At 38.4% G+C, this 288,358-nt stretch overlaps 7 protein-coding genes and 1 long non-coding RNA gene across 15 annotated transcripts in view; 4 read left to right on the top strand and 4 right to left on the bottom strand.

Moving 5' to 3' along the window:
* The window catches only part of LOC136852535 (tolloid-like protein 2), an 886,642-nt gene extending 825,452 nt beyond the window's left edge, over nt 1–61,190 (top strand). The window contains exons 8-17 of the mRNA XM_067127262.1: nt 8,801–8,926; nt 11,739–11,884; nt 14,926–15,121; nt 15,374–15,496; nt 15,900–16,060; nt 16,854–17,040; nt 27,520–27,773; nt 37,945–38,158; nt 38,302–38,552; nt 56,735–61,190. Of these exons, the coding sequence (XP_066983363.1) occupies nt 8,801–8,926; nt 11,739–11,884; nt 14,926–15,121; nt 15,374–15,496; nt 15,900–16,060; nt 16,854–17,040; nt 27,520–27,773; nt 37,945–38,158; nt 38,302–38,552; nt 56,735–56,914 (1,838 nt within the window). The 3' untranslated portion in view covers nt 56,915–61,190. The remainder of the gene's footprint in view (nt 1–8,800; nt 8,927–11,738; nt 11,885–14,925; nt 15,122–15,373; nt 15,497–15,899; nt 16,061–16,853; nt 17,041–27,519; nt 27,774–37,944; nt 38,159–38,301; nt 38,553–56,734) is intronic.
* Nucleotides 54,591–82,574, bottom strand: LOC136852536 (uncharacterized). Its single transcript, XR_010857177.1, has 3 exons — nt 82,438–82,574; nt 62,096–62,183; nt 54,591–54,724 (listed from the first exon to the last, which is right to left on the bottom strand). It is a non-coding gene; the product is annotated as an uncharacterized lncRNA (long non-coding RNA).
* A 3,493-nt stretch (nt 82,575–86,067) lies between these two features.
* Nucleotides 86,068–235,276, bottom strand: LOC136852531 (1,5-anhydro-D-fructose reductase-like). Of its 8 annotated transcripts, none has more exons than XM_067127255.1 (12): nt 235,040–235,253; nt 225,368–225,464; nt 182,267–182,301; nt 124,111–124,261; nt 99,544–99,711; nt 96,561–96,678; nt 92,681–92,763; nt 89,974–90,046; nt 88,445–88,580; nt 87,868–88,036; nt 87,406–87,503; nt 86,068–86,407 (listed from the first exon to the last, which is right to left on the bottom strand). In XM_067127255.1, the coding sequence occupies exons 4-12, from the start codon at nt 124,222–124,224 to the stop codon at nt 86,365–86,367; spliced, it is 1,002 nt and encodes a 333-aa protein (XP_066983356.1). In that variant the 5' UTR covers nt 124,225–124,261; nt 182,267–182,301; nt 225,368–225,464; nt 235,040–235,253; the 3' UTR covers nt 86,068–86,364. The 8 variants fall into 8 exon arrangements, with proteins under 8 accessions (XP_066983356.1, XP_066983357.1, XP_066983358.1 ...); XM_067127256.1 differs by having other exon boundaries at nt 225,368–225,461; nt 235,040–235,156; XM_067127257.1 differs by lacking the exon at nt 225,368–225,464 and having other exon boundaries at nt 235,040–235,161.
* Nucleotides 115,616–116,655, bottom strand: LOC136852534 (uncharacterized). The gene has a single exon (XM_067127261.1). The coding sequence runs from the start codon at nt 116,653–116,655 to the stop codon at nt 115,744–115,746; it is 912 nt and encodes a 303-aa protein (XP_066983362.1). The 3' UTR covers nt 115,616–115,743.
* LOC136852533 (lactosylceramide 4-alpha-galactosyltransferase-like) lies at nt 136,115–166,182 on the top strand. The gene is made up of 8 exons (XM_067127259.1): nt 136,115–136,181; nt 147,182–147,304; nt 150,459–150,576; nt 153,211–153,306; nt 159,816–160,012; nt 162,025–162,248; nt 163,949–164,152; nt 165,924–166,182. The coding sequence occupies exons 2-8, from the start codon at nt 147,190–147,192 to the stop codon at nt 166,074–166,076; spliced, it is 1,107 nt and encodes a 368-aa protein (XP_066983360.1). The 5' UTR covers nt 136,115–136,181; nt 147,182–147,189; the 3' UTR covers nt 166,077–166,182.
* LOC136852217 (macrophage mannose receptor 1-like) lies at nt 171,829–217,276 on the top strand. Its single transcript, XM_067126665.1, has 28 exons — nt 171,829–172,419; nt 174,522–174,797; nt 178,597–178,704; nt 178,885–179,009; nt 179,210–179,782; nt 179,944–180,065; nt 184,652–184,800; nt 187,033–187,128; nt 188,299–188,381; nt 189,541–189,647; nt 190,843–190,916; nt 191,173–191,339; nt 193,051–193,072; nt 195,520–195,740; nt 198,887–199,016; nt 199,887–200,057; nt 201,642–201,758; nt 203,023–203,177; nt 204,769–204,886; nt 205,631–205,743; nt 206,746–206,880; nt 208,633–208,810; nt 210,971–211,097; nt 211,312–211,433; nt 213,238–213,399; nt 213,652–213,690; nt 215,603–215,767; nt 216,494–217,276. The coding sequence occupies exons 1-28, from the start codon at nt 172,371–172,373 to the stop codon at nt 216,607–216,609; spliced, it is 4,020 nt and encodes a 1,339-aa protein (XP_066982766.1). The 5' UTR covers nt 171,829–172,370; the 3' UTR covers nt 216,610–217,276.
* A 3,121-nt stretch (nt 235,277–238,397) lies between the features above and the next one.
* On the top strand, nt 238,398–282,403 carry LOC136852216 (vacuolar protein sorting-associated protein 37B-like). The gene is made up of 7 exons (XM_067126663.1): nt 238,398–238,554; nt 248,091–248,223; nt 252,630–252,722; nt 259,805–259,855; nt 272,736–272,787; nt 276,625–276,707; nt 280,869–282,403. The coding sequence occupies exons 2-7, from the start codon at nt 248,101–248,103 to the stop codon at nt 281,112–281,114; spliced, it is 648 nt and encodes a 215-aa protein (XP_066982764.1). The 5' UTR covers nt 238,398–238,554; nt 248,091–248,100; the 3' UTR covers nt 281,115–282,403.
* LOC136852530 (huntingtin-interacting protein K) lies at nt 268,696–271,614 on the bottom strand. The gene is made up of 2 exons (XM_067127250.1): nt 271,310–271,614; nt 268,696–269,032 (listed from the first exon to the last, which is right to left on the bottom strand). The coding sequence occupies exons 1-2, from the start codon at nt 271,502–271,504 to the stop codon at nt 268,877–268,879; spliced, it is 351 nt and encodes a 116-aa protein (XP_066983351.1). The 5' UTR covers nt 271,505–271,614; the 3' UTR covers nt 268,696–268,876.
* Nucleotides 282,404–288,358: the final 5,955 nt, after the last annotated feature.

Here is a 288,358-nt window from a genome sequence, read left to right as displayed (position 1 = left end):
TTCGTTCTTCCGTAATTTAACAGGTGCACATAAAATATGCATCCACTGCCTATATGCTGATATAAACGATTCCTGTAACGAAGGCTTCCTAAGAAGTTATGAAATGATGGTACTTTTCTTTCGTCATCTGTTGCAAAAGAAAGCGGTTTGTATCAGTACATCAGTCAGATTGTTTTTGATCTTTCATTCAGCAGTGATTTTCAGTTTTCAGTCTAAGGGTTTCTTGTAAGGAAAGTGTGCCAGTTAGGGTAGGATTTAAAGAGAAAAAAACCATAGATTATTTAGGTCATTACTTCGAGCGTTGCAGCACGAGCATGATATTACTTATATGTCCTCTAAACATGGAATAGTTTGACACGGTAGACTTATTAAATGTGGTGTCAAAAGTTGAATACCAAAACTTGTAGTAAAGATAGACATGTTTCCACCTCCGAGAGAGGTAGGCGTTATCCAGAAACTATTTAGAAGTTGTACTCAAATTTTCTGGCTCATGGTTTCGTGTTCATTAAAGAAGGTTAAAGGTGTAGGTGCAGACTAGAAGTAAGATACAAGGATGATTGTGGGTTTGTATTTCAATCAGGGGACTGGAGTTTAGCAATTACAGTTTCTCTGTACGTTCCAAAATGAGGGAGAATTGTTAGAACTGCTGTTAGACATTCAGATGATTGACTGAGTCACTGAATTAGGCTAAGCATGAGCATAACTGCCAAGGTCACTGATGCCGTGATAGTAAGTACAAATCAAATGTTACAGAAAATGATGAATGAATGAATACCCCTAACAGTAAGGTTAAAAGGTATGAAGATATTCACCGTAGGGGGTTAGTGCCGTCAGTTCACCTCATGCGGTGCACTATAGGCATTACTAGGGTTTTTTGTAGCGTACCTTGGGCCCCCTAGCTGCAACCCCTTTTATTCCTTTGACTATACCTCCGTTCATATTCTCGTTCTTCCATCTGATTTTCCACCCTCTCCTAACACTTGTTTCATGGTGCAACTGCGAGGTTTTCCTCCAGTTACACCCTTTCAAATCTTTTTACTCTCAATATCCTTTTTAGCGCTGAATGATCTCATAGGTCCCAGCGCTTGGCTTTTTGGCCTAAATTCTGTATTCTATTCTATTCTGTGAAGATATGGTTTTAGAAGTAGAAATTAGTGAATTTATTAAGGAAAAGAACATGGAGAAGAGAGATTGAATTGTTAGTGTAAGGAGAACTATGGATACCGTGCAGTTTGAGTTGGAGAATGGTTGAAAATGAAAGTAGAAATGCGAGCTACTTTGTGGTCGGTAAAAAGGGAAATCGAAAATATGGGTTGATTGACTGGTGTACCTAACTGGCGTAATTATTTTAATGCAGTAACGTGGGAGAAAGAGCACATAACTCAGCTAGAAAATTTTCGTGTAAAAAGCAGATCATTTGTTCCGGTGTCGTAAATTCTTTTGCCTCCCCCCAGTTACTCGACCTGACATTATTGGGAATATATTTATCTCCTATCTGGGGTATTGCTATTTTTGTTTCCCCTCTCGACAGGCAACTCGTGTTATTGACTGCCATGTTCTTACTTCTTTTATAAATACTTTATCAACGCGTTTCCATTCGGGTAATCGGGATTCGTGCATTGCCTGTATATGACTTTAGTACCGTCCACATTTAAAAGCTCTTGTTTTGCGTTCGATTTGCTAACGTTCAGGCTACCTACAGTATGATATATATAAGTAGTAAGAGTCCTTTCTGACCCGAGGTCTCCTTGATCTCAGAATGCAGTTTTTTTCTATTAATGTATCAATTATAGCAATAGAGTGAATGGGACCTCTACCGCAAGAAAGTGGCTTTTCCTTTACGTAAACTTTATTTTGTCTCACCGTTTACTCATGAAGAATAGTGGTTGTGGTCGATAATTGTTGTTCATGATGAATGCCAACATTACGCTTTCTCAGGTTCATTTTTTAGATTCCTTGTGCTATTCATTTTCTAAGACCTTAGTTAAATGCTTGGTGATAATTCCATCATCGCTGCTAAATTTTCTTGGGTATCGGAACGTTCCTTGTTTGGAAGGTTGGTAATAAATGAAGCTTCAGTTGTAACGGATGGTTAGTAGACTGCTTAAGGAAAAACGAGACATAACCATTCTGATTAATTTCCTGTTGTAAATCATTTCAAGGGAGGGAAAGGTTCTTATTAATATTGAGAAAAACGTGTCCTGGCTTTAAAATTCAACTAACATAACCCTGTTGGAAAGTGTTTTGAGAACTTGTCAAATCTTTTCATAGATTGAATGGTGAATATATTTCGTATCTACCCAATTAAGAGAGAGTATAACCGACAGATAAAGAGAGTCGGTTCTGTGTGCTTTTGCGGAGGAAGCGAATAAGCTCTCCTGGGAAACAAAACATCAATGCAGCTTCATCGCCTTACGTATTTGCAGTTCTTGCAGTGATGCCATTTCTTTTTCTTACTCTTTAAATTCATCCCTTGTGTTTCGCCTCTTCTTTCATTTCTTTTTCTCCATCCATCAGTGCACAAGGATTAAAAGTAAATGAGTAATATGCTATTGACCTTCCCCAGTGAACCTAAGAACTCTTGTGATGGAGGAAGTAAAACTGGAAGGTCGGTATATTTTACAAAAGAAACGCGATGGCACCTCCAATCAGAGATGGAGTTGTGACGTACAATGCTTCTACAGTTAGAGAGAAAAAAAAACTAGAGCGTGTGATCAGGAAAGAGACAATGGTTCCGTAACCAGAAAGCTAATTTTCGTCTGCCAGCATTGTGTTTCGAGGCTACTTGTGGGAATGATAATCACTTCCACCCATGAATTTGAAGGAGGAAGTCGTGTGCTTGATAGCTTTAAATGAAATCTTTAATTTGTTTCTGTAATTAGTTTGTTATTTTTCACATCTTTTGAGTATAGATATTATCTGAGAAAAAATGTACTTCCGTGGGTTCAGTGACATACGAGTATCGTTTTTGTTGAGTTTACCAAAACACGCCATTATAAACAGAACATTTATGAACCTAAGTGATCTATTTTTGGACCGCGAAGCGCCCACATCCTGAGTCAAACGTGGTCCAAAGGGTGGACCACCTGGGAGATAAAGGGTTCGTAATGGTAGCAGCTGTATATCAGCACGATTTTAGCTAGAAGAGTTTGTGTTTGCTTAAATTATTTAAAAAGGTGGTGATCATCATTGAGTGAATCATTAAAAATATATATATTTATATATCTCCCATGCTTGCTAACATGACGATTCATAATTATTTATGTGATTTTGTCATGGTAATGGTGTGTCTGTTTGGATGATTAGATTGTCTAAAATGATTCTGAAAATGAGAAAAACACGCAAGTGGTAAAGTAACAGTAGAATGGCGAGCAGACAAACATCGTGCCTTTTGCTCATGGCAGTTTCCTGGATACTCGAGTTTCAGTCAATCCTGGATATTGTACAGGATTATAAAACATAAAGCATTTAGTTTAAAGTTATGTGCAGGAACTGATTGATTAATAATTTGATCTTTTTATTCTGTTTTGTAAACTCACTCACTCTCTCGCGTTTGTGTATTGACTTATGTGAGCAGTTGAAAGAATGAAGTTATTTCTGCGTGTTATAACATGAGTTTTCTAATGCCCAACCGGGTCTTTATTATTCATTAATTATTCATTACACTTTTCCCCTCCTCCCTATATGTATTTACCACTTTTATATTGTTGCATAACTTACCACATAACCAGTACGTGAACTTACTGTCAGAAAAGTTCTCATTGAATTACTCCTAGCTCCGTTATTACCAGATTGTTTTTGATCATTTCTTTTAACTATGACACAACGAAAAACTAGGCTGTTAAAGCAGCATGTTGGAGAGAAGCTTGTATGGAGGTTATTGCGTCATGCAAGTAGCGTAATAGCTTGTCAGCATCGCCAAGCTAAATAAGGAAGCCTCAACATCCCATGACGAGGTCCATGTATTACATCATTGTCTGGCTTGTCATCTGTAGTTCATGGCGATGCAGTGGTGCTCTCCGGCACGAGACTAAACGCTTTTGCAAAACGCTCGGACAGATATAGGTCAGGAGCGCCCTTGAAAGCTTCAATAAACTTCAGTCATGCTCTCTGCAATTTTGTAATGAGGGAAGTTGTCAGAGTACAAGTGAATGTTTATTTCCGAATATTCCCCTCTTTTGTATATTTAGTTCTTGTTTTCGCGTAACTAACAAATGTTAATATTATTTTTGTTTATGTTAAGCAAGTGTTAGTAAGGGAAAAACTCGATGTCATCGTACAGAATTTCATTATTGTGGAAACCTTATTCATAGTTTTTTTATTATCTGCAAATAATTTGCCATTTTCAAAGTTATATGATTACTTTGCTGAAGAAATGTTCTTTTTTCCAGTGTTGTCTTTTGTTTTTACTAATAGCTCGCTTTTACGCATATACTAGTACTGTGTAGTTATATGAAAGAAGAAATATTTTATGGCCACCCACCATACCAGTTTACCATACATCCCATCATGTCCTTTTTCTTTAATCCTTCTAGGCATCGCAACATTTCGAACACTCATTTTTAGTATTTTCTTTTGACTGTTTTTCAACCTGTGTTGACCACTCCCTTCTATTCAAGTTCTATGAATTCACGACGAGCTTGTTGACGTGCGCTGGATCCCGGGGCTGCTGTCTCCCCTACCCTTCCAATCGCCTTCCAACCCCGCCCCGCTGTCTCCCTCACCCTCCCGCTCCCCCTGACTGCCCCGCCCCCACCGGGGTTGGACAAACTGGTTTGCAGGGGGTGGGTGGCTGTGTCACGTCTCTTCTACTGTCACCCGGGGGAGGACAAACAAGATCCACTCGGATTTTATTATTATAAATAATTTTGTGGAAAGGCTGCCTTATCCCTGCCCAATATGATCTCTTTATTTTCTGTATTATCAAAGATATCATGATTGTTGGAGGCAGCAGACAAGCAGTAAGGAAACAAACCCACGCCCCCCTTTAGACTTAATTGTCTTGACAGGCTCCATCTGCATTGTCAACATAAGGGTATCGACCTACAAGTTTTTACAAGGCCCAGATATTTCCTCGACCTTAAGCTTAGTCTTCCTTGGCCAGCTAGCCTGAACCCATTGCACCCGTCGCCTGTTAGCAAACATTTGAACTTTAACCTGGTTCTGATTTTTATTTAAATACAGTTGATTTTAATTTGTTCATGGAATAAAATCATTCAAATTAAGTTTCCGTGAAAATTTACCCGTGCTGGTTAAATCACGTTGCATTTTTGTATTAAACCATCTTCCAACTAGAAACTGGGTCGTAAAATCAACATTGTAATTTGTAGCAGTTGTTAAAATGGCAGCTACTACTCTGAGTCAACTTGGAGCCCCAGACGAAAATAAAAATTCCTGTTGGTATTCCGAACTTTTCCCGTTTTTAGAAATAAGTTTCTCTCGTTAAGAACAGATTTAGAGTGTAATTTTCCAAATGATTGAAGATCGTCCTTGAATGAATCTTCAGTTATGAACGTGCTAAGAGTGAATTACCTATCATTAACTAATGTAAATTATTGTTTGTACACAATTGAAGTTGCAGAGAAGAGGTTGCTGACAAGGCTCCTGAAGGTTAATGAAGAAATATCCTTGGCTGTATAAAACAGGAAGGGGTGGTTGCACAAATTCCCTATGTTCAGCAGTGTCGCTGAAATTGCTGAGACTTCAGATTTTGGTCTTGGTGTTTAAACCAGCGTTCCTCACAACTTAAAATGTGGTTTGAATTGTCTGGCGGCTCAACAGGTCAATGATAGGGGAAGTATCATTTTCCATATATGTAGATCTTGAGAGTAGCCTGAAACAGGAAGAGGAAAACTGAAAGTGACTTCTGTATACCACTAAGAGAATCTGTATAAAAAAGGAAAGATAATCCTCAAAGGCTTAATGATTATATCATTTACTGAGCTCAAATGCCAGGAATTACAATGTTTGTAAACAAACCAAATCATCATTTTTCGAGAGAGAGTCTATACACTGAAGTCCAGTTTCTCCACGAGGCCCTGATGAACACGAAGTTTTGGGCAGAAGTGCTTTCAGGATCCCAGTTGACAAAAAAAACATTAGGCATTTAGAATTATTTAGCCTGAAAGTCCTGGCGTCCTTGAACCTTTGACAACAGCTAAGAAGAAACGATGATATTGACGATACCATAAATATAAATGACAATTTAAATATTATTGAGGGACGTGAAAAAATTTTTGGTGCCTCATCAATAACAGCCGATGTACAAAGAGGTTAGATCAGTGGTTCTCAACCTTTTTAAACAGCCCCCTCTAAAGCTGGTCCTTCCCTCCACGCCCCCTTGCAGTAATGAGGGAAATTCCCTCCCAGGTAGGAAAATAAAAAAAAAAATGTTTGAAACTGTTTCGAGGGACAGGGGAGGAGGTAAATGAACACAAAATGGAGCGAGTCTAACTAGAATGGTAGATGATGGAAACTAACGTTAGAAGGCGATACTTTTCAAGAAATAAACTTCTGAATAGTTTCACTCTTGTTAAGAGACCATATAAGCTGATTTTTACATTTCTCTAGGCCTGGCTCCTGAAAGGATTAGACTTATTTTACGTGGTTGAGAACCACTGGGTTAGATAAACAGCTAAAAGTTCGGGTGAAGTGGGGGAAACAGGTAAAACCAGAATGTTTGACTGCCTTCTCTTTGACAGACCCGAACACTGGAGGTATCATGGATGATGGAAATGAGTACCTTTCTATCAAAATAACCACTCTTCAGTTGAAGAGAAATCTCCATTAGATTGTATCTTGTGGAAGCCCTGTTGGTGAGGAAGGAACGTTTCAGATTAAAGATATTTGAGGAGCGAGTGTTGAGTAGTTTAAATTTCCCCTGTACACCCATCAGATTATTTGGCGTTAGTTCAAGGGGTCTGGATAGCCACCATTCTGTCATCAAGCACCAGGTATATGGGTTGTATTGACATATAGATAAACTGCGTACAAGGTAGGATTAGAAGACACAAGCAGCTGTAAATGAATGGCATGGAAACGGCTTTGCTGCATTCACATCTAATTCAATATTTTTAGCAATTTTCTAAAAATGACTACAACTACATTAAGTAAGTGTAAGGAAATACTGAAGAACAATTGTCTTTAAGGCTATGCTTTTCTTGCAGCTCCCCCTTTCTTATTAGTTAACGAAGGAATAAATCACATTTATGGGAATTCGTCCAGATGCTACCCTTAATTTCCTCTAATTCTCTCTACCTGCATAATTGAGCGGGTGTTCGAAGTCTGCACGTATTACGTTCGCATTATATGCTTGGTTTGAAATTTAATCAGATTTCGACAACTTTTCGGAATTAATGAGTTCTTCGAATTTGAGCCTTAATATTGTTGCACCATTTTTAGTTTCTTGACGCTGTTTTTATGCAAGATAATTGGCATTAGAATTTTACTAGATATTGGCCTTTTGTGGATTATTTATGATGAAAAAGAAGAGCTCTTGTTTTTCTTAGCACGAACCGGTCGAGAGACTTCCGTTCGAATCTGTAAATATCACGCAGCTACAGTAAATAATCTAGTTTTGATTATAGCATTATTACCTCCTTCCTCCCTCCTCATTGCATTCCGTTCTGTTGCTTCTGTTGCTAAAAATTGTTAAATGGAATATTCCTCTTTAACATCGTCTTGGGAGATAACTTAAAATAAGCTTCATCCATTGTACCCCACTTCCGCACGTTTGTGCAGAAAGGTCACTACTGTATATCAACAAAACTTTTTGATGCTCAATTTTTCCATTGTGTTTTTCTTTATAGTAGTTGAAAACTATTCAGTCTCAAGTGTATTCCTCACTGATTTGTTTATGTTTATATATATATATATATATATATATATATATATATATATATATATATATATATATATATATATATATATATATATATATATATATATATATATATATAAAATTTAGTTAGGTTTAAAGGTGTAACAAGAGGAAAACCTCGCAGTTGCACTGTGAAACAATTGCTAGGAGTGTGGAAAGTAAGATGGAAGAGAATATGAACGGAGCTACAGTAAAAGGAATGAAGTGGTTGCAACTAGGAGACGAAGGGACGCTGCAAAGAATCTTAAGTAATGCCTAAAGTACACTGCGCGAGGGGCATTGATGGCACTAACCCCCTGTGGGGTATAATATTGATGGTTACCTTACTTAAATATTTTTATGTAGGGCTTATTATGTTTCATTATGATTTAAAAATATCTTGCCTTGTCTTTAGCAAAAGACGTAATGTTTGTTGTTGCAACACATGACATACAGTGGTTTGCTATTACTTTTTTTCTTAGATTGGTATATACAGTAGATACGATATCTGATTGATCGTTCTTCAGCTACTGGAATCTTTTTCCATAGGCATTTTTATTGATATGCGTCTTTATAAAACCGTCTGAATTAAAGCTTTGTGTGACTTGGAAAGGAATAGAATATGAAATTCAGGCTCAAAGCCAAGCACTGGGACCCGACTTGTGACTGACATCTGCCATCATGAAAGTGGAACCCGTTAATGTCACCGCTGTCACCACAACAGTTTTTGTTGCGTGATGTCGACAGTAATGTCCAGTTTACTTACACTACGATTTTTCTCAATTTTACCGTAATGATTGTCTCTTTCGCTGTCTCCCAGCTTGAGAATGCTGAAACCTTTTCATCCCTTGTCACATTACTTCAGGAAACTGCGCATAGGATTTTTTCATGATAGATTTTCATCGTTTCAGTTACTAATACAATTTCTTCGTATCCTTCCAGGTCGGTTTTGTGGTGGTGGTTTGAGGCTACCGGGCACTATAGTCTCCACTGGGAGTCGGATGCTAGTTACTTATGTCACATCTGTCAACCAGAATGGTCATAAGGGCTTCTCAGCATCCTATGAAGGTTAGTAACGTAGAAGCAGTGTTGTTAGAGCCATGTTAGGCGATATATATATATATATATATATATATATATATATATATATATATATATATATATATATATTATATATATATATATATATATATATATATATTATATATATATATATTATATATATATATATATATATATATATAATTTATGTATTTATATATTATTTTTTATGTGCTCATGCAATTGTAAATCCTCCTATTTAGCACGAGTATCTACCAGCACAGCAGTGGTGGACCATCAAAGGAAGTACACAACCGGAACAAGAATATTACAGTATTCGTGAATTTGAGCTACCTCAGATAGGGAGGCCCATATCACCACAACTCATTTCTTTCTCCAACCAGTCTTTATGGTGAACAAATTTTCAGCTTCCTTGTGTATTGATGTTTCATCCTTAGCCGTTCCATTTTGCCACCATCTTTTTTTTATTGGTGTTAATGTTATTTTGCTTAATTAATCCCCATAGTCATATTCTGTTAGATTATTGGGACATGTCAACATAATTATAGTCTGTTAGATTAGAGCAAGTTTCAATATGATTATAATCTATCAGATCACAGCAAGTATCAAGGGAATGATTTTGTTTTATGGTGGCTTTCTATAAGGAAGAATTTCATGATCAAATCTATGTTGTATTGATTTTGAGTGTTGGAGGCAGGACCCTCAAAGGACTAGTGGGTCCTGGTTAGAGGGAAGTCTGCGATGAAATCATGGTTTCCCTCAGTATTAATATTCAAGTAATTCATGATTCTGAAGAACTCTACTCATTAGGTGCCGATTGGTTGATTTACATCATATAGTACGCTGAAAAGACCTAGTTTGCTAAAATACTTACTAAACAGTTAAAATCACATTAAAAAACATAATTTAGACACACTGTACAAACTTACAAGCTCGCCACTCTAGATGCCTATCAAAGCCTGGTAAGAAGTGGCCATCAGAATATAACATTTATGCTTTATGAAATCAGCTTCAGTGAAGTAAAAAACCAGCAAATGTCACTTTAAAACGATTGTGGCCAGTGACTCAGAAAGAAACTATGCATAAGCAGAATGTGGTCTATTTACAAGTAAGAAACTTTACATACACAGAATATGGTCTATTTATAAGAGATTCTCTCAGATCTTGTTTCATGATGTTTGCCCAATAGATCTGTACTTACAGACTTAACGCGCAGTGCCTTTAGTTTATTTCTGTCTTATTCCCAATAAGAAAAAGATCTGAACTGAAATCCCTCATCAGGTTACTACTTTTTATGGAGCCAATATGGAGACATCTATTACTGGTATTGCTACATCTCCCTCTCGAATAACAAATCCCAAAATAGTGACTAGACATTAAGTCTTCATAAACAGTGAAGAGGGTTGTTGGTTTCTACCGGTAGATCCAGATGGCACATTACTTAAAGGATCAGTAGTCTTTTGTCTGGAAGACATGATCGTTGCGGCCATTCAAAACCACAAATATTAGCATGATATGACTGATGGGTCTGTATGAAAAAACTGGCTTTATGCTTTGAAACCCGTTAGTGGTAGTTAAGGATATTAAATTTTTCTACAGTTGGTTCACATCATTTTCCTTTTCTTTGTCAATGTGGCTGGTGACATATACAAATTGTCATTTATCAAAGCTTTGACAACTGCTAGAATCATGAATATAACACTTGAAGTAGGAAAGGTTGACGGATTTGGTGACAGAACATCTTTGGACAAAAGGATTTCACAGACAGAAATGTCTGCAGTGACAAAAAAATTCACACAGGTTGACTTCAAGCTGTCATCTTAATGTTGGAATGAGACTTAAAGGCTAGTTAGTTTTTATAAATTGAATACTAGAAACACCAAAAGACATCTCAAATTGGTTACTTTTCAGTAGCCATTTCAGAAGTCCAGAGGGATCTTCAGTAATGACATTGCCTTCCAGAACTTGAGAGTAGGAGGCCCTCTTTTTCCTCCTCCTCAAGAGGTTAGCTTGTTTACAGATATCTGTAACCAGGGATGGCACACTGACCTGTTAGATTTTCAGGCATCAGGCTCAGGGGAGTAATCATCATAACCATTTCAGCATGGCATCTTATGATAATAGATATGCAGAGGCAACTGGACACCTGCCTTACTGTGTGGGTAAGTACGCATACCTTCTCATTGTTTGTCAACCATACCATTCCTGATTCCCTGCTACACTCAGGAGGGATGTGTTTATTACTGTTCTCTTTTCAGGTGACCCTGTGGGTTCCATGATTTTTTTAGGTGTCAAACCAGCTCAACTTCTTGCCACCCATGTTGTTATTTAGGCTATGTTAAAAGTAGTATGCACCATCCTGCCAGGAGCAGATATCCTTTCTCTTCTATTGAGAAATTGAATGTTTGGAATTAACTCAGACGTGAATAGGATATGTTAAAATCTGTGGGTTTGTACTGAAAGAATCAATTTTTTAAATTACGTTTCTAATACTGTATGCATGACAACGCCAAGTCAATGTCAGAAGGTACAATGCCTGCTTAATATCTCATTTTTTAATGGGGTACAGTTCTTGCTTAATATATTTAATTTTTTCAGGAGATATAGTACTCGCTTAACATCGTCTATTTTTGGCAGTAATATTAACATTATTTTCCTTTTTAATTTTGTGTTTATTTTGGGCCTGTGTATATTGTTCTGAAGATGCCTCCTTGTCTTAACAGTCCAGTAATTGTTAGATCATTCACTGCATACGGTTTCTGTAAAAGAATGTTTCTTGATCAAAAAGTATCTTTTCTAATTAGTTTGATTTTTATAGCTGTGTGTGGTGGTGAACTATCAATGGAGCAGGGTCATTTAGAAAGCCCTAATTATCCAGATGACTACCGTCCCAACAAAGAATGCATTTGGAAAATTACTGTCCCTTCAGGCTATCAAGTAGCTCTGAGGTTCCATTCTTTTGAGGTAAGTAGAAGTTTCAGCCATGCAGCATATTCGGTTATATGCCTGTTTGATGATTGAGGGTGAAACTGTTTACAGTTTTTCTGTAACACTCCTTATTAATGGACTGTTTTTTGCTGCACTGAACACCATAACTTAAATTATTGAATTATACACTACATAATACAGTCTGTAAGAAATATTTCTCTCATTTCAGTTCATGTAATGACTCGGTAATCATCAAAGATGTGAATGGTCTCCTTGTAAGGTCGATTTGACTATTAGATTTTCCTTCAAAAATCTTTGAACCCATAATGTTATTTCATCCTTAGTTGTGTGACAAATTTAGCATCTGCCATTCCTAATTTAAATTTCAAGCTGCTGTTTATCGATCTTGACTACATTTTATACTTGTGTGTGTAACTCTTATTTAACTGTTTTCTTAAACTTCCATTCTTAGTACACATCACTTGATTTTTTCTATATATCTCTGACTTTTGGGGGGTTCCACCTACGGTGTTTGTTGTGTTCCAGGGTAGACAGTACTAAAAGTTCCTTGCCATATCCCTTCAGCCCCAGCTACATTGCTCTGCATTGTACCTTTCATTCATTCACCGTAGTCCCTTCTCACTTAGCTGTCTTATTTTTTTAACTGTACCTTGTTGCATTTTCAAGTTTTGTTTACAAACAGATGCATCAGGCAAAACCTGTTAAAGTCTAGAATAGAAAATTATTAGAAAATTTTTTAACAATAGTTCTCCTTCTCTCTTTCCTTATGTTGTGACAAGAATACTCGTTCACTAATGAGAAGTCTTGATTCAGTTCCTAGGCAATGAAAGAACAATTTTGTGCACTTCCCTGGACCTGTTGTCACTCAGTTGACTTTAGTCATAATTAGCAATTTTTCAGTTTGACTTGTATGGGTTGTCATTTGTGTTGGTTCGAGTGAAAAACAACTAGGCACAGGGGAGAACTTTGTGGTAATTCCTGCATTGCAGGGTGTAGAACCATTCTTCAGGTATTGTGTGTGTGCCACATTTTCTTATACATTATTCCTCATTATTAGTTGTGTGCATTTAAGACAAACCCATTAGAGGGTGCTGTATGATAGCCAAATCTGTTGTATACTAACTCCACACGTCCCAATAGAAGCTATAAAGTTCTGCACCTAACTTTAGCATTTTAGTGTGTTTGTAACTTTATTTGTGGAGTACGCCCTGATGAAACCAGAAACTAGGAATGCATCAGGGTTCCTCAGAGTGCTACTGGCATTTGCATTCCCTGAATTTTGTTTATCAAGTATTTTACTCGTAAATCATTATTACACTTCATTTATTTCCAGAAAGGAATAGTTTTACTGGGTTTAATGTTACATGTCTCATTTTGTATGCGTTGGTTTTGTTTTGCTGGCCTAGAAAGTTACTTTTCCTTATACAAAAGTAAAATGTGAAATCTGTAAAAGAACTACCCGAAAAAATAAAAAAAATTTTGGGACAGGCCACTTATTTTATATCCTCTACTGTGTGGCTGTTTGTGTATATGTGTGTACAATCAAATTGTGTGTGTGTGTCACAAATTTAATCTCACCTTCTCTATCCTTGTGTTTTATTTATCTTCATCTTTAACAATGTTTTTCTTTCTCCTGTAAACTGTATAAAAAAGCATAATCCATCAAACCCATGTCTTTACAACCTTTTTTATATCCAGACATAGGGCATTTTATTGAGCTGTACAATCACATTGAATAATTCCATCAACTCCTGGTGCCTTTCCATACTCCAACATTGGAATTGCTCATATTCCATCCTCTGCAGTCACTACCACAAACTTTCTCAAATTTAGATTAGTACCTTTTATCTTACATCATTCAGGTCTGCCTGTCATCCACATGCAGCCACCTGGAATGTTCATCCTATAGGCAGAGGACTGTTTTCTCTTCATACAGCATGTCTCCAATTTTGCCTTTTATTCCAAGATCTCCACATATACTGTGCATCCCCCAATCCATTTTCTTTATGCAATTCAGCATAAATGGAAATTTAAATTAAAAATTCTTCATTTTTCAAGGTTTAAAAATCATATATTTACAATTGCATAACACCTTCCATCCACAGATTTTGACATTCATTTTTTAATTATCAGCCCTCAACTGACTTACTAGTCAGCTTTGCACAATATTATAAATTTAGTTATCAGCAACTTACATCACCAAGAAAGTACATGCAATTGTTTGGGATTTAAATTATGAAATTTTGCAATTGTATCTTCATATACTATATCATTGACAGATTCACAAAATGTCTGCCAGTTTTGCCCTGTTTAATATATTTTCTTATATTAATCTAAATTTCACTTTCACCACTTTAAAATCAAGTGTCATATGCCTCCAAGTCTTCCTTAGAATTATTTTTGATAAATTAAAATGTACACAAGCTACCTTTGAGAGGATAATTATAGGGACATGCAAGTTATTAGAGCATCTGTATGAGGGTGAACACTTACAAATTACCAGATTAATTAAGTAAACATTATGCTTTTGTTAAGAAGGCTGCATTATTAGATGAAATTTAGAAGAGTACAGAATCATAGTTTTAAAACATTACTAAGAACAAATCTGTTGTAAACAGTTTTCAGAGAACACAAGTCATTTTCATTGCTGATTTTGTGTAGACATTCTGTGTTAATAATGAATGGGCTCCTATTAATTCTGAGATGCATAGTGGTACTTTCACTGTGTTGTGTTAGGTCTTCAAATTTCATTCAAAGCATTACTGAATAAATTTTTGTTTGTTAATGCTGTGTCTTAAATATTGTGTGATGTATTTTGTAGTGAACAAAGATTATCAAATATATACACTATTATGATCTCTTGCATTGAAAAGTGAGATTTTTTTCGTGTTGCTATTCAGTTGGTTTTTGTAAGGACAGCTAATTGCATGACATTATAATGTTTGTCAGGATATTATTTTCAGTTCACAAACTTTGTTTTTATAGCCTACAGTAATATTTCCTTTTCAATAAATGTGTAACACTGATTACAAATTTCATAATCCAAATGTCCACAGATTGAGAACCATGACGATTGCGTTTACGATTATTTAGATGTTCGTGATGGACATGAGGAAAACTCTACATTAATTGGAGTTTTTTGCGGATATAAGAAGCCAAACGATATAAAGTCTACTTCAAATAAAATGAGAATAAAATTTGTAACGGATGGATCTGTGCAGAAAGCTGGTTTTTCTGCAACATTTATGAAAGGTAATTCCATCTTGAATACATTTAGTTATAAAAATTATCTGATATTAATTAAAAAATCTTCACTTAAAAGGTTTGTCTAACAGTAGTTTCAGTAAAGCACATTTTATAAGGTAAAAAAAAAGTACAGCTTAATGCTGTTTCATTCTTCACTTTAACTTCATTTTAAAACTAGGCCTACAGGAAGGTAGTATTCAGTATACTGTATAAATATATTAAGAACTGAATAATCCAGCACATTTTATTTTATTACAGAATATGATGAATGTTCAAGTTTAGACCATGGATGTGAGCACAACTGTATAAATCAGCTAGGAGGATATGAATGTAGTTGTAAGATAGGATATGAACTTCATTCAGATGGTAAACGTTGTGAAGGTCAGTAGTTAAGTAGATTATCATATTTTGAGCTCTAAGACATATATTTTTCTTAAAATATTCTTTAAAGCATATACAGTACATGATACAGTGTACTGTACAGTACTAGATGAATATAATTGATTTTTCTGTATACTTGCAAATGTTAATTTACTAAGGCACAAATGACATTTCAAATAAGCGTCCAGCACCTCACATTTAAACAGCAAAAGATTTGTATTGCTGCACACAAAAGACTGAAAAATATTGTACTGTATATTTTGATTTGGTGCAACTTGAGGTACTATGCATGTTGGAATGTCTTTGTAAATTTTATTTTTAAAATGCTATACCTGTATAACTTGCACTCAGAGCTGATGATAGTTGGTTTTAGAGTGTTATATTTTCTGTTGTATATTTGCAGATGCATGTGGGGGAAAAATTGAAAATCCAAATGGAACAATAACAAGTCCTTCTTTTCCCGATTTGTATCCTGTGAACAAGAATTGCATTTGGGAAATTATAGCACCACCTCAGTATCGAATCACATTAAACTTCACACATTTCGATCTTGAGGGTAATAATGTAAGTTTAAATTGCAAAACCCTGTTATTATTGATAAGTACTGTTTAATAGTTTAACCAGAACACCCATTAAGAGATTCTTTTGACTCCATTGGCAAGCCCAAATGATTTGTATTTAAGTATACACACACATAATGTAAACATATTGCTTTTGCACACGTTTATGTATATAAATTAGTTTCTTAAACCTTTATTAGTAAATAAATTGTAAATACTGTACTGTATTGAAGACTGGTAAAATTTATGTAAAAGGTTTACTTACAGTGTCATTTGCTGTAGTTTGCGATTAAGACAGTCACAGTGTTAACAAAGTACCAGATAAGTTATTCTCTGGTTTTGCATACTTTTTTTTATACAGTACTGTTGACTGATAAAGAATTGATTGCTTATACAGTACAATATCCAGTACTCCTTAACCAAAATCATTACCCCTCAGATCATTTACCTAAGGAATTTTTTCAATTCACTTTACATCTCTCAACTTACTAACTCAAGAATAGCTTCAACTTTTGACTGAGATATGATCAGTGGCTGGTAAATGACATTAATACTGCTTGTATTGTTGTTATCAGTATTTTGAGGTTTCCCTACCCCACTTGCATTGGGCACCAATGCGTGCAATTTAAATTTGTGATCTTATGACATACTGCTCGAAATCATGTTTATCAATACTCTGATCTTGTTTCAGTGTGGAATACCCTTTCTCTCTCTTTCCCCCATCCTCAAATTGCATTATGAATGGCAAATTAAAAAAAATTTGCTTAAGGTATTAATTTCCATTATTTTTGTTCTAGCAAGACTGTGAGTATGACAGTGTGGACATCCGAAGTAAACTAGGAGTCTCAGAAATGAGGAAGCATGGTGTATTTTGTGGGCAGAGGTTACCATCTGTCATAACTTCAGAGGGAAATAGTCTTCGCATTGAATTCACTTCTGATAACTCGGTGCAGAAAAGTGGATTTGCTGCAGTATATTTCACTGGTATGTAACTAGAGGTTTATGCCTGTTGATCATAATATGAAAACTATTCTTGATACAGTAGGAGAGAGGAAACTCTGATTGTCTTGTAAGTCCACAACAAAATCTATCTTTTCTGTATCCTCAGGACTATGGTTGCCCCGAAAAGTTAAAAATTCTGAATGATTAGGTCACCTAACCCCTCAGTTCCTATCATGTTTAGTTGATGCATTATAAGCAGTCACCACTAATATCATGACCCAAGTATAATATTGGAGTAAAATGTCCATATACTTCCTCCGTTTAAAAAGCATTGAAAAGGAAAACACTTCAACTTATAACTTAATATATTTTAATTCTGCTTCTGTATTTACGTATTTGCAAAAGTTGCCTTGAGGCTAATGTAAGATCAGTAAAGGATCCAGGGCAGTGGAATGGAATGGAATGGAATATAGAAGTTGGGCCAAAGGCCAAGTTTGGGACATATGAGGTCATTCAGCGCTGAAAGGGAAATTGAGAGTAGAAAGGACTGAAAGGTGTAGCAGGAGAATCTCAGTTGCACAATGAAACAATTGTTAGGAGAGGTTGGATAAATTGGATAACAAGATGGAAGAAAGAGAATATGAATGGAGGTACAGTAAAAGGAATGAAAGGGGTTGCAGCTATGGGCTGAAGGTACACTGCCAAGAACCTAAAGCAGTGCAGAGCAGTGGAGGCCCAGCTACAGGCTCTGGATTAACAACCCTCTGGCTCATGGCCATCAGTCTCGAAGGGCTTGGGCTTGTTAATAATAAGAGCTGGTGGTTATCAACAAGTCTCAAACTCAGGGCCATCCAGGCTACAGAGAAGGTGAGAGAGACTGCATAGTGCTTAGCAATAGACTATATGACCAACGAAGGAGATCATGAGTTCCTCCAGGTGATGGGGAGGGAGGAAAAGATGAGGATGCCGATGTTCTACCACTTTCCTAAACAGGTCATAAATGTTGTCCAGTTTAATGGAGGCTGCTTTCTTTCCTTGGAAGGCCCTTTGTCCCATGTAGGAATGCATGACTTTCAGGCTTTTGAAATGAGAAAATCTCTAGAACTTGCATTGTGCCATAAATCTAGTGCAGTTTCATGTCTCATAATTGTCCTTCCTCTTCTTTGTCTTTGCTTCTGTTCTCCCTCTTTCTTTAGTGCATAAGGGTGGGTCACACACCCCGAGACCTATCATACATCATCACCTAATTGCGCCCAGTCTATAGGATCCTTGGCTGTCAGCTTGCTTAGGACATTGGGGTTGAAGCTAATAGACTGTTGGATGTTCTTGTGATCACTTGATATCCTGTCCCCAAAGTGTGTAAATTCTTCATGGTACATAGCTGGGCACATATTTTGCCATGCCTTGTGTAAAGTTGACCTTCTGTTAATGTCCTTAATTTCTTAAATTTTCTTATAAACAGTTTCAGTTCATGAGTCCTGTAGTATTAGCACAAACTAATACTGTCACTCATTCTTTGTTCCTCTTGAAAACTTATCTTGCCAGAGTTCTTTCCAGTGTGGCCCTATAAAACAGGTCTATCTCATATATGAAGTATGTGCTAATGGTCTCACCAGTCTTCAGCAGTATTATCGTTGACATACTGTACTTGTATTCACCATTAATGCTTGTTTTAACGTTCCGATTCTTTGATAAGTATTTACATCTACCCATATGAGAAGGCACAAGGGTCCATGATCTTCATGTCTTGATTAGATAGATAGATTTATAGATTTTAGGTAAATATGCCAAGCAATGGGGCAACTTAGGCCATTGAGCACTTACAATCTGATATTATAAATCTAGCTAAAATTCATGCAAAACTATAAATTAAGATAAGAATTAAGTAAACAAGTCTGTAAAATCTGATATTTTGAAATGTCAATTTTTTTAAAATTTAAAACATCAATTTTTTTTTTTAAAACATCAGTTTTTTGACATCGCAATTATCGTCAAGTACCTCACTCATGGATATGCCATACAGTAAAGTAGCTCTCCTTTCTTGGGTAAAGCCTGGGCAATCAGTTAAAAAATGCTTTACTGTTAAAACTTCTTGATAGGGACTGCAGATTTGGGCCTGTCTCCTTTCTCCACTTTGCATTAGGTATCTATGCATAGCATGAATATGTCCTATATTCAGCCTTGTTAAAATAATGCTAGTCCTCCAATCTGGATGATTTGATCTCTTACCTAAAGGTCAAATAGCCTTCAGCTTCCTATTACCAGTTGTGTTATTCCAAATAATTTACTGTACCACTTCCTACTTGTGTAAATGTGAATAATTTACTTAAAATCAGAGGGTGGGAAGTTTGCAAGTGCCTGATTATGTACGTAATCTTATCGATTCTTTAGCTGCCTTATCGGCTCTCTCATTGCCATCTATACCCATGAACAGGTACCCAACAAAAGCTCACCCTGATACTCTTATGGAAGTACAGGAGGGCCAGTCATTCTGTACTTCTTGTACTCAGTGTGAAGTAGTGAAAGGGCATCAACTGTTTTAATGAGGATAAAAGACTTACGTCAGAATAATGATAAAGCTGCCATTAATCTTTCCTTTATTAAAAACATATTTTACAGCTTCTAGCATGCCATATAACTCATCCACGAATATCAAGCAGGAAGGGGTAATTTCTTTATGATTGTATAATTTCCTATTACTACTGCACAGCCAAACTCCATCCTCCAGCTTAGGGCCATCAGAAGATATGTATGCTCTGCCCTTTGTGTTGGAGGGAATGCTGAAGAAATTCCCTTCTAATTTCTTCATTGGAAATAGGCTTCTTCCCTCCCATGACTGAGGGTTTACACCAAGGTGGAGAATTAAGGTATGCAACCTGCATTCTCTCTCAAGTCTTGCCTCCAGAGGTTTGGGTAGTTGAGGTCTATTTGCTGCCCAATCTACTGGTGCTTTCACATACTTATAATCTGGGTTGCTGTTGGAAGTTAAGGATTTGGATGCATACCTTAGCTTAGTTTTTCCCTGCAGATTGAAAGGGGGCGGTAAGCCCAAGTCTACATATATATACTAGCTACAGGGGAAGTGCTGTATGCTCCTGTACATATCTGTAGTCCGGAATTATGTACAACATCTAATTTTTCCAAGTTAGTTTTACGGGAAGATCCATAAATTTGACAGGCATAATCCATCTTGCTTAAGCATAAAGATAGACTATAAAGCTTAACAATATATTCAGTGACTGTGTAACCATGTTGGCGAGATCATTTATATGAGGACCAAAGGTTTCTTATCAAATATCACCCCCAAGAAATTTAACTTCATCTTCTATGTTAAAACATTCTTTTAAGAAGAGGGTTGGTATCTCCTCTCTTTTTCTAGTTCATTTGATTTTAAGAAGAGGGTTGGTATCTCTCTTTTTCTAGTTCATTTGAATCTGATGACTTTTATTTTATGAGGTGAAAACCTAAATCCCTAGCAGCTGCCCACTTGGAAGCTGCGTTTATTGCAGCCTGAGCCTTCCTGCAGGCTTTCTGCAGCAGAAGATATCAAAGTCATCTATAAATAATGATCCTTGGAACCCAGTTGGTAGGTGATCCATCAGACTGTTGACTGCTATTGCAAATAAGGTAACACTTACCGGCTACCTTGAGGGGACACCTTCTTCATGTATATAAGAAGAGGAAAATGAGGGTACATTGCAGACTTTTAGGTAGCGTTCTGATAGAAAATCCTTAATGAAATATAATACATAGTGCCTCCAATGCCCAAGAAGCCAACTGCTTCAGAATACCATCCCTCCAAGTGGTATCGTAAGCTTTCTCCATAACATGAAAGACTCCATTGACCTGATTCTGGGTGGCAAAAGCATTCTGGATCTCCCTAGATAACATTAATAGTAGGTCTATAGTACTTCTTTCTTATTGCCTATTAGATAAAAGCAATTTTGTTTCTAGATACAGTACCAGACCAATATGCTGTTCACCATTCTTTCAAATAGCTTACATACGCAGCTTGTAAGAGCTATAAGCCTGTAAATTCCGAGTTAGTTATGGGTTCTTGCCAGACTTAAGGCTAGGGACTTCAATTGTTTTCCAAGACTTCGGAGAGGTATGGAATTTCCAAAGATCATTAAGGGTATCCAAGAGGAAGCCCCTCCTGGTCTCTGGAAGATGCTTTTAACATTTCATACCTTATATCTTCCTCCCCCAAGGGACGTTGATGAGGAGTTTCAGCATCTCGTCCATGGTGAAAGGTACATTGAAAGCCTTTGTATTTTTGAACTGAGGTGGAACTGTTGATGTAGAATTTCAGATTTGCTGAAATTCAGGAGAGAGTACTGTGTTGCACTAGGTACTTTGGCAAAGTGCTTGCCAAACATCTCTGCCACTTCTTTAGGATCAGATATACAGTAGACCCTTGACTCACGAACACAATCCGTTCCTAGACCTTGGTCGTGTCGAAATTGTTCGTGACTGGAGCTAATCTCCCCATAAGGTTTAATGGGAATAATATTAATTGGTTCTCGACCCCTCATTGAACCAATATATATTATGTATATTTTGCCTTATTTTACACAGATAATGTAAAAGTCAGTGTAAAAAACCTTAATATATCTAATAATATAATTTAAAATGGTAAACTAACACTATAAAAACATTTGTAAAGTGAACACTTACTATGACTGGCAAGACTTCTGGCTTGACGGACAAGAGAAGAGGAGGGTGGTGGGTGGGGAGGAGGTTATTGTGTGGAAGGAGACCCTCCCCATCCAGGTCAGGGGAGATCTCGTTCCAGAGATTCAACTCTTCTAGGTTTTTTGGTGAACTTTTAATCACAAACTTATCCAATGTCTGTTGCCTTTTCCTTCCTTGCATAACTCTTCAGAAATGGCTCATTAAATTTTCATTGAGCATATTCACGATCCTGTTCGTAACAATTTTGTCCGGATGATACAATTCAAGGAAGCACTGGACATCATTCCACTTTTCCAATGCGGCTTTTATCACATCACTGCTGACATCTGTAACTTCCTCCTCATCCTCCTCTTCGTCAGTTGATTGCTCCCGAGCAAGTTGCTCCTGCTGCTCTTTGTGGAGTTGAACAAGTTCGTCCGCAGTCAAATCTTCTGAATGTTCAGCGACCAATTCTTCAACATCTTCGTCGTTGACTTGTAGACCCATACTGTTGCCCATGGACACAATTTCTTGCACAATCTCTGCATCGAAGCCCTCAAAGTCACGGACAGTTACGCACTGGGGCCAAAGTTTCCGCCATGCAGAATTTAATGTGATACGTAACTTCAGTCCATGCGTTATCAATGAGGGTTATGCAGTGAAAAACATTAAAGTACTTCTTCCAAAATTCTTTTAAGGTTAATTTTGTCTCTTCAGTTACATGGAAGCATCTGGAGAAGAGCGCCTTCGTATATAATTTCTTAAAATTGCTAATGACTTGTTGGTCCATGGGCTGGAGAACAGAGGTCGTGTTGGGTGGAAGGAACTTGAACTGAATGAAGTCATGTTCACTGCAGTCAGCCAAGTACGAAGGGTGTGCGGGGCATTATCCATGATCAGAAGGCACCGCAGGGCAGCTTGTTCTCTGTTAGGTACTGACTCACGGTGGGCGCAAACACTTCATCAATCCACTCCATAAACAAGCTCCGTGTCACCCATGCTTTTGTATTGGCCCTCCACATTACAGGCAGTCTGGCCTTATTTACGTTGTGCTGCTTAAAGGCACGCGGGTTATTTGAATGGTAGACAAGTAGCGGCTTTCGTTTCAAGTCGCCACTTGCGTTTGAGCATAACAAAAGCGTAAGCCTGTCCTTCATTGGCTTGTGGCCTGGGAGCGCCTTCTCTTCTTGGGTGATAAATGTCCTGTTGGGCATCTTCTTCCAGAAGAGGCCCGTTTCATCACAATTGAAAATCTGTTGAGCGACGTATCCTTCGGCCTCCACGAACTCTGCAAACTCGGTCACGAATGCCTCAGCAGCAGCCTTGTCTGCGCTAGCAGCCTCGCCATGCCTAATTACAGAGTGAATGCCAGTTCTCGTCTTGAAGTTATCAAACCACCCTTTACTAGCCTTAAAATCATCTGGCGTGGCACTAGTAGAAGGAGTTTCCTTCAGCAAGCCGAGTTTTTTCGCAGATGATCGGCTCGTTTACACTATCACCTGCCATCTGTTTCTCATGTACCCACTTCAAAATGATTTTTTCTGCCTCTTCGAGGGTTTGCGATCTCATCTTGGTTAGTACTGTCACTCCCTTTGCAACATTTGCTTCTTTAATGGCATCCTTGTTTTTCAAAATTGTCGACTTGGCCATCTTGTACTCACTTGCGATATCGGTCACACGAACACCACGTTCAAACTTTTCTATAATTTCTTTCTTTATTTCAATGGTTATCTTCTCTGCACCCTCTTCTCACCATCACTCTTCACTTTCTTACTTTCACCACCACTCTTCACTTTCTTAGGGCCCATTATGAAGAAAATCACAAGTTTTAGCAAAAAATGCTAAGTTAATTGACGAACGTCTTGTACACAATGAGATGAGACAAAGAGTGATACGTGGGTGACGCCGTGCGTGGGAGGCTGGAAGATGGCTGGTCCCATGGCAACTCAAACGCTCTCACGTGTGCTGGGCGATTTCGCGCATTTTTCAAATGTTTGTGTCTAAAAATTAGTTTGTGAAACAAAGTGAATTGTTATTTTCCAGAAATTTCCAGCATTTCTCAAATGTTCATGTCTCAAAATTAGTTCATGACCCAAACAGAATTTTTATTTTCCGCATTTTTTTTTGTTCGTATCTCAAAGTTAGTTCGTAAGTCAAGGGTGAAATTTTACCTATAATTTTGGTCAGGGATCGAGTTGTACGTGGGTCAATGCGTTCGTGAGTCAAGGGTCTACTGTATATCCACCCACCACCTTTTTGTATAGGCAGTGGGTCTGGAGTATATTTACCTTGCAATTTCCTGATCATATTCCAGATTTGGTTAGATGTACTTTATCCATGATTGTCTCTTAGCCTTTTTTATTGCTGATAAGCTTGAATTGGAGAAGGGGGGAGGTCCTTGGAATTCTTTTCAGTGTGTTAATCTTTCATATCTCCAATTTGCTTCATCTATTTTCCACTTCGAGAGGCATGGGGATGGAGCATTATGAAAATATTTCAGATGTATAGGCCAGTGGTCATTGCCAAATAGGTCTTTACTCACTGACCACTGGTAATCTAGTACAATAGCTGAGGAGCATATATTTAAATCTCTGGCAGAAGAGGAGTTATGGTATACCTGATACCTTGTTGGTGATCCAATGTTCAATAAACTATATCGTTACTGTTTTGTCAAATAACTGCGCAATATTGTTACCCCATCTGTCACATACATTACCCCCCAAAAGAGTATGTTATGCATTAAAATCAACCATTAATATGAATGGGGATGGCAGTTGGTCAAGTAGGTGTTGAAGGCCAGAGATCTAATTGCCTGTTATTACCAGACATATCATATAGGCGATCTTCTAATCTGGGCTGCAGATATAAAGAACACAGAGTGATCTTTTTATCAATGTGGCTTTGTACAGCACAAGCCTGAAGTATTGTCAAGTTGGATGATGCTGCACTTTACAGATTTATGGATAATAAAACTTGTGCCTCCTTGAGCTCCTTCTCCCGGTTGTGGGGGAGATCTGTAGAAATTATAATTTAAATGAGGGTTATAAAATTTGTCCTCAGTTTTTGTTTCTTGGAGACAAATTATGTTTGCCACTGCACCCCTGATTAGTGTTTTGATTTGTTCAGCACTTGAAATGATACCCCAACAGTTCCACTGTAAGATTGACATTATTTACGTTCAAGTTTTTTAAGGGTCCTTTTCCTTGTTAGATGTGTTTCTTTGGGATGTTGAATTTGTGAATGGTCTGTGGATCTGTGGTTTTCTGTTAGTACTTTTATTAGTTTCTCATTTGCTATTTAACTTCCAAGATGAGGATGGATCTCTGCTAATGAGCTTTTTGCTTCTCAAAATAATAGGCTACAGCTTGCAGTAGCTCTGCTCCCCATATCTTCAAGGAGTTGCATGGGGATGAGCCTACACAAACTGTTTCCTCTAAGCACGTCAGGTCCGGGCCATGGGTGCTTGGGGTGTCTGCATTCTCAGAAGTACATGCAATCCGAGCACTCTTACTCATGAGATAGATCTCCAATCTCTTCCACCTCTTGTGCTTGCAGTTTGCTGCAGGTGCTTGAGGAGGGCAAGAGTTGGTGAACAGACTTGTTCTTCCCCTCTGTCTTCTTCTTCGGTGGTTTCCCAGACTAAGAATAGGGAGCAGGATGGTCAAAGCATGAACTCTGTTTAGACCCCTACTCTCCGGGTCATGTCTGCCTTCTCCAGTGGAGGCTTTCTTTGAGTTTGGTAGAAGATCAAGGTAGCATAAATCTAGTGTGACTCCCTCAGTGCCTGATGAGGGTGTGTGGAGCAGCATTCCAAGAGATTATTGTGCTCATTCATAAGCTTAATAGTCTCAGGGAGATGAACTTGGCTTCATACCTGCCCCTGGTCTTGTCAGTGGAGCTATCCTTAGGTTGGCTTAGGTGGTGCGCCCTTCCGTCAGGTTTCCCTGGTCTGTTGGCTCTTAGTTAGTGAGCCAGGTAGCTCCCTCACCTCTAGCAGATTGAGCAAACTCCTTCCCCTGCCCCTTTCATATCAGAGGAGGTATACTGTACACTGGAGGATGCAGAGGCTAATCTTCACTATTTGGACATCAATTTGCCAACTGACAAATGACCTTCCTTTGAAAAGACTTCATCAGGAGACTGGAATATAAAATTTAGGCCTAAAGCCAAGCACTGGGACCTATGGTGTGGTCATTCAGCACTGAAAGGGAAATAGAGAGCAAAAAGGTTTGCAAGGTGTAACAGGATGAAAGCCTTGCAGTTGCACTATGAAGCAACTGTTAGGAGAGGGCAGAGGAACGTAAGATGGAAGACAGAGAATGTAAATGGAGGTACAGTAAAAGGAATGAAAGGAGTTGCAGCTAGGGGCCAAAGGGACACTGCAAAGAACCTAAAGTAATGCCTGCAGTGCACAAGATTCATGATGTACTGACGGCACTACTACTCCTACAAGGCCATCAGAAGAAACTTACATTCCCTGTTCAAGAGTAGACTCTAGAAACTGTTTCATGGCTCCACCTTTGGTTGAACACATTACAGACTGCTGTCATAGGTCTTTTGTCTCGTGATGAGAAGACCTTGTTCAGGAGGTTGTTGGTGTCTGGAGGTGTGATTGTGACCTTTTTAGCAAACTGCTGTGCCCAGCAGTGAGCTTTTCGAGGAAAGTTTCTCCGGAGAGAATAGCCTATCATTAAGGAATATTTCAGTGTTAGGCTCTTTGCTTTTTTCCCTAAGCTTAGTGTTGATGCAACAATCAAGCTTAGGAGATCGGATTTATAGGACTATACCATCTACAGTGCAATAGCCATCAAATACATCTCAGAGACTAGGGCAGGCACACCTGAGTCAGTAGTCCTAATGAACCTCTTACTATCTGGAATAACAAAGTAACCAGTGTTTCAAAGACCCAGACAGCAGTCTCACCCTCATTTCATTAGGAGGGCTGAGGAACCATCCCAACCCTTTCCCTCCCCCCTCCCAATCACAGCCAGGAAAGGAGGAAAAGGGAAGAAAAAGGGAGAGTGTCACTGAGGCTGGCTGTCCCCTTCCTCTGCTGCCATTAGTTGGGGATTGCCGGTCTCACCATTGGACCAATTGTCAGAAACAGGGTGACGCCTTGGGTAATGTGTTCTGTGGGATGGGACTGATACAGGCTTTCATTCAGCACCAATTATGAATGTTTCCTCAAGCTATCAAACAAACTAGTTGGAAATATGACTTGTGCCTAAGGCTATATAGACTGCTTTGTAATCTAGTGTAATGAACAGCATAAATAACCAAATGATTACGCAATTTGGATATGTATAGTGACATTGCCAGTGAAGATGTGACCATAATCAATGTTATTTATTATGGAAATATTTCATTTGCCATTTAAGTCTACATATACAGCAGAGCAATATGATAGAGGTTAGGGCAGCATGAAGGTTGAGATATCAGGCACACTCTGAGATGGCAGATTGGGAAGATAAGTTGTGGGTTCTAAGCTGTCTGTTGTTTAGTGTAGTAATATCCTTGTGAAGATTATTTTCTAACTATTGATTTATTTACTTCTTTCCCTGAAGATGAATAATGTACCATGCCATATATACAGTTTTCTTAAGAGTTGAAAATTTTTCATTTAAAAAATTTGAAATTGTAGGTCTTACTCTTCCTTTTATTCTGTACCAGAGATCTCTCAGAATGTGACATATTACAAGCAGTGTTTTACAATATTGTGGTAAATGAAGAATACACTAATGCTATACAAATTGTCTATATACAGGGCATTATAGTACTACTGTAGGTGCTTTTAAAAATGATTGTCAAGAAAAAAAATTTTAAAATGACAAACATTTAATGTTTCAGATAAAGATGAATGTGCTACAGATAATGGTGGTTGCCAACACATATGTAAGAACACAATTGGGTCATATGTTTGCTCATGTCTAAATGGTTTCACACTCCATGAAAATGGTCATGATTGCAAAGAAGGTGGCTGCAAACATGAAATTACCTCTCCAGTAGGTGAAATATACAGTCCAAACTATCCAGATTACTATCCAAGTAGAAAAGACTGTGTATGGCAGTTTACTACTACTCCAGGTCACAGAATAAAATTGGTAAGTAAAATGTAACAATTAGTGGTAAAATTGTTAAGTAAAATGTAACAATTAGTGGTAATAGGGGATACAGTACATTTAAACCATTAAAGTTAAAAAATCTTACGTGACAGTTTTAGCTAATGTTGCATTATTTAATTATTACTTTATAAAATTTCAAGTACATGGAGCCATTTTGCGTTCGTATGTACTGACAGTCAAGCTTTTTAAAAATTTTCTTTTTATTATTGGTATATTTTTTTAAATAAACTCAGATTGCAAACATGGAAATTACATCTGAAACAAGTAAATGCAACCCTCCAACCTTTGTGGTCTGATGACTATCATTGGACCTACTATTACAGTTGCTGTAACTGTATAAAATTACTGTATAAAAATGAATGAACAGAATAGAATACAGAGTTACCTTTGCATAAAAATCATTATCAGAACCTCCTCTATTGATAAATTAGCATTAGTTGAACTTGGTTGTTTGGTTGTAAGACACTGTGAGAAGTTGTGATTCCCACTTTGTAAACTCTGGCCACTCTTATAATGTTTTATAATGAAGAGATAGCTCGTGTTTTCAGGAGAGACCATGCATTTCCTAGGAAACTGGAATTGGTTCATAGAAAGTGGAAGACAAAAGGATTCAAAAGCATTAAATTTCATAACACAGGGTGGTATTTAATTTACAATAAACTGGGACTGGGGTAACATGAATTCCAAGTGGAGGGAGATGTGGTGAGGTGCCAGAGCTAAGGATGTCATAAAGTCCTGCCAACTTTTCTAAAGGTAGTGTTGTAATGATATGTTCTTGATGTGCAGGTAAAACTAAATACTAATGCTCATAAAGGAGAAAAAATGATGAGTTGGAATTATCATTTCTTATTTTGAGAGTATATTAATCTGTACACATATACAGTTAGGAATATTTTAGATGCAACTCTCACTTATTTGAATTTTAGTAGCTAAACAAATTAGCAGTGATAAATAAATCTATATACAGTATCTTCTGGTTAGAGAGTGAACAAAATAAATGGGTATTATTGAATCTTTATGGAGAAGTATTTTACATTAACAGCAAAACAAACTTTTCTGATTTTTTGTTGGCTGTATGTCCTCTCATAAACATTGAAAAAACATAGAAACACCATAGTGCCAGGTCTGAAGCATTGATTGGGGAATTAAGGGGTGATGTGTTGGAGATAAGGTATTTTGTTCATGACACTTACCTGCCAGATATATATATATAGCTGTATTTCTCCGAAATCCGACAGAATTTCAAAACTCACGGCACACACAGTGTGGCCAGATGGTTAGTACTCATTCCCGCCGCTGGGAGGCGGGAATCGGGAACCATTCCCATTTTCTATTCAGATTTTCTCTGTCGCCGGTACTGTCAACACCTGTTGTCAGTACCTCCGTCTCTGGATTTCGTTGCTTGCTGGTTTTCCACTTAAGTATTCTCTTGACTTTTGGTATTGGACCTTGGATTGTGGATTGGCACACGCTTTTTTCTGGACTGTTTTTGATTTTGCTTATGACTGCTCTTTAATATGTCTGGATCTAGTTCTGCTAGTTTTCGTGTATGTTGCATGAGTGATTGTAAGGTGAGGCTACCGAAAGCTTCGGTAGACCCTCACTCGGTTTGCTTGAGGTGTAGGGGGCATGTTTGTTTGATAGATGATCAATGCAAGGAGTGTGAGCCTTTGTCTGATGCGAGCTGGAAGTCGTATGATTGTATGTGCAAGTTGGAGTGTGACAGGGTCAGGAGGTCCTCCTCCAGGAGTGTTTGCAAGAGTCAGGTTATTTCTTCTCCTGATAACCCTAAAGTAGTTAATGTTGCACCTGTCCCTGTGGTTTTGCCGGGCCCTGAGGTTGTGTCCATGGAGGGTTTGGCCTGGCGGAGATCATGAACACCATCAGTGCGCTCGAAAATAAAGTGACATCGCTTCAAAGTGTTGTGAAGTGCAGTGTTCCCCTAGTGTTGTGGAGGGGCGTCAGATCGCCCCATAATGCTTCTAGGCCTGGACCGCTGTCAGACTCCCAGGACTCAGGGAGAAGACATGTCGAAAGCCGCAAGAAGGTTACGGGGCTTCCCACCGATCTGACGCCCCTTTCGCAGGTCCTGTTGTCACTTCCCAGGCTGCCAAGGATCGTGTTAGCCGCACGTATTCTCAAGGACTGCTTTTCGTCCTCCAAGGCGCCCTCCTCGTAAGGGGTGGAACTCTCGGAAGGAGTCTCGCCCTCTGAAGAGGAGCTTTGTTCAAGAGGACGCTTCTCGCCAGTCTTCATCGCCTGTTGGGTACTTTTGAAGCTTTCCCACCACAGAAGAGGACCAGGACGTCGTCTGATGAGGACGTTTGTGAGCGCCCCAGTCGCTCTAAGGAGAGAACCTTTTTAGCTCCTGTGAGGAAGAAGAAGGCGTCCCCTCGCCCCTCGTCTTCCCATAGGATCAGCTCTCACCCCAGGCTTGATACCTCTCCTTCCAAGATTTTGTTGGAGATGCAACGGCAGTTGTCTTCTCTTATTGCAGAGAGGGATGCAGCGCCTCGTCGTCGCAAGGACTTAAACCTGCCCGTCAAGAAGTCCAGGAAGTCTCCCTCTCCTGCTCCTTTTTCTTCGTCGCCTTGTCGCCCTCTTAGTTCACGAGTTCCCCGTCGTGACGCTTCGCGAGCTGCTTCCCAGGACGCTTCGGTTGCCGCTCTTCATGACGCTCCTGTGCAGGACGCTCGGCAGGACGCTCTGCTGGACATTGGGCGGGACGCCCGGATGGACGCTCTTCAGGACGCTCTCCAGGACGCTCTCCAGGACGCTCACCAGGACGTCCCTTCCGTTGCTCTTCTTCGAGACGCCCGAGCTTCTCTTTCTTCTGGGAAAAGAAGATCCCTCCTTCGTATCGGACCTCAAGGCCTTCGTTCCCCTAAAGTGTTGGGTGACTCGGTTGTTTCACCTGTTGTTGAGGGAGAAGACACTGGCGACTCGGAGCCTGCTGACGTCGAGCTTTCTTCTGCTTCCTCTTCTTCCCACTATCAGGTGTTGACTGGCCTTCTTAAAGACTTGTTCGTAGATAAGTTTAAACCCTCGGCTCCTCTCTCTCCTCCTTCACAGTTAGCTTCTTCCAAAGCGAGGAGAGCACCGGGGTTTGTGAAGATGACTTCTTTGGTTACAAAGAGGGCTTTTAACCCTTTCATATCAGTATAGTTATCACATCACTGAGGGTACATGAGCCCCGATGTGTCTGGGAGCGCTCGACAGTGCGAAAAAATAATTATTTCAAAAATTCAGCAAAAATAGAAATTTTATGCCAACAACATTCATTTTGCTGTCCTTTTTTTCTAAATGTTTATATTTTATGGTGGAATAGTCAGAATAAGTGTCCCAGCCCTCTAAATATGAAAAAATGTGAGTTATTTAACAAAAAAAAAAAAATTCTTTACTTATTTTTATATTTTAGTTCGTAACCCAAAAACTATGAAAGCCAGACGAATGAATTATTTTTTATGAGAAAGCCAATAAAATTCCCTAAATATTGACATATAAAACAATGGAAAACGAATAAGTCCAGTTGGTGAAAAAATTGATAGAAAAGAGGGTGAGAAACAGAGCGCTCTGCCCGCCTATGGTGAGAATTATCGCTAGAAAAAATTTTTTTGAAGAGCCCTATCTCGGTTATTTTTCATAGAAATTACTTTGTAAATATACGAAAAAGTAGAAGAAAAGTTGAAGAATAAAGGAAAGTTTTTAACGGCAACAGTTTCATTTTGACGTTATAAATTGATCGATTTGAAAATAAAGTTACCATTGTCAACATTACTGTTCGTAGCTCAAAACTATAAAGTTAGGCGAATGAATTATTTTTTATGAGAAAGCCAATAAAACTAAATATTGACATATAAAACAATGGAAAACGAATAAGTCCAGTTGGTGAAAAAATTGATAGAAAAGAGGGTGAGAAACAGAGCGCTCTGCCCGGCCTATGGTGAGAATTATTGCTAGAAAAAAATTTTTTTAAGAGCCCTATCTCGGTTATTTTTCATAGAAATTACTTTGTAAATATACGAAAAAGTAGAGGAAAAGTTGAAGAATAAAGGAAAGTCAAGAAAAATGGCTTTGGTAACGGCAACAGTTTCATTTTGACGTTATAAATTGATCGAAACGAAAAAAGTTACCATTGTCAACATTATTGTTCGTAGCTCAAAAACTATAACAGTTAGGCGAATTAATTATTTTTTATGAGAAAGCCAAGAAAATTCTCTAAATATCGACATATAAAACAATGAAAAACGAATAAGTCCAGTTGGTGAAAAATTGGTAGAAAAGTGGTTAAGAAACAGCGCGCTGCCCGGCATATGGTGAGAATTATCGCTAGACATTTTTTTTGAAGAGCCCTAGCTCGGATTTTTTCATAGAAATTACTTTGTAAATATACAAAAATGTAGAGGAAAGGTTGAGGAATAAAGTGAGAGTCAAGAAAAATGACTTTGGTAACAGCAACAGTTTCATTTTGACGTTATAAGCTGTTCGAAACGAAAAAAAATGTTACTGTTGTCAACATTATCGTTCGTAGCTCAAAAGCTATGTTAGGTGAATGAATTATTTTTTATGAGAAAGCCAACAAAATTCTCTAAATATCGATATATATGATAATGAAAAATGAGATTCAGAGCCCTGCCTAAAATCCAGACATCTCTTATGTGATGCACTAACGCGTTTTCCGCTAGTTTTACCGTGCAAAAACTTTGCGAAAGCATGTTGGAAACTGTTCTCGATTGACGTCGCTGTATGTAATCAGCCACACGTGTTTACCCAACCTCGCACGCATGGTCTCTGACAGAAGTGTGGCCTGCCAGGCCTGCGTGGGTGCGATCAGCTGATGTCATTGTGAGAATTTTACTTGGCCATGGATTTGCGCATGCACAGTAGAGGAACTAAAAAATTTATAGAAAATAGAGGATACGAAACAGAGTGTTTCCAATAATGTAATCCTACATTTTATAAAAAAATGTAAGATACGAGAGAGAAACGTGGGCAGGATCAGCTGATTTCATTGTGAGAAATTTACTATGCCAGGGATTTTTCATGCGCAGTATAGGGACTGCTTGCCTAGCGTATCGATGCCTGAGTTACACGGTCCAAGGTATGCTTTAGCCTATGGAAACCACCAACTGTCCGAAAATAAAAAAAAATTTACCCCTACCAGACGTACGAAAAATGTCAGTAAATTTTACGTAAAGTTACATCAGTCAGAAAAGAAGGGGGGTAGGGGGTTATTGCGTAATATTACGTTAATTGGACAGGAAAGGGTTAAGAAAGTCAACGCCTGGATGGAGGAACGGAAGGCCCATGGCAAGACCTCTTTTGCCCTGCCTCCGTCTAAGCTTTGTGGCAAGGCTGGTATGTGGTATGAGACAGGAGAGGATATCAGTCCTAGAGTGCCTTCTTCTTCTCAAGGATTTCACCAGCCTTGTCGACGCTCCCAGAAGGTCCCATCTGTCTTCTGCTAAGGTTTCCTGGACTTTGTCCGAGACAGATCATCATCTTAAGGGACTCTTCCGCACCATGGAGGTGTTTAATTTTTGGACTGGTGCTTGGGAGCCTTAGACCTTAAGCTGAGGAGCCCGATTCGATCAGCCTGGGGAGCTCTCTAGTGTTCTTAACTGTATGGACAAGGCAGTCAGGGATGGATCAGAGGAACTGGCTTCCCACTTTGGTACGGGCCTCTTAAAGAAGAGGGCCTTGTTTTGTGACTTTACCTCTAAGTCAGTTTCTCCTTCGCAAAGGGCAGAGTTATTGTTCGCCCCTTTGTCCAGCCATCTTTTCCCCCAGTCTGTAATTAGACACATCGCTTCTAGTCTTAAGGAGAAGGCCACGCAAGATCTTCTGGCCCATTCTTCGAGACGTCCGTCAGCTCCTTCTACTTCAGCTTCAGTTTTGTCCTCCAGGAAGAAGAAGCCCTTTCGCAGAGGAACTTCTTCCTCTAGATCGTCTCCGCGAGGAAGAGGTTTCACAAGAGGAGCAGCCCCCTCGAAACCTAGGGGAAAAAAGTGACTCTTTACGCCTCCAGACACCGGTAGGAGCCAGGCTTCTTTATTTTGCGGGAGCCTGGAGAACGAAAGGGGCTGACTCCTGGTCCCTAAAGGTTCTAGAGAAGGGTTACAAGATCCCCTTTCTCATGTTGCCACCCCTGTGCATCGTCGCCCAGGGATCTGTCGCCTTCTTACCATCGAGAGAAGCAACAGATTCTTTTAGACCTCCTGGAGCAGTTGATAGAGAAAAAAGCCGTGGAACAAGTTCTGAAACTGGATTCTCCGGGGTTCTACAACAGACTATTCTTGGTCCCGAAACAGTCAGGAGAATGGAGACCGGTCTTGGATGTAAGCATCTTGAACCGCTTTATTATGAAGGAGAAATTCAAGATGGAAACGCCCCAGTCTGTTCTCAGGGCTTTAAGGCCAGGAGATTGGATGGTCTCTCTGGACTTGCAAGACGCGTACTTTCATGTTCCCATACATCCTCAATCAAGAAAGTACCTGAGGTTTGTGCTGGGGGGACGAGTCTTCCAGTTCAGAGCTCTTTGCTTCGGTTTGTCCACTGCTCCCATGATCTTCACGGTGATCATGAAAAATGTTGCGAGGTGGCTTCACCTGGCGGGTGTTCGTGTTTCGTTCTACCTGGACGATTGGCTCATCCGAGCCTCTTCTCAGGTGAAGTGTCTGGAGGACCTGACTTTGACGCTGAACTTGACGAAGTCCCTGGGACTTCTAGTGAACCAAGAAAAGTCTCATCTGATCCCGACGCAGTCCATCGTCTATCTGGGGATTCAGATGGATTCAGTGGCTTTTCGAGCTTTTCCATCCCGAGAACGGCAACTGCTTTGCTTAGAAAAAGTCTCGTCTTTCCTAGGGAAAGAAACATGCTCAGTGAGGGAATGGATGAGTTTGCTGGGGACCATTTCCTCGCTGGAGAAGTTTGTTTCCCTGGGAAGACTTCATCTCAGACCGCTCCAGTTTTTCATGGCGGAGAACTGGAGGGACAAGGAGGATCTGGAAGAGACATTGAAGATCTCTCCATTGGTCAAGGATCACCTGAGGTGGTGGCTCGACCCCTTAAAACTAGCAGAAGGGGTTTCTCTACGCCTTCAGAGCCCCGACCTAGTGTTATTTTCCGACGCGTCCAGGGAATGATGGGGAGCAACACTAGGGGGGAAGAAGTGTCAGGCACCTGGAGAGGGGAACAGGTGTCCTGGCACATAAATCTCAAAGAATTGGGGCTATCCTGCTGGCCCTTCAATTTTTCGAGGACCAAGTTTCAGGCCAAATTGTTCAAGCAAGTTCGACAACACCACAGCTCTAGCTTACTTCAAAAACAGGGGTACTCGATCCGTTCCCTGTTCACCCTAGCGAGGAGATCCTGCTTTGGACACATGCACAGGGGTCACGATCCTCACGAGGTTCATTGCGGACGTGGAGAATATCCACGCGGACCTTCTCAGTCGGCAACATCAGCTTCTACCGACCAAGTGGACCCTTCATGAGGAGGTGTGTTTAGAACTGTGGAGGTTATGGGGACGTCCTCTAGTGGACCTCTTTGCTACGTCCAGGACGAAGAGACTCCCTCTTTATTGCTCTCCTGTCCTAGACCCAGGAGCAATAGCTATAGACGCCCTCCTCTGGAACTGGAAAGGCCTCGATCTTTACGCTTTTCCTCCCTTCAAAATTCTGGGAGAAGTGATCAGGAAATTTGCAGCGTCGGAAGGAACAAGGATGACTTTAATAGCCCCCTTCTGGCCAGCAGCGGATTGGTTCCCAGAGACCATGACCTTCCTGGTGGACTTTCCAAGGACGCTTCCCCTGAAGGTGGACCTTCTCAGGCAACCTCATTTTGAAAGGTTCCACAAAAACCTCCCCGCTCTGAGTCTGACTGCGTTCAGACTATCACAAAGTTGGCAAGAGCAAGAGGATTTTTGAAAGCAGTGGCAAAGGCTATTGCCAGTGCCAGGAGACCTTCATCTAATGCGCTCTATCAGTCCAAGTGGGCTATTTTTAGGAAATGGTGCAGGAGCAACGGAATTTCCTCGACCACGACCTCTGTACCACAAATAGCAGACTTCCTGTTTCATCTCAGGCAAAAGAATAAACTGGCAGTCTCAACTATTAAGGGCTATAGGAGTTTGCTGTCGGCAGTCTTTAGACACAGAGGCCTAAACTTGGCCGACAACAAGGATCTTCACGATCTCTTGAGATCCTTCGAGACTGTCAAAATTCCTCAACTCAGGATGCCTTCTTGGAATCTGGATGTTGTCCTGAAGTTCCTTATGTCAAGTGCTTTCGAACCTCTGTCTTCAGCTTCCCTCAAGAACGTGACTAGGAAGGCTGTCTTCCTAACTGCTCTGGTGACGGCTAAGAGGATTAGTGAAGTTCAAGCCATCAGCAAACATATTGGCTTTAGGGGTCCTAATGCTGTATGCTCCCTAAATCCTTTGTTCTTAGCCAAGAACGAAAATCCTTCAAACCCTTGGCCCAAGTCTTTTGAAATCAAAGGTTTGACGGAGATTCTTGGGCAAGAGTCAGAAAGAGTCCTGTGTCCTGTCAGGGCTCTCAAGTTCTACTTAGCCAGGACTAAGGAGACTAGAGGCCCATCGGAAAGTCTGTGGTGTTCGGTGAGGAGACCTGATTTACCTATGTCTAAGAATGCCTTAGCATTCTTTTTAAGAAGCACTACTAGAGAGGCTCATTCTACCTGCCTAGAAGGTGACATGAGACTTCTGAAAGTCAAGACCCATGAAGTAAGAGCCATCGCGACTTCGGTAGCTTTCCAGAAGAATATGTCCCTTAACGATCTTCTGGGTGCCACCTTCTGGCGAAGTAATTCAGTGTTCGCTTCGCATTACTTGCGGGATGTGAAGACAACATTTGAAGACTGCTCTTCGCTGGGACCATACATTTCCGCAGACACAATGTTGGGGGAAGAGGCCAATACTCATCCTATCCTTTAGGGGTTAGGTAGTATCTTTTAATCTTGTTGTTGTATTTTTGGTTGTTGGGTGGCCATTGAGGTGGGCGTCCCAATTTTTAGCCTATGTTAGGTTCAATGGCTTAGATAGGCTCGGTCAGGTGGTTGGTCGTTGCTCCTTTTCCCTCTCAGTATGGTCGTATGATCTGGTCCTATTGTGGTCACGCCCCCGTGGACAGGTCATCTAGAACTCACCAGCTTTATAGGTCCCTACCTTGCTGGAGACTCTAGTAAAGCAGAAGCAGGCTTGGGTGACAGTAACCTCGAAGTCAGCTATGCTAACAGGTAAGGAACCAAGGCGTCAATCGCCTACATTTGTTTGTTTCCTAAATCCTATTCTGTCTCTTCCCACCTCCAACGGTGGGATTCAGCTATATATATATCTGGCAGGTAAGTGTCATGAACAAAATGATATTTTAATGATAAAATAAAGTTTGTTCATACTTACCTGGCAGATATATATACTTTTAGTGCCCACCCCTACCCTCTTGAGACAGTGGCACTAGAAAATCTGAATAGAAAATGGGAATGGTTCCCGATTCCTGCCTCCCAGCGGCGGGAATGAGTACTAACCACCTGGCCACACTGCGTGTGCCGCGAGTTTTGAAATTCTGTCGGATTTCGGAGAAATACAGCTATATATATATCTGCCAGGTAAGTATGAACAAACTTTATTTTATCATTAAAATATCATTTTCGTGGGCTTGGCTTTTTTGATAAAAAAAAGTGATGGAAAGGAGGATTTGGGGACAGGTGGGGCTAGAGTTGTTTTTGAAGAATCTGATTGTTTTATATAAAGCGAATGTTTACATTACAGGAGAAATTTGCTTCAGGGAGTGGACTCCCTGAGGTGTTTATGTAATTTATCCCAATTTACATGTATGTAATGTAAATGCTCAACATAAAGACATAGCTAATAATAGTAACATTTTATAATTTTGTATGAATAAGTTGTAATTTTGCCATTATTGAAATTTAATTAACTGTAAACAGAATGTTAATGTTTCCAAATATTATGCCAATGATAAAATTACGGCCTAGCCATCAAAAAGAAATTATCAAGCAAGACTGGTATATTTTTATTTTTGACTTTCTTAAAACTGAATTTTTTATTCTAATACTCTACCACACTTTTTCATAATTTTTAAAAAATATCACTTTTGACTTTTATCAGGTATTTGATGAGTTTGAAATGGAACCTCATCAAGAGTGTACTTATGATCATATAGCTTTATATGATGGGACCACCTCAGAATCTGGTTTTCTGGGCCGATATTGTGGTGCAAAAGTACCACATCCAATAGTTGCATATAATAACCAGATGTTCATGGTATTCAAATCAGATTCTTCAGTTCAGCGGAAAGGATTTAGAGCAAGACATACAACAGGTATATTTTTCTTGGCAATGCATGTAGTGAATTTTGCAAATGTAACTACTTTCCTCAAATAAAAATGGATATATTATACATAAATCCTGTACAACCAAGATTAATCTAGAGATTATTGACTTAGAGACTGTTTCTTTCTCTAGTATGTGGAGGTGGTCTTAAAGCCACTAGTACCGTGAAGCACATGTACTCGCATGCAAAATATGGGGACCAGAATTATGACAACAAAGAAGATTGCGACTGGATCATTCAGGCACAACCAGGAGAAAATGTCCATTTGACATTCCTTACCTTTGAACTTGAAGATGAACATGACTGTGGCTATGACTACGTAGAAGTTTTCTCTGGCTATAGTGACTCAGGACCACTCTATGGAAAATTTTGTGGAAATACTGTAAGTATGTTACAAATTCTTGCATATACAGTACTGCACTTGAATCACTTCAGAATCAGAAGTTTTCAGTCATATATATTGTAACTGATACATTAAGATAAAAAAAAATGTGCAGAATGTTGGAAAAAAGATGTTTCAGAATGTTGGAAGACTGTAATTGAAGGAATTTGTTATTGTATGATGCGTTTTTTTGTAATGGACCATCATAGAAATGATTATGGGTGAGAGTGCAATTCATCTAAAAGGGAATCAATATAATATCCAAATGCTCTTGAAACAAAATTAACATTACAACCATATGCACAGACAGTTTTTTTTAACATTAAAGCTTCATCTTTACAGAAGAATTTGTAGACCAAATGTATCACTATAAGCATGAAGTTTTCATAATAAAACTAATATTGTAATACTTAACTGAACACCTGAATTAGCCTTGGTTACCCACCAGCCCGAACTATATCCCCATAATTTTTACCCACTAATTGGGTAGTTAACTGTCAGCGTTACCAACGCTTACAGGAAATCTTGTCAAGATGAGTTACCTGAAGCACCGTTGGCAACGCTGCTGCAAGTCCCAGCCGCGCGAGGCCAGGTTCCCCAGTTGCTTAATTCACTAATCAAATTGAAATGGGGAGGAGAGTGGGAATCATTCAGTTGTTCAGGTAAGTATTGCAATATTAGTTTTATTATGAAAACTTCATATTGCAATACATTCCTTGAACACCTGAATTAGCCCAATTAACAAAATTTTATGGAGGTGGGCTCAATCTAATTTCAGTCCGACCTGCCAAATGGGAAGGGAGGTAACTCATTACTCACCTACTCTGCCTATATGCATGTATCCTCACCAGGTTATCCACTTGGTAGGAAAGGATGCCTGTTGAGAGAGTACCCTCGACATCAGTCTCAAGTCTCTGTACTGTCAGAGTCGAGCTACCTCTCATGTGGTATTCAAACCTCCTCATGGACAGAGGGTAGCAAAACAACCAAACATGTGGCTAATCACAGCCTCCCATGCATAGCGTAGAACGACTACCTCCCATATGGCTAATCAAAGCACACTCATGTATGGAGGGGACGATGAACCTCCCATGTGGCTACTGTAGCCTTGCATGTATGGAGGAGAAGTTGAATGTGCAGTCTCTTCAGTTCTTCGCCATATGATGCAGCCGACACCTGTGCAGAAGAGGGGGGGGAGGGGTTGGAGAAAGATCCTATCAATCTGGCTCAGCCTAGTTTCATCATTTTAATGTCCTGCCTAATGCTCCCCCTATGGATCTTGATCAGTTGAGAATTCCAAATTCCTAGCCTATCTTGAATACCTAACTTTCCCCCAACCCCGACCTTATCTTGCATTTACAAGATCGTGTTGGCTGCCACGAAAGGACCCAGCGAGTAACCCTTCTCCAACGAAAATTGGATGTCCCTGAGGTAAAAGGTCGTAAAGACTGACACCGACTTCCAAGTGGCCGCTTCTAAAATCGCTGACACTGAATAATTCCTAAAGGAAGGCCGAAGATGTCGCCATTCCTCTGATGCTGTACGCCCTCGGACACGCAAACAAAGTTGAAGGTTCCAAAGTTGATGAAGAGCCTTCCGACGCTTTTTGAATAACCTCCCGAAGAAAGAAACTGATTGCGTTCTTGGAGATCGAACGCAAAGGGCATTTAGGAGAGACGAATAACGTTCTCGGGAGGGGCAAAAGTTTTTCGGTCCGAGATAGATGGACTTTTAAAGCCCTAACTGGGCATAATAGCATCTCAGAAGCGTCGCCACCTACAAAGCCTTCTAAGGATGCAACTTCGAATGCCCTTGGCAAAGGATTCATTTCCGATTCGGACTTTGCCACGAATTCTGGTAAGAAAGAAAAACATCTTTCCCCAAAAGGGAAACTGTCCTGGATACCGCCCGAATTTCTCCGACCCTTTTGGCCGTAGCCTGCGTAATTAGAAAAAGAACTTTCTTAGTTAACTGCCTTGGAGGCAAAGAATCTAAAGGTGTGAAGGCTGCCTATCTTAGGAAATTCAATACGACCGCTAAATCCCACGAGGGGGCCCGAAGTGGAAGAATTGGGCGCTCTATTTTAAAAGATCTTACCAGATCATGGAGAATCTTGCTGGATGAGAGTTCCGGAAGATGAAAACGGAACATACTGCTCAGCATTGACCTGTACCCAGCAATTGTAGAGTAAGAAAGTCTCTTGTCTCTCCTTAAAAATAGCAAGAAGTCCACTACTTTCGCAACTCGGGCGCAAAATACAATGCCCTTGTTTCCGGCACCATCCACGATACATTGCCCACCTGGCCTGGTATAACTTCCTGGTTAAATTCCTTAGGCAGAAAGAGAGTTGTCTAGCCACTGCTTTAGAGAGTCCCGCATGACGGGCTGCTCACTGGACAGTCTCCACACAGCTAGCTTCAGCACACGGAGGTTCCGGTGAAGTAGTGGAAGTGCGGCTGTTTGAGTAAATCTCTCCTCTATGGGAGGAATACCAGAACTTCTGTTAACAGGCCCACGAGGCCCAGAAATCAAGGTCTCTGAGGCCAGAATGGGCAGATCAGGATCATTTGAGTGTTCTTGCAGATCCTGAGCTTTGCTAGCACTTCCTGTATCATCCCGAAGGGATGAAAAGCATAGACCTGTAAGTTGTCCCATGAGTGCAACATTGCATCTGTCCCGCAGGACATGGGATCCGCTACAGGGGAGAAGTAAACTGGAGGGCGATGGTTCATCCTGGTTGCGAATAGATCCACCATCGCTGGCATCTCCTGAGCAGCAGTTGCACCTCGTCTTGCACTAATGTCCATTCCCCTCCAAGAACTTCCTGAGACCGACTCAGAGCGTCTGCCAAGACATTGAGCTTTCCCAACACAAATTGGGGAATAAGTGAAACTGTGTTCTCTTCGCACCAACAGAGAACTCTCTGTGCTACCTCGATCAACACTGTGATCTTGTTCCCCCCTCCTTTTTGAGATCTGATACTGCTGTAACGTTGTCGCAGAACAACGCTACGTTCTTGTTGCTTACCTGTTCTGCAAAGCAATTCAAGAGCCTCCTCGATTGCTCTTAATTCCGTGTAATTTATGTACTCCTCCCGATCCAGATCCCTCCAAAGGCCCTGGGCCTGAGATTCCTCCAGGGTTGCACCCAAACCCTGACCTGAGGTATCTGTGTACAGTGTACGTCTGAAAGGGGGGAGTCCAACCTTACGCCGGTGGTCAGATGATGTTCTTCTGACCACCACCAAAGATCCTTCAGGCAAGATTCATCCCAGATTATTGTCACGTTCTCTTCCAGAAAGTCCTAGCGATTCCCGAGACACACCTGCAGAGAACGGGTCTGGAGACGAGACCCTGGGACAAGAAGGGATAAGGAGGCCATCCGGCCCAGCAGGCTTTTCCATAAGCTCACAGGTTGCACTTTGACATGAAAGTTTCCAGCTGGCTTAAAGTCACTAGAACCCACTCCTCTGCCGGGAAAGCCCTCAAAAGACACGTCTGAATCGTCATTCCCAGGTACATCTTTACTTGTGTTGGAAATAGAGGATTCTTTTCAAAATTGATTCTTATGCGTAACTCCTGGCATAGGTTCAAAAGAAAATTCCTCGCCTGCAGAGCCTTGCCTTCCGACGAAGCTTGAACCAACCAGTCGTCGAGGTATCTTTTCATTTGGAAGCCCCGACGATGCATGATGTCCGAAACAGGAGACATCACCCTTGTAAATGCCTGAGGTGCTGTGGTCAGACCGAAGCAGAGAACTTTGAACTGTAATGTTCCAGTTGGACCTGAGAAACGAAGGAACTTCCGAGATTCCTGATGAATCGGAACCTGGAGATAAGCGTCCTTGAGGTCCACTGAAATCATTCAATCTTCCCTCCGGACCGACTGCAGCACCGACTGAGAAGTTTCTATATGAAACTTCATTGAAGTTACAAATTTGTTGAGACACAAGAGGTCTATGATAGGTCTCCAAGATCCTCCTGCTTTGGGGGCCACGAAGATCTGGCTGTAGAACCCCAGAGAAGGGGGGAGTGGGCTCTAAGGCTCTCTTCTCTAAAAGGGCTCGGATCTCTGCCGCCAAAGCTAACCCCCTGATGGAAGAAGGGGAGTTGCTGGGAAGATGTACTGGTGAATTGGATAGCAGAGGACAAGAGTGAAAAGGGACTCTGTAACCCCTCCTGAAGACCCCAACTCTCCGTGCCCCAATCCTTCCAGATGTCCCAGAATGGGGCATGGCAACCTACTGGTGCAAGTGAAGGGAATCTCTTATTTTCGAAAATCCTTCTTGCGATTGGAAGGTTTCAGATCCGAGGCAGAACTAGAAAGCTTGGAAGCAAATCGTACTCTCTTAGGAGAACTTCTCGGCGACTTTAGAGCGAGAGCGCTTTGAAGGAGAAGACATTCTAGCCCCCTTCGGGGATCTGGGACTCTGCACTGCGACCCTTATCATTGCCTGCTGTGACTACATTGCAGAAAATAGATGACACAAAGTTGACCATCACCAACACGTCTCCTTCTCTGAACAAACTGCTGCTGAGCTCCAATGGAGCCCTCAGCAGTGCCCCCTTATGGATGTCAGGAAAATGAGGAGGCAGGTGGTACAGATAGAAGTCCCTCCTCTTCTTCCCTAAGAACGTAGTACATCCTGCGGAAACGTTTGCCTTGTGTGCAAGCCCCATGGAAACCGACGTGATGAGGTTGTCGAAAAGTGTTGGGTCAAACGGAAAATAAGCATCCTGTTTGAGGAACCCCATCAGACCGGATAACATCCACATAGTATGCGATAATACCACCGACTGGTTGCGGAAGGTGTCTTCTAAGATGCTGGCTTTCTGGCCGAGATAGATACAAGACGGTTCGATGATGGAACCTGAGATAGGAGAGCCTCTACAGACTCGTTCAGCGGCACCCTAACACCTGCAGAGGGGTTACCGGCGACCCTGTAAAAGCCCTTCTGAATAGGAAACAAGGCTGAATCCTGCTTACCCGATTCTATCGCTGTGGATACAGCGAGTGAATGAAGTCCAACATCCGTCTGTATTCAGACACATTGGTTGAAGGAAAACTAGCCTCTGGTATCTGATCCTTTTCTTCACAGGAACAGTCTTTGTCGAATTGGTCCGACTGAGCCAAAACCGGAAATGAGACAGGCTGACCCCTAACAAACCTTGAACTTGATGATCAGGAACACGACACCCCTGGGTACGCAATATGGACACCAAAAAATCATTCCCAAACAACTTAGGAGTCACCAAAATGGGTTGTGCAAACCCTGCACCCTCCAAAGATGATGCAACACCTGGGCGGACAACACAAACTCCTGAGAGCAGAGAGACCACAACACCCGCACCATGCAAACCCGAATGTAGCAGGGTCACATGAGACTGGGGATCCAGAACAGAAGTCCCCCTACTTAAAGAAGAGGGAAAGGGTCCCTGATTACCCGAAATCAAACCTGAACCTACATAGACCGCCTTAGCAGGAGGGATAGAGGAACCTGTCGGAAAAACTGAGAAAGGAGGAACTGAAGGAAGAAGAAAAGAAGATGCCATACTCGGAGTTACTACCGGAGCTCCTGTCGATGATGTTGGGCAGGTAGAGAATGTTCCAGCTGGCCCCAAACTCGAATGAGTTTCGAAGGGAAGATTACGAGGTACCAAACCCGAAGAAACAGGAGAAGACGATACACCGGACATCTTAGGTACCGGAGGAATTGTGGAAACTATCGTAACTGCAGAATTAAACGCTGCGGCAGGCGCGCCGCCAACTGCCGCAGCAACTAGATCAGAAGCCTGCGATGGTACAGGATTCGCTGCAGATGGCACCGAAGACAAACCCACTAATGGTATAGATGCCAGGTGAACTACCAAAGCACCTGGAATGTTTCCCAACAGGTGGCTCGAGAGGGAAGCTTGAGAAAGAGTAGTGGAAGAAGGTTTGGAAGCCGTAGAGGATAGGGAGAAATCTGAGGTTACAGAGGAGGTCATAGATTTTAGAGAAAGAAAATATACAGATTCCAGTCCTCCCTGATAATCTTGCAATACAGCATTTGTGAATTCTGGAAATTCTTTATTACATGATCATGGATATTCGAATAGCCTGTATTAAAACACGACCCAGTAAATTAGCATTATATTCTGCTACATTAATGTCCTATCAAATGAACCATCACCAACCAATGAAAATTTATCCCCAGAAGGAAAAGGAATTCTTGAAGAGGAAGGGAAATCTTACAACCTTCCCGAACCTGGCAAACTTACCACTAAATCTACATCCTGCAGCCAGAAAAAGAACCGCTGCTGGATCTAACAGAGATCCCAGAGCCTTAATCACACCTGTCCCCAAAAAAGACTGCACCTTCAACTTCCTGCTAAGGAAGAGAAGAAAAGCTAGAGACTATCTTCTTCCTCCTACTCCTCCTCCTCATATTCTTCTTTCTAGGAATAAGAAGAGGAGGTGGTCTCAGAAGCCCTCTTAAAGTCAAGTTAGTTCTTTCTTTCTCAGGGGGTTGGCAACAGCATTCACTCACCAGTGGGTGGGACATCTGCTGCAGGTAGGGTTGATACTATTCTCCAAGTGTACTCACGAACCAATACAGCCCAACCTCTTAAATCCGGGAACCTTTGGACCAGGCCACTGCCAGACCACCGAAAATCCTGGAATATAGATACATCCAAAAAAATATGAAGCCCTTAAGTAAACAGTCTTGCAAGCTAATTCCTCATGCAAATAGCCTAGATGCCGACTTTGCCTCCTACTTGGCTAAGTTCTGACACCCCTTTCTATCATTTTATTACTCATATTTTCACTTTATCATTTTATAACTTCATACTGTATAATTTTCTTTGAAATAGTTTACTTTATTTAACACACACTTAGCCTACATTCCTGAGTTAGCCTAACCATAAGTTAACTTCAATGCTTACTTAACTTTTCTCAGAATCTGCAGGCTTGGTGACTTTCATCTCCCAAATTTACTACCTTCATAATTATCGTTATTAGTTTCTTCATCATCATTTATTTTGATTGTAGAGGATAATGAAATGACAAAAATAAAGAATGATTTTCTCCAATCACTCGGTGCATTTGAACGTTGTCGTCAAAACGTAAACAAAGCACACCACCATCTATTGGGTAAAATGACCACTAAACATTTGCTAATGGAATAAACATTTTCTAGCATAGATTTATGCTTGCCCTTCTTACCTCTAGCATCATTTGATCTCATGGGTGGCATATCGAATGGGTAAATATACAGCTATATAAAATTAATGATGTCTTTAAGCACTCTAAGAGTAAGGAATTTGTGCGGTGCCAAATGCTTCATTGTTTTGATAAAAATTTTTGACTTGGGTAGAGCCTTCTCAAGTGGAATCTTTAAAAATATATATTTAAAAGTTAATATCGAAAACATATTTGACTTCACTTATTTTCATTACTAACAATTATTTTCATAAAAACAAAAGAGATATGGCAAATTTTTTCTGTCAAGAAGTGTGAGGCTTCAAGAAAAGTCAGAAGTGAAAGACTGAGTCTTTATTATTCTCGACAGGTGTTTATAAGACAAAAAGCAGACGGAAAGGTAGCGGGCGACCCGAGGCCCCCCGCTGTGTCCATACACGATTTGTGTTTTCTAGCAAGCATAAAAATATGTACAACATTTGTTACATGACAAATACAAGGTAGATAGACATACCGGCAGAAAGGCCGTACAATGATGCACAAAATGAGGTACACAAAGAATCTGAAGTAAGGACGGGTAAAATACATGATGTGATTAATATACATCTGAAAAGGAGAAACACAAGGAAAGAGGTGCAATTTGTTGCCCTTACAAGTACTCCCCCTACAAGACAATAATTAAAAGAGCAATTATTAGATGAATCAACATTAATCATGGAGGTGCTGAGGCAGTCGGAGCGGGCCCCTGCTCCTGGAGAACTGTGGGCGCTGGGTGGAGTTGACACTTGGGGACGGCTGGATGGGTTTTTTGGGCCATCCCGGGCCCAACTTTGGTTGGGAAGCGGGTGTGCCTTCAGGCAGGAATGCTTTGCTGGCCCGCCTGATGACTCGGTGGGGTCCTCTGTAGGGCCTGGTTAAGGGCGGACAGCGAGCGTCCACCCTGCCAAAGACATAAGCGCAGGTGGGCTGTAGGTGACAGTTCTGTCAGTGAAGGTCTTATGGCAGGGCGCGAACCTTTGTGCGAGTTCCCTCAACCTAAGGAGGGGAGTGTCGGCGCCGACGGCAGGAAGAACTCTCCAGGTACAGCCAGTGTTTCCCTGTAGACTTTCTCAGTAGAGGAAGCATCACCATTTGCTTTCAGTGCGGTGCGGAGAACCACCAGGACCCAGGGCAACTGTTCCTTCCACTTCTCGTCGGCGCAGCGTGCCATGAAAGCTGCTTTAAGAGAGCAGTGCGCCCTCTCGACCATGCCATTCGCTGCAGGGTTGTATGCCGCTGAGCTGTGTAGAGTTGTACCCATCAGGCGTGCCAAGGAGACCCAGAGCTCTGACAGGAAGGCAAGTCCCCTGTCTGTAGTGATGCTGTCCAGCACTCCGAAGCTGCTTATCCAACTGGAGAGAAGGGCATCTGCGCATGATGTCGTTGATGCTTCATCCATGGGGGTTGCTTCGGGCCAGCGGGTGGAGCAGTCTATGATCGTCGTCAGGAGGTATCTGGCTCCCCCCGACTGCGGAAGGGGCCCGACGACGTCGATGTGGATGTGGCCGAATCACCAACAAGGCTGAGGAAAATCGCGGATCCCGGATTCAGTGTGCCAGGATGTTTTGCTTGTCTGGCATGGGATGCAGCTCCTTGCCCACTGGCAGACGTCCTTGTTGATGCCGTGCCAGACAAACTTGTCAGTCATGAGGCATGCCATTGTCCGCCCCAATGGATGGGAGAGGCCGTGGATGATGTCAAATACTTGTTTCCTCCTCGATGCGGGCACCAGGGGGCGTGGGCGGCCTGTGCTGGTGTCGCAGAGGAGAGTTGTGTCCGAATTTGCTAAGGGCACGTCTTCCCACTTGAGAGCCGTCACTGCTGTCCTGTAGTCCGCCATCTCCGGATCCACTGCTTGTTCCCTTGCGAGGTCTTCGTAGTTGATGCCGAGGTGAAGGGAATTGATCTTTATTCTTGACAGAGCGTTGGCCACTGGATTTTTCTTGCCAGGGACGTAGTTGATGGTGCAACCGAGCTCGGAGATTGCGGTTAGGCGCCGCAGCTGCCTTGCAGACCAGGCATCCCCCTGTTTTGCAAATGCATGGAGCAAGGGTTTGTAGTCTGTTAGGATTGTGAATTCGGTTCCCTCCAACAGGTACTTGAAATGCTTCACGGCCTTGTAGATAGCCAGCAGCTCTGTTGAAGGCACTGTAGCAAATCTCAGCTGGCGAAAACTCGCGGCTGAAGAAGGCCAAGGGCTGGGGCGTGCCGTTCATCAGTTGCTCTAGTGCTGCACACCACAGGCGATGTTGCTGGCGTCCACTGTCAACCTGAGGGCAGCGGCGGGGTTGTGGTGAGTTAAGGTGGTGGCACTGGAGAGGGCCCTTTTCGTCTGGATGAATGCCTGCTGCCGCGGAGCTTCCCACGTTAGTGTTTTCGGTTTCCCCTTCAGGTTGAAGTCAGGGAGTACATGATGTGGGCAACATCTGGGATGAAGCGCCTGTAGTAATTTATCATCCCAAGAAACTCCTGAAGGGCCTTGATGGTTTGGGGGTTCCAGGAAATTTTCTATAGCTTTTACATTAGAGGCCATGGGGCGCACTCCTTCTGGGGAAATCTCGTGGCCCAGGAAGTCTTTTTCTTTCCCGACGATGCACTTGTCGAACCTGACAACTAATCCGCTGTCCTGCAGGTGTATTCATCAGGCGCTGGAAGTTGGCGCCTGCGTTCCTGAGACTGAAAACCAAATAGCAAAATGTGTAGCTCCCGAAGCGCATGATGATGGCAGTCTTTGGGACATCATTGGGATGCAGAGGGACTTGGAAGTATGACTTTAGTAGATCCATCTTGAAGAAAATTTTGGCTCCATGGAGGGCACCTGTCAGGTCTTGCATGTTAGGGAGGGGGTAGGGATCTGGTGTTGTTACGGAGGGGGTAGGGATCTGGTGTTGTTACCAAATTTAGGCGCCGATAGTCCCCGCAGGGCCTCCATGAACCATCGGATTTTTTTACCATGTGGAGAGTGGACGCCCATGCATTCCATTTTTGCAAAGGCCTGTTTGGCGTCTTGTAATGTCTGGGGGGTCAGACATCGGAACTTGGCATGGGTTGGTGGGCCCATCATGGTGATGTGGTGGAAGATGCCGTGCTTTGCTGAAACCCCAGGTGACTGGCGTAGTTCTGGTTTGAACATGTTCAGGAATTCCTCTAGGAGGGACATGTAGCTGTGGGGGCTGCAGAGCATATGGAGGGCATCCCGGGTCCGGTGGAGAGCTGATGGGATTCGCACGTTCCTGTGTCGAGGAGGCGTTGTCTGGCGACGTCGACTAGAGTCCATGGTGCCCTAGGAAATCCGTGCCCAGCAGAGAGAACTTAACATCCACTACAACGAAAGGCCAGTGGTATCTGCTCCCTAGGATTGAGATAGCTCAGGTCGTTGTGCCATAAGTGCGGATGGGAGTTCCGTTTGCTGCTATGAGGGAGGGTAGTGAGTCGGGTATTTTTTTTAAAGCTTCCCTGGATGGCGGAAAAACCAACTGCATTGCCCCCATATCAACCAGCAGGTGGCGTTTGGAGATCTCGTCTGTGATGAAAAACCTTGCTGGGCAGGGGGGAGTTGGGTTTCGCGGCCACGGCTGTTATTTGTGGCCGCCTTTGCCAAGTTTTGTGAAAGAACACGGAGGCCTCCAGGTTCTGGCGTTGGTCCCAAACTTTCTATGATAGAAACACCATGTCGGGTTTGGCCGTGTCTTGTGCTCTCTGAATGGCGGTCTCTTATCAACAGCGTTGATATCTCCGTCGTCATCGCCGTCTTCCTCCGACAGGTTGCAGGCTCCCAGGGCAGCAGCATGTGTCGAGGCCTTGGTGGCCTTGTATAGTTTCTGGGCGTTGTCAACAAAGGCATCCATGTCCAGGTTCTCTGCATCCCTTATCTGGCGCTGAACTTCCTGCAGGGGGCGCCGAAGGAAGATTGCTTTTGTCGGGTCAATTGTTCTCTTCCTCCCATTCTCGTCGTGACCTGGGAGTGTACTAACCCCCGCAGCTGGTCCCAGACTTCCCTGGGTGATGCATCTCCAAGGGGCTGGGATAACAGGTCGAATGCGCACTGCGCTCTCTCGGACACAGGCATGGAGTAGGAATTCAGCAGTTTGTTTTTTACGTCTGTGTATGTGACTTTGTCTGGTTGCGCGTCTAGCCAGGGGGAGATTCTATTGAATACTTCTTCTGGGAGCACCGTTATGACAATGTCTGATTTTGTAGCATCGTCTGAGATGCGCACCATGCGAAAATGCGCGTCTGCATGCCAGAACCATGATGCCATGTTTTGGCGCAAGAACGGGGGAAGTTTGACCGTGTCTGGCTTTGTTGGTGAGAGCGGCGTGCAGACGATGCTCGCAGGTTCGCATTGAGGTTCTACTTCTAATATCTTGACTGCTCATGCACCAAAACATAGGAAAATGCGCCGTATTGAGGTTGAACGAAGTGCCAAAATGTGCCCTTTTGGTTACGACGTATTTAGTCCGTTAATGGCACAGTTTCCGCCAGGTAGGGTGCTATCAGAGGCCTAAACTTTATGCCGTAGTTAGTCCGCTAAAGACTCTCTGATGGTACGGTGCGGACGTAGTTAGTCCGTTAATGGCTGGGTCAAAAACGCGCTACCTGTCCCTGACCCGGGGTCACCAGTGTGAGGCTTCAAGAAAAGTCAGAAGTGAAAGACTAAAGAGACCAAGTGACCCAAAAGAGGTAGCAACTTCTTTGTTCAAGGCTTTTAAGGGTCAAGATTCCCACAGTAGTGATATGTAGATGCCTACCCTTTTATCTGAAAAGCCCAAAAAGAGAGCAAGTTGGTCTTCATTCCCAGATAAACAGTTAACTGGGTAAGAGAATTACAGACTTGTCAACATTGATCAGATTGCCCAGCACCATAATTCTTCACCCTCAAGACTGTCTGAAGAGAGTTTGCAAGAACCCACAATTTGTCCAAGTTTAGAACTCAGATTTGTACCAGATGACTCCCTCACTAAGGGAGCCTAAACATGGAAGAATACATGTGGCACCAATGCACAGCTTTGAACTGGAAGACTTTCCCTTTGAAGACAAAGTGCAAATACTTTTTGGCTGAGGATGGATTGCAACAAGGAAGTACACATCTTGCATTATCAACAGAAAACATCCCGTCACCCTTCTAGAAGGCTGCTAAGGCTTCACTGAATGACTTTTTCAATAAAGGAATAGAAAGAAAGAATTTCTTGAGACTGTAAACATCCAATACTGGTCTACCTGTCCTATAGGCCTTGGGAACAAGAAAAGTCTATGGTAAAACCGAAGTGACTAGTTTAAAATTGGCTTGATCTCCCCCAACTCCTTGTGTAACAACTGTCTGATCTCCTCCCTCAAAACTCAGAATTTCTCTGTGTGAAGAGGGTAGGCAGGGAAGGATATTGGGGAAGCTGACAGGGGTGAAAGAGTAACAAAAGGTACAAAGTATCCTTTCCTGAGAACCATCACTAAAGCTTAGTCTCTGAAGCTTTGCCAGACACTCAAACTCTGTAGACACCCTCCTACTTGACCTTTAGATTTCAAAACATCAGTTATGGTTGCCTTTGTGATTCTTTCACTTAGAATATGAGCTTGATCACCTTCAAAGAGCTTACTGAAGCAGAACTCATGGGCAGTTTGTGTTGATATTCCACATTATTTTCACATGGAAAAGGCTGCAGGTGCAGGATGCTATTGGGAAGATTTTAAAGATTGTGCTAAGAATTCTCTATTCTCCTAATCCAGTAAATCTTTGGAGATGGTTTCAAACATTTTGTGGTTAAGGGGACAATGATGAGATTTGCTAAAAAACAGCCAATGAATGTTGAGCTCAAACTATTTTAAAGATTAATATGAACACAACTGTTCCTATCACTTTTGAAACTCAGTTGTAAAACCTTACACACTCCTCCCTAAGCTTCAGAAATAGATCATTAAGGTAAAGTTAATACACTACTCCAGCTGCTAATCAAGAACCATTGCCCCTTCAGGACTAATATTTATTCAATTATTATTGTATTTTTTAACTGGGCAGCACTAAACAAGCAGTCGCGCAAAGAATGATACACTGACTGCGTAAGTGTTTCCACCTCACTACAGATTTGAGAGCTCTTTACTTCCATGGAGCAAGCAATTTGAAAAACTTACGTCAAACAGAGGAAGACTGAATATCAGACATTTATCTATGTCAAAACACATAGGTCTAAGCAGTTTCATAAGACTAGAAATTGAATCAGCGGTACTCCAAGAACCAGCTTTAAGGGATGCACTTTTGAAATTCCTCAAAGTACTCCTTACCAGAATCAGCTAGCTTTACCTACGTATTCATTTTAACATGAGCGAGGTAGAAGCACACAAAAGAGCATCAATCAACAGATTCACCTTCAACACAAAGGAGAGGGTAAAGTGAAGCAATGCAACTGAAATCTGTTGTCTAAATGAAGAACCAAGATGGTAGAAAACAGTAAATCCATGGACTGAGACATTGAAGCAATATAACACCTGAGATGGTGACCTTCCGAGGACTGCCATCAATGATGACATAGGATGCCAGTGGGAACTTCCAGAAGGCTGAGAGGAAGATGGCTTGATGGGAGAAGGTTGAGGGTTCTAGCATGGTGTCACCATGGAAGACAAAAACTATCCAGCTTGTCCTTCAACAACATATCCCAAATAGACAAAATTTTCAACTGGAGTGACGACTCTGCTGAGAGATGATAGCAGGAGCTGTCTGCACGACACCAGAAGCAGCGGTAAGGAAGGACAGATAGGTACAGAGGAATACGAGGCAATAGGGGGAGACTGAGAGACGAGAAGCGGTATGAAAAGGGAAAAATGATGATACAGGCAGGTAATTGATTGAAAATTTGAAGTACACTGATACGCAATTGAGAAATTACCAAAAAAACTAGGATACTGTACTAAGCTTATAGACCCTAGATAACTAAACAGGATCCCAAGCACTACTGTCACTCTCGCCAAATGATGATAACATGCTGGTCAGCTGACTTGAACAAAAATCTTTACCAGAGAACAAGTTGATCATGAGCCAGTATACAGTATACATTTAAGAGAGACAGTATACATTTTAGAGAGACAGTATACATTTTTTAAGAGAGCGGTGACAGAGGGCACAGGCCTCCATCACAAAACTCACCTTGGTTCCCTGCAGTGACGAAAACCTATTGATGCAGAGACAGCCTAGAAGGTGGGCTACAGACGTGACGAAGGCTCCGACAACTCTCTCAAGGGAAATCAAAAAGGTCAGTCACTGCCAACTGACAAAAGAAGTAAACACATAACTAAGTCTACCTATCCATAAGTCTACCTATCCATTTCTCATAAACCACATAGGGAAAGAATAGACAGAGTGGACGTATGACCAGACCTAACTGATTGTTGTTGTTATTCAGAAGATAAACTCCCATTCATATGGAACAAGCCTACAGGGGCCCCTAACTTGAAATTCAAGCTTTCAAAAAATAGTTTTCATTTGAGAAGTTACAGAAGATAATAGAAAATACAGAAAGAAGAGATTGGTTATTAGAAGAGAAAAAAGCTACATATATAAATTAATAAATAAAAATATAAACAAATAGTAAAATACAAGGTGTGCACAACATCCTCAGGGAGGTGGCTCCACATTCCAATGTTGTGAGGAATAAAAGACTTCTCTCCTTTAGGAGAGAGAGAGGTCTGTCTACCTCAGACGCAGGCATATAAGCTGGATGGTTGACAGGCACAGCAGGAGTTGGGCAGGCTGGCTGCTCAGTGGGAATTCAAGTGTAAAGTGGTCTGGATGAACAGCAGACAGAGCTGGAGAGATATAGGCTGACTAAATAGTGGGCAGAGGAACAAAACAGCAAGCAGGCTGACTAGACTAGCAAATACCCTTAGCTAAGCTGGACTGCTGTGGGAATATCATTTGCAGACAGGTACTCTATCACCACTACACGGTGACAGTTCACCCGGCAACCTGGAAACAAAAGACTTCATGCACAAGCCAGCACAACTGTGGCATTAGTCTTGGCAGTCTTGAATCCTAGGTCCTTTTCTTGGGAAAGCATGCCCAGTGATTGACAGACCATCCACAGCTCATCAGAAGTGAGGTTGCGTGTATGTAACAAACTGCAGCATCTGCTGCAAAAGAGGTGTGGGTCCCTGTCAAGTGACAACATAAAGGCATGATAGACTTTTTCTGGAAAACCTCACACTTTCACTAATTTATTAATAGTGACCAGTGTACAAAATTAGTAATTACACACAAAAGTACAGCACTATGATAAGTCACAAAAAAAAACACCAAGGGAAGAAAAAGGCTGTTGGCATACACAACAGACACAATGCAGCGTATAAAAACAGTAACTACTGTTACTAATAAACAAGCTATAAGTGATAATATATATAACGTGTTAAACATATCACTAAATCAAATGAAAATATAGAGCATTAAGCAATAAACACAGGTAATTAATGCAGTTATTACAAAATAAAAGCAGTCAACCTGCCTAGTGATAATATATTAAAGCTAGGAATGTACTACCCAAAAGATACAAAACTTTGTATAATATTAAAGTTTTTCTTACAAACAATTAATCATGTAAAATTGTTGACTGCACTGAGGGCTTAATAGGACTGGTGGGTTTGTGATGGACATGTGCAAAACAGCAAAAAAAATAGCAACATTTACCAAAAATTTTCAAAATATGATACAAATTAATAATGGCAGTCAGCTTACTGTTTACTTTCAGGTAAAGTAAAGGTGAAAAAAGGGAAATAAGTGCAAACAAAAACCTACCTCCAAGAATTGGCCAATTTATAAGAACTTTTCCTTATCATAATCATTTCCCATGAGGTCCTCCATTTTGGGCCATTTGTCAGTTTTCTTACTTGTTCTTCAATGTTTTTGAAAAGATGTCTTTAACTTCTTAATTGTCTCTTAGAGATTTCACATCATTTAGTTGTAGGGGCAACCTAACACAATAGAAATTGTCATAAAAATCTGCAAAAATATGGTAGTATAAAAAAAAAAACTGAAAATCACTCTGAATTAACAGACCGACTACAAAGAAGCATAATTCTTAAGATAAATTAATAAATGTGGGGTTTCTTAAAGTAAGCCCCAGTGTGTAGCCAATGATCCTAGAAAAACAATGTATTAGCTACAGAATAACAAGATTGACAGATTTATGCTATAAAAAGGGCAAGCCTGCAGTGAAGAAGTGTGCTAGAGAATTCTGGACAGAACTGTTAATAGCCCCACACTCACGAGAAGTGAGAAAGGCAATTGAAGTGTATCTGAGGGCACAGGTGGATAAACATCTTTCTTTCTCTGAATGTTTCACAAAAGACACCCAAGTCTGGGGACATGTAAGAACAACAGATTTGGCCATACACATGACTGATGGGGGTGTGAAGTAACAAAATACATAATTTTTTCACCCTCAGCCACCTTTCCCCCTTGGTTACAGCTTTCCAGTTTCTCAGCAAGTCTTTATGGATGATGTTGCTACCCCACACCCTTTTTTTAACCCTAGATGATGCTAGTATAGTACTCATTTACACCTGGCTGGCCTGGTGGACAGTAAGCTGGGATCAATCCACAGATTCAGCAAATGTGAACTGTGTATTGAAAAGCTCTCACCAAAACATTTTTGCTTCCTCTATTTGATGGGAAACAGCAATTGAAACAATTAAGCATCTAATACTAAGGGCCAGTGAATGTTTTTGTAACTAAATTCCATTAAATTTAACAAAACTAGAACTTTACCACTACCATGTGCATCATCACTACCTTTTTCAGTGCTCTACATACTGTCACAAAATATGAAAAACTATTAATATTGTTAAAATTTAAAAACCACAAGATCAAAGATGGTGGTTCCTGCAAAAACAGACTTGAAGGGGGGCCTTTTTTGATCAGGTATTGTGTGGTGATAAGCTCTACCCATTTACATCCTGACTGAAGCTGAGGAATCTTGTGGCAACATCCTAAGCTTTTGTTGTAAGGTGTATGCAGATTTTTCAGGGCTATATAGTATTAAAAAATTATTTTAAATATGGGTCAGTAATTGTACAATAATACTGACATTGGATTTAAAATGATGGTATGGAGGTTGGATTTTAAATGACGGCACTTAAGCACATCAAGTGTTCCAAAAGGTTCATTTCCCAGCTTCATATTTAAAAATGAACTACATGAAGTTTTTATAGGGTCTGGTGTTATTAGCAACAGTTACAGTGAACCTCAAAACCACTAACTTTTGATATGGATTAAACATTGATTGTATTGGAGGACTGATTACTTTTGTGTGCATGTGTGAAAAGGAAGAATTAGTTTTCATTGATGCGACATTAGGTCAAATGCTACTTACTGGTTCTTCCCGACAGTTTCTACTTTCAGTGATCAAGATATCCCACTGTCAACTGGAATAAGCATTTAAAATATTTAGTGCTGATAACGGCAAAAAACCCACTTATAGCAGAAATCAACTTACAGCACGGTGCTGGAAGGGATCCCCTGCTGTAAGTTGAGGACGCACTGTATTGGGTACTTGAAGTTTCCTAAAATTTCTTTTCCACTGCATAAGCCATGCGTTTGTGTGTTTCAATTAAAAAGCTTTACCATAGGCACTCTCTCACACAAACCATCAACTTGCATTTAGTCTCCAGTCTATAAAAAATATTTGTTCTCCTCATGATCTCCCAATAATTTATATTATTGTAGTATATATTAAAAAAACTCCTGTGTATCTTGAAACAGTCAAACTTAATGAGACCAAATTCTCTTGTCATATTCATATGAACCAGTTTCTCACTTTTTATAAAACCATACCTTATCAAAAAGCAATAATGTACTACTGAACATTATCTAGCAAATTTGTTTTATTAGTGCAGTACAGTGAGAATATTTCCAGTCTTTTGTTGTGTCCCAATGAGCAATCAGATGAAAGTTTTTCATCTTATCTGTTTGTATATTTTCAGATTCCTCAAGAGATTGTGTCTGTGCACGATGCCCTACTAGTGAGGTTCCGTACTGACGACACAATAAACACAAAAGGATTCTCTGCTGCATATGTTGCTATAGCAGAAGAAAATATTGCAGAAAATAGTACTGGTGATAATAATAATAGTTTTAGCTACAGTTTCTCCAGAGGATATTAGCAAAGTAATTAGCTGCGACGTTACCACCACTCTGTGAGCCTTAGTCATCTTGCTATCAGAAGCTCACATTTGTACATTTCAAATGAACTTTACCAAAGTGTTGTACAAGATTTAGAGTTAGATTAAGATTTAGGAATATTTTTATTAAATATCCAGATCTTTACAATGGAAAGGTTACTGACAATAATGCAGTTCACTTAAACTGGCCAAAGTTTTTGTACAGTACATGTTAAGCTTCCACAAGTTATTTTGGCCATAATATGGGATGCGTCGCAGTTTATGCATAGGCTGGTTCTTCCCAGCATCTCATCTTGTTGCTAGTTCTCATTCCTCTCATTTCTACTGTGTAAATTCCTGTTGCGATGATCGGCAACATTCAGTGGGCAAAATTCAAAGACAAGGATAAAATATGTCACAGGAAGTATCTTGATTTTGTTAAAATCACTTGATGGCTTCTTATAAATGTATTATTAATAATGCAACCATGTCTCGGAGTTTCCCTCTGAAGCTGCCAAAGTTCAATTTCATGTTAATAGACTGTAGATATAAAACAGTAGTGTTAATATTGTGTAAAGTTTTTATGTTCTTGATAATGCCAATATACGGCTGTGTCGAACTTTTAGTCACAATTACTTTGTAAGTGGGGAACTTGAGTGTGTAACTCATAATGACATGTTAAATGAAAAACATAATTAAAAAAAACTGTCATTATAATGAATGTTTTAAATTATGCAGGTTTATCCACAGTAATCCTGTATGGATGTTGAATTTGAACTACACCAAGAAATACTTAGCTTGTACAAAGTAAAGTTCGATGTTCTAGATGTTTTAATCCAGTGGTACAACTAACATAAAAAGTATATATAATGCGAGTGTACCAATCAGAAGAAATACCTCATCTTGGGATAACTTTCAAAAAATTTCTGATTTCTGTGATTAATAGTGTATTTTAAGTTTCCAAGGAAGAAAATTGATTGCTTCATTAAAAGCTGCAGAAATACTGCAATCAGGGATTCTTGAATTACCAATTTTAGTTCCTAAATCAAAATTCTCAGTGCATCACATTTTCTTTCTTGAATCAAGCTCGAGACTTACAAGGCATTATTGTGGGTAGAGTCCTAACTCTACCATTATCTGTTAATGTATTTTAATTCAGGAATGCACCATAAAGTATTAGGATGATGAAGATTAGCAATGAATTTATAAGACTGTAGTGGGTGAAGATTGGACTTGGATTATCAAGATTGCAGGTTGTTACAAATCCATTTGAGAGCACAAGAAAGAAATGCTGGCTCACATTTTCTTCTATATATTTCTGGCTTCCAGTTTCTCTTTCTGTTTCTAGATAAAATTATCAATACAAACCAAATTGTACATTACTATGCACTAACTTTTGACAGAAAATATAACTTCAAGATCTTATCCATATGTGGTTTATAGCTATTTTAGTATGAATTAGAATTTAGTAGACCATACACTTCACTACATATCAACTACATACAACTGTAGCTTTTAATTTTAAGAGGTAAAGTGTTACATATTAAGAGGATATTAAGTATTTATTCCATGAACTAACATAAAAAGTCAGAGGGGAACTATGGTTCAGTCATAACAATTGAAAAAAAAGAGGTGCCTTGAGAGTAATACAAGTTATAAGAAATAAAAGGAAGGAAAGAATATTCTTGCGCATTTTAATGTACAGTACTATAACTAGTGAATTTCCAAACAATATATTTTCCCCAAGCATGAAAATTTCATTAGTACCTCAAAACTTATTCACATTGCAGTAAATGGTTATACCACACTACATACTATTGTCAAGTATAAGAATAGCTCCCAGGAAAAATTCCCATACTTAACACACTGAATCCCAGTTATGGCACGTCACAGAATAAAAATAATTTTAACCTGATTATCAATTTAAAATTGCCTAACTCTCATAGAGCTGACTAAATAGCACAGTAATTGGTATAAAACAAAACTACTATATTGATAATTACTGGGTAACTTTTGGGCAGACTCCTTTTACAAAAATTGATCAGCTATCAGGAGTGTACCAACCATATGGGAAGTAAGCCCTTTGACTTATGATTTCCAAATTCTAAGATTTCCTCCCATCAACTCTTATACAACTGGTTTAAATAGAATGTAAATAAAATTCATTATCAAATTCCTTAGATGAAATTACTGTATTTGCTTAATACATAATCCAAAAAAAGTATTGAATTTAAGAATTCAGAACTAGAATGAATTTACGTTCTTGCTTGCTTTAGTGGATATTGTTTCCTAAGATTTTGCAACTAAATCAAGAACAAGGGAAAAAAAGTCTGTCCTTTTCCTATATACAGTACATGGTTTTTGACACTCATATTCAAATAAAAAGCAGTCCAATATCAAAATACATAGTGTGCAGTTCATTTAAATACAATTATATTAGTAATATTTAATGAAATAATCCACACTTACTAGTCACTTTATCAGGGCACTTCTCTTTCAAACAACTCATCATAAACCAACTGAGAAGCTTTCACCTATTATGTCAGACAAATATCTGGGGATGTTTTTATTATGTTTATTAAATAAACTTCCTTTATGATATGACCAAAGACAAGAAATAAAGCAGAATGTTCACCTTGGCACCATGCAGTCTGAGAAAACTACCAAAAAAATGTAATTCAGTATTGTGTGGGTGTGACAAAATTACTTAAGCCAATTTCCAAAAGTAAATTTGATATCCTTGTAAATTTTGACAGTGAGAGGAAGTGTATATACAAATGATACATTAAAATCTACATTGGTGGAATACCCTGACTGTAACTGCAGTGAACTACATTTGAATATCACAAAAAACATATTGTATTGCAAAACATGACAGTAATAATATAATGCAGTCTAATTTTTGAAGGAATTTTATCCCCATTCTTTTACAGTCACTTGTTTGCATGTTATTAAAATGTAGATTAATGCAACTACTTAGATACACTGGTAAACTATCACAGGGCTTGCCCAAATGATTTTTTCTTGAAAAGATGTGAAAGTAGAACAATGTAAAATAGTCAGCCAGCTGAGTGAGAAAGGATTAAAGGGAATGGAAGAGTACAAAGCAGAAAGCAATGCAAGGAACTGTTAGCACTATATACCACATAAGCAAGCCCGTAAGGTCAATTGCATGCAAGAGCACAGTAAACTAAAGAACGACTGTGCAGGTCACTTGTTAACTGACAGTTCTTACTTTTATATGACTGAGAAAAGTTACCACTGACCTTTAACACTATAGTGAGAATTTCAAATGATGGTCCAACTAATATAATGATAAGTTTGGGGAGTTGCATTTTCTGCCACATTTGAAGAGTGTATTATACTGTACTGTAGTAAAATACAACCTACTTACTGTAAGCTGAAGTGAGGCATGCTTTCTTGTAATAATACTGTTGTATTGTGTATAATATATTTATGGAAAATTTGTCTATGTCTTCTATTGGAAAATTCAGAAAGTAAATTCATCCAGACTCGGCATTTGCAAAAAAATATATAATAAATTACATTTACCACCATGGTTAAACTTTAAATGAAGTTTGCAAAGAAATTCACACAAATTACCATAATATACTAGTAACACGTATATTATGTATTAAAGAGGTTAGCTTAACCAATAAAAATGGGCACAAAAATGGTAGAGAATAGCTTAATCTCATTTTTCCTTAATCCCTCATATTATTATAATAAACTATATTTTAATATAACTATGTCATATTTTTAGTACCGTACTTACAATTCGCATTATTTAATTGAAAAACATATATATATAGATATAACTTATCCACTTGATACTGCTTTAAATACTGTACAGGAAGGTGCTTATAATCAAACTTGTAATATAATTATTTTCACTGTGCCATTTTTATATTTCAGAAACCAGTGCCATAAAGATTTTATTGTAAATTACAGCTTACAGTATATATAAACATGTTGAAATAGATTTTAATGTAAGATATGCAAACATGGGAAGAACATATGTGCCTATGTATTTGAAATATCTTGCCAGTCCTGTTCATTTTGTATATACAGTATAAAGAATTGATCTTATTTCATAGTAAATGTTAAAAATGTCATCATCATTATATAAAGAGAAAAGGTATTTATGTATAATAATGGATAGGTATTATATTGTCATACCATAAAGAAACTTAAGAACCGTCTAGCTGGTTTGTGAGAAGTCTGTATGTACACAGGTATGTTTATAAATCTAAAATAAAAATACCCTTTACTATAACAACTTGTATATTCACTAGAAATCATTCTTGAAGAGCAGAAATTGAATTATTACACTCATTTGTATGATTATCCAGGAAGTTCAAGTTATAATGTCTCATTCTCCTACCTTGTATTTTTGGTTTGGAAAAAAGCAATTTGATTTGATGACTTTCGGACACCTCTTGGGTAATTATTCATCTTACAAACTTACACATTTGAGAAGTTTCCCAATCAGTTATTAAAGAAATGCCAAGAGTAAAACTGCTCTCATCTTTACTTATTACAAAAAAATGTTTTGTGGAATCAATGTTATCAAATGAACACTATCAAAAGAAAAAATAATTTGGATATGAAGTGCATCATGATACTGTTTTTATATAAAATAGTATTACCTCAGCATATCAAATCTCAACCTCAAATTCTTTAATATCTAAATTACTATATGTAATACTGTATTGGTTTTTAAGAATTGATGCATTTTGTGGATTGATCTCTTTTGAACTGACTGATAAATGTAAAGTACAAGTTGGCTTAGGCAACAAATTATATGGAGTTCCTGTTGTCTTTGGGATGTCTTGAATGTTTAAGCATATTATACCATAGGGTTTGTTACTTATCATATTTTGCTCCTTATCAGAAAACTGAACCCAGAAGTGCCTAATAAGCTGAGTGGCTGACTATGAGATTAATATCACTGCAAAATAGATCTCAATCAAAGCATTTCTGCAAGACTATACAGTACAGTTTCATCCTAAATGATCCAGATTATCTAGGAAAATCATCACTGACATTTGGCTGACCATAAATATTTAGGAGTCAAGTTTATGAAATCATGGTCACTCTTAAAAGCTAATTAAGCAACCATGATATAAGGTAAAATTCCTGTAAAAACTTACAGAAATTCTTGAAAAAGTTTTATATACTTACTGTATGCATAGCAGTTTAACGCCAGCCAGATCTAAACATCAGTGTGGATCACCACCCACGTCTAATATTTCCATACAGCCAGCCTTCCCTAGAGGATTATAGAAAATACCAATTAAAAAAAAGTCTTTATAATAAATACTGTATGTCACTTTGAAGTAATAGCAATTATGTATTGGCCCATTTTCCCAATACAGGCGGTCCCAGTTTCTGACGGAGGCCGTTCTTGCGGGGCGTCGTAACCGAAAATCAGTGGTAAACCGGAAAATCGTCGAAAATCGTCAAAAAACATAAGAAAACCTTACCTTTAAAAACTGGGTGCATTGAAAACGAAAAAAACTGCATTATTATTGAGTTTTACATAAAAAAATCTTAAAATTATGATTATTCTGCCGTTTTGGGGCTAATATTTCTTCATACGGAGCCAGCCTTTCCTAGAGGATTATAAAAATACCAATTAAAAAATAATTTTGATGAATATATTTACTGTATGTAACCTTGAACGCCGTAGCCCGGAAATGTAAACCGGGGACTGCCTGTACACTCAAAAATGACAAATTTTTTATTAATTTGTATTTTTCATAGCTAACAAACCTGAGGTCTTAACATTAGCATAATTCTTCTGGCGCCAGCTGGAAACCAGTTTAAAAACAATAAAAAATTGTATATGCAATCAATCTGTGGCATCTGGCATCTGGCATCTGATATGCTCATTTTCTCAATACACTGAAAAGAAACAGTTTCCACCTTGTTATCTAAACATCAAGGATCCAATGAGTCTCTAATAGTGGTCAAGTCATTTCAAGTGTTACTGCCAGAGAGTATGGGTCACAAAGAGGGTTCATAAATAATCTCAAAGTGATTGGTTTGTACTAAGTTTTTCATTTTTACTTTGCTTCTCACCACAAACAGATAATGTTACAGCAACCTGAATAGTTATTTAGGTGGAAGAACCCTTGCAAATCTTATAAAGCCTTTGAAGCCAGTGCATCCCTAGGACAAAGTTTCTACTAAGTCTAGAAGCTCGTAGTCCTCACATGCGGCCATGAAATGGACTTGTACCTTGTTAATATGGCCACGGTTTGTACTAGTTAGGGCTAATCACAACAGTAAGCCTGAAAATTCACTTAACTCATCCATACAGACCAAAAGCAATTAAACTCAGAGTCCCAAGTTAAGAGATCATGGCAAATGCCATGAGGACGAGTCCAAGGTAACTCCATCATCTGGAAGTTTGTTCCAATCTGCTGGCAACAATAACAGAGAAAAAAGAACAAATATTAAAATGCTGAAGTAGATGATGGCTTTTAGGCATCAAAATATATCACAGATTCAGCTTCCACATTGCTGTACCTTTAAAAAATGAAAGTTAATACCACCTGGTTTCATGACCACTAGCTTGAAAATTCAGGGCATTTGACTAGGTAATACCTTATTCAAGGGATCTGACTAGGTAATATCTTTAAAAGCTCTCCAAACCACTCATTTACACCAGTGAGAACTTATTTTTTAAGAGACTTCTGAGTTACACCTTTAGCTAAAACAAATGTGACACTCCTTCCTTCTAAAATGTTTGGTCTTACAAAAATAAGTCCTCATGGCTCTAAAAGGGCATAAGAACAGATCTTCCTCATTATCAACTGTAAAGGCAATGAATAACAAATGTTACTGAAAGCTGACAATGAGAGGGTGCCTGTGTTTTGACCACCAACCTTGAGACGAGTGAAAGACCAATACAGTACAGTAATATCTCACCTTACATCACTGATTCACTTAAACACTTGCAAATTACACTGAAAACTAACTTGAATTTAAAGAACTCTGAAGATTACTTAGATGCCATATAAGCCCCTAAAAGCAACACCATAATATCACATTCAAGTCATTTGATGGGTCATCATTTGTACTGTTTTATAATCAATTTACACATTTTAATTCATGGTAATGTACTGAAAAAACAAAATAATTCTTTATGTACGAAATGAAATACTGTAGTAGAATAAGCAACTGCACCATATAAATCCATTTTTAAGGAATGAAAAGGCACAAAACCCAAACAAATCATTAAGTATTTCCCAAAGACCAGGCCCAGAATCCCATCCACTCCTTCAACCCTTTCCCTTTCTTCCATCCCTGCTATCATAGATACTCCAAGCTAGCCTCCTCCTCTGCTGCCTCCTCCTCATACAAAACATAGTGACAATGAGGGTGAAGATAGCAGCAATCCGTCTCCACTAAAAGAATAACGCCTAACAGTATGTTTGTGTTCCATCATCATCATTATTGTCATCAATATCACCAAGTCATTGTTTGTGGAAATGGAGCTATTTTTAGGATTATGGTAATGTTTCATAATTAGTTTTGTTTTAGAAATTTAATGACTGAATAAGGCATTAAAAATACACCACAGTACTTCATGTATACTGTAGTACCATACCATACAGGTACAGCATGAGTACATTTAATATGTAAATAAGACAACAATTTTATATTACTTTATATATATATATACAGTATAATATTTTTAGATGATTTTGCACTTTTATCTTGCTTTAGGTGATTTTATTTGCTGGGCATTTAATATTTTTTGCTGACCGATGTCTCAAGTTGCATAAACTGATTCAGTCAAATTTTATTTTTCCCAACATTTCTTAACAAAAACTAACAAAGTAGAAAATGACACCAGTCAAAACAAAATAGGGAGGTTTATTTGAATTGTGCTACTCATTGGTTTTAAGAGTCTTGGCTAAAAAAAGGTAACCAACTCATTCAAATGCTTCACAGAGGCTAATGCTACCACAAACTCAGTCCTGAAAGCACGGTCCTTCAGAGAAAGCCTTAATCCAGAAGTTCAAAATCTGGACATGTTGGATGCTTCAAAACTAGAGATCCCAAGAAGGAGATTTAGGGTGAAAATCTTGGGATATGCCTCTCCTTCAAATTTTATGCAATTTCTGTGAAACTTTTAAAAATTTCTGCTAAAACAGATGTTATCTTTGACCACATCACAGAGCCTCCTTTAACATCACAGAGGAAAAGAAAACTACCCACATTAGTGTCAAGGAGTGGATTAAGACCTTTCCTACCAACTTGAAAAGTCATACCACATTAGCTGATATACTCAATCCATAGGACACATGGCTGGGTTGGTGAGGACATTAGCAGCCTAGCTTGAAAAGCCTCTACCATAAAATATGAAGACATTATTTGATAACCTCCAACTTGGAGTGATCCCAGAAGATTCATCAGAAGCTACAAGAGATCTGGGAACCAAGATTTGCAAGGCAGAAAGAACTCAACGTGAACATTGAAAAACTGACAGCTTGTCTAACACTGGCCTTGTCATGAAAAGGGAGGAAAAGTATAGACCTCCCGACCATCCTTGGGAACAAGGAACGCATTACTTGCCTAAGCACCCTGGTATAGCAGTGTAGATCCAGAAATGAATACTTGTCGCTAAAGGATCCTCATCAGGGGAGACCCTCGACACTAAGTCATTGTCCATAAAGTCATCCAAATTGCAATGTGCCCCTGTACCTCAGGCCTGCAGAGCTGAGAGAGCTGCAACCAAACAACACCTGCAAACCCTGCAAGAGCCACCACCTCCCTAATAAATTATTGTTATTATTAAATTAGTTTAACCAGACCACTGAGCTGATTAACAGCTCTCACAGGGCTGGCCCAAAGGATTAAAATGAAATGGAATACCAGTCTAGGTCACAGCCAAGCACTGGGACTAAATGGTTTATGAAAAATTAATTTTAAAAATAATTATGCAAAAAGGCATATGCTTCTACACTACAACATAAGCACACATTAAAGACATTTACTCACGTTTCCATCTGCACAATAAAAAAATGCTAAGTAATGATAAAAATCAGAGTAAGTTAAAATTAAAATTTTTTTTTAATAAATACCCCAAGGGCTTTAGTATTTTCATAAATTATTTTTGCATTTTATCAATTAATTTACTGTTCCTCATGAATATTAAAATTTGGATATACAGTAACTTAAAATGTAGACAAAATTTCACCAACCAACCTATTTCCAAAAGTTGATAACCATTGTTCATTATATTTGGACATTAACATAACACGTTTAATTATTATCATCACTATGCATTCTGAGCACTCAGGAGCAGGGTCATGTGGGCTGCTCATTAAGTGTCATTGTGTCAGACGAGCATGGCCTATTCGGTGACATGTTGTGGTAGCACTTCTATCGTTTTTGTGAAGGTGACTAGCCCTGCCCACTACAGTATTGGGAGACAATATAAACAACAAAGAGTTGCTCAATTCGTTTGTGCCCTTATGTCCTTGAGAAGGGAGGGAGGGCTCCGATCTGTAATTACTTGGTAAGTAAATGATATTTTAATGATAAAATAAAGTTTGTTCATACTTACCTGGCAGATATATATATAGCTGTAGTCTCTGAAGGTCCGACAGAATTTCAAATTTCGCGGCACACGCAGTGGCCGGACAGGTGGTTAGTACACATTCCCGCCGCTGGGAGGCGGGTATCAGGAACCATTCCCATTTTCTATTCAGATTTTCTAACGCCACTGTCTCCTGAGGGGAGGAGGGAGGGCAATATGAATATATATATCTGCCAGGTAAGTATGAACAAACTTTATTTTATCATTAAAATATCATTTTGTTCATGAGACTTACCTGCCAGATATATATATAGCTGAATACCACCTTTGGAGGGGGTAGAGACAGCTTAAGAATAATGGAAAACAATTTAAGAGATAAAATATTTTGGTTCCTTACCTGATAGCATAGCTGACTGAGTGGTTACTGTCACCCTAGTCTGCTTCTGCTTTACTAGAGACCCCAGCAAGGTAGTGACCTATAAAGCTGGCGACTGCTAGATGATCTGTCAACGGGGCGTGACCACAATGTGACTAGACCATGGCCCATACAAAGAGGACAAAGAGTATACCAACCACCTAACCAGCACTAAAGCGATTTATGAAAAGATTGGGAAGACTGACACCATCAATCGACCCATCAACCATAAAAAACACAAAAAACACAATTAAAAAACCCCTCCTAAATAGGATTAAAGGATCAGGAGCAGAGCTACCCCTGACCCCAAGGTTGCTGAAGCAGCAACGTATGGTCCCAGAGAATAGCAATTTTCGTATGCTACCTAAACATCTCTTAAGTAGTGTGAGGCAAACACTGAATTCACTTCTCCAAAATGTGGCACTAATAATGTCACTGAGCGCCATATTTCTCTGGAAAGCCATGGAGGTAGCGACTGCCCTCACTTCGTGGGCGTTAACTTTCAACAACTTAAAGTTGAGTCGTCACAACAAGAATGAGCCTCCTTAATGACATTCCTAATGAAGAATGCTAGTGCATTCTTCGACATGGGATTAACAGGATGTTTCACAGAACACCATAAACATCCGAGGACCACGAGTGTCCTGAGTTCTTTTAAGGTAAAACTTTAGCGCTCTAACAGGACATAGAACTCTCTCAGGTTCTGTCCAGCTAAGGTCAGTCAAACCTTTAATTTCAAAGTGATCTAGGCCAGGGTTAGAAGGCCTTTCATTCTTAGCCAAGAAAATAGGGGACAAAGAGCAGACAGCATTGTGTCCCTTGAAGCCCACATGACGACTGAAAGCCTGAACTTCACTCACTCTCTTCGCGTCGCCAGAGCAATGAGGAAGACTGTCTTTCTAGTAACATCCTTAAGAGATGCAGAATGAATTGGCTCAAACGGACTAAACATTAAAAACTTGAGGACAACATCCAAATTCCAAGTAGGGGAATAGCTGAGGAACTTTAGATGTTTCAAAAGATCTCAAGAGATCGTGGAGGTCCTTATTGTTAGACAAATCCAGTCCTCTGTGTCGGAAAACAGAGGAAAGCATGCTCCGATAACCCTTGATAGTTGGGACTGCTAACTTGAGTTTTCTCTTAAAAAGAGAAGGAAATCAGCTATTTGGCTCAAAGAGGTCGAGGAAGAGGAAACTCCCTTCTTTCTACACCAACCTCTGAAGGTTGCCCACTTCGCTTGATACACTTTGATGAAGAAGCTCTTCTGGCTCTAGCGATGGCCCGTGCCACTGGCAGAAAACCCCCTCGCTCTGACCAAGTTTTCGATAGTCTGAATGCAGTCAGGTTCAGAGCGGGGAGGTTTTGATGGTATCTCGTGAAGTGGGGTTGTTTGAGCAGATCTGCTCTCAAAGGTAGTGACCTGGGAACGTCCACCAACCAGAAGAGAAACTCCGAGAACCATTGGTTGAAGGCCAAAAACGGGGATGAGAGTCATCCTTGTTCCTTGAGAGGCCGAGAACTTGCGAATGACTTCTCCCAGAATTTTGAACGGAGGAAAAAGGCATAAACATCCAGACCTGTCCAATCCCAGAGAAGAGCATCTATCGCCACTGCCCCTGGGTCTAGAACAGGGAGCAGTAGATGGGAAGCCTCGCTGTTCTTGAGGTCGTGAAAAGATCCACAAGAGGGCGACCCCAAAAGGGACCAAAGGTCTTGGCAAACCTCCTGATGAAGAGTCCATTCCGTTGGAAGGAGTTGGTGGCGCCGACTGAGCAGGTCTGCTCGAACATTCTCTACCCCTGCAACAAATCTTGTGAGGATTGTAATGTTGCGAGCCTGAGCCCAGAATAATTTCTCTTGCAAGGCTGAACAGGGGGAGTGTGTTCCGCCCTGTTTTTGAAGTACGCCAACCGTAGTGTTGTCCGAGTTCACTTGAACAACGTGATTGGCAAACTTGAGACCTCGAAGACTTGGAGGCTAGGAAGATTGCTGCCAACTCTTTGATGTTGATGTGCCAGGAAATCTGTTGCCCTTTCCAGGTTCCTGACACTTCCTTCCCCCCAGTGTTGCCCCCAACCTGCCAATGAAGCGTCGGGAAAACAACACTAGGTTGGGGCTCAGAAGCTTGAGAGAGATCCCTTTTCCCCAATTCACAGGATCGAGCCACCACTTGACAGAGTCTTTTATGGAGGAAGGATTCTCAATTCTTCTTCCAAGTCTTCCTTGTTCTTCCAGTTCTCCAGCAGAAAGAACTGAAGAGGTCTGAGATGCAGCCTTCCAGAGAAACAAACTTCTCCAGCGAGGAAATGGTCCCCAGCAGACTCATCCATTCCCTCACCGAGCATGTTTCCTTCTCCAAGAAGACTGCGACTTTTTCGCAACAAAGAACTTGCCTTTCTGGCGACGGAGACGCTAGAAAAGCCGCTGAATTCATCTGAATCCCCAGATAAACAATGGACTGAGAGGGGATCAGTTGCGATTTTTTCCATTGACCAGAAGTCCCAGGGACTTCCACTAGATCCAGAGTAAAATGAAGGTCCTCCAGACACCTTCGTGCTGAAGAAGCTCGGATCAGCCAATCGTCCAAGGTGAGAGAGAGATCCTGACGTTTTCAGAGGTGCAACCACCTCGGAGCGCTATATTCTTCATGAGAAGCGTTGTAAACACCTGATCGGGGCTGTGCTGAGTCCAAAGCAGAGTCCAAAGCCCTGAATTGGTAAGTCTTGTCCCCAAGACAAAGCGGAGATACTTCTTCGAGCGTGGATGAATTGGGGCGTGAAAGTATGCATCTTGAAGGTCTAAAGACACCATCCAATCCCGGGATGAAGAGCTCCTAAAATAGACTGAGACGTTTCCATCTTGAACTTGTCCTTCTGGACAAAGTTGTTCAGCCTGCTGACGTCCAAGACAGGTCTCCAGCCTTCTGGATGTTTGGAACCAGAAACAATCTGTTGTAAAATCCCGGGATTTTGTGTCAAGACCTGCTCCACTGCTCTCTTCTCGAGCATTTGTTCGAGAAGGTCGAACAGTATCTTCTGTTTGGCAGGAAGGTAGTTGGGGAAACAAAAAACAAGGGCGGAAGAGTCAGGAAAGGAATCAAGTAACCTCTCTCTACTACTGGAGGAGGGACCAAGAGTCTGCCCCTCTCTCTCTCCAGGCTTGAGCAAAATGAAGAAGCCTGGCTCCTACTGGCATCTGGAGGGAGAAGGAGTCACTTGCCGCCCCTCTTGGGAAGTGACATTCCTCTAGGGAAAAACCTCTGCCTCGAGGTGCGGGTTTGGAGAAACTACCCGTGGAAAGCCCTGTTATGCAAAGGGCTGCTTCTTTTAGCCTGATGATCAGAAGACGACGAAGAAGGTGCTGAGGGACGTTTGAGGACCTGGAAAGGAGGTCTTGAGTGGCCTTCTCCTGAAGGCTGGACCTGGCGATATCCTTAACCAAGGTCTGGGGAAGAGATGGCTAGAGTTAAAGGTTTGAACTGAAGTTCTCCCTTCTGAAAAGGAGAAAAACTTAGACCTGCAAAAAGTAGCAGAACAATGCTCTCTTCTTTAAAAGAGCTGACGAAAACTGAAAAGTCAGATCTTCAGAGCCATCTCTGACGGCCTTGTCCATACAGCTCTGAGCTGGACAGCTCCCCAGACTAATAGAACTAGGGCTATTAGCCTTGTGTGCAGGCCCAGACACCAGTCCAAAAAGTTAAAAACTTCCACTGTCTTGAAGGGTCCTTTGAGGTGGTGGTCCATTTCAGTAAGAGTCCAGGAAACCTTGGAAGAGGACAAGTGGGATCTCCTACATTAGGCGTCCACAAGACTAGTAAGTCCCCTTTAGAAGTAGAGGAACTGACAAACCCATATCTTCCCCTTCTACCATACTCCGGATTTTCCCGACAAATAGAAGGAGGCAAAGCAAAAGAAGTCTTCCCTTGGTTCTTCCTAGTAGACATCCAGTCTTGAACTTTCTTAAAGGATTAAATGCCTATCTTAAAAAATCTTGGTAGAGAAGGACTTCTTCATTTTAAGAAAGCCAGGAGATTTCCTCGCCTTGAGACAAAGCCAACTGCGAAGGGGGAGAGAGAGAGCTGAAGGTTGAAACGTCTCCGGAAATAAATCCTTAAACAGACAAGTCAGAGTCTGATAATCGGAAGAAGCAGAAAGAACTTGTTTCTCTTCATCCAAGGGTTCTGACGAAAGGGTTCTTCTTCCTCAGCTGGAGGGTCAGGAGAGCAGGGAGGAAGTAGTTCGATTCGCTGATACGCCAGCGGGAACTAACATGCTTGGAAGTCCGTCAGGCTAAATCTTGATGAGCCTGAAAAAAGAAACGGAAGTTGGTCATCAAGAAAAACTGCTAATCGTGGTAGCAACCTTTTAGTATATGATGAGAAGTACTGGCTAAATTAAGAAGGACATCAGATGTTGAAGCGGGTAGCGTCCTGGCATGATGAACAGCTGCGCATCTCCGTGAACTGGCAAGGAAGAAGCTTGTTTGGAGAGCGCGCGAGCGTCCTGGGTGGCGCGGGCGCCGTGGCAACACTAGAAGAAAGCGCGTGGCGAAGCGTGAGTCATGGGCGTGAGCGCTTGGCGCAAGGTAGAGGAGCGCGAACATGGCGCGCGCGATCGGCAGAGCGTCAAAATCTTCAAAAGAGAAGAATTTCTTTAAAACCTTCCTTCGGGCGCGAAAGAAGCCACTAAAGCTTCGGAGAAGCAGCAGACGAAGAGCGATAAGCGAAGCGGGGAGAGGTGAAGGCCTGGACCTCTTAACAGATGCAAATTCGACGCGAATGGCCTTTGAAAGGATCCATAAGAGAATCCAGCTGCTGTTGCAAACCTAACAAAATCTGGCAAGTAGGGGACACAGCTCTCTTAGCAGAAGGGCTGAATTTGAGAAGAAGAAAGGGGAGAGAGAGGCGTTCTTCCTTCCACAATGGGGAAGAAGGTCTCCCTTCTTAGCGCGACTGGGGGTCGAGTCAAGTGATCATTCGAAACGAAACTTCTTCTGCATGAGGACTTCCTCAAAACTTTCAGGGGAAGAGTACAAAACGTCTCAGGAGGAAGAGGGCGTGAAGCGTCCTCTCCTCTCAGGCTTCTCTTGAGGGGCGAGAGTCCAACCGAGAGCTCCAACCCGACGTGGGGGAGGACATGTCGGAGGACGCGAAGCATTCCTTATGGATGCGTGCCCGAGCACGATCCCTGGCAGCCTGGGTGGAGTCATCAGGACCTGCCGAAGGGACGCCAGATCGGTGGGAGTCCCCGTAACCCTCATGCGACTTTCGACATGCCCCCTCCCTGGTCTTGGGAGTTCGGCAGAGGTCCAGGCCTAGAGGCATTATAGGGTCGATCTGGCGCCCCCTCCACAACACTAGGGGATTAACACACACACACTGCGCTTGCAGGGCATTCACTTTGTTTTCAAGAGCGCGAATAGACTCAAGAACTAGAGTCAGAGCATTACTTTCTGCAACAACCTCAGGGCCCAGAAGGCAACACTAAAGGGTTAGGACTACAAGCTACAGGGTTACTAACGTGAGAAAACCTGACTGTCCAACTCCACAGGATGCACTCCTGGAGGAAGACCTCCTCACCCTATCACGCTCCAATTTAAGCATATAGGATTCATATTTCTTCCATTCTCCCTCAGATAATCCCACATTCATTACAACGATTATCCACAGAGCATTCCATACCTCTACATTTCATACATAAAGTGTGAGGGTCTATCAAAGCCTTGATAGCCTCACCTTACACCCACCCAAGCTACAGACACGATAGCTAGAGGTAAGACATCTTAATTAAAGAAAAGTCAAAAGCCAAATTCAAAAAACAGTCCACAAAAGCGTATGCCAAGTCACAGATCAAGTCAAATACCAAAAACAACCAAAATACTTCAAATGACAAAAATTTGAAATCCAAAGGCGGAGGAACTGACAACAGGTGTTGACAGTCGGCGACAGAGAAAATCTGAATAGAAAATGGGAATGGTTCCTGATCCCCGGCTCCCAGCGGCGGGAATGGGTACTAACCACCTGTCCGGCCACTGCGTGTGCCGCGAAATTTGAAATTCTGTCGGACCTTCAGAGAATACAGCTATATATATATCTGGCAGGTAAGTCTCATGAACAAAAAACTTAAATTTTATCATGAAAATAACAATTTCACATAAAACTTACCAAGTAATTACATAGCTGAATCCTACATTGAGAGGAGGTGGGATACATGGGCATATTCTACTCCAAAACATTCAGTCATGAAAATGAATTTGAAATAGACAATTTGCTAGCATTGATACAATGCTTGTTTCCTTACCTGGTACGAGAGCTACTGCAGGTAATTACTGTACTGCCTCTGGTCAGTGCTCAGCTTAACCTGTAGTGGCGTGGTGGAATATCTGTGAGGACACCTCTACTTTGAAGTGGGAGCTTCACAGCAAAGGAAAATTCTGATGGCTAATGAAGCATAAAAACAGGTGCCCTTGCCACAGGCGCAGAACTGAAAAACAATAGCCAGACAGCGCTGTCACCTACACTGAAATAAAAACCACCACCCATCCACTAAAAACTGGTGGGCACTCCAGGTACATACTACCCCTAAGACTCCCCAATGACTCAACACCCTACATCAAGATGAAGAGATCAAGGATAAAGGGAATGCTTCCTATGCTTCTTCCCCCAATACCATGCCAGCCACTTAAAAAGGTCCCAGGGTACTGCAGTTTTCGAACACTGTTTAACAGTATTTCTCTTAAATAATGTGACGTGAATATGGACTTGCACTTCCAGTAAGTAGACTGTAAAATCAAAGAGGGTGACATATGCCTGAAAGCAAACGAGGTGGCGACCGCCCTAATGTCGTGTACTTTCACCTTAAAGGTAGGCAAGATGTCCTCTTAGATCTGAGAATGTGCCTTGGTAATAAGATCCCTTAGGAAGAACGATAATGTGTTCTTAGAAAGAGATCAGGAAGGATTCTTGACAGAGTACCAGAGACTGCTGGATGGGCCTCTGATTTTCTCGGTCCTGTCCAGGTTAACACCTTAAGGCCCTAACAGGGCAAAGGACCCTTGCCTCCTCTTCGAAGCCAAGGATATCCATTAGATTCTTAAAAGTGAACGAGTGCAGCCAGGGCTTGGATGGTGTCTCATTCTTGGCCAAGAAACCAACAGTAAAAGAGCAGACTGCATCTCACTGAGCAAATCCTATCCATTTGTCTATGGCCTGAAGTTCGCTGACAAGCTTGGCAGTAGCCAAAGTAACAAGGAATAAGAGTCTTTCAAGCCAGGTTCTTGAGAGACATGGAAAGGAGGGGCTCAAAAGAAGGGCCCATTAACCATTTGAGAACAAGATTCCAAGATACAGTCTACTTTAGTCTGTTTAGAAGTATCGAAAGATTTAATAAGATCGCCAAGATCTTGGTTAGAAGAAAGATCTAGGTCTCTATGTTTAAAAACAGAACTCAGCATGGATCTACACCCTTTAACGGTGGAAGGTGAGAGTTCCTTGGTGGTCCTCAGATAGGAGCAGAAAGTCCACTGAGTTACAGACATTTTAGAAGACAAGATGTTATGTCTGCTACACCACCTTCGGAAGACTGCCCACTTAGTTTGGTAGACTTGGCAAGAAGACTGATGTCTACATCTTGCAATAGCCTCTGCAGCTGATCTTGAAAAGCCTTTCATTTTTTTGAGTCTCCGGACAGTCTGAAGCCTGCAGAGCAAGAGCGGATAATCCCTGGTGAAACCTCCAAAAGCAAGGTTTTCTAAGTAGCCATGGACTTTGCAGAAGAAGCCTCGTAAAGTCCACTAAAAGTCTCAAAAGGTCCGGGAACCATTCTCTGAGAGGCCACAGCGGAGCTACCAGGGTCATTGTCACGTTGTGATGAGATTGAAATTTGTTGAGTACAGTACTGTACTTCCCCGACCATGCTGAACAGTGGGAATGCATAGAAGTCTAAATCTGACCAATCCTGAAGCATGGCGTCTGTCACCCATGCCAGATGGTCTGAGACCAGGGAACAAAAGAGAGGAAGGTGATGATTCCTTGATGTGGCGAACAGGTCCAAGGCTGGTCTGCTCCACAGTTTCCAAAGGTCGGAGCAGACCATGGAGTCCAAGGTCCACTCTGTGGGGAGGACCTGATTGCAACAACTCAGTTCATCTGCCAGCACATTCATCTTCCCTTGAATGAAACAAGGTCCTGGAAGCTTCCATGTTCCCCAGAAGGGCTCCCCAACCTAGATCTGAGGCATCTAAAAAGTCTAGGTTGGGGCTCACAGGGCACAGAGATTTCCCTTCCAGAAGTCTTCCTTTGGACATCCACTGTCTCAGGTCCAACTTGATCTCCGTCATGATGGGGAACACAAAGGAGTCTGGTTGCATTCTCCTGTTCTAATTGGCTTTTAGGAAGAACTGCAGGACTCTCATATGGAGTCTACCTAACTTGACAAACTGTTTGATTAAAATCAAGAGTTCCAAAAAGACTCATCCACCGATTGGCCGAGCAAGACGGAGAGAGGGAGGAAACTGTGGACCATCTGTAGAAGGGAGTAGATTCTCTTAGGGGATGGAAAAGCCTGAAAACTCTGAGAATTGATCCTCATCCCTAAATTGATTCTCCTGGAGGTTTGTAAAGAAATTCTTCTGAGCACAGCTAGGGACAAATCTGTATTCCTAGCTCTTGGGACTGCTCTGTATTCCTAGCTCTTGGGCGAGGAGAAGGGTCTTTTGTAGGTCCTTCGTACACTTCTTTGACAGTGATTGGAGGAGCCAGTCATCCAGGTAAAGACATAGGTTGATGCCAGGAGGATGGAGCCACTTCACAAGAAGGGCAAGCACTTGCGTAAAAACTTGGGGAGCTGTAAAGAGGCCGAAGCACAGGGCCCAAAATTGAAAGACTCTGTCCTCAAAGACGAACCCGAGATACTTCCTGGAGTCTGGATGGACAGGGACATGGAAGTATGCATCCTGTGTATCAACGGTAATCATCGAATCGCCCTGGTGAATGGATGATAGTACCGACTGGTTCGTCTCCACTTTGAACTTCCTCTTCTGGACAAAGAAGTTCAAAGACAGTTGTAAAAACCTTTTGTGGAGCAATCTTCTACCTCCTCTAAGGCTCTCTTCCGGAGGAGGGATGTAACTTCCTCTGATGGGGCCGAATACCTCTCAGAGTCTTTCGAGTTGGCCATCAGTGTGATTGGCATGGTGACTAGCAGAGGATACTCCTTGAATGGTATGGAGTAGCACTCCTTCAAGATGTTGATTATCCAAGGTTCCACTCCTTTGACACTCCACCTTTCCCAAAAAAGGGGAAGTCTGGCTCCTACTGGTGCATGAGGGATTAATGTTTCATTTCTTAGACAAAGGTCTGGTAGAAGTCCTTTTGACTGACATGGCCGAGAAACGTACCTTGGAGCAGGGCTTGGGAGGAAAACTGTGTCTACTCCCACGAAAGGGCTGTTGCTAAAGTGGTGAAACTGAATCAGAGCAAAACAATGAAGGAGGGCTCTTAGAAGACTGCACCAGAAGGTCCTGCGTCGACTTTTTCTGGAGGTCTGTGGCCATCTCCTTGACCGTGGACTGGGGAAACAGATAAAGGTGGTCCAAAGGAGAGTATAGCAAGGCCGACTTCTGTATACGAGTTACTCCCTTAGTAGTGAAGGAGCACCACAATTCTCTCTTCTTGAGAACCCCCCAGAGAGAAAAGAACCGCTGGTTCTAGCGAGCCATCTCGGATCTTTGTCCACACAGAACAGCACACCAAGCCAATCTGCAGCAAAGTCTCCTGCCAACTCTGTATAGTCCTCGATCTTCTTGGAGAGGGCTCCAACTGTCCAACTGAGAAAACTGAACACCTCAAAAACTTTAAAAATATTCTTTATGAGGTGATCCGGTTCCATCAACACAAACATTACTTTCACCAATGAGAAGGCTGAACGGCATGCCGAGTGAAAGAGACCCGAGAAGTCTCCCTGGGAGGAGGCAGCGCCTCCCAAAGAAGGAGCTTTTCCGGTAGTGTACTACATGTATCTCCTGCATGTCAACCTCAAAGGCAGAAAAGCGAAGGTAGCCTTGCCCTACTCTCTCTTTGCCGAGAGCCAATCACCGACCTCTTTAAGAGCTTTCCTTGAAGAGGAGTAAAGGACCATTATGGGATGCCGAACGCTGCCATTAGCTTGGTTTCTCATTAGGAAAGTCGAGGCAGGCGAGACTGGGGCAGCTGGCTCAAAGTATGAAGGAAAAGTAGCCAGGAAATATCTCAGAAGAGAAGCATAAGCAGGCTCTTGAACTACATCCTCTTCAACAGAAGAAACTAGGGACAAAGTCAAGTCCTTAGATGGGTTCTCCTATCTTGGGCACAGAAGAACTTGAAGCTGGCAGAGAAGGCTGCCAGGCACTTGGCTGGCACCGGGCACTTGTCAACTGGCACCGAACACTTGAGAGCTGGCACCAGACACTTGGTAGATGGCATCAGGCACTTGGGAGCTGGCAGCAGTCACTTGGAGACTGGGACTGGCGCCTGTCGCCTGACAGAAGACGCTGGGCGCTTGACAGACGATGGGCGCCTGGACAAAGAAAATGCGTTTCTTGACACTCAGGTGCTTGAGAGCCAAATACTGGCACTCTGCAACTGAACGCTCAGGCAAAAAATACTCCAGGCTGCACCAAGTACTGTAGGACAGTTTAGGGCTGTGAGGTGGTTCCTTAAACCACTTACAAGGCAGTGGCGAAGAGCTGACCACGTTGTTTGTACGTCTCTTCAAAGGACGAGCCTTGCCTGGAAAGCACCATTGGCGCCTCTTGTCGGGACTAGAATTCTCTGAGTCAGAAGACAAATGATACACATTTACTAAGACAGCTGTCTGTTGAAGCTTGGGCATGTGCGACAGGCCTGACTGAGGGGGCAACTACCCATGAGCAAACCCCACCGACCTCCCTTGGACCTCCAGTATGTCTTCTCCCAGGTTCAGGGGAGTCTGACAGGTATCTTCGTCTAGGAGAACCAGCAGGACGAGCAGCCACCTCCTCCACTTAAACTTGCACGACACAGTAACTTTTTGTATTCTCACTGAACACTTTCCCCATAAGGACCATTATGGATGCCCTAATTCAGCTACTGTATTAACCACTAGATCAATCTTGCGATCGAACCTGCACTCGAGACTGGCAATGGGACTCGGGTTGGAATCATGGGAGCTAGGCACGTGAGTAGGTGATACAGTGGTAGGAGGACAGGGGGTGGGAGACAAGGCTGGAACAGAGGGAGGAGGAATGGAAAGACCATCTACAACACTAGGCTTAGGTGTAGGTTCTAGGCCATGGGCCCTGCTTTTGGCTCTAAAGGCCGCCTTCCTCTTTCTATCCCTATCAAGCTTATCTGGATGGGATTTCAACACCTTCCATTGCTTATCATCCCAATCCTTACACTCATCACATGTTGGCTCTTTCGTACATACAGTATTTGTCCCCTACAGTTAGTACAAATCTTATGAGAATCATAAGTAGATGCTGTCAACCTGGTCTTACAACCCTCCCAACAATACCTAATGCTGAAGGAACCTGAGTCCAACATGATAAATCAAAAAACAGGTTATAAAAAACCTAAGCTAAAGCTAACAAGGTTAAAGGCTACACAACTGCAAAAATAATTCACCGAATCCTAGAGGATTTGACCCAAAATACCGATGATAATAATAATAATAATAATAAAAAAAAAAAAAGAGATGCTGAAAACATTCCATGTTACATCCAAGACCTGCAGAAACGAATTGAGCTCTTCTGCTTTGTTCCTGTTGTTCCCCGACAGTGGGTGGGGGTAGTCACCTACATAAAAACAATAGAAGCGCTACTGTGAATTTTAAAATTTAGGCTGCCACGCAAGTGGAAACCATAGCTATGTAATTACTTGATAAGTTGGTCATAAGAAAACATTGTAATTTCTTATTTTTATCAATAAAATTTGGATATTATAAATGTTTTTAGATTACTGTAATGATAAATAAAAAATAAAATTCTTAGTTAACTACATTAACTGAAAATAATAACAAAAACATCAGCATACTAAAATAATGGGTTGAAAATACTGCAATATTGACATGAAATTTGTGTCCAGGGCATCAACATCATCACCTCTGACTGGGACCTCCTCTTCTTGGTGATCACTATTATCAGCAATATCAGCCATAGTTAATACACTATTGAATTACTACTACTACAAAAAAAGAGCAGCCTTCACGAATGAGACAACAGCATGCTAGCAGGTGAAGAGAGAACAGAGAGAAAGGGCAGGACTGCATCTCTGTGTCCCGTCATACAAGATGAGAGCTGCATCAAGCCAATAGAAACACGAGCCCAGTCTGTGTGCATTTTCATTGGCCACTGAGACTGAGCAGGAGATGGGTGGAGAGAGACAGCAATGCTTACTCCCCTGCGCATACCACCCCAAGGGACAATGGAGAGATGCCCTTACACAAGGGAGTCTGTTGGCCTGTTTCTACATCCTATAAGGGTGGAAAAATACTTGTGTTCAATGGAGTATTAGACCATAATGTGTCAAGCCTAAGGTCACATACGAAGTAATGATGCATAGAGGAAAGCCTGTTGGAAATGGAAAAAAATTTAACACTACTTGGCAACCATTACTTTGCGTCTGAGACTTTAGACGATACAAAAAGAATCATGTCGCCTCAAAATTGAGCATGACTGTACCTGGCCTAGAAGTTTGGGACTCTGGACCACCTTGATGCAAAGAGTATACGTACAGTACTCTACATTCTGTACTGTACAAGGGAGTGTTAAGTTTTTAGTGACACTGCTTGCTAGGCAACAGAACCCAAAAGCAATCCTCCTACAGCCACCAAGGTACTACTAGGAACATCCTATATTCCTCGGATCCTCTAAACTTGCTAAGCATCTCTCCTCCAATCATAAAGCCAGTCAGAAGACCAATCAGTGAAGTTAAATATTAGTAACTTTCTATTCCAAGTCATGAATGTGCCTACATTCAGCTTTATTAGTTCTTCTAGAAACTGACATGTTAAGTTGGGGGATCAATCAGGTGAAGCCCCACAGCTAGAATAAGCTGCAACCTTCTACTTTGGGTTAGGTAAGGGATCTCAGTCTAAGTAAAGACCTAGAATCCTAGTTAGGTTAGGTTGGGAGATCCAGGCCCCCTAGCTAGGTAAGGAAATGGCCCCCTAATTTAGGATAGGTACAGGGCCCAGTAGGTAAGGATTCAGAGTCCTACATTTGGCTAGGTGGAGTGGTCGCCAGCCAGGTAAAGATGCAAGCCCCTAGGTTAGGGTAAGTTGATTTGTAATATGAATAAAATTTAAGCCAAGGGCCAAGTGCTGGGAACCTATGAGGCCATTCTTTGCTGACAGGGAAACAGAATAAAGGAGGTTTCAAAGTGTAACAAGAGGAAAACCTCACAACTGCACTATGAAATAGTTGTTAGGAGGGTAGAAAGTACAATCGAAGAAAGATATGAAAGGAGATACAGTAAAAGGAATGAAAGGAGTGGCAGTTAGGGGCAAAAGGTCCACTCCAAAGAACCTTAAGTAATGCAAACAGTGCACAGCGTGAGGTGCCCTAATAGCATGCCTGATTTGATCCCTGTATTTTACTCATTTTGTGTAGGGTCCACTATTATAAAAACTTATTTGCTAACAAAACAAATGTCTCTTTATGTACTTGGTTGGCAACCCCTCCACTTAAAGCTAGACCCCCTACCTAACCTAAATTTTATTTTCCAATCTGAAATGCAACATTGGTTTACAGTGAAAATTTATCAGTTGGTACAGTAGAACTATAGGATAACTTGTCTTCTATAATTTAATCTGGAATTTGACTTATTCTACAGTATTTTGATTGCTTATCAAGAATTTACCATTATTTTTTGGCAGTCAATTGTAATTAACCTCAGAACTTCATCCAACAAGGTAGAGGACCCCATGGGAATGTGGGGTTTTTGGTGGGGGTGGGCCACAGGGGTAGAGAGCTGATATGTTAATGTATGTTGACCATCCTGGAATGCTATTGCACATGCGCAGTGTTATAAGGAAACTTTTGGTAAAAACAAGAGCGTCTAATTGAGGAAAATGGGGGTAGAGGGAGGGATAGTCTGATAGATACATATCCAGTTAATTATGCTACAACATGAACTTCAGAGTGAGGAAAACCTTCTTAAGAATGCGCACTAAAGGCAAACAGCAGTTTGACAAAAAGTGGAGATGGGGAGGGATCAAGAGCACTCTCACTGGGGGGTGGTTAAGTAACACAGCCCACTAGGCTAGGTTAGGCTAGTATAATTCCTTTTATAATAGGTTTCCTTCACTGGATCCCTCCCCTTCACTCAGTTGATCCCTTCTTGAACATATGGCTCCTAGATGCCTTGTACATGCACGGAACCATTCCAAGGTGGCCAACATAACAATAACGTGTCCAGCCTCTCTCTCCCCATGTTTTACCCCACCCAAAACCCTGCATTCCCAATGGGTCCCCAACCTTGTTGGATAGAGATGTGAGGTTAACAATAATTGACTGCCAATTAACACCACCACCTCCTTGATCACCAACACTCAAAGCATAGGAAAATTAAACTTCCAAGGTAACAGGCCATGCATAACTATTCTATAGTATTACCTTTGGGCCTAAGGCACTTAAAAGCACAGCATAAACACTCCAAAACATTGTCAGTAGCCTGTTAGAGTAAAACAATACTGTTTTCTGTTTCCAATTACTGAATTTGCAGCACTCTACAATGATTGGTAGGATAATGTTCTTTTCCAGTTTTAACATTCCATCAAGTACTCTGTACTTTGTACCATCAAGTACTCTGGTCCTGGTCATTTCGGCAGCGAGTCATTTAGGCCATAACATCCATAACAATGCAAGACATTATGTTTATGGTATTTAGGCTACCGTTAGGCCTATGTTCATGGTAATTAGCATCTTTATTTAATGTTTTACGTAGGGTACATCCCAAGGGGCTGGTACTAAACACCGAGCCCATTTTGCAAGTAATTCATCCATTGTAGGCTAAAGTTTCTAAACCTCAGGCTGTAAGCCTCAAGTTTAGAAACTTTAGCCTACAATGAATGAATTCCCGTTGAAATCTTGAATGGGACAATTGAAAACAGCAAGAAAACTGTCAAAAAAATATGTTTGTCATGTAGGAATGGAGTTTGGACCGGAAATGAACTCTTACCAACTAGTGTTTATAACACAGGTCTAACTAGCCTAGGCCTACAAGGTCTTTGTGCGATTTATTACCGGGTTTCCCATGAGCCAACAAGGTTTTGATAAGCCCTTAGGCCTATGTAAGTTTTTCCATCAAATTCTCAATACCACAGGTCTCCTCTTACATTTAGGTTTCCACAATCATCCTTCACACTTTTTTTTTTTTTACATACTGACCATGTCGCTCTACAAAGTTCTCCTAATTTTCTCCAACGACAATGGGTAGAAAATCTATGAACTGGTGCCATTTCCCTGATAACCAGCCTAACTAGCCTTGAATATCACTTAAAAAATATAGGTCTATAGTTAAAAATATATATGGCCTACCAGAATTTCCACTGCTTGGTGCTTACAACAAACTCTTCGCCACATTTGTTGTAGTTGGAAGGAAAGATTAATTACAAGCAGAATTAACCTTCATTCAAGGTGACTACTGAGGAGCTGGAAAACGGAGACAAAACAATAACACTACACTGCCAAGGAAGCGTGAATGGCGACATGGTGATCAAAGGGATTAGGGAACGTACACATGCGAGTCCGTACACTCTGTTGACACATATGATAATTATTTCATAATATTTGTGACAATGTTGCTGTAGGTACTGTAGCTTATGTACAATTTTATGATTTATTTTAACAATAAAAAAGTTTAAATAATTTGCATCTCCACATTCACGATTTTTTTTACTTAGATCCACGTATACTAGCGATCAATTCAAAACATAGTTGGAGGCACACCACACCGCTCGAGTAAGGTGCCGACCTCTACAATTTAAAAGAGTTCTAGGTTTTTATTTTCGTTTTATTAGCCTTTTTTTTAGATAACATTAATTTAAGTTTTTTTAATGTTTCTATTATGAGATTTTTAATTTAATGTCACCTTTATAGTTACTCTCTGGGGCTTTACAAATCTGTTTGTTTCTATTCAAGACCATTACCCTATCCTGTGAGAAATATATTTAAAATCATTCTCTATAAAGATACAGTTTAATACTGTACCTTTACATTCACTTGCCCCTGTCCAGCTCCCCCACGAAAATTATAGTGTCACTACTTTACTTCATTTTTATTATTGAACATTAACATGTTTCTACTTTGCTGCGTTAAACATTGATATTTGACAGGTTACTACGTAACTTTTTTTTTTAGCCTCTTAACGACTAAAACATGTTCAAATGTCCGCAACTGAACGACCACAGGTTCGGACTTTGGAGTCATTATCTCCCAGTACAATGATACTCCCCACGTACTTTAAGAAAGGAGTATTAAAGTGATCCTTCCAGAGGGTAATAGTACCCAAAAGAACAGGAGGGAAAGAAAGAAAAAATACAGTGGAAATTTCTGTCATTTAAAAATAGCCATGTCTTAGTTTATTTGTGGTAACAACACTAAAACTTATTTTCACAAACAGTGCCGCCTGCAAGAAGTAACAATTTTGTAAGCTTTTGAGGAGTTTGTAGATTTTCTCTGTTGAACTCAAGATTAATTTGTGTATGGTCTCTAGAGCCCATTTCAAGGGGTTAATTAATAAGTGGCCTGTCACATTTTCACATTTATTCCTCAAAACCTCCCTAAATTGCATGTATCCTTCACATTTTTATTCTGTTCCAATCACTGGGATAATGGCAATCAACTAAAAATAAAAAGGTCCATTTTTGGTACCACATACAAAAAAAAAAAAAACTGTAAAAATTCCAGCCTCGTGAGTTTTTCGCTGAATAAATTTCCTCACATAAGAATCCAATGTAGCACAACAAAAGGATCTGACCAATCCCAAACGACCATTTTGTTTATCGTAACCAATATCATTGTCCAGTCTTTGTTGTACTGTACCTACAAAATTCTTCAACCAATCAACCAAAACGCAAGCTTGCGTGTCTGATGCCAGAATTTGTCACAGGTTTCACATAGAAATCTCACCAAGCGCTAATAAAAAAATGCCAGTCTTTTGAAACTGCATTGCGTTTTTTTTAGCATTCTGCCATGGCTATAACAGACGTAGTTGGCCCAGAGACGCTGGGAGTCTTTAGCGGTCTTTAGCACTAAGAAATTTTCTTTCAGTATTTAGCATGATAGATATCTAATGATTGCATTTATCTTTTATCTTCATATTTCATAGTCTAAAAACGACTGAGTTTGGATGTTGATAACCACTTAAGCAACGTTCTGATATCTCTTTAAGACTGGAATATACAGTTGTGTACAAGATCATCAGGATACAAAGATACTGTATGCTAGTATTTTTTTTGTGGGGGGGGTGGACTTTTTGGTGGTGTTTATGAATAAAACCGGAAAACCGGATTCCTCCTCACTGTAGCCATAGTTTCCAAACAACCTATGTATACTTATGTATATATGTATATATAATAATGGAATTAACATAAGTGATAGGTGAAGTATTTAATTTTCAATTTTGGAATATTGGGATTATATGCTTATATATTAAGTTTCGGTAAAAACACTTTGGTGAGTAATGGCCGAAATATCTATAGATAGATAGAATATAATATTTAGGCTGAAGGCCAAGCACTGGGATCTATGAGCTCATTCAGTGCTGAAAGGGAGCTTGAGACTTGAGAGTAAGAGGTTTAAAAGGTCTAACAGCATGAAAACTCGCAGCTGCACGATGAAACAATTATTAGAGGAGGGTGGAAAGTAAGATGAAGGAAAGAATATGAATGGAGGTACAGACTTAGGAATGAAAAGGGTTGCAGATAGGGGCCGAAGGGACGCTGCGAAGTACCTTATTGCCTACAGTGCACCGGGTGAGGTGCAATGACGGCACTAACCCCCCTACAAGGGAAATATCTATAGATGCAAATTGTTTAAGGTTGACCACCAAAGCATATTATCAACTGGCACGTGTAAGGTAGCTGAGATGTTCTGAAATCTTCAAAAAGGTGGTTGAGGAATATGATTACATCAGACCTATTTAAAATCTGCTTGCATAATAGTGTTCCAGCAACAAATTGCAACCAGAAGCGATCATTCAGTATTTTTGCCTTTTAAGATGATATTAGTCCCACGAATGGCAAGAGGCTGGACTTTTATTATATCAGTGAAAATGAGAAGCCTAGGAGAGTTTGTTCATTCAAAGCAATAAGCAGAAATTCAAATAGTTAGATATAAAAAATAAGAGTAGAGGAGAACAGTGCAGGTACCCAGCATCGGTTTGCGTTATGTCGATTTACCAAGCCAGGGTTCCATCTCCATTATCATCTGAGAGCCAGTTGCCGATCTTTCAAAAAGACCTCTTGAGGAGAGAGTAGCAGCCAAATGCCATCCACAACGACAGGAGAATCTTCTATCTGACAGAATTGTTCTGAAAGCGTTCCACTGAAAAATTATGGTAACAGCATCAAAATGAAAGGGAATAAATGGTATCAAGTGTCTCATTTCAGCAAGACCTGAAAGATCAACTGCTGAAAATGTTTGGGGATTTCACACATATGTTGAACTGTAGCGAGGCAGTTAACTGCTATGACAGGGATTCAAGGATTCGTAACCATGCAATAGGCTACCAGCTGGTTGTCATTCTTTTTCTTTAAACAGGAACTAAGTGTCATGGATGACATTGTGACCACGACATATTTTAAATATAAGTAATGAATTTGTCATGAATCAACTGAAATTTTAAGATCCCTACATCAGAACAAATCCAATTGGAATTTAGTTCCTGATTCACTTACAGGAAGAATATCAACATTCGAACTGGGATTCAAACTGATATTCTCTTGCAGCAAATTACCTAAGTGAGGATTTCGTTTAATGTAGGTTTTTCAAAGGTGCAAACCGAGAAACAAGGCAGAGTTACTGTCTACTGGGACCAGAATTCAAACACAGTCTATGAATATTGAACATTTGTTTTCTTCTTTTTCCTTGTTTAAAGAATCAACTTACTTAGACTGGGTATGGAAGTTACTGTTTCTCTATGCAGGTGAAAATGATAGTCACTGATAGAGTTTAGTTAACCACTTCAACATTCCAAAATACATAAGAAATATATACATGCCCAAAAATTATCATTGTACAAATTTCTTCAATATTCTAATGCATCTATACTATAGTAACTATTACAGGTATCACCTAATATACACTCAATTCTTCACGATTACAGGTATCACCTAATATACACTCAATTCTTCACGTAAAATATATATATATGAACATGAAAGTGACATTATCTTTTATGAGAATATACACAGTTCCAAAATAACAGTCTCCATTATACAGAATCCTTCCTCTCTGGAAATCTCAGAATGGAATGCTGAATGGATACTCAGGGTGATTTTGTACTCTGGAAAAAAAAGATTTTGGAAACGTTTTAGTTAGTAATTCATGCCTTTTATATACAACAGGTAACCTAGATACTGTACTAAATTAAAATTATTTTAGAAGCAAGGTGGAATTAACATTAGACAAGTAAAAAATGAGCCGAAGAAACTTCAGCGCAATCGAGTTTTCTGTACAACAAATAATGCTGTATGAAACTCCCAGCCACGGCCCATGAAACTCTCAGCCGCAATCCATGAAACTTTCAGCCATGGCCCAGTGGTGGCCTGTGATGTTAGCACCTACAGCAGTGCCAGATGCACGATCATGGCTAACTTTAACCTTAAATAAAATTAAAAACTACTGAGGCTAGAGGGTTGCAATTTGGTTTGTTTCATTATTGGAGGGTGGATGATCAACATACCAATTTGCAGCCCTCTAGCCTCAGTAGTTTTTAAGATCTGAGGGCGGACAGAAAAAGTGTGGACAGACAGACAAATAGCCATCTCAATAGTTTTCTTTTACAGAAAACTAAAAATGTAACCTACTGATTTTAGTATACTAAAATTTCATGGCATGAAGAAAATTTGTGAAGAAATAACTACAAAACAATATTAGTCTTATTCTGTCAGCACAATTTTTTAAAAGCTAAATCTTTTTATGAAACAAAACTAGTTTTTCATGCAAACCCATCAGTCATATACTTATGTATCCACATTCATAGTTTTCGAATGTACCCAGACACCACACTCCTTTGTGCAGCAAACAAAAGATCAGTATTAGCAAGACATATGCACCACCTGAAGCCGATTCCCATCGGTTACTTTCTTAACTTTTCATGTAGTCTAGATACAAGCCTGCATGTTCAGCGGTCTTGGAGGTGGGAATTCATTACAGGAGGGATACGTTTGTGTGCTAAATACTAACCTTTCTCTATAAAAAGTTCATTTTGTTTCATTACAACCCCATCACTCATATATGCACAAATTATTTCCCTGATGCACAAAACTACAACTGTCTTACCCAGGACGAAGCTGGAAATTGATTACTCGTCCATCACCTCCACGGTCAAGGGCATCGAGGTCTGCCATGTCAGAAGGAGGCAGTTTAAAATCCCACACCTGGAGATTTGAAAGTCAATATTCAAACAAAACTGTAGTACACAACAAATGAAACAACCGAATGCACGTATGCAATATACAGTGTACTATACGGTCTCTAAGGGATGACGGATATCTGAACGAAAATGACATGCCATTCTTTTAAAAATTTGCCGTTGATAGAATCAGCTTAAAAGCATGTAACAGTTGGTTCCATATGCTCTGACAATAAGTTAGATTAGCAACTGAATTCAAGGTGGAAAATCTGACATAAAAACGATAGTGACGATTGTAAATCTCTTGGCAGAAGCTACGTTAACCTAGGCAATGCACAACTCAAAATAAAAACAAGGTATCAGAGAGTAGACAAATATCATCAACTAACCTGAAAGTTCTCTTGAATCCTTTCTGGACTGACGGATTTTGGGATGACAATCAATCCAAGCTGAATTAAATGGCGAAGAAGAATCTGCGCTGGTGTTTTATTGAGACGCAAGGCCATCGAGGTCACAACTGGATGCTCTATAAGCCGCGGATATTTCTCACTGTCATCTCTGAGAGTTAGAAGGAAGCAGTGTGTACAAAACACTTTATCCAGCACAACACTCGTGATAAATAATGTACATACACATGTCCTTGAAATTAACACGTAACTTTTTCGTGGATTTTCAAGTCACAGGAACATATATTTACAAATATTGTATCTAAAAAAGATAGGAGTGTAGGCCTACTCTAGCATCACGATTATCTCTCTCTCTCTCTCTCTCTCTCTCTCTCTCTCTCTCTCTCTCTCTCTCTCGTTAATTGCTGTTCTCGTATAAAAGTCATTGAACAACCCAATCTGATAAGAAACACTATATATATTGGCAGAGTAGAAATTATACGTTAACATTCAAGGTTTGATTTAACAAGTTTTTTTATTTCCAGCTATTTGCAGTTGATAAATTTAGCAGATATGTCACCTGTGAAGATGTGGTGCTCCAAGAGGGCAGTAGGCGCAGACAGAAATATCAAACTGTCGACACAGTGATCTTAAAGGTTTCTGTTGAAAGTAAGCATGAACTTCTACTTGAAGGTTTACTGGTTTGATTCGACACACTGGAAGAGGCAAAAATATTCCTTTAGCATAATAAAATCTAAAGAAGACTGAATGCCTCAACTGACATAGACTTCTGAACAGAAGAAGAACGCACGTGACCGCCAACTGAAAAATGCATCTTCTAAGAAGCTCTACTGATAATGACGTTACTAACCACAGTCCAGGCTAACTGGCGCTGGTACTTACAATACTTTATTACAGTATCCTAATAAGACAATAGGACTCACTATGACTGTATAAGACCGACAAAGGACATTGTTTACGTTGAAACTGTAAAGTCCCCACTAAGCGGGTTTTCTATGGTGAACCGCCCGTTTTCTACGGTAACGCTCCTACGAGATTGGGTCAAGCAAAAATAGCCACATTTTATCTATGTAAATACGTAGGATATCTACTACAAATTCATTTGCTCCTGTTTTTTTTTTTTTTTTTTTTTTTTTGCACATGTGTTAGAATATTGTTGTGTCAATTCTTGTTAACTTACCTTTTGTGTTACTTGTATTTACCTATTAAAATTAACACCGAGAGTAGCTGACCTCGGGTCACCTGTATCCTACTGTATTCCTCTGTGTGACGTCCGCACGCCACCTTATAAGCGGCCTGCGTTCTGAATAAACCATTACGGGCTGCTCTAGGAGCAAGAGCCCGTGCTGGCACAAGACCAGCTAAATCTAAAACAACTGAATAAACCAGCAGTAGGCTACATGTCCACCTGCTCATTATTTTGCACCTCATAACACTACCTAGGCTCCCACGCCGCCGGCTTGTGTAGTCATCCTATCTAGAAATGTACTGTAAGTATTCTATATTATTTTACCCTTAACTGTAAACTAATCTTTGACAGTGGCTACGGGTTATACAGCAAACAGTAACCCTTGATATAGTTTCTCTTGCCTGGTACTTCCAGGTGCCTATATTTGGAGACAAATGTAGATTATGAGAATGAAATTGTGAAGGGTTAAACACGAAAATATAAAAGACGTCCTTTTAACCAAAAAGTTCAGTTGATTTTAACATCTCATTATCAAACTGAGATGAATATTAGTAATACTAAAAACCTGAGGACTTGACTAGAATTTACAAATAGCTTTGAAACACCATCGAAGAGATGCATCATTGTCAGCACTGAACAGATGTTTCAAAACTGTCTACGAATCAAATACCTCAAATTGTTGGTTTTCATACATAAGGTTGAAATATGCATCTGAAATATTAGAACCAAATATGCAGCAGAAAAACCATCATCAAATAAACTTTAATTCACTTAGATAAATTTTATATGTAAATACGAAATAACATGTTCAGTTCTTCATATTATAAGAATGAAAACTTTTGTCAGGTGAACATTTTCTCTAAAGTGTAAAATTTGTATCGCTAAATATGGTTCATTACCTTTCATGATTCTCTCAATCTGCTTACTGTTGAAGTTTGACAGCCCGATCCCTCGTGCTCTTCCTGCATCAACCTGTGTGGAAAATATAATATACATAATATGGCACTACATAAATATAATCAAACATGATAGGCTATTTTCTGGTTTAATTGGTGATTTTATAGCGGCAAGCTAATAAGATCCAAAAACAGTGTCTAAAAAAGTGTTAAAAGACTTATCTGCAGTGAAATGTCCATGAATTAATAATCTGGGCTCCAGTTTAACTGCAATTCTCGTAAAATTCTGCCATAGTGACTGATGGCTGTGACTCCTACTCCCACACAGAAACCCATTCATTTTAGATGCAGTATGTTTACTATCTTCTGTCTTCTGTTAAATCATTCAACATGCATACCCGCTTCCCGCCTTGCTCTCTCTGTTTCACTTCTTTTTTAATTCTGTCCGCTTACTAAAGATTATCAAGAAGGATATCGAATGCCAAGCCATAAATGAAAATATGACGGACAGATAACCCTAAATCTGTTGAGCTCTAGTCTAGAAGAAGCCAGACTACTGAACATTACAGAAATCAGAAAAAATAACAGCTTTGAGGCAGAATGGAAAGCCATTGAGCAGGTGTACTGGTGGATGAGCGAAAAACTATTGAGCAGGTGTACTGGTGGATGAGCGAAAAACTATTGAGCAGGTGTACTGGCGGATGAGCGAAAAACTATTGAGCAGGTGTACTGGTGGATGAGCGAAAAACTACTGAGCAGGTGTACTGGTGGATGAGTGGAAAACTATTGAGCAGGTGTACTAGTGGATGCGTGGAAAACTATTGAGCAGGTGTACTGGTGGATGAGTGGAAAACCACTGAGTACGTGTCCTGGTGGATGAGTGGAAAAGCATTGAGCAGGTGTACTGGTGGATGTTATACGACTAAAAATAGTAAGCACTACACTTCAAATTAGTAAGCTCTCTTATTAACCAATTGCTAGAGTCCTCTGTAAAGAAAGATGTAATGTAAACTTGATCATGTGTTTCTGTTACGTCCCCACTGAAGCGAAGCAATGAGGTCCTCTACCCTTTTCTTGCTAATGTGATGGGAAACATTAGTTAACAACCAAATGCATAATCCTTAAGACCATAACCAAACGATTATTAATCTCAATCATTTTATGTACAATACTTTTAGCTACTACAAAACAGCTTCCATTCTTAGACTTTATAGGGTTCCTTTTATTTTTGTAACATCACGTTTTTTTTTCCTAATTCATTCCTCCATCTAATACCTACGGCATCTGAGAACCTTTCTTGCAAACCAGAATATGTCTTAAATCTTGACTTTCAGAGACAAGATTACTGTTACAGTTTGTACAACTGAACCTACAGAACTTCGTGTTGCTTAACTCGCAAGTCACTAATTCAGGTATAAACCTCCTCTCTAAAATTTTTGCCTCCTGCTAACCCTTGGTATGACTACAGTACTCTTCCTCTGCCATTAGAAGAGCGAGTGCATCATTCATTCCGAACCTCTCCTTTTTCTGCTGCTACACATAACTTTTGTAAACAGACAGGGAAATATTGCACTTCCCTACTTCAAGAAAGGTAATTTTTCTCGACCAAGGAAAATTAATAATCTTAGTTATCTCCAAATAAAAATTCTCGTCCTTAATAAATAAAATCACTGTCTTCTATGGTCTGGAAATGAAGACACAATATCTGCACTTTCTGAGTGGGAATTTGGGCGCGGGTATGGAAGTTCAGAGCTGACCACATCTGAGCAGCAAACACTATTTGCTAAACTACCTGCTGAGGACAGGATTTTGGCTGAAAATCAGTTCATCATTTCCAATGTTGATGATCTTTTTTACTTAAGTTATTGCCAAACTCTCCTGGTTGTATGGCCTGAAGTACTATTTCAACCTGCATCGACATTCAGCTGTGGTGAACTATTCAAACATTAATGATTGGGAGTGACATATTCTTTTAACTCTTGGCATTACTTTTAATGGCAAACTTTCATTTTTGCAAGACTTTAAATCATATCATCTAAGGTCGCCAAAATCAATCGCCATTGTGATTTCTGCCATTGGTGGAAGATACCCTATTTGTCTATTCTCTGTAAGATTTATTTCAATGAAGAACTACAATTGCCTTCGGTACTTGTGCAGGACAATGAGGGTTACTCATTTGAAAGTGTGCATTCATGTCGCTGAGCTACTACACCGCCATTTCTTTTCAAAGTTCAGATTGTTTCCTCGAGGTTATGACACCACTTTCCTAACCTGTTCTCTTCCTCTTTTTTTTTTTTTTTTTTCCCCTCAAGACCTGAGCTAAGTGATTGTGCTGGGTTGCCACCAACCCACTGGCTCTTTTTCGTGTATACACGTGAACAAACATAAAAGAAAAGAAGAGATCTCTTTTTTTTTGTGCGGTAAATAATCATCAAAAGAAGGTATTCACATAAAAATGAAAAAATACATACACTTAAATCATTAAAAAATTCGTTATGAGAAATATATATCCACTGAGCAATATATCCTTGAATGCTACTTGCTTTGGGTATGCAATACACAATGTTTACTGATGCCATAATTAGAGCGTCATCAACCAATTAGCATTTAGGGAAAAGTTTAAATCTGTCCATTACTAAAATGATGCTTCGGTGGTCAAAGTTATGCAAAGCTATACAGTATGAGAAGAAACATTGCCTTTTACACTTACTTGTTGCTCCATAACCTTGTACACTGCTTCCAAGTCAGTACTGAAGTCTAGGATTTTACCTCGTACGTCATCTTCACCTTCAGCTAGAAATAAATAATTGGTGATACAGTGTTATCAAATTACAATTTACGTGAACTGACGGATAGATCTGCTTATGTAAGAAGTCCGGACTGTTTCATGTAGTGTATATTGAAGGGTCCAGTTATATAATAATGCTATACACTTACTATCAGAAAAACCAAAGATGAGCCAACAATACTGGGTATGGAAGCTGTGTAAGAAACGTACTCAGGAAATCAATAAGTTTTATCGAAACAAGATGGACAAGATTGGCTATTTCCAGTCCAACAGTACTAAGCAATGTTAACTGTCAACGTCGAAGATAAAATAAACAAATTTATCTCAATGAAAGAAAAATAATTTGATTACCGCATACAGAACTGTATTTTTCCAAATGTCATCGGTGTGTAGGAAAAAAAACATGTAGTCATTCTTGTTCAAAGAGACGTAGCTAGATCACAGCATTGAAATTTGACCTTTAGGTATGGTTATTGATGGTGACAGCAGAAAGACTTACGAAGATTTGTTCTAGCTCTTCTGCAGGTTATATATAATCTTATATCCTAAAATTTTACTGGAAATAGATCAATAGATCGCTGGAGAATAACTGAATAAAAATTTACACCGGGAGACTCATTACCTTTCTAGACAGTGCCATACATTAGCTATAAAGCAATCAGGTAAAATGAAATCATCAACAAGTGAGCACTAATTACCTTTGGTGCTAGAAACCACCAAAGATAATTATTGCTCACTTGTATAATCAATCATTTTCAGCCCTCTCAACTGTGCATGTCCTATGATACGACATTCAAAAAACAAAGTAAGGAAGGTATATATTCAAGTCTGAGTTTGAACTGAACCTTAGCAATGATGGAGAGTAATGAAACTGGATGAAGGGGTTTATAAGTTCCTTTCCTTTACCAACCTTACTGATATTGATGGTAAAAATAAAAACTACTATTAACTTAAATCCCATTTTATACCTTAATCAGCCATCTTCAGATAAGGAATTTGTGGCAGGCAAAGGTAAACATCAATAACTCAAGTTAATTTTGTCAGTAACACAACCGTGTAAAATAGGCAAAACTATACAATAGGCATGGTATGAAAATAAAATGAACCATAAAGCACAAAATCTGCTCAAGACTACTAGTTTCATCATTGAATTTTAAAAAGCTGTTTAACCTAAAAACAACATCCTCTCAAAGGTCTTGGATAGAAAATCATTTCCAGCCAACACCCAAGGTACCCAAATGACCAACAGAAATATGATTGGCATAGACCAGTCTTTGAAAATGCAGTTTTAAAAACTGAAAAATTCTTATGAGGATAAAGGCAGCTTCTCCACCTACTGCCTATTAACCCATGGCAGGTTTATTTCAAATTCTCCATGCTATTAAGAAACTCTGGAACATAAATTTAGTGTCCCAGGCTTTTGGCATTTTGTTTTGTGACGCTGGTGGCAACAATATTGAAATTAGGAAAGAGCTTTCTTTGGAAGGTTTTTCTCTTGTATAGTGCTGGAAACCAGCAAAATAAAAAAAAGAAGCTTGTTTTGAATTGGAAAAAGGAAATCACTCAGCAAGTAGGCAAGCTCTTGGTTCAAAAAGTAAACACGTAGCAGGAACACAACATTTTCCTTCCAGGAAAGCAGAAAGATCGACGAATGTTGGCCATGGAAGAATCATAAGTTACCCATCTGACGTATCTCTGCTGAAATATAGATCATGGAAAACAGCCAAGCATTATATGTTGCAGCAATGGTCAAATCTATAATTACCACTGTTTGGGGAAAGAACGCCAATTCTTAGAACTATTTTGTCAGAATGAAGACTCTAGGTTACTGCTGGCATCCAAACGAAACAGTATTCTAAAAGTGGTAAATCAAATGATCTGAAACAATACCCTAAAATATTCCTTACAAATGATACCTAGTGTTTTGGTAAGAGCAACGCCAAGTTAATTATAGCATTACTTCGGTACAGTGAATAATAATGACAGCATGGTATACAGATGATTATTAAATGGTCTTCGCATTCTCCAATTTAAATTTCATACCTCGAAGTAACACATCAGTGACTAAATCACTCTAGATCCCAAAGTAGGAGTGCATATCATAACCGCAATGAGAGTTATACTAAATTATAAGCGTACTGTAGGTCTACTGTCTTTCTTACTGTCTATGCCAACAGTCTTGTCACTAGTAAATACTGAAAACAATGGTCCTAGTGCGCTACATCTTAGAACATCTAACATGATAGGTGTGGATAAAGGTTCTCTGCTGCCAGTCATTTAGAAACTGCAATCCAGTTGGGTACGAAGCCTCAAATATCTAAGTTGGAAAGTAAATCAAAGACAGCACTGAAATCAGTTCGAGCAACTTTTGACTCGTCTTTTATTTATTTAGTTGTCTCAGATGTTGCTAGTTAGACTTATAAAGGGCATTAAAAACTGCTTTCGGCAAAAATGATGACTGTCAGGAAACAAACACCTAAAATGCAGGTACTTGTGCTAAACTATAGCACCAACGTTTCAGAAATCTTAGGCAGCACTTGAAGGTTAGAGACTGGTCCATAATTACTGCAAGCAGCACTGGGACCAGTGCTGCTGTTAGTCCAACTAGGCAGCTATCTAAACTGCAGACCTTACAGGGGCTCAGACTGATCTTTTTTGTTTACAGATAAACTGTAATAAGAGGTTCAACGAAATTATTAAAAATTGACCTTGAATTCTTAAGAAATGCAATGTGTAACAGAAGAAAATCTGTAAATGAATATATTTCTGAGAATCTAATAAAGTATAAAAATATATTCTAAGGTGAATATGAGTAATATGTGCAGTGTGTAATAAGCTGTTTGGCAGGGGTCTTTTGCTTAGAATGGCTGCTCACTTCCGGCTACAATAAATTCCTAAGAACTGAAAGAGCATTTTCCTTACTGTTCGAGATGATTGGAAGGAAAGGATCTCTCTCTCTCTCTCTCTCTCTCTCTCTCTCTCTCTCTCTCTCTCTCTCTCTTGGCTAATTTATATAGTTTCTCTCAGATCTAGATGTTTCTGGAATATGCATGCATTATCAAAAATAATAGTCTGGGAATATCTTGAATAAACAGATTATGAAAAACCTCTCAGAAAATCATAGTCAACATGTTTGTAAACGCCAATAAAAATCATTAATATATCACTAATACCATAAGAAACAGGTGTTTTTTCAAATTAATTTATGTACGAAATAAGCTAATATTTTGTCAATGGTTCTCGAACAAAAGAGAAAATTAAAGATATCATCTATTCTCGAAACTGCAACAGAAAACAGTGCTTTGGAGCTGTAGAAATAATAAGAACACTGTCATGAATTGTATTTTGAAATAAAGTATGAACCAATTTCAAGAACATAAAGAGTTATCTAATATAAGAAAAACACTGGTAATAATACTAAATGCCCAAACCTGGATGTTATTTGGTTTTTGCTAGAAATATCTATGTGAAACTTAGAGCACTAGGAATGAATGAGTACGAAGAAATCCAATAGAACTGTACGTTGAAAGGGAAATGATTATTGCAACCACATTTTGTAAAAAAAGAAAAAAAAAGAGGAAGATGAGAGATCAAACATCAGCGAGCACAGAAGCTTCAGAGTCCGTTAAGAATGAAAGGGTAAGAAGAAAAGCCGGAGTTATAATTCATTATGATATGGTTGAAGTGAAGTGGAACTGGATGGCAGCTCAACTGGCACAGTCAGAATTGTGATTTTGGGTGTAAATGTTATTTAAAACATTAAACTAACAAATATGGAAAACACAAATGACGCCATATTTACGTATTGCGGAGATCGGAGCGTGAATCAGATACAAATCCACGTAATCAACCTTCAGCTTCTTCAGCGACTGACTGAGGTACTTCTCTACATCACTCGGTCTGTTACCAATTGGAGGCAGCTGAAAAAGAAATGAAAGAGTAAAGGAAGAATTCTTTGTGAAGCGAGTAAAATAAAGGTACATTACGTGTGTCTTACATGTTCTGCACCATATCACGAAAGGGGGGGGGTCTAAACTTAACATTTATTTGCTTCATTATTCTATATGCAAGGCAAAAATAACCAGCGATGAAGTTTACTGCTGAACAACTCTTTGGCACTGTCATCTTCATAATGATTATAATAACTGTACTGTTACAAGCAAGCCAAAATACTTCATAGACGTTGATAACAACAAGAAAGATAATAGCACAAAGATCAGCTCAGAATCCTGTAAACAGCAGGCCACTTAGAATATCAATTGTTTATTTCATTCTCTCCCATATAAATCTTGCTAACTGAAACAGATGAGTTCTTGAAGTGGAATAAACTTCCCACACAGAACATTCTTACATTGTACAACACATCAATATCTCAGCTAATAATAAATATATGTATATACATATACTGTACATACACACACGCACACACACACACACACACACATATATATATATGTCTATATCGTTATATTATATTCTTTAGTTATATATGGTGTCAATGTTTTATGGTACTTGATGTTTTATATATATTTCTATATTTTCTTGACGTAGTTGTTGGTTACTGCACTCCTGTTATCTTGTTCCTGCTGTCTTTTGTGTCCAAATGAGTGTTGCAGGACTATAGACGCAGTGGTAAGAAGGCAGAGGTAATGCATTGCATCCAAGATTCTCATTTGATTTAATTTATGACGTTTACATATCAAGATAGGTTCTGTGAGGGAAAGATCACGAACAACTTAATCACTGGTCTTTGCACTTTTTGATGTAAGAAAATTGATTTAGAAAACCATGGATGCCTTCAGCCTGTATTGAATATTAAGGGTCCAAGCACCTGCAGTATGTAGAACTCTGGTAACAATTAATTTCTTAGTTCCTAGCTATATAAGTCAAATATATATATATATATATATATATATATATATATATATATATATATATATATATATATATATATATATATATATATATATATATAATATATATAAGTCAAATATATATATATATATATATATATATATATATATATATATATATATATATATATATTTGACTTATATAGCTAGAACTAAGAAATTATTTGTTACCAGAGTTCTACATATAGGTGCTTGACCTTTAATATTCAATACAGGCTGAAGGCATCCATGGTTTTGTAAACAAATTTTCTTACATCAAAAAGTGCAAAGACCAGTGATTAAGTTGTTCGTGATCTTTCCTCACAGAACCTATCTTGATATGTAAACGTCATAAATTAAATCAAATGAGAATCATGCAATGCATTTCTAGGCAACACACAAAAGACAGCAGGAACAAGACAACAGGGAGTGCAGTGGTGAACTACGTCAAGAAAATCTAGAAAAAGTGGAAAATCAAGTGACCATAAAACATTGACACCATCGTGTAACTAAAGAAGATAACCAACAAAGACTTCCGAGCCAAAAAAAAATACTGATTTAATTTGAGTGCGCTTTTGAGCACATTGTGGCAAACTTAGAATAGAGAAACGCTAAGGAATGGTTGTGCTAGGATTAATAGTGATCATAATCATATTCACGTAAGTTTTATTACAGTGAAAATCCGGTTAACACGTGTGCATAATATGAAATACACTGAAAAACAAAAGAGCAAGTAAAAAATGCGCCCAAGTTTCTTCGGCGTGATCGAGTTTTCTGTACAGCGTATAATGCTGTATGAGCCACGGTCCATGAGGTTTTCAGCCACGAGCCAGTGATGGCCTATCTTACAGCGTTGCCAGACAAACGATTATGGCTAACTTTAACCTTAAATAAAATAAAAACTACTAAGGCTAGAGGGCTGCAATTTGGTATGTTTGATGATTGGAGGGTGCATGATCAACATACCAATTTGCAACCCTCTAGCCTCAACAGTTTTTAAGATAGTTACTATGATTACTATAATTTCAAAAACATATTAATACTGTAGTTGCATTACTACACACACACACACACACATATATATATATATATATATATATATATATATATATATATATATATATATATATATATATATATATATATATATATATATAAAGTATATATTGTGTGTATGCATGTGCTTCTGCATGTACATGGAATAAGAAATAAAAAAGGCACCATATGTTATTGTCATTCTGTAATCGATGAGTTTGGTTATGACTTTGCTCCCTACGAAGTTGCTCCTCTCACCAAGCATCATTCATCCAGGGTTTTCCAAATAGGTTAGTTTACTTACATGGGCATTTCATAATCTTGTATTAAATTCTGGCTTTTACTAAATGTTGGCCAGTATCCTTCCTTTCTAATCCTGAATTATTTTTTTTAATCGCAACCAATATCAATGGAAAGCTAAAGCATGAATGTGGACCTCATATGAAATTTACATCTGACTCTGGACTTGAGCATATGTTGTCATTTGATCTAAACATATGCCTGGAATACTTAACCTAAAGACCCATTTTGCAATTACTGCTATTCACATCACGCATATTTGTTCCTTTATTACGTTATGTTATTACTTGTTTTCATTTGAATAGGGTAAATAATGTTTAGCATAAAGTTATCCATGCTATCGTGTTAATCAATTAGCAACAACGTCTTTAGTATATAGCTTTACTAGATGGAAAAACCATAGGGGAGAGAGCAGCTGTGGAGTGGAGGAAGCCCAGGAACCTTGACACACAAGTCATCATCATCTTAATAATAACAAACTCACAAATATTCTCAATACATTTGCAAGTAATAAGTCCTTAAAAGATTTTCTCTAGAAAGATATTATCTTAGTCTTACTTTAGTAGTGATGAAAAGCTCTTCTCTGGATACTCGCCCTGTAGTAATCCATTGCCGCAAAACATCACCAATCACGTCTTCATTTTCGTAGAGGGCAGCAGTGTCAATATGCCTGTAGCCGCACTCCAAAGCCGCACTGACTGCCTTTCGAAGATCATCGCCTTTGCACTGAAATTGTTAGCAAACAGTATTATTATTTTTATTGTTATTTCAGTAGATGAAACCTATTTACATGGAACAAGCACACAGGGGCCATTGACTTGAAATTCAAGCTTCCAAAGAATGTTGGTTTCAGCCTACCACTGCAGACTCCACACTGCAGCAGTAACTTACCATGATACAGAGCCAGTGATTTTTTTATCGCCCTGGAGGAGACGCGAACCTGCGACATCTGAGTGACATACCATGACACTAACCACTATTCCAGCATATCAGTAATAAAAAACACTATTCTATAAAAAAAAAATAGTTTGTTTCATCACGAAATACATTACTTCATATTATTAGCTCCATTATGTGTCCAGGCAACCTCCCAAACAGTTCACAAAGAAGGCCGCCAAATCCACCTAGCTGACTTCTCCTGTAAGACATCACAGAAAATAAAAGCTCTGGGAGTAACTTTAGAGACTCTGAAATCCCCTGACAGAAAGTTGGGGGAATACATAAAACTAGCCTTGAAAGTGAAGAATTTTGTTACCTGGGAAACGCTGGTTATCAAAGATATAAAACATCATTAGCCTACCTTAGTAACAGGAAAAGTAAAAGCGGGTGAGGGAGGGGGTAAAAAGTAAAGTAGAAAAAGAACTTGTCAATATTCTATAAAAATAAGCTTAGTAATATCAAATTAACTTTTTGGGGGTGATCACAAACGGAAGTGAGTGCGATAGGTGATAATGAAAGTGTATAACATTTAAAAGTATACTTATACAAAATGATTTCAAGTATCTATTGCAAAAAAGTGAAGTCTTAAAGAAGTAAAGCTAAAGACTATTAACATACTTAGAAAAGAAAAGTTCCCTGGTGGGCTCGTAAATGCCAGGAAGCTCACAGAACTATGAGGTCAGCTTGTAAGGTGTCAAAGAAACGAGCAGGTAAAAGTTACTGCTACTTTATTACAGATCCAGGCAGCTTATATTTGCGGCCGACTGACGCCGGGCCGTGAGAGAGACAATGGAATTGACTGTGACCTGAGGTCGAAACAATAAACAATAATATGCAGTGAACGAGTACAAATTACAATACAAAACATACAGAGCTACAATATGGATACAGTCTTGATGCCTGTGAATGAAGAAACATGTGATACACAATGTGTGACATTCGTATAAATACCATAAAGTAAAATGATTAAAATGCGTGACCTGGCACGTTTTAGGCGTGACTAATTGAGCTTGAAGAAAATGGGAAGTCACCAAAGAAAACAAGCTCAGCGGAGACTTAATTAATGGCGCCGCCGAAACACTATCCTGGCGCCGATGTGGTGACTTTACAAACACTCCCCAAGACGAGGGACGCGCCTGACTAATCCCTGTATCTGCTGGGACGCTGAAGGGTGCCGCGGCTCCTTGAAGATAACGGAGGGGCCTCCCGCCTGTGAGGCTGCTGGTTGGGCGGTCCTTCCTGGGGCGGCGCTGCGGGGGTGAGGGCGTGCTGGAGTGCGTTTGGGCGGAAGGGGTGCTGCGTCGCTGCCGGGACTCTCCGACAGGAAGGCGGGCTTTAGCCGGTCTATGGAAACCCAGTCGTTCTTGCCTGGGAGTGCCAGCTGAACGCCTTGCTGTTCCGCTCCAGCACGCGGAAGGGTCCCCTGTAGGGCTTAGTTAGTGGTGGACGGACGGCGTCGACTCTGACGAAGACGTGGGTGGCGGATGACAGCTGTGGCGGCATGAAGGTGGTTGCTTTGTCGATGTATGAGCGCCTGCAAGGCGAACTTGCCGCCACGTCGCGGAGCCTCTGCAGTGATGGGGAGTGGCGTTCATCCGTCACGAGCTCTCCGGCACCACGAGGGGTTCCCCATTGGTTTGTTCAGCTGCGGATGGGGTGCCATCGGCTCTGGGGGCGGTCCTCAACCCGAGGAGGACCCACGGCAGCTGATGTTTCCAGTCCTCGGCGGCAGCGGGCCATGAGGATGACTTTAGGGACCTGTGGAATCGTTCAGACCAGGCCGTTGGCCGCTGGGTTGTACGCTGTGGTGGTGTGGTGCGTGGTTCCCAGCAGTTGAGCCAGGGCAGACCACAACTCGGAGAGGAAAGCGGGGCCCCTGTCGGTTGTGATGTGGTCCGGGACGCCCGGCGGCTAACCCAACTGGAGAGCAGGGCCTCAGCGCGCCGCTGGCGGTGGCTTCTTGCATGGGTGTGGCCGGGCCACCTCGTCGAACGGTCTACCACCGTCAGGAGGTATCTGGATCCGCCTGATGGGGAAGGGGCCCGACGACGTCGATGTGGATGTGGCGGCAGCACCCTGGCTGTGGGAACTCGCCTACCCCGACTGCGTGTGACGACCCACTTTACTGGTCTGGCACTGCAGGCACTGTTTTGCCCAGGCTGTGGCGTCCTTTTGCACCCGTGCCAGACGAACTTTTTGAAAGCAGTTTGGCGTGGTCCTGCCGGAGGGTGTGAGAGGCCGTGAATGATGTCGAATACCTGGCGGCGTGAGGCTGGAACCAAAGGGCGGGGCTGGCCTGTGCTGATGTCACAGAGCAGGCTGGGGCCTCCGGGCGAGGGTCACATCCCGCCACTTGAGGGATGTGATGGCGGTGCGGTATGCTGGGGTTTCTGGGTCAGCAGCCTGTTCTCTGGCAAGGTCCTGGTAATCTACACCAAGCTGCACTGCGTTCAACTCGACTCTGGAGGGCGTCTGCTACGGGATTTTTTTCTTGCCGGGAGGTACCTGACGGAACAGGTAAATTCGGCTATGGCTGAGAGGTGGCGCTGCTGTCTGGAAGACCATGCGTCCCCCTGCTTCGTGAAGGCGTGAACCAGTGGCTGGTGGTCTGTGAAGATTGTGAAGGGCGTCCTCCAGGAGGAACTTGAAGTGCCGAACTGCGCTGGTACATCGCGCAGAGTTCCCTGTCGAAGGTGCTGTAGCGGGACTCTGCGGGACTGAACTTCTTGCTGAAGAAGGCGATGGGCTGGGGGGCGCGTTGATGATTTGCTCCAGAACAGCACCGCAGGCGACGTTACTGGCGTCTGTCGTCAGCTGGAGGAGCCTTGGGATCTGGTGTGCCAAGGCGGTTGCCTTGGTGAGGGCGGCCTTCGTCAGGAAAAGGCCTGCTGCTGGCTGGGTCCCCAAGACAGGGACTGGTTGACCTTTTAGGACTTCCGTCAGGGGCCGTGGTGTCGCGCGATCCCGGGAATGAACCGCCTGTAGAAGTTTACCATCCCAAGGAACTCCTGGACGGCCTTGATGGAGGTGGGTGTCGGGAACTTGGCTACGGCTGCCACTTTCGATGTAAGAGGGCGGACGCCTGTCGGAGACACCTCGTGACCCAGGAATTCTGCTTTCTGGACGCCGAAGGTACACTTGTCAAAACGGACGACGAGGCCGTTTTCTTGGAGGCGCTGGAGGACTGCTTTGATGTGCCTCTGGTGTTCGCTGTGAGACCTGGAAAATATGAGAATGTCGTCGGCGTAGCAGACGCAGAATTTTAGGTCCCCAGGATGCTGTCCATGAGCCGCTGGAAGGTGGCCCGGCGTTCCTCAGCCCGAAGGTGGAGAAGGCGAACACATAGGACCCGAAGGGCGTGATGATGGCTGTCTTTGGTATGTCCTCTGGCGCAACAGGTACCTGGAAATAAGATTTAAGAAGGTCCAATTTAGTGAATATTTTGGCCCGTGAAAGGAGGCCGTGAGGTCTTGCATGTTGGGCAGAGGGTAGTGGTCGGGCTCTGTTGCAATGTTGAGCCGCCTGTAGTCGCCGCAGGGTCTCCAGGAGCCGTCCGGTTTCTGCACCATGGTGGGGGAGGCCCATGGACTGGAGGCTTTCCTGCAGATGCCCATCTGTTCCATCTCCCGAATGCTTTTTCGCCTCCTGAAGGCGCTGAGGGGGAAGCCTGCGGAACCGCATGTGTCGGGGGCCCTTTAGTCACTATATGGTGGTATATGCCGTGCTTGGCTGGGGCCCCGGGACTTGGCGGCTCGGGCTTAAACACCTCAGGGAACTCCGACAGAAGGTGTGCATACTGGTGGGGGGCAACGGCGCTGATGGTGGGTCTGGGTCCCGCCGTTAACGGAGAGACCGGCAGGAGTCGGTATCGAGGAGGCGCTTGCGCCCCACGTCGACTAGCAGGCCGGTGCGCCAGAAAATCGGCCCCCAGGAGTGGGGTTCCTACGTCGCGACGATGAAGTCCCAGGAGTAACTCTGGCCAAGGATGGAGATCGACAGGAGCCTGGTGCGTAGGAGAGGATGGGGGTTCCGTTGGCGGCCGTCAGAAAGCGGCCGGGTCTGGTGTCTGGTTGCGGTCCTCTCTGGATGCTGGGAAGACCGATTTAAAGGCTCCTGTGTCGACCAGCATCATCCTGCCGGAGACGGTGTCGCCGGCGTAAAAACCTAGTTTTTGAGGCCCTGGGTTCTTCGGCTGCCATGGCGGCCTGTCCTGCTGGCCGCCGCCACCCCGTTTTGAGCGGTTGAACGAGCAGGGCGGCAGGCAGTTTCGGGCGTCCTTTCCGAACCACTTGTGGTAGCGACAGAAGCCGGGGACCTCCATCTGCTGTGGTTCGGTGGGCGTCTGTTGGCGATGGCGTTGACGGGCTGCTCTACGTCCTCTTCAGGCTGGACGGAGCTGACCGGCTGTGTGGCCGGTTTTAGCCGCTGTGAAGCCTTGACGGAGTCTGTGAGGTGTTATGCCGCCTCTATGAGGTCCTCGACAGGCATGGTGTAGGGTGAGCGATCTGGTTGCGTACTTCCGGGAGGAGTTGGCGAAGGAAGATTTCCGTGTGAAGCTTATCTCCTGCCGCTTCTTTGTGCCACCCAAGTCTGGTATTGACAGGAGATCTACGACCATGCCCCAAGCGTCTCTTGAATTGAGGTCATGGCGTGGATTTATGGCAAGGTCGATAGCACGGGCGGCCCGCTCGGCGATGGGCAGGAGCAAGCTTCGAGGAGGAACTTTTTGTGGTGCTGTATGTGAGGGTGTGTGTTTGGGTATTCGCGAGATGAGTTTTCTGTACACGTCCTCCCGGAAGGGCGTTGAGCACTGTGTCGGCCTGTAGGATTTCGTCCGTGAGGTCCGCGATTCTGAAGTGGCTCTCCACCCTGCGCAGCCACATCGATGGATTCCCGCGTAAACGGGCGCAGCTTTACGGTGAGGGGGCCCGCGATTGTGTTGCCCGGCCGTCGTGTGTTCGGGCGCTGGTGTGGAGTTGCGGGAGGGCCTCGATGCGGGGGCGGGCGGCTGTGATGGGAGGTAGGTAAACCTCCGATTCCGCGGGGTCCGCGTTTAACTGCATGAAGGAGGATATCCGCGTCCATGCTCGCTCCTTTGACCCCCTTACTGGGTGGGGTAATTTCGCGTCAGCACGCACTTTCGTCGGCGCCGTGTGGTTCCGCTAGTGACGCTGGTGGGGTGCGCCGACGAGTCAGCACGCTCAAACGCTGGTTACAGCGCCGTGTTTAGGCCGCTAAGAGCGTTTTGGAGAAATCCTGGAGCCAAGACTGAGTCGCCGTGTGAGTCCGCTAATGGCTCGGGATACTCCGGGGTCACCACTGTAAGGTGTCAAAGAAACGAGCAGGTAAAAGTTACTGCTACTTTATTACAGATCCAGGCAGCTTATATTGCGGCCGACTGACGCTGGGTCGTGAGAGACAATGGAATTGACTGTGACCTGAGGTCGAAACAATAAACAATAATATGCAGTGAACGAGTACAAATTACAATACAAAACATACAGAGCTACAATATGGATACAGTCTTGATGCCTGTGAGTGAAGAAACATGTGATACACAATGTGTGACATTCGTATAAATACCATAAAGTAAAAATGATTAAAATGCGTGACCTGGCACGTTTTAGGCGTGACTAATTGAGCTTGAAGAAAATGGGAAGTCACCAAAGAAAACAAGCTCAGCGGAGACTTAATTAATGGCGCCGCCGAAACACTATCCTGGCGCCGATGTGGTGACTTTACAAGCTCTCACCAGATATCGCAGACGAAAATGTGAGTATTACCATGTTGAATTTCAAAAAGCAAGAGCTCATTTCCGCATGGAAATTGAAAGAGCACGAAAGGAATCTTATACAATTTTCATATCTTCACTAAATTCGAAAACACCATTGACTTTAGTTTGGAAGTTAGAAAAATAGCTGGAAAATTTACTCCTTGTCAACCGCCAGTTATCAAGCTCAATGGCTGTGAATTAGCAGATCCTCGGTTAGTGGCAAGTGAGTTTGCTAATCATTTTGCAAATGTTGCAAAGAAAAATGTTGACTGATCCTATTCAGCTCAAAGAAGCTAATGGAACAGGTAGAAATTGATTTTAATGCATCAAGGAATGAACAATATCTTTTACTATGAGGGAATTTGAATCTTCTTTAATTAAGTAAATGTAATGAATCAGCTCCGGGACTGGATGATCTAACATATTCAATGATTAAGCAAACCCCCGAAAACACCAGTTTTCATATTAAGCCTTATTAACAGAATTTTCCGAGAACATAATATTATCCTCCCTAAACCTTGGGAGGTGTTAAAATTACTGCCATTCGTGAAACCAGGAAAGATCTATTCAAGACAGAGAATTATCGTCCTATTGCACTGACACCACGTCTGTGTCAGATCATGGAAACAATGGTGAACTCACGTTTGACGTTTGACCTGTCCTGCTCGGTGGTTTTGATGCGTTGGTTCGTGGTCAAAATACCTGTGACTGCTCAGTGTGGTTTTCAGCAAGCATGCACTCAACAACTGATGTGTTGCTTCGGATTGAATCTTCAATATGTGAAGCAGCTTTTGCTAACAAGCATCACCACGTCACTGTTTTCTTTGATCTTGAGAAGGCTTATGATATACAACATGGAGAAACGGCATTCTGAGGGTTCTTTATGAATGGAACCTGAGAGGCAATTTACCTCTTTTTATAAAGACATTTTTAAAAAATAGGTTATTTCAGGTTCAAGTTGGAGCAGCAATGTCAGATGTATTCAACAAAGGAGTGCCACAAGGATGCGTGTAACCTTGTTAGCCTTACTAATCAATGGGGTTTCCAAGGTAATTCCCCAGATGTAGCCTATACTCTTTGTTGACGACCTTTCGATATCTTTTGCAGCAACAAGGATGGCAATGGCTGAACGCCGCCTTCACCTGTGCATTGATAATATAGTAAAGTGGACTGTGTTGGGTCTAATGCTAGGCAGGATCAGGAAATGATACTCAGCATGGTTTCGTACCTTCATTGCAACTGACTCACAGCGGAAGTACAGATAGCTCGTGACGTGGACAATGTCACTTATATGGGCGGCGCTTAGGCGCTGCTAGCAGGTTCATCAGCTAACACATCTTACAGACTGAGATTAATAACTTTCGATTTTCTGCTAGTAAAACGGTAACCATGCATTTTTGCCGTATATGAGGATTCCATCCCGATCCAGATCTGTTCATACATGGGCAGAGAATCCCATGTGTTGGTGAAACAAGGTATCTTGGATTGATTTTTGATAGTAAGCTGACTTGGATTCCACATCTGAAGTATATCAAGACAAAATGCTTGAAAGCAATGAATGTGCTGAAGATTCTGTCTCACACTTCGTAGGGTGCAGATCGAACGCAGATGTTGAAACTGTTCAAAGCCTTGGTCTTTTCAAAATTAAAGTGTTGGCAGTCCCTTTGGGAAAATATGTTAACTAATCAAAAAATGCGCAGTATTAGGTCGTCAGTGTCTCCCTGGTCATATATGTCCTTAAATGCCAAGGAGACAAGAGACGATGCCGTGCAGATTGAGGGTTGGACAAACAAAACTTACTCATGGGTTCTTGATGGCCCGTGAAAGTCCTCAATTTTGCAATGACTGTACGAAAATTCATTATAGCCCCAGAAACGACATCTGCCATCCCTCTTTCTGCACACACACACTGGGAGAGAAACTCACTGCCTTTGTCGCAAGAGATGCTATCATTGACAAAGAACAAGGTAAAGCTGTGCACAAATTTCTTCTATAAGCTTCCTGTTGACTTCAAAAGTAAGTTGCCAAAATCGTAATCACCTAAAATTACCTAAGACACTATCTTCATTCTAAGTTATTTGATTTCCAACTCCTGTCTTCAATCAAATGCAAATCATTTAAAATGTTTTTCACTCCAAATTTAGATTTCATAATTATATTCACTAAGCACATAAGAACACTTCCACAGGCTTTAATCTGATAAAACTCCCAATAAAACTCTTGAGTTTCACTGGAATTTGTTTAGGTTACAAATATATATATATATATATGTATATATATATTATATATATATATATATATATATATATATATATATATATATATATATATATATATATATATAGCCTATATTGTCACCCATTGTCAACTCTGATATCGAACTTACAATTCATTTTTTAAGTTCTCTCTGACAGCACAACACACTAGAAAGCTATTGCTTTTATAAAATACATTTTGTAAGACATACCCGGGATGTACCAAGGCCAATTACTGGGAAACTTTGTCCATTATGAAGCTTCACTGAAGGCACTGTAACTGACATGTTTAAAAATGTCCCTCCCTTGGTGGTTGGGGCGAGCGCATTAAAATTGTTATGAAGGTGCAACTGCTATTGATCCTCACAGTGTGTCTCGTTGGCTAAGCTATACCATAAACTAGGCCTAGTAATAAAATCACAACCTTCTATAATAATGCATCTAAGCATATATGTTATTGTGAATTAGTATCTGCATACCACATTGATTGAAAAATATTCTTCAACGAAATCAAATTTTAATAAAAACTACAATATAAAAATATTGTATAATCACCGTGGTTAATTCATCGCGTGATCACTACCTGTGATAACATTAACTGATAAAACGTAAACACTTGAGATATGGAAGAATAGACTGCCATCTCATGCTAACAATGCGTAAATGGTTTGTTTTAAGTCTTATTCCAATGAACTGCATTAAATCATTTTGATATTAGAAGTGTTAACCAACACAAAACCACATCAAAACTGTTATCATTATTATTTATAATGCTAGCTTATGCTTACAATACTGTACGTAGCAAATTAATAGGCCAATAAATTGAATAGCAAACTTCAACAGGGTCTTTACATTCTAAAGCAGCATTATGGTTTCATGTTATACATAAAGATATCAACATTGCCAATCAAATTTACGTATACTGAAGATGGTAAAACAAGAAATCATCCAGTGATGATCTGAATCATTGTTATTGAAAATGAAAAACAACAACAAACTAAAACTAATGTTACCCAAAAATACTGAATCCTGAAGGTTGCCTGATATCCCCATAGCTAGATGATATTTAAAAAAACAGTAGAACCAATGATCTGAAGAAAGGTATTAACTTTATCAACACAAGTAACCTTATGTGCAAAAGGGGTGGCACTAACATAATTAGAGTGGCACAAATGTAATCCTAACCCTCTTGTTGGGACCAAGGATATTACAGGAATACAATCATCCCCAATTTATGAAGATGGTCAAACAAGACAGAATGCAAGTTTTACCCCAAATATCTGCCCACCATGGAATCCATAGCTGACTCTTGAGTTAGCTGAGTAATTAGGCTGGATTGGTTGATTTAACCATTCATGGGTAGTCTTGGTTCACATCCTATTAGAGCTTTCATATGGGTTGCTTAAATACTTGTATAACAGCGTGCATTTAATGACAATTTTACTAAAGGTAAGTTGACATCCCAGTCTGGATCTTGTCCAACTGTATGTCTCAGAGTGTCTAATGCTTTTCGGTTATTCCTTTCCACCAGTCCATCACTTGCAGGATGATAGGGCTGTATGTTAACCTTCTTTACCTTGAATGTATTAAAAATTTCTTGAATCATAGCATTGTTGAATTCCAACCCGTTATCTGAGATTAACAGCTGTGGTGTAGAAATACAGCAGAATGCCTTGTCACAGAGAGTAACAGCACAGTCTCTAGCACTCTTACCAGGTAATGGTACCACCTTGGATATCTGGTAAATATAATACATATACTAGTATGTTTTTGTTCCCCCTACTTGTGCTGCATAGATTGGTGATTAAATCTACTATTCTCTCAAATGTAGTCTGTAGGAGAGAATATTTTTCCCAAGGTACCTCTTATCTGCTCTTCCCTTGTAACTGTTGCAAATATTGCAACTTTTTATATCTATTTACATCATTATAGAGACCTTTCCCGTGCAAATGTTACTTAATCTGTCTAACTGTTCATCTTGACCTAGGTTAGCTCTTATCAGATTAAAATGCGTGAGTTCAATAACTCTGCTTTGTAAAAGTTTTGGCACAATCTTCTTGGCTAGAAAATGATTGTCACCCCAGGTTAACCAACATAAGGTTCCATTTATAATTCTTAATTCATCCAACAGGCATCCACTCTTCTTACTTGACACCTTTTCTAGCTGAGGCAAAAGTAGTATCTCATTTTCCATATATTTTACTAATTCTTTCAAATCTTCATCTTGTCTTTACTCCTTCATAAGGTGTGCCCTGGATAGTTCTTCTGAATATTGCATCACAAATATCCCATTCGTGGCTACATTAACTTGTGATCCTTTGTTAATCAGGCCTATGCAGTTATCTAGAGGAACATCTCAATAATGCATCTGCAACCTTATCTGCCTTACCTGGTACATACTTTAATTCTATTTCATAATCTTGGGCAGTCATGAACCACCTTGCTCTGCACCCAGAGAAATTTGAATTCTTCAACATCTCTATGACAGCTGTGAGATCAGTGAGGACTGTTATTTCGTAACCAACATAATATATCTGAAGTGCTTAAAGGGGTCTGTAACTAAGGATTCCTTATCAGTTCCAAAGTACTTAACTTCTGTAGGCTTCATCTTTCTACTGTAGTAAGCTACAGCTTGATAATTGTTACCTGTTTTCTGCATAAGGCATGCTCCTATTCCGGTAGAACTTGCATCTGTTGCTAGGAAGAATTCCTTAGTGAAATCTGGAAAGGACAAAATTGGAGGGTTTGATAACCTCTCCTTTAATACCTCAAAAGTTTCTTATTGGCTTGCCCTCCATTCAAAATCTACATCCTCCCTTAAGAGATCCATTAATAGAGCAGATGTGGTTGCAAAGTTCTTGATAAACCTGTGGTTAAAACCTGCTTATACTGTACTAGAAATGATTTCACATCCTTCTTACACTGAGGCCTGGCATATTCTTTAATGGCCTTCGCATTTAAATTGTTTGCTTCAACACCTCTTTCACTTAGGGTGAGCCCTAAGTATTCAAATCTTGTCCTTAAGAAAGAATATTTCTTTAATTCTAACTTCAAATTTGCTTTCCTAAGTCTCTTCAAGACTTCTTTGACAAGTCTTATATGTTCCTCTATAGTGTCGGTGGCTATTACCAAGTCATCAGTGTAACAGTGGACTCCATTCCCCAGTAATCCATCCAACACGATATCCATTAATTGGACAAAAGTTGCCAGCTAGACTTAAGATCAAAGGGCAGTCTTACGTATTGATATCTACGATTACTAGTGGAAAAAGCAATTAATTCTTTACTTTCTTCACCTGAGGGAATTTGTAAGACTCCCCGGAATAGATCTATAGTGGTTAATTGTCGTCTGGATACTATGGACGTGATGAGATCTCTCATAGACGGCACTGGACAAGGATCTATTATTGTGATCGTATCTAATTCCCTGAAATCTACCACAACTCTGTAAGACTTATCCTTCTTAGGCACCGACAAAAGAGAGAAAGACCAAGGTGATTTAAAGGGTTCAATTATACTTTCATATTTCATGTCCTGGACTTCCCTTTTAATAATATTTGTGAGTGAGCCACCCTATAAGAAGGGTCTGGTGTTGGGCAGTATGTCAATCCAGTGTGAATGGCATCTGTGTTTCCTAATGTATCCTCTTCTATAGCAACTATCTCTGTACTCGCTCAATAGTTCTTTAAGGGAAAAACTTAAAGAAATATTGAGCGAGGGACGCACAAAGGCGGCCCACAGAAACTGATGAACAGCGGGAACAAAGATCATCTGTAGAGAGGCAAAGACAAGTGCAAAGGCAGGCCACAAAAACTGATGAACAGAGTGAGCTAAGATTGGCTGCTGGCAGAGCAAGGGACACACACAAAGGCGGACCACAGTTCACAGACTCACTGCTGTGGTAAAGCAACTGAAATGTCAATCTTGGCATTCTGAGGTCTTGGAAGTGTACCATTACCAAGTTGCAACAACCAATGAGCAAATGCAATTTCCTCTGGTCGAGCTTGCATGTTGACTGTTATCCCTGTGTGAGCCTGTGAACTCTAAAATTTTCACCTAATTAAAATGCACCCATTAAACAAGAAACTAGTGAATGTGAGTAATAGTGAGCATCCGGTAGTAATATGTTTATATATATATATATATATATATATATATATATATATATATATATATATATATATATATATATATATATATATATATATATACAGTGTTCTAACACTTTTTTGAAGGGAGGTTCCAGGGCCTAATAGTAAATGCAAAATCCTATATATGCAAAAATATATATATAAATAGATATATCTATATATTAGATATATATATATATACAGCGGCAGACTACAGTGTTCGCGACAGACAATGAGATTGGTTCCAGACCCAATGCAGAAATAAAACAATAAAAACAGCTTATAACAGCTTTAACTGCCAAACAAAAAACAGACAGAATTCAAACCAAATATAATCTTATGCCTGTGAACAAAAAATTTACAAGATACTAATTTGACAACAGTTTAAACAAAAAATATACCGGTTAAATTATCATACTAAAAAACTTTTAATATTAATTCAACTAAAATACACCCCATACCATCATCCCAAAATACCGATTTGGTCATCTTAAATTAGTACCCCAAAACAGAATAATTAATGACTTAGGTTTTTATGATAAACTTATAACAATGATTTACGTCTAATGCACCCAGAGTTTAAAAATAATCATCTTATGATTTTGACGACAACAAAATTTTCGGTTTATAAAATTTTTAAGACAAATTAAATAACCCTGTCTTAAAAGAACGTGGATTATAGCCTACATAGTTTAAATGATTGAATTGTATGACATGGCATAGCCGTTTGACCAATTGTATTGAAGGCTGTTTTCTTTAGAAAATTGGAAAAACAATTAAAACTTGCTCAGCGGAGACTTCGACTTTTTTCAGTGGAGACTCGAACAGCGGCTCTGCAGATTATTCACAATCCCCTCTAAAAATGCATATTGCCAAATACCCTGTGACTAAACCACAGATTTATAATGTCTATTTTAAAAATAATTTACAATTTGTAGTTTAAACAAAAATATAGTAAATTATCATACTAAAACAATTTAATATTATTTCAAAAAATGGGCCCCAGACCATCATCCCAAAACACCCTTGGTCATCTTAGATTAGTACCTCTCTTTCTACAACTGTTACTCTTATATTGTATACGCCCCTAAAATACTTTGAAATTTACTAATGTTAAAATATTTTTGGATGTAAACACAACAAAATATCTATAAAATGTTTAAAAAATTAAATAATTATCTTCTTTTATTTTCACAAGTAGTCAGACTGGAAAATCAAATGAAAATACATAAGCAATATTTTAAATCATTGTATTGAAGTTGTCCTGTTTTCTTTATATATTCAAAATTAAAAACACTTTCTTTTTTTCAAATAACATTTATTCACTAATTACTGCATTTTTCATAATGTGAGAGAGACTAAATAGAGATTTTATGATAAAAATAATTTACAATGTATTTACACTGAGTAATTCAAATTGTTAACACCAGTTTGGGCCCAGACTGAGCATAACAGGAATGAACGAAGCTCTCTCTCTCTTTCTTTAAACCATAATGTAAGATGTATTTGACATTTATTATGTAAAGTGTTTTTGCATATTTAGTCATGAACACAAATGAAAAATTTAAAATATTTAGTAATAAATATTTTATTTTCCAGTCAAAAAGCAGACTGGAAAATCATAATTGAAAGTTATTGGTTATTTTAAAAATTGTACAATATGGTGACATCCCACAAAAACTTTGAAAGTAATATCATTTCAAACAAAATCATGACAAAAGAGAGAGTGTGGAAAAGTGAGTGAGAAAAAGTGGAGTAGCAGATTCAAATCATATACCTGTTATGCTCAGTCTGGGTATCAACCTGGAATGAGCTTAGCAAATACACTGTAAATCATTTTTATCATAAAAATCAGTATTTAGTCATGAATATATATAAAAGACAGTATTAGTGAATAAAGTGTTATCTACAAAAAAAGTGATTTAGTGATAATTTTATATTATGGTCCATATAAAAATCTGCAAATAAAGTTATACAGAAAAGTGAAAGATATGTTATACAAAATCCAGGACAAAATATAGCGTGGAATATAGTGTGAAAAATATATATATATATATATATATATATATATATATATATATATATATATATATATATATATATATATAATGTATATATATATATATATATATATATATATATATATATATATATATATATATATATATATATATATATATATATATATATATATATATATATATATATATATACTGTAATACCTTGTGGATATGTGTTTAAGGTTTCGTGATTTCATAGATTCGTGAAATTTTCATTGGAACCTAATTAATTTGCATCTGCAATTTTTTCACATCTGCAAAATTTGCGAAATCCTCGAAAAATCCTGCAGAAGTATTTATGGTAATTTTTTAAGTAATTTATAAGTTTTCATACTTTTAAGTGTAAAATTGATGAGAAAAATTTGTATTATTTTTAATTTTGTACATAAATATGATACAAAGGTAAACTAACATACTTTATGTTAAAGTAAAATCCATCAAAATCACAAAACAGCTGTTTCTCAATTAATTTGTTTACTAATGTAAACATACCACAGTTTCCCTTACTCTTTCTCTCTCACTATATATTATCAGTACTATAATTTTAATCTTGTTAAAGATATTTTACTGTAATATTGCTATACATATATATATGCCTCATGGTATAAGAAAACTCCATGACGACATGTTATTGGCTGGAAGGATTGGAAGCAGCCAATCACACAGCAGGGTAGGTTTCATGACGACATGCTATTGGCTAGAAGGGTTGGAAGCAGCCAATTGTAGAGCGTGTTTTAAATATTTTTAATGAGTACATTTATTTTTGTTCTCTCTCTCTCTTCCTTTCTCATAGTTAGCGGGCACACATATTTTTACAACTTATTATTTCTCTGTATATCTTTATGTAATTTTAAATTGATTGAATACCTGTACCCCTTACAAATATTTGTGTATGTTTCCTTTATTCTATTGATTGTACCTTTGTTATTGACTTTTTAACATACGAAGTTTACCTTGCTGACAATGACAAAGAAAACATCAGTCATTAAGTTTACAGTCCCAATTGTTACTTGGTTTTACCTCACTGTGAGTGCAAAAGAAAATGGCAGCCAATGAATTAGTATAGGGGTAACATTACTATACTGTACTGTAAATGCTCTCGTGTGGCAAACACCCATTAGGCGATACTGTACTCTATTTTTACATTAACCATTTATTTCTTTTTTTAATGGTAATGTATTAAGCTAACTTTTAAATGAAATTATAGTAAAGTGCTTTAGGAGCATGATTTGAGTCATATTTAGGGTTTAAACTCTAAAAATAAGCATTTATTAGCATTTCTAGTGACTCGTAACAAACATTCGTGATTCCTCCTGATCAATGACTGGTTCTGGAACCCAACCTCACAAATCTTTGAGGTATTATATATATATATATATATATATATATATATATATATATATATGTGTGTGCATGTGTGTGTGTTTCAAAAGAAAAATTATAAAAGAATATGTAGGATATTAATAGAGCAACACAAGATACAGTAATTTATTACAATTAATATACAAAGTAGGCATAAACATGAATAAATGGCAAGTTATTCATAAATAATCTAATAACATTCTTATTAACATAAATTACATGACTCACTTTCACAGGGGATCATTCTAAGTCTGACAAACTTGATAATGTATCACTAACATTGGAAGGCATATAAGAGCTTATAGAATCTGTATGTAGTGTCGCAACTTCCAGTTGTTTAGGCATCAAAAGGGCTGCAATTCTGGCACTAATATTGCTAACAGTACTGTCTTCATCTTCCTTGTCCTTTGCTAAAACTGAGACACTTGAATGGGACAGATTTCTGGGGCTGCTTAGAACTTCACTCGGCTTGTCTAAAACTGAAGGTTCTGATTTTGTGTAAGTTTTATGCAATTCCCTTATTTTACTTTCTTTATAAAGACTCTTCATGTGCTTAGCATTTAAATCTTTTGAAGTGTCAACATTATCCTTTGGCGAATCACAGAGATCATTGTCTGAGTTAATTATTTCCCCAATGCTAAATGTTTCCCCAGTCCTAACAAACTTTGCTTTCACATTCTTTACATCATCAGATGCAACTGACTGTAAATTTTTTCTCACAGAAATAGAAGAAACAGCACTACTAACAGCCTCTTCAGCAAAGGACATTTCACTCATCTTTTCAAATCCTTGGCTACCATTCCTCAAAAGAACATCAGCTTTCCTGCCTTTCATTATTTCTTGATATACTTCTTTTGAAAGATTGGATACCTCACTAACTTCTGAGGCTTCTGGTGACAAGGTTGCACTTGAAGAATCAGCATCAGATTCACTCCTGTCAGGAATATCAACTTCAGAAATACTTTCTTGGCTTGAAGATGTTTCTTTTTTTATCGATTTTTTCTCTATAATGCTAGCACTTTTTTGGGAACCTATACTATTAGATATCAATTCCTGATTCTTTGCATCTGGAAACTTGCTGTCACTTTTAACAGAACTTTTCACTGAACTAATTTCTTTGCTGTTAGAAGCTTTCATTTTAATGTCCCGCATTGTGTTTGTTCCTTTTCCCTCTTTACTATGTTTTTTTGGTTCACCCTTAGATATCGACAGATGTGACAGTTCTTTACTTGATGCACTCCTTTGACAACTCACCAGATTCAGAATTCTCTTGATATACTGGAAACTCTGTCACAGAGTATGGATCAGGTTTGGAGTTGGTTGATACTTCAAAATCATCATCATATTCAGTAAGACGACTATGATTATAATCAGAAATGTCAAAAGTCCTATCTTTTTCTATTTGACTGCATTTTCTTCCCTTTACATTATCTCTTGAATCAATTTTCTTCAATATCTCTTTATTTATCTGTGTAAACTGATTTGAAGTTTCATGCGCTACAGTTTGTTGTGCAAAGTCTTTATGACAATCAAAATAACGAGTCATTTTTTCATTGGAGTCACTACTTGCCTGACAGCCAACTGAAACCAAAAGCGAACCTTTGTTTTTCAATAATCTTCTTTTCTTGATATCAGTCAATTCATCTTTAAAATTCTTCTCTAATGACTGTAGTTTCTGCTTTACTTGGTATCTAACTTCAGCATGAAGCTGATGTGCTAACTGAGGATCTAATTTTGCCCTGCGAAGCAATGACGTTCGGGTTAGTTTAGGATAAACAGCTTTATTTTGCATGTTACATGAAGCAACAGGAGTTGAACGTAGCCAGCCTTTGGGCATTTTTAGAGTCTGACACTTATTGTTCTCAGCTTTTCTCTCTGGATTCTTAATACTACTTTCATTGACAGATCCTGAAATACTAGATAGTTTATCATTGCTTTTCCCTTTATCCTTTGACTCAGACTCTGGTGATGTCTGCAAGGAAGTTTCACTCCTGTATGACTCAATGCTGCCTGAGTATGAGTTAGACTCTTGTTCCAGATCGTTGAAACAACTATCAAAATTACCTGCAACTTCAAAAAAGCCTCCAAAGTCTGTCATTTTTTCATTCCATATTTTTTCACTTTCAGAATCATGACCATAATATAAAATGGGACCAGGCTGATGGCAGTTATCTGATTTTTTGCAAGAAACAACATTTGTATTCTCTGCATTTACTTGTTCTCCAGGAGATGCTTCACTTCTCACTAATGCAGCTATTCTCAGTGCAATTTCTTCCGATGATTCACGTTGTACAACCATTTCTTTACTATCTGAGGGTCTTGAACACTTAAAGGAGTGTTCAAGTCCATAGGCATTACTACCAAAAACTTGATTAGGGTTTTCATCTGTCATCACATCTGTGTGTTTTGCAGACTTGAAATTTTCATTAAAAAATTTTTCCTTTCTGGCAGGACTTATGTTTTCCTTGCCAACAGAGACAAAATTATTGACAACTGTGTTTAATAAATCTTGATCTGCACTGTCATTATGTCTCACTGCATGAAGTACTACATCCTCTCCTAAATGTCGAAGAGAGACAGACATAGTCATATACCCTACTAAGTTTCCAATGTGATTTCTTAATTCTACTTTCCCTGCCATATGTCCATCTATTTCTCCATGAGGCTGTAACTGTAAAGTACATTTTCCAAAGAAGGCAGGTGGATATATTAATGCATTCATAACAATAACCACTACATTTTGTGATAAAATAACTCTGCCATTGAAACTGGAACTTTGATTATCACTTGTACTCTTTTGCAAGGATTCCTGTGGCACTGTATACAAGCATGACTTTCCTCTGTGGAAGATGAATTTACCACCATTGAGATAACTCTCTTCCACTTCCAGAGGTAGAAACTGATGTCCACTGCTGATATACTGGAGATGGCTTGTGATACTTTCAGGTGTAAGAAAGGGAATATACAATAATGGTCCTTTTGATATCTGAAAAGAAAAACTGCTTGTTATATGTTTTACATATTTTATCCAAAAATGTAGAAAAATTGCAAACTTTACAAAACTTTACTACAAGAGAGGCAAATGTAATATTCATCTGTGCTGGTTGTATTATCTGCTCAACATTACAGATAAAGTTTAGGATTTTTCATGGGGAAGAAACTCAGATGAGCATGACTGTAGAAAATTATCTCGCCATATCACAAAACCTGTGTTAACAGACTTACCTCTTAAAATGGGACCTTTTAAATAATTCCAGAAATACAAATAAATGCAGAGAATTCCACATTCTGGAAGTCAACAGCAGATCCCACAGTTTGTAAAATCCACACAGCATCTGTGGAACTGTGGAGCCCAATGTGCTTAAGAAAGCTGTGACAGTAAAGGCATCACAGTCAAAAAAGCTCTTAAGAACAATAACAAGTCTTATCAACAGAATAAGCAGAGAGCAGAAGCCACATGTCTGAGATGACATGGATCTGTTTTGGAAATAGAGCTGAATTCTTTAAGACACTGAATGCCTTTTATTAAATTATTTCCGTAAGACATAAAGCCCAACAATTAATTCAAACTGGAGAACAATGCTGCATACAGAGATGAATAAGTCCTCCATAAATCCTAGGAAAAACTTAGAGACGTACTAATCAAACAGAGTAATTATAACTAATCAAACAGAGTAATTATATTCACTTTATTAGTATAACTACAGAGAAAGTGACACAGAGATAAAACTTCTGAATGGAGGTGAGAAGGATAGGAGATGACTTGTGAAAACTGAATGGTTAGCCATATGGGAACTGAGTATTCTAATGTCAATATCAGATCATCAACATGTGAACTTTTAGGGCACGAGAGGACTTGAAACAACTGATTCGAAGGACACCACTAAAGATGGGGGGAAGGGACAGACATAGCACTACCAGATGAACAAATAGAACAGACTGACAACAAACATGTAATAAAATAACTGTACAGAGAGGAGTGAAGCCATAAATAGGAAGTTTGGCTACCAAGACTGTCAAAAGCCTCTGAGATATCAAAGCAGTGATGGAAGATCCCCCAAATATGGATAAAGAACACAGAATATCAATGGTTGGTCTTGCCTAAAGGACTGGGTAATTTCCAAGACATTAGTTAGAGTAAAAATAAGAGCAATGAGGCAACTGTTAGGGTTGTTTGAGAAAACTGTTAGAGTTGTTAGATCAGTGATCATTCTGGAGATCAGGTATTGCAAGTATGTACTCCTAAGATGAACAATGAACATCAGTACTTGAGAAGCTAAGAAGAGATGCTGTCAACAAAATAGGTCCTCCCTACCTTTCAACTGAGAAATGGTGGATAGGAAGCTTAGTGCCAGGGCTAACTGCAATGACAGTATCTAAGGACGAATTAAGAGGCAAGCAGAGCGAAAAACAAGTGACTCTCTGAAGAGAAGAGCAAAGTCAGATTTCCAGAGGATTTTGGAGATGATTTTGTATTAAGAGAAAAGGGAATTGTTGTACTGAATTCTGGAAAATAGCAGTGACTTTGAGGAAAGGGGATAGCCAGATTTACAGACAATTTTGGAGATGGTCTTGTATGATGAGAAAAGGGCACTGTTGGGATGAATTTATAAGGTTTCCTCTTTGTACATGATTTCTTAGCACTGTAAAGTTTAGTTTAGCTTTGAAGGCAGCAAAAGTCATGGCAGAACAAAATTCAAAGTAAGCTTAGTATATCCACCCCATAGCCTTACTAGCTAGAGCACACTTAACACCTTCACCCCTTCAGCAAGTACCCCAAAGGCTTGTGAGTTGTCATATGAACAGAACCATCAACCCCAAAGGAAAAATCATGAATAAAAGTATGTAAGTCATGAAACTCGGCTTGGTCAGAGTGCCCTATACTGTATTTTAGGTAATATAGGGAATAAGCTGAGGATATGCAGTTTAGCAGTTGAGGAAAGGTCAGAGCATTGGCTACTTACTCATGTCAGTATGGAACATGTGTTGGGTAGCTGGTAATGTTCAAAATCATTGAGATTATAAAAGTTGATAACTTTCCAGTCACCAGAAATCAATCCTGAGAGTTCAGTCAAAAGTGTGATATATATTGAAAACCCTAAGATCAAAGACCTAAATAAGTAATTGAATAGAATATAAAAATTCATGGCAGTATGTTGAGCATTCAAAAATGGAGGTATACTCAAGAGCTGAAAGGACTGTTAACAAAATTAAATAAATATGCTACAGTAACAGTAACAAGCACATTTTTACCCACATAACGTCTTGCAACTCACACAAAGGAAACAAGTAAGACTATAGTGGGAGCAACCAAAAGATGAACTGAAGCCTCACTTGACACTTGGGTTTGAAAAAGAAGAACAGAGATGATATATTACAGGGGGTTTTCAATACAAAAGGTGGAAAAGGTCTGGAAGTATTTGTACAATGTTGAAAGATGCAGGTATATTACCAGATGGTACTTCATAAGCACAATAAATAAATAATACAGCTGGATCACAAGATCATCTTTTTACCAGCACAGGCACAAACTATGGGATTCATGACATCCCACTAAGGTGGGTACTAGGAACTATTGTCAGTATGTTGCCTTTTTTGCTTTATTATATTATTTTGTAATTTTAATATTATGCCACTTAGGCAGTAATTTGTAACTTCCCTTGTCTCCTCCTCATTCGGTTGTTAGCTCGTTTAACTTTTGTATTAACAATTGTTTCTGTTTTTACATGGTTGGCAGTTGCTTGGTCTCTCCCCTGTGAGGAAGGGTGCTTGAAAGCTCTTTTGTATAGGGCAGTCTGTTTCTAAGCCATCACCCCAAGAGGTTGCAAATTTACTTGTTGCTGCTGCTGATGCCATTATACTTATATACAGTATACATATATTTTGGATTACCTGCCCATGGGGGACAGCAGCTGTTGAATCCATCCTTTCCTGCATCTGGAAGGATTTATTGGATTATCCATCCACACCTCTGGCTCTGTGCCTGTCAGAGGAAACTAGCTGATATTTGGTAAGTGGATCCCTATTACATGTAGAGCTCATCAGTTGGACCTGATCACGGCATTGTTGGGCAGTACTGCTGTCTGGGCCATGTTATCTCAACCTACCCAGGGTTTTGCTCCAGATATGGAGTTTTGCATTACTGTATTGAGGAGACCTTGGAACATGGGATTATATGATTAATTAGTTTGTATTTGATAGGATATTCTATCTTTTTGATCCCCTCATACTTTCTGGACCCCCTTAGTAATTGTGGAAGTGTTGTCTTCTTACACTTCTTTATTTTAGTAGTGTAAGTGTTTTATGTTTAATAAGGGTAATTGATTTTTTAGTTATTTATGTATTAAGAGGTTCAGGTGTTACTTCTGTCTGATAATTATGTATTAAATATTAAGTGGATTTTCTCAGTGTTTGTCTCTCTCCCTTGACTCACTTTTCACACTCTGGTATTTGTATGCTTGATTCCACCCATTGTGGACTTCGTTGCTATATGGTGAACATTGGTGTTGAAAAGTTTGGAAGTGTTTATGGTGTGGTGGTCTAGGAGGCCATTACATTATACATATGTACACTGCTCAGGTTCAAAAATCTAAATTTTACGTGGAAAAAAGAAGAGCATTTAACATAGTAACAGAAAAACGAAGAAGGAAGATTTGAGAGAGTACACGCAATTTGTCTCATAATAAGTTCCATTTTTAATGAAAAAATGCAAATACAAAAACTGAAACTGAAAATAGTGCATATTCCTAATAAGTAAAGACTTAGGGAGTAAAATTATCAACATCAGTAAAGTGACAGAAAGGCACAGAAGGTGCATGTAGAGATTTGAAAAAGAAGTACATAAGATTTTGTCTCAATAAAAGTATACAGTACTGTGCTTTTGAAACCCATTCTATGTCATAATTTTGAAACTCCACGACACACAATCAAAGGGTCAGGCCGAGAAAGAAAATAGTATTACAAGATCAAACCAAGTAAAAAACATAAGAGCAGTGAGAACCAAATTTATTCCTACCACCTATAATGCAGGTAACCATTGTTTTAAACAACTGAATTATCTAAAACAATGTACAGCACCATGTGATCTATTAGGACAGCTATTTGAGGGTCAGTCAAAATTTTAATACTTCCACTTTTATCCTTTTCCCTTGTAAACCATTATATAGTAGTAACAAAGAGTACAAAAAAAAAAAAATTCAGCTAGAATAACAGTTGAAAAGGACCATCCATCATCTAGAAAGTTCTGTACTTTGACTGGAAGGTAGATCTTCAACAAATTGTATACTACTGCATTATAGCAGGAAAAGACCAGGATGAAAAATGAGAAAGTATGTCACATTCTCTAAAAGGAATCAGTTACTGTATTTATATACAAACCCACTATTTTTACAGAGCCCTTCATGCATCTACCAAAAAATGTACACATTTCCTATACACATACTATTATGGTAGAAATATCTTCTACTCCCACTTGGTTAGAACATTAGTTTATAATTCTGTAAGTCTTTCCAAGGCAGCTAACTACATAGTGTCTGATCAACTGCGAGTGAACAGAAAGAGCTGGTAAAAGCAATAGGTTTGCACTGAAAAATGCATGTATTGTTTAAAAAAATTACATGGAGTATGTTTCAAATTACATAGCTTGAATGTATGTAATAATTAAGGAGTGAGGTACTAGCTGAATTCCTGATCATTTCCCAGACTAAAGAAATATATAAAGTCAAAGATCCATATCAGAGGTTTCACTGAATGAAAACATGTACAGACAAGGACTGGAACTCTGTCCCAGTAAAGTAAATGTTGAAAACATTTCAACTTGTAAGTTATTAAAAGGGCTTTTGCCCTTCCTATCCTACTCAGGTTTATCAGAGAATAAACCTGGAAAAACTATGACAAGGAGGCTGTTGTAATGAGGTGTTATTAGGATGAACCCAAAGCTTTAACTTCTACTGGCAAAAACATAACCTAAAGCTATTAGTGGACCAAAAAAATAAAAATCAAGCATGTACATGGAATATGCATACTGTAGTATCTTGGAGGGACCTAGGAGGCTGGTACTCCTTAAAAAGCAATACATATATATACTTCTCTGAGCAGATAAACCAGATCTTAGTGTGGCTTATCTGTCAACAAGAGATTTGGTCTTTATGCCACCTCCAATCCCTCAGCTTCACTGTGTATGATAAGCTTTGCAATCCCACAGATACTCCATAAGATCCACATACTTAACAGTCAACTTGCTTAATCAGTCTCACACCACTGACTTTCCACATATGGAACTGAATGCCCTCTATATCTCTGTATTCCTGAAAAATTTAACCTGCCCATCTTTGAAAGGAAGGTTTATCACCAGTTAAGAAGATGCACCCATTAGCACCTTTCCTGAAGAGACTAGGCTGGCTAGGTAAAAAAGTTAAGAAGTGAATGATTTTCTCAGGCAAGACAGGAGCTGCTCTTAGAGAAGGTTATCATTATTCTGCAGTAATTTGAATCAGTTTCTCAGCTTTTCCAAGGTGTTAGGGTTTCAATAAATCTGACAGGACTTGTAATATGTAATTCACATGAACACATTCAATCTTTTTACATGAAAGGTAAAGAACAAAATACCTGGACTGCAACAATAGGGCATAATGGATTCTTAACGTGATGGACAACAGCTGAAGACTCCAAAACTGTAAGTTCCCCAATAATAATATCAACAATCAAGGAACATTTGGCCATTTTTCTTACTGGATGTTGCTCTCTACTGGTTAACGACCTGGGGAAAAATCATTAATGAAATTATCTGTAACAGATATTTAAGCAAAAATCTCAAAATATTTCAATAACACTGTAATACATCACTATAAAAGGAAATCTTCATTCTGATAAGAAACACAGTTTGTTAAACCCTCATTTGGCCAGATATTCATCTGGGGAACATCACCGACAGTAAGTGGTAAAATTATTCCATGTGTGCCCATCAAGTAAGCAATACCTTGGTTGGTGTTGCTTCCAAAAACAGTACAGCATTATTACTTTTGCAGGACTATCTTTTTCATAATTTTTCTTGTTTCACCTATATTTCTGCTGGAATTTTGGTATTTATCCTGTATTAATGGTCTGTGCATAATTTTCTTAAATTCCTTAAATATTGTAAAAATTTTCCATTCATTAGGTGGAAGCATTGTAAGTGCCTTCTTACTACCATGCCAGCCATCATAAGATCACCTGTTTTCCTTGGGCAACCACTGATGAATTATCTTGGAGCAGGTATTTTATAGTAATCTGATGATTTATGTTAAATTTTATTGTACCTGTACCTGCACTTCTAATACACATATTGATTATATTTTTGGAAAAGTTCAGTTTTCAATCAAATAAACCATTTTAACCTACAACTAATGAAAACTGTCTTTATATAAACTGTACAATATTTTTAAAATACTCTTTACATTCTGTAACAGAATAAATAATATAATGAAAACTTAAAACATGGTGGAAAAATAGGCAGAGTACAAAACTTACAACATTACAAACTAGAATGAATAATGAGCCATTCAATAATGGCAAAGGCAAAAGACAACTGATTACAAATCAGACGAATTTAAAGTTTTACTGTGCTATACCGTATATGGATTCTACAATTCTTGCTTCAGTTACATTTGAGCAAATGTTTAAAATACCAAATTTTTTTATATTTACCCTTTCTCAGCAAACACCATCTGTTCTTTCACTTAAACTGCTACATGTTGTCAGTGTCTTGTGTGTGATAAACAACTCAAATACCCCACTTGGCAATTGGGGCAATTAAACATATAAATAAATTGGCTTATAAACTGGATCACAAAGTCTATCTTTGAAAGGAAAGAGATTTCAAATTCTGTTTGTGCTACAAAAAAACAAAGAAAACTGAAATTTATTTGAGGAGTAAACTTGTTATGGCCATTCTTTGACTCATCATTTAATTTTGATATCTTTTCCAGTCTTTGATATTTTACAGTAAAATTCCATTTTTGGGGATGTAATGGCTGGTGTCCTTGGTTCATATATAAAATCTACGAACTTCTTTATATCTTTATAAACCAAAGGTTTTTGGAAAACAATTATCATTAAAAAGTTATTGTAAAAATTCTTCTTTCTGAAAAAAAATTTATTCTTCAATACAACTCCATCAGTTTACATGAGCTCATCTGTGTGATCAGCATTCCAGAAGGCACATGGTATAATGAAGGACAACACCCTCCTATCAACCACACATCTGCAAATATCAGCAATACAAACAATCGCTTGTCAGTCTAGTGTTATCTGGACTTGTCACGACATACCTAAAGTAGCCAGGATCGCATGTGTTTGGAATTGGAGTGTTCACAAAGCAAACTGCTGAGTAAGTATGATTTGCAACAGAAGTCCTTAAAGCTAACAAGAAGTCACATAACTGAACAGGTTCCTTGTTAGTAAAGTCTTCCTTGCTCCATCCATGAGTCTTAGTTTCTTCAGCTACTGCAGAGGGCATGGTTGAGCACCAGCAGGAGCAGTGAAAGACAGGTCACCCAGAATACCAAGCAATCACCCAGAATACCAAGCAACAGCCTTATATTATGCAAGTCTACTCCAGCAAAGCAGACATACCAGGGACAGCTCACGAAGCAAGGATAGATGGTGGTCTTGCCTTGGGAGAACCAGCATCCACATCTGGAACAACACTGCCAGAGAGAACACAGCAGTTGCCTACTTTCATATATATACCATCTGCAGACCAAGCCAGAGGAATTCATGCCAAATGGGCAAGGTTGAGAAGAGACCAGTCCAGGTGGAAAGAACTAAGATGATTTGATGATGTCTGTGGCAGAGATTTCCTTTACAAAGATACTGGCAAACATCTTAGGCCTTTCCCTACAGCTTGCCAAACCTCTTCCACTGCAGAGACCAGTCAGCGCACTCCTCACAGAGAAAGCCAGAGCTGCAGGCCCTACCCCTGCAGAATGAGCAAAGCTTCCTGGGATCTGCTAATTCAGAAGACACACCCACTCACATCCTTCACACTTTTTGCTTGTTTCAATCTTCAACAGGCTACCTCGTGAGTAAGAAGTGCTAATGGAGATCTTGAGAGATATACAGTATTTACTATTACAGGAGATGTAGCTTAAAACACTGCTGTATCCATTTGGAAGTAAGGTAATCCTTTCCACTGAGAGCCTCAATGCCCCTCCTCTACATAGGAAGAATCCATTGCTGGCACTGGGAATGGGAAAGTGAAATTGTGAGGAATGTGCCATGCCAAGAAAGAGACAAGGGATGTTGATGTTCTCCAGTCTGCAATGTCCGACAGAGATTAATTTTTGTTTTTGACTTTTGAGATTTTTGGTATTCTAGGTCAGGTCAGGATGGGGGTGTGAAGCCCTTGACCAGGTACGGACACAGCACTAATTTAGGCCAGGATGCATCCCTGCAATTGTCCATGCTGCCTTTTTATGCTCTATCAATTTCTTGGTGATTGTTACTTCTTATATGCACAGATCATGTACTTTTTGGACTCATCAGGTAGGATTTATGCCGTTCATATACCTTTCTGACTATGCCATGCCCTTGTATCTGGCTATGAATTCAGCATCATAACCTAATATTACCTATCGATGTTATGCATGCATAAAAAACTAATATTACCTAACGATGTTATAAATGCATAAAACACAAGATAACCAGTCTGAAAAATATGTGGTTCATGCACTTGGCAACGAATTATATATCTAAGTAACCTAACTCGATTATGATAAGGAATGCATAAGCTAACCCAAATAGGACTACTGAATCAAGAAAATCAGTCACAAAATAAGGGTTGGCCTAGGCTATGGTTCATTTATTTTGTTAGATATCAAAGTAGTTAAATATTACCCAAGTCGAATTCAGATGTCAATGTCGAATTCAGATGTCAATGTTCCCCAATTTATACAGCAAATTCCTGATACTTACTGCTAGCCTACTTCTGGCAAGCCGACACCTAGGCTGTACGTGAGACGGTATGACCTTTTACTATGAAATTCATCATGACGATGTAGACAGGATAACATTCTGTAAATTTACTACGAAATTATTTATTTGAAATTGATGAAGTTTTCGTAAAATTCAGAATACTTGCAACTGTATCTTCAACTGTAAAGTTACACTAATTCAACGGGGAAATTTGAAGTTTGAAGGGTTTTGTTTTGTTGACATGTTTCCATGACAACTTCTTCTTTAATAAATATTGTAAAATAATTTGTGGCCGTTTCAAAGCAAATTCCTTTTACTTCTACTGCTACTACTATAAAAGGAAAAGGTGGATACATATTAGGAAAGTCTGAAATGAAGCTTAATAACAGTGATTTATGAAATACATACTTATTAGATTATTAGAATGAACACAAGAAAATTCAATCCATACACTGACGACACGCAACTTAAACAACAGAAGTTGTAAATCCTAGCTGGCATTAGCTTTGCAGACCAGATGAGAGACGAAGACCCTAGGGAAGGAGATTTAACAAAAAATGAAAGAATTAGCGAAAATGCAGTATAGGACCCCCCGAGGGCAGCATGAACAGTAATGTGCGCACCGTATTGGAGATTTAAATCGGTATCTGGCATATGGCCTTTGGCCTACAGAAGAGTGTAACAAAATTATGTTGTTCCATAACATGATAAACACTGAGAAAAGAATAATATAAGAAATAGCAGAGGAACAACTAGGTGGCCCTATGGACAGTGCTGGACAAAAGAACAATGTGGTAAACACAATGCAGAAATAAAAGAAATTACAGAAAAATACAAAAGCATTAATAGATAGTGTGATGTTCTACTCAGCGGGAGTGTGCATATACCGGGACATTTGCGAGCTCGTGACGATCAAATAAGTAACAGCCCATGGTTGAGGAATAAAGTATCAGTAAATTCCCCGGTCATTTCACTCAGATAGAAGGAATAGGATTAGGTGTTTTCAGCTTGACATAAATATTTTAGTGTTGTGCTTTATGACTCGAGCTATCCAAAGGAGAATCCCGGCCCACCACTGCAACGATTGGCAAGAAGTTATTGTTAAAGTTTGCGACACATTGTTGCACGAATATTGAAAAAATACATCTTATGTTGTATAGTCGCACAGAGTTTTAATCACACTTTGTATAAAGCCACTAGACATACTATTTTAGAGCCTTACTGCAAACACACACAAACACACACACACACACACACACACATGGTGTAACGGCCCCGCTCCCTTACCTTCTGGTATGCCTTCACTTCAGGAGTGAAACACTTGTGGGATCATTCCAAGAACATTGCTATCGCCCAAGCCTCCCTATTGTATTACCAAAACAAAAGGCAGACAATTCCCGTTTTGATTCCTAAGGGCTTTTATGAGTGTTTGCTCGCGCCGGTAACATAGTTTCATCTTGTTACTGGCTGTGTTATCAAGCACCAAAATGAGGCCATCTTTCCACACTTTGAATCCTGGGTCCTACTTTGTACTCTAATTGATGTTGGCTACCAGGACATCTTATTCCAAACAAAACTGGTTTTCATATTACTTTAGCGCCGTTAGTTATACTTTGCAGTCGTCAGTAACCAGTCGCCTTTTACTCAGACAAATTATGCTGAAAGCATCTAATATTGAACTCTTATTTTAAGATGCAAAAGCAAACTACGGTTGCCTACTTGTTGCCTATACACCAAGTTGGCCTTTATGGATGTAATAATAGCCTTGTAAGGAGTTATCTTTCTTAGTACCATATTAGTGTCTGCTTGCGTGGACTCTGTAAGCAAAACGTGATTAGTAGACTGAATAATTAGAACTCTTTGCCAAGCCTCTCCAACTCTTGCATACCATCATCTCTTACGTGCTGCTTTAGCATTATGAACCTAGATTAAATTATATCTTTATAATAGAAATGTATCTCACTAAAAAAAAAATCCGCAAATAGTATAAGAAAGGCAGTGCACAATTAAAGATAAGCTATATTTTAAACCTGTTGCAGATTTTTAAAAAAATTACAGAAACAGAAGTATGATACAATTCAACTTTGACACTTATGGCGGCAACTCATAACAGTAACGACTCGTTACTGTTATGAGTTGCCGCCATAAGTGTCAAGTTCAATTGTATGATGATAGGTGCTCCCGGTAGTGAAAAATTATATACCGTAGCTTTTAGGCTGTCAAGTTAATGGAATGTGTGTAAAATACAATGGGCTGCTTATATAATAAAATACATCGATGCCACAAGGCCAGCTTAATATTCAAAATATTTATTAGCTAATTCTTCCGTAAACTCTCTCTCTCTCCCTCTCTGCAAGGCGCTATGCGAGAACCACAAACTCAATTCATCATTTACATAATAATGCAGACACATTCTGAGATTTCCTTTTATTGCATGGCACACTCCATGTTAATTGCCAAATCCACACAGCACTCAGAAAAAAAGGAGTGTCATTATTTTTTTTAACGACTTGATATTTACAATCCTCCTGATATCAAGTGGAAGCTTGTTGTACAGTCTTGGAGTGGCAAATTTAAAGGCTCTAAAGCCTATAATCGTATTGCATCTTGGCTTAAATAACTTGAGACCATCTGTAGCTATTCTTGTGTTGACTCCAACCGTTGCGCAGTAAGTCATTCAAATATTTTGAACACAGTCTTGATAGCTTGATGAGTCATTACACATTTTAAACATTATTCAAGTTCTGATAAGAAGCCAACGCAACTCAAACAATACAGGCGAAATCCTGTCAAATGGTGCAACACTCATTATAAATCTTGCCGCTTTATTTAGGATATTTTTGCAACTTTCTAAGTTGCATCTAGGCAGGTTCTACTCTGTGTATGACGCAATTAATCACAAGTTTTGTTTTTATAGGACTCATCAAGATCATTTTTAACAGAGGCAAGGTTTCTTAAATCGTTTTTCCTGCCTTCCAACATAAATTCAGTTTTATTTTCGTTGTATTTCAACTATTTAAACGTCATCCATCTCTTTACACTGGTAGAATATCATTTATTGCTTCATTTGTACCTATAAGATTGATTATGTTAAAGACAAAATGCGCAAGGTGTCATCTTCATATAGCTTTTGAGTTTTACTTGAACACGTCCCTGTGTTTTTATGTTTGACAATACAATCGTATAAGAAAGGAAAAATTGAGCCTAGATTACACTTTCTCGATTATTTGATATTCCTCTCCTTAATTAATTTTCAAGATACCGTCATGCGAAATTAGTAAGAGTTTCCACTCTATACCAAATATTTTCTGTCACACAGGTAGTCTTTCAAATACTCAAAAGCTTCTCGAGTAATACCAAGTGACAGTCAATCATTTAGAAGTTCATGAACAACTGTGACAAAAGCAGCGCAAAGATCGAGCAACACTATAATACCACATTTGCCTTCATCCATCGTTTCTAACAGATCATTTACAAAAGAACATACAGCAGTTTCTGTAAACATAACTGTCTGTAAGCCAACTGACCATTCGGTAAGGCTTACTCTGGAAAGTGTCAGTATTTTGTCGTCTCCAATTGGCTTATTGGTTGTTCAAGAATTACATATTCTAACATTCTGGACATAAACGATAAATTCGAAAGAGGCCTGTATGAACTTAAACCTTGATGATCAATGTACTTTTCAAGATTGGTTTAACAATAGCCACTTTCTCAAATGTAGGGAACTTTCATTTATATATACAGTATATATATATGTGTGTATGTATGTAAGTATGTATGTATGTATATACATACACCTGTGTGTGCTTTTGTGCATATGTGTAAACGTTTCTTTGAAATATGCTTGAAACTTTTAATAATGAAATAATTTTTTCCTGTCTCTCTACGACAGTTAGAAACCTACAAAAAACATTAATTGAATCTGAAACCGCCAATCTTCCTATTTTTGTAAGAATTTTTCATTTGAGAAATAAGATCCACTTGGAGCTAAGCCCAGGACCTCGAATTACTAATATTATGCAAGTTTCCCGAACTCTGGAGCCTCTTGTGAAGGTAGAAGTCTTCCCAGAGACTGCACATTCCTTCAGATACATTCCTCGTGGACTCGATATCCAGAAATATAATTCCAGTGTCCTTCAGCTAACATTATGAAAACAAAATACGGCAAGTCGGAAGACCCTTTCCCTGGGATACCAACCCAGAGGGAGCCAGGGAACTCCGGGCAAGGAGCCCCTCCTCGGGGTAGCTTTCTCAGCAGGGCTCCTGTCAGTCCAAGAAGCATCCCGAGAGGAGGGCCTCACCTCGGAGATGGGGGTCAAGTTTTCCTAAGGAAAACATCCCTCAAGGAGGGTGCCTTCTAAGACGAACTCATGGCACCCGCAGCAAGGACACCATCCTCTTGGGCTGCATCCCCAGCGGGGAAGCTGGACTCCTGCCAGACCGGGAAGCATCCCCAAAGAGGGACCTCACCACAGAGGTGTAGGCCAGGGGTTCCAAGGGAAGGCATCCTATGAAGGGGGCCTCTATCTCCTCCACGAGAGATACTTCCCAGAGGAAGCTAAGCAACTCCCAGAAGGGAGGCCCTCCTCAATAGCTGCCTTTCCAGGAGGGAGGCAGGTCTCCTACCAAGTTGGACAGCAACCTGTAGAGGACTTACCACAGGGGTGGAGGCTTAGGCTTCCCAGAGGAGGCCTCCCTTCAGGATGGCTCTAGCCTCTAGAGAGCAAGTTCTCTTAAAAAGAGAGTTACATACATTTAGGTATGTATTGTCATTTACACCCTCCAGAAAAATTAACTTGGGAGGGCAAGGGAGTCCTAGTGCATCACCTCCCATCTCACCTCTGATACAACCATGGGTATTGGTCATGGTAACCTTGTCTGTCCTTGCAGAACCACGTGTTAGGGATCCGTCTGATGGTTTAGATTAGTTATGTATTCCAATCACTATTGAGAGTAGTTTTGATGTAAAACACAAAGTGAGGATATTAGTCTCTCTCACTCTCTCATACGTGTTTATTGTCTCTTTGGTTGTTTATATCATCCAAGTAGTCAGCTTATTTATGACCTTTGGGGATGGAGTTCCCTTTTCTTTCAAAATCCCTTTCTCAAGCACAACAAGATGATTGAAGATCTTCAGGAAGTTAGTTGAGGTTATCTGCATTTGTTCTGTAAGTTGTCTTTGTCATCTAGTAGTTGTTTTGACCTCTGAAGACATCTTAAGTGTCTTAGTTCAGTCATCTGATTCTACCACTGGTAAAAGTGAAGCGTTTCCTCACCCTCCATCCCAAAAGTTGGTTGGGTTTCTTTACTCCCTGTCTTGCCATCAGGCCGTTAGAGATTTTTTTTTTGGGGGGGGGCTCATTCTGAAATATCTAATTAATAGTTTGATTGTCTTGCGCCGTTGTCTTGCTGCATTGTTTGTTTGTGGTTGCATAAACAGAATATTTGTTGAGCCATTGTCATGTTTATGCGATCATAAGTTAAGATTCATTAATTCAGTTACTGAAGTTACTTCAGCATTAAGGATTTAAATTAAACACTATCTAGTTAATTCTTCAAACAGCTATGTTTAGAGCCATTCAAGTTAGTAACCATACTCAGGTGTGATAAGAACATAAGTCTCTCTGAGTTATGGTAACACCTGTTGATTGGAAGTCTTTTTCCTTACTCCACTCCCTTTCAAGCTCCAGTATTCAAACTGGTTTTTGTATTATTTCATGTCATAGTACACTGATGCCTGGTTGAACATTACACTACTGACAAGCCATCTTCCCCACAGGTAAGTGAGGCAATTCGCTACTCCTTGATTAACTGCTATTAATTTTTGTTGTACTTCAATTTATATCTGACTCTCCCTTTGTTAGAATTTCTCCCTATCTGCTGAGTGTGGAATTATTATCTATCACCTTGGATCCTGTTTTCACTGAGGAGAGCTGGCCTTGGTTCCTCTTCTCCTTCACTAAACCACAGATGGATCCTCTTGACAATTTCCAACGTCGTGCTACTCACCCTACAATCATTAGCAAGGCTTTGCTGCCCATATAATATTATAGGAGTTATAGGGTTCATTGCTTTGTGCTTTGGTGTCTTTGTGACTGTTTTCGCGATCTTGAGCACGTAGGGGCAAGAGGGGACTTGCCCCACCCCCCTGAAATCCTCAGGAGGTTACAGCTCCTTTTCAAATGGACAGTGACTAACGTGAAAAAAACTATTACATTTAACTACATCACTTTGTTTTCCTTCCAATCTACAGTATACAGTATTCTTTCAGATTAAGTATATTAAAGGTATCCTTATTACATTGTATGATATTTGTATGCAGTACATAACTGCGTTTTTCTTTCAAGAAATGTTTGAGTTCAGTTGAAAAGTATATGGTACTATTGAAAAAAAAGTCAATGTAACTTTCTGTACTTTTTCTTTATCGCATCTTATTTCACTTAAATTATTGGCATCGTAGTTCCACTGCATGTAAAATATATATATATATATATATATATATATATATATATATATATATATATATATATATATATATATATATATATATATATATATGATTGCTTTATTCACTAAAGAAATGCAGGGCTGATACTGTTTTTGGAATTAACCTGCTAGTTCAAAGGGTCAAAAGTGTTTGTCTGCTTGATACCGGAAACTATCCATGTACTGTATGTATTAAGGTTTGCCCCCCCCCCTTGGAAAATATGCTGCAGGCGCCCATGAGCACGTCCCCCTGAATCTTACTTTTCCATTCAAGAGTGTGTGCAAAGTCTCGAGGTACCCCAATACTCCCACACTTCGAGTGTGTAGAGGCCAGTGCTGTCAGTATATGTCATGGCCCTTACCCGCCATCAAGGAATACAACCTACTCAGGTCCCATGGCCACTACCAACTACCAACACTACAACACTACCCAGGCCATTCTATTTAATGAAAGGCCACCGGCTGGGTCAAAGCCCAGATGGAGGTCTCTGACAGTGAACCTTTCCGGACGTTTTCCTGGAAGTCATTTGGTGAATCTTCTGCAGATGATTTACGATCTTGAAATAGGGTTTCTGTCAGAGAGCAATTATTTTGATGTTCCACTGACAGACAATAGTTAGGTTGTCAGATTACCAGAATCTATTAATTTTGGGAGAAAACGATTTCTGGGACGTCTTCTCTCTCCCAATTTTCCCCCTTTCACACCATGCTTGTGTAAATATAATTTTGTCCTAAAAAAGTAATTTTGTATTAGACCATAACTTGTCCCCATTTTTTACTCTGCCACATTTTTACAAGACAGAAAATTCAAGAACAATCCCTAAATCGCCAAGTTGGAAATTACATTAAACACTGTTGAAGTAAAAAATAAAGAGAGAAAAATAAAAAATGCGAATATTTATGTCATGTTTCTGAGATTCGCTATTCAGGACTACACACACACACACACACACACACACACACACACACATATGGGTGTTGAATCAGATATTTTTCCTGTTTTACATTAAGTTTTTGTGTTTATACTGTAAAACTCAAATTGTGCTGATATATGCAGCAATAAATCCCCCACGTCCTTAACCAGGTCTGAGTTTAAGGGGCATCAGTCTGGATCCTTGGCGAGCAATCAATTCGCCACGCCCCGACATAAGTAGACTGATCGATTCTGATTTTATGTTCAGGCTGTCTAGCCACTAACTGGGGCACTTTCGGCTAATCAGTGAAGAGAGAGCTGGAGTGGCTGGACAGAAAGACAGAGAGATCCAGAAAATAAAAGGAACGGAGGTACAAGGATCTAAAGGTGAAGCCAGGGATAAAACGTTACAGTTGCACTAAGAGATAATAGTTAGAGGTTGGACAACAACACTGAAGAAAGGTAGCGGGAATGGAAGTACAGTAAAAGGCTAAAAAGTGGGTGAAGCTAGGGGCCGAAGGGACGCTGCAAAACACCCCTGAGTAATGCCCACAGTGCATCACGTGAGGTGCACCGATGGCACTACCCCTACGGAAAAGACCCGAAGAGACATTACGGGTTATATCATAAAACAAACGAGGAAATGAAGTTGATTAATGGAGTCACCTGGGCGATATAAAAAGTCTGCTCAAGTGCGGCGAACAGAGTCATTCCGAACGTCGCGTAATTTGTCCAGTGGGCGAAATACGGGAAGGAATTTGGGTGATGCCTGGAGTCAATTATCCTACGAGTCTTGAAAAATATTAAAAGCAAAGAAATTAGAGAAAATTATTACACTTTAAACGAACTGCGTTTCAACCCAAAATCAGTCATGTTCCTTGCCCAATGTGTAGCAAATCCAAATACCAAATAAAGATGAAATTAAATACGCAGCTATTATTCGTTGAAAGGAAAAAACATATATGTCAGCAATTCGGTATTTTGCTGAGAAAAAACTGAAGCGAAAGAGAACACATATTTTACAGGATAGTTTGCAATCTTCCCGAAAAGAGCACACGCAATTTTGCATATCGCTTAAGGACAAGTGACGCAGATAACAAATTTCCATGTTAATTAATGCCTGGTAAATGACCACCACACTGAGAGAGAGAGAGAGAGAGAGAGAGAGAGAGAGAGAGAGAGATAAAAGAGAGTGTCGTAAATATTCATTATAGCTAACTAGCCGGGAGTTATATGAGAATCTGAGTTTTGCCATTTTAACGAGAGGCAAACCAAGCGACGCTCCCACCTCTGCGCGTCTCAGATTTTCCAAGCTTTGGTCATAAAGGTATGAGGAATGAAGTTATATATATATATATATATATATATATATATATATATATATATATATATATATATATATATATATATATATATATATATATATGAAAATAGAAGGCCCATAAAACACTATTTAAACGTTGAAACCATATATTTCGGGCACTTGTTTCAAGTAAAATGCCCCTGTTCATATCACAGAAGAATATGGACAGGTGGAAAGTTACAATGGTATATATACAAAAACATGAAGGTGTGGCCTTGGGCCTCCGATGTTAAGGAGGTGGCGTTTCTCAAGAAACGCCACCTCCTTAACATACGGAGGTGGAAAGTTGCCACAGTGTTTTCATGTTTTTGCTTAAGTTATATACCATTGTAATGAGTAAGTTAAGGTAAGGAGAGTCCATATCTACTGAATATCTGGAGTGAACTGTTGGGACAGAAAAGCTTCAAACCCAAGTGCCAGTTGAAATTTATGGTTTCAGTGGTTTAAATAGTGTTTTACCGGCCGTTCTTATTTTCATATTACACTGATTAGTATTACAGGAAAAGACATTCATATATATAGTATGATATATATATATATATATATAAATATATATATAAGGATATATATTATATATATATATATATATATATATATATATTATATATATATAAATGAACTGCACACTAAAGCAAGCACATTTCACTATGTGAAATTAATCACATGGGCGAGCCTCCCTTTCCATCAAGTAAAATGAATCAAAATATATAGACTTTATATCACAGAACAAACCCCACTGGTGCACTTATGAAAATCTAGTGGTGCGGGACTTGGAAAACATCCCATGTTTACTCAAGTCAATAAACACGAAATTCATGTTACACTGGTAAAAATAAAAGATGACTTCGGTCTTTGCAACATGAGCAGTGCTAGGAAGAAGTGTTGAAAAATTACTCGAGGTGGAAAGTTGCAACAGTGTTTTCAGGTGTTTTGCTTAAGTTACGTGGAGTGAACGGAGAACAGTAGGCTCGTAATGAGTAAGTTAAGGTAAGGAGAATAAGACGGAGAGAAAGTGCTGAATATCTGGACGGAAACCTGTTGGGACAGAAGAGCTTCAATACCCAAAAGGCGCGCCAGTTCATGAAAGACAGTTTAGCGGTTCGGTTTAGTGGTGTTAAGGGCCCCATAGACGTTACGACCGGCGGATCAGGTTCCGTTCTAACTCCGGTATCGGAGATGCCCATAGACGTTCGGATTCACTTCAGTTTGCCGAAACCTGGTAGAGCGAAGACGTGTCAGTTCCGCTCAGTGATGACGCTAGAGACTGTGCTCTTGCAGCAGAAACTGAAAAAAAAACCAGCGAAAAGGGAGAATCTGGAATAAACTATGGTTGAAGAAGATAAATGATTTATCTCACGATTGTTTATTGATAAATTGAAACTGTACCCTGGTGACTAGTTTAATTATCCGAGAATGGACGAGCAGACCGACATGGAATTATTATACATGGTCTCCCCTCTTCTAGAAATAAAAAGCACACTTCTACGAGACAACCAATATCACTGTACGGGAGGTTGCTGGCCGCACATCGCTTCGGCGCCACTAGTCGTTCATTGGGGCATATAATCCAAGAAACATGTAAAGCAATTATTCAATTTATGCAACATGAGTTTACAAAGGTAAATAGTAACTATGTTGCATACACAGCATCCTGCATAGTCTAGTGGTATATAGTCTAGTATACAGTAGGTCTATGATCCGCTAAAGCAGAACAGGCCCTAACCTTCGTCTCTGTAGCCAAGTGAGGGTAAAATCTTCAACTTTTTTGTACAAAAAATTTTTAATTTATACAAGGCAAATAGAAATATTATTGAAAATATTGTCATAAACTTTTATTTTATGTCCGGAAAATAACAATGTTATTTAAACAATAGTCATAATACATACATACACATACATATATAAATATATATACTGTATATATATATATATATATATATATATATAAATATACATAATTATGTGTGTGTGTACTAGTGCTATTGTCTTAAATTACATCGTTACTTAATATATGTTATTAAGTACATATATGGGCAGGGGTGCATTTTAGTTTCATTGCACTACCAGTTCGAGACATAGGCAACTTTGCCTCTTTTATCGAAACTAGATTTCTGCCCACCTATTGGATGGTGGCCTGTCTCCTTAAGGAAATCAGCAGCTGTCAGGCCCACTTAAGGTAGGGTATACCAGTTCGAGACATAGGCAACTTTGCCTCAGTCATCGAAACTGGATTTCTGCCCATCTTTTGGATGGTGGCCTTTCTCCTTAAGGAAATCAGCAGTTGTCAGGGCCACTTAATGTTGGGTATACCAGTTCGAGACATAGGCAACTTTGCCTCTGTTATCGAAACTGGATTTATGCCCACCTTTTGAGTGGCAGACTATTTTCTTAAGGAAATCAGCAGCTATCAGGCCCTCTTAAGGTTGGGTATACCAGTTCGAGATATAGGCAACTTTGCCTCTGTCATCGAAACTGGATTTCTGCCCACCTTCTGGATAGTGGCCTATCTCCTTAAGGAAATCAGCAGCTGTCTGGCCCACTTAAGGTTGGGTATACCAGTTCGAGACATAGGCAACTTTCCTCTGTCATTGAAACTGGATTTCTGCACACCTTTTGGATGGTGGCCTATCTGTCTCCTTAAGGAAATCAGCAGCTGTCTGGCCCACTTAAGGTTGGGTATACCAGTTCAAGACATAGGCAACTTTGCCTTTGTCATCTAAACTGGATTTCTGCACATCTTTTGGATGGTGGCCTATCTCCTTAAGGAAATCAGCAGCTGTCAGGCCCACTTAAGGTTGGGTATACAAGTTCGAGACACAGGCAACTTTGCCTCTGTCATCAAAACTGGATTTCTGCCCACCTTTTGGATGCTGGCCTTTCTCCCTAAGGAAAGCAGCAGCTGTCAGGCCCACTTAAGGTTGGGTATACCAGTTCGAGACATAGGCAACTTTGCCTCTGTCATTGAAACTGGATTTCTGCCCACTTTTGGATGGTGGCCTGTCTCCTTAAGGAAATCAGCAGCTGTCAGGCCCACTTAAGGTTGGGTATACCAGTTCGAGACAGGCAACTCTGCCTCTGTCATCGAAACTGGATTTCTGCCCACCTTTTGGATGGTGGCCTGTCTCCTTAAGGAAATCAGCAGCTGTCAGGCCCACTTAAGGTTGGGTATACCAGTTAGAGACATAGGCAACTTTGCCTCTGTCATCTAAACTGGATTTCTGCCCACCTTTTGGATGGTGGCCTGACTCCTTAAGGAAATCAGCAGCTGTCAGGCCCACTTAAGTTTGGGTATACCAGTTCGAGACATAGGCAACTTTGCCTCTGTCATCTAAACTGGATTTCTGCCCACCTTTTGGATGGTGGCCTGTCTCCTTAAGGAAATTAGCAGCTGTCAGGCCCTCTTAAGGTTGGGTATACCAGTTAGAGACATAGGCAACTTTGCCTCTGTCATCTAAACTGGATTTCTGCCCACCTTTTGGATGGTGGCCTGACTCCTTAAGGAAATCAGCAGCTGTCAGGCCCACTTAAGTTTGGGTATACCAGTTCGAGACATAGGCAACTTTGCCTCTGTCATCTAAACTGGATTTCTGCCCACCTTTTGGATGGTGGCCTGTCTCCTTAAGGAAATCAGCAGCTGTCTGGCCCTGTTAAGAGCCCCATAGACGTTACAATCTATGGATGCGGTCATCTGAACCGTAAGTAAACCTCACTGTCTATGGTGTTCTCCTCCGACCAAAAGTGTACGGAGTCCGTCGCCCCTTGAACCTACGTTTCTGTAGCCAAGTAAGAGTAAAATTTTCACCTTTTTTGTGCAAAAAATTTTTAATTTCTGCAAGGAAAATTGAAATAGCATTGAAAATATTATCATAAACTTTTATTTTATGTACGGAAAATAACAATGTAATTTAAACAATAGCACTAATACACAGAAACACACACACACACATATGTGTGTGCATATGTATGTATGTATTAGTACTATTGTTTAAATAACATTGTTATTTTCCGTACATAAAATAAAAGTTTATGACAATATTTTCAATAATATTTCTATTTTTCTTGTATAAATTAAATTTTTTTGTACAAAAAAGTTGAAGATTTTACCCTCACTTGGCTACAGAAACGAAGGTTAGGGCCTGTTCTGCTTTAACGTATTATAGACCTACTGTATATTAGACTATATACCACTAGACTATGCAGGATGCTGTGTATGCAACATAGTTACTTTTTACCTTTGTAAACTCGTGTTGCATAACTTGAATAATTGTTTTACATGTCTCTGGGATTATATGCCCCAATGAACGACTAGTGGCGCCGAAGCGAAGTGCGCCCAGCAACCTCTTGTACGGTGATATTGGTTGTCAAGTACAAGTGTGCTTTTCATTTCTGGAAGATGGGAGACCATATATAATAATTCCATGTCGGTCTACTCGTCCATTCTCTGATAATTAAATCAGTCACCAGGGTAAAGTTTCAATTCATTAAATAAATAAACATGAGGTCATTCATTTCTCTTCTTCAACCATATATATATTGCATCCTTCTCCTGTAATTTTCAAACTAATTCATCTTAAGCCTCATTTCGCTTTCCTACGACGTTCAATAAACTCCTCCAAGAACTCATCTGCCGACGTAGCTGTCATGTTTCCCTTTCAGCTTCTAGTTGAAACTGAAGTAAATCTTGAGATCACGCCATAGACGTGGAGGCTTCGGGCCACCTGAACTAAAACGGAAGCTACGAACCTGGCAACGGCTGGTTGCGAGCTGGTCGGAGAGGCCGACGGACTCCGCCCATTTTTGGTCGAAAAAGAACACCATAGACAGTGAGGTTTGCTTCCGGTTCAGACGACCGGATCCGGCGATCGTAACGTCTACAGGACCCTTTAGAAAGAATGGTTCTGCGAGTTCCTGAGACTGTGTGTTTGGGATTTTGATGCTGCAGATAACGTGGGAGTTTTCCACAATCTGGATTCAGCCTTGATTAGGCAATTACAGAGGTTATATGCCAGTGGCTGAATTTACGTTTTCTTCTTCCATGGTAAGTGGCCTTACATTATATATATATATATATATATATATATATATATATATATATATATATATATATATATATATATATATATATATATATACACACACACACACACACATATATATATATATATATATGTGTGTGTGTGTGTGTGTATGTATGTATATAACGACAGATATAAATGACAAAATGACGGGAATATGTAAAGCAAAATCGATATTGTCAACTTAAATCATCTCTTGTAGTCGAATGATCAAAACGACCGTTTATCACTGTGTCTAAACCAACGGCCCAGGTTCGAATCCTGGCTGGGCCAGAAGCACTTATCATTTAAAATTTCTTTTAGGTGGAAGTTATTGCCCAGGTATAGCGATTCCTGTATTAAAAGATATTTGTGATTATTATTTGAGTATAAAGAAGTCACGTGAGCATAAGTGACAAAACACCCACACAGATATATTATATATATATATATATATATATATATATATATATATATATATATATATATATATACATACATACACATATGTGTGTTTTTGTGTGTGTGTGTATGTAAGTGTGTACATATATATTTATATATATAATATATATACAGTGTATATATATATATATATATATATATATATATATATGAATGTATATATACAAATATATTATTTATATATATAAATATATATATATATATATATATATATATATATATATATATATATATATATATATATATATATATACATACATATATATATGTGTATATATATACATATACATTTGTATACATACATTCATATACATATATATGTATATATACACACACAAATACACATATATGTGAGTGTTTTGTCACTTATGCTCGCGCGACTTCTTTATACTCAAATAATAATCACAAATATCTCTTAATATAGGAATTGCTATACCTTGGCAATAACTTCCACCTAAAAGAAATTTTAAGTGACAATTGCTTCTGGCCCAGCCAGGATTTGAACCTGGGCCGTTGGTCTAGAGTCCTAGACACAGTGATAAATGGTCGATTTGATCATTCGACTACAAGAGATGATTTAAGTTGACAGTATCGACTTTGCTTAAATATTCCCGTCATTTTGTCATTTATATCTGCTTAACTTTTCGACACTCAAATGTTAAGCCACAAATATCACTTGATATCGAACTCACTATACCTTTGGAATAACTACCGGCCAAAAGGAATTATAAATCGATAAGGATATCTGTCCCTGCCAGTGTGTGAGTGCGAGTGTACAGTATACTTCAGCATTTCTTTTTCTAAGTTTCATATAAATATACCTTGAATATACCAGGGGGGGGGTAAATTACAAATAACTTATTCTATTTTAATCTAAATACTCCTTACATTTACAGTTTTCCTTTTCAAGTAACTGATTATATACAAAACCCATCTGCAAATATTGTAAAAAGTGACCAGTAGACTCTATGAATATATTAATATAACATACTTAAGGGGGTTTTTGACACATGAAATAGCAAGAGGAGTTGAATAGTTGTTATGAGGAAGGAAGTAAACACACACAATAATAAATGATAATAAAAACGCTGCACAACATTGAGAAATTCAGACCACAATATGGACTCTCTTAAGTAGTCAACTTGACTTAATTTCATCAGTGAGCGAAACAAAAAACCTTCGCCGGGAAGAACTTTCCTTTTACTATTAATGAATTCTAGCTTTTTTGAATACTGAGCACTTGCGATCCCAATTAAACCCGAGTTTTGACAGGAACACTTTTAGTTTGCTGTAGAAGAAAACTATTGTGACGGCTTTGTCTGTCCGCCCTCAGATCTTAAAAACTACTGAGGCTACAGGGCTGCAAATTGGTATGTTGGTCATCCACCCTCCAATCATCAAACATACCAATTGCAGCCCTCTAGCCTCAGCAGTTTTTATTTTATTTAAGGTTAAAGTTAGCCATGATCGTGCATCTGGCACCGCTATAGGTGTCAACAACACAGGCCACCACAGGGCAGTGGGTGAAAGTTTTTTGGGCCGCGGATGAGAGCTTCATGGGCCATGGCTGAGAGTTTCATATAGCATTATACGCTGTACAGAAAACTCGACTGCGCCGAAGAAACTTCGGCGCATTTTTTACTAGTTTTACCATTGCCGTTTGTTATTTTCTTAAGACTTCTTTTCGATGAACCTCCTATCCCGCGCTCCTCCTCACCGCACCCCTTAAGGTATTGTAGATCAACTTCAGGGATGGATAGAGACTGAGAATGTCAGTTCTTAATGAGTCCTGGAATAGAGATTAAATTTTAGCGATTAACTCTTGTGCTGGTGTGGCTGTGACAACCAACGGGAAGACCATTAAGTAGTGTGTGTTTTGTGGGATCTTCTTTGGGCAATCTTTTCATTTTAAAAAAGACATACTATGAAAATAGACCGATGTACAGTGTGCGTGCGAGCTTGCACACACTGCAGTGTGCTGTTTATGTACGAGCGCATGCGCGCGCGCGGCGTGTGTGTGTGTGTGAGAGAGAGAGAGAGAGAGAGAGATTCGTGTTTTTAAGAAATGCACTTACCATCACGATACAGGGCAAGAAACGACCTTAATTGCCACACCTGCGGTACAATAACACCTGCTTGAATACTAAGTTCCGTCTTCACCGAGAAGGGAAAAGGAAAAGCATGACGCCTCCGCTCCGCTGATTCTTTTCACACTTTTGATGAGTCACACTCTATTTATACCGGCTGGTGGACGGTAATAATCGGAATAATCGTGCTCACTCAATAGGTGTCGTGTAGGACAAAGGGCTTATCCTTGTATTAGAGAAAAAGTTCAAACAATATGTTTGCTGGATCATCGTATATCTAAAGGTGCCTTTACATCGGGAAAAATGACACCGATTCTCTCTTTCAACCCTCTAAGCTTCCTTTACATTGGGATGCACAGACAGACATAACCCAGAAACAAGTATGGGTAACAGAGTGCATGATCTATAAGGTCTCCCTCCTTTCCCATATGCTTTTAGACTGGGCGAGATGCAAGCACAGCCAGAACTCCGGAGAAACTTCTTTCGGTTACCTGGCTTCATTTTCAAAAATCATTCCAGGTGGGAGGCACAGCATGAAGTTTCTACACTTACAGCTGCCATAGCACCAGTCAGAGCCACTAAAGAATCCTCAAAATTTGATGCAACAAGACTGACACTGATAACACCTACTGTAATTCCACTGTCTTATTATCCTTCACTGACACTATCTGTTGGCTAAAGAGGTGACGTCAAACGCACCAGAGTATTTGGAAAGCAGAACTTGACGGCGGATAATTCAGTACCTCTTGGGTCGACAACCCAATATTAGGGAATTATCTTGGGCATTTGAGGGTTGTTATTAGGCAGAGAAAAACATCCACCTTTTTCCCAGGTTTCTGGTGAATAGGGAGAATATTATGGGTACCGCCTTCAGCAAGATAAATATTAAAAAATGCTATTTGCATTCCAAGAAATATTGAGAGCTGTGGCGCACTATCTTCGTAGCAGTATGCATAAGAAAATCAAGTTTTCTCTTTTTGAAACAATTTTATTTAGATTTTTCCTAAATTTTTTATTAGGGTGTATTTTTCAATCACTTTTAATTATTTTAACTTAGCATTGTCAGTTTCAATGCTACAGAACTTGTTTCTCTTTATGGTGTGGCTGGAATGGAATGGGATACAGAGCTTGGCCTTAGGCCAAAAGCCAAACACTGGGACCTATGAGGTCATTCAGTGCTGGAAAGGAAATTGGGAGTAGGTAGGTTTGAAAGATGTAACAGGAGGAAAACCTCGCAGTTGCACTATGAAATCATTTTTAGGAGAGGGTGGATAGCAAGATGGAAGAAAGAAAACATGAATGAAGGAACAGTAAAAGCAGTGAAAAAGGTTGCAGCTAAGAGCCGAAGGGACGCTGCAAAGAACCTTTAGTAATGCCTACAGTGCACACCGTGAGGTGCACTGACGGCACTACCCCCTACGGGTTATGGTGTGACTGATGCCTTACGTGCAGTGTCTGCGAAAACTCCACAGTACGTACACCAGAAAATACTGCAAAAACGGCCTTTCATTTTCTTTCTTGCTGAGAGTCCTGGTAACTGATCCTGTTCTGTCCCACTAAACCGTAAGCTCAAAGTAAAGTAACAAATGTCCCACGAAAACACCAAATGTTCGTATTAAAAAGTAGATTGAATTGAATTGAATTGAATATAAAACTTAGGCCAAAGGCCAAGCGCTGGGACCTATGAGGTCATTCAGATCTGAAAACGGAAATTGACAGTAAAAGTTTGAAAGGTATAACAGAAGGAAAACCTCACAATTGCACTATGAATCACTGGTTAGGAGAGGATGGAAAGTAAGATGGAAGAAAGAATGTGAAAGGAGGTACAGTAAAGGGAACGAAAGGGGTTGCAGCTAGGGGCCCAAGGCACGCTGTAAAGAACCTTAAGTAATGCCTACAGTGCCCCGCACAAGGTGCACTGACGGCACTAGCCCCCTAAGGGGTATTAGAAAGTAGAACATGAAAATTATTATGAGTTCCTTTAATGTGTATCATCACTGCTTTTCCAGTGAATTTTGTAGATTTATTTAGATAGAATTATTTAGAAAATACAGAGGCATTTGAATAAAAAAAAAAAGATCTCGTTTTGGTTAAATACGGATTTTGGTTTTATCCCCATGGTTGATGTCATGCAAAGTATGTAAAACGATTATAAATCCAAAGCTAATATCAATTTATCGCCGTCGTACAAGGCCAGAATAGTTAGATTTCAGGGTTGGTGAAAGAGAGGAATCCGGACGAACACCGCCAGCAATGAGAACATGAACGGAAATACAATGAAGAATGAAAGCCAAGCCCTTCTTTGGCTGAGTCGGTTGAGCTTCGGACTGTCACTCGATGGGCCGGAGTTCAATTCCCCCGGCCGGTTGATGAAGAGTTAGAGGAATTTATTTCTGGTGATAGAAAATCATTTCTCGCTATAATGTGGTTCGGATTCCACAATAAGCTGTAGGTCCCGTTGCAAAGTAACCAATTGGTTCTTAACCACGTAAAATAAGTCTAATCCTTCGGGCCAGCCCTAGGAGAGCTGTTAATCAGCTCAGTGGTCTGGTAAAACTAAACTATACTTAGAATGAAAGCCAAAGGCCCCAAAAAGGAAATCTGAGTCCGTCAAATACCTTAAAGAAAAATACCTCACCTGGTGACAACAAATTTTTTACAGCGTTAGTGGCGCCCGGGGAGGACTCTGAAAGTGCCGCCCCATTCCCGTGCTGAAAGGTACCAGAGCCATGAAAATTAAACGCACATTTTAAGCCTTAAAATCTCAATAATTTATTTTATTTTGTAAAGCTAAAAAAAAAAAAAAACAAAGCAGGTTTAAAATGGAACCCTACGAGCGTTGTAAGAAGCGAATTCGCTAATAACAACATCAGAAGATGCCAGAGTGCCGACAAGCCCCCAGGACAGTGCCGCCCCGGGCGGATGCCCCTCCCCCCTCCCTTAGTTACGCCACTGGTTCAGCATAAAAGATGACAATCGTCAACAGGATAAAAAAAAAACTAATCACCAGTGATTCTAAAGTGATACGAATAGCATCAGAATTACTAGTAAGCTAGAAAGTAAGATATAACTATTCCGATCTTGTACGACGGCTATAAATTGCTATTAGCTTTAGATTTTTAAGCGTTTGACATACTTTGCATAACATCAACCAAGGAATTAAAACAAAATCCGCAAGTTGGATAATCTCAACCGAGACATTTTAAGTCAAACTGCTGCGAAATTCTCTATTCCCAGGATCGTTTCATGCCACCACGAAAAGGAACACAAGTCTTAAAAAAAGAATGCTCATTTAGATAAACATAGTGTTGTCCTCGTATGACAACTTGGGCTATACTTCTTTTCCATCTTTTGCTTACAGGGGATGAGATGAACGTGAGAAAGACCGTAAAAGATCTGCTTATCTTCCTTCTCAGCATTCTTCTTACCATCAGAATCTGGAGAGCTGCGAGCCAACTATCTCAAACATCTGAAATAAAACCAGGTAAAAGTGGTACCGTACTGCTGCATTGGTTTGACAGCGTAATATGAAAACACGCATTAGGTATTAAACAGCGTTACACTTGTTAGTTTGCTGTAAAAGGAAACTGCTGAGAAGGCTTTGTCTGTCCGTCCGCACTTTTTCTGTCCGCCCTCAGATCTTAAAAACTACTGAGGCTAGAGGGCTGCAAATTGGTATGTTGATCATCCACCCTTCAATCATCAAATATACCAAATTGCAGCCCTCTTGCCTCCGTAGTTTTCATTTGATATAAGGTTAAATTTAACCATGATCGTGCATCTGGCACCGCTATAGGTGCCAACAACACAGGCCACCACCGGGCCATGGCTGGGAATTTCATACAGCATTTTACGATGTAGAGAAAACTCGATTGCGCCACAGAAACTTCGGTGAATATTTTACTTGTTTGTATTAGGATCATTTTTCCTCAACAAGCGAAAACTCCTTGGAAGTTAAAATGGGGGTTTTGTTCAATAATGAATACTTGCGATTCTGAATATGGCCGAATATTTTAGTAAATAATTTAAGGAAAAGCTACTTAGATATACAGAATTTTTGCAATCAGTGTTCTGAATCTTATTTCATAATCATTAAATTGTAAGTTTTGTGTCTCATTTTGAAAACACTATCTTCTTCACAAAGTGAAAAATTTGGCTCCTGGCTTCTATTTGAAAGGCTGGAGATAAAATCCGAGTTCATAAGGAATTATCACATTTAGTTAAATTTCAAAAAGTATTACTTACGAAAACTGCTTTCTGCACGATAACAAAGTTTGAAAATCAGATCATATGTTTTCCGAAGGTATGACGGGATGATGTGTTCCTAGAAAGAAAATATGACGGGATGATGTGTTCCTAGAAAGAAAATATGACGGGATGATGTGTTCCTAGAAAGAAAATATGACGGGATGAAGAAAGACAATATGACGGGATGATGTGTTCCTAGAAAGAAAATATGACGGGATGATGTGTTCCCAGAAAGAAAATATGACGGGATGATTCCTAGAAAGAAAATATGACGGGATGATGTGTTCCTAGAAAGACAATATGACGGGATGATGTGTTCCTAGAAAGAAAATATGACGGGATGATGTGTTCCTAGAAAGACAATATGACGGGATGATGTGTTCCTAGAAAGAAAATATGACGGGATGATGTGTTCCTAGAAAGACAATATGACGGGATGATGTGTTCCTATAAAAGAAAATATGACGGGATGATGTGTTCCTAGAAAGACAATATGACAGGATGATGTGTTCCTAGAAAGAAAATATGTCGGGATGATGTGTTCCTAGAAAGACAATATGACAGGATGATGTGTTCCTAGAAAGACAATATGACGGGATGATGTGTTCCTAGAAAGACAATATGACGGGATTATGTGTTCCTAGAAAGAAAATATGATGGATGACTAGAAAGACACTATGACGGGATGATGTGTTCCTAGAAAGAAAATATGACAGGATGATGTGTTCCTAGAAAGAAAATATGACGGGATGATGTGTTCCTAGAAAGAAAATATGACCGGATGATGTGTTCCTAGAAAGAAAATATGACGGGATGATGTGTTCCTAGAAAGAAAATATGACCGGATGATGTGTTCCTAGAAAGAAAATATGACGGGATGATGTGTTCCTAGAAAGAAAATATGACGGGATGATGTGTTCCTAGAAAGAAAATATGACGGGATGATGTGTTATTAAAAAGAAAATATGACGGGATGATGTGTTCCTAGAAAGAAAACATGACGGGATGATGTGTTCCTAGAAAGAAAATATGACGGGATGATGTGTTCCTAGAAAGACTATATGACGGGATGATGTGTTCCTAGAAAGAAAATATGACGGGATGATGTGTTCCTAGAAAGAAAATATGACGGGACGATGTGTTCCTAGAAAGAAAATATGACAGGATGATGTGTTCCTAGAAAGAAAATATGACGGGATGATGTGTTCCTAGAAAGAAAATATGACGGGATGATGTGTTCCTAGAAAGAAAATATGACGGGATGATGTGTTCCTAGAAAGACAATATGACCGGATGATGTGTTCCTAGAAAGAAAATATGACGGGATGATGTGTTCCTAGAAAGAAAATATGACGGGATGATGTGTTCCTAAAAAGAAAATATGACGGGATGATGTGTTCCTAAAAAGAAAATATGACGGGATGATGTGTTCCTAGAAAGAAAATATGACCGGATGATGTGTTACTAGAAAGAAAATATGACGGGATGATGTGTTCCTAAAAAAAAGAAAATATGACGGGATGATGTGTTCCTAGAAAGAAAATATGACCGGATGATGTGTTCCTAGAAAGAAAATATGGGATGATGTGTTCCTAGAAAGAAAATATGACCGGATGATGTGTTCCTAGAAAGAAAATATGACGGGATGATGTGTTCCTAAAAAGAAAATATGACGGGATGATGTGTTCCTAGAAAGAAAATATGACCGGATGATGTGTTCCTAGAAAGAAAATATGACGGGATGATGTGTTCCTAAAAAGAAAATATGACGGGATGATGTGTTCCTAGAAAGAAAATATGACGGATGATGTGTTACTAGAAAGATGACGGGATGATGCGTCCCTAGAAAGAAAATATGACGGGATGATGTGTTCCTAGAAAGACAATATGACGGGATGATGTATTCCTAGAAAGAAAATATGACGGGATGATGTGTTCCTAGAAAGAAAATGAGTCATTTCTGTTGCGGCAAGAAAAACAAGAACAAAAGTAATCAAGTAAAAAACGCTCTGAAGTTTCTTCGGCGCAATCGAGTTTTCTGTAAAGCGTGTAATGCTGTACGAAAATCTCAACCACGGCCCCGTGGTGGCCTGTGTTGTTAACACCTATAGCGGTGCGAGACGCACGATCATGGCTAACTTTTAACCTTAAATAAAATAAAAACTACTGAGGGTAGAGGGCTGCAATTTGCTACGTTTGATGACTGAAGGGTGGATGATCAACATACCCATTTGCAGCCCTCTAGCCTCAGTAGTTTCTAAGATCTGAGGGCGGACAAAAAAAGTGCGAACGGAAAGACAAATAGCCATCTGAATAGTTTTCTTTGACAGAAAACTAAAAAGCAAAAGAAGTTATATATTCTGCTAACTATATCAACTGACGTATTTCAGCCAATAACAAGAGCGAGATTCTGGAGGCTATGGAGTCCTGGCAGAAAGCCCTGTGTGCTAACCAACGAGAACAGTTTCTTCTGGATGACCGCCTTCAGAGCCTCCCTCTGATGCACAGGTAACAGTAGTTCTACCTCGTAAGCACATTAATGCCCAAGTTTAACTTCCCAACGGAAAAACAATACTTAATTATTTACGACAAGGCTTTCACTTTATTTATGACTGACAATATTCTTAAGAATAAACCATATTCTTACGAATAAAAATTTGTGGATTTTTTTATGCAAACTTAAATAAATAAATAAACGAAAATTTACCCGTAATTCTATATAATTATTTATGACAAGACTTTCACCTTTATTTATGACTGACAATATTCGTAAGAATAAACCAATTCTTAAGAATAAAAGTCGTGAAATGTTTTGCTACAGACATAAATAAACAAATGAAAATTTACCCATAATTCTACATCATTATTTACAACAAGACTTTCACCTTTATTTATGACTGACAATATCCTTAAGAATAAACCATAACCTTCAGAACAAAAAGTCGTGAAAAAAATTTTTTTGACTACAGACGAGTAAATAAATAAATAAATGAAAATTTACCCACAATTCTATATAATTATTTATTTAAAGACCTTTCACTTCATTTATGACTGACAATAATTATTCTTGAGAATAAACCATAATCTTAAAAATAAAAAGACACGAAATTTTTTGCTACAGACAAATAAATAAATAAATGAAAATTTACTCATAATTCTATATCATTTTCAAATTCATATAACTAAAAAAAAATATCTTCAGGCAAAACTGGGTCATTTCCTGTTACAAATGAGGCCAAAGCAGTTTGATATTAAGTAAAACATACATTACCTCGGTCAAATTTCACACTTGCTTACAAATCATAATCTGCTTGGGATATATCCAGCCGTAGCAGAGCAAGAGGAGAAGACTTTTTATATTATTCATGCTTGTCATAGATTTATATGGCTATGACTCAGTAAATGGAGATATAAAAAATATTCTTAAGTACCTTTCTTCCCTGTGATTTCATGTGGTTGAAGCTCCTCAACGTAATGAGAATATTTTGTCTTATATCTCATTCATGTACAAAACACACGTATATATATAATATATATATATATATATATATATATATATATATATATATATATATATATATATATATATATATATATATATATATATATATATATATATATACTATATATAGTTATTTATTTATATATATACATACATGTATCACTAAATGTATTTTAATATCCAATTCATATTTTGGGAATATATTACAAGCAAATGAACTGTATATATAATACGTGTATGCACCCTGACTGCGATCTGAACTTAGAGGTTTCAGGGTTTGTACACAGAACAGAACGGGTGACTGACGCATTCAGCCATCATCTGAGATAAGAACTGGTTTTGACTGAAGTATATATTCCTGAATGAATGTATGAAATTTGGCCATATGGTCCAGCAATGGGACTGAGAAAGCCATTCAGTGACGTTATACATTCCTATCCAACTTGGGTGCCGAAATAAGCAAATGTCATGCATAAATATTAGTGACTAACTATCTTGCATATGTGGCCAGATAATACTTAGCACTGGGCTCCCATGCTGAAGGTTTGTTATAGGTTCTTATCTCAGATAATACTTAGCACTGGGCTACCATGCTGAAGGTTTGTTATAGATTCTTATCTCAGAACCTGAATTCGATAACATCGTGTATCACAGCGTCAATATCAGTTTTTATCTCTCTTGATGACTCACTGAACAAGTCACTACCTCACATGCACAAATCCTAAAAGGCATGGTTTTTTTGAATCAAGACTAGGGTAGGTGCAACTACCATACATAGAATTCCTTTTTAGGTATAAGTTATTCTGAAGTTACTCTGCACCATACACCTCCATCTTGCAAGCACTTTTCCGCTTGCTAAAATTTAGGTCCTCCCTCTCCAATACCTCTTCCACATCTATCCAGTCCTTTCTAGGTTCTCCTCTTCTTCTCCCTTTACAGTTTTGAATAATGATATCTTTTCATCATTTTTCATCCTCCATTTTTTCCATATGACCGAAATCATCTCAAAAACACGAAGATTCATCCTTTCAGCAAATCTAACCTTTGTATCACTTCTATATATCTTCACATTTCTCATCATTTCTGTTCTTCCTACGCCGGATTTACACACTTTACATATATTTATTCTCAGCTTCTTCATACTTTTTCATCCTTCATTTGCATTCAATATCCACACTACTTCCTTAAGAGAGCTGGCTCAATAATCCCTGCACACTTTCCCACTTTGGCTCCAAAGCCCCTCTCTGTCCTTTCCAAATCTGTGGCACACATCTTGCTGCCTCAGATTTGGAAAGGACAGAGATTTGGAAAGGACGAAGATTTATGAATCAATTCTTCTCTCATCCTACCATCATACATTATATTCATTCCCAGATACCTAAGCAAATCTACATCTTCCATTCTTCCAGCATCCGTAATCCTCTCAACTTTCTCTTGCAAACGCTTTCAAACTTTTACTAGCCTCTACAGTTTCTCTTCAATATCCCAATCAGAATTCTACCATTAGCCAACCTTTTTTTTATCCTAAAATTCCGCACAAACATATGCTGTCATTACTCTTATTTCTTGCAAAATTCCATCCATAAAGACACTGAACAACAATAGAAACCTAACATAGATTTATGTTCTATACCCAACAGAGAAGTTACACCAACAGTCCACTTGAAAAACATCTTTATAGTAGAGAGTGCGTGCAATCCTCAACCTTTATATAGAACCTGGTGTTCAGTAGAGAGGTAGGTGAAGTTTTAGGAATGCATATTTTAATACACACTGTGATACCATTAAGGATAAGCAGAGTAAATTTGTATATTTGTCTATAAGTGCTCATTCCCATACACAACATTGGCCTATCACTGATGCAGCTTCCGTTCTAGTCAGTATAATTATTCAATATATAAAGTTAATAACAAATGGAGTAATCAAGTCTATGTTCTTAGTAGAGCATCTACTTCAAATGCAATTTTTAAAGATAATTATCAATGGTGATACAAGCACCAAATTTTCCAGAGAAATTTTCTTAGGGTTACTAGTCAAGTCTGCATGACTGGCCATTTGAAAATACACGATGGTGGCCATTTTTCAAGATGGGTGCTGTATTGACCTTCAAAAATTTGATTTCTCTTCTAGAAATTGATGTAGTTGGTCAATACAAATGACCACAGTATTGATATGTGTGTTTTCAAGCATTTATAGATAGATTTTGTATAGTGTTTATTCCATTATAATCCATTTAACAACATTAAAACTTCTGTAAAAAAATTATTACAAAATAGACCTCATTATTAGCACTGCTTTTACCGCATCTCAAACAAGCACCTTCAAGTGCTGCGCAGTGATTTCCAATGCAAAAGTATTTGCATCTCTGGTAACGTCGTTTCATTCAGGATCTTTTGGTCAGCTCCTGACAGCATGTAACAATGGAAGAAGAGTTGCCTACTGCATCTAGCATGACTCTCCATTCAGTATCCACCCTCAATTGACTTGACTGCTGGTTTCCGGAGATAAAATTGTTGCTAGTCCCAGATGAAAGCAGCCTAGCAGGTTCTTTGAGGACTGCCAGGGTTGGTGAAACCATGGTCTTTGCTTGTGGCAAAAGGGGTTTGGTCTTGTCTAATCTACACTGAATATCTGCACCAGACTTGTCATAAATGAGGATAGCAAATCTTTCTTGCCTCTGTAAGTCAGCATCATCAACAGTTCATGGATATCGGCAGAGTTTGCTAAAGGTTTCCAAAACATCATCACAGGCATTCTATGTCTTCCATGCAGCATTCTTTCCTTTACCAAGGATGCCATATACACAATGTCAAAGCCTGTGAAAAGCATGGAGGTATAAGACCCACTTGCCAGCTAGCTTTCTTTTGTCCTATCAAAGAAACTACAGCAAGAGCTGGAGACAAATGATGACTGGCTCCTTGGTCAAAGGTCACCCACATGTTAAAAAACACCAAACTCCTGTACCTGTAATGATGATAGAACAGATACTACTATATCAACCATGTCAGTGTCATTCTCTTAGATGATGAAGGACTTCCTATACCCTATTACTGCATCCATAACATGCACAAATAGCTATGTCAACTCCCTCATTACAGCATGGGGTCACAACTTTTATGGACTTCTTTGTGTTGATCATAGCATCTTTGTCCTTTGTTAAAATCACTGTGCTTGTAGTCTATACTACACACTTTTTCTTCTTGAGAAAGTAGAATAGATCAGTCTTGCCATCTTGCTGTAAGCTTTCCAGGTTTTTGGGAGTCTTATGGGTTCAAGAAACTCTTCTCCTTATCCCCTATTCTTGTTCTGACCTGGCTTCAGACCTAAACTTTTTGTGTACATTAACGAAGACATCAACCCTATTGCATTTGGCACCACAGAATTTCATTGTTGGCAGGGTGCCTTCTCTAGCAGAGGTATCAAAATTCTTTGTGGTGCATGGAGGGAGGGGCATAGATCAGTGATGAGCCATCTACGAGGATGTGATTCATTCTCTGTAGCATTTACCTTAACTTAAAAAATTTCATTCAGCTGTGACTTCTGACTTGTATGAAGCTTGTCATTGTAGTTGAGAGACATATTTACTGGTTCTCATGCTTACAAGTTTCTTGCAAGTCACATTATCTACTCTGACAGGAGATGAAGAGTAACCAGAACATTTGACAGTCACTATTTTGTTATCAGTGCTAACACTGTGGTCATGTTAGAAAAATAAGACCGTTTTTCTTGACTGGATGGTAAAATAAACATTTACCTTCACTCTTAACTCCCTCTGGCAATGCACCAATCTTTTAGCAAAATCTAGACCTAAAATGTTCATTGGAATTAATGCCCAAAAGGTCAGATGAACTTTCATGGAAAGGGCTGCCCATGTACAGCATCTTGATATGCATTTCCAGCTTCTCAAAGAAAGAAGTGTGCACACTGGGGGTTTGTTTATGATACTGGTGGTAGTGGCTCCATCTTTTGCACCTGATGTAGCAACAAGATGGCTCACTTCAGTCCCAGCTACCAACCGCCTATGAAGTGTTGATGGGCCCTCAGTAAACCCATAATTCCTCCATCACCTTTAATCACTGCATTATTCTGTTCTTTGGCTTGACCAATATAATATCACTGCCAGAGAGCTCTCTTCCAAATTGTGGTTAACAAAGTTTCCTCTGTAGAACTCCCTTGCTAACTCTAGATGTTGCTCAAGACAAAACATGTTTCAAAGGGAGACTAAGTAGCCACTAGGCATAACCAACATTGTTGCTTGCAAAGACGTAGGTTCCCATAATTATTCAAGGTGGAGTTTGAAATTAACTCCCGATATGAGAGGATCAACATGAAGTTGTGTGATTTATGTCCTGTACATGGTTTCAGAACTTCATCACCCACATCCTTAGTGACCAAGACCTTTTCCTGCATGTGAGACTAGATTGGCTCAAGTGGTGACAATGACGGAAGTGCTACCAAGGGAGGATTGGGATTCTTCATTATAAAAGCTGATTGGACATTGTTGTTTGTATTTGGAAGCTTGGAACTTTCTCTCAACTACTGCATCCACATTCAATCTGAGTGGCCCACACTTTTCACCAGCCTGCTCAGGGCTTGGATGCTGGAAGACAGACTCACTGACCCCAAGGAAGGACATTCATGCCATAGATGCAGTGGGGTTGTGGTCAGTGATGCCCAGTGCTGAAGCCTATAAGTGCCATTCCATCCTCTCCTAGTTGGACTGATAATTATGGAACACTGTCACATTAAATGCTCACCTTATTTTCTTGTTGCATGTCAAAGAGCTGCCTCTTTCTTGTCTTAACAAACAGACATACCATTGTAGACAGTACAAAGTGTCCCAAGATATCTGAAGTGTTTGTGGATGTGTGTTCCTACCTTGTAGACAGCAAAGCAGTTTTAACTGAAATTCTGCACAGATAGGTTGGCCACTGATGCAATGGAAATCAGGTTTTATATCTGCACCATGTTTGACTGTGCATATAAACTGAAGTGATGTCATGGTGGACCAGCCTGTTAAGTGTACCCTTCATGAAATGTACTGCCAATATGTGACTTATAATGAAGCATGTCCTGTCATAACAGCGCACTGGCCCTGACCAGATATACTGCATCACTATATTTGTTTCCTAATGTCAAGACTGACCAAATATCTTACTTAAAGGCCAGGATTTATCATTCATCACCCTGATGGACCCATTCTTATAAAAGATTCAAAGCCATACCATTTGCCCTGAACCTAGTTCAATTATTTATTCAGTGTCATTAGTCCCATGCTACCATCACACCATCTAGATCACCAAAATCCCATTTTCCTTTCCCCAGCTCTCCAATGCACAACTTCCTGTCAACACAGAGTGGTTGTTTAACTAATTTAGGGGTTGGTTAAACAGCATTTGGGATGCTAAGCTGTTGCAGTAACATTTGAGACTATAAGACACATCCAAGATAGAGTATATGTGTTAGGATACACTGAAATTGCACAATTCTGAAGGCCTTACTAAGTGTCCTATTCACTACTTTCTACAGGGGCCTCATTGAAGAGAGGGTCCTTAACATGATCCCTGTCCGTCCTCCCATACCACTGGTATGTAGATAATACCTTTATGGAGAACAAAAACTGGAAAATTTATGAAGGATGTTTGAGGAGTGTTATGTCCTTTGTTTCCTGTGTGAACAAAGTACCGATGATGTCCTCCCCTTCCTGGACATGCATGTGCAGCAGACTCCCATTTGTCATGTCATTACATTCTGTAAGAAACCAATGGACCTGGGCCTCAGCCTTAATGGTTCTACTGAGTGCCAGAACACATAAAAGTTCTGTGATAGACACCTTTGTCTATTGTGACCTCACATACCATTCCATGCATGGGGATGCCACCAAAGAGATCGAAAAGTCAACATAAATATTTATCAGTAACAACTTTTGGAACAGTATACTAGAAGACAGACGAAAGCACTATGAAAAAATGGTATATTGACAAGGGAACCACAGATGATCAAAAGGTTTCCATGAAACTCTTCTACAAAAACCACAAGCACCATAGGGGATGAAAAGCCTTGATGAAAATGATTTAGGATAATATATTCCTGGCTATAGAATGAGAAAAGGTCAACCTTGTAATGTACTTAAAAAACATGAAGATCAGCTTCTCCTGAAAAACAACCTGGTTCTCCCAGACATCTATGAAGAAAAATAATATCATTTATGAATTTAAATGCCTAGTAGAATGTGTTATCACCCTAAAACCACTACCCAAGGATGAAGAAAGTTATAGAACTGCAACAGACTGCCCCACTTATGCCTTCTTGAGGCCCTACTCAACTTGGATAAGATGCCCAGCATAAATACAGTACTGTAAACACCACTGATTTTTCCCAAAAATTAGTTATAAGAAATATATGATGAAATCATACGAAACCAAACCTAACACCAACAAGAGAGGGAGAGAAAATGAGATGGGAAGAAAGGACGAAAATCACCCACACTTGAGCAAGCTATCACAAAAAAAAACCATACCAGCATGAGACACACTAGCCAACCTCTCCCTCCCCCTCCAGCCCAGCCCATCGATACATCCAAGGAGGTCTCAACACATAAGAAATTTGATAAACCAGCAAAAGCATCTAGCAGCCAGTATAATTCGTCAAAGTTCAACAAAGCCCCATCCACAGACTCCAATGCACCTATCCTATTATAAATACCGTGTACCTTTACACTGTATTCATTCACTTTGTATCTCTCCATAGATGACTGACAGTTTGAGTGCTGAAGTAAAAGACTTTACTTGGTTTATGATATTTAGGCTGTCAAGCCAAGCCCTAGGGCACTTTCAACCAATCAGTGCTTAAGAGAGTGACATGAGTGAGTTGGAATGGTTGGACTGTAAGGTAAAGAGATCCAGAAAATAAAGAAAACAAAGTAGTACTGTACAAGGATCTAAAGGTGGAACTGGAAAATACTCTACAATTGTACTAAGAAGCAACAGTCAAGAGAGGTTGAACAGGAAAACTGAAGAAGAGAAGAGGTAATGGGCGTAAAGTAAAAGGCAAAACGTGGGTGCAGCTAGGGGCTGAAGGGAAACTGCAAATACTTGAGTTATGCCTACAGTGCACCACGTGAGGTGCACCACCTCCTATGAGGCCGAAGTGAAAGAGGAAAACATTATCTCCACAACCTCTGGAAACCTGTAACACTAGCTACCTGCGAAGGAAAAAATATAACATGCAGAGAAGGCTATGTAAATTGAATGCCTCAGGAACAGCTATACAGCAATAGCTATTGGTTTGAAATATAACATAAGCCAGCAAACTATGCATTCAAGAAAAAACATAAAATTAGCCATAAAAGATTGATAGAGTGAGAGAAATAAATCATCTAAGCATGCTTAAAAACATACATATCAAAGCAACCATTTAGACTGACCAACTACATGAACTACATCAACTCATGAAGCTCAATACGGCAATCCTTTTGGAAAATGGGTACCATCTTGGATATTGAAATAACCCAGGCAGATCTGACAAGTATCTCCTGAGGTATGTTCACTACAATTTTCATGTTGTATCACCATTTGCACAATTTTTATTATCAACTCTACATTTATACCAGGTTAATTTGAACATCAACAATAGGCAAAATCCAAACAACAGGATTTCCCCTTTTTTACCATGTAGTATCAAACACAGCATAAACTGGGTTGCATCATACACTGTTTTCAAAAGTGCTTGCAGGTGTAACCCAGATTAAGAATTAAAACATAAATCAATTCTTCATCTCATACAAGCCAGATCTGGAAATAAAAATGTCCATGGAGCTCATTTTGCAGAAGTCTAACATTCCATGTTCTCTTAGCCTAGTCATAACACACTATGAAAAAATTCACTGAAAAATTTAAGTTCTATACGTGATAATTTTACTGAACCACCATGATGCCAACTTGACTTTAAATTTTCTCCTAAAACAAAGAAAAAAAAAGTTGATTAAAATTACTCTTAAATGTCTTTACTTACAACTCGAATTAAATCAATCCCCAACACTGAACAACTGTAATGAGGTTAATAATCTTCACAGTAATTAAGGACAGAATCATTAACATTGTTAACTTTAAATATCCTATTCGATGGCAGGAATTTTATACAGTGACAATAAACCCAAGTTTAAAATAGGAAAAATTATCTTATATATTCAAAGTAATCCATGAACCTTTCTATTCTCTACCAAATGTCTGTTCTGTCCGTGCAGCTGGGCAGGTCAACACCCAGATAAGGACCTGTGGTACATCTTAATTTCTCCATTCATAAGCGACACTACGGGAATCATGAAGAGCCTTCTCGACCAGTATCCTAACATCAGGGTTGTTAGCAGTAAATTTAGAGAAACATTCCGAAAGACGCCTCTCTGGGATCTCTTCAACTCTGATAAATGGCTTCAGAACACAGGTAAACTTAGCTTTACTTCTAAAATCAGGCACACAACAAATACCACAGGCCTGGTAAGCATAATGTCTGACTGAAGTCACTCACTTGAGCGATTCGGAATTAGTGAGTTGGAAAAGGACTCAGAGATTCCCCAGTGAGGATATGGTTCATACTGCAAGCCATGACTTTCCCAGTACTCACACATTCTAAATGAACTGGAATATTGACCATCTGCGAATGGCTGAGATTTCACAGCTGCAATTGCAATCTTCACGCTTGGTTTCCTAATACACACTACTAGTAATAAATTCCTACCTATCATCGGGGTCGAACCTATAACACTTGAATGAAAAGCAAGGCAAAATTCTCGAGTGAAGGCAAAGGTGTTATTAACTTTGCCACAAAGAGACCAGCTGAGATACTAAGTCATGGATTCGATCCCAATGCACAATTAAAATATATTTCTGTTGCATACGTGACTTTCTGTTGATTGCTAGTCTTGTTAGTACAGATAAAGACCAGAAAAGTAGCCACAGTACCAGTAATCGCTGTAGAAATAGTGGTGAATTACAAAGCTAACCTGTGAGGGTTCGTAACTAGCGTAATGGACGGTTCCACTCAGGTCGGTGTAAGGAATTACCTAGTCAAAGCCATCCTACCTTCTAACTATCATATTGTGGCTTATATTCTTACTAATTACTAATTACAAATGTGTATTTTTTCTTTCTATTTCCTTTCTCTTTCTCTCCTACATTAACTACAATCCAAACAATCAACTGACATCCAAGTACTTCACTTCCTATTTAGGCTGAAAGATGCACCCATGGTTTTAAGGAAATGTCCCAGACAGTTTCTTCCTCACCAAAGACCGTGCTGGTTACTGCAGGATATGAAAGGGAAAGACTTGGTAGTTACTGCTAGATATAAAAGGGAAAGACTTGGTAGTTACTGCTAGATATAAAAGGGAAAGACTTGGTAGTTACTGCTAGATATAAAAGGGAAAGACTTGGTAGTTACTGCTAGATATAAAAGGGAAAGACTTGGTAGTTACTGCTAGATATAAAGGGAAAGACTTGGTAGTTTACTAGATATAAAGGGAAAGACTTGGTAGTTACTGCTAGATATAAAGGGAAAGACTTGGTAGTTACTAGATATGTTACTGCTACATATAAAAGTGAAAGACTGGTAGTTACTGCTAGATATAAAAGGAAAGAAGTTACTTGAAAGACTTAGTTACTGCTAGATATAAAAGGAAAGACTTGGTAGTTACTGCTAGATATAAAGGGAAAGACTTGGTAGTTACTGCTACATATAAAAGGAAAGACTTGGTAACTGCTAGATATAAAAGGGAAAGACTTGGTAGTTACTGCTACATATAAAAGGGAAAGACTTGGTAGTTACTGCTAGATATATAAAAGTGAAAGACTTGGTAGTTACTGCTAGATATAAAAGGAAAGACTTGGTAGTTACTGCTACATATAAAGTGAAATACTTTGTAGTTACTGCTAGATATAAAAGGGAAAGACTTGGTAGTTACTGCTAGATATAAAAGGGGAAAGACTTACAGCTAGATATAGTTACTGCTAGATATATAAAGATTAAAAGAGAAAGACTTGGCAGTTACTGCTAGATATAAAGGGAAAGTTACTGCTAGATATAAAAGAGAAAGACTTTAGTTACTGCTAGATTAAAAGAGAAAGACTTGGCAGTTACTGCTAGATATAAAAGAGAAAGACTTTGTAGTTACTACTAGATATAAAAGAGGAAGACTTGGTATTTACAATTACATATCAGAGAGGAAGACTCGGTATTTACTGCTAGATACACATGAGAAAGATTTGGTAGTTACTGCTTAATGCCTAGATACCAACAAAGTAATCTTTAGAATTCTGACATGAAACCCAAGCATCATTAAACAGTAAAGATGAAGCTGTTAAGTAAATTATGCAAGCATCCCAGCAGTCGCAGCTCTATAACTTAAATGGACCAGAAGTCCAATTCCAATGATTCTCCCTCCCTGTCACGACGAACAGCCTGGCCGGAATCGAACCTGAGCAATATGGTGAGAGGAGCCCTCGTGTGGAAGTGGGGAGGCGTTTACACAGACTCAGACACCATCTGCATTAGAAGCACGACCAAGTTCACTAACGCAGTGGGACTCTACAAAGACAATGGCGTCAACGGGGCAGTTCTGATTGGCCAGCCTCGTCACCAGGCATTCTGGATGCTCATGGAATACCTGAAGGAGAATTTCAAGGTACGATATATTGAATGAAAACTTTACAATTGCTGTCACTTGCGATATTGGTTTTAACCTCGTCAAAAAGAATTTGAGAGCATCATACAAACTAAATAATGTAAGATATAACTGGAGCAACAGAACTGCAGTGGTTAGACAGAAAATGCTGGCATAACTCCATCACACACATATATACACACAATTTTTGTATATTTCAATACTTTCATTTCTATATATATTCTAATTTTATTTCATTTTCATTATTTTATATCTTCATTTTTGCTTTTATTATTTATGATTTTGATTTCATATTTTGCTTATTAATAATCTTATTTTTACTTTTCTCTATTTTTATTATAACCTTTTTATTTTATTTTTACTTAGTTTATCATTTTTATTCTTATAAATATTTTTGTTCTTACGTTTTTTATTTTTATTTTATTTTCAGTCCTGCATATTTTAGATTATTTAAGATTTTAATCATTATTATTAGTATTATTACAATCCTCTATTCTATTGTTATCTTTTTTATATTTTTCCAATTTTATTGTCTTTATTTTGGTTTTCAGCTTTATTTTATCTTTATCATTTTATCTTTTATTATTATTATTTTATTATCTTTAATTTATACCTACTTCCGGTTTTACTTTTTATTTTCATTGTTCCCATGATTTTTAAGCTTATATTTCTTATTTTTTATCACTATTTTTATTTTCTATTTTACTTCTATAATTAGTACTTTTATCTGAATTTTATTCTTGTTATAATGCATTCATTTTTATTTTTATTGTTTTTTTTTGTTTCTTTTTCTTATTTCATTATTATTTATCAGTTTTGTTTTCATTAAAATTTGTAATAAAAAACTTTGTAGTAATTTTAATTATTTATTTTTTACTTTTTGGATTTTTCCTTTTGAAATGTGTCTTATTTTATTATTTTTATTTTAATGACTTTATCCTTTATTTTTAAAATGTTTTAGTCTTATTATTTTATCTTATGTCTGAATTTTTACTTTTTTATATTTATTTTTATTTTCATCTTTGTTTTATTATTAGTATTTCTGTTATTATTATTATTATTATTATTATTATTATTATTATTATTATTATTATTTACATTTTCATTCTTTCATCATTTATATTTCGTACCATTTTTATTATTTTTTCTCTTTTCATTATTTTCATCTTTGTTCTTATGAAATTTTTTACTTTTATTTTTTTAATTTTTTATTTTTTATTATTTCGATTTTTACTATATTCATTATGTTATATTTTTACTATATTCATTATGTTATACTATTTTTAATTTTAATTTCTTGTTCATATTAATATTTTCAAATTCATCATTGTTATATTCATTTGTTTCATTATTTTTTCTTTTTTTTTTTTGTCTTATTTAATTTTTCTATACATTTGTTATTACTTTTTCATTTCTCATGTCCTGTACGAAAAGAGAGTAGTGTTCAAAACCAAACTCGGTCCCAAAAGAGGAAAACTGACAGCATTTCTCAATATGCCGTTTAGGGACAGAGACCACCTCAGCTAATGAAACCTCCAGATTCGCATTTCTTTATCCATTTCCTTCCAATTAAGTTTTAAAACCAGGAATACAGATAAAGAACTGACTACTTATCTAATCTCCTACGGATCCTTATCAGTTTCCATCATTAAGAATGAAATTGTTTTGCAATCTAAGGACCCATTACTCCTTTTTAACAGGGCAACGTCTGGGGTCACAACGGGCCCGAAGCCATCACAAGAGTGATGAAGAAGTTGTGCAAAGGAGCCAGCTTCAGCAAGATTGCCAGCAACGAAGAGGGCTGCCAGAACATGTCCCTCCTCACAGCTAGGCACTTCTATCCTGTACCGTTCCAGCAACACAAAACCTTCATGCTTGAGAGAGAGGAGACGGACTTGGAGAAGGTAAACACCGATCGTAAAAGATGTTAACAAAGAATGCCCTTCAGTTTTTAATGCATTTATCTTTTTGTTGTTGCCTTCTTAATTGCTTCCATTCTCCTGTACGCCAAGTGAACTTATTGAACATCCGACCTTGTCGTTACTTCTGGGATATACACGTGTACCAGGAGGAAAACCTCAAAGCAGTTGCACTAAGAATCAATTGTTAGGAGAGGGTGGAAAGTAAGATGGAAAAAAGAGAATATGAAATGAGGTATAGTAAAAGAAACGAGAGGGGTTGCAGCTAGGGGCCGAAGGCACACTGCAAAGAACCTTAAGTAATGCCGACAGTGCATCGCACGAGGTGCACTTAGGGCACTACCCCTCTACGAGGCACTGAACTTATTGAGCATCCGACCTAGTCGTCACTTCCGGGATTTACACATTACACTCAACACCTCTCAATGATGACAATCTAATGAGGTCAACCCTGGTGCTGAGGGTCATATTTTGAAATACGGTCCCCCATTATTTAATCACGCAAGATATGAAAAAAGTATAACATTTTGCAGGAGCTCCACCAATTCCATCCCTCTCCAGATCCAATCAGCAATCAAACACCTTGAACCTATTCATGAACATTCATCAGCAAGCAATAAATCTTCATGGAAATGTACTTAAAGGGAAGGACAACAGTACCTGATTTATTTAGTCTGGTTATTAACATAACTCTAAAGAAATCAGGGTTATATCGCTGGTTTCCATGATCCCTCACGTCAAGGGTCAGATAACTTGGCAATAGTTGTATTTACACCTATCATTCGATAGTTATTTTTCCCCTTATTTTGTTCTTACACTGATGTATTCAACAGACGCACCCTTTCACCTACAGCCCTTTCATTTATCGTTACGTTTGTGCCACCTTTTTCTACCTTGATTACGTTTGTGCCACCTTTTTCTATACCTTGACTTCTCCTTTTGAAACTTTACACTGTTTCAGTTCTCTTTACACTACTACGAATACAGTGCAGATTACTATATAGTTTTTAGCATCAATATTACCTTTTTCCCCATTAATTTTCTTGTTAATAATCATACTCACTTCTGTGTGGAGACTATAGGACTAGCCACTTCATCCCTTGCATATACAGTATGTTTAAAACCTGAATGGAAAACTGAGAATAATCTAAAAAATAAAACTACCATGATCAAAGAAGCAAATACCAAATAAGAAATCGAAGGTAACTGTCCATGATAACATACTGTACGTTCCTACGCTATCCTAATTTCTCCAAAGGAAATATTGTACTGCCATTGATCAAGAAGAGATTTAATGCTGCTCGTAGGTTGAGTTCTTTGGGTTCTGATTAATACATTATTCATGTATAAAATGAGAGATGTGTTCAAAATCAAACTATATCCAAAAAGCAAAAGACTGACAGTATTTCCTATGTTGCTCTTCAGAAACAGAGACAACCACAGCTAACGCAAACCTCCAGTTTCTCATATTCTACCTTTATTTTATCAAATATGTTTAACAATAAAGAAAAACTCAAAGGAGCAACAATTCAGCCATAGCTTTCCTCGGTATACTAAGAGGTTTATCTTTTTCTTTACTAGGATGAGTAATAGAACGTGCCTGTGTTGGTTTAGTACTAAATATTACTCTACATGCTTCCGGTTGCTAGCATTATGACTTTTCCACTAAACGCAGTAGCAGTACGATACAAAATAGCATGGCAATCCCAGAAAAAACAAACTAAAGCTATAATATGTTTTGTTTTCTCCTCCACAGCTTTTCAAAGATTCATACGTCCTGCATTTCTGGAACAAGTTGACAAAGAAGGATCCAATCACAGTAGGAAGCAAGAGTATATTGGAAACTGCTGCAAAGAAGTTTTGTCCCGTTACGTACAGAGTTGCAACAATGCATTCTCATTTCTTTTAGAACCACTGGCCACAGTCATCTACGCCACTTGAAGAACAGAGCACACTTACTGCGTCTTGTAAACTTCTATAAAAGGTGGTTCTAATTGAGACTTTTATCATTCCTTGATATTTGCTGCAAGTTTTCTGTGTGTCTTTCCTTTATTCAATTTTCATTTTACCCCTGCCATGATTCCAACAGCAAAGATAAGAATATAAATAATATGAATTAAACATTTTAATCGAATACCTCAAAATTATCATCTTTACTATTAACAATAATATCTATTAATCCTAATAATAATAATAATAATAATAATAATAATAATAATAATAATAATAATAATAATAATAATAATAATAATAATAATAATAAAGTAGCAGCAGTAAATATGCCTAAGAGATATGCAATGAAACGAAATAAACTTTCAATCTCAACGGCAAAAAAGGTGAGAAGCAGTATCTAAACGAATAAGGCAAATCCTTTCCTTTCCTTTGGCAAACCCAAATGTATATAGTCTGCCAGAACCCATTCTTTCCTGTTAAATACCTTATAATGATCACTGGTTAAGATTCAAGATTGATGAGCACGTTAACAGACTGGCACGAACGAATCAAGCCAGATGAATGCGTACAAGAATAACAAGTGATTTCAACGACAGATATTCCTTACGACTATAGCCTATATAACCCTGGGAATAATTTCTTTTCAGTTTTCGTAAACTCACAAACCACCGGCGTAATCATTCAAAACCACCATAATTGCTTCTTAATTTTATCAGACCTAAGCGGAGTATTCATATTGGGTTTGTAAGATTCTCTGCCAAGAGTTATTCTCTGCGTCGTTCAGGAGTAACAAGTTTTTCCCAGAACCATCCACGAAAGTCACTTAAAGCTGGTTCCTAATTCTCCAGATCTGCTGAACAGCAGCACCAACATGCAGTAAATGGACCTCTGTCGCACTTCTCAGTTCCAGAGGACTTTTTTTATTTCTCAGTTCCAGAGGACTTTTATTCTTCAGTTCCAGAGGACTTTTCTTCTTCAGTTCCAGAGGACTTTTATTCTTCACACAGCTGGACTGCGGAACAGTTTCCCTGAGGATGTTGTGCAACTGGGCTCTCAAAAGTTCAAGCTAAGCTGCAATGCATTATTACCCTAAAACAATTCTCGTTGTATTTTAATAATCTACCTATAGTTTTACCTATTTATTTATTAATTTAATTTATCTTTTCTTTTAGAATAAGTGATTTCTTGCTGTGCTTCCTGTTACCTTCTGTTACTTCTTTCAAATGAACACCATATTCTTTGAAAGATTGAATTTCAAGTCAATGGCCGTTGTGGGATTGTTCCATATGAATGAATAATAATAATAATGATAACAGTAATAATGCACCCATTCCCATCTTCACAGCCATGGCACCAAAATGATTCAGGACGCGTAAATGAAAGTGAGAACGTGATGGGTGCCACCAAGAATATCAAAGATACAGAATCATCTTCACTCTGTCGTCCTGACAAGGAAACCAGAAACTTTTTAAGGGTTCTGTAAAACTCGTTCTTCATGATGGTTTGACTGATCGATTTTTCACTGTAAACTGGTATCATAATGACGAAAAGATACGCATTAAGATTTTCCCATCAAAATTCATTTATAAAAAAAAATTCTCATAATTATTATGCTCAAGGACATCTACGTTTTTACAGAAAGGCACGCTCCTCGCGGGCGCACACACGTATGTACTTACATACATACACACACTTATTTATATGTATACATATATATGCGTGTGTGTACGTGTGTATATATAGGCTATACATATATGTATATATAATATATGCACATTATATACATACATACATACATACATACATACATATATATATACATATATATATACATATATAATATATATATATAAATATATATATATATATATATATATATATATATATATATATATATATATATATATATATATATATATATATATATATATAACGTTCTTCAATCTCTAGTGAATTATATAATCCTTAATGAAATTTGGAGAACACTCTCTCCATCAAACCTAAGCATACTACTATAAATTAAATATATAATTTACTCTTCAAGTGAAATGAGAAGAAAGAAATTACCCTCTCCATTCCAGCCCCATAAGAGAATACAAAATTACAGAGTCCTAAAGATTAACCATTTAACAAGCAAATAATCTGCTTTCAACGTAATCACGCAGATGCTACTTTCAGCTGAAGATGAGTTAAAGGCCATGTGTCAATGGAACATGGCTAATTCTGAATGGTTTACATCGCTTTCCTGCCTTCTACGACGGAGACACCTTAGTAACCTACACGACTTTCTCGTTGTTATCAGGCAACGATATGAAATCTCTTATATCGTTGACAGACATTAAGAACGAGTCTATCCAGCAGTTAAATTTTTAGAATATTTTCGAGAGATGTTCCGCGCAAAGCCACAAGCTCTTTCCTTTGAAACTAAATGTGCGTGTGCTGATACACAACAAAATCAGGTTTTGACATTTTTACAACTTATCTTAAAAGAAAGCTATGAAACTCTCAGCCACGGCCCATGAAACTCTCAGCCGCGGCCCATGAAACTTTCATCCACGGCCCGGTGGTGGCCTGTGCTGTTGGCATCTATAGCGGTGCCAGACGCTTGATCATGGCTGACTTTAACCTTAAAGAAAATAAAAACTCCTGAGGCTAGAGGGCTGCAATTTGGTACGTTTGATGATTGAAGGGTGGATGATGAACATACCAATTTGCAGCCCTCTAGCCTCAGTAGTTTTTAAGATCTAAAGGCACACGTAAAGAGTGCGGACGGACAGAAAAATAGCAATCTCAAAAGTTTTCTTTTACAGAAAACTAAAAAAGCATTATAAACCTTCTCCAATTTATTGCTGTTTACGATAAAAATCTTCTAAAATGTGATATTACAAAACGATTTATAGAAGAATTTTTACCCTTTTCCTCCAGTTGTAATTGTCTTGATACTTAGTAGAAAAAGGTTATAATTCATGAAAAACAGAAGACGCAAGAGAATTCCAAATCGAGGCAGCAGAGAGACAAGACAGTCTTTGAACCACGTAACCCAAGGATTACTAATTTCCATTAGGGGTGGCCTGACAGGTATTACGAAGCCACCTGAGAGGAGGAAGACTCTCTCTCTCTCTCTCTCTCTCTCCAACAGAACAGGGTTTGAAATATTATCAGTAAAAAAAGAGAGAAGGGAACCACAATGTGACGGAGAAAGAGGCTCAAAGGATGAGGTGGAAGAGGGATTATTGATGAGATTTAAAAATGCCTTAGATTCAGTCCCATCACGGAAGCAGGCAAGACAAGAAACGCCTAAAAATGAGATAAACTTTTCACACATGGATAAATAATTCCACCATGAAGCCTAAACGACTGAGAATGAAAAAATCATTAATAGCATCTCAACGACATACCCAGTTTTTTAGAGCATGATTTAGCATTCAGAATATGAGTGAAAGGTTTCACTACAAGGGGTAGTGTCAGCATCACACCGCAGGCACTACTACAGGGCGTCTGTCGCGTCCCCTTGGCCCTTAGCTGCACCCACTTTTTAGCCTTTTATTTTACCTCCACTCCACTTCCTTTCTTCAGTCTTGCTGTACAATCTTTCTAACTATTACTTCTGAGTGCAGCTATGGGGTTTTCTCCCAGCTCCACCTTGAGATCCTTGTACCTCATCTCCTCTGTTTTCTGGATGTCTTTATCTTGCTGTCCAACCACTCCAACTCCCCTTTTTCACTGCCTTCATCGTTGAGTGGCTGAAAATGCTCTAGTGCGTGGCACGACAGCCTGAATTCCACAAAACCATAAATCGCTCACACGAGAGGCTTCATCAATTTTCTTTAAAATAACTGATCCGCCAGATGGAAGAGGATACACAAGAGAAACAAATAAACGAAACCTTAGAAGCACAGAATATGACTAAACTATGAAATCACCATCCAGATAAGCTTGTAAGATCATAGCTGACGCATGACGATGCGGCAATTTGAGAATGAGGCAAAACTATTGAGAGGCAAAAGGCAGACTTGAGGTCACTGCTAAAGTGAAGGAAAAGAGTAAATGAAGGAACAGAGCACTGAGAAACACCACGGTGATGTGTAAGGAACCAGATGTTTACGTCAATAGCATGACAGCCAGCCAGTCCTGTCCCATCGTCCAGTTGATGGTGGCGGAACCGAAACATTTAATTAGGAAGTGGAATAAATTGGGACATCCCTCGTTCTTAACGGCTTTTTACAGTTTGTCCGGCTATAGTTAAAGTGAACTGAACGCTCAGGGGATGCTTTGCATTTATTACAGATATACGTGATTCATATAGGAACAGAGGTACTGCAGAGTTTTCGAATATCCAAGGTGAGATAGCCTGGGTTTGGGCTTATCTCTATCCTGATGGTATTATTGCAATATTCATCTTCAGACAGCCTGTTTCTTAGTTCTTAGTTTATCGCGTAATTAGTCATACATTTCAAACGAACTTCACTATTGCAATCAAAATTTGTACAGATGAAAACCCAAATTCAATTGCTTATCTATAAAGTGCAAACACTGTATAGATACCACGAGAGAGAGAGAGAGAGAGAGAGAGAGAGAGAGAGAGAGAGAGAGAGAGAGAGAGAGAGAGAGAGAGAGAGAGAGCGCCAAAGGTCAGGAAAAGAGGCCCAGACTCAGTGCAGGTGCACGGCAGTGTTCAAACATCCCGTCCACACTCTTATCTGGACGCCTGTAGGACAGTCCAAGTGCAGTGGGTGTTAGTGAAGGTTTAATTCCTCCGAAGGATCGCCACTAGTGACGTTAATGGATCTCTGCGCTCTAGTGGTTTTACACAATAGTGGACTTACTGTGGATTTTACACAAAGAAGCAGCCCATCTAATCGTGTACAGCCACCAGCATTATGTGTTAATTGTGCAAATGAGCGTGCTTGCGCGTGATTATATACAAGGTCTTGCCATCCACGTTCCCTCAGAAAAGACGAAATTTTTCCCGTATTACATAATATATGAACAATATAAAACAATAACCTACCCAGCGTAACTGTAATTCATAAACCTTAAGTTATTAAGCTATGGAAAAAAATTAACACTAAAATTTTCTACAAACAAAAATGGAACTGAATTCTAACGAGAGGGGAGTCACAGTGTAAATACAAAAACAAATGCGTTGAGCACCATTATGTAATGACTCATAAATCACAAAAGAAAAATGTTCGTCAAGATAAGTGTTTAACGTGATTACCATGGCTACAAGTACTTCAGTCCCAACGAAATTTTTGGAATAAGTTTCGGGTTGAGGGCTCCAATGTGCTTGTGGATCACCTTAACAACTTGGTTCTGAATATTGTGATTATTTGTTAAATATGGAAAACTGGCAACCATAAGAAGTTTAAGAACACTGTAAGTAGGAATGGTAGGGGAAAATTTCTTATCAAGGACCCGGTGGATGATTTTGTAAATCAGTTTGGTTGGGAAGCAATTATTGTTAAAATACTGGATTAAAAATACAATTTCACTGTGAAAAGCGGCCCAGTTGGATGTTAAAGTAAAAGCTCTATGTACAAGTGTATAAATGGCATTAACTTTGAAATTAAAAAGCAAAAGCTATAAAAATTGGAGCCAAGACCCGTAAATGTTTTCTTCCTGTAAATGGTAGTATTAAAATGATCGTGCTCCTTCGAGACTAAAACATCTAAAAAAGCTAGCTTACCTTCATGTTCCTTTTCCAGGGTAAATTTAATGTTGCTGTGAAATTGACTGGCAAAGTGTAAAAAAGTCCAAAGGCAACACGTTTTGAAACATCAATCAAGTTAAATCATACAAGCAAAAGAAAAGTGAGACTATCGAAAGGAATAAGAAGCTATCGTTTAATAACTGTAATAAACCAATTATATCTTTAGGAAAAGTAGGGAACAGGAAGTTATAAGAATAAATTAAATTAAATCGTCTATAAGGATTTTATATGAAATTCCTTTACGTGACTGAACCTATACGGTGTTATAATATGATAACTGATAACTTAAAAAGGACTGTACAGTGCATAAAATTGTGAGACAAATCAAAGGTTTCTCGGTGCATTTGTGACAGTGAATTGTGAAATAAGATTAAACGGTATTATAAGAATAATTTAAAAAATAAGAAAATAATATTTTAATTAAAATGGTTATTGGGAAAGTGAAATATACTTCTATTTCTTGGATAACACTGGATTAAGCAGGGCAGTATTTCATGTACAACTGACTGGACATCAACTACCAAGAGCAACTCAAAGATGAAAATCAGACTTCACACCGTAACAACTATATTCATGTCGACAATAGGTAATGTATTCTAAAGAACTTGAATTATCTTAAATGCCAATAAAACAGTACAAGCGTCTATAATAATAAAATCTGGGTGGATCTTGTTTGTCCTCCCCGGGTGACAGTATTGGGAGACATGACACAGCCACCCACCCTCTGCAAACCGGTTTGTCCGCCCCGGGTGGGCGCGGAGTAGGTAGGGAATCGGGAGGGTAAGGGAGACACCAACCCTCCTCATGCAAACCTGTTTGTCCGCCCCAGGTGGAGGCGGGGTGGGTAGGGGAGACAGCAGCGCCGAGTTCCACCGCACGTAGCGCGCACTAATAAGCTCGTACTAGAATATCAGTGATGCCAAACAAATGTACTCAACTAAATTAATGTACTGAAACTTTCTAAAGTTTGCAAGAGTCTGAGACGGTGCCTGGGTTTGGAGAATATAAAAGAACAGCTATGCTAGGTGATCTAAACACAAAGATAGGTTACAGAAAAACAGACGATGTAGCTGGTAGATGTGAGATTCCTGGAGTTAATTAGAAGAGCCTTGTGGAAATCTGTGATTAGTATAAATGGAAGAGCAAGTTGATAGATGGAATGGTGAGAGGAGGGCTGAAACAACAGTTAACATATACTGTATAGAAGTTTACATTAAAGAGGAATAGGTAAAAATGTGGTGAGAAAAGTAATTAATTAAGAGAAGTGAAAATAGGTAAAGATGAATAAAAAATGGGTTGTGGTTACAGACATAGAGTGTGTGGGTATAGGAGCGTACAAAGAGGGAATATAATATTAAATGGTTGAATAAGGAAAAGAGAGACTTACGGAATGACAAACGAGATTATGATGGGCAACTGCATGATGGAACAGAAAACAATAAGTAGACATACATGAGAATGGACAGAGTATAAGAAGGAACCAAGAGGGAAAGAGAAGGTACATGATGAACATTCAGAATTTAATATGAGCAAGAACTTGAGAGAATAAATAGTCTTAAAAGAAATATATGAAGAAATAAAGCTTTCTGAACATATTTTGAAGCTCAGAATGGGAGGTGCAACAGAAGATGCTGTCGAAAGGGAATACAGTTTTATCCCGTTTATGTGAGTATATTTAAGATCTGTTGTATGTGGAGGATAAAAGAGAGGTATACCTGAACGACACAGAATAAAAGGGGTTACAACAACTTTGCAAATGCTTGAGGAAGTGACTGATGAGGATGTAAGGGTAACAACTAAGATATTGAAAAATGGAAAGACAATAGGACGTGATGAATTTCCAAGTAAGATACTACAGTGCGGTGGTAAAACTGTGACTGGGTAGCTGACCATGGTTTCTGAGGTATGTTTGGAAAAAGGTGAAGATGGCAGAAGAGACTAAGAATTACAGGAGTGCAATGTTACTTAGTCTACTAAGACGGAAAGATATATCACTGGATTTTAGTTGCAAAGGAAGACAAATGTCGAAGTATTCAGATTCCAGTGGCCCTACAGCACTTTGCCAAAGTCAAAGATGAGAAAAGGAGGGAGACTGTAAATCAACAATACATAAATATAGGGTCATCTTAAATTACACATCCAGGAATGGATGAAAAAAAAAAAACGTTACTTTTACACCCACAACGATAGGCTACACTCAGGGAAACCTACGGTAGACCTCCAGCATAAACATCGCTCTGTGAAATACACACCAAGCAAACTGTTCTGGTAATGCAAATATCACAAAAATAATGTCGCAGAGGTACAAACAATAGTGAACAAATAACGTAACACACTAACATTATTTTAATAAGAATAATTTCCATTCTGGACAATGCTGACACATTTAACAAAAAAATTTACGAGCCAGATAAATATTACCGTAAAGTACAAACCAGCCGAATCTTTTTTTTTGCATTGTTTTGCATTTTCAATACATTCAAGAGATTCAGTTACTAAATAATCTGCTTTATGATTCTCAACTTTCAAAGCCTGGTAACATAGAAATCATTTCAAAACTTTAATGTAACTAGTTTCTTATACCATTCAAATTTGATTCGTGAAAGTGAGAGATCATCAAATCCTACTATGACCTTTCAAGGATTGTTCAATTTAACTAAAAAGATGTTATGTCATTCGTCCTCACAGGAATTCTGACAGCGTGTGAGGATGGCTGGGTTGAGTTCCGAGAATGCTGTTATTTTTACTCTGGATTTAACAGCGACCCTAAGAAGAATGAGGAGAATAACCAAACCGTCACATCAATAAAAGCCTCCAGTGATACCCACTTGTCCTATGGTCACCCAGCTGTTATGAGTTACACAGAAGCACAGGCCGAATGTGCCAGGAAGGGAAGTCAGCTTCCTTCTCTGTCAACTACGGAAGAAATAGAATTCATTGACTCATTAATCGCAGAACCTAACAGTAAGTCTGCAGCAAAATCACAATCGTCAGAACATCACTGTCATAACCATCATCAGTGTCATTAGCACCATTTCATTGTCGTTTTTATCTCAAATACCATAAGTTATGATTATCATTTTCCTTACAGCACGAATGGTATCAACATAGTCATTTCATAATTTGGAATTCATACGTGTTGTAGTCAAGTCTCCAACTTTCGAGGCCAAGGTCGAGTCAGTCTCGACTGTTGGAATGCGAGCCTGTGTCCAACCTTAGGATTCAGTTGATACTCTCTCTCTAACACCTCAGATAGAAGCACATTCTGACCTTCCACTTAAACAATCCCTGTCCTTCTACCTCTGGTTAACCAGGTGTCTAAACATTCATTCTTCTCTCCCTAACATAACTAATACCAGATAATTTTTCTCTTTTGCTAAATGGACATTTCTTTTTAACATCAAGCTTTCCACAAACATAGGGTGGCGCCAGAGAAAAAACAATGCAATGGTCACCTCAATATTCGTATGATAATTGTTGAGTCGTGGGAGAACCCCTGCTGCATTAAAACTTCAACATTAGCCGTTTCATACGCCTGCACAAAAGGCTCATCAGCATCCCGTTGAACTCCCTATCTTGCGCACACTCTAGTGCTTCTGAATATTAGGGTAATTCCTTTCCAACACATTTTTCAAACAATATTCAACTATTTCCTGGTCTTCCTTTTCCCTTTCCTCAAAACATGAATCGTACGAGTAAACTCTTTTCACCAATGGTCATCAGTTCTTTCCTTATAATACTGACCCATCTTTTCACCTACATTAACCTTTTTACCACTTCTTTGGCTCTCCAGTATTATTCTCACCCTTTCAATTCTTATTTCGCTACATATGCTACTTGAGCAGCTTAGTTCAATAGCTTCAGCCCTTTCCCCCATTCACATTCAACATCCACACTTCACTTCCATAAACGAGAATTGTGTAAAAAATCCCACCATACAATCCCAACTTGGCTTTCACGCACAGCTCAAAAGTCTCCTCCTAATATCTTGCATGCGCCGTTACCTTTCTTGATACGTATTCTAAAAACTAACTCAAATCATCTGCTTCCATTCTTCCACCGTCCATATCGTTATTCATTCCTCCATCTTCCTGGTACCCCAGTACCTTCACAACCTTAATATTGGTTGCAGTTACTCTCACTTTTCCCAGCTCGCAAACACTCAACTCTTTTGCCTTTTTTTAAAGTTACTTTTCACTGTCTCCAATCGGTACACCATCATATGCAAATATCAGCAATTTCACGCTGTTTGCGGTTCATTTTCTTATCACATAAGTTGCACCTGTGTTTACTGTCCTTTCTCCGATTTCCCATACTGCGTCCATAAAGATATTGACCAGCCATGGGAACATTGCACAACTTTGTCTCAAACCCACTTTCACAACACACCGGTCACTCTCCCATACACATATTTGCAACTTACTGTCTTTTATCTCACAACTTTGCCGCATCATAATGGTAGTGAACAGCCACAGAAACTTTACACGCCCTTGTCTCAGATCCAGTTTTACAGGAAATCAGTCACTTTTCTGCTAGAAAATTTTAACATAAACACATAACTTCCATAGTACTATTATAAAAAAAAAAGTTACTCAGTCTCAGTAGACATTCATACCTTCTATATCACCCACTCTCAACACCCTCCACATTTCAGCCATAAGCTTTATCAAGGTCCATATCTGCTAAATACAGCTTTTTCTCTCAAACCTGTCATATATCTGCTTCATTACAAACACTTCAGCCATACCATTTTTCTCTGTCAGCCCTTCTGTTATCTCATACTTTCTCAATCAAAATCCTACCATACACCTCAATGTCATGCCCCCATAATTCTTACAGTCACCTCTATAACATGTTCCTTAATACACTGAAACGATTATTCCTTTCCCTCATCCTACGGAACCTTTCTTTCATCCACACATACACTGCACATCCTGGTCAGCCAACAGATCACACTCTAACTGCTGAAATACCTAACTTGTAGTTTCAGCAAACCCTGTCGTCTCTGGATTCTTCATCCTCCAAACTGGCATTCCCACCTCCTCCACAGTTACTTCCATAAATAATCTCCACCACATACTAACCCTTTCCACTCTTGTTGCTAATTTGCTCCTCCTTTAATCTATCCTCCGCATTCAACAAATCTTTCAATACTACATCCATCGAATCAGAACTCTTTCATTTTAGCTAGCCTCTCTTCATTAACCACCGTGATTCTGAGGTCAACTTGTTCATTAAGCTTTTTCTTTGTTTACTCCCCTGAAGAATCATTTGTATTCCCCCGAAAAGTTTTGTTCACTTACTCCCTCTATTTTTATTTCTATCCTTGTTTTTCTTTCGCTTATTAACTTACTCCATCCCTCTTACGCCTGCGCATGCTCTCTTCTGTCATACAACTACCCCTCAAATAATCTGTGTTTTTCTTTGCAGAAACTTTTATACCATCCTACCAATTGAGTCTACACTCCCTCTTCCTACCCTCCATGTTGTCCCTGTAACCCCAACATGGAATTATACAGACTCCCCAACCACGCCTTTAGCCATCATGCCCTTCCCCTCTGCAACTTATATAAAAGAAACCAAGCATAGATTTATACTCTCCAAAAAAGACTGTCTTTCACTCTTTTTTTTTTTAATTCCCGGACCATATACATTCACAATAACAACTTTTACCCTTACGATCCTTAAACTCACACATTTGTACTTTTTCACCCATCCACAGCATATCCTGACAATGCAAATGCTAAATTCCTTTCAGCTACCCCAGGCACACTTAATGAATATACAACAGATGTCTAAAATGTCGTTAAAAACGAAAAAAAGGGGTTTTGATACATCTCTCTCTCTCTCTCTCTCTCTCTCTATATATATATATATATATATATATATATATATATATATATATATATATATATATATATATATATATATATATGATATATATATAATCAATATATATATATGATGAAGCTAATCAACACACAGCACGTTTCACAGAAATGAATTTCTGACTCGCATCGGGCAGAAACCCAGTCTCTGAGAGACTGAGGTTCGATCCCGATGTGAGCCAGAAAAATCTACATATACAGTAGTATATATATATATATATATATATATATGTATATATATATATATATATATATATATATATATATATATATATATATATATATATATATATATATTTAACATGCACAGATACGTAAAAATTACGACAGAGAGTTCTTGATCTACAGATGCTCTACAGTGGCGTAGCTGGCATTCCATCGGTTGGGGGGGAGCCCCTAGGTGGGGCCAAGATATTTTTTGGGGACCCAAAGAAAATTACACAAAACTAATGTACCAAATCCGTAGTTAGTAAAATATACTATTCTCTAATGTATATATCCATGTGAATGAAGGAAAATAATAGTATTATTAATTAATAAACCTGTATTTGAAATTAAAGAGCTCAGTTTTCAATTAATTTTCAACTCTTACTATATGCAAATGTATCAATACTATAAGGGTTAAAGTTTAGCTACAAAGTGAATTTCAACGGGAGGCAGTGGGGGGGGGGCATGCATCTGACTGGGGTGGCCCGGGCACCCCCTGGCCCCCATAGCGACGTCACTGATGCCCTATTTTCAACCTGAAGACGGATATTTAATAACCAACGGTATTTTCATAAAAAAACTGAATAAACTTTAATACTCATCAGACACTGCAACGTATACGAATAAGTAAAATGCTATGAAAAACTTAATAAATTAATCTTTGATAGGTATTGTATGGATTGGGAATACATTCGAGGCCCTAAACGGCAGAGGTGAGGACAGACAGGAACGCCATTCAAAGAAACTGCAACTTTCTTCCACCATGGACAAGACTGGTAAGCTATAACCGATCAGAATCTGTGTAACCTGCACAATTGAATGAGAGGATACAAATATATAAAAGTGTGTTCATGCATGTAAACATTTCTGAGTGAGATGATTTTTTGCAAGTAGGGAAACACTAGATAAGGAGACTTGAGGTCCTCAACTGTCATATATCCTTAAACGTTTTACAGCAGCCTCCAGTCCAGAAAGATCTTGCGCTTTCATGAGCTCAACTAGGAAGAGGATTACCTTCACAGACATCTGTGAGAAGCAACACTTCTATATATGTAAGAAACCAAAGCAGCGAGGCAGAGAGGTGAGATTCAGTTGTGTATATAAAATAAAATTAATATTATTTACCTCTTCTACAGGCTACAGCAGAAAACAAATCAATAAAATTAAGAAAACCACGATAGCGGCTTTTTCAAAATGGACCGTTGAATATATAGGCGTGGTATAAGGTTGTATATTCTATTTCTCAACACTACCTTATCATCTGTTTTTCTTTTGTTCTAGAACAAATCTAGACAGAAAAGATATGACCCAAATCCTCTATTAGGCTATGAACAGAGGATAAGGTTTGCTCCTCACTCTGACGGACATGGTTTTCAACATCCGTTCTTCAGGAGACCGCCACTGTTTCAGTCCAGGTTCTCCAGCCCTTTTGCGCGCCATCCGATAGAAGAAGAGGAATCCCCAAACATATTTCAGCCAAGAGTGACAACCAAACCACCGCTTATTCTCCCACTTCTGCAAAACGTCCAGCACCGGTTAGGCCTACTGAGACCTGGTAAGGGGAACCCATTAGCTTTAGAGGAACCTGCCAGGACTCTAGGCTTTAATCCTCTCCTAAGTGATGAACCAAGAGCAGCCTCAAAAGAGAAAGACTCAGTACTTATCAACCCATCTGCTACTTTGCTGGACAGGCCACAACCTCAAGGACTAGGCTCAGAGAGTGAGCATACAACAAACACTTCAACATCTACACACACAGCCCAAACACCGTCATCACCGACTGAAGCAAAGGCAACCCTGACTTTAAAGAAGCAATCTCAGATCACTACATCAAGGGGCAGTACATGTCGAGAGGTAAGCATTCCCACACTCATAAGTTTCCTACGTAATGAATCCACCATCAAATACTAGCATTAATTTCCCCCTTACATTCTCTGTGAAATATTGGCTTCAAATGCAATCACCCTGCACGTGTTATCTTTTTCCTACTGAGTAACTTGGTCATTTCTTTCAAGGATGAAGCCTTCTATAGCACTTCATGTTATGCTATGCCTGACCCTATGCACAAATTCGACTTTGAAAGCGCTTTCCTGTCGTGCCAGGAGAATAACGGCAAACTTATCATCATCAACAACGAGTAAGTATAACTTACGTATTCATCATAATGAAATAATGTTTATATACAGTATATATATATATATATATATATATATATATATATATATATATATATATATATATATATATATACGATGTTGACTGTGAGAAATTTACTAGATTTTTTATTAGATTTCGAAACCAATGAAAACGCTCCTTCATTGAGAGTACGACTAATTGTCAATCAACAGAAGAGTTAACTTTCACAGATGATTCACAAATACCTTTAACAAGCTTGCACATTATACACGTAGTGATAAAATGGAAACGGAATACTCAAGTAATATATGTTTCCCTCTTAAGATAACAATTAAATACATTAAATTTGTTTTGATATTAAATGGTGAACTAATAAAGATAAATAGTTTTCTGGAAATAAAGTAACAGATGAATATCAAAATTTCACAGAATATCATCTATTCTACCTCAAATACTGACAAGTAGAACAAGTTGCAGGAAAGAGCCTTGGACAGCGTTTGCAGAAATCTGTATTTCATTATCGATTTTTATCGTTGAGAATGAAAGCTTGGTGAAAGTAATGAGCAATTTGTTAGCTTAAGAGGACAACATCTACACTGCACTGAATGAGTCGTGTAATGTAATGCTCAAGAGTTTATCCTTAGCTGTTTTCCTCATTGTTTTCAAACAATCTTCCAGTGAGGAGCGACCATACTGTGTTGCCTGGAATCTTAGACATGTCTGCAAATGCTTACTGTGAGTTACATAGACGTTGTGCAAGGCTCTTTCCTGCAACTTGTTCTACTTGTCAGTATTTGAGGTAGTATAAAGGACATTCTGTGAAAATTTAATATTCATCTGTTACTTTATTTCCAGAAGATTATTTATCTTTATTAGTTCACCATTCAATATCAAAACAAATTTAATGTATTTAATTGTTATCTTAACAAGGAAACATATATTACTTGAGTATTCCGTTTCCATTACATCACTACGTGCATAATGTGCAAGCTTGTTAAAAGTATTTTTGAATCATCTGCGAAAGTAAACTCTTCAGTTAATCGACAATTAGTCTTACTCTGAATGAAGGAGCGTTTTCATTGGTTTCGAAATCTAATAAAAAGATCTCGTAAATTCTCACAGTCAAAGTGTTTAACAGCCATGAAAAAATACGCCATCATGAAACTGGGTCGTACATGTATTACAAATTTCTAGTCAGAATACAGCAATTACTTCGACACTTCACGTAAAGTGACCTATTACTTTTTTCTGTAACTTTCAACAAACGACTCCTAAGCCGTAAGTCCCTATAAGTAGGGAAAGATCCCAAAACAGGAAAGTGATAGTTCTCAATTTACTGCTAGAGATGCATGTTCTGTCACGCCTATATATACAAGAGATCTGTATTCATTTCCAAACACTCTATGATTCGGTAAAAATACAATAATTCCTAATAACAGCAGATGCTCAGAATTACATAATTTTAATGATTGCAGTTTGTTATTTGAACAGCTAATTGAAAGTAAATACTCTGAAAACTTGTAAAAGCTTCCTTCACTATCATCAAATAACGTAAATAGCAGTGTTGAATACAGCAATATGCAGAAATACAACTAGGTTATGTAACATGCAAAAGGGTACACAGCTTCAAACTCCACGTAGCTCATGAGATATTATTACATGTAGATAAAGCGTGATTTTTTTATGCCTTGACTGTGACGTTCATGCCAAATGACTGATTAATTATGTCTATTAAAACTGGCGTCACAACATCTAGGTTATTGACGCCGTAACAAATTTAAACATAAATCTACAAATAAACAAATGTTAATAAGAATTTCATATAAAAATATCTAAAAATATGTATGTACATAATCATATCAATACTTAGATATATTTTATATGTATAATCTAAATTTCGTTGAGGAGGCACGCCTCCCACATAAAGATATAGAACTGGTCTATATGACAATCCTCCCCGAGAACTGTAGCTAGAATGAAATGACCTCTGTCACGCCTCACGGACAGGAACCTATCTGTGACAAAGTGAAAAACTCTTCCACAGTTAAGAGATGTACACTGCCCATAACCTGCGTCTTCCTTGGATGAATTTAATATATAGTTTAAAACCTCAATCTTCTGGGTACGAATATTAAATCTGCCTAATGTTTCTCTGACTAAAAACTGAAATGTCTAAAAAGTCACTGAATAATTAACACTTACCATAACTGGCTTTTCAGAACTGACGATCATCGACTCTGAAAAGAAAACTTTGTTAGATTCTTCAAAAGAAAACCGGGACTATACAACTGCATGCCAGAAAGTGACAAACTAACTCTAAGAGAGAAATACACCACTGTGAAGAGTGATATCTAAGAATGAGTGTTTCAGGATGATACATTGTTCAGAAGTCACCATGATGCAATCAAGTGGAACACTGTGCACATCAATTATATATACATACATACGTACATATACTGTATATATATTATATATATACTGTATATATTATATATATATATATATATATATATATATATATATATATATATATATATATATATATATATATATAAACGTATGGATATGTATACATATGTGTGTGTGTAAGCAAGGGCAAGCATATGGAAGTAAAAAGAGTATGTGAAGAATGAGCAAGAGTGTAGGCACAGGAAGTACAAACAGCAAGTGGTGTGATGAGGAAATGAGAAATTCAGCGCAGAGAAAGAGAGATTATTTGAGGTACAACTGCATGACAAAAAGTATCCTGTACAATGTTACAGGAGGATGCTCTCAAGAGGAAAGTGAGAGAGCAAGTAATGAAGACTGAGGGGTGAATATGAACAACTGCTTTTATGAGATGAAAAAGGTTAATGAAATGAATTTCAGAATAAAAGTTACAGATGGAGAGACGCTGACTAATGTTAATGTAGTCCTATGTCGATGGAATGAATATTTTGAAAATTTGGAATGTGGAAGGAAGGTAGAAAAGTGGCAGAGCTGAATGGTGTGGGAATGAAAGGTATTGGTGTAAATTTGAGAATGTTGGTGGTAGTGGCCAAGTGAGGATATAAGGAGGCCAGTTGAGAGTTGGAAGAATGACATGATTCTAGGAGTTGATACGATTATGAGTGAAGTGGTGTCATATGGTGGTGAAAATGAGACTGAATGGCTGACCCAGGTGTGTAAAGTATAGCTGGCTGAGGGAAAGGTTCCGAAGGCTGAGTGAGAGGAATAAGTGTTCCTTTGCTTAAAGAATTACAAAGAATGATATTACTGGGTAGGAATAAGTAGGATTATGATAGATAAAGTAAGACATGGGCAGAATGATTGCTAAGGGAATAACAAGGAAGAGGGTATCTGGATCAAATATTTGTTATTAGACAGTTATGCGAGAAGTGTCAGTTTAAAGGGAAAAATGAAAAATGAAACATTATAATATAGAAAGACCTGGATAAAGTTTACGACAGTACTGATAAAGAGGGAATATGGACGGTGCTGAGAATGTATAGTCAGGAAGACAGACTGTTGGGAGTATGCAAAAGTTTTCGTGACTGACAAATGTTAACATATATGTGCTGAAGAACGGAAGCTGCTGATCCATATATGTACTCATAAGTAAACGTACCGAATGATGGTATTGTGTCAGGAAAGGAGAGTCAAAAAGCAGGTGGAGCAGAGAAGGTAACTGGGTTTGTGTAAATTATTTGGGAGCGACTTGGATTGTTTGTGGTAGCAAAAGTTGATATGTATGAAATGATAGTTGAGCCATCTCTCCTTTTTGGGAGTTAGGTTGTGAATGCTGGATGTAAAGGATGAAGCTGTTCCTGATAAAGTGTCAACAAAGTTCAAGTTTATGGATGTGGATGGATGAATTAAGTGTTTTGAAAGGAAATGAGCACACAGAAAGAATGAAGGATCATAGACTGGTGAAAAAAGTGCATAATTAAAGTGTTAAGTGCGGGAAGGAGAGGATTACTTTAGGGGGTATTGGAGAGGTGGGTGGGGGAGGTATTAGAAAGCAAGGGCATTAATATCCAAGAAGTTAGAGATTGGTGCAAGGTAGAGGTGAATTATGCTGTGAATGTAAGAGCTCAAAGCACTGCTAATGAGACCTCCGAGGCGGTGTAAAAAGTCGCTAATATTGTGGAAGTGCTCTGAATAAGATATTCATCAACTAATCAACGGAGTAAGAATATAGCAATGGACATTATCTTGTTTTTCTCTGGAGATACCCTCTGGTAAGGGAAATAAATTAAGAGGTGTAAAGTTTATTGGAAAGTTTTCAGGTCGTGTGGTCATGTGGAAAGGATGGAAGATGAGAGGAGATTGAAAAGGCTGTATAATTCGGAAGGACTGAGGGGGCAGAAAGAGAGGGAGACCTTACGGGTTGCGCCTGGCGCAAGCATCTGTACTGACATAAGTCCAGCTAATCAATAACAATAATAAGAAAGGCCTCAAGAAATAGTTTTTTTTTTATCTTGACAGGATCAAGGAAATGAAGGGACGAAATGGATACATCATCTAGGAAACCCAAGAGTCCTTGCAAAATAAGAAGTGGGAGTGCACTGGGTTGATCAAAATTAATTCGAGTGTTTATAATTTCAGCGCGGAAGAAGCTTTTCTGGCAAAACTGACACAAAATACAAGCATGCCATTTTGGGTTGGTTTAAGGAACAACAGTGACATCAGAGCAGCTCGGCTTCAGTGGATTGATGGGACACCTGTAATCTCTCCAGAGAAATATACTGCTAATGGTGAGGCTTACGATATTGTACACATACGATTGGAAGTAAATCGTCATTGCTTAGAAAACTTTTACATTATGCGATTTCATGTTACATTCCCCCCAAAGACAATACTGTACACTAGATCCCTGCAGTTTATCTTAAAAATAATTACTTATAGTACTTTGTAACTCTGATCTTATATGAACACTGAGCCTGAAACAGGAGTAAATGGTTTGAAGAATGCAGGCTTTGTCAACAAGCTTGTATTTCACTGGCATGCATTCAAGTCTCTTAAATTTTACATTAAAAGAGTGAGCCTTAATTTGTAACTTGCTTTTATACAAACAATGATGGTTCTCAAGTAAAACTGAATTGTCCGAAGACTCGATGTAGAGCTTTCTCTCAATATATTTTCTTGTAATATATGTAAGCAATAAAGGGAGCACACAACTGCTCTATTACGTTGTGAACACATATAACAGACACATCATGATAGCTATTTTAATACCTATTCATTCAATCTTGACTCTAACAACGTCTTAAGCAAAAACGCTTTCTATAGGTTTGGAAATAGGGCTTGATTATGCATCACGCTACATATGATGACACAGTCCACTGGAAAGGCAAGACTAAGCAATCTAGAATGATATAGTGGACTAATCATTTTCTCAAGTAAACCTAATTAAATCAAAGATATGGACTGTGATCACCTTCATTCCTACTGAAGTACAAAAGCCTTACCGGGAAGAGTCCTGTTTCAAGCATTGATATGAATGCACATTGAGACAGACGCCTCTCTGCCAGTGATTTCAGAGGCAACGGTCTTTGATGAAGCGGTGCCAATTTCACATGACTATATAGAAACAAAGCTGCAAACTAAAAATGTGAAAATACGTCATGTAATCTATTAAGTCATGAGCGTCATTACAATCAAACCCAAACGGTATGTTTTCGGAATGTTCACGAATATCCATTCCAAAATTTTGAAAGAAAAAGAGCGCAATGGTGTCATTCCTTTTCCAAGACCCACTGAACTTTAAATCATCACAATGTCCACGTTATGTGAGAGAGAAGGACATCAGAAAGCGTAACAGGACATCAAATGCAATATTCTACACTGAGAGAAGGACATTAGAAAGCGTAACAGGACATCAAATGCAATATGAGAGAAGGACATTAGAAAGCGTAACAGGACATCAAATGCAATATTCTACACTGAGAGAAGGACACTAGAAAGCGTAACAGGACATCAAATGCAATATTCTACACTGAGAGAAGGACACTAGAAAGCGTAACAGGACACCAAATGCAATATTCTACACTGAGAGAAGAACATTAGAAAGCGTAACAGGACATCAAATGCAATATTCTACACTATGCCATATACCTAAACAAACACTGAAACTAAAATGAACAATAATATGGAACCTCACAAAAAACAGAAATAAAAAGGAGTTAAACTCCTGTTAAATAACGCGTGTGAATAGTAGGAACGAATTCTTGCATTCACTTAAGATGAAAATGTGAGCCAACATACTTCAAATGCCTATATGAGTTTTCAATATGAACAATATTGTGCCTCACTATGGATATATCTGTTTTATTTTTGTCATACCTCACCTAATCTATGGGTCACAAGGCATTAATAATTCCACCATTATCAATATATGTTTTACCTTAATTTATCTTGCACTGGATTACCCCCTTTCATTTAAAGGCTAGTTTTTATTTAGATACGTCACTCATCCCCTGATGAATCATTTCTTTTAACCTCTCGTAACTCAGCCACTTGAATGCAAACATTCTGATTAATTCTCGTGTTAATATGGTTAGAACCACATGAAAGAAAAACGGGTGTTTCATGACACCATCCGGGGACAATTGCTTGAGGACCCAAGTATCCAGTACTTTCAAGTTTTGTAGAGAAACTTATCAGATCTGTTGCACAGTTCCTTTAAGGTCTAAATTCTAACCTTATTTTTATAATTTTGTTAGGAAACAGGTACAATAAGGCTCATTCCGGATTGGTGTTATCCAGTAATGTATGTAAAATTCTGTCCACCTTTTTTTTTTTCAATTGCCTAATCAAACTCAAGTGATTTTAAGCCCTTCTCTATTCCATTTACTTTACATTCAAAATTTGTTTTCAATTTCAGTACAGAAAATTCATTAAATAAGAAAACATCTACGTATTTTTTTCCGTGATGAAAAATAACACCAAAATCGGAGTCCACAGACTGAACAATAAGTCTGTTCCAGGTGAATCTGAGGGCCAGTGCATGTCAGTGGCAAATACCGGAAATGAAAGTCTGACTTGGACGCTGAAGGACTGCTCGGAAAATCTGACATACGTCTGTAAGTAGACATTCATGTATGGCATATCTATAATGAGTATTTAAGGCATCTTTATACTCTACGGCATTCATCTTTAAAGGATCTGATGGAAGAGTTCAATGTTTGTTTCAACATACAGAAACTACTCTGCTCCCTAAAACCCAACATGAAACAATTCTAATTTTCTGACATATTTCGTTTTAACGATATTTTATTATGTAAAAAATGACCTTCCATCCCTCTAGTAAAACAAGTAAAAAGTGCGCCGAAGTTTCTTCTGCGCAATCGAATTTTCTGTACAGCGAATAATCAAGGCCACCGAAACTAAATTTATCTTTCGGTGGTCTCGGTATAATACTGTGCGAGCCGCGGTCCATGAAGCTTTCAGCCACGGCCCGGTGGTGGTCTGTGTCGCTGGCACCTATAGCGGTGCCAGACACACAATCATGGCTAGCTTTAACCTTAAGTAAAATAAAAACTACTGAGGCTACAGGACTGCAATTTGGTATGTTTGATGATTGAAGGGTGAATGATCAACATACCAATTTGCAGCCCTCTAGCCTGATTAGTTTTTAAGATCTGAGGGCAGACAAAAAAAGTGCAGACGGACAGACAAAGCCATCTCAATATTTTTCTCCTACAGAAACTAAAAAATATATTATTTATACTAAGTCTCTGTTCTTTTAGAAAAGCGCAGCAGTCAGGTTCATTTTCTGTATTCATTCTTGAATTATTATTCCCTGAAGTCAGAATACAAACTTGAACACTTATCTGAGGAGTTACATCTACTCTAAACCAGTGGTTCTCAACCAGGGGAAATTCCCCTCTGGGGGAATTTCAGAGTTGGGGGGGTTGTAACCACAGATTGCCAGGCTCATACTGGCTCTAGGACCACACAAAACGCAATGTGCACCGGTCCGCACTACTGAGAAGTCACGCTGGGCTTTCTCTCCGCTAGTTTGTGTGTTTGCGTTAGTATTTTGTTACATATTACTTGGACTGCACCTTTTGAGGCAGACAATTTTGGAGAGGGTGGGGAATGACATTCTGACACATGGTGAAAGGGTGCACGGGCCAAAAAAGGTTGAGAACCACTGCAGTCTAAACGGTAAATAATGTCAATTTTACTTTACAAGCATCGAAGAAAAGTGAATCTAACTGGAAATACTGCAGTGTTTTTTGCTACTTTAGGTGAACGTGACGAAAGGCCGGTGGTGCGTCTGGCAGAAGGCTGCCTGGAGGGATGGGAGGACGCTCGAAGTCGCTGTTACAAAGTAAGTTGTACAACTCGCCTAATTCATTTCGATGTATTTATCGGAGCACTGGGAAACTTTGCTAGGAGATTTTTCAAAGGTATATGTTGCTACAACGTCTAGTTGCATTTTGTAATATAATCTAATTATAAAGCAAATTTAAACATATCTAATAGCATGTGAGGAGGGTAACGTATTTGTAAAATACCACATTTAAACTCAACTACAAAATGAAAAGGACAAAACAAAAGTGCCTAACAAGCAAATTTTGAATGTTGAAGAGAGCAGTAACATTCTGAAACTTAATTTACATCTGAAACGACGAAACAAAATGTTCTGAAAGGAGGTTAGCCTACATAAAGAACGAAATTCATGATGTCGAAAGCACAATTTCACAAGAGCATCAGTGTAGACTGCAAGAGAAGAACAACGTATTTGAACAACAGATCGTCGTTATGAAAGTAAAGGTCATTATTAGTGAAAGTATTTCTGATGTCAGTTAAGAAAAAATTTTAATATACAAACTCTTCAAATGTTACGTACTAAAATGTCATCCAAAGCAAAAGTCTGCACAAGCAAACCCTATAAACTATTACACTGTATCAACCTGTAGTCATTCTCAAAAGAAAATGTCTAGGAGCTCAGGAGGGAACATAGCATCAATGAAAATGTGTCGAGATTTCATATTCCACAAAGCTGTGGAAAATGCCTTTTATATCAAAAGGCGACAAAATTATAATTAATCAAATAGACATACGAGTGGCAGTGTCCTTCCAGAAATACAACACCTTTGCCAAATACTGATCTCTGGATATATGGACAGAGGGGTCAAATCTAGCCCTAACCGTTATATAATATAGAGATATAGTTTATAAATATTTCCAATGCAGTCGGTTTCTCCAGTACTTTAAAAACCTCCAGACTTGATTTAGGGACTTTCAAACAGCTTAAAATACTGACACTTTCCATTTCCTTCTATAATTAAATTGGCATGAACTTAAATATTCTTTTAAGTTGCTTAACATTTACATCCTCATATTGCATATACTCTAATACAATTCACTGTAGTTAAAGTCATCACTTATTCCTACAAACTGTACATTATGGATGATGCAAAGATTGCAAATAATAAAAAGCTATAACATACAAGAGAGAACTGCCTGCATACCCTATTTTGCAGGTGTTTTCAAAGCCAGCCTCATGGACTGAGTCAGAGAGACACTGCACAACGTTTGGAGCTCATCTCGCCAGTGCTGGGAGCGTGGAAGAGGAGGACATCTTACGACGGTAAAGTATTTGTAATCAGTCCTTCATCGAATTAAGTTTCATATTAATCTTTCAGCCTAGACATAACTGGCTGCCACAACTATCTGCGCAAGCACACACAAAAAAATTACCATTCTAACAGTCAATAACTATTATTAGCAGCGGGATTTTTGGCGCAAGGCATTATTATTCAGGCAATTACTGATCTGGGCCACATATTTATAACTCTTATAAGCAGCGGGATGTTTCGTGCAAGGCATTATCATTCAGACAAATACTGATCTTTTATTTTACACTTTTTGTATATGTCTCTTAACGAATCATTGTGAAACTCAAATTGGCCCCAGGTTATTACTGATTTCCATTCTTAAAAATAGATCTCTCAACATGGTTGTTGACGACTTTCATCTCACCATTAATATTTGACTCACCTGAACTTGGAGCCATGACACTTTCTGATTCGTACGACTAACTAGAAGACATTCATTCAAGATCAAGGGATGCATTAATATATTCTGTTAATTACAAGGTCACAGTAACTTTGATCTCTCATTTAATCTTTGATTTACAAAGTTTGTTCACGGATCCCTTTAAAGAAGCTAGGTTTCTATATTTTTATGATATATATCATTCTTTCCGAAACTCATTTGTAAATACCTAGGAAGCATTCCTCTCTAATTTTAGGCGTTGCAATCAGCTCTACAAATTAAGCCTCGCATTGAAGTGCGTGTAACCATTTGAATTGAAATTAATATAAAAATTAGGCCAAAGGCCAAGCACTGGGACCTATGAGGTCGTTCAGCGCTTAAACGGAAATTGACTGTAAAAGATCTGAAAGGTGTAACAAGAGGTTTTAAAACCTCGCAGTTGCACTATGAATCAATTATTAGGAGAGGGTGGAAAGTAAGTTGGAGGAAAGAGAATATGAAAGGACGTACAGTAAAAGGAATGAAAGGGGTTGCAACTAGCGGCCGATGGCACGCTGAAAAGAACAATAAGTAATGCCTACAGTGCACCATGTGAGGTGCACTGACGGCACTACCCCCCTACGAGGGTAACCATTTGAATATTTTTCTATACTATTAAGATTAGATAAAACACAGGCTAGACTTTTTATAAACTCACATAAAAATGCTACCTTTGCTGCACTGATGTGCCAGACTGAGTTTATAGATGTAATGAACAGAATTTGTTATAGAAAAGCTTCTTTTTTCAGGCTCTCCCAGTCCACTTTTGTAAGTGATTTTTTCTCATCTGTCTGGATTGGTCTGGAGATTTCCTCCGAATCAAGTAAGTATTTGCTGTACATCAGTCAAACTACGAGAGTCAAATACTTAATCTGTAATCAAATCAAACACTCTGACAAAGGTACTTCTTACACAAAGTTTATAACTCTAGTCACTATACACATATGAAAAATAAACTACAAAGGAATAAAGATAACTAAAAATTACTATTCACTTCTATATTCACCTTTCGATTTTACCCAGTTTCTTCGCATTCATTTGTATCAATCTATGAAACTCTTTCCATTCTACTTCCAAAGATTACAGCTGGACTGACAACACCCCGAGAGGATACTTGAACTGGGCAGAGGGTCAACCGGATTTCCACCAGGCGAAAGAGCACTGTGGATCGGCCACCCGAGCAAGCTTCACAATCCATGATTCGCCTTGCAGCGCATTTTACCATTCATTTGTGAAGCTACTCCAGGTCAGATATAAATGAAACATTGCATATGCAGAAAATTAATAATAATAATAATAATAATAATAATAATAATAATAATAATAATAATAATAATAATAAAAAGAAGGATGATGACTGATTAAATATTCCACAATGGTACTGGTTACCTGATACCCATAACCATCAGTTTCTTCCTATTTATTTCCAATCCTGCGAGCTACTAAGCCGCAAAACCCTCCAACCTGAAAACTTGGTCAATTTTCATATCGAAGCCAGGATTTTTTTTATTCCCTAGATGAAACCTATTCATATGGAACAAGCGGTCATTGAATTGAAATTCAAGCTGTCAAAGAATATGTTGGTTTCAACCTTCCACCCCAGACCCCACACCGCGGCAGTAACTGATCATGATACAAAGCCAGTGATTTTTCATCGCCCTGGGGGAGGCGTGAACTCACGACAGCTGATTGGCATGCAAGATACTAACCACTATACCAGCGATTTGCCTCCAATGCTTCTAGCACCGCTGGCTAGTGAGTGCACGTATACTAAAGCACACACAATCCCATCTTGCGTGCACCTTATCACGTAAAAAAAATTCCTATGAAAATGACTATGCCATTAGTTTAAATGTGCATATCTTTAGCTTGGCTTTCTTTTCCTTTTAAGTGCAAGACCAAAACCCTGAAATCCCAAGGAATCGGCTTTACCTTCGACTACTGTCGAATGCAGCCTACTTTGGAAACGACTGTTGCATTCAAATACACTGCTATTCTCTATAAAGTGGTCTCCAGTCATCTATCTTACATTAAAAAAGATATAATTTCAAAACAATCTTAAAAAACAATATGTGTTTTGAAATGAATCCACTAAAGAAATGTATGGAGAGTCATGAATTCAATACTAAAACTGACGAAAACCATCAATAAAATTACTATAATACCCTGCACAAAGTCGCCTGTAAAGACGGGTTAGTTAACTTTTTCAGCCGCTATAGGGCAGATGACAAGTCTTAGTGACCTTATGCAATCATTACTAGGTTTCAAGAACCACAGACAACGTGTAAAGAATTCCAAAAGCTCAGGCTGACCAGACAAGATCAGGCAAATGATCATCACGGAAAAGGTATGTCTAAGGTGAAATACTAAACCAACGGATGTAACTATGTAAACACGGACAGAGGTGCATAAGAAGGAAAAATTTCACCTATGATGTGAAGAAGGCCTGCAACACAATAAGAAATTTCCTTTATGATGTAATGTCACATTTCCCCATTAAGGATGTCTGCTACTCAAGTCAGCAGTGAGAAGAATAGCTGAGGAAGCTGGTAAATCAAAGCAGGAAATTACTTTTGGCTAAATTGGCTATTCGGTGTAAAATGGAGGGAACGTTAGGGCAAATCCTTTTTAGTTAGATCTGAACTACTTATATGTATCTAAGGCTTCCACCATGGCTCCCTATTCCCATATCATATCGAGTTCTTTGACAGATACATTCCTTTGGACAAGGTATGCTTATCTAATATTGTCCTCCATCTACCGGAGAACTTTCATGTGAAGAACTTGCAGTTCCTCATATTTTACTCAAAGTTCCTGCCAGTTACGCTGTAACAATATCGAGAAGGTATCTACTTTTGGGGGACGAACCCTCTATTGAGGGCCTTCTTGGGTTACCATTCCTTTCTATTTGGTGGATTTTCTGTTTGATGTACTTTTGACATACATATTCCCGACAGAATGTTGATGATGAGAGGTCAGGTAATTCCACAGGAAGTTCCAACGAACTGTACCAGCAGACGCGGCCTCTGTGGAATTATAAGCACCAGTTGTATCTGGGGCAATTTTATGTACTTAAATTGAGGTTAGAGGATATTATCCTGTTATGTGTTGGAGGACTTCAGACTTGGCCCCTTTGGTGCAAAGAAACCAGTTCTGTTTTGTGGATCTTGAGGGGTCTGCTGTTCGTCTCCTGGCCCAGAGAAACCTGAGCCAGGCCCAGACCCTTCTGGTGCTCTTTTAGTTAACAAGGTGACTATATTTGCAATTTCTGAGTGTTTGACTGACTCTTCACTTACAATTCGATTATTTTTGCTGGCATTTTATAATTTCTCTTTCTCTAACTTTTTTCTCGATTCAGTATTCGGGACTATTGCTTTTCTTCCCCATCTATACTGTTTTCTTTGCTATCTTATCTTTAACATTCATAAGTGAGAGTAATTTTTTACTTCTGTTTGAAGATGGAGCTTCTACAAGTAAACAGTCTTCACCTTCAGCAGCTATCTTAGGCTCTCTGCCAATGTGATTTATCATATCCCTAATGATATCAAATATAATAAGGTCCTTATCTTTTGTTCTAAGCTTGTAATCAGATGCTTGTTTTACGAAACTGGTTCATACATTAACATCTTTACTAATATTGTGACTTAATGCCTTTTTTAAAAACATTTTTACTTTTTCCACGATTCTGAGGAATGAAAGGACTTATTGTGTCAATCAATGAGTCACTAACAGTCTACTGAAAACATCTAGCTTCATCCTCTTCTCCATTACATTGGTTGTTTGTGGGTGAGTATTCTAGCCAGTGTTACCAGTATTAGTGCCAAAGATCATCGTCTGTGCCATTGTTGCATCAAGTAGTCCAGGGGGACATGGCTCAATTTCAGAAATGTCTATGGAAAAAGAAGGAAAAAAGAGAGCACTACAAGAATGTAATCATCCCCACCTTAATTATACTAGACGGGGGCAGATAAAATGCTGAGTCACAACAGCAAAACTAACTCCGATGATATTCATAAGCCAGCTGTAAAGGATAGTTATCAATGTGAAATCACACTGATACCTCTCAGCTCCAAACATTTTTGAGTGGTTGATGATCCCACGTCTCTAACGATTAGCTCTCAACATGGACTCCAGTTCCAACTATGACACTTTTCCTGATCGCGAGGCCACAAAATTTTTACGGCAGTGGGAAACTCTAAAGGAATACTGTATGAAGGACTTTAGGACTTGAACAGGGGAACTAACTTCGAGGGTTCAAGAGTCCCCTCACATTATCTAGTTGGTCCTGGGCTGAGCAGAGTCACCTGATAGACTTTAAGTCATTATACATCTAACTGTCAGCACACTAGGGTATACCATAGGAATTACCATACCTTAATTATTTTTAGTTACACGAATACTTTGTGCATTATTATTTTACGCTAAATTACCTTGAGCCTTCTATCTTGTATGATGGTAATTTATTTGAAAAGAGAGAAAAAAAATCACAGTTATGATAACACACCCAGATTTTGACGAGGAAGCAAACATGCCAAAAATAAAGTATTACAAGAAACTGCAAAAGGTACAAAATACCAATCATCCTTAATACCTATACTCCCTAAGAGGAAATATAATGGTAATCATGAAGGTCAGATCAATAAAAAAGAAAAAACGTAAAAAATACGCCGAAGTTTCTTCTGAGCAATCCAGTTTTCTGTACAGCCGCTATAGCGTATAATCAAGGCCACCGAAAATAGATCTATCTTTTGGTGGTCTACGTATATGCTGTATGAGCCGCGACCCATGAAACTTTAACCACGGCCTGGTGGTGGCCTGGCCAGACGCACCATTATGGCTAACTTTAACCTTAAATAGAATAAAAACTACTGAGGCTAGAGAGCTGCAATTTGGTACGTTTGATGATTAGAGGGTGGATGATCAACATACCAATTTGCAGCCCTCTAGCCTCAGTAGTTTATAATTATGATCTGACTGCGGACAGAAAAGTGCGGACAGAAAAAGAGCGGACGGACAGACAAAGCCGGCACAAAACGTTTCTTTTCAGAAAAATAAAAATTAAAGACTGTAAAGCACATGGTAAGCTCAAGGTCTTCAACAATTTCTTTCCGTATCTCTTTTCCAGCACTATAGTTTTTTTTTTTTTTAGAAATAAACTACCTTCTTATACAAACTAGATGCATTCGCTAAAACCCTGATAAAAATGGACCTATTTAAATAGGCCTAGAAATTCACTTATACTGCTTATTAATTTGAATACAAACTCCACTTATAAGATTGCAACATATGGATCCTCTTTTTTTTTAAATAAAGTGACCTAGTTCTGAACATTCAATTTTCAAATTCTAGTTTCTAATCACGACGTCAACAGAAACTGCAGAGTTCAAATGACTACTCTCTTTCACGAAAATGAACGTTCACTACAGGTTCTATGGTAGTCACCAAACAGCTGCCTCAAAAGAAGCCAAACAGCACCTGCGAGGACGACCCATCATGGCTTCTTTTCAACAAACACTGCTACAAGATCATTCCTTCTGATGACAACGCTGGAGACACTTGGTTCGAGTCTCGCCGTCTGTGCAGAGAAATAGGGGGAGAACTGGCTTCTATACATACTGTGGAAGAAAATTACTGGCTCCAGTCACAGGTAAAGAATCCGTGACATTTATTACGGCCATTGGCCATTTCAAGCTTGTATTCACATAATTTGCTTGCATGTTTCAAACACTGTCGTATGTAATGCCAAGATGTAGCACCAAACATTACTCTTAATGACATAACAGCCTCTTTATCAAATATAAAAACAACACGTGAACTTTAATCAACATACTCTCTTAGAACTCGGAAAAATCGAAGTAAGCATCATCATTCAGCACTCAGAGAAATGTACACTTAAACCCAAGGGTAGGACTCTCAGCTTGAACGTGTATTTCAGTTCAGGGACTGTGCAGCTTATTGCAAAAAGGCACATACATATATACACACACACAATTTGGTTATCCCAGTGCGGGAGTCACAGGTTCAGTATTGGCTTTCACAGTGTATACATTCACAGGATTAGGCAATTTCAGTACATCCAATTAACCAATCATTAACAGCAACAGACGAAGAATTATCAATCCCATCACTTTATAAGCATTATTCTGTTTTATGGAATATGTTTGAAAATGCTAGAATTACTCAATGTAGCATGAACTCCCTCCACAGGCAGCAGATTTAAAAATACTCTTGCATTCACCATGTAAATCCCAATCCCACCCACAGTTAAAATATGTCTTTGGTTCTCCTCTTACTTTCACTATGCAAGACTGATTTACATGGCCATAAGATTGGCAATAGGTTCATCACCGAAGGAGTGGTATGTATGGCAAGTATTTTCACTTGTGCCAGACTGCTGTTATTGTCTCTGAAAGGGCCAGTGAGTCAAAATTTAACATAGGCAATGGTTGTGGACACAATACTGCAATCTCGTCTCTCATAATTCTCCTCACATCAATTGCATTATGGTCCGGAAACTCTAAAATTTTTCTTCTGAGATCATCAGTTCTTTGGAAAAAATGACGCTTCTATTTTGACTGACATTTTCATGAGGCATACAACTAACATGGTATCTATTGTTTCCCTTCATTTTAATTTTCACCTTCACGCGGTGTCTGCACTTCTATTAACACACATTCTTTGCCTACCAAGGACATTTTTCCCTCACTGTCTAAACATTTTACAACCTCCCTGTTGCCTTCAAAAAATATCACAATGTTCCACCTATGTTGCCATCATTAAGTCGCAAAGTTAGAAATTTATCACAAGATACATGCTCAAATACTTCTGGGGTGACTTTCATCTCCTTCAACTCTTGTCTCCCCTTTTCCGTATTTCTTCTCCCAAGTCTAAATCTTGACTGGTTTAGACTTGATGGAGAAAGGGCCATAGTCACAATCAACAACAACTTTGTATTATCTTGAGCCAATTTCACCTGACCTGAGCTTGTGGTCACCACCCTTGTCATAATTTCGTCAAGGGGCCTGGGGACACAAGGGTTTCAACAAAATTATCCATAATTAGAGGAAATAACTACACGAGAAACATTCAACTTTCCATGGAATCAATTTCTCCACTTACGACAGCAGTTAGAGCCTATTACCCTTCTCTGAAGAGATGACAGGAATATACTTAATGTGCTAGGCTAACCACGACTAATGGGATTGAAAGCATTGCACAATTGGTCATGCTCGGCCCCCGCCCCCACAATAACTATGTTGGCAGGCAAACTGGAAAGAACTCTGCGAGTCCTACCCCTAAGACCAACCCACCTCTTAAATCTACAGCTCAGCTCTAAAGGATATCAGCCCTTGATATTTCATTATGGATGCTCATATTAAAATCTCTCAGGTCCAAACATTTTCAGGTGGGTGACGGTACCACCACAGCTCTCACTATTAGCTTTGAAAACGGAATCCAGTCCAGCAACTGTATCCCTTATCAGTAATAAGGCTACAAAAATAAGAGATTTTGAGCGGTTGGAGAGAAACAAACTAAATTGTAATTGATAAAAGGCTTTACAGGTGTAACTGAGAATAACGCGCAGGTGCACTGTGAATTAATAATTAAGAGGAGTTGGGCAGCAAGTTGTAAGATGCTGAAGTAACAATGAGATAGAGAATATAGTGAGATATTTAGAGTCGAACAAGAGGAAAACATATTCAACTGCTTAAGAACCCTCTCACCCATTACATAACTTTAACATGGAAGAAAAATATTTCACGGTGAAGCCATGTGACTTCAACAAGGCATTCTCTTAAGGAAAGAGTTTCCTTATACAAAGTTTCCTCTGCCTCCCGTGGACATTTGGGTCTGTTAAGTACCAAAATTTTGATTCTCCTTCACTTGACTGGGAAATATTTAAAACTCATTCTTAAATATATTCATGAGGACTAATATCTCTGAGTGTGATACAGTGTTGTCACTGTGGAGTCAGACAGTGTGCAATGCAAGGCACAACCGAGAATTCGTTTCGTCAAAACATAAAACCCCTAATTAACAAAATTCCATTATTCCGAGGTATGGCCAACATCTTACCATAAAAATTATTGCAATTCTAGTGGCATACAGAAAGTTATAATTAATATGTATTGAAAAATACAATGAAATATTACTTATCAATTTTTCGACTTCAACAGGGATAGTAAAAGTTGGAGACCAATAAATTTACAATTACATATAGTAAAAGTTGGAGAGCAATAAATTTACAATTACATAAGTATAAGACATTGTCATCACTTCATTAATGTTTGTGATAACTGCTCCATCGTCCATTTATATTCTCCAAATATCTGTCTGTTAGGTTACAAGAATTTTCCATGATCTCTTAAAAATGAGAGGCTAACTAGATTACAATGATTAAGGGGGGAAACAGCAGTACACTATATTAAGTGAAATTAGCATCTGCTACATTTTCGACCACCAGCAAGTAACCCACTTTAATCTGAGTCCTACACTTTTCCCATAACTGTTTCTAATTACTAAGTTAATACAGATTTGCATGAAGAGCTGGTTATGATAAACGACTGTTACATTAACATCAGACATTATATGCTATGAAAAACTAAAGGATAATACTCAAGTGACACCATATTGACCAGTAATATAAGGTCTAAGTACAATTTAGTTATTTCCTTTGCCTACAAAGGAAAACTAATGGTACCTAAATAAAGGCATTACAGTCACATACATTGTCATTTTCTAATATATCCCGTATTCTGATGAAAGACGTTTATTTTGTTCTAACAAAAACAGGTGCACAGCGTACGAGACAATGTCCTGTGGATCGGTGGTTTAGCTTATTGGGGTTCCGGCTACGAGTGGGCAGACGGAACAGCTTTTGACTACAGCAACTGGGCCAAGGGAGAACCTAACAATTACTACGGTATTCATCCATTCTGCAGCTTTCAAATAAACAACTGACAAACATCTTGGCATCCACAGAATTAAGCCTTCCTTGCATGCTTTTTTAAGATGTATGAGCCATAATATTATGTTCATTCGTTTATTATTTAATTAAATACACACCTACTAAACATTAAAGACTCAGCTACAATAAAAATTCTTGACGTTATCAGGTGTCTAAACATGCAGATATTTTATTATTTTTACACATAATGCTATTGCCTTTACGAACGGTATGGATGTTTAATACTGATGAAAGAAAAAAAAGGTTTAAGCTGCTGAACTGAACTGTTTGAGTAAAATATGTAGCATAAGAAGAATGATTATATGAATAGATACCCAGAAGACTTGAAAGGGTAAGAATGCAGATATAGTAGGAGAATTGCAAGAAGTGAATGCGGAGAGCGTCTGACATATGTGAAGGATGGATCACATATTTTTTAAATGTTTTGGTCCTGTGAAAGCATGGGTGTCGATAATTTAATAAAGTGCATAATTTCGAGGTGTTATGGAGGATGAGCGGAAGAACTAAAATGTGCGTGATAGATGGAAATGAAAGAAGCATTGAAACGGAAAAGTTTTAATATCCTGATGGGACACATACAAGGAAGATAGTATGGGCAGCGGGTCTCGACATGCTGCTGATGAACCTTCTGTGTAGCGTTTGAAAGGAGCTGATGTTTTGGCAGTTTTCTGGAAATAGAGTGTAACTGCAACTTAGTTTGAGTATAAATGAAGCAGCAACCGCTGTGTTGCTTTTTTATTCTACTTGAAGCCGCCTCGTTGGGAGAAACGATTTAGTGCTGAAATAAATCAAGCTAATTTATAGTCATGGGAATTTTATTTGCAGATCAAGAGGACTGCATTGCCTTGTACACAAGGGACTTTGGCTACTGGAATGACCAGAACTGTGGTCATAAACAAGGTCGGATTTGTAAACGAGCACTCTGGACAATGCATGGCCCTCAAGTAACAACACCAGTCCCTGAGGGCAACTGTCCTGAGGGATGGATACATACAGGTAAGCCAACTGCTGCTTCAGATAATCACCAAGCCTATCATATGCATCAAAAGTGTCACTGGCACGGCTGCTTTCATGCAAGTAACATCTGCTTGGTCAAACATCTCTCTCTCTTACATGCTCTCAAACACTATCCCTTAGCCACCCTGTCCATTGTTGCCATTTTGTCTACTGTACCAGCAATCTTCCCGCTTGTAAAAACTTCTCTACTATCAAGTTGCATCAAACTCTTCTAGTCTTGTCTGCAATATCTTACCACCTCCCACTTTCCTCTACTGAAGTTTTCTTGTTCTTTGTTTCATGCCCAAGTGCATGCCAGCAATACACGCCATTTACCACTATACCATTGTAATGGTACAGATCTAGAATTTAAATGTCATGGCTTTAACCTTTAAGCGGTATTTCTAGTACGTGTACTGTATACACTTTTCTCTTTTTAATACTGTTATTTTGTTAAATGAGTAAGCTTATGAAATCTTGGCCACATGGCTCATCACCGCGGCCAAGAGGCCATTAACTGTCCCCATAGCAACGCAGAGATGAATGAACTTTCATTAAAAAACGACTACAATCAAGAATACAAATGCAAAAAAAAATTCTTACCATTCACACAGTCTTACATTTACAAAAAAAGATTCTTAGCAGCCCGAATGGAGAGAGAGAGAGAGAGAGAGAGAGAGAGAGAGAGAGAGAGAGAGAGAGAGAGAGAGAGAGAGAGAGAGAGAGAGAGAATGATAATCCTGTGAAAGTTCTCTTTAAGGGAAAATGACAAAAATATTTAGACTTTGGCACGACATAATACTCCCGCTTTTCACATATTCTAGTATTATTGTCTTAATTCCTTGATGCTATTATTATTATTATTATTATTATTATTATTATTATTGCATATCAGGTCCACAATAACATTCAGTGGTGGAATATTATAGTGGACCTGACGTACAGCATATTCCGTTCTTGATCTAGAGGAGAAAGACCTAATTATTATTATTATTATTATTATTATTATTATTATTATTATTATTATTATTATTATTCGCTTATTGAACAAGCCACATGTGAAAAGAAGACGAAGAAAGAAAGGATTAGCTCTGAGTTTAATGACTACAGGCAGATTTAAGGCATACAGTAACAAAATAATAACAATAAAAATGCTATCCATTATCAAAAGATAAGTAAACCTTTGTCAATAATAATCAGTTACTAAATTTGTTCATGTAAATAATAAACAATACCAAAACAAACACCGACTAATATTCTAATACAAACAAAAAATCAGTAATCACAGAAAAGTGTTCCTGAGTGTACCCTCTACCAAGGGAACTCAAACCCAAAGTCCTGGAAGGCCAGGCTACAGAAGCTAGTCCACAGACCAAGTTTTGAGATGTAACCCAACTGCCATAAATAATACCATCGATACGCCAATCAAGTATACAAAACAACACATTCCTAAAAGTAGACCTAAGATGAAAATAGGGTACATAGCTCACCAACAAACATTCTGTTGTAAAAATTTACGAACAACAGACAATGTACTGTACATAACCTATTTGGAGAAGTATTATATTTCTTATATTTTTTCAGGTATAAAATGTTTGAAATTCTTCAAAGCGATGGTAACTTTCGACGGTGCTCGCAAAGCTTGCAAGAAACTGAGTGGCAAAGCAGAGTTAGCAAGTATCTCTTCTGTAAAGGAGCAAGGTTAGTTTTACTCATGCAAAACGATTTTAACAAGAACACAAGTTCCTGCAAGTAAACACCAGTTTCCCTGCATGCAAATGCATATGGGACCCTGAACAAAACTTATTTACTGACCCTGAAAAAACTTATTTACTACCAACTTAAAGAAAAAAAAAACAGGCAAAACACACAGAGGGTGTTTCCACTCCCATGAATCAAACCTGCAGAATATCACTTGTAAGCAAGTATTGACAAAAAAGACATACAAACAGACAGACGGGTTTGAAACCAAACTTAGGGGTTTGAAGACAGACTTTTGCTTGCTTCTAATGAAGTAATGTGTGAACAGTGGTATGCATGAAAGTTATAAAATCTTTACATTTGTACATTTTTACAAATATTACCACAAGGTCAGCTATCTTCACTTATAAAGCTATGTGACCCAGATGTGTCTGGAGAATAATCTCTTGACAAAATAACAAAAACTAAAGAAAAAGAAGGTAGGAGATACCAGCCAAGGGATTAAAGGAACTCTCTGGAACACCCAAGTGATAGGTCACTGACAGGACCTAAGGGATAAAATTTATGCTGCTCTTTCTAAATAATTATGCGTTTGAAAAATTAAAAGTTACTTGAATGGTTTTAAAATAACAGTTACTAATAAAAATATGCTATTAGGATTCATGCAAAATTTCTTCACCCATTGGTTTGGTAAAAAGTTTCAAAAAAATGCATTAAAAATTATCTGAATATTGTTAAAATACCAGTTACTAATGAAAAATACTATTAGGACTCATGCAAAATTTCTTCACCCACTGGCAAAAAATTTCAAGTGAAAGCCATATTTTGGCCTACTGCTTGTACACCAGAATGTACTCAATTGACAGTAATTTGTCACAATAAGCACAAACTAGCACACTGCTATACGCTACAATAAAGTTGTGTGTGAAGTGGGTATGACCGATCCTCAGTCGAGGTAAAACAACTTCAACCTTTCTGTTGCTATTAGAATTTGTAGGGAAGGGTCTAATATTACCCCTAATGATTTTGTAATACCTACTGTTGGCAAGAAGGAGGGACAGCACCTTTCTTGCCACCTCTTTGGAATGTATGACTTAACTAGTGTTTCCATATCAAAATGAGGAACACTTTACAACACGATCTTACACTACCTTGACCACTACCTGATTAATACGAATTGCCACATATGAGGAAACCCAGCATACATGAACAGTATTTGATGGTATTTATCTTTCTTCATAAATTTATTATGCCTTCTTTTCAGCCTATGTAACAGCAGCGCTTGGGGAGTTGAAAATGAATATGTGGCTGGGTCTACGTTATGAACAAGGCTTCCACTGGCTGGACCAGTCAGCACTAACTTACACAAACTGGGCTCAAGGAGAACCAAACAGCAAGAGGGAAAATTTAAACCAAGGGGTAAGTCATAATTATAGCAAGCAAATATTTGATTGAAATACAATGCCCTACTTAACATCGCCGGTCTTAAAAGTATGAACAACAATTATATGTCATATGGCCTTCCCCTAAATGCAAAAATTATTTATCATATGGTTTCCTTTAAATGAACTGCCTTTCTACTATAAACCTAAAAGCCTAAGTATGTCTCAACAAAACTGTCCACAGAAAACGTAGACTTATGAGGCCTGCTATAACAGAGACCATCTTAATTCAATCACAAAAACCCAAAGGTAACGTATAAATATTATCGTCACTTATAGACAAAAATGACAGAGAGAAAATGCAAGAGAAATGCTGATGAGGAATAATAAAATGTAACTGTCAACCAACAGTAAGAGAAGCAGACTGCTGATGAGGAATAAGTACACTAAACGATGCAACAAATGCAAAACTGTCAGCACCTGACTGAATTCAACTAGTGGTCTAGAACGTCGACTGAGTCATTGATTGGGCCCACTTGGGTGTTGTACTGGAGAGGTACAAATCATTTATCACTTATAATTCCTCTTCTGTGATACAGTACAAACTGGATATTAAACGACATTGGTCTTAACGTTTGCATCAAATGTCATGGTGATGTGATAAAAATTCATGAATAGCTATGTTTTCCGAAGTCAATCGGCTGTCATAGTGGAAATGGATTGATGCCTGAGTACAAATTCCTCAACAAGGATATATGTACGGTAGAATCGGCATTCGACTGCAGAAGTCGAACATCGACTGGAAGTCGTTGACTGGGTAATGAATGTCAGGTGCTCGGATCACTTAGGTACCAAATCATTTATCACTTATAATTCCCCTTCGGTAATACTGTATTCCTGAAGAAGCGCGAATTGGATATTAAACAACATCTGTAGCTCACTGTTTGCATATGAAATGTCAAGGTGTTGTGTTAAATATCCTTAAGATATAAAGGGCAGGAATACTGTTACCTCTCAGGTGAAAACATTATTGGGGGGTCAACGAGATCCCCACAGCTCCCAATATTGCTTTAAAAATGAACTAAATCCCCAGCAAGGGTATCCTTTATTAATACTAATTTACGGTAAGTGTAAATAACAGAATTAAAGAAGCTGTACACTAAGATAAACAGAAGCAAAGTAAATGGCATAAATGGATTCACAATTGTAGCTGTGAAGTACAGTAGTATCTTAATAGATTGGACAGCAATATGGAAGGAACCTAAAGACATATGAAATACAAGGAAATGAGAAGTGGGTGAAAAAGCACTGGCTCTCAGTCAAGAAAAAAGCATGGCTCCATGGGCAGATGAGACTACCCCACAAATGGCAATTCCTCAAGCATCAAACCACATCTACTGGCTCCTGAGCCTTTCCCACAACAACAGGACACCAGTATCTGGGAGGGCTATTGTATGCATATATATCTATACATAATGTATTTCTTAAAAAATAATTCCCTGAACCATTATCCACCATTTTCACCTCCTCCATTTGTTATAGTAATTTATATGAGTTCTCATAAGCCAGGAAAATGACACCTCTATTATAAACGTTTAATAACCCCAAATACTTCTTTTCTAATACAGTGGCTCAATGAAGATCGAAATGAGAATTGTGTAAACACTCATATTTCCAATCTTGCTGGACAGTGGAATGATATAAACTGCGAGGCCCTCAATGGATACATCTGTCAGATAACACCAGGTAAGTTATTGCCTTCCTCATTTTGTCCATGATAAGAAACATACATGAAAATACAGTCAATGTAATCTATACAGTACTATTTAGAGTTCTCATAATAAGCAAATATCACACTGTTGTTGTAAAGTTAATTTTTCAATCAACAATTTAAACTTTGAAAACATCCACAAGGATTATTACTCACTGTCTCATAGCTATGATATCTTTTTAATATGAAGCATGTATTCGATTATTTTCTAAAGACTTATTTTAGCACATTAGGTTTTAATTACAACAGGTTGTATATCAGTTATAAAAGTAGTTAGAAGCATCAGGAGTGGGTAACTTCCCAAACCTACAGACGAAGACTTCCTTCAGTTATCCTCTTCCAAAAGTCTTATCAACAAGCTTCGAAATTTCCAGATACTATCTGGTTAACTCATACCTCTACTGCCACTCCTACATAAAACATGAAATTGAAATTGAATAACGCAACATTTACAGTTCTTGCCTAGAGACCCACCATTCTAGAAAGGGAAGGTATGGACAAGTGTATGGACCATAATTTAGACCAAAACCTATGTACTAGAACTAATATGGTCATTCATTTGCAAAAATAAAAAAATCAAGAAATATTAATGAGTGAGAGGACGGGGGGCGGTTATGAAACCTAAGTTTTAAAACTAAAACACTAAGAAAATGACTATTAGAGAAACACTGCATATTTTGGCATAGAGCTAACTATAAGAGTATTTCTATCTAAATTAGATTCCAGTCAACCCAGTAGTAATCCATTCCAAACCTGCAGTCCTCCTTTTGATAATTACATCAGATACGACAACAAGTGCTACCGGGTGGAGGCAACCGTCAAAACATGGAAGGTACTGTATTAATTCACCGTTCTGCATACAGTATTACATACTAGATTCTAAAGCATCTGAGTCACACTATTATATTGATGAAGTGTTTTTCCCACCATCTGTAAATTAAAAAATTTGTAGGAATATTCTAAAACCTACAATGAAACAGAATGATGCATCTCTTAGAGCACTTTCAACAAAGCTTCCCCATCAGTTACCTGTCATATTCAGTCCTAAATTTTAGTTTGTACCCTGAAATATGCAATTAAATTTTCACGGAAGCACACTGACCCTCGGATTGAAAATTATAAAATGAAACCATGCACCCCTCCTTGGAAATCTTTAAATAAATTTCAAAAACATCCTTCTAAAATAAATACATACTAAATGATGAATACTGCCGCTCAGGCAAATTTGGTCAGATTCCAAATGGAGATTAGAAAATGTAATTTCAAAACCAAGCTGAAAGGAAGGAAATTCAAACCACAACTAACTTTAAAACCAGAGTATGTTTTAAAGGCTGTGACAATGGATACGTCACATAAATTTGCTTACAGGAAATTTTGCTGCCCTGTACCCCGTAAATTTTCTCTAGTTCCTCGACACTATGAATGTGTAGATGACACTGACTAATAAATCAAAATAATTCTATTTCACATCAACTACTGTAGATGCATGCTCCACTTATATTCTATTAGAATCTTGACATGCACACTAAACATTGGACTTAATTGTTAAAGGATACCCGCTGGTTCCTGGAATGGTTTTCTCATAATCAGTTTCTGGACATACAGTATTCCAATTAATTAAGGGTTTTTATACATTCCAAAAAATGCTTCTTATATAACTTCAAAACAAAAGTAATGAAGGAAAGTGCATGCTGAACCTCATAGGAAACCTGGCTTTTTTAAAGGTAGAATAAATCTAAACTGTCCTTTAAATTCTGTCATTAAAGTAAAATACTTTCAAATCAGATAATATTCACAATGCTTCATTATCTAATGTGCTTCTTACCACTTTTAGGAGGCAGAGCTGACTTGCAGAAACGAAGGTGGTCATTTGGCTTCAGCTGCAAACAAAGCAGAGAGTTCATGGTTATGGGTTTTAGCCCAACAATATAACCTTGAAAATCCATGGATTGGGTGCAACAACTTAGCGGTAAGTTATTCTAACTTTTTTCCTGGATGGGTACATAATACGGTCTTCACACTAATATAAAAGATGTTTACAGTTAACACTTCCACTGAAGAAGTAATACTTCCAAAAACAAAGTTATCAAGAATCTTGAAGCATTAGAAATATTGAGAACTGGTTGTGTGGTTTAAAAAATAAAGTATCTGGTGTCACAACAGCAAAGGTCATCAACACCAGAAAACACAATCATTTACATTTTCTATCAACGCACTCGTATGCTCTGTCATAAAATAACATCCACGTCCCAACCAGAAAGTTCCACAAAGCCGACGGGACCCAACAGACATCGCTGGTTGGCTGGGGTTGCCTATTGAGCAAAAATCCACGAGTCAAGTAACCATTTCTCAGGCGACAGAGGCAGTTTCCCCTCTCCTTGGCATATTACTGTAGATCCATGGGAGAGATGATTTGGCAGTTTACAACATTTTCTGAATGCTACTAGCTAGACTCTCCCCTGATGATTTAAGATTTAAGGAAAGAAAGAAAGAATAAGATTTGTTGGGTCATAACATTCATCTTGATTGCTAAGAACAAGTCTCTAAATAGTAACAACATCCATCTTTGTACAGAATTTCAAGCAATGCTCTTTGCCAAGCTGTCTGCCCTTTCACTGACTATGTAGGCTGGTATCTGTGGTGTCATGTCTGCCATGTCTTTACATATTGTAAGTGTGCAATAAAATGTTATTCCTTGCTTCTAATACAGTATTTCCTATTATGATGTTTAGTTTTCCTTTGTAATGAAAAAAATTACTGCAAAAGCCTAAATCCAATACTACCAAGTTTTTCAAATGAAGCAAAAGCTGTATCCCCATCCATTTAGATGCACTTAGTCATTATTGGCCACCAGAATTTCTGAAGAAGCACGACTGGGAAGTTTATACCATATACTATTGGCCATCAGCCAAAGTTTTCCACCTCTCTGGTAATGCAACTTCAGAGATGACGATCAAATATCAAAATCAATTAACTGAAATACACGTAAAGCCAAGTTTTTTTAAAACAATGAACTGAAAAAATTACAATACAGTAATCAACATGCTGCATCTGGCAAAGCCATAGTACTTCAGTACTTAGACAGTTGAATGCCTGCAACACTCCAACCACAACAAAGCCTTCAACTCATGGAAGTGGTTCAACCTCATTTCTTTTTTGTCTATTTCTAGAACTTTGTTAAATAAAAACTGGGGTGTCCCATCAAAGTCAGAGCCTCTTCGAAGCCGCGAAATGCAGTATTCAGGACAAGATTTACTTGTGAAACTAATGGGAAAATTGATAGTATTCTGAAATAGAGTAATCCTAAACATCTGAAATCATAAGCAACTTTCACTGACAATTTTGTGCACAACATTGCAAAACGGTTTCAACATACTTCAGTATATTTTTACATTCTACTAATCATGTTTTCTAATTCAGATCAACCTCCAATAAATAAGTTACTGTAGTTGGAGACTTATAACCTTCAAAAATTACTTAAAATATGAAAGCCGCTTGACAAAAAACCATAACACTGGCATCTTCAATAATGACACTGAACAAAGATTTTAATAAGCAAGGTTAAATTCCCCCTAATTAGGAAATACTGTTCAGCTATTAATATTTACCTATAGTTGCTTTTTACAATTTCTCTTTATTGTGTAAGAAAATATATAATTCATATTTTCAATATCATTTAAAGAATCAACTTAATATTCTTTTTTATCTCTTACACTGGTAGGATCCAAAGGTCTTCCAATGGAGTGATGCATGGCCCACACTATATACCCAATGGGGAAAAGGTGAACCAAACATCAGTTCTGCTAACCACAGCTGTTCTACTCTGAATTCAGAAACTGGCTTATGGTTCTTGGAAAATTGTGTTGAGGAGCGAAACTTTATATGTAAATACACATCAGGTAACTTGTCATTCTTTCTCTCATAAAAATTAATCTAAGCTGATAGTTTACGACAACACGGATGCAGTACAATGGCACCAATGAAGCATAAATACATTAGTATCTTTCCAGAAAACCTCTTGGACATATACTAGAAAACATAAATTAGTTTTGTTTGCCTTGTAGGAATATGATGTAATGTACATGAATATTATACTGAAGCAGGTAATGCGATGCCAATGTGATACAACAATTCTAAATCCCCAAGTAAAGTCCTAATCCTAAATATCATACAACGAAAAAATTATTGCCAGCTCCACAGAAATTCAAAACTGCCTGATCTGCTGATTTTATACTTTGACATTACATCCCAGTGTATGCGATTGATAGCACGGTATCCTTTAACTTATTCTCTTAATTAATGAATGTAAAAATATAACCGGTATTGGGGTATAAAATTGACCTTTTAAGATCCATGAACGATCAACTTGTGAGCAACTACAATAACAAAATTTATATAAAAAGTGAAGGTTGGCGCAAAACTTGTTCGCACCAATACTTCTGCTGCTACTATTTCTCTCCATTATTAATGTCTATACAAAATCAAATTACTAAGACATACAAACTCAAATATAAACTATCAGGAAACCCAGCAAACATCCCAAATTAGTCTGAGAAACACTAAAGAAAGGTGAAATTGCTTAACATGGTAATAATTAAATATGTTTCAAAACAAACGCCCATTTAAATCTTATTTCGGAAAAATATATATGACCTAACTTCAGTTCTTTACTTATGCAGCAGGTAGCTTACTGTACGATATTCTAGTACAATAAAGCCTTAGTACTAGTTCGTTTCATGACAAACCCATAACTAAATGTTCTCAGGTAAATTGTCTCATAAAGAAAATGATCACTGATTTCTGACATGTGAGCAATGTACATACGCCACAAGGCCAGATAAATCTAAATTGGAAACCCAGTTAACTCTTTTTTGCGCATACACAAACCTTTTACCAGCCTACGACTTGCATGAATTGAAATATCCTTTTCTCTCACCCAATTGCATATTAAATTACACATACTTTCTTGGATAAGACTCTCATAATCCTGTGATAATTTGACCTGGTTTGTGCATCTAGTGTTGACTGATATCAGTGTTTCCTTTGGTTGGGTGTGCCACAGGAATGTATGTATGATATTTCCTCCACAGGATCATACCAAAATATCTTACTACACATAGGAGTATTTGTCCTAATTTAACTAAGCAGACCTAATTAGCTTATTGTGTTATTAGTGCACTTCTGGTTGTTGCTAAACTTGAAAATCACCATTTAAGTTACACAGGCTAGAGCCAGTTACAATTTACCTGGCTACGGTATTATCGAAGGTAATGTAATTCACCTTATGCCAGTATTCTTTTATGCTGAAATGCCCATGGAAAATATTACAGTATATATTCATTAGTCACATGAACACTCCGGAAAAGAAAATTCACTGCATCCAAGGAGAATTTATACTTTCCTACTGCAGCTAAAGTAGCCATGGTCACTTGCAGTGCAACCAGAAAATGTCCGTTTTTTTTTTTTTAAGTAATGTGTTTACATTAACGGTAGGCCATCAGCATCTAGAGGGTGAGCGAAATGATACCTTCTGTCTTAGAAGTTCATCCTTACAGGTACCTCCACAAAGGAGAGCCAATTTAATGAATATGCAAGCAGAATTATTTCATTTAGCAACCAATGTGCAAGCTACGCGTTCTAATGCAGAGCAACTGTCACACTACTCTTCACTTTTACGTAATGTACTTGGGAAGAAAATCTAAATTTGAAACAACTGCAGCACTTTAGAAGCTTTTGTTTAATTTGACAAACAAGTATTCTCTAAACTTTCAACGCAAAAACTAGAAGTTACATCATGATCTTCAAATGTGATGATGACCATTGTGGTTTTAGAAACCTTACGGACCCTCCATAATTGTTTAAAGGCACATGTCCAGTATTTTCTCTTCAGTGAAGACACAAAAATATTTGCAAAGAATCTGACAAATCGTTTTATCAATCAGTAAATTTAAATATGCCACAATAAATTTCAATTCAACGCTCTAAAATGACAACTTACCTACAACTCATATATTTTACAAATAAATTTTAATTGCTGTTGTGTGGAACTACTTTTTCAGAGACACCCCCTACACCCGACACACCCTCTGGAGGAACCTGTGCTACTGACAGTTGGCTGGACCTTGGCGGGAGCTCCTGTTATAACATAGTCACTCATGCTAGACCTTGGATGGATGCTAATAAGTGGTAAAGTAACTGCCTTGTATGATAAAATATATGGATTCTGATAAAACAGTAAACTATAGCTACAATGGGTCTCCATGTCAGTGATGGCAAATCTACGAAGCTATCTGAAATATAGTACAGTACTGTAAATATATTTGACATGTATAGTTATGTACGAATATGTGGTATCCAAGTTAGCACTAATTCATCCCCTGTTCTACTTTCCCCGAGGCAGGTGTGCAAATCTGGGTAGTAATCTGGCATCTATCCATAGCAAGTCTGAGTTAGATTTAATTGCCCAGGCAGCTCACAATATCAAAGACCCAATGTGGATTGGCCTTATACAAATGAAAGAAGGTGAGTGTTTTACAAAATTTCATTAATCTAATTACAAGTTAACTATGTTATATACTTATGTGCAATAAATTAAAAAACAGATGATATATAGGTATGATTCCACAGAGGTACAAAAATCCTTGGTATGGTTGTTTTGAAAATATCAATATAGTGGAATATTTAGATTGTGCAGGCTTGTCTATCACACTCACCTGCCATAAGCATTAGCCTTTAGTTCCTCCAAAAAACGTCTACATCACCCAAATCTCTAAATACAGTGGACATGAATTTCTGAGCAAGAATTTTTACACTAACAAAACAAGATCTATTCACTATATAGACCTTACAATACTTGTCTTCAGTTTACCAAACTAATTAATTTTCCACTCAATCCAGGGAAAAAGTTTTGCTCTCTTACTTAAGTCATTTAAATCACCAAACCTTCAATGGTTTATACTCTATTTATAAAAAAAATTACATGCTGTAAGAGGTGAACATATTTCAAACATCACTAGGTTTCCACTCAGGCAACTAGTAATTCCCAAGACAATTATAATACTGATGTGAAACAGAAGTATCAGGCATTTAAAAGTTTGTGGGTTCTCTGGTAACCCCCGAGTAATAGCTAATGATTCAAGATTAACAACCAGCACTCTGCAACCGCCTATCTTCTTCTCTGCCTCTCTTCACTCAGACCTGTGCTTTGTAATATACTATTATAAGATCAAGCAACTTCGCGTTGCACCACTTACTACCCAAAAGTTCAAGCCATTTTACTGGAATACATAGTTGCATACCTGCCATTACTGCCCTTCACGACCTATTTCCTCAAGAGATAACCCTTGTTCAGCATTTTTGTTGCACTTCATGTTCCTATTTATAAAGATGTTATTGCCTTTCACCTATCCATGTGAGACAGAATGCACAGGACTCATATCATGAACATCCTCATTTGTTCCAACATCTAAGCTGGGTTTGAGCCACCAGGACCCTTTCTTGTCTCCACCCTAAAAGGAGTTAGTCATGTTTTTGCATACAAAAATGGGATGATGCTTAATTTCCTTTGGATATTACTTAAGATAAATGAGCATCGTATGTGTCTTTAATAACTGCAAATGTTTGTTCAGGGCTTTGCATTTGTTATGTTTCTCAATAGTTTTAGAATTTTTCATATTTGTGAAATTAACAACGCTTACATAAACACTTGCAGTTTAAATGCATACGTAAAACATAACTTTAATGCATAAGTTATATAACAAAACCAGAACTTCAAGAGCATTTACCCAGAATGAAATACTAATATGCGATTACAATGTCAAAGCTTAGTGCACACCACAGGAAGAAGGGAAAAAGGATTTGGGAGCAAAACTAAAATAAAACAGACTTGTACTGCCTTTTAAATATTAATTCCTCGTCAAATGGTGCCAACAGGAAATGACTACCTAACACACACCCTTACCTTACCCTGAAGCGATAGCAAAAGTAGAATTAAAAAGACACAAGTTGTTGTATTGAAGAAACTAGATTTCTTGGCCTTCAGACTTGATCCACTTTCGAATACCAAAAGTTAAGGATAGCAGTTCTAACTGACTCCCTAAAATGTGACCAAGTAAAAGTAATCTTAGTCACTGATGATGAGACAAGCACCTATCATCCCAGGTCGGCACTGACATGCTGATGTGGGCACTGTCATCATCAGTTACTTAAAAAAACCAAATGGATACAGATTTTGATAAAAAAGCTCTTGATTCTCTATAAAGGCTTTTGGCAGATCAGAATGAGGCTGCCTGGGGGACATCTTAAATTTTGAACCTTTTTTCTGCAGGGTTTGGTTGGAGTGATGGAAGCGGCTATGATTTCATCAACTGGCAGACAGGAGAACCAAACAATGGGAGAGAAGAATGTGTCGAAATGTATCCTGGCTCAGGCCACTGGAATGATAACGTCTGTAGCAATGCAAGACCTTTCATTTGCAAGGCTGCAAAGAGTAAGTGCATTAAGAAATTTTTTGTAAGGTTTAAGATAAGGCTATCAGCAGAACCACCCATTATATTTGGCATCCAAAAATCAATAGGGCAAAGTTAAAATAACTGCCAAACGATCCCAAATTGTCTGTAAATTTACAATTCTAACATTGTAAGACAGAACTAATACTATATTTAGAATAAAGTACAAAAACAATTCACGATCAAAAATTATTTCTACTGCATTTTAACACTCTTTTTCATTCTATCAACAGTAAACTTCGAATCTGGCACTTATGGAGCACCAGAAGAACGTAAGCCCTAAAGGTCAACCACTGACCTTTCTTTACTATTTCTATCTTTGACGAAGTCCACAATACAACAGATTTATCTTTTTAATCACCAAAACTTTTCTTCATTATGAAGTGCAAACAACAAATGTAGTGAAAAAAAAAATTCTCTTGCAGCGCCCCCACTATTTTCTGGAAACTCATATGAGTCAACTTATCCTCTCATAAAAAATATTCCACCCAACGTTGCATTTCTTCTTCTGGTGTTATTACTGATCCATTCCTACTTTTGTCTGGTGTTTTCCTTTCTCTTTTTCCCCAGGGATATTTCAATGTTAATTCTGTGGGATACAAACATAAAATGACACCCCCTGAATATATGGCTTTGTCAACATCACCAGCCTGTTCGTCAAAACATTTTCTTATATTTTATCACATAAAATGCCACCCCTGCTTTTAATATATGGCTTCTTTGAAGGACTTTTTTGTCAACATCATCAGCCTGTTCTCGATCGGCTGCCCTGCCAAAACATTTTCTTATATTTTATAATTCTTCATAATAGAAAGCGGGTTTTGCTGAATGTTTGTTATGCTTTTTAGAGAAGGCAGTGGCTTTGTTTTGTGTGTGTTTTTAGACAATCCAGACAGCAACCACAGATCAATATTCTGGAAGATGTATAATCAATAGGCATTCTGTAACAGTTAAATTTGAAGAGTATTATGCTGAAGTCCTAAAAGAGATGTTACTTCATCATTGCTCTTTGCCCTTCTTACAGATTTTATAATAGAAAAAAAGTGGTCAGAGATCTGAATGTTTAAATCTGGAGTAAAGACAGATACTTGACTGGCTTAGATATGCAGATATGTTCTCTTAATCAGCAAAACACCAGATTTACAAAAGAGTGCATCATATATCTAGTGATGAGACTCAAAACTACGAAAAACAGAAGTAATAATGACAAACATGCACAAAGGGTTGAAATAACAGTACTGTAGATGGAGAAAAAAAAAATTATTGTTAACCTTTCAAATATTAAGAAACAATGTTATCCAGCACAGGTTCACTTGATTTGGGATTTACTGATAAACTAAAAAAAGCAAATCAATCAATGGGCAGTCTGTGTAAAATTGGGAAATCAATAGGATGAAATTTTCCACGATATCAAGACTATACATAACTAGTAAAATCATCTTTGCCATACCAGAGTTGAACCTTGGTAAGACTATGAAACGATATCTAAAAGATCTCGCCAATTAAAAAATAAAGCTTTATGGAACGTGAGTAGTCAGTCCTCAAGTATCTTGGCTTTTTAGACTTGGGGATATTGTTTCCATTTGCGAAAAACATTAAATCTTCCTCATCATACACCAAAGTTAAAAGTTAGTCTTCCACGTGTTCTAATAAATATTTTCACCCGGTTTCATCTGGATATATTTATTTGTTATCGAGATATTTTGCTAGCATTCAAACCAACACAGGAATAGACACAGAAGGAAAAATTACCCCCTCAGAACTTTGTTAGCAGAGATAAATATTGCTCAGTATCAATAGGTGAGGCAGGGATTTGAAACTGAGATAGCCCTCCTTACACCCAGTGCTCACCATCCTCTAAAGTAATTACACCAATTTTGTTACGTATTTTTGCCATAAGGCCGATAGATCAAGGACCATATTACTCAAAGACATTTCCACACACTGTGTGAGTTAAATAGTAAAATCGTAGGTTAACAATTCTTTCAAATATATATATATATATATATATATATATATATATATATATATATATATATATATATATATATATATATATATATATATATATATATATATATATATATATATATATATATATATATATATATATATATATATATATATATATATATATATATATATATATATATATATATATATATATATATCTTATCACAACAGGAACATCTCAAGAAAACAACACTGGCACCATTATTGGAATAGTAATGGCACTAATGATAATAGTTCTGGGTGGTCTGCTATGGCTTGCCCACTACTGTAGGAGAAGACCCCAGCCACTGGCAACAAGTGGAGCTTTTGGTTTTGATAATGCAGTTTATTCTGGTGGTAAGTATTCTGGCATTCCTTTGCAAGTACAATACAAATAGTGTACCCAAATCCAAGCTTCATACCAAACGATAAAAATACTGTGCGCATAAAATTAATTTGCTAAAGTCGCATATGTTTCACATCTGCAGTGCTTTTAACAAAATTACCTGTTATATGAGTACATATTATGATTACTTGTATTTACACATTCCCCCGAATGGTTGCAGTTTACTCGCTTTACAAAATGAAGGGTTATTAACTAAACTGAAAACTAAAATTAAATCTTAATCCCATATACCACGACTAAAAAAACTGCAATACCATTTCACAGAAAACAATAGCATGTGAGAAAATAAAGTCCAATTTAACAAACTACTATACACACTGTCGCTCATATTAAACCAATGGAATAAAAGTTAAATGACATTACATGTACAGCCTACTTACCACGACTAGGAATAATCAAAATGTGGCTCTTTAAAGCTACAGTAAATTTTTCAATTCAGTGGCCGAATTTACTTCCAACATGACATATATAAGTTTCGTGAATGCACCATGCACCATGTCCTTACGAAGTGAAATATTTTTGTTTCTTGCGGAATAATTTGACAGAATTTATTTTCTTGTATTTTTTGCTTCCAAATCAACAGGTGAAAATGATTATCCTAAGGACATTAAATATTTTAATTTTTATTGAAATCATTTTTAAGACATTTTCTCCTGTATTTTTTCTTTTTAATGCAGATGAGAATGAAAATGGAGTTCCCACCAACTCATTTCAATTGGATACAAATATCATTGAAGGCGATTATGAGGAAAATGATACCGATGATGGTAGCGATGACAGTAATTTACAGTAGATGTTGAAGACTCATAAAAACACAGCCATGTCAACAATGAAGATGCGGGCTACACATCACTGCCAATGAAGACAACTCTATGAGGACATCGAATAGTCCAAAAGGATATTTAAGATTACCTTGTTCAAATATAAATGTATCTATTTACTCATCAAAGCCAACAGACGAGAGACAGACATCAAATGGTCTTAACTTTTACAGAAATCTACGAAGTAAATGTGACAATGATTCTGTAAAATCTTCGTGAATGGTATTTTCAATGAGCAACTCCAATCTGCATCACTATATAATAAATCCTCTAAGTGATTTATGATATAGGAAAGCTTATATTTATTTATACTGTACAACAACCAGAATAATATGTAAAAGACATCCTGCTAAAGATCCATAAGAAAGTAAACCCCCAACAGAACACATTATGCATCCAGATAATTATAGCAGCTCCCATGACTATTTGGAAGGCTATGTTGGGAACATGATGTGATACCTTAGATCACTGAAGATCACATCTGCAAAGATCCACTTTCCATCTCAAAAATCCGTTAATTCTCAACTCCTGGACTGACTCAAGTAGCAGGCAGGCAACCCATGGATAACAAAGACTGAATAGGTGAAGTGATTTAAAAATATACTGTAATGTTTTTATAATAAAGGTTTTTTGTACAAATCCATCAGTAATATATACATTTACATTAATGATCCTGAATATTTCACAGGCATATATGTATGTAACAAACACACTTTACATATATACACAACATACAAACACACTCGGTGCCTCTGTTAGGTATGTATTATATACCAAGTCCCCAATTATTGGCGCCTAACAGCATGAAAATCACCTATTTTCGCTAATAACGAAATTTGGTCATTTTCTGTGTTTTTTCGCCAATTTTCAGTTATCGGTGCCTCTGTTTATGACAAGTGCCATAAAACCAGATCGCCAATAACCAAGTCAGCAATAACTGGGGACAATTTTCGTCTCTAGACAATATAAATATATATATATACCAATAATATGGGGATATATATATATATATATATATATATATACATATGTATATATATGTATATACAGTGTATATGTATATATATACTGTACATATATACATACATAATATATGCACATACACACACACATACTATATATATTCACAAACCTTCAGCTATAAACATCGTTTAATATCAAATTCACTCGACATCGGGATAAACATCACACGGAAATTTATAAATGATAAACGATCCATCACCAGGTGGACTCGAACCACCAAATTAGTTGGGAATGACACTTTTCAGTGACGCTACCTCTCTATAGCTGAATGCTAGCGGCACCGAAAATTCATCGTTCTCAGCCATTCGGTGGTTCAACTCCACCTGGTGACGGATCATTTATCACTTACAAATTCCCTTCGGTGTTCATTTCAAGGTTAAGTGATTTTGATACTAATCATTGTAGCTCAAGGTTTGAGAATATAAAAAACATGTCACAATGTATGCAACAAAAATTTAATAATATATATATAATTAAATTTATATATACATATATGTAATACTACCATACAGAAAAGTGAAATCCTTACATCTTTCAGAGAACTGATATGTGGTGGTAGATATTTACAATATAGTGAATATGCTTTGGAAATAGTACAAGCAAACATACAAATTTTGGACACCAAAACTTTACACCTGACAGGTGGCAAGAGCAAGCAGGTGGATCTATACAGTCCTTTGTGACAGAGGTCAAGTACTTTTGTTTTCAATACTGTTTTTGTATATGGGTGGCCTCACCCATTTTTCCCTCTTCCACTGCCAACTATTCCACTTAAAATCTACACATTTGACTCATTTATTGCAAAGTTAATGGACTGCATTTACACCTGCCATGACTAATCTTCATGTTATTAAAAACGATTTATTTTATAAAATTTGACTTGATAATGTTCCTTTCCCGTTCACTATCAAAATAAGCAATCTTTTTTGGCCCTTTCCAATTAATGGTACTGCTATTTTCACTAACATGTGCAAGCATATATAAAGCAGATTCAATTTCAATTCGTATCTCCCTACATAGTCAAGTGGTCAAAGTCACCTGCTATCTTTTCTATACTACTTGTAGACCATTGTTCTCATCTTGGCAGACACAGAAGCACCTATTAATTATGATGCCACTTGGGTGTATGTTATTCATTCAGAAGGTACAGTGAATTCAATATTAAACAATGTTTGGCTAAATATTTGTGCATATCAAAAAGTCACGTGTTTATAAGCAATCAGGTATCATGTTGGAGATGGGTTGATATCGATTCTAAATACAGAGCTTGAATTTGACAAGCATACATAAAGCAGAGTCGGTATAAACATATCTCTCTTGATAGCTACAGTAGGTGGTCAAATTCACTGTCTATCATTTCTAAACCAGATCTTGGTTCTAACTCTGGCAGGAACAGAAGCCCTTATTAATTATAACTCCCTAAGGTAAAGTAAATTGGCTATTAAACTATATTTTTAGATTAATATGTGTCCATATAAAAAAGTCACATGCGTATAAGTGACAAACATTAATAATTAGCAAGGTGCAACTAACTTATCAATCAGCTACCATAATGGAGATAAATTGATTCGCAACACAGAGCCAGAATTCGACAGGTATACAGTATTTACAGCATGTCCACTTATCACTTACAATTCCTCTTGGTGTAAGTTATCCCTAATGTTTTGGGAATTCAATATTAATACAGTATATATCTGTGGCTTAATGTTTGTGAAATACAAAATTCACACACACACACACACACACACACACACATGTATATATATATATATATATATATATATATATATATATATATATATATATATATATATATATATATATATATATATATATATATTATATATATGGTTTTATATATATATATATATATATCCCGGTTATCGATGATCTGGTTTTTATGGCTCTTGTCGGCTGCCGAAAATCGGCAATTATCGGCGCCAAAAATCACCGATTTCCATTATCGGCGCCAATATTCGGAAAGTATATGCGCCGAAAATCGCCGATTTTCGGTTATTGTGTATAATTATATATTAACATCATATATGCGCGCTGTCGGAAAGAAACCGGCCGATAGCCACACACATATATGAACATATGTGTGTGTGTATATGTACTCGTATATATATATATATATATATATATATATATATATATATATATATATATATATATATATATATATATATATATATATATATATATATTTGTATATTATATACACATATATAAACATATATATACATACATACTGTACACACCCCACACACACATATATATAATATATATATATATATATATATATATATATATATATATATATATATATATATATATATATATATATATATATATATATATATATATATATTTGGAACATGGTGATATCTGACAAGTCAAATATAAAATGTAAAGAAGATTGCGAAAAGCGGCTGATACATAGTTCAATACTTTATTCTATGGCAATGTTTCAAAGCATAGCTTTAACATCGGGGTTAAAAAGAAATTACAAAAATTAAAATCAATACAAAAGAATGACTCGGGTAAAAAGAACTTAAAGTAAGTAATACACATCCTAAAACCAGGAAAATAAACCAGGAAAATATGTTGTAAGCCAACCTAACGCCTCAAAATACCATCTCTGTGTTGCCAAAGAAATCATACTCAAAGCGAAGACGAACAGTTTCCAGAGATAAACAGATGGGCAGAAGTCTGACCGTTCAATGATGGAACTACGAGAGGTTGTTTTATAGTTAGTGATTCCATTATAAGGAAAGAAGTTTCATCAGCGGCCTCTGCTCTGAGTTCAAAAGTATCATATGAATAGCTGGTTAGCATTTGTTTGCAAGCTCCTAGATACCTGAAAACTCCTTAAGTTACAGTCTGTTCTATGGCCATCTCCACTACGGGAACAAACCTGCATTTTTAGCACCCTCTTAGTGGAACGCAGATAAAGCCCAAGATTACACCTTAAAGTATATTTATATAACACCAAGGAACGCAAAAGACTTGGAACAGCGTCTTGAAACTTACAAAGGGGGCCCACTGTTCTCGGATTCCTAAGGGCAAGCTTAGCATTAAGACGACAAAAATGCTTTTTAATGAGCTGACTTAAAGTACGAGCAGTTATAAACTTGTCATCAGCTGTAAATGGTATTGAGAAATAAACAAAGTTTTGTTGTGGTAAGAATTAGTAGGAAATTTATAACGAGTCAAATGCCCTGGGGTATTTGTCAAATCAAAGTTTTTGGATAGCAATTTTGATGAAAGTACTTTCGAAGATATTCCACCTCATTGGGAAAATTACTCTAGTTGAAGAGAAAAGGCTCTGTATAATAAAATAACAAAAATTTAAAAAGGAATAGCTGTAAGTAGACCAAGACACTAGCGTAGGTTTCTTTGCACTACACAAGTGGAGAAATGTGGTCAGATCTAGTTACGAAAACATCTAAAAAAAAAAAAAAAAAAGAAAGGGAAGCAGTTGTTGTTTTCGTGTATAACTGTAAAATTAATGTGCGGCGGAGATTTGTGGCAAACTCCTAAAAACTGCTCAGCAGTAACTCTGTTTTGAAAAAGAATGAAAATACCATCCACATAGTGTTCGCAGCAAACAAAACGAGACGACGTCGCTGGACACCGATCAAAGAAACTTCCTCAAAAGGGACATAAAAATCACTGCTAAAACTGGAGCCATAATAGATCCCATGACACCCCGCCAATCTGTTTATAATGGTTTCCATTATATAGCAAGTCTGCGACAAACACAGCATAGTACAAACATTTTTTTAAATCCTCTCTATCTAAACCTTGATAGATAAAATCAGGTTTACTAAAAATCTTATCCAAAACAATTTGTATCATTGCTTGCAATGGTCCATTAGTCGAAAGAGACACATCAGTGCTAACCATAACAGATCAAGGTGATGGTTGAGTTAGGCAGAGAAAATTCTTTAAAAAAAAAAAACTGAAATAATGGGACGAAATATTTAGCTATTTCATAACCATACTGTACAAGGTATACAGTAATGCTCTATGAGACGAATCAGATGCAAACAGATCAGAATGAGCCCAAGAAGGTGAGACCCAATACATTCAAATTTTGACTAGCCAGATAGGATATCGTTCATTTCTGAAATATATTCCTTTTTATTAAGAATAATAACTGTACCTTTCCCCTTATCAGATTTAGTGATGACCAGTTCAATATTCATTGACAACAGTTCAAGCGTATTATAATCATACTTTCTAAAGGGAAACCAATCATAAGTTCTCAAATGTGCAACAGATTTTTGTGCGCACTACCGTAATTCACCTTGAAAATTCTTTAGATCTGGTAATATACAAAACTTAAAGGCGACTAAACAGTAATTCAAAGGATTGCAAGAACTGGAAATAAGGTTTAAAATCAGGGAGACAAACATTACGACCATGGAATAAATGAAGTTCCCCTCATTACAACAAGAAAGTTATAGTAGTTAAAAACAAAGGAAGATGCAAACTAACATGCCTGATTTCTAGGCAAAACCTTACGTACATATACAATACAGATGCTATCGACCAGAGGCCAAGAACACTACCCTGAGGAACTCCACAGATTATATTTCTGATTTTACTATAGTATCCATCAAAAAATGCTAATGGTAATCTATTAGTTAAATATTTAATAGCAGTATTATGAAAAGCTTCTCCATCTGACAGTGTTTGAAAACAAGGGCCTCGTGATCAACAAGGTCGTAAGTAGCATTTTAAAGTCAAAACCAATCATATTAACTTCCAGAACAGAATCTCGGGAGTTCTGGACAACTATGGATACTGAAAAATATGCATCACAAGCAAGACACTCTTGTCAAAGCCAAGCTTCATATTACAAGGGACTTATAGAAACTGGGCGGTAATCGGCAGGGCAAGAGCTACACCTTACCAGTAAAGAAAAAACGAAAAGTACGAGGACATCAAAAAGAAGTAGAAGAAATAACACTCAGAGTGAAGCAGTGGATATATCAAACAGTTGTGGTCTCAACATTGTTTGCTAACAAAAACAAGTAAAAAAACGCAATCGAGTTTTCTGTACAGCGTGCAATTCTGTATGAAACTCTCAGTCACGGCCCATGGAACTCTCAGCCATGGCCCATGAAACTTTCAGCCACGACCCGGTGGTGGCATGTGTTGTTGGCACCTATAGCGGTGCCGGACGCACCATCATGGCTAACTTTAACCTTAAATAAAAAAATAAAAAACTACTAAGGCTAGAGGGCTGAAATTTGGTATGTTTGATGATTGGAGGGTGGATGATCAACATACCAATTTGCAGCCCTCCAGCCTCAGGGCGGACAGAAAAAGTGCGGAGGAACAGACAAATAGCCATCTCAGTAGTTTTCTTTTACAGAAAACTAAAACCTGAAGAATTTCACTGAAAAAGACGCGAAAGAACTCGAGAAAGTGCCTATAGAGCACAGAATATAAACAAATCATGCTGTTCCATGAACATAAACTCTGAGGAGAAAAGACTAATGAAATTAATAGTATAGGTTTAACTTAGACTTCCCTTATGGACAGAGCTGGACAAACAGTATAGCTTTGCAACGATATGGAGTAAATACAATTTACTATGTATTTCAGGAAGTTTGAGCCATCGTTTTTCGCCAATATCTTTCAAACCAATTGATTGATTGGTATGGTACTTTGAAACAGAGTTTCTCACACCCTCCCCTAATTTTTGATAAAACATTTCACGTCCAACCACAGATTTTATAGGCACTTTACTCTTGAACTTTAGGACATAGCCAAACCTAGCCAGTCAAGATTTGCGCACTCATTCGGATAAGCACTCTCGGGGTACTTAACCCTCCAACACCGATCCTTCCTCATTCTTTAAGCATCACTTCCCCATCTCTTTTCATTCGTTTCTCTCTCTCTCCTCTCTCTCTCTCTCTCTCTCTCTCTCTCTCTCTCTCTCTCTCTCTCTCTCTCTCTCTTAGCAATATCTTATGTAATGGAATGTTTTCAGGCACACAATAGCTTTGCAATTTTTCAACTGAGCAATGCAGGACGAAATGAGCTAACGACCTACATGGTTAGACAGAATTTAGGGGTTTCTGAAATCTTTGTAGTTGATGGCTGAAATGTCGGGATCAACAACGGGTTTATCAATTGCGTATCCAGTAATTACATAGAAGATTATCTCGCAGGTGTTCGGAGTTATGACTTACACGTTGAAATGTCCCCATGGATGCAGAAATTCATTCGCTATACGTCTCTTGAAGTTTGCAGCTGTGAGAAAGCTTCCCAAAAATTAAGAATACATCTGAATAGGTAAAATATTGTTTATGGTTATATTTCATGGTCATATATATAAGGGAATAAGGGAGAGATAAAAACTGATTTATTGACATGCATGCATGATATCGTATAAATTATCTCAAATGACTATAAACTGTTCTGTGATTTTAACCCATTATTTTTTTATTATATATGTAGAATAGTGAATTTAGAATAAACATGCAAGAACTTTTCATCACAAAATTATGCAAACAAAATAAAAACAATCACATTCAAGGAAGAGTAGGGAGAAGTTCAATAGTGGAGTCCAAGAGGAAAGTTGGGGGTAGTAAGGAATTTAAGTAGATACTCAGGACAAGTTCAGTAGTACTCAAGCTCGTATGACCGAAAGCGTTAATCAGTTTGCTGTCTACCCCATCCAATTCAAGAGTAAAGTGCCTGAAAAAGCTGAATTTGGAAATTGGATTTATTACCAAAAATTAGGGTGTGTGTGAAAAGCACTGTTGCAAAGTAACACACTGATCCATCAATTAATTTGAAAGATATTGGCAAAAAAAGATGACTCAAACTTCCTGAAATACACAGCAGAGGTAGAAGAATTTTTAATATATATATATATATATATATATATATATATATATATATATATATATATATATATATATATATAGTATATCTATATATAATATATATTATATAAAACAGAAAAAATTAAATGAAGAAGAAACAAGGAAATTAAATAATACTCTTAATACCATAAGTCTTAAAATGGAGAGATAAATCCGTACTTATGTACTGTACAAATTTTTTTTAAATAAAATTCTACAGTTAGCCTTCGAAAATTCGTACAATTCTCCTTGTCAATGAAAAGATCATGCCGATTTTCGAAAGCTCAGTAATTTACAAATTAATTTCCTACATAAATTCAGGTTTGTTTAGTAGGAAGTTCGTGAAATACTGTTAAATTTACCAAAGTTCAAAAGCATGTCAACAGGATTTTCTTGGAGATTTTATGTAAATCGAGATATTTCCAGGATGGCCGAGGTGGCCAGGGTAACATACCGTCTACTAAGCGACCTTATGTATGCCAGCCAGAGAGAGAGAGAGAGAGAGAGAGAGAGAGAGAGAGAGAGAGAGAGAGAGAGAGAGAGAGAGAGAGAGAGAGAGAGAGAGGGGGGGCACAAATCCAGTCATCTCGCGCAGATAGAAAAAAAATGCAGTTTTAAGTTCAACGGAATTTATTTTAGCATTTTGGTTCAAAAGAGGAGCCGTTCTAAGACAAAGACCCTGACACACCACTTCCAACAGCTTCACACTAAGACAATGGCAAGGAAAAGTAATCTTATAAATTAAACACTGAATTACAATGGAATCAGTCAGAAAAAAGGAAAGATAATATGCTTACGAGTTACGCAGCTCTGCACCTACCTCTAGCAAAATAGTGGCCCGCAACGGTTTTGTTGAATGAGCACTTAGGAGCCAGGAATCTCGAACTTGGACATTCAGTCAGTGGGAAACGTAACTACTGAAACATAAGACCATGCGGCATAAAATTAACTTGATGTATTACTGCTAACATAAACCTGGCTAGGCAACAACATAAAATATAAATAAATAACATTATATGTACTGACTAATCATGAAATTCATCAGAAAATGTACCAATGTTAGGAAAAACTTGTGGGGCGTAGGAGTTACTTCTACAAAGCAGCTAGGAAATGTAAAGTCATGAACAAACGTAAATGCGAAACAGGAAAATAAGAACAGTAGCGCTATACAGACCACAAACTATAAGTGGAATAACAATCGACACAGTAATGAAATACAGTACACGACTGTCAATAAATATTTGATGATGAAATAAACTCTTAGATGTGACGACCTTCAACTATGGATTGATGAATGAAAACAGAAGGATAAAAGCTTCTCTAAGTATCTGCAATAAAATAACCTCATGACCTGGTCATATAATAGTGACCTCTTATATCACCATGTACCAGTTTCTCTTGACATACACAGTTTTTTAAAAACCAGACAGTAAGAAAAAAGGCATATGCAAAACCAACTTTCAAGAATAAAGGCAATTAAAATCTTTATTAAAATTCTGTCAAGAATTATGGAAACCTTGATGCAGTAGCAGCTAGGTGAACAGCTGTAAATTTTTCCAGAAAACAGTCAGCACTGAGAACATCACTCAACTGAAATAGTATTGTTCCCTGTAATAAATGACCTCCCGAAATACACAGATAAACATAAGTGTTCTATGCTGCTACTACTATATCTAAGGGGAGTTACTGATAAAGTAGTACATGAGTTTCAGATAAAATAATAATTAAATGGATGAATCAAATACAATGTACCTGAATGGCTTAAGAACGATGCTATCAGTAAACCTATGAAGCATAAGTCGAAATTTGTAAGTCTTTAATTTTGACAAGCATGACAAGAAAAAGATGTAGTACATTCAGTGTTGTCAAATATGTACAGAAAAAGAAAGTGTATGGAAAGAATATGCCTAGCTATTCAGTCCACGTATGGGCAAAGAGAAAGTTCCGTACCTAGGGTAACGGATCCTATATCAGACTCTGGCAAAGTCTAGAGAGTCTTATTACCTCGTAGTGGCAGTTAGTATCTCAACGAGAGAATGGAATTTTGGCCAACATACCACCTTTAAGGTTTCTACCCCTTACCCTAGTTTTGGCACTTTTCCTTTGGCAGCACGTACACCAAATAGTCTAGCATACTGTTTGGAATATAAAGTTTAGGCCAAAGGCCAAGCGCTGGGACCTATGAGGTCATTCAGCGATGGAAGGGAAACTGAGTAGGTAAGTATTGTAGGAGAGGGTGGATAGCAAGATGGAAGAAAGATATGAATGGAGGTACAGTAAAAGGAAAGAAAGGGGTTGCAGCTAGAGGCCGAAGGGACGCTGCAAAGAACCTTTAGTAATGTCTACAGTGCACCCCATAAGGTACACTAAAGGCATTACCCCCTACTGTTTGTACACACTTTCTCTTTCTCTACACCACTATATTTAAATCCTATGTTTTCAATCCTCATCAAAATTACCAACCTGTGGGTTACAAAACCCAATATGATTTTAAGACCGGTCCACAGCCAGTTATACACGATGTGTTGAAATTATCAACATGGATCTGCATAGCTTGTAAAACGATAAAGCTCCAAATTTGAAAGACTTCTCAAAATGAAATGGCCCCTGGTACCTGGCAGCCTTCAAGTAGACAGCAGGGTGTGAAGAGTCTCCGAGGAAGATAAAAATATGACAAGTTCATTCAAAATAATAACTATAAATGTGGAAACATTAGTGGGAATTGTGGAAAAAAGCAAGGAAGTAGCAGAAATGCTTACAAGAAGAAATGTGGACATACGTTTTTCAGGAAGTAAGGTATATCTGTACAAATCTGACACAAATTCCATAAGTAATGATGCAGAGAAGTATAAATTATGGTAGAGTGGCGATGAAACTAGATAGAATGGAATAAATCTACTGGTCAAGGATGAAGTAGATTTGGATGTAATAGAAGCAGGGGCAAATAAATAATTGATTAATGAAGATTAAAACGGCCTTATGAAATTATCTTAATGCATCTTTTCTTAGTTTACTCACCGCAATCAGGAAGATCACCAGAAGAATATAAAAATTTTGGGAAAGGTTATCACATGCAGTGAAGGAAGTGCCAGTCAAATTACATACTGACAGTAAAGAAAAACCTATTCTGTAAAGCCAAGTAGGAATGAACAAAGATGGTTTTGGTGATGTTATGGTTAGATATACCTAAGGAAAAAGATATAGGGATGGGGAAGCAGTACTGTACTGCAATTCTGCCTAGGACAAGGATTGAAGTTGCTTAATATAATATTTAAGAAGCCAAATGAGAAGCTGATAATATACTAGAGTGGAGAAGCTGAACCACAGATTGGTTTTATGATGAAAAGTACAGACAGCATCAAAGAAAAGGATTATATTATTATAAAGGGTGAGGTTTGCTTAACACAATATCCGGGAAGGGAGAGAGAGAGAGAGAGAGAGAGAGAGAGAGAGAGAGAGAGAGAGAGAGAGAGAGAGAGAGAGAGAGAGAGAGAGAGAATGGTGGTGGAATGAGCATTTACAAGGGTCACTTGAGAAGAAACAGTCTTGCGGCACGGCCAAAGAAGAGGAGTTGAAAGGAATGGAATCAGAATTTCAACATAGCAGAGGAAAAAGAGAAAATATTCAAGGAAGTATAACGGATGGCAAAAGATGAAACGTATATATAAAAAAAATGAAGGCAGTATTTTGAAAACCTTTTGAAGGAGAAAATGAAAATGATATTGAAGACATAGGCAAAACAGGACTAATAGAGAACGTAACACGTGAAGATGGTAATAGGGCACTCAGGAAGATAAAAAAAAAATGGAAAAGCCACAGGATTTACTACAAGACGCTAGGGAGCTTATCACCCATCAGCTTGATAGAATACATCACAGATAAGGACACCTGATAAGGAAGAGATAAGATCAGTAATATGAGCACAGAGCTCTATAGCCATGGTATACAAAGGAAAAGGGGGATACACGGCAATGTGGAAATTGCAGAGAAATAAAGCTCCTTGAGCATGTTACGAAAACACTGATGATGTGCTGGAAGAAAGGCCAAGAAAAATCTTGAAAACTGAAACTAGTGAATCTGGCTTCGAGCCAGCGAGATCACCGACAGAAAGTCTTTATGATGGGACCACTACAGAAGCACCATGTACAGAGGAAGACATTTTCTCGCCTATGTGTGGATCTTGAAAATGAATTTTATTAGGAACCAAGGCAAATAATTAAATGGGAATTAGAAAGACAGGGGGTACCAGAAAGATTCAATACTCAAGCTTTGACAAAGTCAACCAGCTTTGCAATAGCATTCCCACCCTCTACACAACAAACATCACTAAAAAGCTGAATTATCAGAAATGGTTTTGCCAAGTGGGTCAATTTAATCTCCTCTCGGTTTCATAAATTTTAGCAACGTTTGTTATAACTTACTGAAATAAAAGTTAGGATGATTTTTCAAAGGGAGCATTATCACATGAAATAATAAAATTATTTACATATCTCTCAAGAAAAGATAAAAGGATAACATAAATTAAGTTCCAAGTGTTGAGCGAAGGTGCGAGTGGTTTTGGTAAATCAGATTCACTCAATCACTTTGGTGACTCGAAGGACGCCTGCGTTCCAGTCGATGCACTTGAATTAAAGGAGGATTATTTTCACTTAATATTGTTATGTTCAATATTGGCAAATAAAACACAAAGACTATGCTGACTGGTATTCCCTAATGAATACAGAAAATGTTGAGCAAATATTTTAATACATTCATAAAAACAAATTCATTGCAATCGTTTACACACTCACTGTGGTGACGACCAGCCGAGTTACGACCACATATTCATTTCTGTTCATAATGATAACTATAACTTCTACAATTTAAGAATCATTCGAATCATTCATACATCATTTTGAAGAGCAGTTTCCCCAATATCGGAACTAACTGTTTACGTCTACATTTTATTTCAAACGTGTCCAATAAAATCCATTTACGGCTTTTCGTGATAATAATATAAGAGTTATTGATACTGATGTCAGACCTTCATAATATTATAACTAAATGTATGTTTTATCAGATATAATTGTATACTCTATAACTCTAGAAAAGACCTATGTCATCATTATGAATATCAATTCTCTACTGGTAATCATGGGGACTGTTGGCATTTAAGAGGGGATACTCCTGCAGAGCTGCTAACTCTGAGTATACACAGTGATGTAGTCAACTATAACACCAGTCCTAGAGTGAAGACAGTGAGAGGTGTATCAGAAGAATTTCAGATAAAGTTTGTATCCATCAAGAGCCTGCAGTGATCCCTTTGCTGTTATCACAGTTATGAAAAAGCTTCAAATGAAAGAAGAAAAACGACCCCCTGAACTGCTTTAAGCAGATAACCTAGTACTAACTGTATAATCTGGGAAAAGGCTAATGGAAATGCTTAAAAGGTGGCGGAGTGGGGTGGAGAGGAGAGGACTAAAAATCAAAGTAAACAATTCAAAGCTGATGAGATCAGAACAAATGCCACAAAAGGTGCTCAGGATTACAAAATATATGTGGAGTACGAGATTCTTGATGCACTGAATGTATTAAAAGAGCAAATGAGCATGAGAGGGGAATTAGGAATTCTGTTAAAATAAATGGTCAGGTCCCAAAAGAGTTAGAGCATTTCTGTTACCTAGCGGACATACTGCACTGTGAAGCACAAGTGCATTCCCTGAGCCTGTGGTAAACCACGAACTGGATGAGATGTGACATGGTAGCGTGTGAACAGATCATCCCAAAACGGATGCATACTGAGAGGGGACCTGTCATGAGCAAACTCACCACAAGCAGTCCTGGGGCTCAAAAAAGAGTACTTCCAGGGAAGTACAGGAGGAAGAGCCTACCTGCTAATTGAATGTGCATGGTCCATAGTCCTAACACACATGCACAGGGAGCGAGCGGGTTGAACTGTCTATACCCAGTGTATATCCTAAGAGACAAGGGAAGAAGAGCTAACCCCACTAGTGGCCCATTCACAGTCCAGAGACTGTGCACATACAGTGTGAGCAGGTTGGCTCAACTATTAGTGTTTCCAAGTAAAAACAATGTAGATCAGTTCTCTTGTCCAAGTGAGCCGGGACAGGGTCTTGACCATGCTCAGTGATGTCTGTGCCATCTCGGCCTGAAGCTTGGCAATCATCCATAGGTATTAGAGAGCTAACCCCCACCCCATAGGTTGAGTCGGGCACACAGCTGAAATCCACAGGACTTCTTATGAAAGGCCTTCTTTGACTTTTTTCTTCTGGCTGCAGTAGGAGGGAGAAGTCAAGGACGAGGAGGGGGAGGAAGACAAGCTCAACATGATACTCCACAGATGACGAGTGCTTACCTGGAACATCAGGAAGATCAGGTGGCAAATGAGGTGCCCAGGTAGAAGTCTCACCCGGGAAGATGCCAAAATGAGCACCCAAACCAATGCCGGAATGAGCACCCAAATCATCATCTGAGGAGACCAAGTGGTAGATACTTCCACCAGACCAAGAAACAGTACTTGCAGGAAGCAGATGGAGAGGTACAGCAAGGGCAGTGAGAAAAGAACTTGCTGGATTCATCAGTGTCACCAAGATCGTTCCCCCATGAGGCCAGTAAATGCTTCCTATCCTTCTTTTTCCTATTATACTTCTCCCACTGAGCAGAAGGCAAAGCAGAGCACTCCTTGCAGGGAGAATATGAGCGCATGATTTCCCCCTGTAAAAGAAACAGTACCTAAGAAGATCAACACTTATGCGACACATGAAGCACTGATATGACCACTCATGCCCCATACAACACCTTTTTATTGTTTTTTCTCCATAACAATGTGGAAAAACAAACCCAAAGTCAAACAACCAACAAAAAAAGGCCACAAACACTCATTCAAAAAAATTCAAGGAAATAGAGAAGAGATCTGCTTTGCAAGGGGGCCAAAGAAAAAGTTTGGAGATGGCTGATAAGTAAATGGCATATACTCCAGTCAATCAATTCCCCCCCTCTGTAACCACCGCTTAACCATCATGTTACCAAGTTCAATGACTATCCCCACCTTGCACTCAAGCATATTTCTATATAAGGCTGATGGTTTGTATTTCCATAGGAACAATAAAGTTTACTGAAGGTTTTCAAAGTAACACCAAGCACTAGATAAGGTGCTGGAGACCTAGGTATGTTAGGTGGGGAGTCTTGGGGGGGAGGTTCCCCAGCCAGGTAAGGATCTGACATCCAAGTTAGGTCAGGTTAAGTGTGGATACTTTAAGTCCCAACCCTGTTAAACATCTTAAGTTACCCTGTTATATATATTATAAATACCAGTGCCTTAGGTTAGGATAAGTTTGGGGGAGGGGGTCCAGGGAAGCCAACACCTCCACTGGGCAGGTAATGACCTGGCATTCTAAGTTACCTTAGGTTAGAATACATCCCTGAATTTCATTCAATTTGCATATTCCCTACCCAAATACCCAGGTTTCCCCTGTGGTTCGCCATAACTGTAGGATATAAGAGGTCCAGTATATCTAAAATGTCTGATATGCTAGCAAAATCAGCATCAGAAACATGCAATACATAGGAAAATCGTATTTTCAACTTTGGAATATGATTTTTGTTTAAAGCAAAAGTTTAAAACAAAACTTTACCCAGGTTAGGAATAGGTGGTTGGCCAGTTCAAGGTGCCCTAGCTTAGGTGAGAATGCATCCCTAAATTTTTTCATTAGTTCAAACAAAAATGCAATGCATTACTATCCTACTACTCTTCTTGCATTTTAATACATTTTTATCTATCTATCTGTCTATTTGTCAATTTTTTTTCTTTTTAATAAGTGAGATCTCTTCTGTTTGTATTTCCCTTTACTTCCTCCAACTTCTTCCTAACGAACACCATATTCTTTGGAAGCTTGAATTTCCAGTCAATGGCTCCTGTGGGCTTGTTCCATATAAATGGGTTTCATCTACTGAATAATAATAATAATAATAATAATAATAATAATAATAATAATAATAATAATAATAATAATAATAATAATAATAATAATAATAATAATAATTATTATAATAATAATAATAATAATAATAGGACTTCTATCGCCCTCTATTATATACCACCCAAGTAAGTACCTAGCATCCTAAGAGGTATTACTTCACTTTAATAGTACCAGTTCTCAACACTGGGCTTTTTCCCTTTGTTCTTGAGCCTCTTCAAGATGCTTAGTACAAAAATAATATAAAATCTATTGCAAATTTACTGTTACTGAAATATTAACCGATGGATGTTGTTACCCACTTGGACTTTTTCATAGTTCTTTGTTTATGCTTCAACATTCACGTGAGCAGGGGTATCGAATGGATTTTTTTTTTTTTGGTCCCAGTAAATTTTGGGTAAGAATGACACCTTTTGTTATTGTCATCTGGAAATGTGGGTACATGAACAATGCAGACTTTATTGGTTCTTTTGTTTTATGATTCATCAGCATTGGTTCTTAGCCATGATTCCTTTAGTGCAGACAAGCATTTATGATCCTTGGATTAATTGGATGATTTTCAACTTTTTCATTGTGTTTTGATTTTTTTGATGTTCATTTCATAGGAAACAGTTTTGGTGATACTGGACCCTCCTAACATCTTACAATTTTGGGGGATCACAGTGGGAAAGCAGAGTTTTTTGGTAGTGGAAAACATAATACAACGATGTACTTGACCTAACCTAAACTAGGGTGCCACAGCTTTCCCATGCCTTTGCCCACTGGCATCCTGTCACTTAACCTAACCTTGGGTACTATAAATTCATAAAAAATAGTATGACTGCAAACTAACCTAACTATGGTATTATTTTACTTTAATACCAGTCCTCAATAATGGAATTTTCAGCTTTATTCTTAAGTATGCTTGATACGAAAATCATACCAAAATCTGTCGCGAATCTACTGTTACCAAAACCTTTTGAAAATCTACTCTTACCAAAATATTTACCAGTAAAGGTTGTTACCTACTTTGAAATTAAGGTAGTTCTAAGCCATAGTTCTGCAGTGAGCTAGACTATGGCAATTGACATTTTCCTATGTTATTTTAACGTTTTCCTATGTTATTTTACTTGCTTTACAAGAATTTAAAGTAATATTTTGTCGGCCAGCTGTAACTGACCTTTGAAGACTACACGATGGGGTAGATCTAAGCCAGCATTCCGCGGCAAGCCCCCCCACCCCCCTCCATAACTAATACGGCAAAATTGTAACCAGTAAACACCCCTAAAAATACCAACCTAACGTACCCTAGGGGTGTTTACTGGTTACAATTTTGCCGTATTAGCTATGGGAGGGGGTGCTGAGCTCGCCGCAGAATGCTGACTTAGATCTACCTCAATGGCCACAGTCTAACTCACCGCGGAACTACGGCTTAGAATTACCGAAATTAATGTTAGAAACATCAAAGCACACTTTAGAACATGGGAAAACCATATTATAAATTCCACAATGTTACTTTGAACTAAAGTAAAAATTTACCACATATTCCGCTTCTATTTTATCGCTTGAGTAAGTGTTGACATCACCAAACTGCCATTCGGCATCTCAACATTTCACCAAAAACTAGTGTTGAATGGGGGAGCTTTTTGTTTGTAGATGAGTGAATATGCTTTCTCTAATCAAGAACCTAATGGTGGGCCTTGTGCTGTTGTCGAAATCAACATATTGCAGTTTGGGAATTTTAATTTACAAAGTCTAAGTTAAATTAGGTGGGGTATGAAGCACCATGATGGTAGACCTGGCATCCTAGGTTAAGTTAGATAGCAACCCTATAAGTTAACTAGGGTCAAGGAAGGCAAAGTCCCTCATAGCACTGTATTAAGTTAGGTTAAATACATCCTTGCATTCATATTTTTTTCGTTTTCCATCACCCAAAAACCCTGCTTCCCACTGTGCTCCCACTTATTGTAGGATAGAAGAGGGGAGGCCAGTATCCATTAAACTGTTCTTTCCAAAGAGATGAATGTCAGGTAAATTCATAGACCACATTAAAACAGGGGAAACTAGTATTTTCCACATCGGAACGCAAATATGCTTTAAAGCAAAAAATTTACCCAATAAACTTAACTCAATCTAATGAGAACCAATAATAGGATACGCCTACAGGTCTTTGTATTTCGCTTTTGCTTTTCCCCCACCCAGAAATCCCTTTCCCAAATGAATGCCAAAACTGTCCTAAGAATATATTAAGATATGGGAAAATTATATTTCCCAGTCCAATATGCAATAATGGTTTAAGTTAAATAATACTGTTTACGGCATGTTTTAAAAATAGTACCATACGTAACTGGTACTTTCAAGTCGAAAATGGGTAACGGTTTAAAGCGCAACTTTACCCTAATCTAAACATACAGTTTGGGGAAACTTACCCTATTTCTCTTCAAAACAGCCACGAAAATAGGCCTAGGCTAACACATATAATTCATGCAAGTATATAAATTATTATCAAACATTGCTTACAGTTCAGACAACCTTACCTGTCATTTCTTCTTGTGGCTAGGTAACTGCATGCAATATAAGGTAGCGTATATTTCACTATCACTAAGATATATAAACTTCCTATTATTTGTCACCATAGCAGATAACCAACACCATAAAAGTCGCACAAAGGTAACCTTGTTACCACGAAATTCACAAAAGGTAACATTTCCCAAGAAAACAATTGCACTGTGATGTACCAAGTCTCAACTCTCAAGGGGCATGGGTATTAGATCTTATCGTAAATCAGTTCTTTTCATGTTTTATTTTACTTATCGATAATTACCAGATATATGTATGTAAAAATCACTGTTGAATATTTTATTTTTTTCAAATATTTACCCTACCATTAAGTTATTCTGCGTGGCAAAACCCCTCCACTGTATTTTTTTGTCAATTTAATTTATTACTTAACTTTCAATTTTTACCGTATATAGGTGAATAATATTATTGCCCCTTCTATAGCGAGAATGCGTTTTATTTTGCTTGATTTAAACTGGAGGCCATATGAAATCTCTACTTAAATTTAAGACCTCATTAAAGGAAACATGCAAGTTTCTAAACGGGAAACATTCCTAAAATAAGATTATTGCAAAAGTATGAAATAGCAGAATATATTTGATAACAAATAAATTCAGTCCTCAAATATGAAATTTTGGTGCATTAACGCAAATTCGGAACAGTTTGTATATATTTATTTTCATTAATATGTAAACCGAACATGGTATACCTTTGACAAAAGCTGGACCGGTCGTTTGGAAACAAGGATAACATCAAACAAGAAGAAGCAATGACGTAGTAGCGACGTATTCACTTTCTGTCTGATGAACTACTTCATGTATCGTCTCCTGTTAAATTCTCAGAGAACAGAAACTCTTCAGTCCATCAAAAATGCTGCTTTAGTTTGAGTGGCAAATGGAGGGCGTGACATATACACTATTAACATGTTTTGCAATTCATGTTTAATTTACGCTCCAATGGTAGGCTACATTTCATCAAGGTAAAAAAATAAGGAAATTATAAAATGTTTAAAACCCGTACTTTTCTTAACAAGAGTTGAAAGCTTGCTCAACATAGAGCATAGCTGGTTAACAAAAGAAGTATGATAGTTTCTGGAGTGTCACCCCAGTGTCAGAATTTCTCCTATTTTGCTTATGATGTTCAGTCTTATTGCATAGTAATCAAAGCGAATATTAAAAATACTATTGCATTTCAAGATTATCAATGGAAATACAATATAAGGATAATAATAAACTGCATTCATGCCTGCACGTGTAATGCTTAAGCGATGTTACTAAATTCCAGAGAGAGAGAGAGAGAGAGAGAGAGAGAGAGAGAGAGAGAGAGAGAGAGAGAGAGAGAGAGAGAGAGAGAGAGAGAGAGAGAGAGAGAGCAATTTGTACAGAAATATGAGAGGGATACTTTCACCGATCACACTGTGGATGTATGTCAAATAAATAAAAGTACAGAAGAGGTTGTTTCCGCATCATCTGAGAAAATACGCACCAAAACACGATAGAAGTTCCAAATACTGTTTCCAGGCACAACACACTCACTTTATCTGTTAAAATATTCATGCACGATTCCTCTTACATTATTGTAGGTGGAAAATTATTTGAAATTTTCAAAATAGTAGCTCTCAAGGACTATATTCTTCTTATTCCTTATCATCGGGGTCCCTCAAGTTATCATCGAAATATTTTTCACTTTAAAGCTTTGTCGATTTTAAACGATGATACGGACTCCTGTGAAATTTCCTGAGGCGCTAATGCAGTAACGCAGTAAATGAATAATCGAGTTCTTCGGCCTTTTTAAATTCTTGCTTAACCAGTTAGCAGCCATGGCCATTCAGTTCTGCCAAAAGACGTTCAAACACCAAATGATGTGGGTCAGAAAAATTGGCTGATGAAGAGGATGTACATGAACCCTTCCTGGTTCACTTTCGAGAAATAATTGATTTGGGAGATAATTAAAAAGTAGTTTTCACAAAAACAATAGAAAAACTTCATTTGGACCCATACCTACATAAGCACCTTGTGCTAGTAAGAAACTTTCATTTACACGGGTCAGAGAAGCTGAGCTGTTTAGTTTCAGGAAAACAGGAAATGAGGCATTGCGAGTTTCTCGTTATTCTGTTTACTGTCAAAAGCTTGAGCCAAAAGGGTTGCCTTGTTCTTCTTACAGTGAGTAACCGCAGCTCCTTTGTTTAGGCTTGGCTTAAACTAAGGGGTGCTGCTGTATACCAGAAAGTTCTGGTTTGAGAGTAGCCCACCATTTATGTTCTTGAGTTATACCAGCAAATGTTTCTTTAATAATAACAATGTATTCACTTTCAGATGAAGCATAAACTCTCTGAGACGCAACCTTTTGTTGGGTATAATAATTCCATGTCAAATTTGATCTGTCCATATTATCCAGGTGCTAGAACAAGTGCAATATACAGCAGCGAATTGCTAGAGGGCCTTGAGAGGCATCATTGTTAAACCTTCTGTGTAGGTGTATGAAGCAGCTAATGTGGATGTTTTACTGCACATCACATTCATCCACGATTCAGCAATAAAGTAAGATTCTTGGAGTAGATATGTTGTAATTCTGTCTGGCACCATTCTAATAATATATATATATATATATATATATATATATATATATATATATATATATATATATATATATATATGGTAATTTTTCGGAAGACTCAGCCAGCCATTTCCAAAGGTGCCAGCTAGCCATTTTTGCATGAAAAAACATTTTGGATTTTTCATGCAAAAAAGAAATGATAAGGTAGTAAAAGAACCTAAAAATACCAACTTAACGTAAACTAGCGGTGTTTACTGGTTACAATTTTGCCGTATTAGTTATGGGGCTGGTATTGTCTTACCTTACAAGTCCTTATTTTTCTCTGCTATTAGGCATTTCGTGAAGGTAATGTATTGAGAAGAAATTTTTGTTTTGATGTGATTTACCCAAGAAAAATATAAATTATAAAGGGAGGTGGCTGAGTCTAACGAAAATAATCATATATATATATATATATATATATATATATATATATATATATATATATATATATATATATATATATATATATATATATATATACATATACATATATATATAAATATATATATATATATATATATATATATATATATATATATATATATGTGTGTGTGTGTGTGTGTGTGTGTGTGTGTGTGTGTGTGTTATATATATATATATTGCATCGATAAATCTCTGTTTCGTTGCTGAAAAATTACTTTAAATAAAATATCCGGAATAATTTATCCCTACTCTTTTTCGCCATTCTATAACTTAGTTCATATTTCGCAGTGTAGCATGACCTCTAGGAAAAGAAAATACATTGGTAAACAAAATAGTCACCATATGAAAAATGACATTTCGGTTACTGCTACTTCCTGACATTTTATGTTCCGTACGGGATCACTATTTAGCAGCAATTTGTAAATAAACATTATTTCGTCACTTACCCTATCGTCCGTAGAGTCTTGTGAAGGTAGGTAAGGCTACATATCCCGTATTACTTTCAGGTGTCCATTTTTATAGTTTTTTATGGATAGCAAGTTCTATGGACAAACTATGTTCCGGAATTTCTGTAAATAGAATGGTTTTCCGTCACGATAGCCCAGTTTCGGATAACCAAGGCTAGGGTACCCACTTGGCAAGGTTTGACTGTAGGCCCTAGGTATTCATTGTTCATGACAGGACCACAGAGGGTCGATAGACAAGGAATAGAGGGCGTGGGAACGAAGCCCCCTGTGGGTCACAGTAGGGATGGCCGAGCCCAAACGACCTTTATTTTAGAATTCGGATGGACTTTGAAATCAGAATTCAGTTTGACATAAGGATTCAACCAACCAACCAGACCATACTCCAGAATTGTTGACTGTTACCTGTTGATGATATTAATCACCAAAGGCACCCAAAAACTTTGTTTTTCCTCAGGGTAATTCCAGAATAGAAAGGTTAGGCCCATTGTAGTTTTTATTAGGTTGACAGGAAATTAGCCTTCTTCATTTTGGAAAAGAGCTTAACAGTTGATTACAGCCTTTCAGTTGGCTGCTGTAGCTTGTGCCTAGTTGGGCTATTCAGTAAAACTAAGCTAACATTCAAAAGATGACTTTGCTGTTTTTTCCTATAGCCTGGGCTATGTAGAGTGACAGGCACTTCCATGTAGGTAATTATTGTAAATGATAAGTGAATCCCTCACCAAACAAAATCTATATATTATTTTGACTGCATGTCATATGTTTTATGTATTTTTAAGCTGTGGGTATCTGACCAGCTGAGATTTTCTTTGTTTGGAAAAGATAAAATCAATTAAATTGCACCAGAACACAGGAAAAGAAGCAAAAAAATTCATGTTTATGTGTGCCATTGTTATCAATAAAGGAAAGTTTGAAAAGGTGGTGGTAAAATTGGTGACTTCTGATTTCTGCCAGTTGCCAGTAAGTTATTTACCATCTTTTGTTTGTTTATGATCAGCCTATGTTTATGTGTGATATTTACTGTCTTTTATTTTTAAAAAATGTCATTTATAGGGGTACTGGGTACTATCCAGCTAGGGAATGGGCAAATGGACCTCCAGCCTTTGGTAAATGATGTGGCAATGGTGATAATCCTTAGAGAAATATGACCTACCTGACGTGGGGCTTTCCCTCCCGGAACCCCCAACCTTTGCTGCAAAATATGGCAATGACCTACCTAGGAGTTATTGCTTACCACAGTTTTTGATAATTACCTTGCGCTGATGGTAGTAAAAATGTGTGTTAGGGAGGAAAATGAAAATGCAAACCAACACCTTTCTTTCTTGTGTGCTGGAAACAGAAGTAGAAGCTTGGTAACAAGGTAGTTAATTAGAAGTGGGCAGGTGAGTAAAGGGAGCACCCCACTCACCTACCATAAACCAGCCCATTTTCTTTGGCAGTGGTGGAGGTAAATGTGTGCTGTGCTCTACTGCCGGGATTGCATGAAACTGTTTTGCTTCTCCTTTATATGAATGGTGTTTGTGTCCCGCTTTCATAATGAATGTAAACAAGAAAAGTGATCAGTGGAAGTGTGAAGGACATGAGAGGGCATATGGCCACTTTATGTGCTGTGCATTGGATCTCTACAAATTTTTTTAGACCCTGCAGGAGTAGGTCTTGCGGCCCTAGTTCTCCTTGTGAGGAGAGTGCTGACTGGTCTTCTGCAGATTAGAAGAGACTTTGGCTCTTTTCTCCCTGACTGCCCCACCCCTGTTCCTGCCCCTTCTGCTTGTTCTCCTCTGACTCAGACCAGAAGGATGTGTGCATGAAGGTAGGTGATCAGCATGTGCATTTTGACAGCAACAGCCTAGGCTTGCATGCCTAGCTCTACCCAGGGAGACTGGCTCACACGTGGTTTGTCACTGCTTACCCTTGCTCTGTCAGCTTCTCCTATGGTCGAAGTACTTGCAAAAGATTTGACCATCCCTTGGTATTCGGGAATTCATTGCTAGCCATTTTTCTGGAATACTTGGCCTTGGCTAAGGGGTCCCCTGTTCCTGCTGCTCCTGCCATTGCCATTCCCTCTAAGGATCTCAACCTGTAACAGTTTTCCTGCATGTGAGAGATACCCCTGCGGTATCAGGCCATACTCCCACAATGTCAACTGCACCTGCCTCGACCTGTCCTCAAGCCCTTCGTTGGGTGAGTCAGTAGAGCTTCGGACTGTCACTCGATGGGCCGGAGTTCAATTCCCCCGGCCGGCTGATGAAGAGTTAGAGAAATTTATTTCTGGTGATAGAAATTCATTTCTCGCTATAATGTGGTTCGGATTCCACAATAAGCTGTAGGTCCCATTGCTAAGTAACCAATTGGTTCTTAGCAACGTAAAAAAAATAAGTCTAATCCTTGGGGCCAGCCCTAGGAGAGCTGTTAATCAGCTCAGTGGTCTGGTAAAACTAAGGTATACTTAACTTTTTTTCAACCTGTCCTCCTGCTGAAGCTGAGAAGAGTAAGACCTGTTAAAGGAGTAAGACGAAGAATCGCAGACTTGTATCTTCCTCCTCCTTGTCTTTAAACTCTTCCTCCTCTGCCCATTCTTCCTTTATAGGAAGAAGAAGAGGTCTTTGAGGCTCTCTCACTTGAACTTCAAGTGAATGCATTCCCTCTCTGATGGTTGGCAGAATATTCACTCACCTGCTGGGAGGATGTCTGCCATGGATAGGATTGAGAAAAGGTTTTCTGAGCTTCTCCTGGAACCCATTGTCTCTCCATTGCTTCCAAGACATAACGCCTTCTCGGGACTCTTTCTGCTGTTCATTTTCAGTGGAGGTATTTAGATAGGAGTTAGCAGTACCTTCTCTCCTCTCATGAGCATGACCTTGGAATCATGAGTGTGCTGACAAGTTCATATATGCCAGGTCACCATTGGATATTGTGGTGACCCATATGTATGTGTGATTTTGCAGGCCCTTAGGGTGCTCGTAGTTTGTCTAGAACTCCAAGAGTGTGCATGCAGGATGGTGTCTACCCTTGACCTACACTAATTTGGCTCTGTCCAGTCATGAAGTTCTGTGGTAGGGTTGACCACAGCTTTGAACTTGCTTGTTGCAAAATGAGTCAATTTCAGCTTGTGGTTCAACAATCAGTGTTGTCAGTGTTGCCGTATCTGTGATCCTGAGGGTACTTAAGGTTCTTTTCAGTGTCCCTTCGGCCCCTAGCTGCAATCCCTTTCATTCCTTTTATTGTGCCTCCGTTCATATTCTACTATACCTCCATTCACATTCTATTTCTTCCATCTTACTTTCCACTCTTTGCCAACATTTGATTCATAAGTGCAACTCTGAGGTTTTCCTCCTGTTACACCTTTCAAACCTTTTTACCTTTAATTTACGTTTCAGTGCTGAATGATCTCATAGGTCCCAGTGCTTGGCCTTTGATCTAAAGTCTAATTTATTCTGTTAGGACCTGAGGGTCCATCCCCATCAAAACCCCTTCAGATTGAGTTTGAACAGTGCTTTCAAAAGATCATTGGGCTCATTCATGAGCTGTATGTTTTCAAGGAAGTAGCTATGGCATTTATTGTCATAGGACCCACTCCCATTGATGGAGTACACTCTTTGGTGTATTCAGGGGACAAGACTGCCATTCCAACTACCTGAGGATATTTTACCCATCGGAGAATGCAGAGATAACTTCCCTTCAGGGTGAGTCATCTGTCTTTGGACTGACAAAAGATCTCCCCTTGGGGAGACCCCACCAAGAAGTATTTCCTTCTCAGCCATGGAGTCGGGAGCCATCAACTCAGTTGCTATAGTCTCCCTCGAGGCAGTATTACAACTTGACTGGTGGTTGGAGACACTTGCTGACAGCAACATTACTGTTTTCACATCCGAGAATGAGAAGACCAAGTTCCAGAGCTTGTTGGTGTTGAGAAAGAAGATTTTGACTTTACTTTCACATCAGAGTGGAAACTTATGGGTAAACTTTGTGATGAGAAATCGTGACCACCTGTCTATGATCTTCTCTCAACAGGTTTCAGCTGAGAGTAAACTGAGACAGTGATAGAGAAGGGGTTTTGATAGCCAGGACAGATTGATTCACAGTGTAGTTTCAGTCAAAGTTTCTGTGCGTGGACTTGGGAAGGTTCAAGCCTCCTTGAATCTGTGACAAGTAGCTCAAGGTTTATTCGAACCCTCTCGCCACACTCAAGAAGACTGCAGGAAGGTGAAGTAGTCCTCTTAGTTCTTTTGGCCATCCAGAAGTCGCTGCAATTATGAGCTGCTGCTCAAAGTCTATGGAAGGAAGGCATTATATGGGGATGGCAGGGGAGAAGGAAGGGGAGATATAGGCAGGAGTTGACAGTTTCCTTATCAAGCTTCGGGACACTCAGAGACTAGTTTTCATATTGTTCTCATTGCTGGCCTATGGTTTAGGATCTTCTAAAGCTCTGGCCCTTGGCAGAGATGAAGCCAATGCTTGAATGTTGCTGTAGAAGTTGTAGATGACCTGCCCCCATCCTTTTACAGTGAGCTTTCTTGGTGAGAAGTTAAACTGGGGTTGGATACCGTTCAATGACCTCTTCTAAATGAGTTTTGTGCTACAAAATTTGTTTAAAATGGAAAAAACTTGTTCTATATTGGTTTCCATCATGGAAGGCAACTTCAAGCTTTCAGTGAATTTGAGTGATATAAGTTTTCAGTTACTTATCTGCTAGTCTTCAAGGAAGTACCAGCGTTACATCTGTCAGTGGAGTGCATACCAATTCAAAGCCTTATATTTTGGATGGGCAACAGCCTCTCAGATTTTCCTGTGAGCTCACTCACTTGGGCTACATTTGCATTATCTTGATTACTGGCTGGATCCTGTATACTTAGAGATGTAGTTGCCACCTCCTCACCTTTTATTACAACCTTAGGATCACTATAAACTGAATTGGGAGAAGTTGGATCTTGGGTCAAATCGCAGTCAAATAGGATGTCCCTCTCTACAGCTGCCATGTGTATGGGATGCATGTTATGCCATTAACATTAGGTGATGAGTCAATGGCATGGGAGTGGAGCCCTAGGTAGTCTGTGCCCTTCTGGGTGGTTGCAAACTACCTTTCAAGGACCCTCACCCTCCCTTCTCTTGGTTACCAATCTTGTTTGCAGCCTAACTTCCAAGATCTCCCAAAACTCCAAGGGGAGGCCAATACTGGAAAAGAATGTGCTGGAAGATATAGAAGACCTGTCTCTGGTCTTATACTATTAACTTTTTGTAGAGGCTGGAGCCCAGTCATTAGCCTCTCCTACATGAACTACTTTGTGCTACAGATTTGATTCAATATGGAAACAATTTTTCCAGTGCTGGATTCCTTTAGAGAAGACAGCTTCATTCTTTCAGTGGACCTGAAGGATGCATTTTCAGATACCCATCTATCAGTCCTCCAGAAACTGCCTCTCACTTTGTCTGTGAAGGGACTTTTTACCAGTTGAGAGCTCTGTGCTTCACCTGCCAGCAGCCTCTCAGAATATTCACACATGTGTTCACTTTGGTGTTAGCTTTGGGCCACCAACACTTGAACATACCTATCATGGATGTTGTACAGACTAAGAATGTTTCTTTTCAACATTGGAGATGTATGGGGCAAGGTAGAGTAAGTTGATGCCTTATGTCATTCTTTGCAGGAGATCCTCACCACTTTTTACCTTTTTGCTACCTTTTTGCAAGGATAAAGTTTGTAATCCTGATTTGACCGGTGAATAGGGGGCTGGTTGGCTTCCTTTGCAGTGAAAGTGCCAGGAAAGATATCTGATGCCCTTACCACTTTTGCTCCTGCTCATTTTCCCTTGGCTTCCGTGTCCGAGAAGGGTATACTCTCGAAGGAGATGACCCAGCACACACTCTCTAACTGTAGTGGCTTATGCTTGTGGTAGTCTGTCCCTGCTTGCTTCTGCTATGCTGGCAGCTTCAGGTATGTTGGAATCTTTGGAGTACTGGAAGATGTGACTTATCCTCGGTATCCACTGCTTCTGGTGTTGCTAATGTTCCTGCTCGTGAGATCAACCTCAGTTGAACCTCCCATTGCTGCTATGATTCCTGTTGGAGAAACCTCCTGTGGTTCCTCCTGTAACTGGTACTCCTTTTCTTTGCCGTCTGTCTGCCTCAACCTGCCCTTGGCCATCATAGAAGAAAAAGAGTGAAATTCATGGCCAGATTATGACAAAGGAGTTCAGTCCTTCATCTTTCTTCTTGTCATTGTTGACCTCCTCTAAACTCCTCCTCTTCTTCAGTCCTATTGTCTTGTAGGAGGAAGAAGTATTCCTGGAAGAAGGCCACTCACAAGAAGTTTAAGAAGGCTTGAGTGAGCATTTCCCCCTCACTGGTGGAAGACACCAGTGTATGCTTACCTACTCTTGAGTTTTCTGCTTAAGGCAAGGTTGACTTAGAAGTCCACAAATGTGCTTATGACCCCTCTTCTCTCCGTTCTTCTCAGAAGAACGGAGTGCACAAATGTCGCTTGTGCATCTCTGGAAATATAACTGGGAGAGTTGGTGCTATTGTTAAATCTCCCGCATTCACATTCTCTGGAACCTGTTTGTTTGAACTGTAGGTTCATGCATGATGGGTCTTTGTTAAGTTGTGGGATAGTGTTGTGTATAATAATGCATTCACTCAAAGTGGGTCTGGTTTGCCTGGCTTTCCCTCTGCTGTATGCTTGCATAATGATGCTTCTGACTGCTCTCCTAGTTCTACTACAGTACTACTGTACGTAGTTCTGCACTCCACCAGTATATCTAAGTGTTGTTGCACCCAATCCCCAGCTGTGTCTCAGGGTAGGCTGGTGTGTATGCTGCCACTCCTGGTGAGAGAGGCTCCTTTTCATTCTGTGAGGGATCTGTTTGGACCTGAGGGTCCTCCTTTAGTACCTATACAGGCCAAGTTGGAGAGGCACTTTCACAAGATTATTGAGATTATTTTGGCTAATTCGTGAGCTATCATCTCAGGGAAGGCACCACTGAGCCTGTTGAACCCGATCTCATTGATTGAGTGGAATAAGACCATAATTTCAACTGCCCTTTGCTGGGAGCAGATGAACACTCTGCTTTCCATGTTGGAAGGTTCTCTGGCCTCCAGTCAATGTAGCATCTGGTTTCCCATCTCTGACATACTAGCAGACGTTCTCTATGCTGGAGAACATTAAGGTTACTTTCCTTCAGATTAACTTATCAGTCTGTTGGCAACAAACAACCTCCCCCTGGAATAGAAGGTACTTGGGGAGGCATCATTTCCTCTAGCCTTTACTCTTCAGAAGTTTTGGTTGAGGGCAGCATTAGGCTGTGGAATGGATTGATCTTGGACTGTCCCTTGATCTTTTCAAAGATTGAAATCAAGACAGTGGTGGAAAAAGGTATTTAGACAGCCAGGTCATCTTTATCCAGTGTGGTCTCCTTTTAATTATCCAGGACTTAGAAGGGAACCAAAGCCCGGGCTTTGAACCAGGTATGCCTTTAGTACTGGGTTTGGTGACGGCTTAGTCCTCCTTGAAACCATGACAGGGAATCCAAAATTTTTCTTCATGAAATGATCTGGTCTTCCTAGGCCTATTAGCCCATCCTCTCAGGCTCCCTCCAGAAAAGGAGGCAGGTAGGAAGAAGGAGGAATGGGTCACTGAGGTAGGCAGTATTCTCCTTCATCAGTCTTGAGTGGTTGATGGTTGTTATGCCAATGGGCAATATTTCAATAACAGAGTACACAGCCCTGGGTAGTCTGTGTCCTACAGGATCGTTACAGACTGCCTTTCAAGGATTGTGGCCCTTCCTCCCTTGCATACCCTACAAATCCATTTCCAGGCCTACCTTTTTGAGTCACTTCTGTTGGCAGAGATCAGGGCAATGTTGGAGAAGAATGCCAACCAGTTTTGTGACTTTTACACTTGACTCTTCCTGATGGAGAAGTCAGTGGGTGGTTGGTGGCTAGTTGTCGACCTCTTTGTATAATAAGTTTGTTCTAAGATTTTAGATTCATTATAAAAATCCAACATTGACTATGTTGGATACTTTCTAAAAGAGCAACTTCAGGCTTTCTGTGGACCTGAAGGATGTGTATTTTTAGATAGCCATCCATTAGCCTCCAGGAGATATCTCTGTTTTGTATGCAGAGGTGGCATTACCAGTTCAAAGCTCTGCTGTAGGCTGGCGATGGCCCCTCAGGTGTTTAGTAAAAACTTTTCAGTGATGCAGGCACTGAGGGTGGGTGTCTGGCACAGCAGGTTTACCTCCTTGTACCTCAGGACCATTGGTGGCTGCTCAACATATGGTATAGCTACTAAAGTTTCCATCAGACAGGAGGCATCTTACTGAAGGTCCACAATTGTGGTATGCCAGGATGATTGGAGGGTGATCTGTTCTTTATTTTGCCCCCTTACTTTCTCTCTCTGTCCAGTAGCCTGTGGCTGCACCCAGACTAGTCTGGTCAGATGCAGGTGGGTTACACGACAAAGCATCCTCTCTCTGGCTGTAGTAGTTGTTGTTGGTAGATGTGACTTCCTCCATTTCCCTTTTAGCAGAGGGTTAGGTAGGGGTTGGTTGGGAAAGCATTATAATGTCTTTGAGGTCAGATTGTTACAACATTTCTATCTTCAGAGCTGTTATTCCCATCACAAGCAGGAAAACTGTGATATTTGTCATTTTTCTAGAGCAAGACTATAAGAAAAGTAAACAATGGCTCAGTGCCTGACAACCTCAGTTGATGTCCCCATTAGTAGAAATGTCACTAGCAGCAAGATGTGTGCTAAACTGATCTGCAGAAGGCAGCCAAGACTGTATGCTATTTATCATTACATGATTGAAGCAGGCTGTAAGAATTATTTTTAATAAATGTGCATAAGTAAGGAACCTGGAAGAGTTTATAGAGAACCAATTATCAAGATAAAATAAAACTTTGTGTAAATTACTTCCTGTAGATGTATGTGAAGTACATGTTGTTGTAGTTTGAACTGTGATGACAGTCATAATTTGTATGACATTATATATGCAAATGCTGATATGTAATTTGTATTTTTATTCCCCAAAACTCTTTATTTAGAGTTTGAGGGTGAAATTCTGAAAACACAAGTTTTATTTTATCTTGCATCATGCAAAATCAGTAAAACAGGTATAAAGAATTAAATGCTTCTTCTTCACTTTTACTGTAATGTGTCCAGTAGCAGACACTGGACCGTGAGATAAATAAGAAATATATAAACATATTGACAGCCCCTTAATTCCTAGTCTGTCATCACAAGATTTTATGTACTGATATGTGCAGAAGGCAGCCAAGAAAAATTTCACTGTAAGAATTATTTTTAATAAATGTGCATAAGTAAAGGAACCTGTAAGCTCTGTAGACAGATCATGTCTTTGATGTCAGAAATTTATTTCTTGGTACACTTGAAGTTCTGTATATATAGTTATTGATTGATGTATTAATATGTAAAAATTTCACTCTGTAAGCTCACAGATCATGTCTTTGATGTCAGAAACTATTACTGGTCAGGTTACTGAACTTTCGTGCCATAATTATAAATTAGTTTTTTATATTTTAGGCATACCAAGATGTCAGGAGAACCAGATTACGAGGCAGCTATTGGCCTCATAAGACATCTTCCAACTGAAGAGCTGAAGGATCTTGTCAATAATGATGATAAGCTATCAGAGCTTATGAATGATTTACCTCAGGTATGTATGGATATTATTGAACAGAGCACCCTTTGTTATCAATTTTTTTTTTCTAAATAAAAATTACAAGCTGCTTGCTGAACAAAGCCTATTTGGGCTAAGACATTAATCTAAGAACTGCAGGAAACCAAATTCCTTTTTAAAAATCTAAAACTTTACAGTAGTTCCTAGTTTATTTTGCTGTGTTTTTATAAAACTATAAAATTGCTTTTAATTTTTCCTAGCAGATAGTGCCAAAAACTTTTTCAAATTAGGCTTTCTTGCTATCTTTTAATGTAATGGTATTATTGCATAGAAAAACCAGTCACTTTTTACAGAGAGCTACCGCAAGTAAGACCTCATACTGGCACAAGGCTTACTTAATTTAAATCAAATAGTGTACTACTGTGATTCCTTGTTCCATCAGAATCAACCTCAAACATTTCCAGCACAACTACACTGTCACTCAGCTTTTCAACAACCTTTTGCCTTTTGTAGCTTTTCTAGCTGTAGAGTACTTAAGTCTTTGAAGATAAGAAAAGCTTTTGGATCTCATGTCATTGTCTTTGTTTACTCAGTGGTTATCCTAATAAACTTATTCAGTATATTGTTATCTGTTGTGTCCTGTCATAAACATGAATTTGTTTGTTCACAAACCCATCACTATGATGACCTGTAATGTTCACCAATTCATTCTTCAGAAATGCTCCAAAAATGGACAAAGAAGGGGAGTTCTATCCTCTTTGCACATCTTGGTTCCAAAGCACGCTTATTGGCAATGCCATTCCAAGAGTGGTCGCCAGTACAACACACCCATTTGGTTTTACTCACAAGATTTCTCATTTTGATGTTCTTTTCACTTGGCTTCAAGTCATGTGTGTGACATGATTCCTAGAATTTCTGGCCATGTTTTGATATTTCCGTGGTAGCAACATGATTATGTGACAGGCCTCCTGTCATGAAGGCCTGCATCTCTTTTGCTCCCAGGGAGCATAGAGATAGCTAAAATCATTCACTCTCCTGTCTATACTGTAATAGTGACAAATATGCAATTGCTTAGCCTCACACCCATGCCAAGACTTAAGCTATACAGTCACCACCCTGTTCTGCTAGTAAGAATTTTTGCAAAGAACAGAAGAATATGAGGAAGAAGAAGAACCTGTTCTTTTAATTCCTTCCCTGATTATCCTGAGTATTCTCATGATTAGCTACCATTTATTCTTCTTACAATCACGAGAATACTTGTTCACACTTGTAAAATGTTCCTGCATATTTCTATCTGTTTCCCTAGATACTGTACCTGTATTGAATAGTAATACTATACCATGATTAACAACAATTGTGAGTATCAGCATAGTCAATACTTAACCCTCTTATAAATCAAGGGAAATGTTGCAATTACTAAGTGAATCTGGAATTATTGGCAGTGTTAGCCCTGAAAATAAGCAGTGATTAGGTATCTAATTGTAAACTGTAATTACAATGCTTTTTTTTTAATAGAGATGAGCAAGAGTAGAGCACAATATGGCAAAAACTCCTTCCATAGAGGTGAATTTTACACTAGTTAAAATCATCAGTTCTCTTTTTTTATTTTCACCACTTTTGTTAAACATACAATTGAAAGAAGGAGGGAAATACAAACATTTATTATTAGTTTAATTAAAGTCACTTTTAAATAATGAAATATAAGAAAAGCTAAAGTCCTGGAGTAGAGCTTTTTGTCACCATGCTAAGCATAAAAAGTAAGGCTTTTTCTTTCAGGAACCTAAGGATCCCTGAATGCACCTGCAGTGGTGTTAGCCAACCATCAGATAGTATTATTTTTTTTAACTGAGGATGAAGTGTCTAGGATTTGTAAAGATCACGAACGTGATTTGTAATGTAATTGATAGGTTTGATGTGAAACACTTATTATAGCAAAATATACCTAGCTTTGCAGCTAAGCCCCACCCACTGATTACGTCACAACCATTCCTTGAAGTTGATTGGTGGGCAATGGTTTAGAAAAGTTGGTTAATCTGGGGTTCTTTTCATCTTCATTTATTTTGTAATGGTTGTTTTACTGAACTAAAATACATTCTGCTGATTATCAAAAGGAAACATTATATTATCCCCTGAAATAAAATCATAATATGCATCTCCCTAAAAAATGGTAAAAAAAAAAAAAGGAAAATATGAATGAAGTCAGGGGTGTTCTGCAGTGTTGTGTTTCATAAATGAGGTTCACCTGAATACAGAGGTGAATCAGTGACATGGAATGTCTGCGTTCGAATGGTGCACTAAAATTACTGGACAGTGATAATTACCATCTGATATTGTCAAGCATGTTCACCATTCTAAATTTAAAAACAAAGACTTTATCAAAGCTATGCAGACTGATATTTCATGATGATTTCAGGAAATTTTACTACATTCTAATAGTCATAAAATCAATTTCATCGCAGTTGTTTACACATTCGATGGGATGACAAGCAGTGGCTGCACTCTACAAAACCATTTGCAGTATGATAGGCTATATGAGTCATATTGGATATAATTTACAGAGAATTTTTTTAAGAACATTATCTCCTTTCAAAATACCTATAGTAATGTCCTATGTCTTTTTGTCGGTTTATGCAGCTTATGACGTTTTGATTATAGGCCTATCCCTATCTTATATTCAGCTGTTTTATTGTGGCTCTTGTTGTGGTTATTCTTGTTTTTGTTGTCACTGTTATGGTGCCAGTATTGTCTTCAAAAATTTTTCATATGGTAACCTAACATTGCAGAATAAACATAGACCTATTCATAAAATACTGGTGTAAAGAATTATCTGCCTACTCTTTAATTGAAATTTAGTAATTTGTTTTAATTAAAAGTAATCGAGATCTTTATGAATATATTCTACACTAGAATATTCTCCTAACGAGAGAGAGAGAGAGAGAGAGAGAGGCTTTATGGATTCTTAAGTATCGTTTTGTCTAACAGGGTAATCTACAAGAATGCCCCCAAAATCAAGTGATTCATGGGCTGCTCACAGACTGGTTTTGCATCTCATACATAACTTTTCAGCTGTTATTAATTTTTTTCTTATTTCATTAAGTATCTTATGATGCTTTTCTACCATAGCCTTCATTTTCATAGAAATGCTACAGCAGCCTTATATTTACTCATCACAGTAAAATAATTTGTTATCCTTTGGTAAATATATTTTCAATATAGTTCATTGAGAGCAGTTTTATAGTTGTGTGTAAGGTTGACAGAGCCCTATGATTGATCTGTGTGGCCATCAGCTATGTGCCCACAAGTTTTATTTTTATTCTCTGCGTTATAAGTGGCTTTACATTTACTATGGCCTTAAGTGCATATATATGTGCACTTGCTTATATGTGTACATTCCATTTAATGCATATACATAATATACAGTGGAGCTGAATCTACAATATTAATTAAAAGCTACTCTGTTTCCAAAAGATACAGGTAAAAAACTATTTGCGATAAGAAATTGAAGTGTCATTGCCTCAAAATATAAGAAATTGATGTGTAGGCCTGTGCCCTGTCATTGCTTCAAATGATAAGAAATTGACATGTATGCCCATGCCCTGTCATTGCCTCAAAATATAAGAAATTGATGTGTATGCCTATGCCCTGTCATTGCCTCAGAATATAAGAAATTGACGTTTAGGTCTGTGCCCTGTCGTTGCCTCAAATACAAGAAATTGATGTTTAGGCCTATGCCCTGTCATTGCCTCAAAGTATAAGAAATTGACGTGTAGATCTATGCCCTGTCATTGCCTCAAATATAAGAAATTAACATGTAGTTGTATGCCCTGTCATTACCTGAAAATAAAAGAAATTGACGTGTAGGTCTATGCCCTGTCATTGCCTCAGAATATAAGAAATTGACGTGTAGGCCTAATCTCTCAATGATATTAACATTTGACATGAAGGATTATGAAGAATTAATACCCTAATATCGGAGCTGGCTGCATAAGTCTATGCTTCATTTCACTTAATGTCGTCTATGTGGGATCACTTATGTAGGCCAACACCAATTTAAAAGAAAAAACAAGATGCTTGTGTATTTAGGCTGCGCATGATAAAAAAAACGTGCACAGACAAAATGATCCAAGATCTCCGTAATGATATATAACTTAATACATCTTTTATTGGGTATATCAATTGCATACTTCACAACTCTGGGAACTCAAATCTGTGGTGTCATGATTCATGCACGAAAATCAACATTACCGAACGGAGTCAAATCCGTACTGGTAATCATTTGGACTGTTAACTAATGTGATATCATTCCCCCTTTGAGAGCTAGCCAATCACTGGCATGCAGTGGGTGAGGGTTAGCTGCAAAGCCAGGTGGATTTTGCTATAGTAACTGTTGAGTGAGCAATATTTTTGGGAAGTATGATAAGCTTTTGATTCTTGACTTTCAGATGAAAAATCTGGCAAGTGAGCAAGAAATGCTTTTGGCAGCAAACAAGTCCCTTGCAGAGTTCAATCTGTCACTGGAACCAAAATTGTCACAGGTAAGAATGTGCAGTACATTTATTATATCACTGATCTTTAGATGTTCCCATAATAAAGTTCTATAATCCTTTACTGTATTTGCTAGTTTAAGAATTTTCATGGTGATACAGTTTTGTCAATGAGAATTTTTTTCTTGTATATGAAATTTATTCAACCTGTTAAGTTTCAAAGGTTAGAAAGTCAGAGAATTTTTGAATTAAAGTTGTTTCTTGAAGTAACCTTTATGTTTTTCCATAAGTATAGACTTTTAAATATCTAACTTCCCTGGTAGTTACATATATATAGCTTTATCCCGCCGATTCGTCGCGCGCACGGCAGAAATTCAAAATTCGCGGCAATCGCCGATAGATGGTCAGGTGGCCATACCTGAGCGCCCTCTACCAGGTACCTAGAACCATTCCCAATTGTCCTCAGAAATTCCCTGCCGTCGTTCTATCAACACGTTGGAAATTCGCTCTACTTTGGTTTGCTTTACTACAATTGGTGAAGTACCCATTACTTGTTTGGTTTTCGTTGATGGCTTTTCGCTGATTTTGGATTTTCCTGGATTTTTTTCTTTTCTCATTGGTAGCCTATTTGGTCGGTTTCCGACTGGAACAATTGTTCTTTGTACTTGCTTTTCAAGATGGCTGACCCTGTTGTTAGAATTTGTGTTGGGGATGCAGAACCGGCTTCCCAAGGCTGCTCTTGATCCCCACAGTATGTAAGAAAATGCAGAGATCATGTGTGTGCATTTGATGATAGATGCAAGGAGTGTGAAAGTTTGTCCGAGAGAGAGTGGAGAGAGTATGATCGCTGTGTGAGGCGATTGGAAAAGGACAGAATTAGGAGAGCTAGATCTTCCAGTGTTCTGTCAGCTAGGTCTTCTGATAGCCAAGTCCTTTCTAACTTGTCTGATACTAATATTCCTGATCCTAACCCTAAGGTAGTAGTACCCGATCCTCCTGCGGAGTCGGGAGTAAGTAATCCGTCTTTAAAGGATATAATGGCTGCTATTTCGGCCATAGGAGTTTCTGTGCGATCCCTTTCTTTGGATAGGAAGTGATGTGGGGCAGTGCATAGTTTGCAACAAAAGTTCGGTGACAGTGTTAGTGCAGTGGAGGGTGCGTCCGTTCGTGTCTGTCACGCTCCTAGCCCTAGACCTTTTCCATGCTCCCCAACCCCTGGGAGAAGGAACGTCGACAGGCTAAGGGAGGTGAGGCGTTGAACAACGGCGGACGTCCCCTCGGCGATCCTGTTGACGCATCCCAGGACGCTCCCCTCGCCGCAGGAAAGGCGAGATGAGGACATGTTCGTCTTCCTCTGATGACGCAAGACCCAGACGTGGTTGGCGTCAATCACAAGAATCTAGACCTATCAAGAGACGCAGGTCCCCCTTCCCGCTCCAACAACCCTCTTGCAGCAAATGGAGCTCTCCAGAGAGATTCCTGTCAGAAGAAGAAGACGGGCGTTTCTGCACCTAAACAGAGGCGTAAGACGCATAACTCGTCGGAGGAAGAAGACGTATACATTACTTCAGTTCACGCTTCTCCCCTCCCCAGAATGGGACGTGTCGATAAGCTGCGTCACCACCTCATCATCAAAAGATCCCAGCTAGAGTCTCCGGTTGTGGAAGCTCATGCAGTGCCATCTCCAGTTGTTTCCCAGCAGCAAGTGGCACCTCAAGTAAAGTTCTTGTCGGAAGTTCAGCAGTCCCTTGCGTCTCTTTTTGACTCTTACAAGTAAGAAACACACAAGAAGGAATCAGGACGTCAATTGACCCAAGAAGAGGCAAAGGCAAGAATCAGGACAACAAGACACTAACAGCCAGCAAGGCGCAAACTCCTTCAGTATATTTTGCAGCGCTCATAGACCAACTCTCACTGCTCTGATTTACTGCTGAGTTGACGGGATTGACATACTTAGTGCTTTGCTCAAGCAAGTTTGAGCAGTAACAAAGATTCCATCTTGATATACAATACTTCCCGTGAAATTTCGGAAATGATGCAGGCGTTTCTGGTACTCAAAATGTTTTAAAAGAAAGTAAGATTTTAAAAAGATGTAGACTGATGTAAAAAGAAGATAAGGACTCAAACCAGATGGGTATTCAGACAGAGTTTAGAGATGAAGAAAGAGAGTATAGAGGACATCTTTTAAAAAACTGCTATCATAAATGGAAAATGTGGCATTCAAAACAAATAAGGATTAAAATTGCTGAACGGGTATGTGAGAGACGATAAATTGAGGGTGAAAAAAGCAAACGGAATGACTCGTTAACAACCATCATTGCCAGCAATGGACTAGAGATTTATTGAATAATTCGTACGGTTAAAGACTTGAAAGCTAATCATCTTAGCTTACATGCTTTAATAAGTGTATCTGGTAACGTGCTCATGTTTGTTTTTGTTCATCCTTCCCTTGATTATCGATGTGTTATCTTTCCTCAACTGATATAGAGACATTTTTACCTTGATATCAGTTCTTCATAGAATGGTGTCATGCTGCTACTTAGTTTTCCATGTCAGGGAACGAAAGAGGACAATTTTGATGTTGATCGTGTAGCTGTATTTCATAAACAAAATTATAGATTTTAACAATCTAAAGGGAATTACTTTTTGAAGGCTTGACATATTTTCATCAATTTCAGTATAGTTAAAATGCTAAATTATCGAAGAAAACACTAAAGGGATTAGCCTCAGCCGCTGGTTGGAATCCTTAAACATCTGACCCTTGGCAATGTTTATAGTTTTGGTGAGTAAAATGCATTGTTACCATATTATTTTAAGTTGTTATAATATTATCACAAATGACAAGGAGTGCCCAGAAGATTTGTCGTTCAGAAGCTCGAGCCCTTTGACAGATCGAGATGAAATGGACATGTGTGAAGGTGAAGCGATTGGTGTTATTTTACTTTAAATCAGTATTGCATTTCATATGTTTTATCATAAATATGCTTTGAACTTTTTCACATTAGTTTTTGTCAGAGTGGATGGCCTAAGCAGCCAACTTTAGAGAAAGTGGACCGCATACATATATCTTATAGTTTGTAGGACCACAGAGGGAAAATACATGGAAATTGTTTCCCTGATAGTTCCCATTCAGATTAAGGTAATTTTATGGAGTTTGTTCAAACTAAAAGCCTAGGCTAGGCATGTCATGCATTAGGGTAAGGATGTGGGTAATCCTACAGTTTGGGGGTCCAAATTCACTGCTCCCTTAAGTGGTTTTTACAACAGAAGTTTTCTTTGCTATTTTCAGTTTCTTCTTTCTACAGATCTTGCAACAGAACTATATTTGCTAAAAAAAAATGAGCTGTTTATCTGCTTACAGAAGCAGATTGTAAAACAAAAAACAAAAAAAATGGAGTAAACGTATGCAAATCACAAGACTTATAGTGTCGTGTGCCCATGCCACTGAAAATATCGTGAGAGTTTGGAATCAGGAATAGGAACCTCAGCATGGGCTCTTGCTCTTCAGCAGTCAATTTTTATAAATCTGAAAAAAAATAGCAGTTTATCTACTTACATCAAGAAGCAGAGATTTACAATTTTCTGAAAATTCTGTGGGTCAGTAGCCCCTAAGCCATGTTTTTTTTTATGTTCCCCTTTATTTGCTTTGTTTTTTTAACAATCTCTGCTTCTGTAAGTAGATAAACTGCTAATTTTTCATTGTTTTTCATGATTCAATAAATATTTGATGAGGATAAATCTGTGTGCAGATCTTGACCTTATGTAGTGCAGTGAATTTAGACCCTAAACTGTAGGATTACCAGGATGATGGTATCCTAGGTAAGGTTAGGTAGATCTGGTAGTAGTCTGCTGGGGACGATTTCCGTCGAGCTTGACTTTTCTACAGTTTTTGGTTGCTAATTATGGATTTATCTTCAATGTTTGTTGCACGAATGTAATGAACCTGTAATTATCCCGTGAAGTCCATCCAACAAGGGGTTTCAAAAATCATTTCATAAGACAGAGCACAGGTATATCTGTTTGGAATGGTTCACATCCTGACGGCAAGTGCAATAACTTGTTAACGTATGGGTACATGGGCCAGTACTAAACACGCAGGAAGGGACATTCCATCCCCTGATGCCAGTATTAAACACAGAAGAAATGCATTTAACTCCCTCCTGTTGGCGAATGGCTCCCTCTTGTTTTTTCCTCCAGAGGTGCCTCACCAACATAAACATGTCCACTCCATTTCAGTGTTCTCCCCACATCAAAACCCAAATTCCCAGAGTCCCCTTTACTGTTGAGTAGAGTTAGGGGGCAAATAACAGTTGGCCAACAACAAACAAACTCACCGCCAGTATCAGAACCCCTAAAAGGGAGAGAAAACCAGTTTCAAGGTAAAAACAGGCGTGGAGCTAGAATATTTAGAATTACAAAGGTTAGGCTAGTGTGGTTGGTTAGGTCATTTGCTAACAAAACAAACATCAGAAACGTTCCAGTCCTCAGACCATTGAAACAGTGGAAAATTGTATTTTTAAGTCCAGAATGCGATAAAGATTTAAAGTATAATTTTACTAACCTTATTTTCCTTTAATAGAAAAAAATCACCAATATGGAAAAAGAACTCAAGTTCTCCAATGCCAGCCTTGGCTAACCTAGCATGCCATAATGTCTTTGAGACCAGTGGTTATCCACTTATAATTTGATGCACTATCATTAATAAAACAGTGTACAGTACCACTTAATTATAGTTTAATTTTGGCAAAGTAGAACAAATGATTTTAAAATACTCTTGCAGTGTATTGTTGCACTTACACTAATTATAGTTTCAACTGAGTAAAAACTGGCAAGAACACTTCACCAGTCATCAAGGTAAAAGGAAAGGGGAGGAGTGAAATAAGATCCGCTTATCTGTTCATTGATGTATCTTCTTTCAAATCTGGATCTCTCTACTAAAGTACCCTACAGTACTAAAAGTGTTGTTTTTTATATGAAAAGTAATACTAATAATGCAACCTCTTTAACAGATTTATCAGTCATGTGTAGCATTATTTAACAAATCAGGTGTGTGTCAGCTCTGTGTTTTATATAAGATAAAAATTTCAAAGTGAAGCATTCACTAGAACAACACCTTATCTGCACACAATAAAAAAATGAGAGAAATACAAAGTTGAAAATTGGCATCTTTCAAATTGTGCTATTCCATTAATATGTATGGTAGGTTTCACTAACCTTACCCAACCTTGGAACTTGTCCTAACCTCATTTTTTATGGTATGCATAACTCATAATCCAAAAAATCATACAGGTATGCTGTTGTTATAGGGAAGGCCTCAAATGATACTCTGTCAGTATGGGAAAAGTTGAGTTGGTAACTTTGACTCATCACTAGTGCATAGTATTATTTATATTGATTCAGAATGAATTTTTTTATTTATTTGGTTTTCTCTCTCTCTCTCTCTCTCTCTCTCCTCTCTCTCTCATCTCTCTCTCTCTCTCTTTCTCATCTCTCTCTCTCTCTCATTTAGTAGAGGAGGAAAAACAGACAAGATAACCAATGTAAGTGATCAGTATTTAATGAAAATACCAAAACATGAGTGGAGCCATTCATCATCAGTATGCAGTAACTACACTGTGAACTCAGTTTTTGCTCATTTTGGAATTTCAGTTTACTATCAGTATTTCAGCAGTCCTTTATTGTTGTGAATCCTCTGCAATTTTACAGCAACATTTCAATTTTTGTTTTATACACATGACCATTGTCATTACCAAGCAGCATTTTATATAGTATCCAAATACTGATGATCAGCATTTTGACCATCGATTTTAGAATTGCGTTAGATATTATTTTTGCTCATTTCATGTTTGGTTTGCTTAAACATTAAATAATTAGTTTTTCTTAACTTTAAAGAGGTGTTAAAATGACATTAAGGTATCATTACACACCCCAATGGCCAAGACCATAGTCTGAAAGAAGCCATTAAGAAATAATTACAGTATATTTTTTGAACTCCCAGGAAATGTAATGGATGGCAGCACTGTAACATATTTATAGACACTTGTTCACCTAAGCAAAGTTTCTTTCTTCTGCTTTTTAAGTAAGTTTTTGGCATCAAATTGTTTTTCTCTGGGAGTGAAGCCAGGTATCAGACAATGATGAACTTCTCTTGAGGATGCAGTACAAAGGTAGCCTGGACTCTCTTGTCAGCCCCTAGTAACATTTGGATATGTGGTGACTGCTTTAGTTTGAGTCAGCAAACTTACTGTATGCATCACTTGAGACCTCTCTTCTTCCATTAAAGCATCCTTCAAAACCAGAGTATGGTTACACATGGTTAGTGTCATTGTACCTTAATTCCAAGCCCAAGGGTGATTTTGGTTAACGGACCTCACCGGCACCCTTTAGGTATTACTCAAGGTTCTTAGCAGCATCCATTTGGCCCCTAGCTGCAAGTTTCATTTAAAAATGGTATTTTACTGTATAGCTGTTTTTAAATTCTCTTCCTTCCATCTTACTTTCCACCCTCTCCTTGTTTAATTGTTTCAGTATGTTTTCAGCTTTGATTGGGAATGGTTCTAGGTACCTGGCCTTTGGCCTAAATTTTATAGCAATTCTGTAATTCTTACAGTTACAAACTATGACTATTTCCGATAGAGTGTTGGGGTTGATTGCTATTCTCAATCCCAGGAGTTTTCAGATGGGTCCTTTTTAAAGCTCTGTTCTTACCATCTCAGTAGCATACACAAAAGTTATTTTTAATGAAAGTAAAGTTTTTTTTAAAAAGAAAATATTTTCCAACAAAAGTAAAATGCTTAAAATCAGAATTCTTACCTTTCATTCCTGTTGTTTGTTGTACCTAAATCACCAGATCAAAAATAAGATTTATTGCTGGGACCTGAGGATTTGCATGGTGAATGTTCATTACTGTTGGCCAGCAGATCATTGTCTTTTACAAGAAATGAAGTGTCTGACATGTGTATTTTTTATAATTTGGTTTTAAAAATATATTTAAAAGATTTGCTTTCTATCCATGTCAAAACAGATAATTATGTACTTTCTTTTGCCATTTTTTCAGGTTCATCTCTCAAAAGACATCATTAAATAAACTGTATTTGTTACATATATTAAAATGTCATGTATTTTTATTCTAGGCAAAACAAAACTTAATATCAAAGTATGAAGAAGCAGCTCAGCTGTCTAAATAACGATGTCACTGTTACCATTTTGAAAGGTGAAATCCTTCAGTATTAGCATCACATGCTATTTATGGTTACAAGAGGCATTCAGAAGGAAATTTATTATATGCATTTTAATCAGGGCACAATTTTTATAAAATGAAAGTTCTGTTCAGAATTTACTTTTCCAATTGGTATTTGTTATTTGCTTTTTTGGTTTTTCATTCAAAACTTTTCACAAACTTTAAACCTTCATGCTGAATGAAAATCTATTATGGATGAGAAAACACAATTAAGGGAAATCAGCCTAAGAGAGATATGTTTATAGGAAAAGGTGATAAATAAATTTCAAAAATAGAAAATAAAACTATTAACCTGAATTCAAATGTTAAATCAGCAAAAGTTTAAAAAATTTGGTCCCTAAACATTTGGAGATCAAAAGATTCACATCTGCAAGGCAGAAAATTTAAATAATTTGATTGTTTTTATGACAAGATAAGAAAATAGCCAACTGAGTAATTAAACCTAACACCAGAAAGAGAATGTAAAGTCCACTGATATCAACATGTTCTCTGTAATGAACATCCCGTTTTAGCTTTGCCTTCACACTCAACCTAGGTCTGGGAGTAGCACAAATTATTATCATTATTAAAACATTTATTTTTATTGTTGTGCAATATTTGGATTATGTATAAAAAATAAAATGATTTTTATATTTCTTAACCAGACATTGTTAATCATTATGTTTACTGCATGTACCTGTCCTGTTTTTTGCAAGAAATATTTTGACCTCAGGTCACATTAAATCTTTGTACCCACAGTCTCTGGTTATATTAACAATATCTCGCTTTATGAATGGAGCTTCATCAATAAACCAGCAGTACTTGTCTTCTTGCTCATTAATTTACACTTATGAATGAACCCCTTATTGGTTCCAAAAGCCATTAACAGGACCCAAACAGAAAATAAGTTTTGGCCCAGTGAAAAAACAAGTGTTTCAACGGACTTGACATTAAAACTAATAGGTATTTTGATTAATAGCCATCTTCTCCATATAATTAAAATCATTATCTTTTATTTTTCAAAGAACAGGTAATCTCACAAATAAAATCTTTAGTAACAGATTACAACTCAGAAGGCTTAGATTATTCTTTTAGACCTATAAATCATTTTGCAAGATACAGGCAGCTTGAGCACAGCCTAATACTTCAACAGTCAAAGAAAATTGGTAGTAATTCATATTCCTATTTTGAAAATGTTGTTATGACTGTTGAGCTTATTAGGGAACTTTATAATGGTGCATAAAAGTGTCGATTGACCAGCTGAGGAGCATGCCATAAAACTGGATCGCTCATTGACAGCCCACCGTTAACCAGGGACTGCTTTGTTTGAGCTAAACAGTGTTCCTCACAAAAAAGAAAATCAGTTCAGATCACACAGGTTACAAATTTACCAACCACATAAAAGGGATCATATTTATACTTCTCGGAGGCAAAATAGTCTCCTGTGAATTTGCAAATTTGTTGACAGGTATGACACTGGAAATGAAAAAAAAAAGTTTAACACTACTTAGCAACGTTATGTTGAGTCTGAGATTTTGGACAATACAAAAAGAATCGTGTCGCCTCATATTTGAGCACAGCTGTACATACAGATGACAACCATGGCCTTACTCTGGCAAGTTTTTCAGTTCAGTAAGTGATCAAAGCACGGAGTGCCATCTTTTTTTTGCCTGATGGTTAATGACACGTCAAGTTCCACTACCTTCCAGGAAGAAACAGAAAAATATGAGACACTGCTCCCAGCCAGTCTTTTTGTACCCTTGTATTCCCCAAACCATCTTTTATCACCCTTATAATGGACTAGTAAACTCTAATGTCTCATGAACATTGCCCTCCAAAAATCATATCCTCCTCCCCATTTTAGACTGAGTATCATCTTGCAGGCGTAAAGATCAGCCTGTCAAGGGAGATCTTCCTGCAGCAGAAAACCAGAAAATCACTGGGCAGATCACAGAGCCAAGAAAACTCAGCCATTTCATCAGAGCCAAGTCAGTCAGCATTTGTTTTGTGCAATACACATACACACCCTTTGTATTAACAGACTACTTATTTGTATACCTCTTTAACTGACATACCCCTCACATTTCACTTGTCAAACCATTTATCTTGTTATTGCCCTTGTAACATTCTGAAGAAAACGTTATAATTTTATTTTTCATGGGCTTTCTTTTCAGTATGAAATCAGTTAGTGCTTAAATGGTTGATATCTCTCCCATCAAAAAATATAAAGAGATTACACAGGCCAATGGCATTCTGGGCAAACCATGTCCATGGAAGGTTAGATTCGTCGCCATGATGGATTAAGATATTCATTGTATTTTTGAGTAAATATCAGGGGGATGTTCCCAAAGCTTCTAAAATGCCACCCATGGGTTGAAAGGAAAAGTTATTCTCCTAGATTAAGACCAAGAGTAAACCAGCAGGGGCCACCAGAAAAACACCATCCAGAGTTTATCAGTGGAAACCCCTCCTTGAAAACCCCCTCCACTATATGTGTCATTCAAGTTTTAACCGATTGTTTGTCCAAGTCTTTTCATATCTTCAGGGATGCGTCTAGCTTTCTTTTAAGTACAATCAGCTGTTTTAATCATATATCCCTTATAAGTTGGTGGCAGTAAACCGTCTTGGAGGCTATGGTGTACAGCAACCTCTTCAACAATAATTGTAGAATGTCTGAAATGCTCTTAATTGCCATATAAGTTGCTGAAGAGGTAATCATTATATTCTAAAGAACAAGAGTATTTTTTATATCAGACCAGACATTGTTAATCAATATGTTTCCTGTAAACACAATAGCACTGTTTTTGTAAAGAAATGAGTTTGAACCATGTAGGTCTGATCCAGTAAATCTTTTAGCCCATCTGGAGAAAGAGTGCAATTTTAATCCTCTGATCTGTCAAAGGAAACCATTGCCTCTAGTAAATTATCCTGCAGTAAACCAGCAGTACTTGTCTTCTGTTATTATTTAATACCACAGTGCAGTCTTACTCAAAATTGCAGTTCAGAATTATCAGTTATCCAGAAGCTGTAAGTTTTATTTGCAGTCAGCTGGTTTACATAAACCATTGTCCATAGTTCTTACATAACTAAACCTTATGAATAGTGTACAAGGCTCTATCAATATTTTGAGATGTAGTCTGACTAATAATAATAATGCTAAGAATAATAATAAAACAAGGAAGAAGAAGCTTTCTAATAAGTGGGTTAATACAGGCTTTTCCTGCCTACCAGTAGGGTAGAAGTTAGATTTGGTATCATCTTGTGAAAGGCTAACTCTTCTACAGGAGGACAAACTAAAGTCCCCACCAACAGGGTGGAAGGAACACTTCAGCTTTGGAAGGCACAAAAAACCAACCTTGACTGTGCCAAAATTTAAATGAAGAATAATAAGAGAAGGAGAACCAACCTAAGCCTGGCATGGATTGACTACAAGAAAGCGTTCGACATGATACCGCACACATGGCTAATAGAATGCTAAAAATGTATGGACCAGAGGAAAACACCATCAGCTTCCTAAAAAATACAATGCACAACTGGATTACAGTACTTGCAAGATCTGGGATAAGACTAGCAGAGGTTAACATCAGGAAAGTGATCTTTCAAGGCGACTCACTGTCCCCACTACTCTTGGTAGTACCCGTGATTCCCATGACAAAAGTACTGTAGCAAATGGATGCTGGGTACCAGCTCAAGAAAGGAGGCAAGAGAATTAACATCTGATGTGATGTTCATGGACATCAAGCTGTATGGAAGAGCATCAAGGAAATAGATAACCTAATCCAGACTGTAAGAATTGTATTTGGGGACATCAGGATGGAGTTTGAAATAGAAAAATGTGCCTTGGTCAACATACAAAAAGGCAAAGTGACAAGGATTGAAGGGATAAAGTTACCAGACGGGAATAGCATCAAACACATAGATGAGACAGAATACAAATACGTACCTGGGAATAATAGGAGAAAAAATAAAACACGAGAGATGAAGGACATGATCAGGAAAGAATATAGCAGAGACTTAAGGCGATACTCAAGTCAAAACTCAACACCAGGAGCGTGACGAAAGCCATAAACACATGGGCAGTACCAGTACAGTAATCAAATACAGTGCTGGAGTAGTGGAGTGGACAAAGGCTGAACTCTGCAGCATAGACCAGAAAACTAGGAAACACATGACAATACACAAAGCACTACACCCAAGAGCAAATACAGACAGACTATACATAACACAAAAGGAAGGAAGGAGAGGTCTACTAAGCATAGAGGACTGCGTCAACATTGAGAGCAGAGCACTGGGGCAATATCTGAAAACCAGTGAAGACGAGTGGCTAAGAAGTGCATGGGAAGAAGGACTGATAAAAGTAGACGAAGACCCAGAAATATACAGAGACAGGAAAATGAAGAACAGAACAGAGGAATGGGACAGCAAAGAAATGCATGGACAGTACATGAGACAGACCAAAGAACTGGCCAGCAATGAAACATGACACTGGCTACAGAGGGGAGAACTCAAGACGGAAACAGAAGGAATGCTAACAGCAGCACAAGATCAGGCCCTAAGGACAAGATATGTCCAAAGAACAATAGAGTAGATAGAAATAACATCTTGCCCATATGCATGAAGTTCAATGTGAAAGACAAGACCATACACCACATAGCAAGCGAATGTCTGGTGCTTACACAGAACCAGTGCAAAAAGAGGCATGATTCAGTAGCAAAAGCCCTCCACTGGAGCCTGTGCTAGAAACACCAGGTAGCTTGCAGTGATAAGTGGTATGAACATCAACCTGAGGGAGTGATAGAAAATGATCAGGCAAAGATCCTCTGGGACTATGGTATCAGAACAGATAGGGTGATACGTGCCAATAGACCAGATTTGATGCTGATTGACAAAATCACTCATTGATGTTGCAGTACCATGGGACGCCAGGCTGCTGATTTTCTTATTTCTGTAAAATATGATGAGCTTGATGTTTTTCTCAGGGACGGATGGGCTGACGTTGGCTTCAATGATGGACTTGAGGGCGTGCTCATCTTCTTTATATCCCTTGTGGAATCTTGACTTATAGAAGAGTTTGATGTCATCAGAGGTGGTGGGGAGAGGTTCTGGATGGTACCATCTATCCATGACTCGTCTAATGCACCTGTTCACGTCCCGATTTGTATCCCCGTTATTGATGAGAACCTGGGCAACGTGTTCCAGCTCTACATGTGTGTCCGCAAGTGAACAAGTCCTCCAGGTGGGCACCCCACCCCTTTTTCGATGCATTTAACAACAGAAGCATCTGTGGAAGAGGTGACTTCAGTGGAACTCGTACAAGGAGGTTCATGTCATCCAACCACCACCCATGATTGTCCCTCACTTCCTGGTTGAGAGTACAGGGAATGTCAGAGGACTGGAAGCAGGTGACTAGTGATGTTTCTAACACCACTGAAGCGACCATAAATAGAGTTACCAGCGAGGGACAAGCTTTTCCAAGGATGACAGGTGACAGAGGAGGCCCTGCCAGAGTTGATTTGGTTTTCCAGTAGAGATAGGAGCTTTGCTGACAACTCCCTGAACTTGTTGATCTGAGAGCTTGAAGAAATACTCTTCCTGCTACCCTATCAATCAGCATGCCCAGATGCTTGGCCTGCTACTTCGGCTGAAGGCCCAAACTTTACCCAGTTTATCACAATCTCAAACTGCCTCTTCTCTGTCACCGCCTTGACCTTACTCTTTAGAAAGAGAAGGGAAGAACACAGTATTGACATGTTCTGGAGGGGATAGACTGTTCTTGGTTGAAACACCATTGTGGCATCATAGGTTAGTGGATTGCTAGTAAAAGAAAGTCAGTCCTTCCTCCTAACAAACGACCTCAGAAACTGAAACTTTGCCTTGCCTTCCTCAGAAGACCACCAAAGAAAGCAAAATTTGCCATTGTGTTGAGCCAGAGTTGCAACCAAGATGATATTTGCAATGAATTCATGGTGACAGACTCCATGGTTCCCATTTTGGCAACATAGAAAGCAGTCCCTTTACTTGAAGCCATTTGAAGGGGAGGATGTTTGTCAGGCCTCAGCGTCCTTTTGCCAGTGCCCCTAAGGACCACTTACTGGAGGACAGCAGTTACCAAGGAGGAGCTGTTTGTTTCCCCAAGGCTATTGCACTCAAGAATGAACCTTGGCTTCACAGAATTATCTATCCAATTCAACTTGTAGTTACATGGGCAAAAATCCTTCAGTCCCTACAGGATCCACCCCAGACAGAGAAGGACCACCCAGCAAAGTGGAAGATCATGGCACATCATCTTGATCTTGTCCATTCTGAAAAGCATGATGGCAAATGCTGTGAACAGACTGTACTAATAACCAAGTCACAGTCAAAAAGCTTTGAGGGAGACTGAAGATAATCACTCTCTTTACCGGTTGGAAATGCTACCTGATTTAGGGCAGGAATGTACAATACCAGCATCATGTTGTTAGATGGTACAAGACCCTGAATGGTCCAGCATGGTACCAAGCATTGGAAACTGGTCATTGTGTTGACAGTTTAGATGGGATCCAGTGGTAGCATTGCGTAGGGTGATATTAATACTGGAACCAGTCAATCATGTCCATGGCCAGGACAGGGCATTTCTGAAGAACTGGAATGATTGGTAGTCACACGAATTGCAGGACAGGAGTCAAGGTTATCCTTCTTACTTGAGAAGACCAAGTGGACAAACAGTACCAGCAAGCTTGTTAACCAGGGACCAGTCACAAGAAAGTTCGCAAACCAGGTTAGATATTTTTGCAAACTGTCAAAGGGATTATCATCGCTCTTCAGAGAGTGACATCCATGAGATTTTCAGCTCTCTTGTGCTTCCTTTAGTCCAGAGACAGGAAAGGCAGAGGATGAGGAGGAAGACGAGAAGGGCATTGAGGAAGAAAAGACTTTGCCCATATAGGACGTGGTCAAGTCAGGCATTCAAGGAGGGACAGGAGTTGCTGAAGCAGTGAAAGCAACAGGTCTCAGGAGGAGAGGCCACTCCCAAAGTAGGAGGGTCAGCTGAGACCAGTGCAGGGATAGAACTCTTGGCCATAGATATACTCCAAAATGGGGACCAGGGATAGATATCAGTTAAACCTGGAGAGGTCAACAGTACCTTCAGGAAGTTGTTTCTTATGGCACCTCAGAGTAGTCAGTAATGCAGAATCACTTGAAACAAGAACAGAAGGGTTAATTACCTTACCTAAGCTTGATTGAGTTGGTTGGTTACTGTATAACTAATTGAGCCCCCTTTGGGCTGTGCCAAAAGCAAATGTCAAGGTACCAACTCAAGAGGCAGAAGCAGGGATTTACAGCAGAGGGAGATCAATGAAGTAGGGCCAGAGAGAATGGAGGCACATTTCCCTTGGAAGATAGGTAATACCATCATGGATCCTTTTCTCCTCAACCCATACTTTTTCCATTGGGCAGGAGATCAATTTCCAGTCTCCACACGTGAGACAGGTTGCAGCCAGTATACAATTCTAACCCCTTAAAAATACACAAAGAAAAAGAGGCTCAATATTCACAGGAGACATATACAGTGCTCACATACACACACTATTCATGCCCAGAACATCTATTGTGGTCATACTTGGGAGAAGGAGAATCAACCATCCTCTCTCTAACCAGTCTATTCATGCCCAGAACATCTATTGTGGTCATACTTGGGAGAAGGAGAATCAACCATCATCTCTCTAACCAGTCATACTCAAAACCAACAATTAAGCCAAAATCAAAGCTAAGTATCACAGAGCATAAGCAGACCCAGAATCTTGAATAGTAACAACCAAGTTAAAGTAGTCCAGCATCACCAGAGATGTCTTAACGGGAGCACAAACAAAGAAAAAGTGAAGATTATCAAGTGAGTGGGTGGAACCCCTACCCCCTTACCTACTCACCTACTGCTATTTAACTACTTTGTTACCATGCTTCAGTGACTCGAAGTGGTTTCTGCGTAAGGAACAATTAATTTTCAAACACAACTGAGTAATTAGACTATAAATAGCAAGTGCCTGAGAAGCAAATACGTACATCACTTCAAGGAGGGCCAAGTAAACAAAGAACGGACTTACTTTTCAAAAGGAAGGATTAAGTCATATAGTAGATGGTAACCGGTGAAGGCAGGCATTTATTAAAACCAGGACTGGCAAAGAAAACCTCATTCACTGACAATTAATAAAGGTCGTTCGTACTTGTGACATTCCATACAAAAATGCATTTATATACTGCAACTGAAATTGATGAAGGTACAGTAATACAGTATGAGCATTAATACTAAAGGGGGTATAAAAAATAAATTAAAGACAGAGCCTTGCTAGCTGTTTACACAACAAGAGACTTAAAAACAGTGACTCATTCTGCCTCTAGAAGTTTTGTGGATAGAGGTTCGTAAGCTGCCAGGTGGCACTGTTAGCTTTCTTCTGTGGAGAGTGAAGTTTGAGCAGATTCACAAAAGGCTAAAGTAATGGCATCTTGTTGAAACTTACAAATGATTAGTTTTGGGAGTGTTTTGATATCTAGATCACTATGTAAACACTGCATAGCTACCTATGCTATCAGAAGTATAGTTTTGGGAGTGTTTTGATATCTAGATCACTAGGTAAACACTGCATAGTTACCTATGCTATCAGAAGTATATAAAGAAAGTACAATCTCTTCAAACTACTTCATATATAGCTGCCCGTAACAACTGTGATTTTATTTCCTTTCACTCTAATTTATTGATACCATGTTTTTAACATGGTATCATTAAGACACTAGAAACATTTTTACATGGTATCATTAAGACACTATAGAAACAGTAGTGTAGAGTATTTTAATTTTCAATGAAACAAGTTACACATGAAATATCTTAATACAGGGTACAGTATATATCAAATTAATTGAAAATCATATGTTCCAAGAAACAATGATTTTACATATAATGTAAAAGTAAACAAAAATTACACAGGAAATCCCTTTAAACACAGAGTAGCAGTTAATCAGTTAGAGTCACTAGTGTTTCGATGAGGTTGCCTTGGTGTTCTCGAAGCGCTCTTTCAGCTTTTATCTTTGGTATTTCCAACTCCTTCATAATCACTTCTACATCTTCTTTCTTAATGGACACTTTTGCCAATTCTTGGTCTCGTGCAAGCTGAAAAATAAAGGGTATTTAACAACTTATTTTTAATCATGGAGGTCATACTAAACATCAAGTTTGATATCATTTTTCTGCCATGGTATCTTGCATTTTCCACGTTAAAGTGGTGGCCAGGTGGCTGTCAGTTTACATGTACACGGGTTCACTTTACACAGTTATGTTTAGTTGAAAATTTTATTTTCTTAATACTGTACTGTATAAGAAATGCTGTATCCATAATTTTTTTTTACTCTGCATTGTGTAATAACCAATACCTGTATTGGTTATTATATGAGGTTTATATGGCCACAGACTGGTTGTTTGTGTGATCTACTTGCCTGGTAGGACCTGGTATGCTAGGTTAGGTTGAAATGTCTGTATTTTACTTATACAGTATATGGTGCTATAGTGCCCAGTGCCTTAGGTTAGGTTAGGATGCATCCCTGTAACTACCCTTGCAGCACTTTCATAGTTTAATTCTTTGGGTGACTGTTGCCATACTACTGAGATATAATGAACCATGATTTTTTTTTTTGGGGTATTACTTTGCTTAATGCCATTATTACATTTTGAACTTGAAAATATAATATTCTTGTGTTTTAATATGTGCTTTGAACATTTCTGACGTTCATTTCACTAGCAAACGAAAACTTTTAGAGAAAGTGGACCACACCCTTAAATCTACAGTATGAGTGACATAGAAGGGCCTTAATCCTACTGATAGTTCAATTAAGTCAAGTTTATGGAACATTTTTAAACTGTTATTACTATATAGGCTATAGGGTAAGGAAATGTACTGTAATACAAATGTCAGAAATGTTCCCAGCACACATTAAAGCAGAGCATAATATCTTCATGTCCAAAGTGCCACAATGGTTTAAAGGAAAATTTTGTTATTTTTTTGACTGATTGTGGTTTATACATTTCCTACCTTTGTGACAAGAGAATCGCACCATTTGGTTTTCCTCACCCTAAAATCTGAGTTTCCCACTGGTGCATAAAATTATTGCAGAATAGCCTATAGGGTAGTATTTGGCTGGAAATAAACTGGATTGAATATTGAATTTAGGCCAAAGGCCAAGGGCTGGTACCTATGAGGTCATTCAGTGCTGAAATGAAAATTAACAGTAAAAAGGTTTGAAAGGTGTAGCAGGAGGAAAACTTCGCAGTTGCACTATGAATCAATCATTAGGAGAGGGTGGAAAGTTTGATAGAAGAAACATAATATGAACGGAGGTATAGTCAAAGGAATGAAAGGGGTTGCAGTTAGGGCCTGAAGGGATGCTGTAAAGAACCTTAAAGTAATGCCTACAGTGCACCGCATGAGGAGCACTGACAGCAGTACTCCCCTACAAGGGGCTGGAAATAAAGTATCAGAGTATTAACACAAATTTACTGTTACTGAGATATTTAGCATCTTTTGTTAATGTTTTAACATTCATTCCCATGGGATTGGTACAGTTAATATACAGAGTAGAGAGAGAGGGTAGGTGTACTACCACAAAGGAGTAGACTAGGCCAGTTTATGTGCTTGATGTTAAAGTGTTACTTGGGGGCAACCCCCTAGCAGATCAGGGCACAGTGCCCTAAGCAGGTTAAGAGGGTAAATCCTGGTTAGATCAAGGCATGGCGCTCTAGGAAAGGTTAGGAAGATAAGATCTGGTTAGGTCAGGACACATAATTCTAGGAGAGGTTAGATTTGGCCCGTTTTATGGTTGGATTTCTCACACCTACCCATCTCCCTACTCTGCATCTGCTCTGCTGATACTAAACACAGTGCTAATGGGAGTGGTCGTTAAAGGAACTATACAACCTATTACAAAATGAACTACACTAACCTAATGTACCCTAACCTAACCTAATTTAGCAGGCCACGTTACTTAACGGCGGCTCTGCCCCTCCACTTTTTACCAAAAGCTCCCCTAAAATACTGCGCATGTGTGATAGCATTCCAAGATGGCCAGCATACAAAAACATAACAGTTCTGATGTTAATTACAGTCGATCGACAAAAAATAATGGTAAATTATTAATAAGCAACCAAAATACTAGGCTATAGAAGTCAACTTCCAAGGTACCTGATGCTGAGCAACCCCAAAGATCTGCCGTTTAGACTATTAAATGGTAGGATTAGACTAGATAAGGTGCTGCTGAAGGGATGAATAGCCTAGAGGAATTAGGCTAACCTGATGTAGGCTAACCTTCAGAGGTTGGGTGGCTAAATTAAGCTTACGCTGTCATAGGTTGAGCCATGCGTCTGTTGTCTGGCCAAGTCGTGTCATGTAGTACTTACTTTATTCGTTTGTTCCTGTCTTTTGACATCGTTGATAACTGACATAAAATTCGCATCGGATTTGATTTCCTTCTCTTCCGCAAAGTTCGTCACTCTCTCTAAATCCGCTGCTCCACTATCATGTTTTGCGGCCTTCTTTTCTTTGCTTTTGGTTTCCACCTCCTCCTCAATTTCGTGATTTTCGTCCTGAGACATGATGCAGAGATTAAATCTTATATTCTGTATTAATAATGGTCACTCCACGGGCACAATGCGGGTCTGTTTACATGCTAAGATGGTTGCCAGAGGTATGAATCTTCTTCGTGATTGGAAGTGATGGAGCGCGGCTGAGCTGTGGTACTAAAACCATTTTCAATATTACGCTTCATGGTAGACATTTCTTACGGGTTGATAATGGAATGTCAGTTGATTTGAGCATCAAACTACCTTTAGGCTAGTATCTATTTAGTTAAAGTTTACATCATGTTAAAATTTTCTCCGTTGTTTTCTTTTATTGATCTAAACTTTAAGGTATCGCTTTTCCGGGTTCATTTTTCTAGTTGTCTCTCCTTAACAGAATTTGTTTTCAGTACGAGTGATCATTGATATATTAATGGAAATAGTGGAAGAAATATATGAAGATGGAGAACCTGCAACACAGATGTATAAATCAACATTTATCACAATGCCAAAAATACTAGGAACACATGAGTGCAATAAACACCGAACTATCAGTATCATGAGTCAGATCACAAAAATAATATTAAGGATTGTTTTGAACAGAGTAAGAAATAAAATACACCCAGAGATTGGCAATGAATAATGTGGTTTTATGAGAGATAAAGGGACAAGAAATGCAATTTTTATTTTGAGAATGTTGATGGAGAGAGCAATAGAAGTGAAAAAGGATCCATATGTTTGTTTTGACTATGAAAAGGCTTTTGATCGGGTTAGACATGTAGACCTTATAAGGATATTGGAACAGATAAATATCGATGGGAAAGATCTAAGATTGATAAAGAATTTTTATTGGAATCAAGAGGCTTCAGTGAAAGTAGAAAATGATGAATCAGAGATTCGGCACATCAAGAGAGGTGTAGACAGGGTTGTGTGTTATCACCTGATCTCTTCAATTTATATAGTGAAATGATAATGAGAGATCTCAGAGATATGGAAGGAATTTAGGTTGGAGGAGTCAGTATTAATAATATCAGATAGGCTGATGATACAGCACTTGTTGCAGACTCTCATGATAAACTTCAAGTTTTAATCAGTACTTTACACCAGTCAAGCAGAGAAAGAGGTCTGTCAATAAATATTAAGAAGACAGAAGTTATGGTTATCACCAAAGATGAAACTCCCCAAGAACAGATATAAGAATTAATGCTGAAACAGTTAAACAAACCGATAGTTTTAATTGTTTAGGATGCACTGTTACAAGTGATGGAAAATGCGAAAAAGAGATCAGGAAGAGAATATCCATGGCAAAGATGCATTTGGTAAGATCAAGAAAATAGTCACCAACTCGAAAATATCATTGAAGCTAAGGAAGAGGTTTGTGAAATGTTTTGTTTGGTCTGTATTGTTGTATGGCTGTGAAACTTGGACCCTGAAAGGCAGACGAGGAGAGGTTACAGGCTGCAGAAATGTGGTTTTGGAGAAGGATGCTGAAAATATGGACAGAAAGGAAAACTAATGAGGAGGTATTAGAGAGAGTAGGCGTTGAGAGAGAACTTTTGGCTTCAGTTAGAGGTAGACAGATGCGGTTTGTGAGTCACATAGTAAGAAGACAAGAACTAGAACCTCTCACTGGTAAAATCAGTGGAAGGAGGCCGAGAGGAAGACCTAGACAAAAATGCATGGATGGATTGGTGAGAATGACTGGAGGAAGAATGTCTGTAGCTCAGTTGCTGCAGAGTGACGGAAATAGAGAGGAGTGGCAAGCCATGATTGCTGACGTCCTTGGGGATATGGCACCTGGATGATGATGACGAGTGATCATCTTTTATGTAGTATCGATTGCTATCAGGTTTTCGTGTCACAAAATTGTAAGATACCGGAAGTTTGATATCTCTAACCACTTGTCGTCATCCTGCTTATATTTTGCTACTTAGTTGTTATTTTCGCTAATAATAATAATAATAATAATAATAATAATAGTCCAGTCCTTACTGCTATTGATAATTGAAAATGTAGTTTGCATACGGATTTTTGTCAGGAATACTGTATCCTTGAAAAGTAGAAACAGTAAGTTAAGATAATGATAGTTTTTAAAAAGATACCAGAGTAATTTATTTTTAAAAAGGAGGGAATGATGAAAATGAAGCGGTACAAAACCTTGGAGGAGAGAAAATTAATTGAGAAATTAAAGTCCAAATCACTAGCTGGCACTGATTTAAATGATAAATATTGAAAATATCAAAAGAATTATGAAACTGTTCAACACTAAAGTGAAGTTTCTTATAGTTTTGAAATAAATTTTTGGTAAAAAATAAATATGGGTCTTGAACACACTAATTCACAACTGAGGAAATCTTTGTTTTGTTTTACTACAAAAATGCAAACTTTGTGTCATCAAAAAGTATTATACGAATCATTCTTATCAGATACGTATTATATGCCAAAACCTTATGAAAGGCGCCTAACTCGCATCTAAATGTTTTAAAGAGAGCTGTTCATTATATTAGTTTTTTTACTGTTAAAATTCCTTTCTTTTTCAACATAACTGGATAAGAAGAATTAAGTAAACTTATTTTACTTATTGTTAAAAATAATTCCATAAAGGCTATATTAATGTTACAAACACTTACAATTTTTGATAAAAAAAACTTAGTGTACGTTTGACTGTACACTCAAATGTAGTGTTTTCATTGCACTGATTTCATTGGGTCTTTCTCGCGCCATGTGTCAAAGTAGATCACCTGATGCTGTTGGTACTTGCAGAAACGTACTTATTCACCAGAGGTTGAAGTTTAAATGCATCAACCAGTCAGCAGATATGAGCTTGGGTGATATAAGGTGCTGATATTTACCATCAACTGAAAAATCAGACTAGTGGATACTTACTGTTATTAGTGAAATAAAAACTATGATTCTCCTTTAGTATTTCTAATGCACTTGTTCATCTTTTTCACCTCATCCCATATCCTGGTCCTTAACCAGTTTTCTCTCTTCATGAGGATCAAAGTAGGGAAAATTGACAAATAAAAGTGTTATAGTTTTCCGCATCTCATTCAACTTGCCTTTTTTTAAATACCTGTCACTGATAACATTTACCAGTTCAGTTTGATATTGGGGACTGAGCATTGTATAAGGCTAGTTATAATTTTTATCAAATTTGTATACATACAGTATTGTCAGTTTTGATTTATGAGTTGCCTTAGGCAATAGCTTTCACATTAGTTTACATTTTGTACAGATACTATATCTGGCTTTCTTGACCCCAGGAAATAGATGTTACTCTTTTGCATGTTCCAAGTCTGTCCCAAAGGAATGTACCAGCGAATCTTAGAAATTGTAGTCCTGTTATTTTTACTACTGCAATTATGTGCCGTATTTTAAATTTTACCCAATTCTCATATCCTCTAAAACCTTGATTTAACATACATAGTAAAAATCACCAGTTTGAGTTGTATTGTACCTTCATCACAAAGCTTCAGTTATTCTTCAGTCCTTCTTGATATCTCAAGGCATATGACAGAGTTTGGCATGAGGTGCTTTTAGCCTGAACTCTTGCTTTACTGCTCGTCAGTAACTCCTTTATATATATCCATTGTTGACATTGTAACTTGTGATTCTTTCCCATTCTCATTGATTTTGTTTATGGTTCTCTTCTCTCTTGTCTATTTTTTTTTTTTCATTTACTGTACCTTCCTCAAGTTGCTCTCTCTTCATTTGTTCGTTCTGGCCTTCAGAGTATACGTAAATGGGTTTCTCCTGACTTGGTATAATTAAGTAATTCCTTGACAGTTTTTTTCCTATTTATCTATTTCCTGTCTCATCCAGTTCTTCAATTTTGCTTTGGAAAAATGTCATTTACCTCGTCACTGTGCTTTGAATTTTCAGGAGTTGTCTATGTGTATTAAGGGTATGTAAATTTTTAAATAGTTTGTAAATGTCCAAGCAATTAAATGGAATTCCATTTTGTAACTATACAAAGTTAAATGTGCTTAGCCCTTAGTGTTTGTCATGAATTATGTTTTGCAGGTTTTGCATTAGTGATGCAAATAGTTTTGGACAATTTGAATCCAGTACAGTATTATTTTTACATTTTTAATGTATTAATTTTCTTTCAGTTTTTAGGCACTCTGTCTCTCTCACACAATGATTTTAAAGTTCAGTTTTTATATCTGCAAGACTTTGCCACTGTTTTCATATTTGCATTATCACAAATGGTTCACTAATACAAGTACAGTACTATCAACCAGTAAATAAAAAATGAATGGAAAAATATTTTATAGTACTACAGTACCACATTTTTTTCCAGGATGAGTCAATAGTAATGACAGTAATTGCTAATTTTTTTTTTTATCAGTGTAGTACAGTACAGTATAGTACAGAATATTGTGTTCTCTATTACTGTATATTTAATGAATCTGTAGAGATTTTCTTTTCGTAAAATTGGCAACATCTAAGGCTGTATGGTGGATTTCTCAAGAAGGCATGAACTCAGTTGCATATTGAATACAAAAGTGGGTACTGTACAGTATTTCCCTTTAGGGAAGTAGTGCCCTCAGTACACCTAATGCAGTGCAATGTAGGCATCACTAAAGGTTCTTCATAGCGTTCCTTCAGCTCTTAGTTGCAAACCCTTTCATTCATTTTACTGTACTTCCATTCATATTCTCTTTTCTTCCATCTCACTTTCCACCCTCTCCTAACAAATGTTTCATTGCAACTGTAAGGTTTTCTTCCAGTTTGACCTTTAAAACCTTTTTACTCTCAATTTCCTCCTCAGCACTGAATGAATTCATAGGTCCCAGCTCTGGGCATTAGGCCTAAATTTTATATTCTATTCCAAAAGTAGATCTTTCAGTCTCTTTTTGTATTCCTATTTTGGTAGTGTTTTGTTGTTTTTCTTTTGTATTTATAGACATTATAATGAAACAATCACTTACACAGTTTTTCATGGCTTTGGTCAAGAGTATTTCTTAGAAGTTTCTCTAGTATCATATTTTTTTTACATTTTCTAAAACTCAAGAGATACACAGGTTGGCAGAAATTATAGCAAATTAGGGCCACCAGTGATTGTTTTTGTTGTGTGTGCCAGTGAAGTTTGCAGCTTTTGTAAACTTTTGTTCCTTAATTTATGTTTACTTGTCCACCTTTCTTTGCAGATTCATCAAGTGGTCAGTATTCAGCAGATACACTTCAAGCATTGTTACAGACGGCTGCTTTAGAAAGTGAAGAAGAAACTGAGGTGAGTTTTTTTGCATGTGAATTATTAGTTCATAATTGCTTTACGCAATGCATATGAAATTGTAGTCAGTAGGTGCATGTATAAGAAATGTTTTTCTTACCCAGCTGTGAGCTCTGGTTTGCAGTAAACTTTGAAAGTAAACATAAGCAAGGCAATGGATTGTATTTAAAAAACATATTTTTTTAAATGTAAACTGTAGGATCTGATATGTAACTACTTGTATCAGAATAGTACATACTTTTAGTGGCATGTACTAGATGAGGTGTATTCTAACAACCATTATCCATTGATCATATACAATTACCCTCAAATAACTCCATCCAACATTGTAATATCAACAAAGCAGACTTGGAAAAATATACTTTCCATAAGAGACAAATTCCACCTTACAACCTTTGAAGAAACCATGATGAAAATAAATTTATTACACTTTTCATAAGAGTGGTTGTCAGAAGAATTATTGTATCACATTTCACCAATAACATAAAATGGGATATCAAGTAAATAATTGAAACAATGACTCAGTAACCTCTTGAAGTCTGACCCCTCCTAGACAACAAAATTCCAGAAATAGTGAGTCATTCAATATATGTAAATTCATTAAAACCAATATACAATTGCTTATCAGCAAAGTTTAGAAAAGAGGTGATGAAAGGAAAAAAAAGGCAAAATCTTGCATGTAGAATAAGTTTTAATTCTATTTCATAAGCAAATTGACTGTAAGAAGAGTACTGCTTGACACACCTGGTGGAACACCATTTTCTAACTTATACAGGCAGTCCCCGGTTTACGACGGGGTTCCATTCTTACGCCGTGTCGTAAACCGAAAATCGTCGTAAACCGGAAAATCGTCGAAAATCGTCAAAAATCATAAGAAAACCTTACTTTTAATGCTCTGGGTGCATTGAAAACGATGTAAACTGCATTTTTATTGAGTTTTTCATCAAAAAAACCTTCAAATTATGATTATTCTGCCGTTTTGGAGCCATATTTCTTCTGTCAGATCGGCGTACAACGCGTCGTAGCCCCGGAACATGCGTCGTAAACCGGGAAATAATTTCTGATGAATATATTTGAAAAGCCTCGGAACGTCGTAAGCCGGACCCGTCGTAAACCGGGGACTGCCTGTTAGATGTTTGAATGTGTGTCATAGATTACTTTTATATTCTTATTTCTTTTTATTTTACATCTAACCAACAATATTGTTTCCTTTGCTGTTAAAGATGCAGCTATCCTTGTTCTTTTTTAATTGCTGATTATGAAAGATCATTTCTCTGTAGAGGAGTGAATATTACAACACCCATAACTATGAAAAATGGTATAATATTGAAGGTATTGCTGTGGAAATCAGAAACAAGTGTCAGGTTTTTTTTTTTTTTTTTTTTACATTACATTACTAATAGAAGAGGTGGTCTCCATGTCTAGACAGTTCTTCTTAAACAACTGTTTGAAATGCACTTGTTCTATTCAGCAGTTGGTTGATCCAACATCTGTTTGAAACAAGTATCTATAAGCCCTTGTTAGATTTCATTTGTTTGAAATAAATGTTTAAAGATTCATTTGCTTTTAATGAGAGCTGTGAGTCCTCCTTTGTTTTCTTTGACTTATTTTGTTTATACTCCTTATATTTTCATATTTTATGTCAAGACGTTACTAGTGTCTACAATGGCTTCGTAAGTAAAGCTTTGAAATACTGTAAGTATAAATGAATAAATATTATGCTACTCATCCAGTTTTAGAAAAAAAGGAGTTTAATGGATAAAACAATTAACAAAATGGATGAGATGCATTTGATGGAATAAATTTTTAAAAACAAAACTGATAATTTACAAAGCTTAGATTGTATGTAATGGCATGCAAGTTTTCAGTTAAGTTCTGATAGCACTGTAGTAGAATTTGATAGTGAGTAATCCAAAGTGCTTAGCGGGATTCAGATCATTATTTTTAGTCATTAGAATTTAATTCAACACCTGTTTTCTTCTCAAATTTCCTGTAGTTGGATGACTACCAGAAACTTCTTGTAGAAATAATAGTAGAATCCAAATAATTACTGAAAACTCACCTTCAGTGCCATATTTCCTCTTCAGGTCAAACTCCTTAAGTCTTCTGTAATATAAAGACATTGACTCAGATGAAAAAAGCAGTCATTATACTAAAAGAGAATTCTATCTTGAATGCATTTACCATTATGGGCTCAAAGTTGGTGTCTGTAAAGCCAACAATTAAAGCTAGTGGAATTTATTAACATTTCTTAGAAGTTTGGTGTAAGTTTTGTCTCTTCAGTTTGGTAATACAGTAGTACCATATAAATCGAGTAAATGACGTTACCATTTTTCATACCATGGATAGTAAAAAGCTGCTCAAAGATAACTGGTATAGTTTTGAAGATGCAGTCCTTTTATAAATATTTGCATGAAGCAGATATGCATAGATTTTCAGTGTAGAAAAATTTAGTAACCCATCTTCCACCTCTCCTGTTCTTCAAAAAATACTAACTTGCTCTGTGATTAACCTCAGTTAATGTACACTGTTCTTGACATACACAGTGGACAGAGCACTTTATGGTACTCATCTGCAGTAGAGCAGGAGCAGCAACAGATTTAATTCTGAAGATGCTTTAGAAATTATAAAATGAGGAGAATCTTCTGTAATTTTTGCATCTCATTTCACTTTCTGTAAAATGTGCACTTCACCATTTATAGGATCTGGTGCGTGATTATGTTCATGTGAGGTAGCATTAATATTGCCATCAGCTGTACAGCTGTATAATGTGACATTGACACTTGTTTGCAAAATATTGACATTTCCAATGAATTTTGTTATTTACATTTAACATATAAAACACATCATATAATGGCATGGCTTGTCTTTCTCATGTAGTATAAATTCTGCCTCTGTACTTCTCTTAGAAGGGCAACTATTTGAAAAAAAAAATTATTGTGGTTGATTTGAATATGCCAAATGCATTGTGAATGGTTTTTGAACAGTTTTTGAATCAAACAACTGCCCATAAATTGCTGGTCTAACTTATGCAAATATCAGTATGAGTGGAGTGAAAGCATGCAGTGTGGTGTATGTTTAAGTCTCTCTGTAGAGGACTTCAGTCACTGGATGAGCCAATATTTAGAACTTTAGGAGGTAAAGCAGCTAAAGAAGGAAATAAAGTCTGTAGCTGTACTTTTCCATGGATGGGTGGGTGGATGTATGAAATTCAGCAGTATGGCCCAAGCACTGGCACCTTAATATTCATGGCTAGTTGTTCACAGAGGGAAGATTAACATTCATATCCTAAATAAAGTAAGTAGAGGTAGATCTACTCTGAGAAAGTGTCATGGGGGAAGCTGTTTTATTGTTGGACTATCCCATTCTCTCAACAAAATAAATACAGCCATAAAGTTGCCTATGTACTCTGTTTTCAAGTTCGTTAGGAATGAGTAAACAGTGCCACACTATGGAATAGGCATAAGGGCAGGGCCATAACTAAAAGAGAGTTCTTGTATTAGACTGCTTTTGTTAATTCTTAAAAGGACTTATATATCATGAGTGGCAGTATCTGGTATTGGATTAGGCAGTTCTACTCACAATAACATATATAGCCAACAGTCTAGAAATTGTTAGTTCTTGAAGCGTGTTACTTGGGCACCATGCTTATAGAATTCTCAACATGTTAAAAAAAATGGCAAATACAATGAGAGAAACATGTGTGCCTGTATATATTGTTTTAGGTTTGTAAGAAGTATGTGAGGAATGTGCTGTACTTTTGGATATACATAGGCATAGAGGAAGGGCCATAACTGGAGAGGGTCCTCATACAAGACTGCATTGGTCAGTCCTAAAGAGGACCTTTATATTGTTAGTGGAAGTATCGTAACTGGCCAACCTACTACATACAAATGGCTCGCTAATTCCAGAATCCCTCTGTAATTTACACAAACTCCCTTAACTGCTGTCATGTGAAAGTAGTCTTTGTATTTTAGTTACAGTAATACTATATACATTTGTTTTATATGATATACAGTACTGTATTTGCTTTATAAGATATAAGAAATTTAAATATTGAAGCATAATTTGTGGAATACTGAAATTTTGTATTGTATCCAGGTTTTATTAATGATTCACTAAATAGTTTAAATAATTTTAACCACATTTTTACCTCTTCAGAATCTTGTACAGTCATTCTTAGACAAAGAAAAGGATGTGGATGAGTTTCTGAACTTATTTCTATCAAAGAGAAAAACAGCCCATCTTCGTCGCATCAAGGCAGAAAAAATTGGTGATGTAATGAGTCAGTCTAATAGTTCACAAAGCACACCTTATCCTTCAAATGCTGGGGGCTTTGGTGCAACACAATGGGCCTCGCCATACCCATCTCAGCCGATGAACATGCCAATGCCTGGATACCTTTGAATAGAATTATGTTAAATCAGATACTTCTGTGGTGTTTATAAGTTAGTACATATACCAATATTTTTTTTTCTTGTTTACATTGTTAATGGATATTTCAACTTTAGTAATAAATGGTACTGATTTGTTGTAATACTATACTGTATAGAATAGTTTACTTATGATTTCCTGAATACCTAGCTTTTTCATGTATCCTTTCATTGCATGGGACTGTCCTGAAGTGTGGTAAAACTCATAATTTAATGGTTTTAGAATTTTTATAAGGTCATTACAAAAATAAAGGCATTTCATAAGACACAGGTCTCTTAAGTGTGCGCCAAGGAATTACTTCTTTAATAAGTGATGTACATATATTTTAATTCTTTTTTACGTGAATGATAAACATTACATGCATGGCTGACATACTATCTATCATAATGGGAGTGAACTTTAACATACAATAATTGAAGGGTATTAATTATGTTACCCACATGATAGTGGACAAATACTTGTAAGCTTAAGCTTTATTGGAAAATGTTTGTAATATGTGTTATACCAAGTGGATCCATGCACTTAAGTAACAGGTATCTGAATTATCATTGTAAGTGAACTGTAAGATTTTTTCAAAATGTACACAAGATTTTTTTCAAAGTGTACACACACTATCACTTTTCAGTTAATAGAATTTATTCTACTTGAAGTTATTGCATAGCAGGGCTCCAAAAAACTGACAGTTAGTATACATGAGATCCACTACTGTATTCACATTTAGTTTTAATACTATACCATTTCTGCTTTCTTTTTATATTTTACCAGTAGAACATAATTTATATTGCGTACAGTGAGATAATTTTATAGTACCAAGTACATCGCACAATGAAGTGTGGTTCTATAATTTTCCATAATAAAGACAACTGAGCTGTATGAAAATTCATGCCCTGAGTAGGGTTGAAATCTCTTCAGTATAAGGAATTTCTTGTTGTGACCTTTAGGTTTTGAAAGGTTTGATACAAAAAAAAATTAACTGTTGTAACCAATATAATACAGCATAGGGAAGAGATTACCTTAAGCTGAAAGTAAATAAAAATTGCAAAATACTGTAGGGAATAACACAATAGGTTCTAGTATAAAATCGTAAGATATTTGTACTCCACTGATGTTTCTAAAGGTTTCATTTAGTTTTGTCATATTCTGTGTGCAATACAGTGTGTATTTTTTACAGTTTTATTTGCTCAGTTTTTTGACATTGTAAAAGTAGTACAGGATATCAAACTGGTGTTTCTTTATTACCATTTCAATAAAGATTAATTTTATGATACCTGTGATTTGTCAGAAATAGCAGTGCTGTGATTTTCTCCATGATTTTTTTTATAAAAATTTTTTTAAAGATTTTTGTATGCAAACCCATAATTTACATCAGCATTTTTTGTGCCTGCACAAACTTTGTGAAATGCCACAGAAGAATAGATCCTCCACCTGGAGGTCCATGCATCTGGAGCCCTACCAGCCTTCTGGTTGCAGACCAAGTCATTCTTTGATTTGCTGAGACCAGCTGTAGTCCTGTAAAATAATAGCTCAGTATATGAAAAAAGTAATTATGCTTTTGAAAAATTATATTTGTTTCATCACAAAGTGACTGCTTTAATTTGGGTAGCTATGTACTGTAGGTAGGGAGGTTTCTGTGGCTGCTGCCTTATAGGAATCAAAATATCTCTGGAAAAAGATTGTAAAATACTGTACCAGCAATTTTCAAAGACAAACAAGGGGTCAAGGTATGGACTGGACTCTTGCTAATAGGATTATTGCTTCATTGCTTGGATGTGTTAAACAGGGTTAAAGAGGGCAATGGGTATGTTACATCCCCTCCTCCCTCTTTTAGGAACTGGAAACATTTGGTCATCTGATCCCACAGGACCAGATTAGATATTTAAAGATTCACAATTCAGAATGTGTGAGTAGAGCCCAAAGAGGATAATGAAAGTTTTTTAGAGGTGTACAAAATGAGTTACGACAAAGCTGTGTATCAAAATATGAGAATTTGAAACAGCTTGGTCTTCAGAAATATTACTGTAACCTTATATACTAGCCTTTTAGAGCCAATGGTAAAACATTCTTACATAATTCTAAAAAGAATGTACTGCTTGATTCAGTGAGGATCCCTTTGTCTGAAGTGTTCATTATTCCAGAACAGCTACAGCTCTGAATGGACATGGGAGATCTTTCTAAAGTATTTCCTCTAAAGGATAATGAATCCTGAGACAGAAAACAAGAGCATTCATAGTAAAATCAAATGTGTGTCTGTAACCTTGTAGAAAGCTTTGGTATGAATGTATTAAAAACCTTACCTGACATTGATTACTCAACTAGGAATGACTTGGATGTCATTTACTCATATAGAGAAGCACTGTACTCTCTAGTGGCTGAAAAAAAAAAAAAAAAAAAAAATGTCCTCGGTAATTCTTGGTAGTCATTTCCTGGTTCTAATGTTGGACTGAGTGTTTTGATTTTAATGTGGACTAACATACATATGGTGCCTTAATAGCTGACAGACTACTACTCAAGGAACATAAGGACAGTGATTAGTCCTCTCCTTATAGTAAAGAGGTTCAGAAGTGATTGGTGACACCTCCATTACAATAATTTCAGCAGAGCTGCCAGTGTAATTGATCGGTTGGCAATGATTTTAGTTAACTTGATCCATAAAGCCTCAACCCATAAGACCTCATTGATAACATTCAACGTTGAAGGTTGAAGAGGCTCCGTTCCCGGTGGCAGTTTTCTTGAGGCTACGTACATATCAGTTTTAGTTGCATGAAGCAGCTTTTTTAATTTTCACAAAATGTCTTAACAGGACTGGAAACCAATACTGCTGTGACCAGAATAGCAACATTAATGTCATCAAGACACTTTGTGACTGTCACATATATTGATAGTAGAGTTTAGAACCTTGTATCTGGAATTCTTCTATCCAGAAATATTAGTACTAGAGGCTGTGAAGCCTCTAGTGAGTACCCTGTACTAAAAGAGGTACAGGCAGTCCCCAGTTATCGGCGGGGGTTCCGGTCTGAGGGCTTGATGATAACCAAAAATCGCTGATAAGTGAAAATCAGCGATTTTCTATCGGTGCCAAAAAGCGCCAATTTTCTGTTATCGGCGGCTCTATTAGGTATGCATCAACGCCAATACCCAATTATCGGCGGCTCTGTTAGGTATGCATCAGCGCCAATACCCAATTATTGGCGCTGATAAGCGGAAATTCGGCGCCGAAAATTGCCAATTTTCGTCACTAGACAAGTATCATAAAACCGGATCACTGTTAACCCCCCCCCCCGTTAACCAGGGACTGCCTGTATATTTTCAGTCAGTTGACAAATATAAAAATTTTCCACAAATCGCTATCACATAACTGAACCTTACAGATAGTTTAAGTTTTAAAAGGACTATGTAGTATGTCCTGTTAAAAATAATGGCTGCATCACAGGAATTAATCTTATATTGAGTCTTCTCAGTTTTCCTTATGACTCTTTTCTCTTCACCTTTGATATTGTCAACAACTAGCCAATGCTCATACTTCGGCAAAGAGAAATATATTAAGTGCGTTTAAACAGCAGTTTTATTATTTATATACCGTAAGTACCAGCATTGAAATACAGTGTGATAAATCCATAGACTTTCCAGCAGATGGATTTTGGATTCTTCAGGAACCTTGCCCTGTCACCTCTGATGACATGGAGCTCTTCTATAGGGAAATACTTCATGACCCTCGCTATTGTCATCTTCTCATGCATCGTCTTCGTCTTCTGTTCATTCCATTCCACAGAGGTGTTGGAGGAAGGAGGACTTTGTTGCCCCTCCTTGCAAGAAGATCCGCAGGCTCTTCATCTCTCCTTTGTCTGGAAGCAAGACCAACCATCTGCCTACTTCAGTTACATCTTGGTCAGCTAATCTCGGCCATATCAAGGCTACGGACAGCTGTGAGTCTGTCAACGGTCACAGCCCTACGTCTTCTGCCTTAGGTGCTGATGATCGTCATCCAGTTCTTGATTCTTGTGTGACAACACACTCATCAAGAGAAGTCCCCTCCAAGGGCTGTATACCTACAGATCGGGCTTCTCCTTGAGAAGTTATGGTCATTTTGTCTTCTTCCCCTTGTCCTGCTCAAGAAACTATTAAGACCTCGGCCATTAAGAAGGACGACAAGGCTCCCGGTAAGAAGTAGATATCACACCTGTGGGAACATTCTCGTGATTGGGACCAATCCTCTCTTAAGACAGGAAGCCCTCTGTCTCGCTTGCGTGGCCACGACTACTCTCCACGTAACCCACGGTCTCACTCATGCAGCTGTGACTCTCGCTCACGCGGCTGTGACTATTCTCCATGTAACAAGAGTCCCATACGGTCGCGGACTCAACCACAGCTGTCATCTAATAGTCCATGCTCTCATTCTCACAGACAGGACCGCGATCAAGACAGGGTCTCTGCTCCTTCAGTCGAACAATATATCCCAAAGAAAGTCCTGGGCCACAATCCTCCCCAGGCTCCAGTAACCAACAAGGATGCAAGTGATTCCGCTATTGTGCTTGACAAGCCAGATCGAGAGTCTCATGCCCTGGAGGCAGAAGACCCTCTCCCTCTCGATGCAGATAACCAAGAACTGTTGACAACATATACAGAAGTCATGCAACTCATTTGTGGATACAACGAACTACCTGAAGAGACTGCAGCTACCAGTTCAAATTTTCCTTAGGGTCTCGGGGCCCTTGTGGGCCCAAGAGTCCTGTACATTCTGGAAGGTCATTTAAGATACTCCCTCCTCCTCTTCCATGATATAGACATTTGTATGTAACTCCTAATGCCGCACTACAATCATGACAGGTAGATCCGGACTTGGTTTGTCTAGGCAGGGTCTTTCTTTAGATCAAATCAAGGCAGAGGGCACCGCCTTTACACATCAAGAGTCAGCCTCAATGGAGTTGACAGCATCTTTGGCATTCCAGGCACTTTCGTGGCTTGATCTTTGGTTGACAACAGTAGGCATGATTTCTTCAGCTGCCATGGCTACCGACACAGAAGAGAAATGCCACATTCCTTAGACTTAGACTACTGCAGTATGGTGGCAAGACCATCTTGTATCTGGCTCGCCTAACTGCAAATATGTGGGCCAGTTGGTTATTGAAAAGAAGAGATGCTGCCCTTTCTAAGATCCCCAGATTCGTTGGCCCCGATTCTACCTTAGCACTGAGAAACGGAACCATTCTAGGATCTTCGTCACTTTTTCCTAAGGAACAGGTTGAGGCAGCAGTCAATAGACGTAGAGCGGACAACATTGACTGTCTGGTCCACCAAGCTGTGAATAAGTCTTCTGGCACTTCACGCGCCAATTTGTGCCAGCCTTCTCCTACGCCTGCCAAGAAAACAATTCAGCAGCGTCCCTTTCAACCCCGTTCTACAAAACCTGGGAGAGGAGGCAGAGGCAGGGCTAGAGGAGGAAAACGCTAAGAGTGGGACCCCTCCCCACTCGCTGCCGTTGGTGTGGGGGGTGCCTGGTGAGCCATTGGGCAACTTCACAGCAGCACGGAGTGGAGACCTGGGTAGTAGATGTTCTGCGGGTGGGATATCTACTCCCCTTTGAGTTTCCTCCTCCTCTCTCTGACTGTCCCTTCCATCTAAGAACTTACGTTCGGTGCTCACTGAAGGATCTGGCTCTCTGGAAAGAAGTGGAGAAAATGATGGAAAAAAGGAGCCCTGGAGGTCATGAAGGATCAATCTCCAGGTTTCTGTAGCCAGGTCTTTCTGGTGGCAAAAAGATTAGGGGATTGGAGACCAGTCATAGACCTGTCTTCCCTGAACATTTTAATCAGGAAGACTCAGATCAAGATGGAAACACCTCGCACAGTTCTAGCAGCCTTCAGGAAGTCCGACCTTCAAAGAGTTCCTTACAGGTAGGCAGCAGCAAGTTGCTGTTGATGAGATCTTTAGCAAACCAAGACTTATTGTGTGTGGAGTTCCACAAGGTAGTGTTCTTGGTCCACTATTATTACCCCAAACTGAGAAAAATGCAGCCGAATGGCAAGCAATTGATCACTCTGCATGGAAAATGGCCACAATCATGCAGTTCGGCCATTTTGCAGTTATTAGTGTATACAAGTGATATGGCTGTTAGCTTGGAAAACAAGATTATTCAGTATGCAGATGATACAACACCTGTGGGTGTACAGCAGTAAGTCTGCACGTAGGAGAAATGAAGCTGCCCTTAGTCTCACTCATGACATGGACCAGATTAGTGAATGGTTAGTTGGTGGGGTAGGAGGCTGAACTCCAGTAAAACAAAAGCACTGTTGATTAGCAGATCTTGTACAGATTATCCACCCCTTCTGGTGGATGGAACTCTGCTGAATGAGTCTGAAGCTTTTAACTATTCTAGGTGTAACTTTTGACTTGCATCTTGCTTTTGAGAAACATCTAAGGAAAGTGTCGGCAAATGCCGCATGAAAGTTAGGTATTGTATGTAAGGCTTCATATATTAATGCTTCTGTTAGAGACTTATATCTTATAGATAGAGTGGTTTGTGGTGGTAGGTTTCTGTTTCCTTATATTAGCATTATGACTTGGACCATCAATGGGTGGTTTCTTGTTTGTCAATTTGTCATAAGTTGTATTTTAACAGAGATCTTTCACATGCACAATTGATCACCTTGTATTTCAATAATTTAAAAATGTAAATAATTTATTTATTTTTTTTTTTAGTAAGTGATCTCTTCTTTTTGTATTTCCCTTATATTCTGTTACTTCTTTCTAATGAACACCATATGCTTTTGAAGCCTGAATTTCAAGATAATGGCTCCTATGGGTTTGTTCCATATGAATAGGGTTCATCTTCTGAATAATAATAACAACAGTCTTGCCGGACCAAATTCTAGGAATGCATTTGGAGAAGGCTCCCCAGAATGCCAAGAAATGGCCAAAATGCCTGCAGCTGTTCCTTCCTCTCTTGGGATTTCTAAATGATACAGTAGAAACAGAAGTAGGTATTGAAAAGGGAGCAGTGGAGTTAAAAGAAGCAACATCATACTAGCAACAGCACCAGCTAAGAAGAGTCAAATGATTAAACATGTATACCCTCCTTCCCGCGCATGGGGAAAACAAGCCTATACCATCCCAGTAGAAGAAGTAGAGGTCAAGGGAGGTACAGAACAGGGTGGTGATAATGTCTCCATGGAACCTTCTCCAATTCCCTCCTAGCCCATACACCACTGTCAAGGAATCAA

The sequence above is a fragment of the Macrobrachium rosenbergii genome, chromosome 25 (assembly GCF_040412425.1).
Source record: "Macrobrachium rosenbergii isolate ZJJX-2024 chromosome 25, ASM4041242v1, whole genome shotgun sequence".
In the NCBI taxonomy this organism is placed as follows: Eukaryota; Metazoa; Arthropoda; class Malacostraca; order Decapoda; family Palaemonidae; genus Macrobrachium; species Macrobrachium rosenbergii.
This window is presented reverse-complemented; position numbering and strand designations above follow the sequence as displayed.

Excerpts from the sequence above, each read along its gene's own strand:
- LOC136852534 (XM_067127261.1), bottom strand. The coding sequence starts at position 116,655 with ATGCGGGACATTAAAATGAAAGCTTCTAACAGCAAAGAAATTAGTTCA.
- LOC136852531 (XM_067127254.1), bottom strand. The coding sequence starts at position 124,224 with ATGGCCAAATGTTCCTTGATTGTTGATATTATTATTGGGGAACTTACA. Across the intron at positions 118,490-124,110 it reads GCCCTATTGTTGCAGTCCAG|ATATCAAAAGGACCATTATT; the intron begins GTATTTTGTTCT and ends TTTTCTTTTCAG.
- LOC136852533 (XM_067127259.1), top strand. The coding sequence starts at position 147,190 with ATGAACGTGAGAAAGACCGTAAAAGATCTGCTTATCTTCCTTCTCAGC. Across the intron at positions 147,305-150,458 it reads AACATCTGAAATAAAACCAG|CCAATAACAAGAGCGAGATT; the intron begins GTAAAAGTGGTA and ends GACGTATTTCAG. Across the intron at positions 164,153-165,923 it reads AGGAGACGGACTTGGAGAAG|CTTTTCAAAGATTCATACGT; the intron begins GTAAACACCGAT and ends TCTCCTCCACAG.
- LOC136852217 (XM_067126665.1), top strand. The coding sequence starts at position 172,371 with ATGAAAATCAGACTTCACACCGTAACAACTATATTCATGTCGACAATA. Across the intron at positions 190,917-191,172 it reads GGAGATTTCCTCCGAATCAA|ATTACAGCTGGACTGACAAC; the intron begins GTAAGTATTTGC and ends CTACTTCCAAAG. Across the intron at positions 199,017-199,886 it reads AGAACCTAACAATTACTACG|ATCAAGAGGACTGCATTGCC; the intron begins GTATTCATCCAT and ends TTTTATTTGCAG.
- LOC136852216 (XM_067126663.1), top strand. The coding sequence starts at position 248,101 with ATGTCAGGAGAACCAGATTACGAGGCAGCTATTGGCCTCATAAGACAT. Across the intron at positions 248,224-252,629 it reads TTATGAATGATTTACCTCAG|ATGAAAAATCTGGCAAGTGA; the intron begins GTATGTATGGAT and ends CTTGACTTTCAG. Across the intron at positions 252,723-259,804 it reads TGGAACCAAAATTGTCACAG|GCAAAACAAAACTTAATATC; the intron begins GTAAGAATGTGC and ends TTTTTATTCTAG.
- LOC136852530 (XM_067127250.1), bottom strand. The coding sequence starts at position 271,504 with ATGTCTCAGGACGAAAATCACGAAATTGAGGAGGAGGTGGAAACCAAA. Across the intron at positions 269,033-271,309 it reads GACAGGAACAAACGAATAAA|CTTGCACGAGACCAAGAATT; the intron begins GTAAGTACTACA and ends TTTATTTTTCAG.